The 239,358-nt window shown below is 58.1% G+C and overlaps 9 protein-coding genes, 1 long non-coding RNA gene and 1 other non-coding gene across 59 annotated transcripts; 4 read left to right on the top strand and 7 right to left on the bottom strand.

The window, feature by feature from the left end:
• Positions 1 to 7,803: 7,803 nt before the first annotated feature.
• Positions 7,804 to 10,324, top strand: CCDC188 (coiled-coil domain containing 188). Its single transcript, XM_057491383.1, has 9 exons — positions 7,804 to 8,259; positions 8,415 to 8,522; positions 8,675 to 8,779; positions 8,958 to 9,014; positions 9,104 to 9,163; positions 9,267 to 9,331; positions 9,412 to 9,473; positions 9,662 to 9,707; positions 9,788 to 10,324. Exons 1-9 carry the CDS (start codon positions 7,804 to 7,806, stop codon positions 9,972 to 9,974), a joined length of 1,146 nt encoding a protein of 381 aa, XP_057347366.1. The 3' UTR covers positions 9,975 to 10,324.
• A 141-nt stretch (positions 10,325 to 10,465) lies between these two features.
• On the bottom strand, positions 10,466 to 26,202 carry ZDHHC8 (zinc finger DHHC-type palmitoyltransferase 8). Of its 6 annotated transcripts, XM_057491377.1 has the most exons (13): positions 25,098 to 25,285; positions 23,512 to 23,697; positions 18,392 to 18,513; positions 18,085 to 18,242; positions 17,826 to 17,998; positions 17,549 to 17,651; positions 17,088 to 17,179; positions 16,783 to 16,924; positions 16,463 to 16,583; positions 16,281 to 16,390; positions 14,159 to 15,159; positions 13,826 to 13,990; positions 10,466 to 11,459 (listed from the first exon to the last, which is right to left on the bottom strand). In XM_057491377.1, exons 1-13 carry the CDS (start codon positions 25,199 to 25,201, stop codon positions 11,234 to 11,236), a joined length of 2,703 nt encoding a protein of 900 aa, XP_057347360.1. In that variant the 5' UTR covers positions 25,202 to 25,285; the 3' UTR covers positions 10,466 to 11,233. The 6 variants fall into 6 exon arrangements, with proteins under 6 accessions (XP_057347360.1, XP_057347362.1, XP_057347363.1 ...); XM_057491379.1 differs by lacking the exon at positions 23,512 to 23,697 and having other exon boundaries at positions 25,098 to 25,283; XM_057491376.1 differs by lacking the exons at positions 10,466 to 11,459; positions 23,512 to 23,697; positions 25,098 to 25,285 and adding exons at positions 11,987 to 13,113; positions 25,824 to 26,202.
• A 2,516-nt stretch (positions 26,203 to 28,718) lies between these two features.
• On the bottom strand, positions 28,719 to 35,430 carry RANBP1 (RAN binding protein 1). 3 transcript variants are annotated; one of them, XM_057492259.1, is made up of 6 exons: positions 35,202 to 35,430; positions 33,789 to 33,925; positions 32,285 to 32,442; positions 30,322 to 30,450; positions 29,516 to 29,581; positions 28,719 to 28,979 (listed from the first exon to the last, which is right to left on the bottom strand). In XM_057492259.1, the coding sequence occupies exons 1-6, from the start codon at positions 35,214 to 35,216 to the stop codon at positions 28,858 to 28,860; spliced, it is 627 nt and encodes a 208-aa protein (XP_057348242.1). In that variant the 5' UTR covers positions 35,217 to 35,430; the 3' UTR covers positions 28,719 to 28,857. The 3 variants fall into 3 exon arrangements, with proteins under 3 accessions (XP_057348242.1, XP_057348240.1, XP_057348239.1); XM_057492257.1 differs by having other exon boundaries at positions 28,719 to 28,982; XM_057492256.1 differs by lacking the exon at positions 35,202 to 35,430 and adding an exon at positions 34,684 to 35,195.
• On the bottom strand, positions 29,358 to 29,483 carry LOC130680888 (small nucleolar RNA SNORA77). Its single transcript, XR_008993915.1, has one exon. It is a non-coding gene; the product is annotated as a small nucleolar RNA SNORA77 (small nucleolar RNA).
• Positions 35,431 to 35,681: 251 nt separating the features above from the next.
• TRMT2A (tRNA methyltransferase 2 homolog A) lies at positions 35,682 to 42,090 on the top strand. Its single transcript, XM_057492255.1, has 12 exons — positions 35,682 to 35,919; positions 36,158 to 36,684; positions 36,932 to 37,040; positions 37,313 to 37,494; positions 37,645 to 37,759; positions 37,850 to 37,965; positions 38,043 to 38,154; positions 38,701 to 38,823; positions 38,993 to 39,068; positions 39,316 to 39,432; positions 39,579 to 39,675; positions 39,784 to 42,090. The coding sequence occupies exons 1-12, from the start codon at positions 35,896 to 35,898 to the stop codon at positions 40,013 to 40,015; spliced, it is 1,830 nt and encodes a 609-aa protein (XP_057348238.1). The 5' UTR covers positions 35,682 to 35,895; the 3' UTR covers positions 40,016 to 42,090.
• Positions 41,189 to 73,167, bottom strand: DGCR8 (DGCR8 microprocessor complex subunit). Of its 4 annotated transcripts, none has more exons than XM_057492252.1 (15): positions 72,955 to 73,166; positions 71,877 to 72,619; positions 67,399 to 68,399; positions 66,788 to 66,947; positions 64,302 to 64,444; positions 63,861 to 64,143; positions 61,919 to 62,116; positions 61,555 to 61,656; positions 60,744 to 60,842; positions 59,028 to 59,110; positions 46,513 to 46,613; positions 46,107 to 46,213; positions 44,869 to 44,996; positions 43,592 to 43,705; positions 41,189 to 42,642 (listed from the first exon to the last, which is right to left on the bottom strand). In XM_057492252.1, exons 3-15 carry the CDS (start codon positions 68,116 to 68,118, stop codon positions 42,559 to 42,561), a joined length of 2,322 nt encoding a protein of 773 aa, XP_057348235.1. In that variant the 5' UTR covers positions 68,119 to 68,399; positions 71,877 to 72,619; positions 72,955 to 73,166; the 3' UTR covers positions 41,189 to 42,558. The 4 variants fall into 4 exon arrangements, with proteins under 4 accessions (XP_057348235.1, XP_057348236.1, XP_057348234.1 ...); XM_057492253.1 differs by lacking the exon at positions 71,877 to 72,619 and having other exon boundaries at positions 67,399 to 68,072; positions 68,171 to 68,399; positions 72,955 to 73,165; XM_057492251.1 differs by lacking the exon at positions 71,877 to 72,619.
• A 5,934-nt stretch (positions 73,168 to 79,101) lies between these two features.
• On the bottom strand, positions 79,102 to 115,671 carry TANGO2 (transport and golgi organization 2 homolog). 7 transcript variants are annotated; one of them, XM_057491779.1, is made up of 9 exons: positions 115,542 to 115,662; positions 100,524 to 100,620; positions 93,693 to 93,781; positions 89,293 to 89,412; positions 88,719 to 88,833; positions 85,621 to 85,691; positions 82,775 to 82,928; positions 81,870 to 81,974; positions 79,102 to 79,947 (listed from the first exon to the last, which is right to left on the bottom strand). In XM_057491779.1, the coding sequence occupies exons 2-9, from the start codon at positions 100,577 to 100,579 to the stop codon at positions 79,827 to 79,829; spliced, it is 831 nt and encodes a 276-aa protein (XP_057347762.1). In that variant the 5' UTR covers positions 100,580 to 100,620; positions 115,542 to 115,662; the 3' UTR covers positions 79,102 to 79,826. The 7 variants fall into 7 exon arrangements, with proteins under 7 accessions (XP_057347762.1, XP_057347764.1, XP_057347761.1 ...); XM_057491781.1 differs by having other exon boundaries at positions 115,555 to 115,609; XM_057491778.1 differs by lacking the exon at positions 115,542 to 115,662 and adding an exon at positions 111,966 to 112,118.
• Positions 115,672 to 116,040: 369 nt separating this feature from the next.
• ARVCF (ARVCF delta catenin family member) lies at positions 116,041 to 161,283 on the top strand. 24 transcript variants are annotated; one of them, XM_057491749.1, is made up of 19 exons: positions 116,043 to 116,252; positions 138,372 to 138,584; positions 146,481 to 146,639; positions 146,820 to 147,337; positions 148,281 to 148,780; positions 149,348 to 149,531; positions 150,322 to 150,439; positions 150,754 to 150,925; positions 151,566 to 151,583; positions 152,548 to 152,619; positions 153,775 to 153,902; positions 154,200 to 154,350; positions 154,540 to 154,738; positions 154,826 to 154,937; positions 155,046 to 155,136; positions 155,354 to 155,516; positions 155,951 to 156,036; positions 156,577 to 156,696; positions 157,132 to 157,324. In XM_057491749.1, the coding sequence occupies exons 2-18, from the start codon at positions 138,390 to 138,392 to the stop codon at positions 156,669 to 156,671; spliced, it is 2,961 nt and encodes a 986-aa protein (XP_057347732.1). In that variant the 5' UTR covers positions 116,043 to 116,252; positions 138,372 to 138,389; the 3' UTR covers positions 156,672 to 156,696; positions 157,132 to 157,324. The 24 variants fall into 24 exon arrangements, 22 of the variants coding, with proteins under 22 accessions (XP_057347747.1, XP_057347732.1, XP_057347733.1 ...); XM_057491750.1 differs by having other exon boundaries at positions 157,159 to 157,306; XM_057491757.1 differs by lacking the exons at positions 156,577 to 156,696; positions 157,132 to 157,324 and adding exons at positions 120,527 to 120,583; positions 160,578 to 161,283 and having other exon boundaries at positions 116,105 to 116,252.
• On the bottom strand, positions 158,665 to 178,523 carry COMT (catechol-O-methyltransferase). 2 transcript variants are annotated; one of them, XM_057491785.1, is made up of 5 exons: positions 178,381 to 178,523; positions 164,049 to 164,328; positions 163,104 to 163,297; positions 162,627 to 162,758; positions 158,665 to 159,412 (listed from the first exon to the last, which is right to left on the bottom strand). In XM_057491785.1, the coding sequence occupies exons 2-5, from the start codon at positions 164,326 to 164,328 to the stop codon at positions 159,203 to 159,205; spliced, it is 816 nt and encodes a 271-aa protein (XP_057347768.1). In that variant the 5' UTR covers positions 178,381 to 178,523; the 3' UTR covers positions 158,665 to 159,202. The 2 variants fall into 2 exon arrangements, with proteins under 2 accessions (XP_057347768.1, XP_057347769.1); XM_057491786.1 differs by lacking the exon at positions 178,381 to 178,523 and having other exon boundaries at positions 162,627 to 162,731.
• TXNRD2 (thioredoxin reductase 2) lies at positions 178,447 to 223,733 on the top strand. Of its 9 annotated transcripts, XM_057491770.1 has the most exons (19): positions 178,447 to 178,579; positions 181,732 to 181,800; positions 187,793 to 187,849; positions 188,110 to 188,254; positions 188,771 to 188,845; positions 190,520 to 190,598; positions 191,102 to 191,164; positions 194,630 to 194,700; positions 202,526 to 202,545; positions 203,293 to 203,384; positions 205,344 to 205,518; positions 215,153 to 215,289; positions 217,925 to 218,020; positions 218,316 to 218,408; positions 219,978 to 220,049; positions 220,209 to 220,306; positions 221,986 to 222,191; positions 222,793 to 223,259; positions 223,466 to 223,733. In XM_057491770.1, exons 1-17 carry the CDS (start codon positions 178,498 to 178,500, stop codon positions 222,107 to 222,109), a joined length of 1,548 nt encoding a protein of 515 aa, XP_057347753.1. In that variant the 5' UTR covers positions 178,447 to 178,497; the 3' UTR covers positions 222,110 to 222,191; positions 222,793 to 223,259; positions 223,466 to 223,733. The 9 variants fall into 9 exon arrangements, with proteins under 9 accessions (XP_057347753.1, XP_057347752.1, XP_057347759.1 ...); XM_057491769.1 differs by lacking the exon at positions 222,793 to 223,259; XM_057491776.1 differs by lacking the exon at positions 220,209 to 220,306.
• On the bottom strand, positions 210,830 to 217,574 carry LOC130680680 (uncharacterized). The gene is made up of 4 exons (XR_008993718.1): positions 216,918 to 217,574; positions 212,837 to 213,105; positions 212,404 to 212,517; positions 210,830 to 212,270 (listed from the first exon to the last, which is right to left on the bottom strand). It is a non-coding gene; the product is annotated as an uncharacterized LOC130680680 (long non-coding RNA).
• Positions 223,734 to 239,358: the final 15,625 nt, after the last annotated feature.

A 239,358-nucleotide genomic window follows, 5' to 3' on the forward strand; every position in this document is an offset into this window, starting at 1 on the left:
CCGGCCCCTGCCACAGGACCATCCAGGCCGATCTCCCACCACCAGCCAGAAGGACCCCTGCAGTCCCCTCCCTGGGGTGACCCAGCCAGGCCGGCTTCACCTCCCCTCATGGCTTCCTCTCCTTTCCCTGGCCCCTGGGTGGGTGACGCCACCTGCCCCTGTGCCAGCACCAGGGGGTGCTGGGCTCAGAGGGCCTCATGGTGGCCCTATCCCTGACTCCGGGCTTTGTGGGCTGGCCCCATGCCCTAGCGTGTGTGTGTGGCTGTGGGTGACGGGTGGCAAGAAGCTGCCACTGTAATTAGGGGGAAACGTGATGCCTTCGCCAGGTGGCAAAATCCCATCTCAGAAACATGTCCGAGGCAAGTTCGATTTCACCCTCGGGGCCATAAAACCCTTTTCCAGTTGCCTGGTGCTGCCGGGTGCCAGCACCATTAGCCTTGGGATGGTATTTGGAGCCAAAATGGAAAATCAGGTCTCAACCCCGCAAGGAGCCCCTGCCCCACAGGTCTGGGGAGGCTGGCGATGCCTGCCCCCGGGGGATGGGCGGGAAGTGGGTGTCCTCCGGAGCCACGTGAGCACTTCCTCTCCCCCTCCTCCTGGAGCACGGAGCCCCAGACGGGCCCATCTTGGGGGCAAGACCGAGGCCGGGCCACTCAGCCCACACTGCCCTGGTGTCCCGAACCACTGCCCTGCCCGGCCCTCCCTGAGATTCTCATCATCCACACCCTTTCTTTAAAATCATTTCCTAGATTACGGAGGGTAACAATGAAAACATGTAATTGAATCTCCAAGCAATCACCATTTTTATAACTTGCTCCCAGTTCCTGCACTCAGTCTATGGCAAGCCCACTCACACACGGCAGAGGGGCCGTGGGGCCTTATTAGGAAGGATGGCTGGCGCTACCCCCTGAGAGGTGCCTGGTGGGCGGCAGTGCCTGGAGAGGCGCTCAGCCAGCCACGTAGTCAGGCAGGTGGGTGAGCAGCAGATCCTCTGCAGGTGGGGGGCCAGGTGGCGTCTTAGCCCAGGTACCCCAGAAAGCCAGGGCTGAGCTAGGAGCAAAGAGAGGGGGTGAGGTGGGCCCCACTGAGCTGGGCTGGTGAGAGGGAGGGGTTGCCCCCTGCCCCCACCTTGTTGGCCTCTTGACCAAAGCTGACCCTGGGCAGCCAACTGCCCACCAGGCTGGGCACCCAGGGTCCCGTGTATCTCAAGGTCAGGCACCTGAGAGGCTCTGGGGGAGCAGCAGGGAGTGGGGAGGGGCGACTAGTTGTTTGAATGGTAGGTTTATAAGCTAGTCGGTGGGTTTGGAGGTAGCGGTTAGCTCGTGGGGAGCTGACAGGCCTTCCGCTGTCTGGGTGGGTGGGTGGGTGGCCCTTTGGGCAGAGGGAAGATGAAGTGCCCAGACTGAGCACTGAGTGCACGGGCTGCTCTCGGCCCACCAACTTCAACAAAGGACCCAATAGTGAGATTCTTCCCACGAGAAAGCGAGAGGGGAGCTGGGGTGGGGCCGGGGTGGCGTCCGCTGCTCCTGGGGACAGAGGGGTGGGGCCCAGAGGCAGCTTCCCACTAGAATGTCCGGCCGACTCAGGCCAAGGGCGACGAGCTGTGGCCAATGGGCCTGGAATGTTGGCCCTGAAGGTCTGACCTTCTCCTGGAAGGGCAGGTGGCCTCAGGGCTGAGCCCTCGCCTGGAGCAGCTGAGGGGACTGGAGTGGGGCAGACCAGGGGGGACAATTGGCCTGCACCCCAGACTACGCCCCCACCTCCTCTCTGGCCCCTGCCTGGCCCCCAGGCAGCCCTGCAGCCCAGAGCTCATCTGCAGGCTCTGGTGGCATCAGCGGTCTTGAAACCCCACCACTGGGGGGCAGAGGGGAACCTCAGTGTACTTCCTGGCCGAGTGAGACGGGCCAGGGCTGGGGAAGCTCTGACGGCCCCTCCTGCCTTCCTAGCCATGTGGGAATTGCAGCTAGAGGGACATCATGCCTGGGGACATCGTGGCGGCCCCAGCCCCCAAAGCTGAGGGTCGAGAAGGCCTGTGCCCCCCACCTCCTCCAGCCTGTAGCCCTAGCCCCCAGGCCCTGCCCACTGACCACCAACCTCTCAGGCCCAGCCTCTTCCTGCCCGGGCCCAACCACGGAGGCCAGCTGACCAGCCTCACCACCACAGCCCTCAGCCGCACACCCTGGGGCCCCATCTCACCCGAACAGAGCCTTGGTCCCAAAGGCCTTGGTAAGGGCTGAGCCACTGGGGCCAAGAGGTGGGGGTCTTGGGGGTCCAGAAGCCCCACAGGGCCCTCTCCCCAGTGCACGTAAACACCTGGTGCGTCCGCCTTGATGCTTTCATGAGAAAAATGGAGTGGCGGGGGGTGGGGTGGCCAAGACAGTCCCGGGGCTCTTCTCTGAGCCCCACCACATGGCTGCTCTAACACAGTAGCCATGCCCAGCTGCCCGGCCAACCCTCGGCCCAAGGCCGAGACCCAGGGAAGCACCTCAGGACACAGAGCGCCAGTGTCCTCCACCCCATGCCACCCACTGCCTCTCTGGGGGCCAATGCAACGCCTGGATGTGGGGGCTCTCGAATGCCTCAAGCCTCCTCAGCCCCCTTTCCATTACCCTTCCACAGCCTGCGGTCTGCGTCTTGAAGCCCCTGCAGATGACCCCCGTCCTGCCCTCCAGGCTGCCCCCCTGGTCCTGGAGGGCTCTGAGCCCTCAGCCCCCGAGCGTTTCCCAGAGCCTTGCGTGGCGGTTTCCACACACTGACCAGGGGCCGCCCTGAGCCCGGGACCCTTGCTCCCTCCAGCTGCTGCTGCCCACTGACAAACGGCAGCCTGGAGGGCTCCATGGTGGGGCAGGCGACGGGCCCCTGAGGAGGGGAGGGGTGCAGCCCGGGGTAATTTATTTCGGTGTGAACAGTGGGGTGGAATTAGCAGAGAACATTCCAGACCCCGAGCCCAACCACCTGCCGCTGTGGACCCCACGCCCTGCAGGCCCAAGCAGGGAGGGAGTTTCTCCCCGACCGCGGCCCCGCCCTCCTTAGAAGCTCCAGGCTAGGTGGCCCCACCCCTGGCCCCTCCTCCACGCGGGCGCTCCCTGCCCTGGGCAAGGGGCTCCTCCCACCCCCAAAGCCTGAGCTAGAACTGCAGGGCTGTGTCGCCATCTGGTGGTAGACCCTGGGACCCACGCACGTCCTGGGCGGCCTGGAGGGGGTGGGGTGTCCGGACGGAGGGAGCGCCCTGGCCCAAGAGACCCAGGTGGGCCTGCGGCCACTCCAGTCTCCGCCACTCGCCTGACCTCAGGCTCCCACCCAACCCCTTTGGTCCCATTGCCTGGGCTCAGGGACAGACCTCACAGCCCAGCCCTGTCCACTCCCTGCAAAAGCTGTGTGGGGCAGAGGCTGGAGGGCAAGGTGGGCAGGCACCCTAGATTCTGTCCTTGTAAGGACCTGGTGAGATGACCCTGGCACTAGACAAAGGGGACTCTGGCCACGCTGGCTCTTCTGGTGCCACTGCCCAGCAAGCAGGGGCACGCGGGCATGGGCATGCTGAGAAGGCGGTGAGGCCAGCTGCACGGGGTCCTCTCGGGGAGGGGGATCTCGGGGCCCAGGCAGGGGTTGGCACATCCACTTCACCCACCCTGGAGTGCAGGGGCCCTGGCAGCCCCCCGCGTGGCCACGTCCCCAGCCTAGGGCCCTCAATGCTCCAGCTGATGGTAATTTATTGGGGCTGCACATCCCTGGGAGGATTTTCCTTGACATTCCCATTATATTTCTGATTCTTAAGTAAAAAATGTGAGCAGTGATGTCCAGAGAGTCACCCGGGAAGGGAAGATAAACGGCCTGCCATGGCCCAGACCCTGGAAGCCACAAACCACACCGGGGACATAGTCGGCACAGAAACATGCCCCCAAGCCTGGGTGCCCGACATGAGGCCACCCTGGGAGGACCTCAGGGTCCAGCATCCCAGCACCCCCCTCTGCCCTTCACCTGCACCCCTCTCCCAGGCTGCACACTGCTCTCTGCCCCCCAGGCCACCCCACCCCTCACACAACCACACCCAGTGGACCCATCTACCCTGCTGGCTGAGTGTAGGGACACCCGGAAGTGTGAGGCCCCCTCAGAGCCCCATGGGGCCCCAGCCTCAGGCCACCTTCTGTCTGTTACACACTCAGAGCAAAGGAGAACTCGACCCCAGGCCCTGGGAGGGGGCCAAGTGAGGGGGTGACCCCCAGCCGGGGCAGGGGGCTCTGAGGCCTGGAGGAGAGGGTCTGGGCCAAGAGCCCAGGTCAGGGGTGCAGAGCAGGGCTCCTCCTGAAGGGCTGCGGCCCAGGAACCCAGTTCCATTCGCTCTGCGGCTGTTTCCCAGCCTCTGCCCTGAACATGGGCATTGAATGTGAGGCCACAGGGAGCCCAGGCAGGAGGGCAGCAGACCTCCACACCCCTCTCCCTCCCTGGCCCAACGCCTGCTCTCAGGCCTCCAACTCCCTGAGGCCACTGGGCATCCTGGCAACTAGCACAGGAAGTGGCTGCCATGGCAACTGGCGTCCAGGGAGTCATGTGCTGCCTGGCAACGGGGCCACGGCCTAGTGCTCCCCACAACGCACTAGAGCCACACCTTCTGCCTGTGGCCAGGAATTCGGGCCAGTGTCCGGTCCTATGCAAACTCATACCCCACCCCCAAGTGGGCTTCCTGGAGCCCAGGCTCCTGGCGGACTGCCCCCACCAAACCCAGTCACTGATCTGCAGGGTACTTTGCATACATTAGCATATGTGTCCCCATTCCTGAAAACACCACCACAACTGTGGTCCCCAAGCACCATCCTTCCCTCCGAGAGCCTCTGGCCCCTTGTGGTGTGGTCAGGCTCAGCGCCACACTGCAGGGACCACAGGGAGGTGGGGGGTAGGTTTTGGGGAGTTAGTGTCTTCAGGGCTGCCCTCTGAGCCTCCAGCAAGAGGGGCACGGCCTGGGTAAAGATGTGGGTGCATCAGGGAGCATGGGGCTCCCAGGCTGGGGTAAGGAGGTGACCCCAGGGCCACAGGTAGGGGCAGGATATGGTGGGAAGGGTGAGGCTCTGGTGCCATCGGAGTGCCCCAGGCACCTCCTCGAACCCGCTCAGGGATCGCCGCTGTCTTTGGGACCCACGGCCCGGAGACGTGAGGATGCAGCTGGCAGCCCTTGTGTGTTACAGCTGCCATCGTTGCTGTTATTACACGAGGGGTCGGTACCTTCACGAGGACCTCTTCGCTCTCATCAAACATCTCTGGGCCTCTGCTGGCCCCTGGCAGGCCGGGAGGCACGGGGCGCAGGACTCAGCCCCCACACCCTGCCACTCCCCTACCGGCCTCCCGGGGCCTCCCTGCCTCAGGGTCCTCCAGGGAGCCCACCTTGGCCGCCGCCCCAGGTCAGCCCTAGAGGGATGCTCTGAGCTGGGCACGTCCTGAGAACCATGAGACTCCAGAAAGGGGCGACAGGGCAGAGGCCAGGGGGTGCCTCCCTCCAGAGGCCGAGCGGACCCCAAGCTGGCTTGGCAGCTGATGCCTGGGCTGGGCTCCGGATGCCCCCTTCCTGGTTCATTTCCAGCCAGAGCTGTAGTGACAGGCTGCCAGGTGCCACCCGGCCCTAGGAACCCAGATGGGCCTCCTCGGGCAGGGGCCCCACGTGTCCAGCCAGCCCAGCTTGTGGCCCGTCACCCCATGGCCTCTTGGTGAGCCATCCACCTGCATCCCCTGCGGTATATCCGCCTCATGTGGCAAAGAGGACGGGAGAAATAAATAACAGTCTGCAGACAAGGGACTGACCAACTCCTGGCGGAGGTCAGGGCTGACTTGGCAGGATGGCTGGGTGGGGATGAAGCGAGGGCCGGAAAACAGGCTGACCAGGGCATGGCCTGGCATGGCCACCCCCACCCAGCATCACAGAGAGGGGGCACAAGGGCAGGACGGCAGGGAACACGGGGGGCTCCCCCCGCTGTCCCTCCAGATGGCAGAGCGACAGCAGGACCGGTCTGCCCAGAGGCAGGAGGCCTTCCTTGCAGGGGCCTGAGGTTCGGATGTTGGGCAGCTCTGGAAGTTATCGGGGACAGAGCCTGTTGGCAGCTCCTCCCGACCTCCGACCTCCCTCAAATACAGGAGCGGAAAGGAAAGCACACCAGACCCCGAGGACAGTGCCTGCTAGGAGGTCCCAAGACCGAAAAGAAAAAAGAACGACAAAGAAAAAAGAGAAAATGCAGGACACAAAAGTCCCCTCCCTGCAAAGCCACTTTGCCCCTAAAACAGAACCGCGTGCTCTGAATAAAGAACAGGGGGCTCTCGAACGAGCAATACCTCAGAAATGTAAAACACGTGTGCCGACATTAACAAGACAGCGTGGCTCGTGGCCTGCTCAGGCCAGCTGCGGACCGCACGGCCCCCGGTGGACTCCCAAGGGGAAACGCCCGCCGGGCGCACTCTCCCCCCAGCCTGCCATCCGGCAAGTGAGAGTAAGAAGGTTCCGGGCCTGTGAGCTGTCTCCCTGCCTACTCCCACCTGACAACCACCCCAAAATGTAGTGACCAAGACACCCTTGACCTGGCCTGAGGCTTTGTGCCTCAGCTGGACCCGGCGGCTGTTTACTGCAGGTCTTGCTGGACTTATCACCCCCCCTCCAGGCTGCTGGTGGCCAGCCAGGATGACACAGGCCTCCCTAGAGCAAGTCCGCACCTCCCCGCACAGAAGCGGTCCCCAGAGCAGAAACAGAGGTCAAGGCCGCACACCAACATTGTTCAGGCCGCTGCTCACGAGGTGTCATTAAGAGCCCTCCGACCCGAGTGAATCCCGACGCTAGCCCAGCGTCCAGGGGAAGAAAGGGACCCTGTCTCTTGATGTGAATAAGGGGAAGTCCTGTTGCCGAGGGCCAGGGTGCGGGGACAGGGGGTGCTGTGGCTGCTTCTGCCACACAAGGACTCGCATTTCCTCTGATCTACCTTCCTGAGAATGTTCTTTGAGGATATGCTTCCACAGAAGGAGGGAGGGGACTGAGAAAAGGGAGGACATGGGGCAGAGACTCCAGGAGCAGGGGGGGTCTCAGGACAGCCCGCGAGAGGGAACACTGGAAAGAAGGGAGGAGAAACGAATCAGGGACCTCAGTCTGGCTCCACCATTGGATGTAGGCTCTGCAGTCGTTAGAAATCCCCTGGCTGGTAAAGAGCCTGCTGGGGTCCAGCCCATCCCTGCCTGTGGTGCAGCCCTGGGCAAGTAACTAAATGTCTTCACGCCTCAGTCTCCCCACCTATAAAAGGATAACAAGCGGCCCTACAGCACCATTAAATGTTCAATTAATAACTTAAAAAAAGCCCTCAGAGATATGTTAGGTAACAAAGGTGGGTTGTGGGAAGAGCTGTTCTGTGTGGAGAGGGCCTGATGCATGGTGCAGGGCGTGCCGCTGGCCCTGGGGGACTTGGATGACCTGGCTCGTGGGAGGTCAGGGGGACTGGAACGGGAGGCGGGGACGGACGCACAGACACCTTTGCTCCTCTGCTATCTAATTTTACTTCTACCGTGCGTCTGCATTATCCATTTTACATTAAAAATAGCTAAGGCAGGTCAGGTGGCAGGTGGGTGCAGAGGTGAGCACGTGAGGGTGTAGGGATGTGGTGGGTGGGGCCCTGCCAGCCCTACTCTGGCCGCCTCCTTAGCCCATTGTGACCTCCCTGGCTGGGCCCAGACCTTTGTGACAGGTACCCCGGGGTGGGCCTGGGGGGCCTTCAGTAAGAGGGGGGCAGGTTGGGCCAAGCTAGAGCCTGGACCTGGGTCAGGAAGGGGTCACAGGGAGGAATGGAGGGGCCAAAAGCCCTGGGCCCCTGTGGTCACTCCCACCCCCCAGCTTCAAGCAGCCGCGGAGGATGCCTGGATTCACCCTGCCTGGTGCCCCTCTGCTCCACTCACGCAGTGGAGTCTATCAGGCCCTTCCCAGCCCCAGGGGCAGCAGTCAGAGAGCTCAAGGTAGAGGGTGAGGGGCCCTGTAGCTTTACTGAAAATGAAGAGGGAGACACGCAGCAACAGAGACGGAGAGAGCCTGTGGGCGCAGGATGTGGGCAGGCAGCACCCAGGCCAGGGGCAGGCCCCAGCTCGGGGTCCGGGCCCAGACCCTGCCCCTGCCCCCGCCCACCCCAGGCGCAGGGGCCTGGGACCCCAGCCTCTCCCAGGACAGCCGTCCCCCAGTTCCAGAGGCTGCCCCTGGGGATCACAGAGCAGTCCTTTCTCCAGCTGGAGCAGGAGAACCGGAATCTGGTGAGTGAGGCGCCCAGCAAGGCTGCGGAGCCCGTCCGTGCTCTGGGCTGTGCCACGGGCTTTAGCCTGGCCCTGGCCCCAGCCTCTGATGCCTGATTCCTGCCTGAAAAGCAGCTGTGATGGGCAGTTCCAACTCTGTGCCCTCCATCCCCCAGAAAAGGCAGAACCAGGCCCTGCGGGAGCAGCTGGGGACGCTCCTGGGGCCCGGGCAGCAGTTCCTGCCCCTCTGCCGGGAGCACTCGAGCCGCCGCGCTCTGGCCGGGGTAAGCGTCCGGCAGAAGTCAGGCCCCAAAGGCCCAGGGCTGCTGTCGCACGGAACCAGAGACAGCAGCACCGCCCGCCCTTCCCGCTCCCCAGCAGCTGTGACCACAGACGTGGTCCTGGCCTGGGGGCTAACCCTGAGGCTCTTGTGCAGCACCCTGGGCAGACCAGCGCCCGGCCCCCAGAGGAGAGAGCTCCCTTGCAGGTGCTGCAGCACGGGTTGTGCCGCGGGGAGGAGTCTTTCGTGCAGCAGTCCCAGGTGGGCCCCGGGGCTGGGCAGCGTTGGGCATGGGGGCGTGCTCCTCCATGCAGCCGCCCAGGTGGGCCCCCGGATTGGGCTGGGGGAGGACAGGTCCCTCCTGCTGCCGGCCCCGTGGCTGGAGGATGGTGGGCGAGCACTACTGCCCTTCCTGAGCCCACTCCGTGCCACCCCACAGAATGAGCTGCAGCAGATCCGACTATCCTTTGAAAGGAAGAAGATGGCCATCACCAAGGTGCCCTTCTGGCCAGGGTGGGGGCGGGGGCGTGGGTGCCTCCGTGGGTCTTGCTCCTGAGGCATGACCCAGTGTCCCTCTCCCACCAGGTGTGGGACGGTGTGGCCGAGGTGCACATGGCCCTGAACAGCCAGGCTGCTGGGCTCCTGGTAGGTCCGTGAAGGGAGAGCCCAGGGGATGAGGGGGGTAGGCCAGGGAAGGGAGGAGGGTGGCCAGGGGCGGAGGACCCCTTTTATCTCCTCTACCCCCCAGAACCTCAAAAAGGACATCCGGGGAGCGCTGGACCAAGTGGAGGACATTCAGCTGGAGATCCTGGGGTAACGTGTGGGGTCAGGCACCTGGGGGTGGTGCCAGGCTGGGCAGGGGAGCACTTGGCCCTGATTTCTGCCTCCACCAGGGATCGCGCCCGGTGCCGCACCCAGGCCAGGAAGGAACAACAGATGGCATGCATGGGGGGGAGCCCCCTCGCCCAGCCTCGTCTCCAGGTAGCCCTACCTCCGAGGCCCCACTCGGGGAGGAGAGGTGGGCTTCCGTGTAGGAGGTTCCTGGGGCCAGAGCCCCCCAGGGGCAGGTGACCAGTCATCCCAGAGAGTGGCTGCAGGGCCCCTGCCCCCCACAGGCTCTGACCATCCCCTCTCCACAGAAAGCATGGCCGCAGCTGGGATGCTCCGAGGGTCTCACAGGCCAGCTCTGGTAGGTGGCTACATGAGAGTGGGCAGAGCCCAGACCCCCGGGACTGTCACCTGACCACCCCTGACCACCACTGCCCACAGGCTGCTGGCCCTGAGGCTGCTGCTGGGCACCCTGCTGGCCTGCACTGCTGCCTATGTGTACACGGTAGACCCTGCGTCCTTCGAGGGCCTGGTGCCCCCCCTGCTGAGTCGCGCCACAGTCTGGAAGCTCCGGGCTCTGCTGGGTCCGTTCCTGCGCCTCGAGGTGGATGACTTCCTACCCTTCTAGGCCCGAGGCCCAGCAGCCCCAGAGAGGAGGAGGCCAGGCAGCCAGCACTGCTCTGGGTGCCCAGCTGCCACGCCAGCCCCTGCTCACCACACTGCCACACACCGTCCCCACCGGGAGCTGCAGAGAAGGGGTGGGGGATGGGAGTTCTGTCCTGAGGGCTGGGCCTGAAGTTGGACATATAGTCGTGATACAACAGTGCGTGAGCTCATTTCCATGGAAACAGTGGGACAGGAGTCTTCAGGGCCAGCTGGTGGGCCTCAGGGGTCAGGTCCTCAGCCCTGAGTGGCTGACCCACTGACCTCACAGCCGTCACACAACCACCTGTCCCTGTGTGGCCAACCACCCCACCCTCCCCATGCCTGCCTGGCCACCACCCACCCCATACGCCCCACTCCTGCCCCCTTCCCAAGCCCAGGTCCCTGTCCAGTCCAGCCTCCTGGCACTGCCCCGAGGCTGGGAGGACAGGGGAACCATGTTGGTGGACAGAGCCATGGAGGTAAACACCAAAGATTTTATTTAGGGCATTCAGTTAGGGTGGGGGAATACCTTTTAGAACAGTAGACAATAACTGTGGCTTGTTCAATCCCAAGTGGTAGATAGAGAGCTGCTGCCTGGGAAAGAAAGGGGCTGGCTGGGCCCCCTGCGCCAGGGGTGTGCAGGCCCAGCTGGCTGGGGTCTGCAGGACTGTGGCGGTGGGGCCCTCTGAGCTCCCCTAGGTGCCACATTTGGGGGAGAAGTGAAGAGTGCCAGCAGGGCCAGGCAGAGCCATCCATGGGGCCGCCTCCCAACCCGGAAGGGCCTGGATGGCTCACCAGGCTGGTGGCTCCAGGAAGTTAAGGCATCTGTGTGCTGGGTGGGGGAGGTTGGGGGGAGTGCAGTGACCTGCAGGGACAACCTGAGTCCCCCACCCAGCCCAACCCACAGAGGCCTGGGCCCGGGCCCCCTGGGGAGGAAGAGGTGGCTAAAGTGCTTGGTCAGGCAGGGAGGTCGGGGTGATGGTGTGACACCCCAGGAAAGCAGTGCTGGGTCCAGCAGCTCTGAGGCCCCTGCCAGGGGTGTTGGGCTTCCAGCAGCAGGTGGGGACTTCCTGAGGTGGGTGGACACAGGGTCACGGGCTTGGTGGGCTAAGCATCAGTCAAGGTGTGGCTGGTGGACAGAGGCCCCCAGCCTGCACCCCAGGGTCTGTGGCAGCCTGGCCTCCTGGGCCATCCTCCTGGCTGGGCTGTACCGGGCCCTGGAGTCCTGGGCCCCGGAGCTGCCTACTGCGTGTCCCGCTCGGGCCCTGAGAGCCCGGTGAAAAGGCTGGAGGCGGCCGAGTGCAGGCGGCACACAGCCCCGCGGGACGGCATCCTGGTGGCTGGGCTCTGGGGGGCCTGCAGCGGTGGGCGGTCCTCAGGAAGGCCAAGGTGGCACAGGTGTAGGCCCGGGGGTGCCCAGGGCTGGCCACGCCACCCCCATCCACGGCTGCAGGTGCCGATCTGCCCCCTGCGGGCCGCAGCGTCCCGAGAGAGAAGCAGAAAGGCGGAGGTCAGCGTGCACTCAACTGCTCAGTGCGGGGGCTGCGGCCCTCCTCGCCTCCCACGCTGGGGCAGCTCTGCCCTGGGCCCCAGTCTCTGCCCCGCTGTCTCAACCCTGAAAAGCTGTGGATTCCCACTGCCTCCACCCCTGACACTTAGCTGAGATCCAGTAGGGTCCTGCAGGCACCCCCTTTCTACCTCCCCTAAGCCGTTGGGGTCCTAGGGGGACCCCTGGAGTTGCTGCAGCCCCAACCTTTCTCCAAATGCCCTGTTACTGCCAGGGATGGTCATGCTTGTCAGCCAAAGACCCATCAGCCAGCCCCCATCTCGAGGCCTCTGCCTCGGCGTACGTCAGCGGAAATGCCCACACACAACATCTGACTCCTTTCATTCCTCGGCCACCACCCCTCCCAGAACTTGACCCATTCTGGTGCTTCCCCCGGAGCCCCCAAGGGGCAACAACAGCCCTGGCCTTGCTCAAGGAAAGGATCAAAATGACTTTTTCTTTTTTTAATAAAATTATAGATATATAGATGTAGATATAAAAACATAAAACACACAATGCAAGCAGACACTGGCATGTGCTTACTCGGGTCCCTGGCCCACGCGCACCTGCAGCCCTCCCCAGTGCCGAGGCGCCCGCAGCCTGGGCTTCGTGTGCCGTGGGGTGGGAATCCGCAGCTTGGCCGGGAGGGGACCCCTGGCCTCATGGGTCCCCCCGCGGCAGCAGCAGCCGTGCCTGCTCCCGCCTGCTCCCAACGCCTCCCACAAGGGCATAAAGCAGAGGTTAAGGCTTCAATGAAAGCGAGTCTCCCAGCAGTGGGGCGGCGGGAACCCGAGCATTAACACATGGACACGGTGGCAGCTCAGTGCACAGACACGGGGACACACGGAGCTGGGACCCCACCCACAGCTGGCTGTCCATCCGTCCACCTGTCTGTCAGAACCCAGCAACCCCAGAGCTGGGTGCCTGTGGGTCGGGGCTGGACTCCCTGCAGAGGAGTCAGACTTGCCAAGCTACAAGCTTCGGGAGGGTCCCTGAAAGGCAACGGGTTCGGAGCAGCTGGGTGGGGGGGCCCTGCATCCTATGCCCAGGGCCTAGGTCTCTGTCCCGTCTCAGCCACAGTGACCCGTCTGAAGGGGAGGGGACTGGCCTGTGACAACCGTGGGCAGCACAGGAGCCATGTGCAGGCGCACCAGCCGTCGCCGCCCCACCCATGGGAGCAGGGGCTCTGACACAGAGCCTGCAGCCCCGCAGCCCTCAGCCCAGCTGCACCCCGGAGAGCAGACGGGTGGGTGGACGGGCGGGTGGAAGACAAGGGACGGGCCCGTGGAGGCGTGCTTCTCTCCTGCTGATATGTCCACACCAGGCCTGGGCCGCCGCCTCTCCCAGGCACAGAAGGCGGGAGTGGGGGCAGCCGGGGGTGTCCTGGTCCCTGTGGTGCCTCGGTGGATGGGTGGCAGCCAGTTCTCACACTGAGATCTCGTACGTGGTTCCGCCCACGCCGGACACCTTCTTAACCAGCGTGTGCCGGGCGGGGCTGGCGGAGGGCCCCAGGGGGCCCAGGCCTGGGGACTGCCCGTTAAGCTTACGTGGGGGGGTCTTCAGCTGAGGGCGGTCCCTGGAGCAAAACAAGGACACACAGGCACACACACGGTGAACACAGGCCTGGTGCAGACAGTGGCCAGCAGGGGCAACAGCAGACGGCACAGACGGCGCACACTAGACAAGCCCATCCTGCCTCTGAACTCTGAGGTCTCACCCAGAAAACGGGTGGGGTGCGGAGCCTGCGGGGAGGGCGTGCTGTCACAGGACAGACAGACAGACATCGGAATGGCCATCACCGCCCAGGAACCTGAGAGCTCCCACTAGCACAGCCCTTGGGAGCACATAGGCCACCTGCACACTGGCTGAGCCCCAGGCCCCGCCCTGTCCTGATGCCCCAAGCTCGGGCCCAGTGGTGACGGACAGTGTGGCCCCTTCCCTGATCCCTGCTGGGAAACAAGGGCCTGCCCACTTGCCCGCCTGCCCAACAGCATTTCCTACGTTGCTGTGCAAACACCCATGAGGCAGGGAGCCCCTCCCTCCTGCTGCTGCTGCCACCCACCCTGCCCGTTACACCCACAGCAGGGAGCTCACTGGCTGAGCCTGTGCTCAGGTGGCCAGGGTGACTCCCTGAAGATGCCCATGAGCCCAGGTGGGGCCTGGCACACAGCAGGTGCTCAGCTCCTGAACATGGACCTGACCCCGAGAGTAGCCAGCGGCAGGCACCCTCAGTTACACCCCTGGGGCCCAGGGCAGAGCCTGCCTGGCCGGGGCCTCTATTTCCCCACCTCTGAGCAGGGAAACGTGTGCTGCCTGGGCCTGTGCGCCCCAACCTGGACCAGGGCCCTGGCACCCAAGGTATGTTTGCTGCAGGGTTGTGTCCGCCAGACTCATTCTCCTGCACAGGGTCAGTGCCACCATCTCCAGAGGAAGAAGCCCTGGGTCTGCATAGGCTGGGGGAGAACGGGCGGGGCTGGGCTCAAGATGCAAATCCTCCCTCTCCGTCCCGGGAAGAGCCAGGGCCTCCTTGGAGCCGGGCCACCCCCGTAGGAGCCACAGGCCCCTGGGGTGGCTGGACACCTGCCCAGTGCTGGGAAGGCCCCTGCGCCCCTGGCACCCACCTCTGCACAGCCAGCGAGGGTGGCGACTCGGGGAGGTCTGTGTGGACGAAGGCGACGGCTTTGGGGCCCGGGTAGGAGGGCGAACAGGGAGTGCCAGGTGGGGAGGGCAGGCCCTGGTGGGCGGGCGACCTGTGCGAGCCACTGCTGGGCCGGGGCGCCGGGGCGTTGCTGTTGGAAAGGTCGGCCTGCAGGGACGAGGATGAGGTCCGCGGCGCCCGGCTCACGGCGCTGGACAGCGAGGACAGCGATGTCTGCAGGGCAGGGTTTCGCGCGCCGCCAAAGCCAGGCCCAGTCACCAGGTCGTCTCTGGAGCCACAGCGCAGCAGGGGGCCGCGGGGACCCTCGGCCAGCACGCTGGCCTGCTGCAGGCTATAGGAGCTCGGGGTGTCGTAGACACCGGAGTCGCCGAAGAGCGAGTCCGCCTGCGAGCGAAGCAGCCGCTCGCGCTCTTCCCGGTCCTTGCGCTCCTGGATGGACGCCATGATGGTCCTGGACAGGTTGTCGTAGCGCACAGGTGAGGGCTCCCGCGGCCGGGACCCCAGCACGGGGCTGAAGCTGCGGGGCGGGGGCCGTGGCGGGTCACCCACAGACCCTGGGTGCAGGTAGGGTGAGCGGTAGCTGGCCATGCCAGCCGGCGGGTGGGCTGGACATGCGTGGCCCCCGGGTGAGCCGGGGTTAAGCAGACTGTCATAGGACAGGCTGCCGTTGCGGTTGGGCAGTGCGTGGGGGGCAAAGATGCCATGGTGGGGCGTGGGGGGCCCACCCTCAGAGCGCAGGGGCTGCAGGGCCACGTGGTCCCTGCCCCGCCGGCCCGCCGCCTTGAGGCTCAGGGAGCGCAAGGCGCCCGAGAAGGTGTCGGCCATGCTGAGCTGGGGGGATGGCGGGTAGGCCGTGTGCAGGCCGCCGGGTGGGTAGTCGGACAGGTCCAGGTGGGGCTCCGAGGTGAAGTCCAGGCCGTGGACGCTGTCTTCCCCAAGTGTCAGGGAGTCAGGGCCTGGGACCTGTGGGGAGAAAGGGCACATGTCTAAGCTGCTGCCTCGCCATGCCCTGCCCAGCCACCCGGTGCTCTGTGCCCACATGGGGGCTACAAGCCTGGTGACATTAGAGGTGGTGACGGGGTAATCAACAAGCTGTCCCCAGAGGCTTTCTACCCCCTGACCCCCTCTTCCTTGCCCCACTTCTTCCTGGGGGGAGGCTGTGCGTGCTGGCCTTGCTCAGTCGTGCCCTGGAGGATGGGAGGGAGCTGGAGCTTTGGGAGCTAGACCTCAGGGAGACGGAGTCACCACCCAACCGCCCAGGGCCCTCTCCTGAGGGGTGGGCTGCCGCAGCCAGACAGAGCAGTGCCCCCGGAGCCCACCAGCCCGGTGAGGAGAGCTCGGGCTGGGGACAACAGGCTGTAGGACCTCAAGACCTGAGGGGGTATGCATGAAGACAGATGGGGTCTTGGGGCACTCGGTCAACCAGTCAGAATCCTCCGTGGGGTCCAGAACAGTCCCAGAAAGGAGGCAATGCCAGTGAGGGTGCCTGATGTGCCCTCCTTCCCAAGGACGCCTGGCAAATGCTCACCCTGGGGGCAGGGCCACCACACGCCACCCAGGGAGGCCCAGACCCAGCCTGGTGCCTGGCCCGACAGGCACTGGGAGGCAGGGTCAAGCAGGACACTGATGGAAGGGACGGGGCCTAACACTGGGTGCACCAGCCCAGCTGCAGGCCTGTCCCCCGCGTGGCTGTGAAGGTGGGTGGCTGACGGCTGCTCCACACTGAATATAGAACGTTATACAACTCGGGGAAAATAAAGGTGCTTTCTCAAACAACTCAGTTCCTTTTGAAAACTTCCCATGGGCCTTAGAGAGCGACTGATGGTGGAATTCCAGGCATCCTGCTCCCGGGGGCAGCTGCCTACGGGGCCAGGGGGCAGTGCTGGCTGGGAGGGGCAGCTGGGACGGCCTGTGCCTGTCCCTCCCCTCTCTGGGCTGGGACGCCAGCAGGGTGGGGTCCAAATGACACCCGCAGGGCTCTCTGTGGCCCAGGTAGCAGCCTCCAGGCAGTCCTCCCCAGGGTGGGTCCCCAGGGACAGGGCCTCTGGGCACAGGGCCCCCCGGGTAGGGCCTGGCCTCCTCACCTGCTCGCTGGGCCCACAGAAGGGCGCCTTAGGACCCATGGGGAAGGCAGGCCGGAATTTGTACATGGCGGGTGTTGGGGGGCTGGTCCTCTGCACCTTCAGGGCACTCTCTGGGGAGATGGACCATGGTCAGGCTGGGCTCAGTCCATGCCCCTCCCTCTGTTTGGCCACCCGCACCTCACCAGCACTGCCTGGGCGTGGGGTCTGCAGGTTGCTGCCAAACGTGCCCACCTCCACCTTGGAGGGCAGCGGGGGCCCCAGGTCCAGCGGCTTCTCGTCCAGGTGGTCCAGGCTGCCCTTGGACTGGGAAGGGGCACGGTCAGTGGCGGGCAGGGTGTGGGCCAGGAGCAGGGCTTGGGGACTCTTGGGCCGTGGGACTTTGACCTTTCCTCAAAATCTGCCCGACTCCACCCTTCCACTTCAAGGCCCCCCCAACATGTCTGCTTCCCGCCTCCAGGGCCTGCCTTCCACCCCACCCCCTAGCCCACCCCAGGGCACCCACCTTACTGCGGCCCAGGCCAGCCTTTAGCCCGTTGTCACTAAGCTTGACCTTCAAGGGTGCGGCTCGCCCCAGGAGCTCTGGCCGAAGGAAGGGCGGTTTCAGGCGAGCTGCAAGCGGCAGCTGGGGCGGCTCCACCACATACCTGCACCGGGGGCGGACGGCTCAGCAGCCAGGGGACCTGGCCTGAACTCTCGCCAGGGGCAGGGCAGCCCCACCTGCCAGCGCAGAAGTAGGCCAGGCCACAGGTCCATGGCTGCCCACCCCAAACCCTGCAGAGGACCCTCAATACCCCACCCAGGCCTTACCGGGGTGCCAGAGGGCTGCACAGCACGTGTTCGACGTTCCCATAGCAGCCGCGGGTGAAGGGGTTCACTCCCCCACGGAATTTCCCTGTCACCTGTGGACACGGGACCTCTCAGCCAGCCTGGCCATCCCAGGTCCAGACCAAGGTGGGCAGGGGACAAGCAGGGACAGCTGGGGTCCTTCGGAGTGTGTTAGGCAGGGTCAGCCCAGGGGAGCCCCCCACTCAGCTCAGCCCAGCCTCTCCCTGCAGGGCGCTGTGGAGCCTCCGGGCCCTTAGTCATGGTGGCTGCAGGGTCCACAGGCGGGAATGGGCAGGGGGACAGTCCCACGCCCCAAGCTCCCCCCGGGGCTTCTGGAGCCAGAGCTTCCCCCCACTGACCTACACAGCATGTCAGTGCTGGCCCTCTTGGCCCATTGGAGACCTCCCGGCCCCTCCACCCTGCGGCACCCCCAGGGTCGGCACCTGCTCGTTGGTGGTGCGCCCTCGCGTGACCAGCACCACGTGGAAGCCAGTAAGGCCGATGACAGGGATGAAGAAGAGGCCGGCCACACCCATGACAGCCATTCTGGCCCGTTAAGGCCAACGGCCATGGGTGAAGACACAGAGAGGTGCCTATGGACAAACTACACCGCCACTGCCCGCCCAGGCATGGCACCCCAGCCCCAGGGAGTCCTGGGCCGCGGTTTCCTGGGGCGACATGCCCCAGCCCACGCCGCCTCTGTGGTCGGGCCAAGGATACGTGACGGTGGTGTGGGTGGCTCCCAGCCCCTCGGCGTGGTTCAGCACATAGACCAGGCCGAAGGCGACGACGCCCACCATGTGCGCGCTGAGCGACAGCAGGAACAGGAAGAAGTAACGGTAGTTGCGCCGCCCGATGCAGTTGTTGACCCATGGACAGTGGTGGTCAAAGTCCTGGGCGAGGGCAGGGCATCAGGGCACGCGTGGGCCAGAGGCAGGGGCACGGGTGGGCGGGGGTGCGCGCGGCGCAGGGCAGTCACCTCGACGCAGCTGTCGCAGACACTGCAGTGGGAGCAGCGCGGAGGGCGGTAGAAGTGGCAGGTGGCGCACCACTTCATGCGGACCTGGATGCCCCGCACATCCACATTCTTGTACAGCGGCGCCCGGAAGTCATCCTCCTTGTCCTCGTCCTCATCCGCTGTGGGTCAAGGCCAGAGAGGGCGCAGGAAAGTGACCTCCCTGGGAGGACTTCCCTCCCCAGTGCCTGCCAGCCCAGCCCCTGGGACGCCCAGCCACAGCTCTCCTGCGTCAGCCACTCGGCAGGGATGCCTCAGCGCGGGGCCCTACCTCGGGGGAAGACGCCAGGGTCCATGAAGGTGGCCATGCTGAAGTTGGCCAGGACGAAGAGGAAGATGATGCCATTGTAGACAGGGACGGCCGGGGACACAGCTCGCGTCAGCCATGGGCACCTGCATCAGACAGCAGGACAGGGCTGGATCTGGGGCCGTGGCAGGCAGGGCCGGGGAGGGGTGTGGCGACAGAGGAGTTGGGTGTGGCCGCGGATGTGCAGGCTGGGCCTCGGCAGCCCCCATCTGCGCTCAGTGAGGCAGTCAGGGAGGCCCTGCCGTCGTGGGCCTGCTGCTCCTCTGCGCACAGCGCCTGGGCACCCCGGCAAGCTCCCAGATTGGAACTCAGCTCCCAGCTGAGGACACGGAGGCTCAGAGAGGCCCATAGGCCCAGGGTCACACCGTTCAGGAAGGAGAGGAGCCGTGGCCTTCCACCCAGCCCAGCGTCCACCCAGCCCAGCGCCCTCCCAGGCTTCCCTGCCTTGGGAGAGGTACAGGCAGGCCTGGGAGCCCAGGGCAGGAACAGGAGAGCAGCCACTCTGCCCATGTGCCCGACACAGGACAGTGACTCCCCAGGAAGCTTGGGCCAGCCCATCCTGGAACCCAGACCTGTCCCCAGCCTGGTGGAGCCCTTGCTCCAGGAAGATTCTGGGCTGCAGGGAGCCCCAGTGCCCGGCCAGTAAGCGCATGGCATCATGTCACCCTGCTTCTCCTGAGGGGCACGGTCCCAAGGTGTGGCCCACTGGGCCCGGCCCTGCCCCATACCCCCTTCTTTTTAGTTTGTCCCCTTCCTCTTCACAGAATGGCGTGGAGCACTTGGAGACACAGAGAAGCATGGCGTGTGCTACCCCTCCATCACCTCTCACCACCTCTCGACGGTTGTCTCCCTGCCTCCTCTTCCAGGAAGCCTTCCAAGACTCCTGGCACCTGGTGAGGGTCATGCACACCTCTCTGAGGGGCACTCTCTGCCAGCCTCTTGGGAGCTCACCGGAGAGCCTCTCTGGACCCTTGCCAGTCGTGGGCACATGGCCTGGGTCCCTGCAGTGGGTCTCTGAGGCATCCAGCTGGCTCCCACGGGGCCCCTCTGGCCTCTCTCCCATGGCCCCTGGTCATGCCAAGCAAGGGGAACCCAGGGATTTGCTCTCCTCCCCGTGCCTAGGCCCTCTGCCTAGTGGGGGGCCAGCGGGGAACCCCCACAGCAGCCCTGACATGACAGGGCACCGCAGCTGCCTGCAGGGTAGCAGTGCCCGCGGCCCTGGCACACGCTGGCACACCTACGCCTATGTGGCCAGGAGCCAGCCCCGCCACCCCAGCAACCACCTCCATGGCAGCAGAACTTCGCTATTTTTAGTGGAAAGCAAGAGGCTATTTAAAGATTCTGCTTCCCACGGCAGCATGCTCAGTGGCTTGGGAGCCACAGTTTACCCCCTCCTCTTCTCCAGGACCCACCATGGAGGCGGATACCCTGCTGAGGACACAGGTTCTCTCTGCAGCCCCAGGTGGCCTGGAGCACCCATCAGCGGACACCTTCCCCGCACCCTATCCTAGTGTGCTGCCCCTGGGATACAGTTCTCGATGTACGTTTGTGGCCGGAGATCCAACCCCACCCAGAAAGGCGACCTAGGCCCGAGACGTGGTCTGCCCAGCCAGGCGGTCTTTGGTGGGGCACAGGCCCCAACGCCAGTGGTGACAAGCCCTCCAGGCAGGTGGCAGCCACCCCTCAAGAGAGCCAGGCATGTCCTGGAACCAGGGAGAGGTGGGGCACTGTGGACCCCACTCAGGCTGGGCCAGCTAGCTTCCCACAGCGCCTTCTGTGTACAAGGAAAATGTGGGCTCCTTGTTAAAAATTAAGAATTTCAAGATGGTGACAAGAGGGCATTAAAGCAAGCGTGTGGCTCTGTGTGTAGGCCAGCGGTGACAGTCTTCTCCAGGAACTGAAGGGGCCAGAGTCCCAGGGTGCACTTGGGCTGGCTGGGGCAGGCAGCTGTGCAGCACGTGGGTGGCCGTGGGGGAAGGATGCACTAGGGGTAAGAGCTAGGGCCCTGTCTGCCACTGCTGACTTGGTTTGGCCAGTGGACACTGACAGCCCGCTGCCCACCTGCTCTGTGCGGCGGACCACATACTCCGGTCTTACAGCCTCGGTGAAGGTGCAACCTCCATCCTCCCCATTTTACAGACAAAAAAGGGCTTGTTGCCTGCCCAAGGATGCGAGGCAAGACCACAGCTGAGCTGGGGTCCAAACCATTATGCGGGCAGCCGGGGACTGAGCCCCACGGGCAGTCCCCACCCCACACAGATCAGAGCTCCCACCTCTTCAGGCAGCCTGTACTGCTTTGTCGTTCCTGAGTTCAGTGACCTCCCCTCAGACTGCACGGGCTGCACAGTGGCCCCGAGTGAGAGGCCAGGGACTAGGGAGACAGCCCCTGTGTGGCACTGGGGCCATGTTTGGAAATGTGTGCTATGATGGGGCCACACTTACACTGAGGTGCTGGGTGGCCTCTATCTAGTGGGCGCTCCCAGAGAGGGTAGGGTGGAACCTTAGCCAATGCAGGGCAGGCTTGGAGGGGGTACAGGTTCTCTGATTGGGACCTAAACCACTGCCCCCTTTGCCCACCATGTTCAGCTGCCCAAAGCTCCCCGGGCTTATTCAGGCCCAGGAATAGGCACTGCCATGCATTCCTGTCCCCCCTTGTCCCCCAGTGGCATTCACCCAGGCCATGCTGTAAGGGGGGCCCAGACCTGGGTCATGCATAACAGGACTGGCTCACTGGCCAGTGCCCCCAGGACCCAGAACTCAGACACCTCGGAATCGGCTAAGTGGGGAAAAAGAGGACAGAGCACATGCAGGCCCATGCAAACACATGTGCACCCATGTGAAGGTGCAAAACACATGCACACGTGTGCAGTGCAGATACAGATACACAACCATGCTCTAAGACATGGATGTGAATATGCACACTGCAAAGCATGCACACAACCACACATAAAAGGCATGTGTGCATGCACACAGGATGTGTAGACAAGGCACACGCATGCATGAACACTCATGTGTACAGACAGGCACACTTGTGCACACACAGAGGCATCCCTAAACCCTCACTCATACACAAACACAGCCACACGTGAACACACTTGGAGGCAGACACGCGGCTCCTCCCACCGGCCCTGGCCTTCACCTCCCTGGATTTCCCTTGCTCCTGGGGGCAGGGCCTGGCAGGCAGTGTCCTAGGCTCCAGGAGGGCCTCTGCCTCAGGGGTGACACCCCACATCTGCCCAGGGGACCGTGCACTCCAGGCTTGTCCTTTAAGGCAGGGATCAGCCACTCCCTGCAGGCTGCAGCCACGCTGCAAGGCCAGGACAGTGAGGGGGCTGCCCAGCTCTGAGGCTCTGAGCCCTCAGGGAAGACCTGGCCAACACTGCCCCCTCCAGGCCCCGACTCAGGGATCCAGGGACACAGGCCACTGCTGTGGGCCTCACCCCGGTCGAGGCCCTAAGCGCCTCCTAGGCCAGCAGGAGACGCCGCCCCCCAGGGGAGCTGGGGGATTCTGCAGGGAGAGCGAGCGCCACAGCTAAATGTGGGACGGAAACTTTTAACTCAGACCTTTTCATTTCCATCGGGTTCTTCATTAACACTGCCTGCATCTGGGAGTGACGCTCGTGCACAGGACAGCTGGGGCCAGAGGGTCGGTGGCCACTCTGACCTGGCCAGGCCAGGCTGGGCCTCTGGCCACGTGCACCCAACCATCTGAGGGAGATGCCGGGACCAGAGGGAAAGCGCCTGTGTGGCAATGGGGTTGCATCTGGAAATCTGCACTGTGACGGGGCCACACCAGCATTGAGGCTCGCGTGGCCTGCGGTGCCCCTGGCCCCCTGAACCTCATTTTTCTCATTTGTTCAGGTGTCTGCAAGACCACATGCAGCAAGCCCTGGTAGGGGACTCACATCAAGGTCCCCCACCCATGCAGCCCCCACACAGCCCCTGCCAGCAGCATTGCCCACCAGGGCTGGCCTGGGCCTGAGCGACACCAACCACTGTCCCAGGCTGGGCCTTGTGGCCTGGGAAGGGCTCAGGCCATTCTGGGGACCATGCATGACACCCCAGAAGTCAGCCCCCTGGCCCCAGACATCTGTATCTTGGCAAGCAGTCCCAGCTTTCTGGTGTTCACAGGGTCCCTGTCATTTTGCCAAGTGGCTCTGAGAGGAGGAAGGGACGGGGCAGAAGCCTGGCCTGGGGGCTCTCGGATCCCCCCAACACCTGACCCGGCCTGGCACTGAGCCAGTGTGTGAGGGGCTTCTGGGGCCCAGGGGGCACTGCTGCTCCAGGAACCCAGGAGTACTTCCTGGTGGAGGGCCGCCGGGAACTTGTCCTGGAGCATGTTCCCCATCCTCAGAGGAAGATGCCCCCACCTCTGGGCATCCTTCGCACACCCCAGCCTCTCCTGGCGACATGTCTGAATGTCCTGTTGGTCCCAGCCCCGTAGGTGAGCTGGTCCAAGGTGGGTGTTCTTGGTCCTCTAGGACCCCAGCTACCTGCCCCCGTGACGAAAGGAGCTGTTGCCTGCATGGACCTGCCCCAAAGGAGGCGACCTGTGAGTTTACTGGGTGCACAGAGGGGCCTGGGACCACTCTGCGTCCAGTGAAGTCCAAGGGGCAAAGGCAGAAAAGACAGAACCCTTTGGGGGCCCTGAGGCAGAGTGGGGAGCACGCCAAGAGCAGGCTGCTCCCTCCCGGGTGCATGTCTGAGTCTGCAGTGGGCTGGGCTCAGAAACAGGGTGACAAGACGCCAGTTCCAAGGGCACCTGCTTGCCCAGAGTAGAGATGCTGTGGATGGCATCACCCGGCCTGGCCTATCCCACCAAGCCCCTTCTCAGGCACCCAGCCATCCTGGCAGGTCAGGGTCCCCAACAGTCATTCAGCCGAGGGAACATGGCCTTGGGGTGCAGACAAGCCCTGTCCGGTGGGGAGTAGGCAAAACTCTCTCAGCTAGATGGTCGCACCTGGACCCCAGCCAGCACAGCACCCCTGCCCTCCCATCCTGCTGCAGGGACACACGGCAGAGGGGTCCTGCCAGGGCAGGATGCAGGGAACAGCCTGTGGTGCCCCAAGTGACCCCCAACTCACAGGGCTGGTGTCCCTGAACCCAGACCCCCAGCTGTGAGGAGAGCGGAGGGAGGGGTTGGCACTTGGCAGGGCGCGGCAGCCTCAGGGCCTGCAGCCTGAGGCTGGGTCAAGCTCAGGGACACGCGGCCTCCTTGGAAATCACTGGTTGGCCTCACTGTAAGTGCCTCCAGCAGGGCCCAGGTCAGCCTGGAGGTGAGCAGAAGGGAGGGCTGTTGGGGTGGGCTTGACTGCAATTTCTTTTGAAGTTTCCTTTCCTGCATTTCTCCATAGAGACCTCCATAGAGAACATGTATTACTTCTAAATCAGGAGGAAAAACCCTGAAACCCACTTTGAGAGTAAGAAACAGGGACTGGCAAGTGGAGGCCGGGCTGCTGGGAAGCGAGGCCACCTGTCCCAGCCCTGCGGCCAGGACAGAGCCCCAGCTGGGAGGGCAGGTGGGATGCGTCCGTGCTCACCCACCCCCCTCCTCCCACCCCACAGCATGAGTGACAAGCACTCGCCTGCTCACCAGAGCCAGAAAGAAGCCCATCCACACGGGTCTTCTTTAGACACTCTCTCAGCAGCCTGCGGAGCCCACCCGTCCCTGACCTCCAGGTAAGGGGCTTTCCTGCCTCCGCAGGCGCCCCATGCAGCTGCAGCCTTTGCTCCTCCTCAGGTGAAAGGAGGCCAGGCCGGCTCCTGTCTAGCCCTGCCCCAGGCCCATCACACTCAGGGTCCGGCCTGCCGTAGAACACAGGTCCTGCTGGCTGCGGCCACCCCCAGGCCTCCCCAGCAAGTCTTCTCTGGTTGTCTGGGCTGTGTCTCAGCCTGGGACTTGGGAAGGGGTGGTCACAGATCTGCATGGCTGGAGCCTGGAGCCCCCAACCCTTCCCTGGGCCCAAAGGATCCCTGGTTGGGGGGGTTCCCCCACAACCATGGAGGGAGTAGTGTCAGCATGCCACTCTGGTCTGTTAGCCTGTGTCTCGGCTCAGGCTGCACAGGCCCAGAGCCCCCTGCCTCTAGGGTCCCGAGGCTCACCATGGCTGGTGTCCCTGACTGTGGCCTGGCCAGGGGCTTCCAGCTGTGACCCTGGGCCTTCCTGAGAAGGCCGTCAAGGGAGGGTGGAAAGCACTGCCAGGCCAGCATCGCCAGCAGCTGTGGACAGGCGCGTGGCAGCTGGGCCAGGCCACACCTACGCGGGAACCACTTGGTCGTGGCCCGGGGCGGACAGCCGGGAGGGGACCCAAGAGCCAGCCTCAGCAGCCTGCAGGGAGGGCTGGGGGCTCAGGTCGGCCCACGTCCCCTGAGCAGCCCGGGAGGGTGGAGGGCTGAAGCCACACCCTGAACAGCCAGGGCACAGTCCCCTGTCCCGGCCCATCTCCTCACACACTTATGAAGTGACTGGGAGGCACGAGTGTCCCCACACGCAGGACTCCCCTGTCCCTGGTGCCCCAGGCTGGGCACGCTCACGGTGGTCAGCCTCGGCCCCGGGAGGGGCTCACCTCACCCAGAGCTGGTGCCAGCCCTGCCCAGCCCTCCGCCCCGGCCCCCGGGCCCCTGCTCCCGGGCCGGCGGTGGCCGCCCGTGCCGTGACGCGGTGACTCACGTGAACACGAAGAACAGGGTGCTGGAGCCCACCAGCAGCGCAGCGGCCGTGGCCACCGGGATGTACTTGGCGGGTTTGAGGCGCGTCCCGGGGCTGCGGGGCATCCTGGGCGCCGCGCCGCCGCATCCCTCCCTGGGGCCGGGCGGGCGGGGCCGGCCGGGGTCAGCCGGGACGGGCGGGGCGGGCTGGACGCGGCGCAGGACCCGCGGCGGCGGCGGCGGCGGCGGCGAAGGAAATCCCACCCCTCGGGCGGCGGCGGCGCGTGATGTCAGCGCGCCCCTTAAGGTGGATCGGCGGCGGCGGGGACGCTCCGGGCGGAGCTGGGACCCCACGCCGTCCCCGCAGGCCCAGGTCGGGATACCCCGAGCCTCGGCCCCGCCCAGGGAAGGGCCTGCGGCCCCCTGCGCGGAACTCAGGACCCTCGGCGGGCCGGGCCGCTTGTCCCTGGAGAGCCCCAGCCAGACGGGTGCCCACGGCTGCCGAAGCCCCGCAGCAGCCCCGCAGCCGTGGCCCGCCTGCCGGCCTCGCCCACCGGGCCCCAGCAACCAGCCCGCAGACCTGCCCCTAAACATCAGCGAGCACGTCCCTGGGGCACGGGCTGACGCCCCTGCTCTGTGCTGTTTGGGAATAGGAACAGACCCCGCATCTGGAGCCCACCTGGCATTCACAGGGTTGGGGAGTTAGTGACACTGCAGGGGAAGCCTTTGCAGTTTATCCCCTGCCCACCTCACGGCCCTGGGGCCCCTCGGAGGACAGGATGTTGGCCCCTCCGCGTCCCGGCCCAAGCTGCAGGCCTGGGAGTCTGTGTGAAACCCGGGGCAAGCAAGCGCCTCCGCTTCCCCAGGACCCGACCGGGGGGAGTCCCCTGGAGCCGCCCCTGCCCGGGATAGGGCTGTGGACAGGCCCACCTCCCGCAGGAAACCCCACCCACCGGGGCTGCCGCTTAAGGTGGACTGAGGGCGCGGCTGGCTGCGCGGTAGGCGGGGCCGGCTGGGCAGCGGGGAGGGGCCTCTGCCTGAGCAGGCGCAGAGCCCGGGGGAGGTTGGGGCCTGGGTCAAGCTGGACCAGCAAACCTTTGTCCCCTTCAACATGCCATCAGGGTCCTCTGCTCTGAAACCCTTCTCCAGGTGGGGCCTCTCACCATGCCTGGCCCTGGGTATCTGCTCCTCTATGGCTGGAACCCCACGGCCCAGTGGCCACTTCACACTGTTACAGGCCCTGGGCTCCCTGGCCAGGAGGCTCTCCTTGCCAGGACATGGTCCCTGTGAGGGCCACAGACCCAGCTCCGGGCTGAGAGCAGTTAGAAAGGAACTGAAATGGGAGCGTCAATGCAGCCACTGGACAGCGCAAATGGCAAAGGCTTTCTCCAACATCACCCCAAGTTGAAGCCCCTGCCCTGCAGGGAATCCACTCCAGGAAGCCCAACATCAGGCACCCTAGCACTGTCGGTGGAGGCAGGGGTCTGAGACAGTGGAGACACCAGGCACAAGTGAGCAGAAGGGACCTGGAGAGGACACCTTCCCTCTGCCCAAGCCACCTCGCCCTTGCCCTTCAGTGGCCTCGTAGCCTGGAGACCCAAGGTCTGAGTCCTTGCATACGAATGGACTCTGTGGGCTAGGGACACCACAGTCCAGCTAAACCACGCCTCACCCATGCTCCTGGCCTGCAGCCCTGCAGCGCCTGTCAGGAGAGGCTCCTCCCGGGTCTAAGCCCAGGTCTGTGCAGGTGGTGCCAGGATGGCCAAGGGTGGAGGACTGAGTGCCCGACACTGATTAAGGGAAGGGTGCTTGTGTGTCCTTAGCGAGGCCCCCGCAGACTGCCTGGGCAGGGTCCTGGGTGGGGTGAACAGCAAGGCCACTGCCCAGGTGTTCTCTCAGCAGGGAGCTAAGATCCCAGGAGGGGCAGCATGCCTGCCCCGCCTGCAGCCCGGTGGACTGCAGAGGCCACACATCGCCTTTCCTGCAGCACTCCCAACGTGTTAGCACCTCAGCTCAGGCTAGTTTACCCTGGTGCTGAACTGCAGGAGGCCCACATGGTAATGTTCTGGCTGGGGGCTGGGAGGAATCCCTGCCTATCCTAGTGGGACTGTCACTCTTCTGCAGCACAAGCCACTGGTCAGGGCATGGCTGTCCCCCAGCCACTCTGAGGGGCCTTCTCCACCGTCAGGGTTTCCCTCCAGGAGACACATCTTACCCAGGAGAAAAGAAGTTGGCTTGGGGTTTTTACATCAAGTGGGATTTATCATGTATTGCAGCTCAAAGCAAACAGTGTTAAGCAGCCATTCTGGGCTGAAAGGGGTGTTTTCTGATTTCTGACTGCCCTTCCCAGGAGAGGGATAAAGCCCTCGGAACAACCATTTCACATGTGTCAGTACATTAACCAGAGACCTACAGCTAAGTAAGCGACAGCTGTCTTTTAGATTCACAATTCCAACGTATCAGGATGGCCAAGGGTGCAAGCGCCACTGTTCCCTTAGGCAGAAAGGCCCTGCGGTCCCCATGACTTCAAGCGCTGCTGGGCCTGTGCCCCGAGGCCCAAGGCCGCCAGGAAGCCTTGGTTTGGCTTTTAAAACAAGAACAGCTTCCTTTGGAGGTACATCCTCGGAGAGACCAAGGACACAAGGTTGAAGCAGGACACGGCACCCGGCACCCGGGCAGGTCAGACAGGACAGGGCCCAGCCAGGAGGTGGGCTACTGCACAGCACCCCTGGTAGGTGTGAAAGGCAAACAGCCAAGGAAAATGTGCACATGGCCCTTGGGGCCCTGTCCTTACCTGCTTCTCTCCTGCTGGGGGGTGAGGGTGGGGCAGCTGTAGTCCTCAGAGCCCTGGAGGCTCCCCAGGACTGCCATCATCATGACAGTGACCACGTGCTTTAAAAAGCCTGCCAGCACATGGAAAACCCTCCTCTCCTACTCAGGGTGTCTACAGATGACCTGTTCTACGAGACAGTCCCCCAAACGGCATTAACACAGCTGCATTCTTGCAAAGTCCCTTTACTTAAAGTCAACACAGGTGTCCAAAACCCCACCCAGATGGAGAAGCCAGGAGAGAGCAGATGGGTCCATTTTCTCCAAGGATGGTAGTAGGGTAGCCGCCAGGGGTGGTGGGGCTGTGCCGCGCCTGCAAACTGCACCACCCACTATGCACTCTGGGACTGGCCTTTCTCTCCACGAGGCTGGGGGCTGACCAAAGACAGCCTTGACCAGAGCCTGGAGACCCACTGGGTGTGCCAGTGGCAGTAAGGTCCTCTGGTGGTCTTCTCTCCTCCAAACAGAAAAAAAAGAAAAGCCCACCTACCCCTCTTGCCCCACGGGAGCAGCACAGGTCGCCTTCAGGAGGCAGTGCACCCAGCACCAGCCCCGCCTAACACACCGCGGCCCCCAGCAGCCCAAAGCCCCCTGAGTGAGCGAGGCGGCACTCACCCAATGGGGCCGGCGCACACACGGTCCTGCCCTCCGCACAGGTTTCAAATGTGTTGTTTATTCACTATTTCTGATGACTATAAATAAGTGTTTCCACTATGGAAAAGAAAGTCAGCAACAGTGCATTCTCACGCCTGGGGAGCGGGCTCACTGAAGTCATCTTCAACAGGCAGAGACTCAGAAAAAAACAACCTGCATGTTGGAATTCAGTTCTTTATATAAAGTCCCTTGTAAAAACAAAACAGAATAAAAACAAACTAAAAAGACGGGGGCAGGGCAAAATTTAAAAAAAGAAAACGGGAGAGAATGGAAGGAAAAGAAAAGAAGGGTAAGATGACTTATTGCTTCTCTCCAGCTCTCTCCGTGGGCTTCTCGCCTTCGGACTCCTTGCTCTCCTCCTTCACCGAAAGAGCTTCTAGCTTTTCAGTCACTTTCTCGGTGTTCTTGTTTCTGCCTGATGCTGCTAAAACCCAGGGGATAGTAAAGTAAAAGAGAAGCCCGCCGTTCCCTGCCCCCTTGGCGGCTGGGTGCGCCCACCTCCAGGGACCCCGGGACAGGCTGCTTTTCCTCCTATGCCGGCCAGCCGGCCTCTGGGGTCACCCAAGCAAACACACACTTATGCCTGGGACCTTGATCGGGCTGCTCAGTTATGTCCAGTCTCTTGCTATGACAGCCATCACCGGGCCCCAGGTAGGCACGTGACCACAAGTACCACTCAAAGCCCCTCCTGCCTCTGGGGGGTTCTAATCGGACACCGCGACTCAACTGCCAGCCCGAGTGCCATGAGGCAACGCTGCTGAGCATGAGCTCGGGCCCTGGCTGCCAGCTCACCAGCCAGAGCAGTGTCCCCAGGTGGCTGCATTACCCTAGACACGGCAAGGTGGTCACAGCACCCTGGAATGATTCTGTGGCAGACGGAAAAAACGCCCGGCTGGGGCTGCAGCTGGGCGCAGAGTGAGTCTGCAAGGAAGCCCCCACCCATGGGGCACCCAGTACCTTTTTTTTCTCTCTCTTCAGTCTCTTTCCTGCATTCTTCAAACTTTGTTTTGAATTTCTGTGCATCTGCGGAAAGAAGAGTGGAAACTTCGTGAGAGCACCAGCAGGGAAGGAGCACCTCCTGGCCGACCTGAAGAGCCGTGTTTCACGAGGGCCCAACCCCGTGGCCATTTCTGACCTGGGCCACCTGACGCAGCCCTGGGTTCCCTTTTGCCTGAAATGTGCAAATGACTGTTTCCCAAGCCCCCTGTGAGGCTGCCGAGCCTCCTGGGCCACCCCCTCCATCTGACCCTCTACCACTTCGGCAGAGTGGCACATGGCACAGCGGCCTCTGGCCTCCAGTGGGGAGGCATTCTGGTCTCCACTCGCACTGGCGGAGCTGCTGGACAGGTGCTGCTCCCAGAGCAAAGGGAAGCTCACCTAACAAAAGACCTGGCACGGGCCCATCTCCTCCAGGGCCCGCAATGACTGGGGCCAGAAAGGCGCCCATGCAGGGCAGGTCAGCCTGGGCCTGTGGCTCTCGGCACAGCCCTGCTGGTACCTAGGGAGCTCTGAGGGGGCATGTCTGCCAGCCTCCTCTGAAGTTTAGAAGTCTGGGTGTGGCCTCAAGGACACAAGGCTCGGCTGCACTTGGACCCCTTCCCCAAGGGGCTGCCAGCCAACAGGGCAGGAACAGTTCCTAACACGTGCTTCCCAGTTACTATGGATTCTCCCTAAAAAGCGAGGGTATCTGTGATTAAACAACTGCATCAGGCACGGCGGCTGCAGTCAGGCTGGTCCCAGGGCCCACTTGCCCTCCTGCTTACTTTCTGCGTTTAGGAAACGGATGGCCAGCAGCTCCGGCTTGGGGCACTCATCGGCAAAGTCGGCGTGGGTGTTCCAGACCCAGGCACGGTCGCTGCCCGCGTTCGGCTTCAGCTCCATCATCGGCGTGACTGGAGGAGAGGAGCCCCATCAGGACGGCGCTGACCACCGTGACTGCGAGGCCAGCAACCTCCCCCCACCGCAGAAGGTCCTGGCTGCCAACCCAAGGTCCCACTTTGGGCAAAACCAAGCCTAGACAAAGTTCTGCAGGATATAGATTTTTATCCAAACCTCTTTGAAAACGCCTCACATTCACTTAAAACCAGGCCTGTCCTCAATCTGGCAACAGGGTGGCCTGCTCCCTGACCATGAGGACACTTCAAGAGCCTCCACTCCCAATCACGGAAGGGCTCCAGTGCCAACGTGGCTGCTCAGGCCCCAGGCAAACGAGGGGTACAGGCTGAGTGGGCCTGAGCCTTCCTGTGGCAAGCGCCTCATGTGGCTGCATCCATGCTCAGCCACACCATGAGGGACGTGGCCCACTGGAAGGTGGGGAGGCAGTGGAGAAGCAGAAGCAGGAAGTGGGGCAATCACCTAGGAGGGCATGTGGCCAACCACTCTCAGCCTTGCACTGCCCAGGGAGACCCAGGGGATGAGACCGCTAGAAGTGGACACTGAGGGCCTCATGACATGCGTGCACATCATGGAAAACAGAGCCAGGGCCTGGATGGAGTAAGTACACCCATCCCCATGGCCTCAAGCTCTATGAGGACCCAAGAGGAGACAAGGGAGGTGGGCACCCCAAAGGCGCATCCCTGATGCCGTGCCCCCAGTGACCCCCAGCAGAGGTCTCTGGGCACATGGGATGACCCATGCACAGCCCTGGCCACACCTCACCACATGCCCTGAGAGCAGTCACCCACCCTCACTCAGATGCCTGGCGAACCCACACATTGTGCAGGACACAGAGGCGCCACGACCTTCTCTGGCCACCACCCACCCGGCCCACTGAGGGCCTATGGTGTGCACCAGGCCCAGGACCCACTTGCAGCTCACAGCAACCACCCAGTGCCCTGGAGAGGGTCTGGAAGAAGTGCAGGGTGTCAGGAAGACCCCTCCAAGAACAATTAAAATCGGGCTAGAGGATAAGGATCAGGCGAAGCAGCTCCCGAGGAAGCCACTAAGGCTGGGCCATGGGGGCCCTTCCCCTCCCTCAGGGTCTCTGCAAACCCGCCCTGCTTCTACATCACCTACAAGGGCCATTCTGCCCCAGTGCCTGCCAGCGGCCACCCTCCACAGAACCCTCAAGGGTCCGGCCTGCAGGACAGACATTCTGCCCAGAAATACGGACTCAGCACTGGCAAGGGACTGGAGCCCAGGACACACCTGCGCCCACACAGCTCTGCAGACAGCCTAGCAGCCAAGGGGCTGACGTGGCAAGGATCCTCCTGTCCCCTCCTCACGACCTAGGCCTCCTGTGGCTTTTCCTGGATGCCCCCACAACCCAGGGCTGGCACATCATGCCAGTCCACAGCCCCCTGCTACCTACTCCCTGTGCAGCTGAGCAGGTGCCTGAGGGTGGGGTAGCCACTTCCTCCCCAAGGGATGCCCTGTGGGGACAGAAACCATAGGATGGGGGCTGCTGCCCAGGGAACCTCTTCCACAGCCTGGAGTGGACGCTCTCCAGTCCCGAGCCCACGCCGTGTCTACCCACGAGGTCTGTCTGCCAGACACCACCCCCTCAGGTGCTCTGAGCTTCTCTGTGGGTCTGCCTTAAGCTCAGAGGCACATCAGAAAACCTCATTTCCCATTTTAAGTTGGAGAAGCACCACAAGTGTGTGCGCCCTCTAACAGCATGCTCCCAGGGTCCCAGTGGAGCCCTCCAAGTGACCTGCCTGCGGCCCAACGCCATCCTGCTGTGGAGGGCTGGGACTCAGAGTGAAACACTCCCAAGAGGCCACCTACTGTAGTGATTGGCGCATATCTTCAAGGTCTTGTCCCTCCGCATGAGGAGGCGGATGGTCCCTTTCTCCTTATGCTTCAGGAGCTTGACATCGCCAGTGCCTCGTTCCTTCCACTCAGGGAGATCATTCTCTGAAGCAAATCGGAATAGCTTTGCCCGCCTTCAAGAAAAGCCATTGAGTGAGAGCACAGATGTGCACATAGAGGAACAAGACATACGTCTGCGTGGGGAGAACACCTGCTTTCTGCGCACTGAACAAGGTTCTGCCTCTGCCGGGTCAATAAGGCCCTTTATCTTTGCACTTCAAGAACTGTCAGTCAAAACATTACTGGGAGAGCAAGACGGCCCAGCAAATTCCCAGTTTTTACTTCACAAGAAAAGACTTCTATAGTCACAGCTTCTTCCAACAGAGAGGCCCTCAGCAAAGCAGCCCACCTGAGCATGCCGGGCATGCCAGCCATCACTGGGGCCTCCCAGGGTCCCGCAGGGCCAGCCTGGAGCCCACGGAGGCCGAGGCCCCTGCCCTCACAGGCCAGCCCTTCGGTCAGCCACAAGATGGCCCCTGTGCTGCCCTGGCCTCCAAACCAGAGTGGGCTCAGGCCACCAGGCCGTAGCCCAACTTCCCACCTTCCTGCTCAGAGCTCCTCAGGCTGAGCCCAGGCACAGCCCCCACTCCACAGGCACCGAGGCCCCAGCAGTGAGCCCAGGAGTCCTGCCCACAGGGCCCCCTTTCCAGCTAACCAGGCAAGCCATTTGCTTCCCTACATAACCCCAGCTTTGCGGGTCCTTCTCCTGCAGGACTGCTCTCTACCCCAACCTCACCTGTTAAGGGAAATGCTGTCCTCACAAGGACACCCTCAGAGCTTGACCTGGACACCAAGGGCCCAACCTGCTGGCTTCTCTTCCCTCGGAAAGGAACACCTGCCACCCACCATGTGGGCTGTGATGTCATTTCTGGGCAGAGCAAAGACTCAAGAGAACCAGTGTCTTCAGGGAGACACCCACCAGCCTCTGAGAAATCAAAGGGGCGTGTGGCCCTCCTTCCCCAGGCCTTCAGCAGTGGTGGGGAAGGGCTGGCCTCCACTTCCCTCCCCACAGCACAGCACTCAAACCTTAACCTGGCACCTTCGGTAGCACTTGAAGCGGGGAGTTTCATGAGCTTGGGCAAAGAAAACACTACAATCTAATTCTGCTAACTTTGTAGGGGTCCTTAGAGGTGGGGATGGCAAGGACGGGGGTCTGCAGAGATGCAGCCTTGTGGATACAGCAGCAGTGACAGGTCACTGATAAGTCCCTGCCCACTTCAAAGCACTGGCCATGGGGCCGCCAGGGCACCCACTACAAAGTTATCAAATGAGTGGATTCTAACAGCAGTCTTGGTTTCCAAACCCTTTCCTCGGCCTCGATCCCATCAAAGGTCAGGCCCAATCCTTCATTCCCATTAAAACCGTAACTTCAATCTTATATTAAAGATACCTGTTTCAGGAGCAACAGTAACTTACTTACATTTTAAAAAGCTCCTCTTCATCTTCTTCCAAAGTTTTGATTTCTTGCTCAGGAAGAGAAACTATAGGTTCAAACTGGGGATCATGGTTGGACTCATCTGCGTTCTCGGTGGAGGTGTCATGGTCCTCGTGGGTGTCCTGAGGGAGAAAGCGTGGAGAGGTGAGTCTGTGGGCCTCGAGCGTGGCCCTCACCCAGTACTCACCGGTGCCTGCTGCAGGCACCCCTACTGGTGACTGGCCTCACCTCAAAGCAAGAGATTAAGCGCACAGCCTTCCACACTAGGGAAAGTCCACAGACGCGCAGCACAGGGAGACACTGGACTTCACCTCTCTCCCCAAATGCACCTCTCTGGGCTCCTAACACTCAGCCACCTAGAGGCAGGGTGGCCTGGAAAAGATGCCCTCCTCTCCCTGCCTCAGTTTCTTCAGCTGCAGATGATACTGCCTGGTTAGAATTAAGGGACGCAATGACAGAAAAGGGCCTAAAGGAGTGTTACCCTTAAAGTAAAAAAACAACCTTTCAAGTTTTTATTGGTTGAGAAAAATCTGTGCTCTTGCTTACACTATCAGGGGAAAAAAGTTCCTATGGAACTGTTAGCATTTATACGAAACTCACAATTCCATCAACAAGTTTATCCTGGCTCACAAATTTAAGGAAACAAGTTCAAATAAGCCGTAGCAACGAGCCAGAAAATCCCGATCAAGTTTACAAAACTATAGGGCACAAAGCTTCCTATTTTAGTTTCAAGTCTTACAGAACACGTGGCTTGGTGATGTATAAACCCGTAAGAAAGCCAGAGACTTCACTTCCAGACTCACGCCGAAAAGGCCAATTTATGCCTTCACTACTTTTCTTGGTTGAACAACACACTGCGGCTGTGCCTCGGTCAGCTCACCCGAGCGGACACCCGCAGCCAGCAAAGCAGCCCCCACCCTGGGTCAGTGCGTCCAGGCCCCGTCCGCCCCGCTGGCACGCGATCTTCCGCCGCAGAGGCCTGTGGCGGTTCTAGACGTGAAGACAGAATGAATGAAGTGCTGCGTAGGCGACGGGATGCGCTGCCTTGGTAGGAAGCCCGCAAGTGGGCAGAGCCAGAGGAAACCGCCATCCCCACGCGCCTTAAGTGAGCCCGAGATCCAGGAGCTCGCGAGGCGGGGCCGCCCCACGTCCCGACGGGGCTGTCTGGCCCACCCGGGGCCGCCCCAAGGTCACGCGAGCAGCCCGCAGCCCCTGGGCCGAGCCCGCGCCCCTTGGCACCGAAGGCCTCGGGCCTCGCCACAGCCCCGATCTCGCGCCACGGAGGCTCCGCAGGCGCCGAGCCTGCAGGCCAGCGGGGCTTGGCAGCGCCGCGCGGGCCGCCCACGTGGCGGCCGGTAGCCGCCTCGGTCCCCGGTCCCCGCCCAGTCCCGACCGCACCTTGGCGGCCGCCATGGGGGCGCGGCGGCGGCGGCGGCTCGGCTGGCTCTGTCGTCGCTGGCTCCGCAACCTCTCGGCGACTAGTCGTGACTCCTCTCCGCGTCTGGCGCCGGCGCCTCTCGCTCGCCCGCTCTTCCCTCCGCCCCGCGACCCGAACCTCGACCCCTGACCCTGGCGGCGGGAAACGCGCCGCAATTCAAAACCAGTGCAGCTTTATTGGTTCAGACGGCGGACACTCTCATTGTCCGCCCGCCCCGCACTTCCCGCCAAAACGCGCGCGGCGCATGCCCGGCCTTCCGGCAACCCGGGCAGCGTGCGCTCCCGACGGCCCTCGCGTGTACTTCCGTCAGGCGGCCGCGCGCAACCCTCGAGCTCACGAAAGGGACTTGGTTAGGAGCAGGCGCGTGGCAATGACGTTACCGGAAGCCAGGATGATAGAATCGCACGGATTCCGCTGCCGGCGCTGGCGTACTGGGGAGCGGCGGGCGAGGCGAGCGGCCGGCGTACCCTGGTGCCGGACACCCGAGCCTGAGCACCGAGGGTTCGAGTCCCTCCCACTCCCGGGCGCAGCCGCGGGGCGCGCTCAACAGCGTTGCACCCGCTCTCTGAGCGCCTCCGGGCTGCCGGGCCCAGAACTAGGTGGCAGAGGCGGCGCCCTTAGGGCCCCCTGTCCGGGGAGCGGACGGGACGGACGATGAGTGACAAGCTCCACAACGAAGTAAAGTGAAGAGAAATGCTGGCGGGAGATGTGGGACGGGGTGGGAGGGGATGAAGGCGGCGGCGGGGTAGGAGGCGCCTGGAGGACCCGGGGACGGGGGTGAGAGGGAGAGGAGCCGAGGGCAGAGGCGTTGGGGATGACGAGGGATGAAGGGGATGGGGCTGCGGGTAGGGTGTGCTTCGTGAGGTCTGGGTGTCCTGGGGCGCCCCCGGACCAGCCCCTGCCCGTCCCCACACAGGGCCCCGGGCCCATGGAGGGCTGCGGCCAGGACCCAACCCTGCAGGAGGAGAAGGCGCACTCGGGGGCTGGGGCCGCCGCGGAGCTGGGGTCTCAGCCTGGGCCGTACAGTTACATCAGGGATGACCTGTTCACCTCGGAGATCTTCAAGTTGGAGCTGCAGAACGTGCCACGCCATGCCAGCTTCAGTGACGTCCGGCGCTTCCTGGGCCGCTTTGGCCTACAGCCCCACAAAACCAAACTCTTTGGGCAACCTCCTTGCGCCTTTGTGACCTTCCGCAGCGCCGCCGAGCGGGACAAGGCCTTGCGCGTTCTGCACGGCGCCCTCTGGAAGGGCCGCCCACTCAGCGTGCGCCTGGCCAGGCCCAAGGCTGATCCCATGGCCAGGAAGAGGCGACGCGACGATGAAGGCAGGCCACCTGCCACATGCGTTGCTGATGTAGTAACCCCCCTTTGGACCGTGCCCTATGCGGAGCAGCTTGAGCAGAAGCGGCTGGAGTGTGAGCAGGTGCTGCAGAAGCTCGCCAAGTGAGTGTGGGCATGGATCACCCCCTTGGTGCCAGAGTTCTGTGCAACTCCCCTTGCTCAGCCTGCCGTGTGTGCTGTAGACATGCCCAGGGTCTACACTGTGCTGGGGAGTTAGCCAGTAAGACCCTTGTATTACCAGTGGTGAGGAGGCCCCAACAGAGGGGCCCAGTGCCTGAGGATGAGAGTGGCTGGGGATGGGTGGGGAGGGCAGTGGGCTGAGTCCAACCTGGGCCTGTCTTCCCTACAGGGAAATCGGGAGCACCAACCGTGCCCTGCTGCCCTGGCTGCTCTCACAGAGGCATGAGCACAACAAGGCCTGCTGCCCGTTGGAAGGGGTCAAGCCGTCACCCCAGCAGGTCAGGCCCGGCCGGCATAGCCACGAACCCTCATCCTGTGCTCTCACAGGAGCTCCTCTCACCCACCCTCTCCCATCCCTCCTCTTGCTGTTTGCTCCTGGCACTTGTCGCCTGGCTGTGACTTGTCCGCCTCCTTCTCTGGACCGCCCAGCCCTGGGACCTCTGCCTCGCTTGCTGCCATCTCACAGGCTGCAGTGTTCCCTCCACACATGAGCTGGATGGCCAGGGTAAGGTCAGGCGTGTTTCTCTGCCTTCCTCCACCCTCCCTGCAGACGGAGTATCGCAACAAGTGTGAGTTCCTGGTTGGCGTTGGGGTGGACGGGGAGGACAACACAGTGGGCTTTCGGCTTGGCAAGTACAAGGGTGGGAGCTGTGCCGTGGCAGCCCCCTATGACACCGTGCACATCCCTTGGGCCACCAAGCAGGTGGTGAAGACCTTCCAAGACTTCATTCGGTGAGGACCGGTGGCTGGGTTGTGGGCTTGTATCCTGCCTCGGGGTTCCTGTGGCTGTGGCCCCGCAGGTGTGGCTGGAGGAGAGCAGGGAGGCTGCCAGCCCAGGTCTGGTTGGCAGACGTCGGAGACTAGGGCTTGTGGATCCCGTAGGTCCACCCAGTATTCAGCCTACGACCCAGAGACGTACTCGGGCCACTGGAAGCAGCTGACTGTGCGTACCAGCCGCCGCGGCCAGGCCATGGCTGTTGTCTACTTCCACCCCCAGGTCTCAGGCGGGAGGCCCTGCTGGGGGTGGGTGTCTGGGCCAGGTGGGCCTCGGCACAGCCTCACAAGGCCTTTTCACCGTCTTTTCCAGAAACTGAGCCCAGAGGAGCTGGTGGGACTAAAGGCTTCCCTGGCACAGCATTTCATGATGGGGCCCGGCAAGGCCAGTGGGGTCACCTGCCTCTACTTTGTGGAGGAGGGACAGCGGTGAGGAGCCCAGGTTGGGGTAGGTTGGGTCCCTGCAAGGGCTGGTGACCCTGACGGACCCGCTCCACTGCCCATAGGAAGACCCCCAGCCAAGAGGGCCTGCCTGTGGAGCACGTGGCCGGGCAGCAGTGCATCCACGAGGACCTGCTGGGGCTGGCCTTCCGAATATCCCCTCATGCCTTCTTCCAGGTAGCCCGCATTGCAGGGGCCTTGTGTGTAGGGCCTGCTGCAGGGTTGGGACCAGGGCAGAGACTGGGGCTTAGCTCGCCAAGGTCTGGGGAGGCCGTGCAGACCCAGGAGTCACAAGGTGGGAAGGCAGTCATCCCAGCCCTACTGGAGAACCTGTCTGTGTGTTTGGGTGCAGGGCTCTGGTGGGAGCTCTGGGGGGGTCTTTGACACCTGCTGTTGCTGTGGGGGGTCCCACAGGCACTCAGTAAAGAGGTTTCTGAGTTGGGGAGCAGTGGTGTTGGCCTCAAGTTGCTTCTGAAAGCTGGACACTGGGTGAGGTCGTGTGGGCGAGGGCAGTGTGAGGACCAGGACCATGCCGGGTGCTCAGGCAGTGGGGTGGGGTGGGGTGGGGCAGGGGTGGGAGGGAGCAGGAGACAGGGAGGGAGGGGGATGGGCTGAGGTCTCCAAGTGCCCCAGGAACGCAGGCATTGGGCTTGGGGACTGTGGGAGGGGCGGCTGGGCGGTGAGGCTGCTCTGACTTCTGGGTACTGCCTGCCCACACTCCAGGTGAACACCCTGGCAGCCGAGGTGCTCTACACAGTCATCCAGGACTGGGCCCAGCTGGATGTGGGGAGCACGGTGCTGGACGTGTGCTGCGGCACAGGCACCATCGGCCTAGCCCTGGCCCGGGTGAGACCTCCTGCCAGACAGGCTGCCCTTGCCCCACCCGCCTTCATTGTCACCTGTCTCACAACCCCGTGACCCCCAGGTCCTCCCCCCGCAGGCCCCTTGTGCTCCCCGGGAAGCCCCAGGGCAGGTGGGGTGGGAACTCGTTGGTCTGCCCTCTTCCTCACCTCAGAAGGTAAAGAGAGTGGTGGGGATCGAGCTGTGCCAGGAAGCGGTGGAGGACGCCCGGGCGAATGCCCGAGACAACGGTGAGGGCCGGCATGCCGCACCAGAGGGCGGGCCCTGAGTAGCAGCTGCCCTTGCCGTGTGCCCAGCACGGCACCTGGGAACCAGGGCAGGGGTGGGGTGCTAGAGCTGCTCCCGAGTGGGCCTGCCTGATGGGGCAGGGAAGATCCTGAGGCACCCTGGCCAGGGGCTTCAGATCATCAGGCAGCAGGGTGGGTGCCCAGGGGAGGGTGTCCTGGATCCCTAACAGGGCCGCTGTGCTGTCTCCAGGGTTGAGCAATGTTGAATTCCACTGTGGGAGAGCTGAAGGCCTGGTGCCCGCTGTGGTGAGCAGACTGGCCTCCCAGCAGCTGGTGGCCATCCTGGACCCGCCCCGTGCCGGGCTGCGTGAGTTGCCATTTGTGGGGAGCAGGGGAAGAGAAGGGCAGTGACCTCTGAGTGGCCTCAGGACTGACATCCATTCCCAGCAGGCCCTGCCCCCTCCTTGAGGTAGGGAGCCCTGGGGCCTCTGCTCGAAGTCTGTGCCTCCTCAGATTCCAGAGTGATCCTGGCCATCCGCAGAGCTGAGAACCTCAAGCGCCTCCTGTATGTTTCCTGCAACCCCCGGGCAGCCATGGGCAACTTTGTGGAGTGAGTGTGAGGTGGGGGCCTAGGGTGGACTGGGCCCCACACTGCCCACACCCCCGAGCCCTCTGGCTGACCCATGTGGCTGACATGTTGGAACCCTTTCTACCACAGCCTCTGCAGGGCCCCTTCTAACCGGGTGAGGGGTACTCCCTTCCGGCCGGTCAAGGCTGTGGCTGTGGACCTGTTCCCCCAGACACCACACTGCGAGATGCTCATCCTGTTTGAGAGAGTGGAGCCCCCTGATGGTGCAGGGGCTTTGGGGTCCCAGGACCCTCCAGCCCAGCCCCCACCAGCACCCCCAGAGGACACCCCACAAGAAACCGGGACGCCTCCCTCTTCCTAGGACCCTGGAGGAGGGGCACTAGCCCTTCCAGAATAGGCCCAGGTCCCCTCCCACCCACCCCCAATGCCTTCTGCTACTTCCAGCCAAGAGGCTCTCAGGTGGGGCCCCAGGGACCTGCGGCCTTGCCTTGCTCGAGAGGATGACGAGCCCGCCTCGAACCGCAGCTACGGGGCCCCGTGCCCTGCCTTGCCCTGGGCCACTCAGGCAGCAACTGGAGGAGGACATAAGACCTGGCTACCCAAACCCAGGACCGACACCCATTCTTTTTAGATCAGCTGGGCCAGAATAAACAGTTGGCAAACCACCAGTGTTTGTGACAAGAACTGAGCTTTGGCACCGGGATTCACTGCTCCCTGCTGTAGGTCAAGGGGGCAGCACCAGGAGGGCACCTCAGGCCCCACCCACACCAGGACACATCCAAGTCTGAGCCTCTGGATCCTGCTAGCACCCCACCAGCTCTAGGCATGGCCAGTACTCACTCTGGGGTCAGGGCAGCTCTCCCAGCTTCTACATGGCTGGTGGTCACAGCAGAGCTTCTGTGGGACTGAACATCTTTTATTACACCCTGAGCAGCAGAGATGCAGACCTCACAGCCAACTGTGTGCCTGGGGTGGAGAGACCCCCCCAACCCAGCCCTGGGCTTGGCCCGGCCCCAGCTTCCCCTGCATCTCAGCCTCGCCCCGTCCCCAGCCTGGCTCTAAACCCTGAAGGGAGGCACCGTCCTGGTGGCCACAGATGGAACCAGGGGCTGGGTCCAGACACACCCTGCCTGGTGAGGGGAGCTCCAGGAGGGGCTCTGGCTGCTGTGCCCACACCCACAGCTTCCCACAGACATGAAACACACACCGGGCACTCCCTTTTGGACCATTTCTCTTTATGTGTTCAGTTAAGGTTCATCGCCCTTCCAGCCCCTGCCCATCCCCAACCTGGGACACAAAGGACAAAGAACGCAGTGGCGGCACAGGCTCTCCCTGCTCTCTGCCCCTGTACATGGCTGTGTGCACAACACTCACCCACATGGGACAGAGGAAGGAGGACCATGAGGCCCACCCACCTCCAGTAACACATGTGCATGAAACTTTGGTTCACAGTGCGCACCTGGCTACTTTAAGGGCCAAGTCACGTCAAATGACTACTCACAGCTGCAGACAGGAAGCAAGACAGAAGCAAGTATCTAATTACAGCAATTTGATGTGCGAGTTTTATAAAGGTCAACAGAAGCCAACCTTGGTCACAGGTGGTGAGGAGGGGATACACTGTGGGCAGCCCACTAGACTGACCTGAAAGAGGCACCATCAGCACCACCCACGGGACATGACGGCACAGCCCAGTGCCATGCTCTTGTGTCCAGCTGTGCAGCACTGAACAGGCACTGGGGCAGGGAGCCAGCGGCCAACCACCATCCTACCCTTGGGAACCCAAGGCCCCAAGCACATGCTGTCCCCTGGGACCCCGGGCAGGACCATGTCTACCCTCCCTCCACCTGTCCCAGGGGCCACTTGGGGAGTACAGACCACTAGTCAGAGGAGTGAGCCAGTCATCAGGTCTGGCTGTGCAAGGTGGCTGCCCTTGAAATCCAGTGGGGCTGTTGTCAGGGGGCTGCCCATGTGCTCATGCCAGCTCCAGAGATGCGCCAGTTCGTGATCAAGAATGGATTGCACTGAAGGTCCTCAATTCCTCTTTTCAAATAAGTCCACATGCTAAAATGCATTAATTATTTATATCTGCTACATGATCCCAAATCTATCTTCTACTCTCACTGAAAAAGTTTCTCTCCAAATGCTAAAATACCATAAAAGCTTTAAAAATTGATGGGGGAACAGATGGACTTGACTGTGCAAAAATCCTGAATAAAAAGTTGCCAGAGGCCAGCAGAGGTGAGAGGCCTTGGTGTCCAAGGTGCACCTTTAGGGCATTAAGACTCTCAGAAAAACGGACACACCTCAGCCAGGGCCAGGGCACGCACAGGCGGGCCCTGGCGGAATTCATACACTGGCCAAGTTCACCTACAATCTCTGAAAGAAGTTCTGATGCTAAAATTGTGTCTATTTTAAATAAACAAGTCTGAAACACTCCTTCCTAACTGCTGGAACCTTTCCAGAGAATAGGGAAAACAGGAGGGAGGCCAGAGTGCCAGCGTGCACCTTCTGCCCAAGTTAGCAGTGGCCCACAGGAGCCCTGGGCACAGGGCACCAAGGACACCGTCTTGTGTCATCTGTCATCCAGCCGTCACTTCTCATCTGTGCACATTGTGTACTAAAATTCATGGAAACCTTCATAAAATCAGTCTGCAGCGAGGCTGCACAAGCAGAGGTCCACAGCCAACCCCAAGCGCTTGGCTTCCACCTGTGTGGCAGGGCTGAGGCTGTCCTTGCACACATCCATTTGGACCTGTGGGCAGCCCCCAAGAAGAGCTGTCCCCATGCACTGGAGCCCCAGCCCTCCGGCCCCAGCCCTCAGACAGGAGGCTGCAGGGGAGGAGCTCAGATCGGAGGCCCGAGGCTGCAGACAGTGGCGTCCTCATGCCCAGCCCCGCCACCCCCTCACACGTCCACGGTGCACAGAGGCTCGCCACCGGGCTGGGCAGACGCCATGATGGACATCTTGGGCTTCTTCCGTGTCTCCTCCTGGAAGAACAAAGGTCAGGGATTAGATGATGTGGGAATGTGCAACCTCAGGCAAGAAGCTTCCAAGTGGGACAGGAGGGCAGGGGTGAGTCCAGCAGACCACTGTCAAGCAGCCTGTGGAGTCTGAGGGCACCTGTGGCTCAAGAAGCCAGGCTGGGAGGGTGGGCAGGGCCTGATGAGTAGGCTGGTGGGAGGCAGGAGGCAGGGTGGGAGGGTCTTCCTGGACACCATCGCAGAGCACCACATGCCATTTCCCTGGCCATCAGGATGCATACCCAGAGGTGAGGTCACTGCCACCAGGGACGAGCCACTTGGGTGGTGCTCCCCACCGCAACGCGTCTCCTGGATCGGATTGGCTAGAGATGGCTGACGCCTCCCTCTCAGAGAGAGCTTTATACGGGCTCAGGCTAATACCTCAGCTGAAGAAGGTCCTTAGGTGGGTGGCTGCAGGAAGCTTCACCAGAACCGAGCCCTACCCTGGCTTCACTTTCTGTGAACCACACACCCCTCCTCACAGAACTGCCAACCGCCCGAGGAGGAAGGGGTCCAGGATGGCAGTCTGTCCTGCCAAGGACCCTGACCGAGGGGTCCCGGGCAGCGCGCCATCCCTGCCTTCCAACGGCCAGCATCAAGTGGGAACCCAGGGTCAGCACACAAGAGGCCGGGTCCTTCGAAACCGCAGGCCAAGGCTGCAAGCTCTCCACTCAAAACAGTGATCTGATGCAAGTGTCATGAATGCTGAAACTCAAGGAAAAGCAAGTTGAATCTAAGCTGAGAGTCTGCTGGGAAGCGGGCTTTCCAGGTGCCTGAATGCAGCCTCGGCATGAGGTTGCAGGGACGGGTTCCTGGGTGCTGTCTTTCCCCCCCGGCCGCCAGAGTGACCGTAGCTTGGGGCTACCCCCTCCCGCGGGGCAAGGGCAGAGGGCCCAGAGGCCCGGCCAGTGCGCACCCTCTCCGCGGCCAGCCTCCTCATCTCCTCCTGCAGCTTGCTCAGGATGTGCAGGTTCGGCTTGTTCTTCCTGGCGTACTGCTGCAGCTCCACCACACTCTTGTCGGAGGTCTCCTGGGGAGCAGAGCGCCTGCCCTCAGGGCCGCCGGAGCCTCGCAGGTGCACCGCGGCCAGGAGCCAGCACTACAAGTCGCCACACTAGCCGCCCCTTCCTTGGCCTGTGCCTGGCAGGGTGACACAGCAGCAGGCACGGCAGCTCGCCTGGATACACCCCTCATTCTTAGCAGGCAGAGCCACGGCCTCCTCCCTTCACAGGGCAAAGGCCCCCTGGCACCCAGTTGCCTCCACTGCAGCCCTGTTGTGGTCATCAGTGGGCCACTCACTGTGCCCAGAGTCCTCAGACTGGAGTGGCCAGGATGGCCTTGGCCAGCAGGGACGGCACAGGCATGGGCGTTCATCAGCCCCCGATGCTGAGCCCTCCCTGGGCTGTGACTTGCACAGCAGAACAAGCTGCCCAAGGCTCTTCCTGCCTTTGAGGCCATCTCTGAGGATGCCTCCTGTGCCTTGGGCTGCCAAACTCCACCTGTCCTGCAAAAGTGGGTACGGCTGTAGCTGGGCCTGGACTGGGGCCCTCGTTCTCCAGCTTAAGGAAGGGTCCCCTCAGGAACCAAAGTGGGCCTTCCCTCCGGCCATCTGAGCCAGAGACAATGCACAGAAGTAAAGCACACACATAAAGGCAGAAAGAAGCTTCACCTGCATTGTACTCAAATTTTCTCAATGACAGAATCTGAGATTCCTCTAAGCTCTTTGGGGGCCCAGTGTTACTTCCCTCACGCCAGCATGTCAGGCTCAGGGATGGCCTGAGGCTTCGTGGCATGGTCCTTGGGTCAGCATGTGCAGTCTCCAGCCTCCACACCAACTACCCTTCACTTACTGGGGTTTCGATAACCCAGACCATTTCTATGAACATCAGGGGAAAAGTAAAAAACAAAACACTCACTCCCACCACTTCCCTTCACCCCACAAAGCATGAAAACCTGAGGGTACTGGTTTAAATCTCAAGATGTTGGCAAAACAACAGAAACAAAACAGCCAACATAGACCGTTTAGTTTATGGGAGACTGCGTGTTCACAGCTGCGGAGGGGCCGTGAGTTCACTCTGCTCCCAAGCTTTTGCTTGCACTGGGGCTGGTGACTCTCACCATGCGTGTCTCCTGCCAGGCAGTGGCACTCCAGCCCCTCCCAACATGGACCAGCCTACGGAGTGGTCCGGTTACCTGTTTGACCATCTTGCTGCTTTCCCGGCCATACATGCGCAATAAGGACCCCCAGTTCTTGACATGAGGGTGCAACAGCTGAAGGATTTTCTGAGAGGCTAACTGCTTCCCGACTCTCTTATTCTTACCTGCGAACAGGGAGAGGAAGCCTTAAACACCCAGCCCAGAGCTGGTGCTATCGGTGGGGATGGCAAGCGCTCCCTGCACTGGCACCAGAACCTCACTGCCCCGAGGCCAGGTCCACCCTGACCCTGCTGTGCAGAAGACCCCCCAGAGGCTCTAGAAGGTCAGGATGGGCCTTAGGTCACAGCTTAAGAGGCCTCCCTCCCACCACAACCCCACATTCTAGTCACACAGACAAGCAGCAACGGCAGCAACGCTGTGGCTCAGACCTGGGGCTTTTGGGGGCACCCACAAGGGAGGGGGCTCCACCAGATGCCTAGGAGAGTTTCCAGGGGGTGTGCACGCATAGGATTAGTGGATCCCTGGTAGAAAGGCAGGGCAGGTGCAGAGTGGGTCTAGGGAGCAGCAATTTCTAGAACATAGCTCTAGCCCAGGGCCAAGGGCTGCCACACATCCCACAGGGTCTCCAGCTTGGACAACGGGTCTGTGGCCCCGTGCACCTGCCTAGGAAGACATCTCAGTGGGGACTGGTGTCTGTGGGCCACGGGGCACACCCAGGTCTGGATGTGGTTCTGCAATGTGCCAGGGTCAACATTACCTTCTTATTTACACAGCACTGGTTTTGTGTTTATAGTAGTTACACAAAGTTATCTTCTAAAATAAAGTCACATTTTTTTTAAGTGGCTACTTCAAATACCGAATTGAGTAAAGAGCGCAGGTGATGCACACAGACCAGAGGCAGCAGTGGGTGTGCCACGCAGCAGGCAGGCCTGCTGCCGTGTTGGGGATGCTCCTTCACTTACCACAGGCACTGAGGGCTGGATGGATGCAGCGGTGGCAGGAGGGGGGCACCCGGCCTAGCCCACGTGACCAGCCCGAGCCCCGAAGGCAGGAGAACCACCCCAGGATCCTCAGGCCGACTGGGCCCCAGCTCCCAACAGGAGAGGCTAGTGGACACACCACAGGCATCAGCCACATGCAGAGCCTGGGAGCTAGGCCAGTGCAGTAGCCAAGGACCACAGCACAAAAGCCTAAGGCTCCCAGAGGCCACAGAGCAGGACCGAACCCCCAGGCGTGTCAGAGTGAGAGGACGGCAGGAGGGAGGCAGTCCTTACACCAGCCGCGCACTGTGTGTTTGCCGCACGCCATGACATATTCGCTCTTCTGGTTTTTACCAGGAACCACTTCAAACTTGATGGCTGTGTCACCCATCCCATGGTTCCTTTAGGAGAGACACGGACAACAGGGGGCATCAGCTGAGGAGGACGAAAGGGCTGCTTCCAGAAAGCCCTCTGAAGACGCTGAGACATGGCAGCCTTTCCCCAAACTGCTGCTCAGCTGGAGGGGATTCTCCAAGGACCCCCCCCGCCCGATCCCATGGACCCTGAGTGCCAGGCATGAGGGACTGTGGTGCCCAGGGGGAATGCTCACATGCTCGGCCTCTAGCATCACCCCTGGAGCCAGGACCCCCTGAGGGAGGCCCCTGCCACCTAACTTAGCAGGGGAACAGCCCCAGCCTACCTTTTAAGGCACTCGTGGAGGATCTGATAGGGAGACAACAGTCCAGCCTTGCTGGTCAGCTCATAGACTCGTGAGTCCTCGATACTGATGTGGTTAAAATACTGAAAGACAGAGCGACTGCTCCTGAAAAGCCAGACCAAGTGTGCCCACCTCACGGAGTTGCCCCCGGGCTGTCTGCTTCCCCCCAGAAGCTTCTGGTCCTCTTCACCCCCTCAGAGAGCACGCCGCCCAGCCCCCGCCCAGCCCAGTGCCCTCTGAGACGTGGATGAAGAGCGCGCAGCACCAGTCTGCACAGCTGGCCAGCATGAGACTCTTCTGAACCTGAGTCTGGCAAATTAGTCAAAAATCTAAAGATAAACCTGAGGAGAAAAACTTGAAGATCGTAAGAGAGATTACAGAAGGGCGAAGGTAAGCTGGACAGCAACGCTCCGTGTGGCAGAGGCCAAGCTCCCTGAAGGCTGAAGCTCCTGCAGAGACCAACCCTGTGGGACTGGGAGGGCCTGGCCTGGCTCCCTTCCAGCAACAAGTCGCCCTGGCTCGGAGACCACCAAGTCCTGTGACTGGAGAGCTGAAAGGTTGATGGGCAACCACCCACTGAACCATTTTTGGGGAAGAGGGAAGCTCTGTGCAACAGAGGCAGGCACAACCCAGAGGGCAGCTCTGAACCCAAGCGGCCCTGGGCCTTTGCAGAGCTGCCCTGGACAACGAAGGACGCGGTCTGGCCTCCTCCCCAGGTGCGGCCGTATTAAGTCTCCTGAATCTTCCCTGACAGAGTACCATGGGGTGGCTCAAAACAGAAGCTTACTTCTCAACAATTCTGGAGCCAGAAGTCCGAAATGAAGGTGTCAGCAGGGCCCCATGCCCTGTGAAGCCGCGAGAGGCAGGCCCTTGCTCAGATCTCCTGGGCTCTGGCGGCCCCAGGCTGCCCTGGGCCCCGCAGCTCCACACCCACCTCCACTCCTCAGAAAGCCCACAGAACTGGCCTGGGCGGCAGGGCCCCCTCCTCTGCCCGCTTCAGCGAGAGCGAAGAACCTGCTCTATTTGGTCATTATCTTCTACCAGGTCCCATAGGACATGTCCACGCTCAAGCACCACCTCAGTGAGGGGCAGTTTCCCCCAAAACACCCGGCCCCAGGCCATCCCCGGTGGCTGGCTCGCACTCAGCCTGTGAGGACACAAGAGCAACTGGCAGCCACACAGAGGCTGTGGCCTGCAGGCAGGTGAAGAAGGACCTGCACTCACCACAGCTCCAGGATTCCCCCTGACAAAGCGGAGCCCCCCACCCCCCAGAAGAACTCATGCTTAGAAGCCCAAAGGCACCCGGCAGCCTCTGGGAAAGGCCAACGCCTAGTGGCCACGGCATGTCGCTAATGGTTAAGCCTGTCAGAGCATGTGAGGCCTGAAGCTCAAGAGCACAAAGGGCGGAAGTGACCCACTGACCACAGTACAGAAGCCTGGGGGATCACTGCCCAGCAGGCGCTGTGGTGCTGAGTGGGAGCATCAGACAGCCCAGCATCGGTGAATTCCAGAAGTTAGATAAAACGCAACAATTCTGTGAGAAATGCAAACTCCCCGAATCTCCCTTCTCAGGAAACTGTCCAAGGGAGCTCTAGGGCACACGGCTACCCCAGAGACGACTCCACACATGCACGGGAGAGATGATACTGACTCTCTTCACCTCCAGAGGACGGGCAACTGCTAGCAAGGCTCTGATGTGACCCCGAAGACACACAGGAAGGCCACAGGCCGATGCGCCTCATGAACACAGGGACGAGAATAGAGCATCAGCAAACTGAAAAACCACGGACATATGGAGGAGGGGACACTGGTGTCTAAGGAGGACTTGCCTGGGGAGGTGTTTTTTAAAAAATTCATCAACCTAATTCAGTATATTAACAAATTAAAGAAAAACGTCTCATGTCAATAGATACAGAAAGGACACTTGACAAAATCCAATGGCCTTTATGATAAAAAGTCAGCAGACCAGGAAAAGAAGCATCCTCCCTCAAGCCAATAAAAGGCCCCAACAAAACCTGACAACAAGCCCCACACTCAATGGGGACAGGTGGGTGCCTCCCCACAGCCAGAGAAGGGACAAGACGCGCTCATCCCACTGCCACTCAGCATAGTGCTGGTGTTCTAGCCAGAGAAGATAGAGAAATAAGAGGCATCTGGACTGGGAAGCAAGAAACCCAGCCTCCTCTAATAACAGCCAATCCAATCCTGCACACAGAAATTACAAAGAAATTGACAGAAAAGCCGCTACAACTAATAAATGAGTTTTTAGCAAAGCCACAAGACACAAGGTCACTATACAAACAAACTGTAGCTCTATATACTTAGCGATCAACAGTCAGAACTGGAACTGAAGCCCTACTCACAACAGCACTGGAACAAGAAATACCGAGGTCCAGTGACTAGTGAAGTGAGTGCAGGGCCCGTGTGCTCAACACAGCCAAACACCAGTGACAGTGAGGACCTCGGTAATGTAGAAGTGCTACATCTGCAAATTAAAAATTCAGTATTATTAGGGTGTCAGTTCTCTCCAAGTTCATCTACAGATTTCAATCACAATCCTAGTCGAATTTTTTATAGATGACTTAACTGCTTCTAAAACCTCCATGGAAAGGTAAAGGAGCTAGGGTAACAAAGTGCTTTTGAAAAAGGAGAACAAAGTTGGAGGTTTCACACTATCTGATTTCAAGGCATCAGGACGGTGTCCCGGCGAAAGGACAGATACACGGACGACAGACAAAAGAGACTGTCCAGACACAGGCCCTCACACACATGGCCACAGCCACCTGGCTCCTGACAAAGGTGAGAAGGTAATTCTAGTTAAACAAATGCCTCCTGTGCAGCCCAGCAAGCTCACCACAGGCACTGTCTACCGCACTGTCTACCACACTGCCACCACAGCCCCGTGGCAGCCTATTGCTCATCTCCCAAATTTGAAATGTGCCCAGTGCCCCTCAAGTGAGAAGGGGGAACACACCAAGCCAGCCTTCCAGTAGACACAGCCCGCCCACAGCCCAGGTGCCAATGCAGATGAATCCCACATGCACTGCTTGTGGACTTGGAACCTGGTTCTAAAGCTACCTACCCTGTGACCCCACTGATACAACATTCGGGACTTGGATAACCTACAGGGATAGTTAGGTGCCCACCAGGGGTTACAGGTGGGGGGACTTTTGACTATAAGGGGCAGTTCCAGAGAAATGGGGAGGGAAGAACGTTTGAAAATGTTCTGTGTCTTGACTGTGCTGTCAGTTACATGACAGATCTACGTACGCCTCAAAACTCACAGTACTACACCAAAAACCGAAACTTAACTCTATGTAATTAAAAAATAAGCTGGAAAAAAACCCCATCTCTAACACCTAAGTTTTAGAATGACCAGGAATCATCAAGCAACAGCTACCTAAAAGCACTAACTACCGAGAAGAAATCGCCCTGGTCCTGTGAGAGGGACCTGGTCACCTGTTTCTCTTTTTAATCAACACTGGACATGCTCCGCCCTGATTCTGCCTCCCGTCAGCTCTTGTGCTCTGGGTGTTCTGCACCCAGCCACCTGGCATGTGGACGTTGGGCCATCACGGCTCACAGACAGCATCCCACAGCAACGGCTTCTAGAGTGCCAGGCCCACTCAGCCCGCCCAGGCATCCCACTGTCCCCCGTTCCAAGCAGGGAGGGGACAGTGCCTCAGCCTGAGCTCTGGTGTACTGCCCCTCAGGCCCCACAGGGAAGGGCTGCCACTGCTGGCGGGGCCCGTGACTCACAGCCGTCACGCAGCCAGGCTCAGGCCGACTCTGCAGGAGTGGGACGGCCATTCCAGTCATCAGGGGTGTGCTGTGCTAAGACCCAGTCTGACAGACAAGATACTTTCCCTTCTGACAGATTTAAAATGGGAAAGACACAGAATGTGTGTGCGCACACTATCCAATTAAACGAGAGGCAGGAAAAGAACACTCCCAAAAGCATGCAAAGATGAACTTGGTCATTGTGTCTAGCTCCTGGCAGAGAGCTCTGAACTCTTAACATTCCCAGACAGGATCTTCTATTATTAAAAACAAGCCCCTCTAGGCCAAACCTGAATTCATGCTAAGGAGGTGGCTCAGCATGGGGTCCCTAGATAGCTTCAGAAGGAGCTGGTCACCAGAAAGACCTAATACCTCAGTAGGTACTTCTTCATCTGCTTGAAAACCAGTAAACCGTCCTTCCTAAGTAAGCCAGTACACATGGTTTTCCTGAGTTCTGGGAGCCATCTGGCAAAGTATTGAGCCTGAAGGAGGTCACTGGAACCCCTGAATCTGGAGTTGGCAAGGCAGGGTGTGGGTGGCCTGGACACTCCATTTGCGGCTGGTGTCTGAAGCAGACACAGTCTCGCAGGACTGAACCCTTTAGCCTGTGGGATCTGAGCCTACTCCATGCACAGTGTCAGAATCAAGCTGAGTGTGGACATCTAGGTGGTGTCAGAAAACTGAAGGACTGTCATGAAAAAGAACTTTTCATGTGCACAAAGGCACTTTTGCCTGGATTCCAAGCCCTCTGATGCCGCCCATGTGGCACTCCTCCCACATGCCCTTCTCCACCTGGAGAAACCTCTTCTTTCTCAGGCTCCTTTCTGATGTGATTTCTGAGAAAATCTGTCACTTTCCAGAACAGCCCCTGAGCACATAGTGAGAACCTGAACCCTACTACTGGCCAGCAGGCAGCATCTCCAACCACACACGTCATTGGCCATCTGTCTGTGTGCAAGAAGGGTGCACCACAGGTGCACAGCAGCACGGGCCTGCTGAGGCACAGCTTCCAGAAACCTGCAATCTCTGTCACTGAACACCTCACCAGAGGCCCTGATGTGAAAGCCTCCCGCACAGTGACCTTGTGAACAGCAATGAAGGAAAAAGAAAGGTGGAGGATGACAGACAACTGAGCATAAAGACCACTAGCTGGTCAGTGGCACCACCATGCACGCACGCGGAGAGGCGGATCCATACAGTTAACCACAGAAGGGTCCCCTCACCACCTGTGACGTAATGATAGGTGGATGGTGTGGCTTGGGGCAAGCTGCTGCCCTCTGGGGTGTATCCCACCACACAGCCACGCGTGACAAGGCCACATACAGCAGGGGGATGGCAAAGGGCAGCTGGGCCAGAGCTACAGGAAGCGCTGGCTGGACCTAAGTGGGTATCAGGCTAGCAGGGAGCACAGGCCATTCTGCAACACCCCCCGGCCCCCCACATCCTGCTTAGGCTGCGGAAGCCAAAGACGGTGCCCTGGTTCCCTGTGCTGGCCACAGCAGACCCAGGTGGCCTCTGCTAGGGGAATTGCGGTGGTGCCCAACACAGAGGAAAACAGAGCAAGAGCAAGCACGGACTTTCACACTGATTAAAAAATGGACCGAACTGTTTATTCATTCAACAACCAATGGAATAGGATGCTGGTATTTCTGAGGCCACACCACTTGATGGAGACTAGCCGGGACATCACGATAGAACCAGGCACCCCAACCCTGCTCTGCTAACTTTGGAGACTTTTCTATCACCTCAACATGTCAAAAAATTCTCATACCAATCCTGACTTACTTAAACTTTGCCACAATGATATGCACAGCCAAGCGGGATGTGGGTCCTTCAAGCTCAGACAGGTGATACTCCCTAACCCCAGGAGTCAGCGGCAGAGCCTGCTCAGATCAACTGCGGTGCCAAAGCAAAGCCATGCCCCGCTGTCACCTGCCCTGGCCCAGGCCTCTCCCAGGGCCAGACCATGTCACCCCTTCCTGTTTCTGCTGCCCTGCATAACTGGCTGGGCAGGGCTGCCAGTCAGGAAGGGGGGTCAGAGAAACCCATGCAACCAGGCACCATCGTTAAGAGTCTTGGTCGGCTGCAGGTGGTGGTCTGGGCAAGGGGTTCTTCCAAAGTGCCTTGGAAACTACCCTCAGCACCATCCTTCCACAACTGGCTCACTAAGGAAAAAGCTTGTCCTTTGGAGATTGTCTGCTCTGAGTGGAGGCTGCGATCTGTGTCAGTCCATGACAGAAAACATGAGAGACTTCAGTGTGATCCAACACTGTCATGGGCATTTTACCATATTTATAATAGTATCTGTCCAATAAACACCAGAAAAACTTTTAAAATGCACCCTGAATTACTTCTGGAGTGACAGAATAAAGGACTTCCAAAATTTGCTCCTCCACAGAAGTAAGGACACTGACTAAAACTGTCAATGAACTTTTTAGAATTCTGGAAATTAAGACAATAATCTGAGATTTATTCAAGAAAAATAGCTAATCTTGGTAGGAATAATAAGCTCTGTAGTGTTTTAACTTGGCTCATCCCACCCTCCTCTTCCCAGTTCCTGAGTCAGCAGACCTGGGAACCAGCTGCCTCACAGTCACTGAAGAAGGTGGCATGGATCCCCAGCACCCCAAACCCAGAGAACCATCATTATCTGGCTCAGCGGGCAGCTGTATAGAAGAGCCCCATTGTAGGACTTGTCTTTCTTTGATTCAACTCAGCTAACTCAGTGAAAATAGCCCAAATCCACAGGAAATAAGTCAAAAATAATCAGCAGCAACCGTTCCATATTGTGATTGCCTAAGGCTGGGAGATCAGCTGGCTAGTGAGACAGGTCAAAAAACACTAAAAGCTGGAGAATGAGATGCCTGCAGGGGACTCTGAAAAGCTCCAACATGTCTGGGCGCTAGACAGCCCAGGAAAAACCTAAGAAGGCCCTAACCCTTCACCCCTAGTTGATTCAGAAGCTTTGTGCAAGTTCGAAGGAAAAGCTAAGACAAAGTCATCAACTACTAGAGTCCCGAAGGTGACCCAACACCCACACAGAGCCTCCGGCCAAGGTGGGAGACTTACTGGTTCAGGTCAGGAAATCTGACCTAACTTTACAAAACTAGTCTAGGAAAGTCATATTAGCTGAGTTGAATTACATACCTCCCTCTAACCCCTCAATTCATATGTTGAAGTCCTAACCCCCAGCAGCTCAGAATGCCATTTTAAAGACAGGTCCTTACAGACGTAATCAAGTTAAAATGAAGTCACTAGGATGCGCCCCATCCCATATGACTGGTGTCCTTACAAAGAGGAAATCTGGAGGTAAACACACATACAAAAGAAAACTAAGTGAATATGAAGACAGTCATCTCCAAATGAAGGAAAAAGGCCTGGAAGAGAACCTTCCCTCACAGCCCCCTCTCAGAACCAATCCGGCGGACACCTTGATTTTATAGGATTAGTCTCCAGAACTTTGAGGCAATAAATCTGTTGTTTAAGTCACCCCATCCAGTCTGTGATACTCTGTTACCAGTCCTAACAAACTAACAGCCATCAAACAGACAGCAAAAAGGAACAGCCCAAACAAGTCTTGGGAAGGGGAGGCAATCTGACATCCACAGCTGCCAGTTACATTATTTTAAATGTCCCAGTTTCAACAAAAGAAATTACAAGACATGAAACAGAAATCTATAGACCATTCATGGGGAAAAAAGGCAGTCAACACAAACCATCTCTGAGGAATAATGAGTCACAACAAACACGTATGGGGTCGCCCAGATGGCACACACACATTTCCCAGGCGTCTCCGGTCGTCACCCCCAGCTCCTAAAGACACAGCAGAGTCTCAGAGGGGACACGGGAGCCTTGTCATGTTAACAAGAGACTTCTGGACGCCCCCCGGGGGCAGGGCTGGAGGCTGGGTCGGCCACTGGCCATTGATTTAGCCAATCATGACTGTGCAAAGAAGCCTCACGAACCCCTGGGAGGAGCTGATGGCTCCCTTGGATCCGCGGCTCAGTCGGGGAGAGCTTCTCCGCTGGGGGAACCGGAACCCCTTCACCTGCCGCGAGCCAGGCCCCAACCTCCGCCAGGACAGAGGCCCCTTTATCTGGGACCCCACCCCGTGTATCTCTTCATCTGGCTGTTAACATGTGTCCTTTATTAAACTGGTAAACTAAGTGTTTTCCTGAGCTCTGTGAGCCGCCCTAGCAAATTAATGGAACCTAAGTGGGTGGTCGTGGGAACCTCCAGTCTGCAGCCAACAGGAGAGAAGCATGGAACTGCCTGGGGCTTGGGACCTGCGTCTGGAGTGGGCGGTGGGGGGCAGTCCTGTAGGACGAGCCCATAACCCGGGGAATCTGGTGGTGTGTCCGGGCAGACGGCGTCAGAATTGGATTGAGTCCCTCAGACACCCTGCTGGCGTTGGAGACTTGCTTGGTGTTGTGTGTGGGAAGACCCCTCCCTCCCACAGATACACACTGGAATGGGGTCCAGGAACCTGAAAGGAGTTAATACTGTTATTGCTCTATAATCAATATGATATTGCTATATATGAAAAAACAACACTCACCAAATAGAGAATGTCAGTAAGTTAGATTGTGAGAAATTCACTAGCAGTAATCAGCAGCAGATTCAAGCAGTCAGAAGTATCAGCAAACTTGAAGATAAACCAAACAAAAATATCCAGTGTGAAGAACAACAAAAAATAGGAAAAAAGAGTAGACCCTCATAGACATGTGGGGCTATCATGAAATTACCAATTTATATATAATGGAGTCCCAGAAAGAGAGAAAGAAATAAAAGGGCAAGAAGAATATTTGGGTAAATTATGGCTAAAACTTCTCAAGGATAAAAAACATTAATCTACATATTAAAGAAACAACAAATTTCAAAAAGAAACCTACACCAGACATCTCTGCTGAAGGCACAGGATCCCAACAGCCTCGAGAAGCAACTATCAGTGGAGCACCCCTGTTAGGAGTGACGGCTGACGTGCATTCCTAAGAGGCCAGAAGGCACATTTTCCCACTATGAAGAACAAGACTATCAGTCAAGAATTCTTCGAAAATGGAGATTTTTCTGGAGGTATTTTCAGATAAACAAAAACTATGAGAATCCATTGCTAGTAGACCTGCCCTCTAAGGAACACAAGAGTCTTCAGGCTGAAATAAAGGGATGCTATAGGCCACCACTCAAATCCATGCGACAAACCAAGGACACTGTAGGCGTACCGCTGACTCCACCAGGAAATCAGAGACAATATAAATGTACTTCCTCATAACTCTTTTCTCTCCTGAGTTAAAAGACAACTACACAGAGCAATGATTATAAAAGAAGCAAGATAATTAAAATGGTACATTAGAAAGTAACACTTTACAAAGGCAGTGATGGAGGAAATAAGAAACAAAAAACACATAAAACAAATAGCAAAACAGCACACATAACTTCTACTTTACCAATTACATTAAATTCAAACTGAATAAGCCCTCTGAGCAAAATGCAAAGATTGACAGAATGGCTAAAAACCAAACTCAACTATATGCTGCCTGTAAGAGACAGAGTTTAGATTCAGAGACACAGATACATTACAAGGATAGAAAGACACATGATGCGAACAGTGATTAAGAGTAGGAGTGACTATATCAGATAAAATTGACTCTGGGACAAAAAATCGTTACTGGAAATTAAGGATATTTTATAATGACAAAAGGGCCCATTCCTCAAGGTGACATACTATTATACACATTAAAATAGAAACTACTTCTCTCAACACTTTTGACACCGCATGTGTGGGATTCCCACGCCCAGCAGTTCTGACGCTAACTGCCAGGAGTTGGAGCAGACCCCACAGGCTACGGGCTCTGCCCCACCACACTGCTGTGGCCACTTCACACACTGATCCCAAGTCTGGCTGTCACCGTGCTTCTCACCAAGCAGCTATACAGCAGAGGCTACTGCAACCCTTCCTTAGGTTGAATAATTTGCCAGAACAGCTTACAGAACTGAGAAAAAGTTAACTTCCCAGATCACTGGTTTACTACAAAAGGATGTAACTCAGGACCAGCCAGATACAACAGATGCATAGGGCACAATATAAGGGAGGGGGTGCAGGGCTTCTATGCCCTCTCAGAATGCTACCCCTAGCACACCTCAATGCATTCACCAACCCAGAAGCCCCTTCAGTTGGGGTTTTCATGGAGTCTTTACTACACAGGTATGACTGATCAGGTAACTGGCTGCCAGTGGTTAACTCAGTTTCCAGTAACCCCTCCCCTCCCTGGACACTGGGGGAGGGACAGAGGAAGGGAGAACTGAGAGCTTCAGCTTCTAACTCCAGGGGTCAGTTCCCCTGGCAACTGGCACACCCACTTAATTAACATGAACTCGGGCGAATGAAAGGGGTGTGTGAAGAATAACCAAAGATGTTCCATTCACCTCTATCAGCCTGGAATATTTCAAGAACGGGGGACAAAAAACAAGTATTGATTCATTGTATTATATTAGAATCTCTGCACCAGAAACCAAAGACAAACACAAAGATGTGTACTTCTGTGTCACAGACACGCCCTTAACAACAGCCCAATACACATGAAGCCAAAACTTAGAGAACTGAAGGGAGAAGCAAACCATTCAACAGCAGTAGTTGGAAACTTCAATACACACTCTTAATAATGGACAGGAGAAGCAGGCAGAAGACCCCAGGCTAACAAAACAACAAATGCCGCCCACCAACAAGGCCTAAAAGGGGTCTGGTTCACTTCACCCAGTAACAGCAGCACTTACATTCGTCAGGTGCACTCAGAACATTGTCCAGGACAGAACACGTTAGGTCATAGAACAAACCCCAATAAATTTAAAAGGATTGACTGAAATCACACAACCTATGTTTTTGAACAACAATGAAATTAAATTAAAAAATCAGTAACACGGAAATTTGGGAAATTCACAAATTAAGAAAAGTGAACACTTCTAAAATAAGCAATGACTTACAGAATTACAAGGGAAATTAGAAAATATTTCAAGATAAATGAAAACAGAAACACAACATACTAAAGCTTATGGGATACAGTTAAAGTAGTACACAGAAGAAAACTCAGAGCTGTAAATTACATACTTGAAACGAAGATCTCAAATACCAACCTTAACCTTAAGACACTAGAAAAGAACAAACTAAACCCAAGGCTAACAGAAGAAAGGAAATAATAAAGGCTAGAGCAGAAATAAATGGAATAGTAAAAAACCAACATGAAAAAATGAAGAAAACCATGAGTTGGATACCTGAAAAGATCAACAACATTGCCAAAACTTAAGTTGGACTGTCCAAGAGAAAAAAGAGAGATTCAAACTGCTAAAATCAGCAGTGAAAGCAGGTCATCGTCTTACTGAAATAAAAAGGATTATAAGTAAATACTATGAACTGTATGCCAATGAATTGAGACAACCTCGTCAAATGGAAAAATTCCTAGCAAGACACAAAGTCCCAAAACTGGCTCAAAAAGGAACAGAAAATCTGAACAGATGCATAACAGCAAAAAGACTGCATCAGACTTAAATAACCTCCTAAGATGGTTTCACTGGTGAATTCTATCAAATGTTTAAAAAATTAATACTAAACCTTTACAAACTATTTCATACAACAGAAGAGGAAAGAACACTTTTCAACTCATTCTATGAGGCCAGTATTACCCCAATACCTACAGTAGACAAAGGCATTACAAGAAAACAGACTAGTATGCCTCAAACAATTGCAACATCATTAAACAAACAGCAGCAAACCAATCCAGCCACAGAGAAAAATGATTATATGCCATGACCAAGTGGATTTATCTCAGGAATGCAAGGTTGGTTCAACACTCACAAGTCAATGTAATTAACCACCATATTAGTAAAGTAAAAGTCAAAAATCACATGCTCATCTCAACAGAAGAAAAAACATTTAACAAAATCTAACATCCTTTCCTGACAAAAACTCTCAGCAAATTAGGAGTAGAAGTAAATAGAAGGAAACTTCCTCAACCTGATAAAACCCCCAGCTAACACAACTATGGTAAAGGGGCCTGTCACAAAGGACCAATGTCATATGATTCCACTGACACAAAATGTCCAGAACTGGCAAATCCAGAGGCGGAAAGTAAAGCAGCGGTTCCCAGGGGCTATGGGGCAGAGGAACAGGAGAACTGGAAATGACTTCTTTTTGGAGTGATAAAATTAGGCCACTGTTATGGCTTTACAACTGTGAAATACAAAAATCCATTAAGCTGCAGAGCTTAAAAGGGTATAATTTATGGTGTATAAGATATGTATTAACAAAACTATTATAAAAAAGACTGTATTCCTCAGAGTCTGAGAAGCCCTTGCTACAGATAACTATAGACTCTTATTTACACAAAAAGGTTAACAAGTAGTTTTAAATGGTTGATAGAATGATCTAACTTTTGTATACCCTGTCTCCAAGTTTCACTCCCACCATGAATCTATGAGAGCTGACTTACTTCTGAATGCATTTACTGTGCACACCCGACTTCTTACCACCCTGACAGGACACAGGGGACAAACACCTGATAAAAATGACATTTGCTCCCTTGCGTAAGAGAAGCAAGTGTCCTCTTTTATGAAATATGAACAAACAAAATCACCTGGGTCTTGGATGACTAAGTCCTTGAGCACAGCCGACACTAAGGGACACTAAGGGGCGCGAATGGACTGCGGTCCAGACCAACAGGACTCACCTCGAGCTCCTCACTGTCTTTGGGCTTCTCCTCGGAGGTCTGTTTAACAAAGTCAGGGATGAGGATTTCCAGCGTAGCTCGGGCTATGAAAAGAAAACCCCCAAGGGTGAGGGCTGGACAGGCCCACTTCCCGGCTTGAGAGGAGCTGCAGACGGGCTCCTCCTCAGGGTCAGGGTCCCCGCGACTCAAGAGGAGCAGCAGCCCGTCAGCGGCAGGGGCAGCAGAGAACGGAGCATGGGCAGCGCCAGGCCACATGCAGCCTCAGGAGCCCCGTGCCCTCCTGCTGAGGTACTCTGACAGGCCAGGGACAGGAGGAGCTCAAACTGCAGGGGAATCGCCTGGTGCTGGGCAGCAAATGGCTCAGCAGGACCTGGCCTGAGCAGTAAGGACTGAGGGTGAGTGGGCTGCTGTGCGTGTGGCAGAGAACAGCAGCCAGATGGACAGACATTCGAGAGAGAGCAGCCGCAGGACAGAGCACAGGGCAGCTCAATGCTTCACACAAGGGCCCGAATGAACACAGCAGTGTCTCCCCGCTGGAGGAGGGAAAAGGGGTGTGTGCAGTCTGGTGCTATAGGGCTGTAAGTGCTGGCAAGATAACCAAATGTGGAAGTCTAGAGAAGAGCTGGGGTCTGGGTAGAGGAACGTGGGGAGGAGCAGAGCCAGGCCCAGCCACTAGATGTTTCCACCCCAACACCAGGCCCTTCTCTGCAGGTCATCTGCTTTATGACCTCTCTGGAACACCCAGCATGTTAAGCTGGAAAGTCTTTTGGCAAAATCTCTCTAAAATGGGCAGCAGGCCTTTCTGGAGAACAGGTGGAGTGTGTGAGCCCAGCACAGCCTCACACTGGGCAGGATGATAACGCATCACTGCAACTGTCCTGAGCTACACCAAGGGAAACTGAGTCACACAAGCAAAAACACTCAACCAACCCCGACACCCAGACAGACTGTGATGAAACTGACACACCGCACACTCTGGGAGGGACAGAGCAGACAACATGGCAATGGTAGACCTCAGAGAGACCTGTGGGCTAGGGCCTGGGGCACGCCCAGCCCCCACCCTGTAGCGTGGTCCACCCCCAGGGAGACGCCAGGTGCCCTGCGGCTGGGGCACAAGTCACCAGAGAAGAATGCAGTGACTCCGGGTGCTGGGCGTGAAAGTGAACAGCAAGAGCGCGGTCACAGCAGCCACGCATTTTAATCTGGAAACAGAGGCTTCCCTGGGGAGTCTGCCACACTGCATTCAATGAGTGGCGGTCCCAGATCTGGGGTCTTCCCAGCTCAGGAGACCGTCCTCGTGAACGTCAGAACCACAGCACGCGGGCCTGCCTGGGTCTCACCCACTAGCATGTGCCCACATTTTGCTCAGCGTGACACTGTGGGACATGGGGAACATGGACAAAAGAAGGGTGGGAGGAGGCATTTACCCTCAGACGGGCACAGGTGTGTGAAAGTGAACCACCAGTCTACAGCACACAGTGTCCTGAGTGGTGGGGACAAGGGCAAGAGTCCAGCCCGGCTTCCACTAGTGGAGAACAGACCTCTGCTTTTACTTCTCATGTTTTACTTCCTCTATTGGAATCTCTTCCAATGAGCACAGGATTTTAAAATCAAAGTAAGTGACTCATACAGCCACGATTTGCCCCACCCACAGCCCTCCCACCGAGGCCGCTGCCAAGAGCAGATGCGGGCCCTGGCGTGCAGCAGGCACGTTACCAGCTTTGTTCTTCGCCAGCTTTTTGCTGCTTGCAGTTCCAGATCCATAGGTCACACCATCAATGGTCACTGAGGCACCAAAAGGCTCACTTGGGTTCTCTTAAAATTAAAACGACTGGTTTAAAACACACTTGCCAAGACATTGAAAGTCTGCATGCACACAGTGTGCTTGCACCAACAGACAGGGGGTCGGGGCTGCTGCTGCAGGGCAGCGATCTGGGCCCCCGAAGTGAGGAGACGGGCCAAGGGCCAGTCAACAGGCAGGCAGAGAGCTTGCCAGGAAAGCTGTGAGGAACGGGGGACCGAGGGACCATGAGGGGGGCAAACAGGAGGCCAGAGGCAGAGCCACCCAGGATGGGGGCCAATGTGTGCGAGGAAATGGGGACGCGCAGGGCAGGGAGGCAAAGAAACAACGTGACTGATGACAGGCGACTCCTACGCTCTGGCTTCCAAGAGGAAGCATAGGGCTTCTCATGACGCTGTGATGCGGAAGGCCACAGAAGACGGCCGGTGGGAGGTGCAGGCCCGAGGCCCCTCTATCCACCTGGGGGCACCTGAAGACACACTTCCTCAGACCAAGGGACAGGCAGAAGGCAGGGAGAGGGGAACATGGACAAAAGAAGGGTGGGAGGAGGCATTCACCCTTGGACAGACACAGGTGTGTGAAAGTGAACCACCAGTCTATGACACACTTCTTGCCCCCCTTCTGGTTTCTACCCGAGTATAGTGGGCTAGTCAGCCCCCGCCTCCCCAGCCATGGCCACAGAGGTCTGTGATTCTTTTGGACTGACATGGGGAAGGCCAAACTTACCACATTCAAAGAAATTATAAACGGGGCGGACCTTGAGAACACGCTGCATGTACTCGTGCAGGATGCAGACCTCAGATTTCCCGTTGGGGTTAATGACAAACTCTGTGAGGAGAAGGGCCATCTCAGCAACTGCATGAGGACCTACTGCGAGTCAGCACACAGGAACTGGCCCTGCTCAAGTCACCGAGTCACTGAATTAGGGGCCCACCACCATGAGCGTGGCGGACCCCTGCATTCGCAGGGCAAATGTAAGCTCTGAATTATATGCACAACCCACATGCTAAGCATACATTCTGAGAACAGCAAATGGAAAACTACAGTGTCACCAGTCTGCCAATGTTGAAATACCCAAACCCCGATGCACCTTTCTTTGTGGGAGCATCTTGTACAGAAAGAGTGATGAGCTTCTGATTGGCTGGCAGGATGGGCCTCTCAGATTCGGCCTGTTTCCGTTTCATTTCCCGGTTGAACTGTCGCCGCTCAGCCCAAGTCCTGAATTTCTTCACAGTGACTTGCTCAAAGTCAAAACGCTTCTCCAAGTAGTTCCGAAATTCCTCCAGATCTGTACAGGGTTTACCAGAGAACCAAGTTACTAATTCCCAATGTAAGAGTTTCCTCTGGCCAGTGAGCAGCATGGTGACAGGCTGCCCACGGAACAGGCCGTGGACACCATCTCCCTTCCCCTGTTCCTCTTGAAGGGCAAGGAAAGACAAGACCCAGGTGCTTTCACTGCCGGCTCAAGTTATTCTGACAGATGATCCTTTATGGACAAACTTCTGGGATGTCCTTTTAGGTCACTTGGAGCAAGAACAATAATACAAAGAGAAAAATTGAAAAATGAAGCTTTAGGAAAAACAAAATCAAACCACCAGCATCCATTAGGGCCTTTGTCCCTGTATGAAAACAGGTATGTGACCGCCAACAGCCACTGAGGCATGTGTACCCACTGCCTGCCTCTCTGCCCACCCAGCACTCTCCCCTCCAGCCACCCAGCAGCCTCCACACTCAGCAGCATGCCAGGCAGCTCAGGCTTTGGCACTTGTCAGCCCTCTCCTGATGCTGTCCCAGGCTCTGCCCCACAGCTCACCTGGGTGCCCTGTCTCGGCTGCCAGTCCCATGCTGAGATCCCCAGGGGCTTCCTGCTTCTACTGATGTGCCCACTGCCCTCCCTCCCCAGGACATCCTAGAGGGTCACATAAGCCTCACTGGTTTCCTGCCTGCCACCCACCACTCAAGCACAAGCCCCAAGACAGAGTCTGCCCTGGCTCACGCCCAGCACTGAGCAGATTGGGCAGAAGACAGAGGAAGGACTTCTGTGTGGGAAGACTGAGACCTATGTAGTTAAAACAGAAGGCTGCAAATCAACATACCTGCACCTACTTAATCATAAACCAAAACTACGTACTTCTTTACGTGAGTGCAGAGAAGTGAGTCTGGAAACAAATACAAGTGGTCACCTTGCAAAAGAGTGAAGTTAGAAGTGGGAGACAGAATTTTTAGAAAAACAGGAACACATTCAGGTAATACATGTGCATAGAAGATGGCATAAAGAAAGCAAGCACTAAGTTAAAGTCTTAAAGAGAAAGCCCCTTCTGGCTGGTCCCTGAGATAAGCCCAACACACCAAAGCAGACAGAGGAAGGCCACATGGATGGGGAAGGTGCAAAGGCAGGCAGACATCGCTGAGCCTGTCAGAGGAGCTGGGCACCAGTGCAGAGTCCCGCCCTTGCCCCTGACGCCTGAAGCTCCAGCCACCCCCCTCCCTCCGCATCAGGGCTCCTGCATGCAAGAGCTCTGAGGCAGGCTGGACAGCAAAACACTCAGAAAACCTAGAAATACAAAGTCATTTTTGAAAGGCATTCAGCAGGTTTGCTACCCCTGAAGAGACAAGTAAGACTTGAATGGATAGAAACAAGCTAAGAACACTGGAGAGAGTGTAAAACACCCACACATGTCCAGAAAGCAGCTGTGGGACTTAAGATGGAAATACCCATGGGAGAGTGGCAGGGTTTCCCAGCGTTCAGTCTGTAGACTGAGGTTCACCCCAGCACATCACTGCAAATGAAAACACCACCACACGCCACCTCCATGGCAGCCCCAGCCCCGGGGGCCGTGCAGCCCCGAGCAGGTGCTCCTAAAATCAGGGAAACGTGACTCCAGCCATGTGAATGGACAGAGGTCCTCAGCACATCCCTTCCTCAGACACAACTACAACACCTTTAGCAGGAGAAAAGAGGTGTGGTGTTCAGCGGCAGCCCTGCAGACAGGTCCCTCCCAGCAGGGAAAAAGAATTCATTCTGAACTTACCAACTGATTCATCTTTGCACACCTCAACTTTGGCCTTCACCTGCCCCAGAGCCCCGGGGGCAGCCTCAGCTCCCAGCGGGTCCTTCTCATCTGGGGGCCCCGTGTTGGCACCCACGGAGTCAGGCTCTTCCAGGGGCAACTCCAGCTCCGCAGGTCGGCTCAGGGGCTTGACAGGGGACACCTCCCCACTGGGGGCAAGCTCACTGTTTTGCTCCCTCTCCTCATTGTCCTTCATTTTCTTGTAATGCAGACAGGGAATGCTACTCAGAGGAGGATCGTGTTTCTGTGAATAATGAAATTGCAACAGATTACAAGGATGTCCCCAAAGGTCTGATCATCTGATACCTTCCACCTGCCTCTGCTTGGCTACAGTGCAACTGAGATGTGCGTGTTCGGTCTGTAAATTTACAAGACTAATTGCATGATTGATGTGTCCCCTACCCGTATGCTTCCCGTTCCCAAGAAGTAAGGCCTGGACCAGGTGACCACCCGAGACTCTCTGTGGAGGTACACGGGGACTCCCGAATTATGGAAGGTCATGATCCACCCATCAGGCAACGGTTCTGTAGGTGGGCGGCCACGACCTGCACAGAAGACAAGAACATCTTGCAGTCACTTTAAAAACACTCCAATTGTAGGAATCATGACATGGCAGATAAAAGCAGTGAAGCCGACCGAGCTTTGAAAAGAACCTCTAAGTGCTGAGGGAGCAGGGGAGCACCCACTCTCCACCAAACAGCCTGTCCCTGCCACTCAGCACCTCCCGTGTGTGGCTCTGCACTCTATGCTTGCACTTGTTTGTTTGGGCCTAAGTCCCTCCTGGGCAGCAGGAAGCTGTCCGCCCTGCTCACTGCTGCACCCCCAGGCCGAGAGCAGCATGCGGTGCGTGGAGGAGCTGGAGACGGTGGCCTGCAGGCCCCGGGCCCAAGCCGCAGCTGCTGCCTCCACAGCAGTGAGCACTATGGACACTCAAGTCCTCACCTGCCTGCCTCGACCAGAGGCACCTGCAGAGCTGGTAAGCTCTGCCAGTCAGCGGCACGTCTGCCTACCACTGCTCCGTGACCGGCTGGCAAGTCTTCCTGGCAACCGAGCTGCATGCTCTCACCAGCAGACAGAACACTTCAAACGAGTACAGTTCTTACTCGGTTGTAAGGCACTCCTCCAACCCCTCCCTTGCTGTGCAAGGAGTCAAAGAAAAGAGCTCCAGACTTGTAGTTCACTTGACACGTGCAACTGATAGGCCTGGTTGCCAGAAAAAGCACAACACCGAGATTTAATTAACACTTCATTTTCTTAGAGGTTATGGAAGTTAAAAATATAGTAGAAAAAGAAAAAAGGGAAATCTAAAAAAATGTACATGACAAGCACCTTGCCAATGGGTTTCAGCCCCCGACAAGTTCGCTGTGGGTTCAGTGTGACCAAAGAAATGACAGTAGAACGTTTCTTTGGGGTGAAAGGGTTTATTCGGCGTGTTCTCCCGGGGGTACGACAAGCACTAGCCTCTCTGCCTCCGCCCAGAGTGCTGGGCCGCGCTCTCTGTATAGCGTAATGATAGCTTACTGCCTACGGGTGTGAAGCAGCAGCCCAGCCACAGGCCAGTTTTACCATCAGATGGTTTAAGTTCAGTGAGCATCCTGGCCATGGGAGCCCCAACTGCCCCACACTATCACGGCAAAGGGGCTGGCACCTCAGTGCCACATCCCCACTGCACGTGGCTGATCCTGCGCAGACGGTGTGTCAGGCAGCCCCAGGGCACCGCTGCAGGCTGAAGTGTGCCGCCCGCCTGGTAGGCCCCCAAGGGCTCGGCCCAGGACCAGCCCTGCACCAGCTCTGGGCTAGTCAGGAGAAGAAACAGATGAAATGCGAGCCAAGCACGGCATGGGAACAGGTGCATCTGGGCCACTCATTTTGACAGTGAGGAGTCACAACGTCATCCTGGCTGTCTGAAGAGCTCACACGCATCCGGGAACATGAGGCCCATGTGCAGTTCCCAGGAGGAAGGAAGCTCTGCTGGCAGAAGGCAGAGAAGAGGCTGCCGAGGGGTGGCACGGCCGGGCTTTCCCTGTGCACAGTAAGATGGCTGAGGCCACATAAAAGCAGTGAAGCACAGTGAGATGGCAGCAAACCCCCCAAAGTGCAGAGCCCGCCCCACACCCCTCTTTGGAAGCCAGGCCCCAGGTGTATCTCGTGAGCAGCTAATGAACCCAACACCTGCCCTGTTCCAAACACTAACCACACGGGCAGATGCACGGTGCCCAGCCCCGCCAACATGTTCACTCTGCAGCCCCAGGATGGTGCACACCACCTACCCCTCGATTTCCTCCCTCCAGGACTCACTACCTTCTGTGCTCAGACCTGGGACCCACCTGGGTGGCCTGAGTCCCCACACGTCTCCTTAGCCCCTCTTTGCTGCCCAGCCGCCCCACATCTCCACTGCACATGCATAGGCACCCCTATCAGGCCTGCACCACAGCAGCAGGAGCTGCTTGGGCACAACTCTGGGCACCTCCTGATGGCTCTCCCCACTGTCCCCAAACCCAAGTGCAAATCTCACCACTTGACCCCCTGGAACACCCCCTCCTACAGCAGAAGCTCTGGCCCTGCCACCACAGGAGCCGGGCTTCTAGACCAAACCTGTGTACCCGTCCCTTGCCAGGGGCTTCCCCAACGCTGCAGAGCCCACACCACAGTCATCCCCTTCCCCCTCCCCATCGCTCTGCAGCGCCCAGAGTACACACTACCACCTCTCTGCACCTGCGGCGTCACATGCCTGCTGCCTCCTTGTCCTGTCTGCTTCCCCTTCATCAGACGGGACTCTCCCACCCCCAAACAGGTGCCCACAGCCCAGACAGCTAGCTGGCACACCGAGGGCTCCCAGACCACACTTCTGCTGCCCACGTGCACCCACTCCTCTCTAGCCAGCTTACTTTTGAGCACTGTTTTAATCTTGGTCATCATTGGTTGCACGCTTGTCTCTCCATCAGATGGATGGTCGCTGTCACCTCCGTATTTCTCCTCCAGTCGCCTCTTTTTGGGTGCACAGAGGCCCTCTTCCAGCAGAGCATCAACATCATTGTCAAAATCATCCTGTAAAACATACTGTTCAGACACCATGGCCCCCAGCGCCCCCATTCCTGCACCTCAGGCAAGCGTAACAGCATTAGTGAGAATAGACACAGAAACGAGGTGCTGTCAGGGGGCCTAGGTGTGTCTTTATGGTGCATAATCAGCTGAAAAGCAAACGGGTGAAACCAACACGCGTGGTGCAGACGCACACCCCACCAGGAGGCGCTTCTCTGTAGTGCTTGCCACCTCGGGCTGGATAGAGGACACGACGCTGACCAGCGCACCCAACTTCTCTTAGGGAAGTCTAAAGACCTGGGCTCCTTAGAGCTCCCTCTTTTCCACAGGAACACTAGTCCACCTCACGTGGGCTGGGATTTTTTTCTCTGCAATATCAGTTTTGAAAAGATGCTGCAGTTTCCGAACACCATTCTGGGTTTTACTAAGAGCACTCCCAGGGGCCTCACCAACATACCTCATAGGAGAAGTTCAAGGCCTCTTCATCCACTCTGTCTCTCTGCGTGATGGCTTTGGCAGTGAACCCGCCTGCTCCTTCTTCATCTAGCTCCAAATTGTCAGTAAAATCTTCTAACTCATCGAGCACTGCATACTCCACTCTCTTTTCCTGATCCAGCTCATTCTCCTCATCCTTCTTATCAGCACTCTCACCCCCTACGCCCACCCCGTTACCAACACTCCCGCCAAAGGGACAAGCATGCATGCCCCCACCGACAGGGCTAAGGGCCAGACCGCACTCTGCCCGAGCGTCGCGCTCCACTCCTGTGTACAGCACCTTCCTGTCCTTACTCCTGCAGCTCTCAGTAAAGCTCACACTAATCTTTACATCCTTAAGCAACTTAAGGTCAGGGCAGAACTTCCGGACCACAGGTGCGTGCCGGGCGGTGCGTGGGCTGTGGCCACTACTGTTCGGGTCTATGAGGAGGCGGGCCTTAGAGAAGGATCCTTTGGAGAGAAGAGAAGCTCCGTAGAAGTTGAGCGGGTCCTCAGCAGGGGGTTCGGCCTGTCCATCACCACCAGAGCCAACGTCCATTACCTCTGCATCACTGGACGTTTGCAGGGGAGGTGGTGGAGACTGTTCACGGGGCAGCGCTTGGAGGGGGCAAGCTCGGGTCTCCATCACCGCTTCTCCTGCGGGCTCACGCGGGAGAGGAGAGGGACTCTCATACGTTTCCATAGTAAAAGTGGGTAAGACTATTTTAAAAGACCAGAGTTTTAAAAACCCTTACATAAATCTATACAGCTAACATGCACAAGTCCGCCGAGACCCGGGTGCCGTCCTGCCCGCGCTGCGCACGCTGGCGGCTTAGTCAAGCTGGCCACATTGCTCTTTTCATTAATGTAGACAGCTTTTAGAACCACTGCCTCAATTATTGGAAATCACAATGCACTCAGCTTAAATGACTGACGACTAAGCGAGTCTGTCTTCATGCCAAAACGGCACCTTTCTTCTTCCACCTGCAAAGAGATTTAAAAACATCGTCACAAAGGAGGGAAACCAGCTTCCCTGGTACCAAGAGTCAAGTGCTGTTAACAGTGCAGTAAAGAACTTAAACTAATAATACTGCCTAAGAGAACCTTTTAGGGTTCAAAACAAACTATTTATTTCTTCAGAACCTAAATTATAATTTAAGTCCAAAGTTAAATATTGTATTAATTATCTATAATTGTAATTCCCACTTCAGCATCACAAAACCAATACTATCTTAAGGCTCAGAAAAGCTTAAGAAAGGAACTACGCCTCAGCACAGCAGTCCCTGCACTCATCCGTCAGGTCAGCAAGCACGCGGTGCAAGGCTGCCCTCTCCAGCACACGCATAAGGCATGTGGCCTTCCGCTGGCCGTTGGATCCACACTGATCCACTCACCTGCTGGGGCTGGGTCAGTCACGGGGCGAGCATGAGACCCTCAGCTCAACTCTGCGGCACTAGGGCCTTGCAGGGACAGCCAGGTGCTCTGCTACCCCGGGACCCCAGGACTCTCCTGGGCCCACAAGGTGGCATGCGGACCAGGACAGTGAGGCAGCTGGGGTCGCCAGAGGTGGCTGGTTGTTCCCAGCAGAGGAGGGGGTGATGGCGTCGGGAAGTGAGCCTGGCTAGGGTTGGTTGGGGGAGTGGCAGGAGATAGCTGGAGCCAAGGGACAGGGGGACCTGAGTGCCACCCAGAGCCTAGCTCCATACTGGGGGCAATAATGATCCATGGAGGCAATCAAGTGACTCTCATGCCATAATTTAGTACCTACTGAAAGGAGACTGACAGCTCTGCCAGGCGCAGTACCTGTGCCCAAGGTGTTGGGAAGCCAGTCCTCAAGGCCAGAGGGCAAAGGTGTAAAAGAGGCCCCGGTGACAGGGCTGGCACCCTCGAGAACACTGAAGACACAGAACTGACTGCACTGCTGACCAGGGAGAGGTGGAAAGAAGAGATAAGAGGGAACGGAAGGCGAGTGAGGTTTCTCCCCTGGGGGGCACGTGGTCCGGCATTCAGGCAGGAGCTCATAGAGAATGGACAGAGCACCCAAGCAACCCTGTCCAACAGGTGCTGAGGCCACAGCTCTGTCCCAGAGACCCAAGACTGGCCCAGAGACCAAGGGCCAGGACACACCAGCAGGGTGGTAGTCACCCCCAAAATCAAGCAGAGAGGCAGCCCAGGGAGGGAACACAGAACAAGGGAAGGGCTGAGGATGCGAGTCTGGGAAGCTCTGCTCCAGAGGAAGGACGACAAAGGGGATGACACGAGGCAGGTCAGAGGGACAATCTGAAAACCCAGAGGCTGCAAGAGGGCCGGGCACCAGAGCAGAAGTGCATGCAGACACACATACACTCCAACACCAGGCAGAAACATACACATATGACATGCCATGCACACATGTGTAGATAGGCACATGCACGCCCACTCCCACAGGGGGCACACTGACAGGCTGCAGGGACAGAGGACAACATACCACACGTTTAAGAAGTTTATAGTGTAGGGATAGAGCATGGCGGTTGTACTTAGAAGAGGAAACAGCATACAAACCAGACACTTGGTAAGATTTAATTAATTCATTCAACAAATATTCACTAACCATCTACTCTAACGGAGGCACTACCATGAACAAGGGACAAGGTCCCTGCCACCTGGACACACTGGAAACATGACGACCATGGAGCTGTCACTCTGTTTCTCACATTCTAAGATGCCCTTACATTTCTAAATTCAGTGTGAATTTAACACAGTAACTCCTTCCAAAGGTGTGCCCACAAAGGTGCCACGGATGGAGGAAAGAGAGCACGTAGATGATGGACTCAGAGCTGCATAGTAAATACTAAGGGGGCTGCAGACAACAGGCAGGAGGAACCCCAAGTGGAGTAAGGTCGGTCTCCTGGCAACCAAGAAAGATCCTTTCAGAGGACAGACAAATCAGCAAGCCCAGGGCTTCAGAACCCAGGTAAGACCAGGACCCACCCCTCAGCCCCTGGCAGGCCTGAAGTCCCTAACGAGAGCCAATTGGTGATTCCGGGGCTTAAAAACAAAACTGAAGATGTGAGGAGGGGGTGCAGACAAATGGTGCTGCTGTACCGTGAGAAGGCTAAGCAGCCAGAGTAGAAGCACAAAGCGAAGATGGTGATGCTAACACACTGAGGGCAGCCTTCATGATGGCACCCAAGGAGGTGCACAGGGAGGGCTCCTAAAGGCCCCAGGGCGGCAGCTCAAGGCTGAGTGCCCCTCCGTGGGGCAGTTCTGGGCAGGGCCTTTCCTTTTCTCTGTAAGCTTTCCCCAATCACTCAACAAGTGTTTGCTCAACACTTTCCACAGGACACATGCAGCCCATTCCAGATGCTGACGACACAAGACAGGGTTCCTACCCCTCAGAGCTCACATTTTAGCAGGAGATGAACAAGTAAACACTAAGAAAAGCTAAGTGTTCAAGAGAAAACAAAGAAGGTGGGGGAGAGGAGACAGCTTCGGAGGCCTCACGGCCAGCAGCCAACTCAAGGCAGAGTGAGCTCGGTAAGCAGCAGGGTGGGAGGGAGGACATGCTAGGTGACACGGAGAATGTGCGGCGGCAGGTGAGAGAAGGCCGGGTCAGTGAGCGCAAGGGAGACCGGGGCTTTGGCTCTCATCTTGAGACAGGTGGGCTGCGGGACAGCAAGGTCCAAGCGAGGTGGGAGGGTGCAAGGCCAGCAGGGGCAGCCAACGCTCAGCCAGGCTGTGTGAGGCACGCCACGCGTTTCCCCCCACCCGCTCTCATGCAGTGCTGTGAGAGGAAGGTCAAGGACAGAGACGTGAAGCAACCCGCCCAAGGCCACACAGCTAGGAAGCACTGGGGCTGCTCTGCCCGCAGGCGTGCCAGGCTCTGGGGGCACCGCCGTGGCTCCAACACTACCTCGCAGTTTAAAATGTCCAGAAAAACTGTGGAGGGTGGATAGGGGGGAGGGGCAAAGGGGGAAACAAAGAGCAGAGTGGAGAGGCTGACCAGGTGGCTGGGACCAGCACATTGAGCGGGAGGTGGTAGGAAATGGCCCTAAAGCTGGCATGGAGGCCCAATAGGAATCCAGGTGACTCCAGACTCAAGCACAGGCAGTAGGAGGGGAGTTTGGGTGGGCAAAGACCTGCGTTTAGGTTTAGCTACGACTACTTGACATCAGACCAACACAAGGAAATGCAGAAGAGGCAGCAACTCAGGAGGGAAGCCAGGGATGGGAACAGAGAGGCTGGAAACAGCACTAATGTCCAGGAAGCTGGAGGATGCCACCAAGGAGGGAAGGGCAGCTACTGAGACCAAGACTGGGTGACCAGTCAGATTCCCGTTTCCTGCCCCCAGTGTCACAGTCAGACAATCAGACAACACCTAGAAGTGCCCCCCACAGCGCCTGGCCTTAAAGGGCTCAAAGCCCGGTTCTCCCGCCATCAGCCCCACTACTGCTTCAGCTGATGGAACGCACAGATGCAAACCTTGCTTGCCTAGTGGACCGTGAGCCAGCAGCAGACTCACAGCAGGCTTCCCTGGATCCCTGGCACCAGGGGTAAACCAATACGCTTGGACAGCGCCCTTCGTTGTAGTCCACTTGCTGCGATGGCATCGAGGCGCCGGCTGTGACGGTCCCGTGCTGTGACTGCTGCCTCTCGGTCAAGCCTCTCCCGCTGCAGCCTCCCGCCCAACCCAGGAGCAGTATGACCTCATCCACTCCTTTTGTCATACTCCGATGAGCCTCACACCCCGCGCGCACAGGCCGCACGGCTGACCGGCCATTCACTCCCTTTGGCGAGTGAAGGCCCGCGGGAGGGTTCGGGCTACTTTGCCTGTGGCCCCGGGACTGGAGACCAGGCTGCAGCCAGGAAACACAGCGTCCCCGCCTAGTGGCCGGTCTCTAGACTGGACTCTGCCGTGCATCAGGTAACAAGGTACATGCAAGCATGCAAAACGGCAAATGAAATTCCTACCATGAGCAACCCAAGTCCGCGGATGACACTTGACAGGTATCACTGTCAACAGGTTGCCACCTTCCGTTTATTTCTAACACGATCATTGTTACAACAAAACCACAGTCCGATTATCTACTGTGACCCTCAATCCAGGAGCATTAGGTGGATAAAAAGCCTTGGGCGACTTCTCAGATTTCACAAACTGGGTTACAGCCGGCAGCGTCCTGGGCCAGCACTACCCCCGTTCACACACTTCCCGCCTGAAAGAGACGCTGCGGCAAAGGGCGCACAGGGCCAGGGGCCTCTACACTCGGGCTGCTTACCCGGCGGAAAGCGACCGGCGTCGGGGCCCCCCGGGCCCCAACCCCACCCCCGGCACCCGCGCCCGCACGGCGGGACCCCCGCCCCGCCTTCTCCGAGGCCCGCGGCCATGATGCCTCACAAAGGCCGGGCCTCCGCGTGGCCGAACCCGCCCGCGCCCTCCGCCCCGCCCCGCCGTCCGGCCCCGGCCCTCGGCGCGGGAAGGAGGGAAGGGAAGGGCCGCCCTCGCGCAGGCCGCAGCGCCCGCCGCCCGGCCCGCGGGGCGCCCCTCGCGCCCCGCACCTACCTCGGCGCCCGCGGCCTGCCGGAGCTGCCCGCAGCCCAGCCACAGCAGGGAGGTCCTCACGGCCCGGCCGCCGCAGCCGCCGCCACCTAGAGAGGCCGCCCGGGCTCTCTCCGGTCGGCGAGACCCGCCTGCCGCGCGGGGAGAGCGGAGGGCGGGCCTTGGCGGCCCGCGGCCAATCCCTGCGCACGGCAGCTCCGCATTGGGGGAACCACGGAGCCGGCTGTGCAGGCTGCCAATCGGCGCCTCGCGGCGCTCGCGGCTACGGCGCGCGGCCCAATACAGCAGGCGCGTGGGCGGGACCAGGCGCGGAGGCCGCGGCCGCTCTAACGGTCGCTGCCGGGGCGGGGCTCGCCGCGCGGAGCGCCGGGAACGGGAACGCGGGGGACGCCGGGAGCGGAGGAGTGCGAGGAATGCTGGGAGCGGCCGCTCGCCGGGAGCGGAGGTCTGGCTGTTGCTGACGATCCCTTGCACACGCAGGCATTATGTATTTTCCATTTAAAAGTCTTAAACGGAATCATTAGGAAAGAAAGACAAGCATGCCCAACTGTCTGGCACTTTTATTTTTTTGGTGAAAGGCTTTATTTCAATAATCTGAAGATTGGTATATATCATTACATATACAAGACTTATCTGTTTAACTCTTAAAGAGTATATTTCTTGGCAACACCCCTTAGATTTGCTCTGCAAAACTTTTAGTGTCTTAAGTTTGCCATTATTTGTGATGGTTATTCTAGTTGTAGTTTAATTATGTCACTTTTTTATTAAGGTATCATTGATATACAATCTTACGAAGGTTTCACATGAGCAACATTGTGGTTTCAACAGTCACCCATATTATCAAGTCCCCCCACCCCATTTCAGTCACTGTCCATCAGTGTAGTAAGATGCCAGAGAGTCCCTACTTCTCTGTGCTGCACTGCCTTCCCCATGACACCCCTACAATCGTGTACTAATCATAATATCCCTCAATCCCCTTCTCCCTCCCTCCCCACCCCCTCCCCTTTGGTAACCGCTAGTCCCTTCTAGGGTTCTGTGAGTCTGTTTTGTTCCTTCAGTTTTGCTTCATTGTTATACTCCACAAATGAGGGAAATCATTTGGCACTTGTCTTTCTCCGCTTGGCTTATTTCACTGAGCATAATACCCTCTAGCTCCATCCATGTTGTTGCGAATGGTAGGATCCGTTTTTTTCTTATGGCTGAGTAATATTCCATTGTGTATATGTACCACCTCTTCTTTATCCATTCATCTACTGATGGACACTTAGGTTGCTTCCATATCTTGGCTGTTGTAAATAGTGCTGTGATAAACATAGGGGTGCGTATGTCTTTTTCAATCTGAGAACTTGTTTTCTTTGGGTAAATTCTGAGTGGAATTTCTGGGTCAAATAGTATTTCTATTTTTAGTTTTTTGAGGAACCTCCATACTGCTTTCCACAATGGTTGAACTAATTTACATTCCCACCAGCAGTGTAGGAGGGTTCCCCTTTCTCCACAACCTCACCAGCATTTGTTGTTCTTAGTCTTTTCGATGCTGGCCATTCTTACTGGTGTGAGGTGATACCTCATTGTGGTTTTAATTTGCATTTCCCTGATGATTAGCAATGTGGAGCATCTTTTTATATGCCTGTCGGCCATCTGAATTTCTTCTTTGGAGAAATGTCTATTTAGATCCTCCACCCATTTTTAAAATCAGGTTGCATTTTGGGTGTTGAGGCGTGTTGAGTTCTGTATATATTTTGGATGATAACCCCTTGTTGGATATGTTGTTTACAAATATATTCTCCCATTCTATAGATGCCTTTTTGTTCTACTGATAGTGTCCCTTGCTGTACAGAAGCTTCAGAAGCTTTTTAGTTTGATACAGTCCCATTTGTTCATTTTTGCTTTGTTTTCTTCTAAGAAAAAGAGATTTTTGCCAGTGTTTTCTTCTAAGAGTTTTATGACTTACATTCAGGTCTTTGATCCATTTCGCGTTTACTTCTGTGTATGGAGTTAGACAACAATCCAGTTTTATTCTTACATGTAACTGTCCAGTTTTGCCAACACCGGTTGTTGAAGAGGCTGTCATTCCCCCATTGTATGTCTATGGCTCCTTTATCATATATTAATTGCCATATGTGCTTGGGTTTATATCTGGGCTCTCTATTCTGTTCCATTGATCTATGGGTCTGTTCTCATGCCAGTAACAAATTGTTTTGATTACTGTGGCTTTGTAGTAGAGCCTGAAATTAGGGAGCATAATCCCCCCAGCTTTATTCTTCCTTCTTAGGATTGCTTTGGTTATTCGAGGTCTTTTGTGGTTCCATATGAATTTTAGAACTATTTGTTCTAGTTCATTGAAGAATGCTGTTAGTATTTTGATAGGGATTGCATTGAATCTGGAGATTGCTTTAGGCAGGATGGCCATTTTGACAATATTAATTCTTCCTATCCTTGAGCACAGGATGCATTTCCATTTATTGGTGTCTTCTGGCACTTTTCCTTTTGTTCATACCGTATCGGGAGCCTCCAGACAGGGGGCATAAGTAAATGGAGGAGGACAGCTCTTCCTTCCAGAGTTCCAGTCAATAAATGTAGAAGGAAGATGGATATGGAAAACCTCCCATTTGGAAGCCAGCACAATAGCTGTGTCAGACAAGCATCATGAATGGGAAAAACTGGGCAAAAGTGTGAGGAACAGGTGGAAGTTTTTTGTTTTACAGTTGCAAAATTTTTCCCCAATACACTAATTGCAAAAGGAAAATAGTAGTTCTGCAGTGGAAAAAGACCTGAGATACCTTAACCAAGTAATCCATGTCACCAGCTAATATATACACACCCTAAGTCAGAAAAGTGTACACTCTAGAGAAGTGCATTGCACTGCACATTCGTGAAGGAAAAGCGCACGAGGAAAGGGCCGTCCTGTGGGCCTCCTGAGAAGGGCAGCATCCCTTGTGGGTGTTATTTCCCAAGAGGCAAAGCCTGACTGTCACCACAGAGATCAGGCTGACCCGAGTGAGGGGCATTGCACCAAAAGGCTGGTAGATGCTCTTCAAAAGTGTCAAGATGTTCAAGTCAAGGACCGAGGAGCGGCCTGAAGGAAGCATGACTAAGTGCAGTGTGGGAGTGGGGCCCAGGGTTGGAATGTGGTTCAGGAAAATATTATTAGTGGGACAATTGGTAAAATTCAGGGATGGCCTGTAGATGAGTTACTAGTATTATATCAGTGTTAATCTCGGTCAGGATCATTTTACTGTAGCTGGGTAAGCTTGTTAACGTGTGGGAACTGGGTGAAGGGCACTGTAGATCTTTATTCTGTTTTTTCTCAAGTTTTAAGTCTGTGGAAATCACCTCGAAATGAAAAGGTTAAAAAAGGTAGGAGGGTGGGTTTACAGGCGATGATGCTAGAGGCTTACCAAGGCCTTTCGCTCATCACCCTTCCGTTCACATGGCTGCCCCAGTGGTCAGCACTGGGCACCTCACAGTGGGCACTGAGCCCCATGAAGGTCTGGCTCCTGGCCTTGGCCCAGCATAGTTGTGGGAACCCCACACACATTACCATCCCACTTTAGTGACCACTCCACGCTTTGTTGTCTGTTGAGTTGGGGGCCTTACCTGCCCCAGTGATTTGAGACCTCAGACCTACACACTACAGCTGGCTTCCCACATGGCCTGGACCTACTGGGTGACAAGCCCCCACCACAGGACCCCCCCAAGGTCCCCACCCAGATCCAGCCTCAGAGGCACAAACAAGGGCCTGATGAGTCCATCTGCTGGCAGGAGGCCAGGAACTTAGGCCTGCCTGGACAAGACCCAAAGGCAGGCTGCATTCCAAGGCTGGTTACATTTACTCATGGGCTCGCCTCCAAATCAGCCAGCCCCATGCCTCCAGCCTCCACAATGGCACATCTCATCACGGCTGCCCTGGAGCCAGAGAGCAGGTGCGGCTCCTCCGGGAAGGGGCATCCGACATGGGGAGGAATCCCCCAGCAGCCCAGGAGAAGAAGCCCTGTGCTGGGAACGCAGGGGTCAGATACATCTGGGGCCGAGCACAGAGGCCCAGGCCCTCCTGGGTGGCATATCAAAAGCACTTTCAGAAAGAACCCGTTTCCTAGGGTCCCTGTACCCTTGTAACAACAGCACAAGGGCCTCACTTCGAAGCACTGGCCTAAACAAATGGGGGCTGGGGAAGCACCAGCCCTGTCATCCCTGGTTCAAGTGTCCAGCTGACCTAGGCATTAGGATACAGCTATGGGCATGAGAGGACAGGCCCTGCCTTCCTGGAGGCCCCACTGTGACAGGGATGTGCACAGGCAGCAGTCCAAACACACAGCATGCCAGACAGAGCCAACTGCAACATGGAAAACTAGTACAGGGACCAAGGACAGACTGCAACTTTAGACGGGATGCCTCCTGAAGACTTTGGCCAAGACCTACACAGTGTGAGGGAGATACCTGGGTGAGGAGTCCTTCAGGCAGAAAGGATGGCGAGTGCGAAGCCCTGGAGCAGAAGCTTGCAGGAAGTGTGGCCATGGGCAGCCAAGGCGCTGGGACGAGTGAGGTGATGACGGGAAGCGGCCCAGGCGGCAGGGTGAGACAGAGCGGGAGGCCTGAGGCCCAGGGGGCAGGCGCCCCAAGGTCCACCTCGTCCTCATCCCGGTCCTTCCTGCCCTCGGGGTGCCGCCTTGCCGCCTGCCTGGGGACTGGGGGAGTGTGGCAGCACCGCCCCAAGCGTGTCTCCTCCTCTGTACGGTGACGGTCACGACTGTCAGTCTGCTAGGGCTGCGGTACCAAAGTACCACAAATGAACGGCTTGAAGACAGAAATTGACTGTTGCACAGTCTGGAGGCCAGAGGTCTGAGATGAAGGTGTGGGCAGTGCCATGCTCCCCCTGAAGGCGCCAGGGAAGGGTCTGTTCCAGGCCTGTCTCCCAGCCTCCGGTAGTGTCTTGGCACAGCGCAGCACAGCTCACCTTCACCGGGCATCCTCCCTACGTGCGTGTCTGCCTGTGCCCAGACTCTCCCTTCCACAAGGACACCAGTGACACTGGCTTAGGGCCCACCCCGGGATCTCATTGTATCTTGATTACCTCTGTAAAGACGCTGATAAGGTCACTTTCTCAGGTATTGGAGGCCAGGATGCCAACTTATCTTCTGGGGGGCACACAACTCAACCCGTAACAGCACTACATCTTGGGCTGCCACTTCCTCGGGGCCCAAGCCGTAGGGGAGCCTGGGACAGGCTGGGGGCAAGGGCTCAAGACAAGTCCTGGGCAAACTTTCCCCATGCAGGCTGCACCCCTGGGGCAGAGGCAAACACCAGGGGAGGCTCTGCGGATGGCTTTGTACTCAGCCCAGAAGCACCCCATGAGGGCAGATGAGCCCGGCCTGGTGTGGACCGGCAGCTGACGTGGGTATGCGCCTGACTGGGAGCCCAGCTCACTGTGGCCCAGCTGGACACATCTGACCCTTGCAGCCGGTCCCCCTCGGGCCTGGAGGTATGGGCTGCGCCGCTGCCGGCAGCCCCCTGCAAGCCCAGCCATGCCCAAGCAAGCCAAGGAATGCGTCAGGCCCCTGAGGGGTGGTCTGGGCAGGAAGGGGGAGAGATGAAGAGGCAGGATGGGCCCGGTGCAGGCCTGCACCCCATCCCAGTCTCCCATGCTCTGAGAAGGCCAAGGTGGGGGTCAGCTGCAGAAGTGGAGGGAAGCCTGGGTCCCCCCACTGCACACGTGGGCCCCCTTATGCTCAGCTCTGGCTGGGGTCAGGAACTCCCATCCCTTCCCACCATCGCCTGGCCTCTGGACTGTACCCGGATTACAGGTCTGACCACACCAGTTCCTCAGGGGACCCCCAGGGGCACCCCACTGCACCTTGGTACCTTGGCCCAGCTCAGGAGGCCCTGTAGTTGGCACCTACTGTGTCCCATGCACACAGGCTCCTTGTACCCCAGCCTCAGCCATAGGCCAGATGATCGGTGGATGCGCTGCTGGACCCTCAGGCTTCCATCACAGCGCTCAGGAGCCCGTGAGCAAATGGAGAATGTGGAAAGAGCCTTGTATGGGTATCTGTGCCTCAGGAGCTCCTGCAGGCCAGGGAGCAGCCCCACCACCCCTTGCATACCACTCCTTACATCCCCGCCACACAGTCTAAGGGCCTGGAATGCACTGACTCACCACAGCCTCAGAGTTTTATTATCAACATCTCATGTTCAAGTACAGAGTCCTGTGAAGTCTGACTCCCCACTGAGAAGGGAAATGGCAGGGTTGGCCATGCCCCCTCGCTGACATGGGCCTGCCTCAAGACAGGGGCTTGAGAACCTGCTGGGACATCCCAGCATACAGGTGCACACAGGACTCCCTTGCCCCGGGACTGCCCCATGCACACGGGGGCCCTGCATCCACTAGCTATGCTGCGTTTCTGTTATGAAAGTGGGTTTTTCCCAGGTCTCCCCTGTCCCTCATTCTAAATGTGGCCTGTCTCCTCTCCAAGAGCAGGTCTGGCTCTCAGGAATTGGACTATGCCCTGGAGAGGCCCCCTTTTAAACCAAAGTCTACTGCTATTGTTTTGATTGAAGCACAGACCCACTGGCCAGAAGCACATGCAGGTGATGGCACACCTCTGCCTGTCCAACACACTGTGTATATATGCCTGGGAGCGTGTGTGTTGTATGGGCATGCATATGTGTCCTGTGCGGTACACGTGGGCCTGTGTGCATGGGCAGGGGGTAAGGCCAGGTGCATCGCACACACACAGCATGCCTGGGCCTGCCCCAGACTGTCCCTCCCACTGCATAAGAGTGGACCCCGAGCTGGACACGGGGACATGGATAGATAACACACATTAAAGGCCCTAGTCCTGGGTGGGTGCTGGCTGAGTCGTGCCCAGGGCTGGGGGTTAGCTCTGCAGCCTGAACTCGTGGGTGCTGGTCTCCCAGTGGGAAGGGTCCCTGTCCAGCATGCTGCGCTCCGTGAAGGTCACCTGCCCGGCCGCATCCACAAGAATGACCGTGTTGGTCCTGAAAGAGAGCACATGGCCCATGATGAGCCCCCCTGCCCACCTATCAGGGTGCCAAATGGGGTCAGAACTAAGGCAGGAGAGGCAAGTCCAGCACACCTGGGCTTGTGCTGGGCGCTCAGCTTGGCCTGGGGCACGTCAGCGATGAGCAGCGGCTTCAGCCTTGGGAGGTGGAGGGGCCTCCTGGGGCCTGGGACCCCCTGGCTGGCCCCACAGACCCGTGCTTATTGAACCCCGTTGCCTCCACTTTGAAATGTCCACCTGCCCCGTCCGCCCACCTCTCTTACCAGGGTGGCCCCTGGGCTGACCATGCACCGCCCCACCCAGGGCTCCCAGGCAACAGCCTGGCACCAATGCCCAGGCCTGCCAGACACTGGGCCACACTCAGCTCTTCCAAGAGGTCGTGCGGCTGATAACTCAGGTCCTCGGCTTCTCCACCGGGAACTCTCTCCTGTCCTCCTCCTCCCCCTGCCCCCGCCACTGCCCGTCCCAAAGGCTCAGCCAGCCTTCCCCAGGTGAGTGACACCCCGGGCGGGGAGCAGGAGCAGCCCCATCGCAGGTGGATGCACACACACTGAAGACTGGGAGTCCCAGCGGGGGGACCCAGCAGCCACACCTCCGGCCGAGGAGCAGACTCGTCACTGGCCTCACGCAGAAGTGACGTGAGCACACCATTTAGTCACCAAAACAAATCTGTAGTAGATGAAGTTCCCGAGAGAAATGATGCCCCCACACCTGCCCAGAGAAAAGCCACCGTTCAGGCACACGACCTCTCGGCCCTGGGGGATGCCAGCTCACATGACACAGGTCCTGCCTCCGTCCCATCCCAGCCAGAGGGCTGGAAGCTGCCACTTCCTGGAGAGTGTGAGACCAGGGCCTGCTGCCCTCTCTGTCAGCAGGTCCCCCGGGCTTCACACATCCATCCCAGCCTAATGCCCCTTGCTTTGGCACAGCCCTGGCCAGTCACCTCACCGCCTCTCAGGAGAGCCACCTCCATGATCCACCGTCTGCAGGGACAGGAGGAGCCTCATTCCTCCAGTCTCATCCTACCTGGAACCGAAAACCAGGTGTACAAGAGACACCGCCCTGGTATCAGTAGGCCCTGTCCCTGCCGAGCACCCCATCCCTGCCTCTCTAGCAGCTGTGGGCCCCGAGGGCCAGGCCTGTCCTTCACAGTCGCTGCAGGGCCCCAGCCTCCACCAGGCGGGCACTTGTGGGGCCCAGGTAAGCTGAGCTCAGGCAGAGGTGGCTGTGCATGAGGCTGCACTCTGCCTCCAGGCCAGGCACTGCCGCAGCACTCCTGGCACATCCCGGCTGCTCTGGCAGCCCACCCTCCCTCTGGCCACCAGCCACCCCCCAGTGCAGCCGCCCCGGGAAAGAGCCATGTGGGCAGGCCAGGCCTCGCAGCCATGAAGAGCCTCTCTTCCTCACCCAGGAGGGAGGCGGGTGGAGAAGGAACTTGCTGGGAGGCCAACGGGGTCTCGCTCCGTGAGGTTCTCACCGCATGGCTGAGACCAGTGGCTGCCCTTTCACGGGGTGGTGACCTAATCGCAGCCCTGGCCACAGACAGCATGACAGGCCCGGGACACATGAGGGGAGGAGCAGGTGGTGGGACCTCTGGGCCCATAGGGATTTGCTGGCACGAGCTTGCTGTTGCCACCCCAGACCCCTTGTGGCTGCGCAGGGAACGGGGAGCGGGGGGCAGCTCAGGAACCCTGCTGGGAGGCACTGGAAGCCTCGGAGGTCTGCCTACCGGCCTGCAGCACTCCTGAGAGCTGACAGACACTTTGTGCATGACTGTCAACGGTGACGTCTCCTTGTCCCTCAGCACCCTGAGCTAGAGGGGCAGCTGCTTCTAGATAGAGCAGAGGAGGCCAGGTTCCCTGTGGGACAGGACCGGACGGGTCCAGCAGCCCACCATACCTGGTGCCGTAGTCAGGGCAGCGCACGCACACGGCCGCATACTTGCTCAGGATGGGCTGCACATATTCCCTGCCCTGGTCCTCGATGGCTGGGTCTGGCAGCTGCCTGGAAGGACAGAGGACAGGGGAGGGGGCACCACTGAGCGCAGACCCCTGGGCAGACCCAAGCAGGGCTTCCCTGAAGGGAGGCTGTGCTGAGAGGCTAAAGGTGCCCTGGCTCATGGCACGTGGAGGAGGAGGGGGACCAAGGGGCAGGGAGAGGCCCTGGGGGAGAGGAGCGTACAGGGCTCCTCCAGGGCGGCTGGGGCACCTGGCCAGGACAGTGTGAGATGAAGGCAGCTCGGCCAGTACCCTGATCCCGGCTGCTAGGGCCCAGATGTGCCAGGGGTGGTCCCTGGGGCTCATGCCCCGTGCAGAGTCATGGGTGCTTCTGGGAAGTCAGGTCAGGGGCTCCCCTCCGTCCAGTGGTTCTTGGGGTGGCATGTCTGAGCCACAGCTGCTAGGGGGGCAGCACACGGGGTGGACAGCCAGGCCCAGCCCAGGCCGTCTGGGCTGGTGGCTCGCTTCTGTGGTTGGCTAAGCACCTGGAGCCTCCAGAATCTCCTGTGGCCCTCTGTGTGCAGGCAGAGGGGCCCTCCAGCTACTCTGGCCCCACGTGGGCCACATTAAGCCTCTGAGAGCCCCGAGCTGCCCACACTGGCCCAGGACTCCCATCTTCAAAGGGCCCCAGTCAAAAATCTCAACGGCCTGAGGTGGGCAGGCAGGTGTCTGCCAGGCTCTCCTGAGGCTGAGGAGCCGGTCTCTGCCACCCACACAGGGCCTCCCAGGGCAGCAGAGCCTGCCTGCTTCTCTGCCCCACGAGCACTGGGGGCACTCCGCCTGCCGCAGCGGGACCTGCCTACTCACGCTTCGTCATTGTTGAGCACGTCCAGGAGCTGGGCTATGAGGGCCTCCTTGGGGACAGCCTGGCTCCTCTCTGCAGCCTCCAGGAAGAGCCGCTTCCCGAAGCACAGCTTCCTCCACGGCGTCTCCAGCAGGGCATTGCTCAGCCCGTAGGTCCCTGAGGGTCGGGGAGACAGCCCGGCCAGAGCGGAGGCTCCACTGAGCTCAGGGTACACTCCCACCCACACAGCCGCACCAGGCGAGGGGCCAGGGGAGCGGCCAGGGGCACCGAGGCCAGGCCTCCCGCACTCCAGCACCCCCTCTGTGTGCCCTCCTGAATCATCTGCGTGGTGAGGGGTGCAGAATTCAACACAACAGGACACCCACAGGAGACCTCAAGGCACAGATGCCAAGTGGCTTTGAGGGACAGGAGCATAAGGAACAACCTGAAATCCAATAGGGCAAAGGAAAGGGGGTACTTGGGAGGGAACCGCTCCCCCATCTCACTCCTGTCTATAAGCTGAAAGAAAGCTGCAAGGTGCGTCCCACCTGAGAACATCAAGGGTGGGAGAATCAGCAACCTGGGGCCAGGAGGGTGCTGCCAGGTACGTCAGTGGTCAGGGGGCCTGCCAACACGGACACGGCCCCACCTCCATGCGCTGGCCAGGACCCTGCTCGGGGGCCACAGGATCTCAGCGCAAGTGTTTCAGAACAAGCTCTCAGCGGGTTGACAGAAGGAGTTACAGAAAAGAACAGCATTTCTGATGTCAACATGTCCTTGAGATGGAGTGGCCCCTCGGAGCCTCCCCTTGAGAGACTACACCAGGCCACAGGGGCAGGTGAGTCCGGAGTCACACTCCGTGGAAGGCCAGGAGAACTGCCCTCTGCTGCTGCCAGCCTTTCGGGTGACGATCTCGGCCGCATCTGACGTGCCTCCAGCCACTTCCCAGGAAGACAGCTGTGGCTCCACCGGGCCCCCACAGCCATGCCACCAGCCTGGGGTGTCACTGCGATCTCACCCATCAGGAGCAACGGGAGGGCCACTCAGCAGTGCTGCTGGGTGCCTGCAAAGAATGGAGCAGGACCCCTACCTCCCACCATACACAAGAATCAACTCAAAATGTCCCGAAGACCTAAACCTAGAAGCTGAAACTACAAAACTCTTAGAAGAAAATGTACAGGGAAAGCTACACAACCTTAGATTAGACAGTGATTTCTCAGATGTTTCTTAGATACCAAAAACACAAGCAAAGAAAGAAAAAAATAAACTACACTTCATCAATATTTAAAATGTGCTTCAAGAGATAAGAACGAGAAAGGGAAAAGAAAAATCCACAGAAGGGAGGAAATTTTTGTAAGTTGTACATCTGATAAGGAACTAGTACCTAGAATATATAAAGAACTGTAACTTAATAATAGAAATACAAATAACCTAACTTTAACAGGCAAAGGATCTGCACAGACATTTCTCCCAAGATATACTATAGACCAATGAGCATATGAAAATATGTTCAATGTCATCAGCAAATCCAAACCCACCGTGAGATACCACTTCACACCCACTAGGTTGGCTGCAATAAAACAGACAGACAATAACTGTTGATGGGGGACCAGAGAAACTGGAACCTCACACACTGCTGGTGGGAATGTAAAATGGTGCAACTTCTTTGAAAATCAGTTTGATGGGTCCGCAAAAGGTTAAACAGTTGCCTTATGACCCAGAAACTCTGCTCCTAGGTATCTACACAACAGAAATGAAAACATGTCCACACAAACATTTGTAACTAATGTTCACAGCAGCATTACCCACAATAGCCAAAAGGTGGGAACGACCCATGTGTCCATCAACAGGTGGACATGGAGAAACGAACCGCAGGCTGTCTGTACACTGAGTGATACTCGGGCACAAAAAGGCACAAAGCCCTAATGGTGCTACAACATGGATGAACCTTGAAAACATTCTTGCTACGTGCAAGAAGCCAGACACAACAGCCACACATTACATGATTCCGTTTATATAAAATGTCCACAGAGACAGAAAGTATGTTAGTGGCTGCCAGGGGCCGAGGAAGAGAGGGGTGATGGTGAGGGACCGCTAAGAGGCACAGGGTTTTTCTGGGGGTGATAGAAATGTTCTGAAATTAGATAGTGGTGATGGTTACACAATTCTGTGGATATACTAAAGTTACTGAAGGGTAAACTGGAGGAGGAGGTGAGTTGTATCAATAAAGCAGTCATGAAAAAAGTGACACAGATCAGGCCAGGGATGAAACAGCAGGATGTAGTTGAAAATAATTTCTTCCAGCAACGATTTAGCAGAAAACAAGCATCCCCAGCCACAGCGTCTCAGGCACTGAAAACCAAGGGCACCACACGGGTGGCTTCCAGGTGTTTCCACAAAGGCCTCTAGGCTGGGGCATAGAGCTGGGGGGGGCGGGGCCGAGGGCTCCGTGTCCTTCTGTGCCTTTACATTTCCAGGTCTCTCCAGGCGGTCGTAGTTTGGCACTGGGAGAAGGTCCCTGCGCTGAAGACAGCCCCCAGTGGGCCAGGTGCAGGCTCAGGCGGTTACGGCCACAAAGGACACTGGCAGGCAGAATGCACTGTCCCGGGAGAGCAGTACATCACGGAGCCCACGTCCGGGAAGTGTCCCCAGAGCAGCAGCCCCGTCCTGGTGCCACCCCCCAGAGCGGCAGCAGGCCCCCTCCTGGTGCCACCCCCCATCCTGGTGCTGCCCCCCAGAGCAGCAGTCACCATCCTGGTGCTGCCCCGCCCCCCAGAGCAGCAGCCCCTGTCCTGGTGTCACCCCCCATCCTGGTGCCACCCCCAGAGCAGTAGCCCCTGTCCCAGTGCCGCCCCCAGAGCAGGCTCACCTGGTGCCAGGACAACAGGCTCGGGCTCCCCCCGGTTTCCATAGTAGCAAACAACATCTCCCTTCTCCATGCTGCGGACAGGAGGGGAGAAAGGGTCAGACAGGAGCCACAGGCATCCTGACCCCTCCAGCCATCTCCAGGGCCCCATCCCCATCCATGACCCTCTGTGGCCAGGCAGAGTTATCTGGCTCACTGCAGGGACCACTGGCCGGACGGCAGCATCTGAGACCCTCCTGCCCCGCTGTGCCCCGAGCTGCAGGCAGTGACACCTACAGGGGCTGAGCGTCAGCTCAGGAACACAGGTCCCCTCTCTCAGGCTGCGGCCTCCACTGCTTATCTCTGAGTGCTTCCAGATGGCATGGGATGCCCCGTGGTGACAGAGGCTTCCAAACACAGACCCAAAGACCACATTTTCCTACTTTCCTACACTGAGTGTGCATTTAAAATAGTTTAAAATGCTCCAAAGCTGAAAGTATTCCCATTCTTAAACACCAGAGTAAATCTGCCAAAGCTCGGAATGTCCTCTCTGCAAACCGGAGGGGCTCTTCACAACCTGTGGGGCCCCCCTGGCAGGACACTGCACACAGAGACCCGAGCTTTCAGGATGAACCGACACAGAAAAAGGGGCAGGCTGGGTACAGGAGTGTCTGTCGCCGCCCAGCCCAGGCGGCCTCACGTCCCACTCCCACTCACTGATTGCTCCCTGTAGCCCTCGGCTCCTTTCTTAAGATGTCTGGCTGATGACTTCAGATATTTTGTTTGCAGGCAAGAAGCTAGAATGCATGAGGACTGGGCACCACCCGCACCAACGCCGGTTGGGTGACAGGTCCCTGGCGCAGGCACCGGCTCCCATAGGGCTGAGGCCCCCTTCTCAGCCTTGGCCTCCCACCAGCCCCACCGCTGGAGCTGCGTGCTGGCCCAACACCCTGCACCCTCTGGCCTCAGCCCTGTGCACCAGCTGCTACCTGGCCCTTGGGACATTCCTCCTGGCCCACCTGGCCCTCGGGCTTAACCCCCTGGGCTCCCCTGCCTGCAGGCTCCGGTCCTGTGGCCCTGGGAACTGGCAGAGCTGTGAGTGAGGGGCTCGGGCCCCGACCTGCAGCAGCCATGGCCCCGTGTGCGAGTCCACTCAGAGCATGGGGCCCTTGTTGCCAGCCACTTGGTCCAGCTGGCAGGGGGGCTGGTCTCCCTGGCTGAGTCAGATGTACACAGAACTACGGATGAGCAGCACGGTCCCGGGGCCACGCTGGGGGAGCACAGTGCGCATGGGACTACCCCACCAGGCGCCACCCAAGGTACAAGCAGACCAAAGTGGGCAGGGGAGGGCAGCAGGTGCCAGAGCCAATCCCCTCCAGTGAAACATGGTAGCCTCCAGATCAGCATGTCTGTCCTTGAGGCAGGGGTGGGGCTGCACATGCCACATGCAGTGGACACTCAAAGGCCTGGGGATCCCAGGCCAGGGAAGAGCCCCATGGACCTGCCCTGGTGAAGGACAGACATCTGGCCCTGCGCTGGTGAACAGCCCTGGGCTGACAGTATCTACTGACTGCTGGGTTGGAGGAGGAGGGAAGGGGCACAGGGAGAGGACAGAGCCAGAAGGGAAGGGACTGGGAGAAATGCTCACTTCACTGCAAGGCAAGATACACAAAACCCCTGAAGGCCATGCCTCTGCAGTGTGGGAAGAGCACACCCACTGCCCCAGTGGGCTGAGGCGGGCTGCTCCCACCGATGCCTTAATCCACTGGCTGCTCTGCAAAGCCTGCTCTGAGAAATGCACACAGGCCTTGGGTGCAGGAGGTGGACACCAGCCAGAGCCTCTGCACACCGGCCACGCTTCCCGGCTGTGACATTGCTGCTCCTCCATCTGACAATCTGCTGTATATACTGAGACTGTTGGCAGCATCCACTCAGCTGTCTGCACGCCTGTAGCCAGGGCCTGGCAGGAGCCACAGAGATGAGGCACCCTGAGAAGCCAGGCCACAGCCCAAGGGTGGCCAGCCAGCACCTGGGATCTGCTCTTGAGATGGAAATGCAGACACTGCAGGCTGGCGTCCAGGGGCAACATCAAGAGCACGTGGCACCACCTCCCAGTGGCACCCACCTGGTGGGACACAGCTGCCACCTCCAGGGGCACCCAAGCCCGTGCAGCGGGACCCCAGCCCCCTTGCACTGGCAGTGGCATGGCCATGTGACCTCCCCATCTGAGCTCAGCCACGTCAGGTGCACACGGGGTGGCTGTGAGGATGTGCTGCAAGCTGCACGTGAAGGGCTCAGCAGGCATCCCCTGTGGCCATCCAGGTGCCCCCTGCTGCTCCTCTGTAAGCTGCACGTGGGCCTGGCACTTGGCCCAGGCCCTCTGCAGGGTCCCAGTAACCTGACTCCTGAATCTCTGGCCCAGGACAGGAGCCCTGAGGCTCTAGGCCTCACGCTCCCCCGGGGCCTCTCCTCCTGCCCTGCCCCCACCCATCTGCCCTGCTCTCTGTCTGTGCAGCCAGGCCTCCATGTCCTCTGGTGACAGGCCCCATGGGCAGCTTGGACAGCTGTGTTGCCCCCTGACAACTCCACCCAGGTCCTGGGAGCTTTCCACCAGGCCACTCACAGAGGCTTGGACCCCCGAGACAAGCCACCCTGTGCGCTCAGACACAGCCACCGCAGGTGCCGCCATGGGCACCAGGCTGCTCGCCCCTCAGACACTTGTGCTTGCACCTCCTTTCTCCAGCCTGGGCACCTCTGCCCACCAGAGAGCAGGGCAGGCGAGGTGTGGCTCAGAACCGCAGGGCTCCTCAGCCACAGACAGGGGAGAAGGCCTCAGAGGCAGGGGCCAGTGTGGGAGGAGGCGTGCCCTGTGCTCTGAGGGTGCTCACTGCAGACATGCTGCAGCTCCCACGGCAGGAGGCCCCCGGCTCTGCTCCCCAAGTGCCCGTGACATGGGTCTGGGAGAGGCTGGGCCCTGTGGACACTCACCAAGCCCCTGGGGGGCCGCCACAAAGCCACAGTACCCCAGCTGTGCAGTGGGACGGAAACGCTGCTTCCTGCCTAGCCTATGACCCGGCCCTGGGGCAGCAGCAGTGGGCTCTTGCCCTGCCCAGGAGACCCACCTCAGGTCGGCTGCTATGAGGTTGAAGCCGTTGTACAGGTGTCCTTCTGTGGAGACCTTCTTGAGGTAGGACAAGCTGTCCATGTCAGCAGTCAGAAAGTGGGCCACAAGCTCACCTGTGGGCAGGGAAGACACCTGTGGCCAAGGTGGCAGGGCCAAGCCCCTCTCCCAGGGGAGACTGACATGGGGCCCCCACAGGCTGCACGCTAGCAGGCCAGCCACGCCTCGTTGCCCCAACAGCTGAGGAGGTCTGTACCGAGAACTCTGTTGTTGTGCGTTTTACGATGGTTCCCCCCACTGCACCCCCACGGAGAAGCGCAAGGGAAACAGCCCTCCGTGCGGACCATGTGTGGGCAGATGGGGCACTGCTCTGCCAAGGACCGACGGGCAGAGGACCGTGGCCACAGTCAGGAGTGACACCTGGCCAAGGACCGGTGTGGAGAACACTTCCTGGGAGCATGCCCATGTGGCCGGTCCACACAGGCCGTCCAGGGGCTGTGGGGCTGTGGGAAACACCCTCCTCCCCATCCGCCCCGTCTCTGCCCCAGCTCTGCACAGTGGCTCTGTCCACGTACCTCGGCCCCTGGCTCCCTGGTCCAGCTGTGGCTGCAGGTAGTTGGTGAGCGCCGCCAGCTTCCCCCGGGTACTGATGCCCAGCCACGTGCCCCCCTCCTTGCCTTCCTCCATGTCAAGCCCTGTGGCGGATGACATCGTCACCACCGGGAGGGCCCAGCCGGGGACACCAGCCCTGGCCTGTTCCCGTGTCCTGAAGAGACACACACTCAGCCCAGCAGCCCTGGAGGCGGTGCAGGGGCTTGAACTCCCAAGGCCGCAGCAGCCGCTAGGGCCCCAGGGCCCTCCCCAACCAAGGTTTGCTACCTGATGCCTTTGGGAGCTCCTGAGGCTGTGTGGCAGGCATTTCCTGGCCCCTGGGTCAGCACGGGACCGGGAGCACAGTGCCGGCCCCATCACAGGAAAGCACACTGGCCTGGGTCCAGGGCAGGGGTACTGACTGCCCTCCCCCCCGCAAGACGCTGGGCCCTCAGGGTGGGCACATGCAGGAGCACCTGCCTCTGGTGCCACAGCACTGGCCCAGCCAGCATGAGGGGCCCACACTCCTTGGAACCCCTCACACGCTCTACAGGGCCCAAAAGCCACAGGAATGTGTCTTGCTGGACTAATCGGTCATTTTACTTGAAGATGAGGTTAAAAACAGCCAAGTCATTAAAATGTTACTTTTATAATAATAGTAAACTATAGTGTAAAAGAAATAAAAGCTGTAAGGTTCAGAAAAAAAGAAGTAAAACAACTTTTACTTGTAGACGACAGGATCATATGAGGAAAAAAAACGCAAAAGGAATAAACAAAACAAAAACCAAAAAGAAACTGAATTCTAATATGCCATTTACAGCAGCACTAAGTGATTTTTTTTAAAACTTAGGAAAACATTTAAGGAAAAACGTGTAATACGTGAAGACTGACAACCACAGACCTGCATGGAGAGACGCCCCGTTCCGTGGCTGCAGGACCATACAGCTATGTGGCCCCTGGCAACCAAGGGAGTTGGCACAGTCCCAGCCAAAATCCCAGCAGGCTTTGTACTGCGTAGAAATAAGTGAGCTAGTTCTGAAGTGTGCGCACAAAGGGTGCCGAAGCGGTCCTGAAAAGAACAACAGTGGGGAACTTATGCTACCTGATTTTGAGATGTGCTAAAAGTTGTAGTAATTGGGACAGTGCGGTGTTGGTATCCAGACAGACAGAGATCCATGGATGGTCCCATTTGTATGTGTTCAACCTGTTTTCAACCAAGTTGCCTAAGCAAAAATGCAAAAGGCAAAGGAGTATCTATTCAATCTGTGATGTCGGAGCCACTGGAGAGATGGGGTGGAGGGCGCGGGTGGGTGTGGATCCCTGCCTCACACCTGTGTAAAAATTAATGTGACATAAATCATAGCCCCAAATCAGAAGGCTTGTAGAAGCAAAGAGGGAAATATCTTTATGACCTCAGAGCAGGCAAAGACAGAACAACCATAAAAGAGAAGATAAACTGTACTCCATTGAAGTAAAATATTCTGCCCACCAAAATCTATCATTAAGAAAATTAGTAGGCAATACGTTTGTCCAAAGGACTCCTACCCAGGATGCATAAAGAGCTCCTACAAACCAACCACTAAAGAGTGAATGAAGCTTCTACCTTTGGCCAATCAGAAGGGACCTGACTTAACCAGCCCACCTGGATAACCAAAAATCTAGACAAAATACATGAAATAATGGTTTCATGAAACTGAACATCAGGAAACAGAGGACAGTGATTCCTAAAAGATGGGAAATAAACGAGGTGAGCCCCAGGACTGGAGAGTCCCCAGGACACGTCACAGGGGTCCGGGCAGGGCCCAGGCAGCCTGGCTGAGGACAGGGGTGCAGAGTCTGGGGAGACCGAGGTGGCCAGAGGCCCTGGGACAGGGGACCAGAGAGGAGAGAGCTGCCAGACAGCTCCAGACATCCAGTCAGTGCATGCGTGTGAGGAGACCAGCCGAGGCCAGAAGAGAACCGTACAGAAAGATGAGAGAAGACACTTACTTCTCCCACTGGGAACAGTGCCTATTCTCAGAAGCCAGCCTGGAAAACCTCAAGATTCAGAGGGCTGCTGGGAACAGTATACAGAAGGAAGATCAGCCTCGGACTGGGTACAGCTTCAGACCCACCTGCCTAACGAATGTTTAAAGACCTGGAAGTATAAACTGTTTCTGAGTAACTTAACTGTGTCCCAAAGAAGCTCAAGGATACTTACAGGTATACAAAAATATCCAGGCCTCAGTAAGATAAAATCCACACAAGTGCAGCATCCAATAAAAAATCGGCAAGCATCTGAGGAATCAGGAACACACCCCATGCCCACTAAGAGGAAGTCAATCAATCCATGTGGAACTGACACAGGGGTCAGAATTTATAGATAAGGACATTCCAACAGTTAAAAAACTGCATCCTATATGCTCAAAAAGTTAAGTAGAGACAAGGAAAATATAAAAATTGAATTTCTAGAGATAGAAACTACAATGTGTGAGATAAAAACATACAGGATGGGATTAAGTGCAGATCAGGCACTGTAGAATAAAAGACTGGTGAACTTGGAAGACATGGTAATAGAAGCTAAGATGAAACAAGAGGATTTCTAAAAATGAACTGAGATAAAGCATCTTACTAGGCTGATGGACAGTGACTGCAATGGGGTATGTGGGGGGGACTTGATAATGGGGGGAGTCTAGTAATCATAATGTTGCTCATGTAATTGTACATTAATGATACCAAAATAAAATTTTAAAAAAACTTAAAAAAAAAAAGAACTGAGAGTCACTGAAGTGTGGGACAACCTCAAGCAGGCTAACGTGGGTGCAAAAGGAGGCAGAGAAAGGGGAAGAGTTGAGAAGAGAGAGCAGAAGACAGAAAAAATATTTACAGAAATAGCACGTACTTTTTTCCAAATTTCTAACAAGTTCCCAAGCAATGCCAATGCTCCTGGCTCAAGGACCACATTTGGAGAGCCACTGGCCTACAATCTGGCACAGAATTTGATGATGCCAGATGGGGGAGGACATGGACCTTGGTGTTTCTCAGCCCCAAGCTGGGCACAGTGGCTACCAGGCCACCCTCCCAGCAGGCAGGAGTCTCAGATCAGCATGCAGGGGCTGCCTCTGAATCACAAGGGGTGAAGGATCCTGGGCGGCTGGAGCTCCCCAGCTGGGATTGGCACTGATTCAGGGGCAGGGGGTAGGCCTGAGCACCAGGGCAGGATAAAGTCCAGGTGGCCAGGATGGCTTGAAGGGCACAGGCCGACTAATGCTTCCTCTGAGCCTCCATGTCCTCATCTGTAAAACTCCTTGAGAGGCACCTCCTGTCTCCCCAAGGGCATCAGCCCTCAGCCCTCACCCCACCCCTCCTGACCAGCCTCGGCCCCACTTGTGCCCTGCATCTGTCATACACACTGCCTGCCCCATCCCCATGACTCCCTTCTGTTCCACGCTAGTCTGACATGGCCAATGGTCCTGGCCATGCCAAAGTCTCCCCTCGGCCCTCTTCCCACGGCCCCACAGGCCTGCCCCTCAACCTCTGGGAGAGCTTGGCCTGCTCAGCAGAGGACCCCACACACATACCCTGATGTGACTGTACTGCTGTGATCAGAACCTACACAGCAGGGATCTCCCCGTCAGCCCCTTCCCACGCCTCTGTCTGCACAGCCAGACATTTCCAAGGTCCCCCAGGCAGCTTCTGATAAGGCCAATATACAGCCCAGGGAATAGTCTGTTCCCGCTTGCAGTGGCCACCCTGGGGACTGTGCTCATGGCCTCAGAGCAGCTTTCCCCGCCACCTGCCAGACCTGCACGGGATGGCACCCTGCCTCAGTCTCCCACTCCTGTCCTGTTCCCACATGGCACTGGGCCTTCCGGCCTCAGCAGTGTTCTCTCACACTGGCCTACCTGGTGGGCAGGGAACCCAGCCGTCACTGACACCGCTGCCCCAAGGGGACCCGGCTGCCATCCCCACTCGTGCTGTCCCCACCCGAATGCATCCCAAGCGAGCCTCTGCTCCTCAAGCCCAGGCTCTCTCTCCTTGGGGCGAGGGGTGTTTGTGTGTGAACAGAAACGTGCAGACTAAGTGCATGTGCACACACACACACACACACACACACACACACAACTATGACGCTTCACAGGGATTGAGTGTGGACTTGCACCTTGAAAAAATCCAATCGCATGCCCACAGAAGAGGGGGGATCCAAATAAAACCGACCCACCCTTCTGGCTACTCCTTCCGGGTATGCAGGGCCCCTGAGGCTGGGTGGAAGGTGGCAGCAGTTCACCCCAGCGCTGGCCCTGCACCGACTCGGGCGCCTGCCCCACAAGCCCCATCTGCGTCACCGACAGGCACCTCCAGGGCACATGCTCCGCCGCCACAGCCGCCAGCGCGGGGGACTCACCGCTGAGCACCTCGTTGCTGCTGCCCCAGAAGTCGGCCCGCTTTGACGGTCTGTGGTAGAACTCGTCCCTGTTGGCCGCCAGGATGAGCCTGAGGAGAGAGCGTGGCTGAAGGGCGGCTGGAGACAGAAGAGACATGTTCTTCTCTCTCGTCAACAAAGAAAATCCACCTCAGTAGCAACACGGGTTAGTCCCAAAGAGGACAAGAGCCGCACGGGGCCAAGGAGCGAGGCGGCTCCAGTGGGTGGCCTTCCCGGGACCTGCTGAGGAAGCACGCCGCCAGGCAAAGCCCACGGCCAGCCGGCTGCTCAGGCTCAGGGCTGGGATGGGGTTTCGGCCCAGGCCCCACGCCCTGCAACCAGACCAGCGGCACCAGGCATGCCCCAGATGCCCGGGGCCGGGCCCAGGCAGCCTGCGAGCCTCCCGGAGGCAGGAGCAGCCCCTCCAAAGGGGCCTGGGTGCCCGGCACACAGCGGTGCTCAGGTCTCTGAAGGCTGCTGTCCTGCGTCTGCGGGGGCCCTAGGCGACGGTGAGGACTTCCCTGTGCTTCGCTACTGTTTTACATTATGAATCAAACAAATGATTCCCGCTGGCTCTGAAGCCACATTAGTCTAGTCTGTGGTCAGATCCCTAAAAGCCTTCAGAAATAGTTTTTGTGAGAACTCACTGATTGCATGAACAGTTGCTTGTGGTAAACCTGAACTAACAGACACGTCCACGAATCCATGAAACTGGAAGTGAAACCCACGCCAGCACTGCCTGCTGGGGGCACAGCATGACCCCAACCCTGCACGTACGTCGCCACATGGCCTGGGACATAGTGCGGCTGTCCAGCCCCTGGGTCTGCTCTGGAAGCCTCACCACCGCTGGGACACCTGGGTGGACTGTGGCTGCACTCTGCCCACCAGCTGGCTCCATGGCTGTGCCAGGCCATTCGGTGTGCACCGGCAAGAAGGCACCATCCTGGATACGAGCCCCAGCGTTCACACAGCACCCCTCTGCAGCCCCAGAGGCCAAGCTCTGACCCGGCTCCAGCCCCGGGCAAGGAAGACAGCCGGGAGAAGCCAGCCGGGCCCTGCTCCCTGCCTCACCAAGCCCACTCCGTCCTTTCAGGGACCCAGCCCAGGCCCGTCCTGGCTGGCACTGTTCCCACAGGCTGCCCAGTGAGATCGCCACACCTGGCCAGTGGTCACGGGGGCAGCACCCTGTGCCCACCATGCCCAGGAGACTCCGCAGTGTGGGAGGACTGCAGCAGGGGCCATCCCGGCCCGCGGATGGGGACTTCCACGCAGTCAGGATCAAGTCCTCCCACAGATGCCCGGGGCTCTTCCCCTGCTCACTTGGCACAGGCTGCAGGCTTCTGCTTCTGGCTCTTCCATGAGGCTCCAGAAAGGGAAAATTAGGAAAAGGGAAGAAAAGCTGACAGAGCAGAACCTTTTTCCTAAGATTTTCAACCGCCTAATTTTAAAACAAGAAGCAGTTACCTGTGTGTGTTAATAACTAGGAACACCAACTGCTGGGTTATTTTTGTCACCTGAGTCACTACTTAGCTGACTGGCTAGTGGCTTGCGAGGGATCTCATTAAACACCCAGTTCAGAGACGTGCGGCAGGTGAACGTTAAGTGGAGGCTCCACGTGACAGGGTCCCTCCTCTGCATCCGTGGGCCCCGCAGCACAGCCAAGGGGCACTGCCCACCATGGTCAGGGGCTCTCAGGACAGCCAGTCCCCCAGGGCTTTGTTTTGTTCTAATAACTGAAACCTCTAATTAATCATCATCAATGGGCACTCTTCACTGTGCTGCTGCAGGGGGCACAGGCACCGGCCGGGGCAGCTGGGTGGCAGGAGCAGGTGCACAGGATGGCGGGAATAAAAAACTAGACATTTTGAGGAAGATGGAAGTTACCTGACAGCCATGACGGTGTCACCTGACGGGGGGCACTGGTTCTCTCGGCAGCCTGACCACACACCCCAAACTGGAGGCTCAGAGCAGCCCCCACTTCTCACTGCACCATGGTGCAGAGTGCCGACTGGCTGTGCTGGGCACTCTGCTCAGGGCCTGCTGGCCAGTGGGTGTCGGCTGAGACTCAGCGCCCTCCTCACACTCCCAAGGGTGCTGCCAAGGTCACTTCCTTGACACTGTGTGACCGAGGGCTCCTGTCTTGTCTGCTGTTGGCCAGGCTGGTCAACTGCTGGGGGCCGCCCTCGGGTCCTGGCCACAGGATCCTTCCAAGCCGCACAGCTCACCCCTCCAGGGGAGGCCTGGTCCCTTCTGGGGACTCTCTTGACTCGGTCAGGACCACCTGGGAATCTCCCCTTTGGTTAATTCAAGATCAACTGAGTAGGGGCTTTCACAGATCAAAAAGCAAAATCTCTTCACATTTAGGCAAGCAGGCCCACCCCTCATACCTGCAGGGGAGCAGATCACACAGGTGTGTACAGCAGGGGCAGGGATCTGGGGGTGCATCTGCATCTACGGGGGTGCTGGGGCTCCCATGTTACTGTGTATCTCACAGAGTATGACTTTTTTTCAGAGAGCACATACTCCTTTGCAATCAGGGAAAGAACATCCAATGGAACCCCGTGGGGACACAACTGCCTCTTTGGAGCAGGCAAGGTCATCAGGACCTAGGCGCAGGGCTGCGGCTGGCACAGAGAGCTTCTAAGTCAGCGTCCCGCGGGCGGAAAGCAAACGTCTGACCCACTCTGCTCCCTGCTGGAGCCCTGCAGACACTTGTACAGGAGTTGAGAACACAAGCAAGCCCACGGACGCCCAGGGAGCACTCACTGGGCATCGGGGGCAGAGGCTGGGGCTGCCTGGTGGATCGCAGTCCCAGGCAGGGGCCATGACACTCGGCACTAGAGGCCACCCCAGAAGGGCACCTGCGGGGCCCACCTGCGGGCATGGCCAGAAGCAGCCTGGAAGGCAGATGCACCAGCACCCAGAGGACAGACGTCAAGGTCCAAGGGTGCCTGGGGTCATACCTGGGCAGTGTCTGCAGGCAGGCAGGTGTGGGATGTGACGGGGGTGGGGGGGAAGGCTGCCATGTCTGGAGGGATGGGCACCCAAGTGGGAAGACAATGGGGTGGTGACACGAATGGATCCGTGCTGGCCATGGCCAAGCCCAGTGCCAGATCTGGAGCTGCTCTACGGAGGCAGCTGGGCCGATGTCCGTTCTCTGGCTGTGCTGGAGGTGGCTCCCCACCTCCCTGCACCCACTGGGGGTCACTCAGCCCAGGCGAGCACTGCCGGACCTGGGTGGGACCCAATTACCGGATGCTCACTCTGCCATGGGCTCTGCATTGCCCTGAGGAGAACAGGTGACTGGACGCTCCAGCACAGCCCGGAGGCAGGCAAATACCCATCTGCCCGACCTTCCCCGGCAGCCCAGCAAAGCAGCAGCTATGGACCAGGCACGAGCATCGTGGGCCGGTCGGGGACACCATGGGGCAGGAACAGGCTCATCTTTCAGGAATTCACTCCTCAAAAGCCAGAAAGAACATTCTCGTGAGATCAGCATCTGGCAATGGCAGACCTATGCGTGACGCTGCCCATAGCATCAAGAGCGAGGGCCCTCCATCTTTTCTGTCAGGCAACTGATTTCACATGGCAGCGGCAGCAACGGCCACGGAGCCAGCGGTCAGTGTCCCCTCTGCAGTCATCTGGCCCTGGGGCCACGCTGACCTGACCCCCAACTACAAACAAGCTCATAGTGGATGTGTGGCATCTTGCTGCACTGATGGACAGTGACTGCATTGGGGTGTGGGTGGGGACTTGATAATATGGATAAATGTAGTAACCACCTTGTTTTTTCATGTGAAACCTTCATAAGAGTGTATATCAATACCTTAATAAAAATTTAAAAAAAAAAGGACAGGTGCTGGCTGTGCCCTGAGGGGCAGGAGCCACACGCCTGTGACGACACTGAGGGGACACAGGGCCCTCAACGGGTCCCAGCCACGTGGGCCAGCTTTAAGGGCAGCAGGGCCCAAGCTGGATGGTGGTCCTGGCACCCGGACTGGATGCAGGGAGAGGGCCTGGTCTGCACAGTGCTTGATGACAACATGCTTTCAAGACGCTGTGCCACCCAACAGGGAGCAGGGCTGATGGGGCTTGGGGAGCCTTAGGCACAGCCATGCAAAGACACTCGAGGGAAGCAGTCCAACACTTCCTCAAAAAGTCCAACACAGAAGGGCCACATAACCTGCAATTCTGCTCCTGGGTATGATGCACCCTAAAGAATTCAGCAGGGCTTGAAAGAATGCTTGTACACTAATACTCGGGTCAGTGTTAGTCACGCAGCCAAGTAGTAGAAAGTAGCCTGTGTCCATGGGTGGACGAGTGGGTAACAGGATGTGATCTCTGTACAATGGAGCATTACTCAGCCTTAAAAAGGAAGGACATTCTGACACATTCCACAGCATGGATAAACCTTGAGGACATTACCTTAAGGGAAAGAAGCCAAACATAACAGAGCATATGATTCCAGTCTATGAAGCACTCAGAGTCAAGGTCATAGAAACAGAAAATCGAATGGTGGTTACTGAGGGCCGGGGAAGGGAATGGGGAGATGGTGTTTAATGGGGATGGAGGGTCAGTTTGGGAGGACTACAAAGTTCTGGAGATCGATGGTGGGGATGGTTGCAAAGCACTGTGAATGTGCTTAAAGCCACTGAACTACACACTTACAAATGTTTTGGAATGACACAATTTTATGTTGTGTATATTTTACCACACTCAAATAGACACTCTCACGCTGACTACTGTCAGGTAGGGGAAGCCAAGGACAGAGCAGGGCCACCAGGGTAGAGGACAGAGGCTGGTGTGTCCTGGGCCAGGACAGAGAGGGGTAAGGTGGGGGGGAGCCCAGGTGGGATACTGGGGCTGGACCAGCTGCCCAGGCCAGCCAGGCGTCCCCCGCTCCCTGCGACAGCCCCGGCACCCGGCCTCCTCAGGCTCTGGGTCCCTCCAGGAAGCCCCTCCAGGACCTCCCCATCCTGTTCCGGCCTCACACAGGTGCAGAAGCATGTACACTGAGAGCGCACAGCCTGCCTGTTCTCAGAACTGGACCGTCCCTGAGCCAGAACAGGAGCAGCCACCAGATGCCCCCTCAGCCCCTCTGCAGAGCACAAAACACCCAGCATATTTGGTTACCCAGCCTCTCGCTTAAGGCTCTGGAAAATGCTGGAGTGGAGCACTGAGGCTGTCCTGCACCACAACCCACAGGCCTGGTTATGAGGACAGGTCCCGGTGGGGTGCTGGGCAAGAGCAAGAGAGACCCGTGTGACCCTCCTTTCTCCTTCCTGTTTTGTTCCACTTGCAAGAGACTGGAGGTGACTCAGGGAACAGCACGTCCAGTGGCACTGCGGCTGAACCTGGAAGTGACAAACGGAAGCTGGAGAGGGGCTTGGCGACTTTGTGCTCAATGGAGACTTTCTTCACTTGTCAGGTGGAAAGACTGGTCTTATCGAGGCACAGGAATTCAAATGAACGTGGAAGGGTACACATGAAAGCTCAGTGGATAAATGGCGGGGGACCACGCCAGTTACCCATTTATTGCCTCTCGGCCGAATCCGCCCCTCACTGACTCTGTGACAATGCAGCTGAACTGTGCAGCTGGCACCACGTTCCATCTTAGCAGAGGCACTGGAAACACACCAGAGGGGGAGACTTCTCTTCCCGAACGCAGGTGCTTCCTCAAGAGGCGCCCGTGACACATGTGGTTCCCCCACACATGCGGTGAGTGGCCAGAGACTGGCGCCTTCCCCCAGCAGCACCCCCGCCCTGAGACAGGTGGCGTGGCTCCCAGCGATTTCTCGGCCATCTAGTGTGCCATGCCATGCCTCTCCAGCGAGGTCTGGACCTCAGGCGGGCACACCAATCCCACTGCAGTCGGTCGTCCTGTAACTGACCCCACCCCTGCTGAGGTCACTGTGCCTGGATCCTGGCCCCTGGCTGCGTCCTGACTAGCAAAGCTCTCTCTGTTGTGGGCCACTCAGGGCCACTCCCAGACCCCCCGGCTTGATCCTGCTGCCAACTCCTCTGCACGAAGGGAACCCTGGACACTCCGTTTCCTGTTCCCTGGCCTGCAAGGAGTTGGTTCAGCCACGAGGTTAGGCAGCATGGTGTCTGTGCAATTTTGTGTAGTGACTCAAATCTGAGAAGCTTGCTGAAGTGGTTCACACCCCTTCTAGTACAGATTTTTAAATGATGGTAACTGCCCAAGCAATTGTGCCAGAGAGGGGTTCCATATCACTTTTGGTTGTAGGTCACAGCTCAGCCCCATTCTTGTTCAGCAAAGATAAGTGGGGCTGGACCCCCATTGGGGTGCCCCCGGGAATGGAGGGGTGCCATCCAGAGCCCCGGGTCATGCAAGGAGGGAGAGAACCAGACCAAGTCTCAGCCTCCTGGCCTCGGCCTCCCACCTCCTCTGGCCGGTTCCCCCACCCCCCACCAGCCCTATCCTTGTCCCCACAGACCCCCATGCTGCCACCACCACCCGGACTTTAACCAGCAACACAGACCACCCAGCCCAAGCTGGGCTCTTGCTCACTGCCACCCAATTCTGCTGCCCCATCAAGGCCCACAGGGCTGTGCCCCCGCCTGCACCCGCTTTCTCCTGTGTGCTGCCCACACAGCCACCTCAGCGGCTGAGTCCTTGCGCCTCTGTACATCAGCTCAGGGTCCCTGGCCCTGAGAGGCATGCCCTCCTGGCCCCACAGTGAGTGAGCACTGCCAGGGCAGGGCCAGGCCCATGCGACTTAACCCCAGTGCCCAGGACCACGGGGCACCGAGGCTGAGCAGAGGACAGCAGATGCAGAGCAAGGGGGTTACCTGTATGCATTTTTGGAAACGGGGCGAGGATCAAACTTGAAGAAGATGATGCACATGGGTCCCCCAGGGTGGCTTTGCTCGTACAGGGTCACACAGTCTGTGGGAAAAGGAGAAACATGAGTTGAGTACACGGCAGATGACAGAACCTCCTCCCTGAAACTGCAGGGCTGCCTGGCCTAGAACAGAACCCTCTCCATGATGCCTCTGGCCCTCGCTGGATGGGGCAGACCTGCATGCCAAATGCCATGACACTCACCAGCACAGCCACCTCCCTAAATACTCACACAGGCCAGAACTAGCCAGGCGACCCCAACGCCTGAGGTGCTGGCTGGCCCAGGACATGCTGCACGGGGGTGGCGAGTGGGCCAGGAACCGTGAACCCAGCATGGTGAGGGTCCGAGGGCCCTGCACACCCCATGTCAGCAGGGGGAGCAAAGCACCATGCTGCTGATGTGACACACGCCCAGGCACCCAAGGGCTGGTGAGGCGCAGACCCAGTTAGTTAGCAACCCCACACACAGGCCCTGCGCCCGGGAGCCTCTGAAGCCAGCAGGTCTTTTCCCACAACCCAGTTGAGAACCAACATGACATCCTGAGGCCACTGACCCTGGACAAGGTGACTGCAATGGTCTCTAGTCCTGCACATGTGCAAGAGCAGAGCCAGTCCCTGCGGCTGGGAAACAGGCAGCAAAGAGGCAGTGGAGAGACTGCATGCCCCCAGAAGAGCCTGATAGGCAAGGGGAGGTGCACGTATGTTCAACGTATGTGCACGAATGTGAGGCCACGAGGTCCATGCATGTGTGTAAAGCATGTATGTCTGCGTGTGTCTGTGTGCATGTGCGTGACTATGTGTGCATGTCCAGAGGAGGCCACTGAGCTCCAAGCACACTAGCCCAGGGTGTCCTGGGATTGGGGAGGGTTCATGCAGTGGCCTGGCCCCCAGGACGTTAAGCACGTGATCCCTGCTAGAAGAGGGCATGGGTTCCACCCAGGGGGCACATCTTTATAGCTGGACTAGAAGTGGGGTCCTCCCCTCAGACAGCTCTGGGGCAAGATGCTCAGACCCAGTCCGTCCTTGCGCCGGGCCTCAGCACAAGTCATGGCCACTCTGCACCCAGGCCTCAGAGTGGCCACACAGGCCAGGGGCCAGACTGCTGCACGTGGCCCCAGCACAGCTGTCCCCACAGGCATGAGGACCAAGGAGGGCTCCGGTTACCGCTGCCACAGGGCCGCACCATCCACAGTTCTGGGAGAGGCCCCCACCATGGGGACGGCAGGTGCACAGCGGTGGTGAGAGCCCCGCGCTGACGTCGCCGCGCTGACGTCGCCGCGCTGCCCCCAGTGCTTGGGCCTCTGAAATGGAACCTTCCTTTCCCAGGATGCACAGAACATCCCCATCACACTGACCTTGCCCTCGGAGCTTGGCCAGCACTGTGGGCAGGCAGGCAGGACACAGGGCACAGGCCACAGAGCAGGAAGGGCCGAAGCTGACAGCTCAGGGCCACAGGAGGCTTTCCCATGGGTGACGCCATGGCAACCCGCATCCCACTAGCTTCTGCTCCCTGGACTGGCCAGAGCAGGAAATGGAGGACAGGGAGAAGAACCCTCTCTACTGCCACACTGCTGGCTCCCACAGGCCCTGGAGGGACTCCCAGTACTCAGCCCCATGTTCCTCCAGGCACCCCAGGCATGCACTTCGGTGATGGCTGCAGGGGACCAAGCTTTGCTCTCAGGAAAGCCCCTGGCAGTGCATACTGAGTGCTGTCAGCAGAAGAGCCAGCATGGGAGGCAAGCTGCTGGCTGCCAGCCCTGCAGGACGCTGAGCCACAGGCAGTGCCCAATGCACAAGGGTGTGGGAAGAGGCCCCGGGTGACAGAAGGCTGGGTTCCCTTCAGTGGGCACCCATGCCATCATCCCAGGGGGCCTGACAATCCCATTACTGGTTGGCAAGCTGTTGGGACCAACCTCCTGGTAAAAACATCTCAAAATGCTTTTAAGAATATACAAACATCTTCAAAGCAGTTAGTGCAGGATTTTGCCAATTCTCACAGAATGTGGGCACCCAGAGCAGAAAGAAAGCGGAGTACACGGCTGTTCCTGCCCTAGGGTATCAGTTCGTCTCCTGGAACCAGGCTTTGGTGGCTGTGGGGGTGAAGAAGATAGAAGACAAGGCTTAGGGCCGCCTCAAGACAGGTATCTGGCAGGAAACCCTCCCCCAAGTGCAGCGGGGACCCCAAAGTGGGGGTGCATATACCCAGAGCCACCCCAGTGGCCACAGAGCCAGAGCACAACACTGGAGGAAGGCCCCGAGAAGCCCCATGGGCAGAGCCAGACACCGGGGGTCTAGGGACCCTCACGCCAAGGCCTGGCTTGCAGGGCTCCTGTACTGGTGGTGCCCCTGGCACCTTGCAACCCAGAGTTCTCATCTTCATCCCAGACTGCCAAGAAATCTTACAAACAATTTCAAGGACAAAGAGCCACATACGGTCAGAGGGAACCACGTGATAAACCAAACTGCCATGAGTGAGAACTGGCAGGAGGAGATCCCCACACATCTCATGAACCAGCCACACTCCGATGGCAGGAGAGAGGAGCCTGGGAGTATCTGCCCAGAAAAGGAAGTGGTGGCGGGTAAGCCAGGAGGCTCACAAAGTGCAGGGAAGACCTTTAAGAAGCAGATAGTAACCACTTACTAAAACTCAGCAGCGGATTTAGGACCGAATTACACAGCTGACAAGACGGCGCAGCGGATTTAGGACCGAATTACACAGCAGAACCATCCAGAATGCAGTGCAGGGTGACAGGAAGCACACCTGCCCGCGGTGCCCCACCTGCCAGTGCAGATGCTGGGGTTCCAAGCACACGCCACATGACCAAAGTCCAGCACAGAAGACACAGACACCCTCGTGCTGGGGAGCTGGTCTGTCCCAGAAACAAGAATGCTCCTTGGAGGCAAGCCGGCTCTGTCCATGGCAACCAGGCTGGCCGTGGCCAGCGGTAGAGGCCCTGGCAGCTCGCTTCTGCTGGAATTCCACCCATCCAGAACCCCAGCAGGACTGAGGGCTATTCTGAGAGCTGCCTCCCCAGGGACATGCCGCCAGCCATGTCAGCCTCAGCCTGCCACACCCCTCCCTGGGCTGCGTGCCCAGCCACAGGACAAGGCCCCTGGCTGGGGCAGCCCTGGCCAGTGATGCATGCAGGCCAGATGCAGTCTCCCAACTTGGCTGCAGGACCTCGCCATCATCCTAGCAGGCCTGGGTGGATGGCAGACTGGCCCTCCCGACAGCGGTCGTGGGGAAGGCTCTGTGATCGGGGGTAAAGGGAAGCCACTGATAGGTCTCCAGGCAGCCTGGCGCAGGAGGTGTGGGCACAGAGCCCAGGGCTGCGGCCTCAATGAAGACGCGGTCATTGGGAGAGAAGGACCAGAGGAAAGCCAGCCCCTGGGGAGGGGACCGTCAGGAACTGCCTTTCTCTCCAGCCCCTCACCCCCTGCTCATGCCAGGCCCGCTGCCCACCAGTAGCCCCTCTCCAGCCTCCTCACCCAGCACCCCAGCAGCCTCCTTCTCGGAGGCAGGACGTGCCACAGCAAACTCCTGGCAGGTGCTGAGGGTCCAGGCACTTCTCCAGCATGCCCCGCCCAGGCCCACCACGGGGCTCCTGAAGCCCAGGAGCCGGTGAAGTCTCCCTGCCGTCCCTGCTCATGAGGCCACCTCCCACTCCCAGGCCTCTGAGACATGCTCTGGACATAGCCCCGTTTGTGCTGGCCACTGCGGCACAGGTTGGGTGCAGGGCAGGGTGCAGGGCAGGTAGGCAGCTAGGACTGCCCTTGGTGCCAGTGTCCCATCCTTGCTGCTGAGCACCTGCCTGCCGGTCACTCGAGGCCCTGAGAAAACGCTCCTCTCTGCTCCCCCTGACTCTAACGGAAGAGCGGGGGAGCCAGCGGGGAGGGCTCATCCTCACCGGGTGGCATCTACACTCTCAGGAGGTGCCCACCCTGAAGGCCACCTGTGCTGGTAAAACCTGTAGGGGAGGGTGGCATCCTGAGCAGAAGCGCGTCTGGCTTTCTCGGTGACACCCCACCCCACCTGTCCCCAGCCCTCACTGGGGTCCTCCTCGAGGCAGCAGAGAAGTCAGGGCGATGCAGAATCCCAGGGCAGCCCTGAGGGCCAGAGCCAGCCCTGCTGGAGGCAGAGGCTGGCAGGTCCCAGGGTACCTGACCAGGGGCCTTGACCACAGGCCTCGGTAACTACAGTGTGGATGCCTTGAGGTGGGCAAAGCCTGGCTGCATGTGAGCATTGCAGGAAGCCGTGCCCTGCCCCTGCATCCTGCATCCAAGGTGCTGCCCACCCCAGTGGGCCAAGGAGGCCACCGTGGTGATATGTACACCTCACCAGGCCCTAGGGAGGCCGCTAGACATCACACCCCCACCCTCTCCAGGTATGAAGGGTTCACTTTTCCTTCCTTCCTGTCACCTGCCCTCATGACAACTGGGACGGCAACTGGATCAAAAAGAAACCGAGGAAGGCCCCCACCTGATGGGGCGGGCACCCCAGAACTCAGCTCCTGAGCGGGCGGCACACTGACCCAAAGGAGGCTGGGCCTGGGTGCCACAGAGCAGGTGGACAACTGAGCACTTCTCACGTGTCGTCCCATGTCCCTGAGAGCTCAGGCCGCATGCCTGGAGTCACAGGGGAGGTCGTGGAGGGGTGCCCGCAGGCTGCACTCGGGGTGAAGGAGCAGGCACATTTGGGGTGCTGGGGTCAAGTGAACCCCTCCAACCCTGCATCTGCTCCCAGGCAGCTCCCCAGAAGGCCAGGAAGCCCCTGGCACTGGGCCTGCTCACCCACAAGCCACTCCACCCAGCCACGTCACATAGACACTGGAAGCCAGCCTGTCTCCTGCAGTGGCCCTGCTGGCCTCACGGTTCTCCCAGCAGCCAACCCCCCCCAGTGTCATGGGGAGCCTCCAGGAAAGCTGGTGAGGGGGCAATGGCTCCCTCCCACCATGGTGAAAAGCCACGGTGCCCACGTGTGGCCCTGCTGGGGGTGCTTACAACTGCCACACACACAGGGGACTGGCCCACAAGGATGGAAGACCCCAGCCTGTGGCCAGGGCCGAGGGGAAGCCATGTAGACAACAGCCTGAGGAGCCACATGTGAGGCTGGAGCGCAGAGCCTGGGATGTGGCCGACTGCTGACAAGCGCCAAGCCCCAGGGCATCACAGAGGCATCCTGAACCCGGCCAGGGACAGAAGCCATTGCCACAGGGGCGCGGGTGGGGAGGTAATTCCAGGCTCAGGGCGAGGCCTGTGGGATACCTGCCCGGACTGCTCTGCAAGGAGAACCAGGGTGAGGCTTGAGCGCCACACCTCGGGAGCACCCTCACACAGGCCCCCTGGCTCTGCAGGACAACCACGCAACCTTTGTCACAACCAAGATTCCGCATAAACAGTTGATCCCTGTGGGCTTGGCAAAGCGACAACTCTTTTTAAAAACTTTCCAGGACTTTTCTGGACCTGAATAGGGCCCAGCATTAAGTCCTGCAGAGAGGAACGCAGCAGCTCTGGGCGTGTGGTCTCTCTGACAGCTTCCAGCATGGCCTGAGACCGCGACAAAGGCCCCGAGCATGGAGATGCGATCCAGCCCAGCCAGCACGCAAGGCTGCAGGTGCTTAGGTGAGGCTGGTGCACCCACACCTTCTATGTGCCCACTCGCCGTCATCCCCGGGCTCCTGCTGCGTGGCCAAGGTGACCTCCTCCAGTCTCAGTGGGCACCTCTCCAGGTCTGCCCACCTGGAGCCCAAACAGATCCTGGTAACCACTGGGCAGTGCAGGGCCTGCACATACCCGGAGTCCCTCAGCACACCTGAGCCCAGGCCGGAAGGACCTGGAGGTGTGAAGCACAAGGAAAAGGCCATCTTCAAACCAAAGCCAAAGGCCTCTCCTTTCTGAGAAGCCGGTGGATGTCTTCCCAGATCCTGGCTCAGCGCATCCTTTTTTCCGAGTCTAACCACCTGGTGATTCTGCACAAAAGGGAGATTGGGTCATGGATTCTGCTCCAGCTGTTCCCATGCACAGTTCCAGCCACAGCGTGGCAGCTTCCCAGGCACCCGGCACCTACCCGCCGACTCTGTGGAGAGCTCTCCCAGCACGCCTGCCTGCTCGCCCGTAGCCTCCGAAGGCACTCTCCAGCCACAGCCCCTTCCTCCTGCCCGGGCTCCCAGAGGAACCAAGAGCACCATTCCTCTCTCTCTCAGGAGCACCAGGCTCTTCAGGTAGGCAAGTCCCAAACCTCGCTCCGCGCAGCATGTAATACGAGCAGGATGAGAGAGAGCACGAAGCAGGCAGATGGGCCAGAGGCGAGTCGGCGCCATGTGCCAAGAGACACACCAATGGCAACAGTGGCTCAGGTGAGGGCTGTGTAAGGGTAAGGACTGGCGCCTGGGGGTGCTTGTGCACAGCCTGCGGGCCGTGGTGCGGACCTGCTTCCCTGGCTGAAGGCCGTGGGCCCCGGGAAAGGAGGCAGGAGGGGCTGAGGGCCACAGTGACTGGGCCTCGTTGGTGCCACCAGCCCAGACAGGGAAGGACCTGGCAGAGGGACAGCCATGCCAGACTTCAGCACTGCTGGGGTGGCTGCTGACTCCCATCCCCCTCTTCTGAGCTCCATACCCCACCTGGCTGCCAGCCTCCCCCTGCCCAAGGGCTAACAGGGATCACTCACTGACAGCACTGGTCACCCACCCCATGCTGACCAGCACCACCTCATCCAAGGACCGCATCCTCCTGTCTCCCGACCCCCCGGTTCTCTCTCGCCCGCTGCCTGCTTGTCCACCTGCTCTGTTCAGCCTCTCTGTGGCCCAGCCCAAGGCTCCCGTCTCCTGCTGACACAGCCAGGGGCTCCTGGGGGGCCGGCAGGGCCTGTGCTTGTGGTGCCCACTCCCCACATCCACCTACACACATCCGACAAAGCCCCTCTCTGGTCAGCTGTGTACTCCCAGACCATTCTCAGCAGAGCACAGGAGTGGGCACTGGGGTTGTCACACATGCAGGACCCCACTGCCCCGTTTCCCATTGACTGCCCACACAGGCCCATCCTCACCGAGGGGCAGTGTCCCAAGCCCACTGAGTGCCACCAGCCTCCCCAGGGGATGTGCACCTTCACCCCACCTCTTGGCTCTGGCTGGCGTCTCAGCCCCACCAGGTCTCCACCCTGTACAAAGCGCCATATCGAACCCAGCGCACACGCTCCGCAAACGGGCAGAGTACCTTCCGAAGGCAGAGGCTCAGGGGGCAGATCGGCTCGGCAGACGGGGATGCTCTTTGATGAGCAGACCTGGCCTGGCTCCCTCCAAACGTCCAGCGCAGGTACTGCTCACTGTGCCGGGGGGCATGTCCCCCACTACATGACCTGCCCCTGCTCGCCCACCCCAGGGTAGCAGGCAATGCTCCTGCCACATTTTCCTGGCATCTCCCAGTGGCTGCACATCTGTGGCCATCTGCACGCTGGTGTCCACATCACTGATAGGGTTCTGATTCCCGGTCCACAGTGTGGCTGACGTGGCAGGCAGGCACAGCCTGTCAGCTCCGCAGGCTGCGAGGTTTCTCCCAGCCCCTCTCTGCTCTGCTACCCTGCCTGTGGCGCTGCCCGTCAGAAACAGTCTGTGCTTGTATAGCAAAGTTTCCCATCTTTACGGGTAGCAGTTATTCTCCCTGTCCCAAAGGAAGGGCCCCCTTCCCTTGACCTCCTTGCATAGTTCTATTTTGGCTTAGTTCTCAGATATGCCCAATGCTCTGCCAGTGGGGTGTGGTGGGGGGGATAGTATATAGCCCGGTGCTCCCTAGCTGCTGGGGTCTCCTGCCATCCCCCCTCAGTCATACCTCGACATCCATCACAAGGCGCCTCAGGCCCTGCATGCGTCACCGGGCCTCTGAACTTTGGTGCATATGCCAGTGTCTGGAGGACAAGTCTCCCACTTGTCTCATCACAGAATCTTCTAAAACCCTGGGCTGCTGCGCCACACCCCACGCCCACCTGCCACGCCAGGTGCTGTGCGGGTGCCTGTGTCCATTAGGAACCCAGGCTAGGAAGCATGCAGCCCAGAACTGGAAGCCACCCCACGTCCATCCACAGTGGTGCCCACACACCAGAGCAGCGTGTGGCGCCGAACGGGGTGGAGGGAGCCCTGGCGGGCAGCCGCCCAGTGGAGCAGGAGGCCCCACCCTGAACAGAGCTCACTGGTCATGTGTATAGGGAGGCCAGAAGTAAGTGAGACCCATCCAGGGGACAAAGGTCAGGTCTGGGCCACCTGGTCTAGGGGACAATGGGGGACCTGAGATGTCTGGGTGCCCCATGGTTCCCACACCCCGCTGTGGATGCCGGTTCTATGGCTGGACTCACCGCACAGCTCACAGAGCCAGACCCCTAAAACAAGCACACTCTTACAGCAGGCACATTTTATACGGGGGGAAAATGGACAGCCCAGGTGCCAAAAGCTGCCCGTGAGAAGAAAGTGTATAGACACTGCCTCCTTCCCCCGCCGGCTTCGAGGTGTCCCTCCTGGTGGAGAGGGGCTGCCTGTGAGGGACAGGGCAGAACAGACTCTATCCCAGCTCAAAGGGCCTCCAAGCAGGGCCAGTGCAGCCGGACACCCAGGGCACCAGATGAGGAGGCCTGCGCCCCCTGGGAGCACTGTCTTCATCAACAGGACGAAGGGGGGGGCGTGCCGAGGCCGGGTGCAGCAAGGAACGGTAGAGACGCACGCAGAGAGCCAGAGGCATTCCTGCCGAGAGGACACAGAGCTGGAGCCGAGGGCCTGGCTCCTCAGGAAAGTGAGGCTTCCAGCTCGCGAGGAAGCGGGCTCCCACCCGGCTGCGGCAGGCTCTGCGCGGAGCCAACCCGGGCCCCTGAGCCTGCGGTCCCGTTTCATTCCACCAAGCTCTTGACACACGTGGGAACACCTTTTAAGGCCAGCCAGCCTGTCCAGCTGGTCCTGAGGGGCCAGGCAGGGGACAGGGTCCCTCGGACTCCCACCCCCTGCCACTGAGCAGAGGCGGCCCCAGAGCAGGGCTGGAAGGCGCCAGCTGCTCTTCCTGCTCCTTGTGTGACACCCTCCCAGTGGCTGCCAGCAGAGGAGGTAAACACACATGGGAACACAGTGTGGCTGTTCCCGGGCCTTGGCTGGGAGCGCCCTAACGTCCGTGCAGATTCTGAGCAGCCAGCCCGCTGCCACGCGCTGCCCTCCCCCCATCTGAGCTTTGCCATTTTGGCTGTTAAGTGGCATTTCACCATGAGAAATTTTCTTCAGCAATATTCTCTCCTAGTATCTTTGAGATGTTTCAGGACCACCAACTCTGTCTCACACCAACTGTCACCGTCCCTTCACAGTTCAAAGGAGCAGCCCAAACAAGGGGCCCAGTGAGCAGTGCGGAAAGCTTGGGGCGTGGGGCGACCCCCGCACCTCGGCCCCTCCTGACAGGAACACTCAGCTTCCACAGAAAGCCCACGCCCGCCCAGCCCCACAGCTCCTTCTAATGAGGGAAGGGGTGTTCCCAGCAGCCCTTCAGAGGGGGGAAGCAGGCACTTGGAGTCAGCATGGTCCTGAAGACTGGGACAGATACACCCTGAGTGTCAGCAGCCACCAGGACATGGGGGCTGGCGTTTTTTACTTTTAAGTGTGCACATATGATTTTTGCAATCTAAAAGAGAAAGTTGAAAAATGGCAGAAAAAGCTGCAGTGATGACGTGAGAGCAATTCGGCAGCCCCGGGCGGCCTAGTTTTCATGAAGCCCATCACCAGATCCTGTGGTCCCAACCAACACACGCCAGACTCCAGTGCTGCCCTCATGTGCCGACAGACACCCCCCCCCCCCAAAGGACAGACCCTGTGAGCACACATCCGGGGTGCAAACAACAAGAGTGGCACTGCTATGGGGAGCCTCCTGGCCTCCCTGACCTGGGCCATTTCTTCCCAGGTGTGCTCTGGAGGCCCCTCAATCTCTCCCCAGTCCTCAGGAGCAACGGGCACACATCTTCCAGGGGCAAGCACCAGGGTGCTTTCAGAGAGCTCACCCTCTGGTGAAGAGGCCAGGTACAGGAGCATGTCCCCTCGACACAGCACACTGTCACACTCATGGTAAAACAGGAACAAAGACAGCCCATCAGTTAAGACACAGAGGAAGGAGGCAGTAATCACAGCTTAGGGGCTGGTTGGAAGGCATGGCTGTTGTCCCCACATGCTGGAACAGGCAGTGGCCAGGTCTGAGGGGCCTGCTGTCTGTGGACACAGCAGTGACCCAGAGCCGCAGGACTAGGGCAAATGGTCAGGGTCCTGAGGGGATGGGAGCACCAGGGCAACCCACCTACCTCATCCCACAGGAGCACTGAAATGTGGGGGGAGCATAAGCTCTGCTGTGTCCACCTGCGCCCACCCCACCTGACAGGTCACCCGATGCACGGAGGCTCCTGGGAGGGGCCCACGGAGAGCAGGGGCACTGGGAGCCAGCCCCAGCTCTGAGCGACCTTGGGAACACCATTTGCAGCTCAGCCTGTGAAAGGTGTCTCACCAATGGACAGTTGCCCCAAAAGGCTGCTTAAAGGATTAACAAGCAAGTTCCAAAGCACTACCAGCTGTATGCACCCCCATACAGATGTCATCACGGCACATCTGCCTGATGGAAGAGGGCTCTGAGCCCTCAAGGCAACAGTGGTCAGCAGGTCTGGAGCAGGATGCCAGGTCAAGCCAGAGCAGGGCACGTGACATCCCTGCCAGAGGAAGGGGCTCAGGGACTGGTCCAAGGGCAAAGGGCTCAGTCTAAAACTGTGACCGAGAGAGAGGCCAGGAAGCACAGGAGGTGCTGGGGTCCAGGAAGGAGTCTGACGCCCAGCACTGGGCCAGGCCTTGACCTGGGAGCAGCCCGGCCCAGCTCCCACCCCTGATACCCTGGACGGGTGGTCTGACTACCTGAGCCACTCCAGTAAGGCTGCGTCCAAGCGTCCAAGCGCAGGGATAAACCTGGCACTTGGTACCAATTCAGACAAACGTCAGCTGTCCCCCCACTACCTCGCAGCAAAGACGCAGAGGGAGCACCGTGACTCAGGGCTGCAGAGCGGTCCGACCGTAGCCCAACCACCCTGCACCTGTCACACAGCTCCCAGCCCCGCCGGTCTCTGCACAACGACAGGGGCCCAGCCTGCCAGTGGCCCCAGCACCCTGCCCCAGTGGGGATCGCTGGGAACACCCTCCAGTAACGCGCGGGGCGCTTCGGCGGCAGGGGTCGATTTGGCCTCCCCGGACCCGGCCTCTAGATTTCCATTCCACGCCGCGGAAAGGGGAAACTGAGGCAGGGCGGGCACCTCCCCGCCCTACCGAGCCCGCGCCCCCGAGCCCGGGCCAGCCCTGCTGAGCGCGGAGTCCGCCAGCCCCAGACTCCGGCCGCGCACTCACCGCCTCCGCCGCTGCCGACTTCCGGGTGCCGCGCCCGCGCACCGCCTCCACCGCCCAAGCCACGCCCCTCCCGCTATCTGCGCGCTCGTCACTGGGCTGCGCGGCCGAGGGCGGGGCACCGCGCCGCTACACGGAGCACCATTGGCTGATCTGGCAGTCGCTCGGGAGCGGCAGCCCTCCCGGTGTCCCGCCCCCAGGGCTGCGCCAAGTTTTTGGGGGCTGCACCGGCTCTGGGCGCCTAGTGAACCCCACGGCCTTTGGGGCCTCCTCGGGGCCCTCGCCCAGAGGACGTCCACGGGAGGTGGCAACTGCTTGCAGCCGCCCGGAGCTCATGCCTACGCGGACCCGTTGGGGCCGCGGCCTGAGCTCCAGGAGCCCAAAGGTCATCTGCCCACCCGCGGCCCTAACTGGAAGCGCCACAGGGATGCTCACTTCCGGACCTGCCCCTCAGCCTGGGTGCTGGTCCCACCCCACCTCCGTCCCCCTTAATCCCGGCCTCTGGATCCGGTCAGCTCTCCCTTTCCTTTATGCCCTCAGCCTGGGCCACTCTGCCTCTCTGGCTCTGGCCCCCTCTTCACTGCAACCCTGACCCCTTGACATTCCTGCCAGGCTCTGGACAGACCCTAGACCAAGCAGTTCCGCCCATCCCCACCCAGCCGCCGCAGCCCTGCAGCCCCTTGGAGCCTTCTCCAAGTCCAGGTCCCAAGTATGCAGGGCTGTGCTGGCCGAGCAGGTGAGCAAGAGGGTGGGAAGGGGCACTGACTAGGGTTCTCCCAAGAGGATAGAGGCATTCTCAGCCCCCTGTACCCCTCTGGTCTGCGCCTGGGGCCTGAGTACAAGGAAGGTGGAGAATCAGAGGCCCAGGCCTGCTCCAAAGTGGGCACTCAGCAAACTGTGACAAGAATGACAGTTGCATTAAGGATAATGACAATGCGCTAAGCACTCTAAACTCAGAGTCCAGGTGCCCAGCTTTCATTCACCCCATTTTACAGATGCAAACACTGAGGTCCAGTGCAGATGCATCACTTGCTTGAAGTCAAAAAAGGTGGCAAGTGGCAGTGGCTGGATTAGCTCCACAGCCCTGCCTTGAAGACCTGAGCACCCGGACCCAGATTCAGAGCACTGATGCCCTGTGGAAAACGCAGGGGAAGGGCCTGGCTGGTAACCAGCAAAGGCAAGAGTTGAATCCAAACCTGCCTGACACGCCACAAAGCCCATTCCACTCCACTCTTCTGCCGTCTCATCTATGTTCCTCCTGGAACCCAACCAAAGCCCTTTACTAGCACAGAAACCGAGGACTCCAGATGTCCAAGGATTCGTGGCCAGCAGGCAGCAAACCCAGCCTGACACATGGTCCTTCCTTCTGCCACCCAGCAGCAGAATCCTGCTTGGCTGGTGCCAGTGATTCCCTCTGGGCAGCCGAACCATACAGTCCACCCAAAAGGTAGTAGTGTTGGATAAGCAAGACCTGGGGCTTAGGGGTGAGTGACCATGCCCCGGGGTATGGAGCAGCAACTACAGAGTGCTCCACCCCAAACCACCGGACCATATGCCTCAAAGGAGTGGGACAGAGATTGGCAGGGCCCTTGGGAGTGGCACTTGACCATTGCCAGCAAAGGGGAATGCAGTCATGTGTGGACTGGACAAAGGGTCAGATCCTGCTCTGTCACAGAGAGCATATGGCCCTGTCAGCCCACTCCCATCTATATACTCTCCATCTACTTGGAACCATATCAGATACTCTAACATTCACTGTCACCACTAACTCCAGTCTGGACATTTGGTGCTAGGGAGCTGGTAAGACTACATGAGATGGGTTGGGGTGGGACCTGAGGCCTGGGATCTCAGAGCTGCAAAGGACTGACTGCCCTCCCACCTCTAATTACACACATCCATAGATGGGGGGCTCACCACCTTATCTGGCCACCCTTTTGGTCTCTGAACATCTGCAGCTGTTGAGTTCTTCCTGGCCTCCAGCTGAAACCTTTTTCTCCCTGTAGCTTTACTCACATGCCCCAGAGATGTCCTTACAAAGCTGGCCAGCAGCCAAGAAGAGAGGCAGAGACTGGGTTACTGGGTTCTGTGGCAGCAGGCAAGGGGTGGAGCCTCTTTCCCCTGCTCTCTGTTTCTGACCCCCACCGGCAGCCTAGGTCATGGTGGGCCCACTGCCAGACAGTGGCCCTGAGCCCTCCTGGAACTGGCGCTGCCCACCCTAATCCTATGTGGCTAGTGATCCAGCCTGGGGGGGCAAGACAAGTCTTGCCAGGAGTGGGAGTGGGAAGGAGAGGGGAGGGAGGCAGCCCTCATGTGGACTGATTTGGGTGTGCAACTCTCCCCTGTGCTCTCTCACCAGAAGTCTGTCCAGCCCCTATTGCCACCAGCAGCAGCAAGTGGGGGGAAGGGATGGTGCCAGACCACAAGCTCACTGTGAGAAAAGGGGATCCAGGAGGATCAGAGGCCGGTGTCCTTGCAGAGATCCATGGGGACAGTCGGGCGAATGAAATCCACTCCTCATGGAGGGAAGAGAAACCCCCAGCCAACCCAGTAGCTGAACCAGAATGTCACCAGTGGTGCTGCTGTACAGGATGAGAGCTACCTTGCTGATGGGCACAGTGTTCCAAAGGGACACTTCATTCTGCCCACCCAGAGCTGTGAGCAACATCACTGTGCCAGGGTGCCAAATGGCCTCACCTCAAGTGCCAACTCCAATTGATTGGTGGTAGCTGTCTGGCTGTGAAGTGCTGCCAGGCTGAATTTGCCACATATGCCAGGCACCATAGGAGGGCCCAGTGGTGGTTCCAGGGGTGAGTTCTAGTCTCAGTTTAATTCATTTTCTTTGTTCTGACCCAGCAACTATTGGGTGGCCCCCTGATGTGGGTGAATAATACATGCATGTCTGGTCTCCATATTAGCACCCTTGGGGGTGCGCGGGTTCCTTGGGAAGTATGGTGAGCTGAGGACCTGGTCATCTCCAGGTGCGACCAGGGCGGAGAAGGATTAGAACAAAGCATGAGCCAGAGTCACTGGCCAAAGAGCCATCATCTCAGGAACCCCTGAAACAAGCCCCAGTGGGCAGCAACCCCACTGATGTCTCCCATACCAGCTGGCCAATGGTTATGATCCCATTTGTGGCCACATATGTGCCCTGTATCACTGCAGGGACCAGAAAAATGGTCCTGGTAGAAAAATGCAACCTGTGCTAAACTCAACTTTGCTGGTGTGGCTGAACCTCACAGTGTTCCTCAAGGAGCTCAAGTAGCGAGGAGAAAATGGGACACCAGGTGGGGGCGGATGATAAACCCCTTGTGCCCAGGCTCAAAGCTGCAGTGATGAGAGGGAAGTGAGGGGGAGAGTCCCGCGGGACTGTGCAGGGTAGACAGAGCCTGAGGTTCTGTAGATTCAGACCTGGCGGGCGAGGAAAACCCCTGGTTCACCGAGGGGACCCTTCCTGGACTCGGGAACACTGCAGCCTCCCACCCACCGCTGCCTCTGCTGTGGGGACCTGGGGCAATTGAGTGTGGGAGAGCCCTGGGGCCCCTGAGTCAGACGGACTGGGTTCGAGCCCCGGTGACCTACAACAAGGGAGGACCTTTTAAAGCCTTGGTTTCCCATCTGTGAAGTGGGATGGCAGCAGAACTCTCCCTCGCCGGCTGTGTGAAGGATGTAGTTAGATGTCGACAGGAAGGCGCGGCGCACGGCGACCGGCAAGGATACCTGCGAACTGGGGATGGTGATGGAGGCAACGCAGCCAGAGTCCGGGGAAGGGGCGCCAGGCCTGCCAGCTCCTGCTCGGGGCCAGACAGTCCGGGAACGTCCCCAAAGGCGGCCGGGCGGGGACAGCTCCGCGGGAGGGAGCGGTCCGGGCCGCCGCCGCAGCCAGCAGTCACGGCAGGTGCCGGGGCCTCAGCCACTCCGCGAGGGGGCGGGCCAGCTGGGACGGACATCCCGGAGGCCCAGTGGCAGCTGGCGTTTCCCTGCTTTCGTCCAATCGACGACGGTTGCCGGGCTGCGCCGCGTCTCCCGACCAATGGGAAAATTCGCGGTCGGATGGGGCGGGGCGGAGAGTCGGGTAGCCGGCCTGGCCCGCTTTGCGCAGGGGCCGCGCGAGGGGTGGGAAGGGTTGACCCGGGGACTGCGCGCTGGGCCCGGGAGGGGTCCGCCTCCGCACCGGCCCAAGTTGAATTTCCGCGGACCTCCATCCGCGCCGCGCCCTGCGCGCCAAGGGACCGGAGGACGCCCGCCTGGGGGCGGGGGCCACGCTGCGGGGCCGCCCACGCCGCGCGCCAGGTAGGCTCGGGCCCGGGGGCGGGGCCCGGGGAGGTGGCAGGGGGCTGGGGCCGCGACTGGGACACGGCCAGGGAGCCGGGATCTGGGCGGGCTCCTGTGCGGGGAGTCGAGGTCGGACCCGTGTTTGGGCCGGGGGTCTGCGTCGAGTGGCTCCCCTCCCGCACCTCGCCCGCGCTGCGGTGCGTAAGACATGGACCAGCGGGGGCGGCTCCCTTTGTACCCGGCCTCGGGGCCTGCCGGATCCGGCCAGGGCGCCCCGCGCCGCGCGCCGCAGCGGAGACGCGGCCCAATTCCGCAGCCTGTCCTCCCCGCGAGACGCCGGGCGCCCGGCAGCCGGGGTCGCGCAGTCACAGAAACTTTCCAAGGGCCGGAGGGGTGGCGGAGCCGGGGAACTTTCCTGGGGCGGTGCGCCGCTGGAAAGCGCGGGGACACGGCCTGGCCGAGGGATATCACCGCGCTGCTCCACCCCCGCCGCCTGGAGGACGAGGTAGGGACGCTCCCCGGAGTCCCTGCCCCCTGCCCGGACCTGGTCCCCCTAAACCCGCCACCCATTTACCCCTCGGTGGGACACCGGGCCCCACGGACGGAGGTGCGACCTCCTCACCAGGGGCGGTGACTTACCCCGGTTTTCTGAGGTGTTGCCCTGGGATTCCCCAGCTTTCCCATTTTAATCGTTAAATAATTAAATATTGGGTACTTACAACATGTCACTATCTCTAACCTATGCGTAATATACCAGTGACAGCGGAGCTCCTGGACTCTGGCAAATCTTTTAGACCCAGGCACACGTAGAAACAAGAAATAAAGAACCGTGCCGTTAGCATTTCATCCTTTAAGCTAGGCTGTTAATATAATCTCAGGTGGTTACCCCTTGCTCACTCCCCTTTCCCTTGTCACTCTGCAGGGCACATACTTGGTCAGGATTTATAGAACCAGGGGGTTGGGACATGTTTCTGTTGGGGGCAGCCTCGCCAGCAGTGGACACACACACCAGGGACGCACTAGGAGCCCCCACCCCGCCACGGCCACCATTCTGTGATCCAATCTGCCAGAGGTCTGCTCATTCCCAGCAGGTCCTGCCTGTCTTGTACTCACTGGATCTCTGGGCCTGGGACAGTGCTGGACACGGGGGACAGTCAGAGCCCTCTGCCCAGCACGCTGGACATGGCCAGTAATTCCTGAGGAGGTGGTCTAGGCCTGCGGTCCAGCCAGTGTGTGGGCTGTGAACCTGGGATGCATGCTTCCCCGAGCCTTGCCCTGGCCCATCCACAGTACCATGCCTATTCCTTGCAGTCTGTGGTCTACTAGCATCCAGCACTGTGCTGGGCAGAGTGCCCACTCTGCTTGGGACTCTGGTCCTGGTTGGGGGTGGAGGGCCCAGGAGCACAGCCAAGCCCACCCTGCCCTGCCCTCCCACTGCTTTTCTGCACAAGCACCTGCTGACCAGATACTCCTAGATGAACCCAGCCTCAGTCCTAAGTTAGAGCACCACCCCCTACATCTGGCAGTGTGGTGCCCCCTCTAGAGGTGGCCCCTCAGTCTCTCCCCAGTCCCAGGGATCCCTCTGCATCTTCAAGGGCAGGGCTGCACCTCTACCCCTGCTTGTGCTGTGCAAGGATTTGGGGTGAGTTCACTGTACCCTCTTCACCCCAAGAGACAGCCTGGGGGTATGAGCAGAGGGGATGCTGTGTGTCTGAGGGAAGCCAGGAATTATACCCAGTGGGGTGGGCAAGGACACAAGGCACACCAGATCCCGGCAGTCCCTAGCCTTTGCCCTGGGGCCTGGCCTGGCCTCAACAGAGGGAGGGAGGCGATCAGGGCGGAGGATGGGGGTCCCCAGGTCAAGCACTGTGGGATGCCAGGTGGGGGGGAGGCCATGAGGGGCTCTGGGAACTTCCCTGATGGTGGCTCAAGTGGGGAGAAAGCATCTGTTCTTTCGCCACCATCTTCCATCAGGACTGAGATGAGGGCTTAGGCTACTCTGTAGGAGCCCCAGAATTAAGGAATAACCAGGGGAGGCCACAGGGTCAGGAACCCCTTCACAGGCCTTCCTGATAGGGAGGGCTGCCCATCTCAGCCTATTTCACTGGCCAGGAAGATGAGGCCAGAGCTGATGGACACCCACATCACCCAAATGTCACCCACTTGCACCTTCCGGCACCTGGTGTCAGGCGCAGGCCCTGCCCACTGGCCCAGTGGGCCAGAGCAAAGCAGAGACAAGCTGAGTGTGGCCAGCAGAGGGCACCCGGGACCACGCTGGTGGGCAAGACCTGCCCCACCCCTTCCCGAGGCCCCCGGTGGGGAGGCTAGAGCTCTGCTTTCTGCAGGCTGCCCATCCAGGGTGCAGAGCTGGAGAGGAGCAAGGATCGCTGGGACAAGGAGGCCCCTTGGTAGCCCCTGGAGCCCCTCACCACCCTTGGTGCAGGTGGAGGGAGACCTGGGGGCTGGGTGGCGGGCTGATGGAGCACGGGCTCCCCCAAGGAGAATGCAGGATGGGCCCTGAGAGGGACCTCCCTGGCTTCCATAGGGGCCCTCCTTGTTTGGGGCTGGAATCTGATAAGGGGTGTGGTGGCTCCTCGTTTGGGGCCCTTGGTCAGGTGGGTGGCCCTGAGGGGTGTTGAGAAAGGGCTCCCCAAGACAGGTACCTGCTGCCCTCTTGTCAGAAAACCCACCACCGATTCCACCTTCATATCTCATATCTGTCTGTCCACGCCCCAGGGCTCCTGTCAGGCTCTGCCCTGCCCCCACCTGCACAGTGCCCTGTGACAAGGGGGCCCTGGGGACGGAGACCCATGCTTTCCCCTGCCACCACAACCCTGTGTCCTCCAGAGCCCCCTGCTCCCAGCCACCCTTCTCCTGCGGGAAATCCTCCCTGGAAGCCCTTCCCTGACATGGGGGTCCACTACTGGTGTTCCTCTGCATTTGTGGTGGTGTTGGCCTGGCTAGGGCCCCACGAGGAGGGAACACATTTCTGTGGCCACACATCTCCAGGTGGGTGGGAGCAAGAAGACCTGAGTTAAAATCCTGGCCCCAGCTTCCCCATCTGTAAAATGGGGTGTTGGGCCAACGCAGGGCACTTAGTGAAGCCAGAATTTTGGGAGGCCAGTGCCAGGGAAAGGCCTGTAGTCACTAGGACTGATAAAGGCACGTGGTTCTCTGTGGGATAAACTTTGTATTTGGGGCCCAAAACAGAGGCATCCCAGAAATGTCATGTTCGGAGCAAAGCTGATTGCTGAGCCTCAGACCACAGGGCAGGAACAGGGCTCCTCTGCTGTGGGCGAGCGGGGGGCGGGCAGGGGCCCCCAGCCAGACTGCCCTGCCAGGCACGCATGCGAGCGTGTGCAGAAACACCCATGCACGCCCAGCTCCACTCCCCCCGCCTCTGGCCCCCAGCATCCTGACACCCCTCCCTGACCCGAAGCCTCTCCCCATGGTGAAGAGGCTACTGTGCCGCAGGGAGACCCACCCTTGGGAACCCCCCAAGCACACCATTCCACAAAGAAAGATGAGGCAGAGCCTCCCAACAATCTGAAAAACAACACAGAGCGGGGGAGAGAGCCCCCGTCACCCGTGCCCTCCAGAGATGGCCTCCCACCTGCCACCCAGACTGGCCTGTCCGTGCTGTCCTGCTGTTCATTTTTACAGCACATACACTCTGGCAACGTCACCAGGCTTACACACAGCGCGAGGAAATGTGTTCCATGGGTTGTCAGCTGAGGCAGGAAGCTCACGGGGTCTCTGGCTCCTGTGTGTGAGGCACAGCGCTGGGCCCTGGGTCTGCAAGTCGGGCTGCCTGCCTAGCAGGGACCTGGGTTTTGGGCTGGGCTCAGAGAGCCTCAGGAGAGACCAGTGGCCTGTCCCACAGGGCAGGCTTGGGGTCCAGGTCTGGGGAGCAGGGCCAGGTGGGCATAGTGCCCCCTGCATGGGCTGGTGGGCCTCTGGTGCCGAGTTCTCCCTCCTGTGTCATTCACACCCAGCCTTCTGGGAGGGGAAGGGGTTATCATCATCAGTCCACAACTCTGGACAGTCACGCTTCCGAAGGATTGTTGGCACTGTTAGAAGTGCTCCCAAGGGAGCATGCCAGCCGACACAGACATCACGGTCCCAGTTGAGGAGGGACGAGAGCGCGTGCATGGGTCCATGGGTGCCCGGTGTGCGTGCCGCAGGACACCCTCGGGGTCAGTGGTGACTGTTCAGCCAGGGTTCTGGCCTCGTCCAGAAGGGACGTATCCCAGCAAGTTGGCCTCATGCGGTGCCTTCTGGTTTTCCTGCAGGAAACCAAGCCAGTAGGATGGATGCTGGGACATGGTGATGGTCTCTTCTCAAGATAGGTAGGTGACCTGGGCCCGGCCTGGGGGCGTCCCCTCCTCGGAACAGCAGAGTGTCCTGGTGGGCCAGGTGAGTGTGGTTGACAAAGGGATTGACTGTGGACCCGAGTGGTTTGTGCTTCCATGAGGCTCACCCCAGATGGGCACAGCCCCAGGGCTAGACGGGGCTGGACATGGGGGCCTTCCTCCACCCCTGCTTGGATTCACCAATGGCCCGAGTGGGGACAGCTGCTACTGGGTTGATGTCTGGTGTGAGGGACAAGGCTGCATTGGGGCCAGCCACCCAGGATGTTTGCTGGGTCAGATCCTCACCTACCTGACCTGGATGCCCGCCACAGCAGTGTCTAGTGTCAGGATGGCTCTCCCAGCTTGGCCCCTAGCACAGGTGGCCCCTGCTGCCCAGGGGCAAGTGCGGCCAGAGTGGAGCCCCCAGCTGGAGCTGGCATGTGCTGGCCCGCGGCCTTGGGCGTCACACAGATTTGTGGGTCTGTTTGTTAATCCCTGGCTCCAGCAGGACTGAGGGGTGGTGCTGGGAGGTGTGGCTGGGTCAGGAGGTGGAGTGGTCCCCGTGTCCCACCAGGGCCCTGCAGGTGGCGGGACTGTGTTCCCTGCTGGCGCCCTGGTCCGCCAGCATCTGCTGGGATGAGCGCAGTCACAGGGCGGCGGTGGCTTTAAGAGTGCCCCTGGCCTCTCCTGTCCCTCCAGGACGGGGGCCCAGTCCTCATCCTGGCTGTCTGCCCCCACCCGACTGGGTGCTGTCTGTGGGAGGCTCGGCAAACCCAGGTCTGGATTCTCAGTGTCACTGAGTATCCAGCGTGGGGGGCCTGGCCCAGCCAGTGACATGCTCAGGTGGTGGCAAGCAGACAGTGGCCGCAGACCCCGGAGGCCCCAGGCCTCCAGACACCTGAGTGTCCTGTGCTGAGGGCTGTGGGACGGGGTGGGGAGGGGTCTGGCTGCTTCTTGCCTGTTCCACAGGACGGTGGGTGTGGGGAGCTGCCCATCAAGCTGGCGGGAGTTGGGGATCCCCTGTTGCCTGGTGGTGTGGCCAGACCAAGATCCCACTAAGTGCCTCCTGGAGGGCTGTTGGGCTGCACAGAGGGCTTCTGGACTGGGAGGAGAGGCTCAGACTGTACCTGGGCTGTAGGGGTGCCCGGGATTTACCCCTCGCCTCTGAGCTCCTGGCAGGCCCCCATGCCTCAGCCTGGCAGGCCCCGAGGTGCCGCTCTGGTAACGGTCTACAGGAGGCTGCCGGCCCTCATGCCCGGCCCTCCCTCCCTGCCTCCCGTCTCTCTCGGGCCCTCTCCCTGCCTCTCCCTGCCTCCTGTCTCTGGCCTGCCCTTCTCGAGTGTAGTGAATGATTATTCTTATCTGTCGTGATGATTGGCCATTCCTGTCTGCCGTGGGCTCTGGATAGATGGTGGTGGCATTTGTGCCATCTCTGCTCTGGGCTGAGATCATGTCACAGGCTGGGAAGCAGAAGCAGGGCCCTGGCTTGGGGCTCCCTGCTCTGCTGGACCCTGGGGTGGTCCTGCCCACATCAAGAAGGGGCTGGGGAGGAGGGGGCCTCAGGACTAAGTTGGGACAGGGGCTGATGACAAGCATCTGTGTACCCCTCATACTCACCTTTGGCCATTCCACACCCACTTGCTGAGTTCCATGCTGGACACTTGGTGGGGACCACACCCAGCCCAGCTCTGCCCTGGGGAAGCTCCCAGCCTGGCCAGGAGACAGCAGCACACAGGCAAGTGGCCAGCGTTGAATGGCAAGGCAGTGATGCCTAGCAGGACCCCCAGAGGAGGGGGGCCAGAAGGCAGTCAGGGGTGACACTGACGCCGGGCCCGGGGCACGTGGGTACCCTTCGTGGCTGCGCCCGCGCTGATGTCACCTCTCAGAAGCCGTGCTGGCCCGGCTTTGCCATCCATCGCCTGTGTGCGGCTGCCATGAGCCTGCTGCGCCTCTGCCACCCCGGCCTCGTGCCAGCAGTCCTTGGGGTTTGCTGTGGTTTGCAGTCATTGGTCTGAGTCTTTAATATGAAGGTATGAATTCTTTCCTCATCGGTCTGCCTGCTACAAGGTTTTTCTTGGCTTTTTAATTTTTATTTATGGCAATTTTTCATGTTCAGAAATGTTTCATCTTTTGCAGCAAAATCAGTTGGATTTTTTCCCCTTGTAGTTGTTCCATTGTTCTCTGTGTCAGCCTCCCTAGCACACAGGCAGATAAACTGTCCTCTGCCTCATCCTGTAGGTGTTTCTAGTTTAGTGTTTAATGCCCACAATTTCGTCCACCTAGAATTTATATTGTCGTAAACATGAGGTGGGAATTTAGCTTTGTTTTTCAATTGTACCTGAACCATTTCTTGACTAAAATTTTCGGTCACCACAAGTTGGAAATGTTATGAAATGTGTGTTCAGGTTTGTGGTGCCCGTGGCAGCATCTGGCCCTTGGCCAGCACCCCCGTCCCGTTGCAAAGGTCAGGGGGCTGTTGGAAGCGCCCCGGGGCCTCGTCCCTGGGGCCTCTGTGGGACTCACCCCAGGCCTGGGCTCCTTGGAGCCAGTCGACTGTCCTTGTGTGGCTCTCTATGTGTGTCCTGCTCTGGGCTCCTCGCGTCTCAGGGTGTCTCTGAGCCTCGTGTTTACTGAGAACAGGTCCTCACCGTGGTGAGCCTCCTAAGAAGCAAGGGCCTAGCTAGCATGGCCCAGCCACCCTCTTGCCTGTGGCTGCTCTCAGCCAGGTGTCTTGTGGCCTGTGATTAGAGTTGTGGGCTATCCTGGGTGGGCAGGTGCCCAGGAAGAACATTCTGTGCAGCAGGCCTTGGGTTCGGATCCTAGCTGTGCATCTTCCACAGGATGTGTGAAGATCCTCTGCAGTGGCCATGACATGAGTGCCAGGCCAGCTTCTGGCTGTGCTGTCCCTGCCTGAGTGGTTCATGGCTGGCAGTGCCCCTGCAGCAGGGCCAGCCTGGTGAGACCTGCGTCACCCAGGCCAGCAGACAAGATGGTACCACGTGGCCACGCTCAGCCCACTGGTGCTCCTGGGCAGTCTCTGCAAGCCTGTGAGGGTTATTTTGGTGCATCGTGTCCTGTGTTAACCCCGGCCCTCACCCCCAGCCTCTCAGCTCTCCCCTCCAGAGCACCCCCTGATCCTCAGCTGCCTCTGGTGGCCTCCCCCGGCGCTCCTCACTGTCACCCAGCCAGTAAGGCTTTTCCCTGGATTTGCTCTTGCTGTCTGTTGCCCTGCCTGGACCGTCCCCTGGGGAGCTGCCCATGGAGGCCCCTGGACCCTGAGGCTGCATGAGGGACCTCTCCTCCCCTAGGCCCTGGGTGTCCCCTGTCCCAGCATGACTGTCAGCTGGGCGCTGAGAGTGGTCAGTGCAGCCTGGGAGGTGGGTCCCGTGAGATGCCCCCCGCAGCTGCAGTGTGTGGGGTCAGGCCGCGGCCGCTGTTGCTCACGGGGAGGGCTGCCCGCAGTTGGGGTGTGGGAAGCATCCCACCCCTAAGGCGCATCTTGCCAGGTTGACTTGGCGGTTGATGAGTTTGGTATTTCGAATATGCTTTCAGTTTAACTTTTTCTTTTCAAAATATTTTCACTCTCCCTGAAATCCTAATTAGCCCATTCACTCGGCTGAATGTACTTGCTGCGCTCTGCGTTTTGCAAGATAATGAGACTGCGGAGATGCTGCCTTCCCAGTGATCCCGGCCTGGGGGCCTCCACTCTGTGCCCTGGGGGGGGCTTGCTGGCACCTCCGTCGCCTGTCCACCCTTGGGATCTGGGCCACAGAGCCTGGGGGGGGGGGGCGGCGGCGTGGGGGACATGAGGCCCGGGATGCTGAGGAGTCTGGGAAGGCGTAGATGGAGTGGGGCTCAGCCCCAGCAAGGTCGCCCTGCACCTCCCCGCACCCCAGGCCTGGGGTCAGGGTCTCAGCCTGGTGACGCCCTGGAAGGGCCTCCTGGATCTAACCCGGCCGGGCGTCCCTGGGTGTGTCTCAGGGGCTGAGAATGAGGGACAGGCCCCAAGACCGACACAGACCCCGAATGACTGTGGCCCCAGAGTCCACATTCTACCTTTGAAAAAAAAATTATAAAGCAATATGGGCTTGTTTATAGAAAATATGGAAAATACAGATGAGAGGAAAGGGGAAATCCCATCTCTCCGCTCCTGGGGCGCTGGGGAGGTGTGAGCGTGTGAGCCCGCCCGGCTTGTGACCCCTCCCCTCCACGGCCCCCTGGCCGATCCCTGTGGTCAGGGTGCTTGGCCAACACAGGAGGTCGGGCGCCACACACACTGCCCTCTGCCTGCCCTGCCCCTCCTCCAGTATCTGCACCTCCTGGGACGTACCAGGCCTGGCCGACTCGGTCCTGCTCTGTCCCACTTGGTCCCCCTCTGTCCTGCTCTGTCCCCGGGGCCACCTGCTGCCTCAGCTGAGAGCCTGGGAAATACATCCCATTATGGACACAGCCTTCTGAGGACTGGAGTTGGGGAGGGGGCTTTTCTGACACACCAGGAGAGGGCAGGCCATGGGCCCTGGGATTCCTGACCCCCATCAGTGGGCACAGACCACCAGCTCCACCTGCTGCCCCCTACCCAGGGCTGCTTCCAGCCCGCCGGGGGAGCGGGTGAACTGCCCAGGGCCCCAGAGGAGGCAGGACGGAGGCCAGGACCCCGCCTGGGCCCACCTCCACCAGCTGGAGCTTCCCTGCCTGCCCGCCTGTCACAGCTGCAGGCCCGGCCGCCCCTCCTTCCCCTGCTGATGCCCTTCCCCTGCAGCCCTGACCCTCCTTCCCACTAAGTACCCACTTCTCTGGTGCCTCTCCCTTCCCACTCCTCCCTCCGAGGTGCCCCTGCCTCCCTTGAGCCCCTCCCTCCTTGTCTCCTACATCTCCGGCCTCTCAGTGTTTGGGTGGGGCTCACGGGGAAACTGAGGCTCCACAAGCATAGCTGGGCCCTGCTCCCAAACCTGCCCAGGCAAGCATGTCCCTCCAGTCTTCTTAGTGACAGTTCTCTGGCATCTGTCCACCTGCAGGGAACTATTATTTGTGACGAGACTAATTCAGTGAGTATTTGTTCTTGAAGAAATAATTCCAGGCGTTTATTTGCCAAACCTTTGAAACAGGTAGTGGCTAATTTTTAATTAAGCCTTTATGCTTGCAGATTTACGATTTTACAGAGCCAGGACATGCAGATGTACAGTGTTGCTGGGGATGGGTGTGGGCAGGGGCCAGGGTGTGGTGCAGGCAAGGCGGCCATCTGTGACCTGTGACCCAGGCAGCAACCTTGTGCCCTGGGGGAGCCTGGGCCCAGCACATGGGCTGACACACCCTCTTGCTCCTGGTGACTCTGTCCCCTCCTCTGACCCCACCGGTCCTGCTCTGATGGCTCAGAGCACCCCCTTCCCAACCGATGGGCAGGAGGTGTGAACCTGAGGCCTGACCCCAAACCTGAGGACAGTAGCCTTGGTCAGGGAAGGAGGCTGGGTGGGAGTGGAGGATGTCCGCTGCCCCCTGCCCCCAGCTGGTAGGGGGCTGCCTCAGCCAAGGCAGGGGAAGCTCCTAAGCTGGGCCTGGTTCTCTTGCCCACGCCTTCAGAAATAAGTGGCCTCTCCCCACAGTGAGGTCCTCCATCACCTTTGGGACAACATACCTGGCCCTGGACACCCCCGGGCTCATGCCCTGTCATGCCCACCCCCAGGCTCAGCAGGCTCTGTCTGGGCGAGGGTCTCTGTGGACCCACCCCCTGCATCATTCCAGGTAACAGAGATGCCCTCAGCCAGGCAGCATCCTCTGAGCCTTTGGGAGGCCCAAGGCAGTCCTTCTGACATTTCTCCAGTTTGCAGAAATCAGCCTCGTGTAGCACACATGCTCCGATTCCTTGGGGCAGCACGGGAGTTGTAGTGACGTCAGTCAGGGCACTGTTCTCCTGCTGTACATTCTTGCTTCCTTCGTGCAGTGGACATGAATGAGCACCTGCCGTGTGCCAGGTGCCGTGCTGGCTGCTGCTCGGCTCTGGCCCGCAGTCAGTCCATCAGAGGCTGAGGTGGTGTCCTTTGCCACCACCCTTCTCATCTCACTTTCAGGTCCGTATGCGGCAGCAGGCTAAAGTTTAGATTTGTTGTGTCTCCCTTGCCTGTGCACAGGTTTAAGAGCTGAAGGAGGCATGGCTGTGAACTTCACAGTGTGATCCTAGGCTCAAAAGTTAATTTTCTGCACCTTCCTTCAGTCCTGTCTTCTCTGAATTATATTTATTAGAAACTTCTGTTGCTCGTATGTGAAGGGTAGTCAGTGAGAGATCATTGTTTATTTCAATGGAATTTTGGTTTGGAGGCTTAGATACCTATATATTCACTTATTTGAAGGTTGTCCTCAGTTACTCATGTTCATTCTTTATTGTTTGATAAAGAGAGTAGTTAAGGCTATGAATTTACCTGTAAGTACAGCTTTGGTTATAGCCACATTTTTTTCTCCCAGCTTCACTGAGGTATAACCCACATATAATGCTGTGTAAATTTAAGGAGTACAGTGTGATTATTTGGTATGCATGTTTATTGTAAAGTGTTTAGCACAATAACGTTAGTTAACGCAACCGTCTTACATAATTACCATTTTGTTGTTGCTGTGATGGTGAGAACATCAAAGCTCTACTCTCATAATAGCTTTCAAGTATACAATACAATATTGCTAATTAAGCCACCATACTGTACACTAGATTTCTGGAACTTACTCTTATAACTGAAAGTTGTACCCTTTGACTTGCATCTCCCCATTTCTCTCATCCCTCAACCCCTGGCAATCACCATTCTACAATCCATACGTTTTTATGTATGATGCTTGAGTATATTTTTTCAGTGTTTCTTAATAGTCAAATCTGTTTACTTAATTTTTTTCTTTGATCTATGTATTTAAAAGGAAGCATCCTTGATTTATTCCTGGTCCTAGGAGAAAAAACAAAGCCTTTCACCATTGGGTCTGACATTAGCTGTTGTGTATGTATAGTATGATACACAGTGTATATGGTATGATACAGATTTTCATATATGGTCTTTATTATGTGATGGATGTTCCCTTCTCTCCCAAGTTTGTTTGTGTTTTTATCATGAAAGAGTATTGAATTTCATCAAACTCAAACTTTTTATAAACTTTTTATGCATTAATGGAAATGATCTTTCTTCCCCCAACATTCTGATAATATGGTGCATCTTGTTGGTTGATTTTCATATGTTGAGCCACTCTTGCATTCACGAATAAATCCCACTTGGTCGTGGTGTATAATCTTTTAATATACTGATTAATTCAATTTGCTAGTGTTTTAAGATTTTTGCATCAGTATTTATAAGGGATATTAGTCCATAGTTACCTTTTATGGCTTTAGTATCAGGGTGATGCTGGCCTCATATAATGAGTAAGGAAGCATTCCTTTGTCTTCAGTTTTTGGGAACAGCTTGAAGAAGAGTGATATTGATATTTCTTTGAATGTTTGGTAGAATTCACCAGTGAATCTCTCTGGTTCTGGAATTTCCTTGTTGGGAGGGTTTTCATTATGGATTCACTTTTCTTACTAGTTCTAGGGCTGTTCCAATTTTCTCTTTCTTCATTGATCAGTTTTGGTAGGTTTTAGGAATTTGTCCATTTCATCTGGGTTATCCAGTTTGTTAGTATAGTTGTTCATAGTAGTCGCTCATAATCTTTTTGTTTTAGCATAGCATACAGGAAAAGGTGTACTAGCCTCAAGAGAGTGGGTTTTTTAAAAACATTTTTCAAGTGTTATTTTTAAGCAACTGAATTTGTAAAACTAGATGAAAATACTCCTGTGTCTTTCTTCATTTTTTTTCAGCTTCATTGAGTAAATTGGCAAATGAATTGTGAGATATTTAAAGCATACATGGTGGTGATTTGGTATACATGTATGCTGTGATTTGATACACATGTGCACTGTGAAGGATTCCCTCCATCTAGTTGGTTAGCGTGCCCATCACCCCACATACTTTGGTGGGCGGTTTTTGTTTCTGTTTTTGGTGTTTGGGTGTTCGGCTTGGCTGGGCTTGTTTTGTGTTGCATGGATTCACACCTAATCTCTTTCAGTCATCAGTCCACAGATCCACAGATTTCCTGAGACAGTAAAAATACTCCCCACGGGCAGCTGGCAAAGGATAGCTATGGACAGATGACACTGTTCTAAGGCCTGCAGAGTATTGGCCCTGCTGGAGAAAGGAGCTCCACCTCTCGGCAGCCCTGATCCCAAGGGATGTTGCCTGGAGCCTCCATCTGCAGCGAGGTCCCCAGTTTAAATATCTGAAGCATAGACAGGAGATCCCTTGGGAGAGCCTCACGGTCTCTGGAGTTTTCTCTTCTTTTTTGTTCTTGAAGCAAAATTGCTTCTCTGGACAGTCCAGGACTCCCAGTGAGCTGTATTCGCTGCCTCCCGGGGAAAGATCTACTGTGTGAATGGCAGGATCATGACTGAAAATCCAGCAACCTCACCATGTTTCCTTAAGGAATTTTAGAGCTAGATTAATGTTTGTAAAGATCTTGAGTTAAGGAGGCAAACAGCTTTGTTTAACAAAGTTGCTGGTTATTCCTCACCGTGAAAGAGTGTCTGCAACACAGACACGGGGAGTGGGTGGCCGGCACAGGGAGTGGGCGGCCAGCACGGGAGTGGGCAGCAGATGCTGCAGGTGGCATTGTGGATGGACGAGGTCTGGCTTCTCCAGGGTGTGGATGGCCTGGCAGAGAATGTGAACCCAGACCCAGACCTCACTCTTGCTTGGGGGTGTTTGCCCAGCTGGCAGGTCAGGCCGTGCTGCAGAGTGGATGCAGCGTGTTTAGGAGACAGGGAGGAACATCCTCCCAATGAGGGTGAATTGTGAAATGCCAGAAATAGACACATCCACAATTTTCTCAGCTTGTTTTCTGGGCAGAAAGTTCACATTCTGGCCCAGACACTGATAGCCCTGCTAGAGGCCTTCTTCTCTGTCAGGGCAGCTTCTGACCATTTCTCGGGCCCTGTGTCCGCTCTCCCCACCCCCCGCTCTTCCTCCCTCAGACCAAACCTGTTTTGTGGAAATTTGCCCCTGAGATGCATTTCTTACATCTCCTGTCTGCCCTCTTTTATCAGCTCTGCCATTTCCTGCTGTGTGGCAAGGGCTGCCTGGACTTTCCTTTCTGCCACCTTGCCAGTTTGCTGCCATAGCCTATCTGCTGTTTACTGCCTCTGCTGTGTTTTTCTTTAAATCTCTGCAGGATCCTCATCATTTATGATCACTCCTTTCCATATGGCCTGTTCCCAGTTCATCAGTTCAATGCTGTCTTTGACCTTTCGAGGGCACGTATCAGCTGTGCCCTAATAAGCGTACCAAACATTCGGCCCCAGACGGCTCTCCCAGGCTCGCTGAGGGTGACGGTCTCTGTCCGAGGCCCTGGAGTCTGGGGCGGGTCTGCGCGTGCTGGATGCCTCTATCCAGGGTCCGTGGCCTGGCCCCCCCCACACACCTGTCTCAGATCTCCTCGTGGACCAGAGGCCCAGGCCCCTTGCAGACCTGGCGTTAGGGATGGGCCTAGCCTCAGAGGTCATGATGGGGGCCTTGCCAGGTGTTCAGGACAGTAATGGGGTCTCCCTGAGACACGGACCCCCTCACTAGGAGCCATGATGGCCGAGGAGCCCAGTTCTACCTCCCCCTGCCTGCCCCCTGACAAGGCCCCGTGAGGACTTTCAGTCCACCCACCACCCATTTTCTGTGAGGCCCCACAGGGCAGTTGTGGTGAGCTCTGCAGCAGCCACGGGTGTGGGTGTGCCCGTGGGAGTATCTGTGGACCCATGTGGGCATGCACGCATGCATGCATGATTGTGTGGGTGGCTGCATCGTGTGCCTTTAGGTGGGTTTTAGGCGGTCCCTGAACTGTCAGTATGCTCTCCACAGTGTCCCCCTTCCTTTGGCAGGGTGGGCACAGACAAATCTGGCTCCCAGCAAGCTCTCATGGTTTGTGTGGGTGGGTGGGGGGCCACACAAGGACGCTGCAGGGCCTCAAGTCTGCACTGGATGGGGGTGGGTAGAGCCCCTACCCTGTGCCACTGGCTCATCTACATATAAAAGGTGGGACTTTGCAGTTGGCCAGAGGTTGGTGGTGTCTGGACCTGTTGCCATGGACACTCCTGAGCTTCAGGAGCAGCAGGGCTGGCATCCAGCTCAGCCTCCAGGAGGGAAGGGGTGTCCCTGGGGGCCCCGGCGGGGAGCCGTGGCCCTGTGATGTCACGGGGTTAGGGTTAGGCTCTCCCTGCTTGGGTTCCCAGTTGTCCCTGATGGGGGAAGGAGTGACCGATTTCCCTGCACATCTCACTCTTCCCAGGGAATCTTCTGGAGGCCAAGGACAGTCCTTCTGAGCTCCAGGCCCATCCGCCTGATGGTGGGACTCTGGGTTGGGCTTTATTGGGAGCCCCCTTTGCCCCCACCCCGTCCATCCCCAGCTCCCAGTGCTGTGGCGGGGGCTGAGTGAGTGTTGCTGACGATGGCCCGTGCAGGCGCATCCTGGTGCCTGCTAGTGTCAGCAGCCAGGAGGAATGCCGACAGGGAAAGCCGCTGGAAACGTGAGGTGGGGCCTTTGTGGGGTGCAGGGGTCACTTGCTGACCTAAAGGGGCCCTGCTGTGTTAGGATCCGCCCCCTGGTGGCCTCCCTGGAACCTGCACAGATCTGCCCTGGGGCCAGCTCAGCCTCGAGCTTCTACCCTGGGGGCTGTGATCTCCCCACCCCAGGGGCTTAGTTAGCAAAGCTGCAGTGGGTCATATGGAGGTCATTCAGGGAGGGCCACCGGGCAGGGTGCCCAGCGTGTGGGGGAACGCCAAGTGCCTGGTCAGCAGCAGTTAACAGTGGCGAGGCCCTCCAGGCTGGGACAGGGAGGGACTCTGAGGCTGGGGGCCTGCTCAGATGAGCCTCCCTGACTCAGGACTGGGGCACCCACGGGGCAGCCTCACTGGGGTGGGGTGAAGTGGGCTCTGCCCTGGACCCACCCTGCCCTCAGGTCCCTTCTCCCTGGCCTTGGAGTGAGTGGGGCCACAGCAGAGTTCCCTCTTGCCCAAGCCAGTCTTGTGGCTGCAGCAAGGCTGCCCCAGGCCACCTAGCAGGCCCCCTGTGTTCTCCCAGGACTGAGGAGCCAAGGCAGAGCCCCTACAGCAGGGGAAGCAGGGCCAGCAAAGTGCGGGACGGCAAGCTGGGGTGGGCTGGACCCTGGGCAGCACCCTCCGCAGGCCTGGTGCCAGGCCTGCTGCCCAGGCTCAGCAAGGTGAGCCCGGCCCGCAGGGAATTCCTGGCCCTGGTCCCCGGCCGGCCGGTGTTTCCCCAGGCTAACGCCTTTTCCCCTTGTCCCAGCAGAGTGGCTTCCTTGTCAAGACAATGGGAAGGCGGGGGAGATCCGCAGCCCCCAGCAGTGGGCCACTCCTCCAGCCTTGGGGCTCATCCCAGGGACCCCCCCACGGGCAGCTGGGGCAGGCGGCACTGCGCGGGGAGGAAACCCCAGGCCCTGACCACCAGGCTGCCCAGCACTGGCTTCCGTGGCTCTGCAACTGAGATTGGGGGGCTGGGCTGAAGAGCCCTGCCTCCTCCCAGAGGCTTATTGGCCACAGGCTCCCAGGGACTGCACCCCCACTGCCCCTCAAAGGGGCTTTGTGCCACCACAAAGAGGCTCTGTCCCCCCTGGAGAAGACTGGGTGTTGCCATGGTGACAGAGGGGGCTGGGAAGAGAGGGGTCCACCGTCTTGGCAGGAAGAGGGCGTTCCAGGCCGAGGGCACTGGTGTGCCTGCTGCACCCACTCAGGGCAGCCCTTGGCCTGCCTGAGCCTGTGAGGCTGTCAGCATCTGAGGACCCCACAGCCCCTTAGTAGGGGCTGGGCTCCCGGGCCTTGGTGCTGGTTGTGTCTGTCCGGGTTGGGTTCCAGCCTGGCGGTGGGCCCCAGACCCCTCTTCAGGGGAGCCTCAGTCGGTCCCTGTGCCCGCTGCAGAGTGCGGTGGGGTGGGGCTCTGAGCCCAGGCCCTGCCCTCATCGCTGTTGCCCACACTGCTGTGCAGTCCTGAGATGGAGCTGGGGGTGCGGGAGCAGGAGCCTGCGTGGTCAGGGGTGGGAGCCCAGTAGGGGTGCCTTGCAGGCTGGGTGCCCGCTGGGGGAGGCAGTGGGCCGACTGACCTTGTCCAGTGGGACACCTTAGGGCCTAACTCCTCTACCCCTAAGGGCGTTGGGGGGCTTCCAGCGTAGGCTAAGGGGGCCCCGTGACCGCCGTCCCCCAGCCGCGCCCCCTGTGCTGGCTGCTGCAGGGACGCAGAGGGCCTGGGTCCTCACTGTCCATACTCCCGCGCAGAGCCTGCAGGGCGTTGTCCTCAGCCAGAAGCTGGGTCTGGTGCAGGAGGAGCAGCCAGGGGCCTGGCCTGGCCCCATCCCACCAGTCCTTACAGAGGGCTGGGCCCTAGAGCCGAGGGGACTCGGGGGTGCCGCAGTCGGCATAGGGAGCTAGTGCCTGTGACCCGCCCCAGCGGGAGTCTCGGTGAGGCCCTTCAGGCCCCTTGGGTGGTGTCTTCCTGTGGCTCAGGCCCCTGCTGAGGAGGGGTGGCAGCTGGGGTGCTCATCTGCCCTCGCCTCCCCCTCCTGCCAGGATGAGGCTTGTCTCTGCCATGTCTGGCCTCTAGTCACCCGGCCACTCCCCAGCCCTGGCCCAGCCCCAGGCTCTCAGCTCCCCAAACCTTAGACCACCTGAGGCCCCAGAGGTTTCACTGCCTTGACCTGACCCCCGCCCTCCCACATCAGCATCAGGACCCAAAGCCCCCGGGTTCCTGGACCCCCTGCTCAGCAGCCCCTGCTGTGGGGCTGACCAGTGCTGCTTGGCCTGGCCTACCCTGGCCCAGGGTGCCCTATTAGCACAGGGCAAGACCCCTTGGGAAGAGCATCCCAGACCGTTGTCCTTGCAGTGTGTGCTGCTGGTTGTCTGTGTGGGCAGCCTGGGGGCAGGAGGAGGTCACTGAGGGTCCATCGCAGTCCACCCCAACCCTCACCGCGGTGTCCGGTCTGGTGTAGTGGGGCACTTCCTCTGCTGGGGAAATCTAATTTCCAGGCTGAATCCAATCACGGCTCTCCCAGCTCCCAGAAATCCCGCAGCTACTCTTGGCCTGCTGGCAGGCGGGTGGGCAGGCAGGCGGCATGGCCCAGGCCCCTGGGAGCTGAATTCCCTGGCTGGCCTCCCTGCTCTCCTGTCCACTGCTGGGGCTGGCAGCCTCCACTCTGCTGGGAGGAGGAGCTTGTGCCCCCAGAGCATGGGCTCCTGCAGAGCCCTGGAGCCGGGGGCGGCCCAGGGGCTGGCGCCCGGGCTGGGAGTCCTCCCCCGGCACCACCGACACTCGAGAGCCTTGCCTTCTAGTCTTATTTCAGGGCATGTAGGTGCGCATGATGGTTCCCACGCACTGCTTAGCATCTTATCTCTGGCCACGTCCCTTGTTGGTGACCTTTACCCACTGAGCTGCGTTTTGTTTTTCCCTTACTGATTTCGGAGAGCACCTGGAGCTGAAGGGTGTCCCTGCCCTGTGGGTGTTACCAGGACCAGACCCCAGTGTGTCCGTCACCTTCTGGGTGTCTTTACACCTCTTCCTCCAACTTCCTGTTACAGAGAACCACAGATGCAGGGAAGTGGGGACCCTGGTGTGGCTCATGCCCACGCGCCCCTCACCAGCTCTTGCTGAAGTGAAGTCACCTCTAGAAGTAAAGCCATCATTCATTTTTCATCTGAAATGCTCACTGCGTATGTTGCTCTAAATGGTGTCTCTTTGGAAAAAAAACAACCATAACCACAATTCATGGAGGTTTGTTTTTGGGTAAACAGAAATCTTTCGTTCTCACAAAACTGAGCCCTTCCTTCGTGCCTGGCAGTTTCTTCTGTGGCGTTCAGGCTGAGAGCAGCCTCTTCCCTCCCAGGCCCTGCAGGCTCTCGCCTCACTTCAAGAGAGCCCATGGCCCTGGCTGGACGGACAGACGGACACGGGCTCCACCCTGTGGGAACCCATGCCCCAGGCCTCCTGTTCCGGCCCTGTCTGCAGCTGTGGCTCAGTGCCCATCCCTGTGGGCTCGGCTGGAAGCTACCCCTGTGGTTGTGGGCACCATCTGATTGTAATAGGGGTGACATTAAAAGTGGATCCCTGTGAGGCCTGCCAGGGGTGTAGGGAGCAAGTCTCCATGCGGGCAGTGCCAAGGGCAGAGGACGTGATGCCCTCCCAGGCAGAGGGGGCTTCTGCCCCTGGGCCTGGTTTCTGCTCCTGCTGGTACCTTTCCTCCCTGCCTAGATGGGCAGGGATGGTGGGGGGCAGAAGGAGTCTTGACTGTGATCAGCCCCTCTCTCCCCTCTTTGGGGCAGCAGGCAGTCTGCCAACAGATGGCCGGCAAGGGGTCAGGACTGGAGCCCAGGCCTCTTGCCTGCCTCCCCTGCCGGCCTGACCCTTAGGAAATGCCTCTAATTCCTCAACCCAGATTGGACTCAGGCACCATAATTTGATTTTCTGGAGCGGGGTTTGGCTGGACTCCTGAACAGGAATGTCTGGGTCAGCAGGAAGACAGCAGATGTGGGCTGAGGTTTGGGGGAAGGGCCAGCTCCTCCCCTAGTTGCTCTGATGGTGACCTTTGCTTTCCTGGCGGGGTGAGTGTTGGCCACAATTGTGCCCCGAGGGCTCAGGGCCAGGGCTCTCTCCACCGGTAGTACCTCAGAGCCCTGTGCTTGCCCATCCACCCACCCAGCTGTCCGTTCAGATGTGCCCCCAGCTACCTGACCGTCTCACACCACCGAGTCACCCTCCTGGCCGCACGTCATTCGCTCGTTCATCCAGCCTCCTGTCCTTCCGTGCCCCATCCGCCGCGTGTCCATCCCTCTGGGGTCGCCCCTGGGGTACCCAGACCTGGACAGACTTTCCCCAGATCGACCACCCCGACTCCCGACCCAGAACAGCTGAGGCTGTCTTTGGATGGCCTGTTTGCTCCTGCCTCTCTGCTAAATCAACTCCATGCGGCAGGTGGGCGGGCACACATGGCAAGAAGGGGTCTCCACCAAGGACTGGCAAAGCTGGTGGCTGGGTCTGGGTGGGGTCGTGAGGGGTCTGCCTGGCAGGCAGCATGTGGCCCACCTCCCAGGTGAACAGAGGCTGTGATGGCCCTGGCAGAGGACAGCCAGGGTCAGCTGAGGCCCCACCGCGTGCCTTCCTTGCCCCCCCAGGGCCCTGGGGCCACGGCCGGAGCCAGGCTGGTGCCCACCCCACTGAGGATCTGACGTCCAGCTGGAGAACGTCCTTGAGGTCTCATGGTCGGTCTTAAAAATTAATGCACAACTTGCCTTCCATGTCATCACGTATTTATTGTTTTAATATAAAAACAGTGTTTTGAATTACCATCAGAAAAACTGCCCTCTGGAGTGCTGGTGTGGCACACCTGCGCCTGCAGGTGCCCCGTGTGCTGGCAGTGTCACTGGATCCAGGAAGGCCGCCACGGAGGGGAGTGGGCCTGCATCTTCCCTGTTTCCTACATGCCCCTGGCCAGCACCCTGCCTCCCACACACCTGGGGGCTGCCTGCGGACACCCATGTGACCAGGCTGCCCCCACCCTCAGGCCAATGGAGGCATGTGCTCTCGGACCAAGGCAGAGGGCATGGGCCCCAGATGCAGGGTCTCTGCTCTTCTGTGGGTGGCTGTGGGATACTCTACCCCGAAGCTGGTGGGCATCTGGGGCTGCCTCCTGGGAGACACACAGTCATTCAGCTCCAGCTGAGAGAACTGGGTGACGGGAAGGCCAGTGTGGGGTTTTGGGCACTTTCTCACTGAGGCCACATTATTCCGGGGCCCCAGCCACAGCTGGGGAGAACTCCTTGGACCCCAGATTTGGGGTGTGCAGAGGGCCCAGGGCAGGGAAGCCGGGGGCTGAGGCTGCCCACTGGCCCGCTATCCTTAGAGTCAGCAGCCCAGACCTGTTCTGTCAGGTGGGGGAGGGGAAGCCTGAGTCAGTCAGTTACCCCACATCTGGGAACCAGATGGGGAGGAAGCCACCTTCTGGCCACGGGGCTGGCAGCTGCCCAGGCATCTGATCAGTGCCTCCTAGGACACCCCTTCCCCCAGGGGCGGCATGCGACCTGGGGCCCCAAGGCTCAGCTGAGAAGGGCCCAAGCTGTGGCCAAGGGGCTCCGATGACCTGATTCTGCCCTGGCCCTGCTCTGTGCTGCCCTCAGGGAGGCAGAGCCCATCCCTGCACAAGGCCTGGCATCACCCCTAGTGGCTGCTGGCACTGAGTGTGTCTGGGACCTGCACACAGGGCTGTGTGCCCATGGTCGTGGGCATGTCACGCTGTTTATCCCTCCTTCCCTGCTGGCCAGAGGACCCAGTCTATGCCTCACCCACCCACCCACCCTGGTGACGGCTACCACCTCTCCCGGCAGGAGCTGGGCTCGTTCTACAAGCCGAGCTGACTTACTGTGCCTCTACGAGGTCACGCTGGCAGTTGTATTTATGTGACGGGTGCTGGGAGATGGAGCACAGCCTGCGGGTACTGTGCTGGCTGCTGGCTTTGCTGGGCTGTGGCTTCCCTGGCTGTCACAGCAGGCCGGGCCCTGTGGTGTTCTTTCCCCTTGAGGTGCACCCATGTCCCCCAGTGTGGCCCTGGTCCAGCCTGGTGTGGCTGTACCCAGCACTGACCCTTCCTCTCTGGGGCTCTCCCCTGGGTCAGTGAGCTTTGGGGGTGCCACCCATTGAGCTGTGTCTTCAAGCTCAAGCCCCTCACAGGTGCAGGGGTGAGGGGGCCGGCCGAGTTGGCCTTAGCAGGCTGGCATGGGTCGGCCAGGAGGAGGTCCTGAACAGCACTGGGCACCGCACCACACACGGAGTGCCCAGCATTGCAGCTTCCTGGCCTGTGCCCGCCACTGTGGTGCACCTGGGCCTGAGTGCCACAGACTTGGCTTGTTATTGCCCATGAAAAACAAACTTGCTGGGTGGCCAAGGAGCAAGTGAAGAAAAGCATGGCCTTGTTATTGCAGCTGCCAAGCCCCCACCGTCCCCATACACTCCCCTGGGACTACGGGAGCCCTGGGCCAGGGCTGAGGCAGGACTGACGCTCTGCACGCTGGGCCTTGGACCCCCGGACCCTGCCCTCAATCTCCCTCTGGATCAGGCATCAGGCACACGGGCCACTTGCGGGCATGGAACGTCAAACCAGGCTGTACTGGGTTTTCACTCTGCCCAAGTGGGTAGTCAGCACCCTAATTCCTAGACACCATGGCTGCAAGTGGAGGCTCGACTACTGGTCTTGAGGCCGGCATCATCCCCACGCCTGCCTCAGTGTCCCAGGCACTTGGGAGCAGTGGGGAGGCTTCTCGCTCCCTGCCTGCTGGTGCACCAGCTTGCTCCCTGCCTTCTCTGTGCTGGCCCCACGAGACGGGGGTGAGCTGGCCTATTCTGTGGACAGAAGAGGGCCCAAAGGGTCTGAGAGCTGGGTCCACAGGGACTGGCGTGACGAGGACTCCGTGCCCTTCCCTTCCCTTCCCGTCAGGCTCTGGGACGCCTGGGCAGCCTGGGCCAGAGCCCCACACCCTGCAGGGAGGGAGCTGGCTGCTTCCGGCTGGCCTTGGATTAATGGCTTTTAATTTAGAATTTAATCAATGCAGCTTCTCTCCAGAGAGCTGGATGTTCCAGTCTGGGCGTGAGTCGGATGATCTGTGAGTGGGGTGGGCAGGGGGCCCGTGGCGGCCTCCCCAGGCCTCCATGCCAGCCCCACCCTGACCTTGCTCTGCTTTGCCTGCAGCAGCCGGTGGGCATCCTGGTCATGGAGGACTGCAACGTGCACTCCGCTGCCAGCATCCTGGCCTCAGTGAAGGAGCAGGAGGCACGCTTCGAGCGACTGACACGGGCACTGGAGCAGGAGCGGCGCCATGTGGCCTTGCAACTGGAGCGCGCCCAGCAGCCTGGTGTGGGCAGTGGGCAGCCCCTGCCGATGGCCTGGCAACAGCTGGTCCTGCAGGTAACGGCCAATAACTCAGGAAGAGTGAAAATGTCCCTGAGTGGGGGGGGACATTTTCACTCTTCCTGGGGAAGTGGGGAAACAAGAGCCCTGGTGGACCACAAGCCAGCATACAGTGGCTTATTGCCAAACCTCCTGGGGCCTCTGGGGAGGGGGCCCAAGGGGGTCAGAAGTCCCGCTCGAGTGTGTAGGGCACCATGTGTTGAGTGGGCAGGAAACAGCCGGACCCTCAGAATAGCAGCCTTCACTCAGGTGAGCCTGTTCTGGGAAGCTGTGCGACACTACGGGTGCTGCTAGCCACGGGGTCCTTCATCACATACATCAGTGGGTGAGCCCCAGGGGAGGGCTTGAGCAAGGCCCTGGGCTCTGCCTGCAGCTCAGAGGGTGACTTGGGGGCCTCAGTTTCCATGGGCCGTTGCCCTCAGCCTGGGCTTGAGCCTCTGTGCAGCCCCAGGAGGTGTGGAGGCCTGTCGGCCCTGTGGCCAGGCCGTGAGAACTCTAAAGTTGGGGTGCTACTCAGGAGTCAGACCACCTGGCTTCCTCCTACCACGTACCATGCCCAGCGCCTCACCTGCAGGTGGGCAGCCAGAGGCCACTTCTGGAGTGGTGGGGGCAGAAAAAGAAATGTGGGAGACCTGGAGTTCGGTGGGGTCATGTCGGTCCCTGTTACTGACTGAGGCCCCAGGCAAGGTGCAGGTGGGTGGAGCTGCCCCAGGAGCTGGGAGGAGGGAAGGGCCTTGGGTTGGGGTCCGCCCTGCATGCCCCTCACTGTTGCCGCTGTCTTTCCAAACCCCTGGCTGCTGAGGTGGGCCAGTCCACAGAGGCCGTGACTGAGGCAGGGTAGGTATGGGTGCAGTGGCCACCCCTACCTCCTGGATCTCAGGCACTCCAGAGGGTGAGGCCTGCACTGACAAACTTGGCGGGGGGGAGTGGAACAGCCCAGCGGGCCACATGGGGACAGTGGCAGCCAGTGACCCCCAGGGCCATCCCTCAGATGCCAGGCACTCTATCTATCCTTCCCAGGCCGGAAGGGCTCTAGCCTCTACCCCGGAGGGCATGGCTGAGGATCAATGTCCCCACCAAGGGTCAGTGCCCTCGTGGGAAGATGTTCCCGTAGCCTGGAGCTGCCCTGGCCTCCTGAGAGCTGGGGACTGAAGACCTCAGGCCAGCACACTTCCCTACCCACCGCCCCTCCCACCCAAAGCCCTCCCCGCCTGCCCTTGGTTTTCTGTTCTCAGGGCAGTGGCTGGACTGGCAGGGCTGTTGGGCACTTGGGGAGGTAGGGCTACATCCTGCTGGTCAGGCCTGGCAGCATTGATGCCAAACCTGATACCCACGTTCATCTCTGCAGGAGCTGCCTAGTGACCTACCTGCTGAGCCCCCGGGCTGCCCGGAGCTGCCGACACTCAGTGTTTTAGCTGGGGTCTGGTGTGCAAATCTTGGGGACCAGTGGCAAGGCAGGGAGCTAGGCCAAGGCGGTTGAGGGGCTGGGTTCCTGCTGCTGTGGGCCCCAGGCTGTCCCACGGTCCTGGCTGCCTGCCCTTCGTCCTCCGGAAGGAAGGGTCCTTCCTCCAAGACACCTGGCTGGAGCAAGACTGGCCCTCACCCAGTGTGCTGGGGCACTAGCAGCTGGTAAAATTTGGGAGAAGACAGATATAGCCCAAATGTAAGCATTCAGGCCAAGTTCCCTGAGGGCAGTGGTCCAGGCCTCTTGCCCCAGGTGGCTCCACTAGGGCAGCCGTGGATGGAAGACACAAGGGGCCAATGGTCAGGGCAACTCACCCCTATGCAGGTGGGGAAGCCGAGGCTCAACAGTCATGCAGTGGACGCCCAGAGTGGTTGAGCTTGCTGGCTGCATGGCCAATGTACGTGGCATGTTGTGGAGGAAGAGCAGCCCCAGGGGTGACTTGATTTTCTGGCCAGGCTCGGGCCCTGCTCCTGACTGACCCGCTGAACCTCCCTGGGCCAGCCTCACCTCTGTTCATCTCAGAGCCTGGTCTGCTTGCTCGTGATGGGAGAGCCACTAGCTTCCCACTGTGGGTGATGACCCAGGACAGCCCCAGCCCTTCCCCAGAATCCGTTTCCCTCCAAGAGACAGGCTCTCCAGGGTGGCTGCCCCTATATGTCAGGCTGCTGGGGGTGGGGTGCACCTGGCTGAAGGAGCCCTGATTAACGGGCTGCTCTGACCCCCCCCCCGCCCAGGGTGGAGAGACCCTGGGCCTCTGTGTCTTGATGGGAAGAACCCAAGGCAAAGCGGGTCAGTACAGGACTGCTTGCCGCGTCCTGCTGGGCTCTGCAGGGACACTTACTACACTTACTGAGGTGGGGGCGTGTTAGGGGTGGGCAAGGTCCTGGGGCTGATCTGGGAGGCCAGCAGCACCCACATGGAGGGCTGGCAGAGGCTGTGGGAGCCGAGGGAGGGGGGTATCTGTCTCTTCGGCCCCATCTCACAGCAAGGGGAAATCCCGAGTCGCAGCGGGGATGGGCATCTTGTGCCAGTGAGCGTGGCCTTGCGCTCTGCCCACAGCCACCCTAGCAGCTGTTCTGCCGGAACTGCCCCGCTGCTCTGCAGGGGAAGGGGCGTGTGAGCTCTGCCCCTGGAGGCTAACCGACGCCTGGGAAGAAGTGCTTGGCCAGGGTCACTCGGCGGGAAAATGTGACCCCTGCAGGGAGGCGCGGGGGGAGGGACGCGGAGCCCAGGCCCGCTGCGGGGACTGAGGGCGACCCCCGCCCCGCCCTGGCTGCAGGCCCCCGCCCTCTCGGCCGCCGCCCCGCCCCGCCTGGGCGCGGCCCCGCCCGATTGGCTGCTCGCCGTGACCGCCGCCAGATCCGCCCCCGCGGGGAGCGGGTCTGCGGAGCCCCGGCGCCTCCGGAGCCGAACCCGGTCCGTCCGCCGCCTTCCCGCCGGCCCGCGCCCCCGCCCCACCGCGAGCCCGGCCCGATGCCAGCCGAACTCAGACAGGTTGGAGGGAACTTGGTCCCGGGCGAGAGGGCCGCTTCCCAGGGGCCCGGCGGCGGAGGGCGGGGCACTGGCCTTCCCGGGAGGACCCGCTTTTGTTTCACGGAGCCGCCGGCCGGAGGCAGCTATTGTCCGCGCTCCGGGCGGGCGCGTTCGACCCCGGGGCCGGGCAGGGCGGAGGAGTGAGCGGGCCGCCCATGGGGTGTGCAAGGCGCGGGGCCGGGACCCGTCTGGGCGCACCCCCGCCCCCGGCCAGCAACCAGGACAGGTGCCTGGGGCGTGGGTGGTGGGCGAAGGCCCTTCCGAGCAGCCCAGCTGGTGCAGGAGGGAGGCCGAGTCTGCAGAGGGCAGCCCGGCTGGGCCTCCTATTCCCTGGGCATTCGCCGGGCCCCGTCTCCCCTATCCCAGCGCGGGCTCCGCCTCTGGGGACCTGCGAAGGAGCTTCCGGAGCTTTAATGGAAGCCCCGTCTGCCTGGCAGTGCACGTGAGGGGAGGGGTGGGGGACAGCCCTGTTCCCGTGCAGAGGTGGGAGAGGGTCTCCTGGGAACACCCGGCGCAGCCAGCCTCCCAGTACTGGGTTGGGGGGTGCACAGCTCGCACTCTTGCTCGGGTTGGGGGGGCGGGGTGCAGTGACAGGCAGGGAGACTGAGGTCGACTGGAGGAGCAGCGGCCCCCGGCTCCTTGTGGTGGGAAGTAGGTCTCTCCACACCTGCCTGCTGGGCATCCCTGGTGTGACCCCTAGGGTCTGGCCGCTGCCTGCCTCAGAGATGGAGGGGCCAGTCAGGGAAGCCCGGAGGTCTGGGGCCCTGATGTGCCTGATGGACGCGGGCAGGGCTTGGGGAAGGTGGGCTGGGTGACAGCCAGCCCTCTTAGCTCCCATAAGCCTGCTCTCCTCGTCTTCGTCTTCTGGGCTCCCACGACCTCTCAGCCCCTCAGCGTGGGGCTGCACGCTAGCAGGTGGGCTTCTGCTCCAGAGGGCTGAGCTCCCTGTCATCCACCAGGGTTGGCAGAGGCTGTGGCAGCCAGGGGAGGGGGACGTCCGTCTCTTGACGGGGGAGTCCGTCCGTGCTGGCCATTCTGGGTGGGGACAGCTCTCATCCCTCCACTCTGCGTTTGTTTCATTCATCCAGCGGCAGCCATCTGTACCCTGGGGGCTTGGACCGGGGCTTGTGGGAGCCAGGCGTGGGATCCCATGTGCTCATTTATCAGGCACCAGGGGTGAGGCTGGTTCACACCTCTGGGCCCTGGTTCGGTCCTTCTGTCCCTGCTACAGTTTGGCCTGTTTCTTCTGTCCCTTCCCTCTGCCATTCCCACATGCATCCCAGAGGCTGTTGTGGGCCTTTGCCCAGGTGCCAGGCCCTCTGTGTGTTGGTTCACACATGACTTCTCTATTCCCCACATTCCTTAAATCTATCTACCACAAAGGTGGGACTGGCAGTGTCCTGCTTTTTCTGTGGCCTGGACTCCCTGGGTACTCCCCGTTTCCAGATGATGAAGCTGAGGCCCTGGGGTGTGACAGTCCCAGGGCTCTCTCACTGGGCTCAGCTCTGTGCCCCTGGGGATCCTCTTATTGAAGGGTAGTTGACGCACAATATTACATTACATTAGTTTCAAGTGTACAACACAGTGGTAAAACATTTATATACATAATTCTAGCCTGGGGATCCTCTTAAGAGCAACGACAGGTGGTTGGGCCCACCTTCTGAGGTACTGGCCACTCCAGCCCCAGGCCCAGAGTCCTGGGCCAGGGCCATCCCACAAGTTCAAGGGAGCTCACGGGAAACCCCAGGCCTGACAGCAGCTCCTCTCAGCCAGGCCCAGGGCCTTGGACCAGGTGGACCATGGGTGGGAGTGCCATAGGATGAGATTGGGTCCTGGGGGTAGATAATGGGAGGTTGGACAGTGGCCCCAGCGAGTAGCAAGGATAAGGTCAGGGCTGGGAAGGGTGACGGGAGATAGTTGACAGGACTTGGCAGGATTTGGGGTATAGGAAGGGCTGGGGGTGGTGTGCCAGGCTAATGCACATGTCTGGGGTGCAGGGGGAGGTGGGGTCAGGGGTCCCTGCGGGTGAGCCAGCCTGGGTGGGTAGATGTGGACATGGGGTCCTAGAATAGGGTTTTGAGGCCAGATGAGGATCCAGGCACCCTGGGTCAGCAACCTGTTTTGAAGGCCTGCTGGTTGTCAGGCCACAATTCCACATCCCCACCCCAGAGATGTTACAGAGGCCAGAGCCCCAAATTGACCTTGGCCCTCTCCCTATCTGAGGCTCATTTTCTTCCATCCAGCTCTGAGACGCACATAGGGGACACCTGAGTGGGTGGTTGAGGGAATGGACACCTGGGTGGAAGACTGGAGGTGGCGATGGGTGTGTGCACACATGCGAGACCTGTGGGCACAGTGGGCAGTGTGCACTGGTGACATTAGGAGGCGTGTAAACTGATGTGCTTAGGCCTGTGGGCCAGGCTACGTGCTCACACACATGCACGTGTCCCTGCCGGGGGACCAGATACCTGCACATGTATGTGTCCAGGATCCCTGTCTGCCTGTGTGTGCCCAGGCATGTGTAACAGGGGCCAGGCCTTCTCATGATCACCAGCTGACTCATGCTTCTGCCTGCCTGCCTGCCCGGGTGAAGTCATCACCCATTTTTAGCTCCTTGAGGTCATTTGCCAGCAAGGGCCCTTGGGGCCTGGGGATCTGGCTGCCAGGCTGCCCATGCTGGGTGTAGGTGGGCGATGCTGTGGGACTACCAGGTCTTGGGAATCCTGGCGCTCCTGGACCCCCATTTTCTCACTCCCCAACTGCTTTGTGTCAGACCCAAACCACAGGCAGGAGTGAGAATAAGTGGGCCTCAGGATGCATCCCCTTCTACACCCCCACCCCCAGTGCCTACCCAGGGAGTAGGGGCTCTCCTCTGAGTGTGTTAATGTATGCAAATGTGTGGAAGCCTACTGAGGGCTGAATCCCTCTGGCAGTGCCCTGGACAGCGTCCTGGCCCCCTTATGTCAGTCTTGCTCCTGGACCCTCCCCAACACTTGCCACCACCAGGGCGTGGCCCCAGGCCCCTCTGTCTGGCCCCCCAGGGTCCTGCCGAGAGCTTAGTGTCTGCCAAATACAGACGGGGCAGCCGAGGTCCCAGCAGTGACAGGGTGTCCCTGAACCTTGTGTGCTGGAATCGTCTTGGCTCCCCATCGCCTTCAGAGAAGAGCCAGAGCCACCCCAATGGCTGGGTCCCTAACAGGCATTCCACCTGCATCCCGAGACTGAGAGGGTGCCAGCCAAGGCTACAACCCGAGTGGCTGAAAAGCATCATAAATCCTTTGTGTGGATGCCTGAAAGTCCCCAGTTAGCAGTTTGTGAAGTTCTGGGTGAATCCCGTTCCCTCTGTCGCCTGTTTCCCTTTTATAAACTCATATATTGTCCACCCAGGCTCCGCTTCTGTGATCTCTTCTGGTGTCACTAGAGCCCGAGAGGTGCACCTGCCCTAACATGTTGGTGCAGGTGTCTTCCTGGAGCCCAGACCTCAACACTCATGCAGAAAGTGGGGGTGAAGCATTCCTTCAGGGCAGGACTCCAACCTGTGGAGACTCCACACCATTAAGACTTCTTGAAGGAGGCAGGCCCTGAGGGTGGCTCTTGACCCCTGGCCTAGCACACCTCCCAGGCTCAGGGACTGAGTAGAATAGGACTCTGATGCCAGGCAGATGCGTCTGTGAGCTGTTGGCCTTTCTGGCCTTCAGCTCAGAGTTCATGCAGGCCTTGGGTGCCTGAGGCCCAGGTGGGAGACCTGTTCCACAGAGCATGGGGCCTGGTGTCCTGCTGCTGACCCATCCCTGGCCACCCAGGAGTGTGCTGCTCCCCTCACCCGCCCACCACAGCTTGGGTTTCCGCCTCTACCCATCCTGGCAAGATGCTGATCCTGGATACGGCACAGGGCAGAGGACCCATGTGGGCAGAGGCCCAAGGGTAGACATAACTCTCTGGTCCCTGTGCCACTCGGCACAGTAGGGGTCTGGTCCAGCTCTGCTGTGAGCCAGCTTGTCCTCTGTGAGCCTCAGTTTTCTTTGGCAAGTCTGGCCTGGCCAGGTGGCGTGTAGGCCTTAGAAGGGCCTCTCTCTGGAGCCATCTTGCCTGGAATTCCACCATGGTTACCTGCAGCGTTGATGGCCAGGCGGGCAGCAGGTTAGAATGAGGCAGGTGGTCACGAGCTGAGGGTAAGGGCTGGGGGGACGGGTGGGGGTATGGGAAGAGGCTGTCAGGGTCAGGGTTCCTGTCAGATCAAGTGGGACCCTGAGCCTGAATCTACTGTCTCTGGGCTCTGATCCGACACCCCGGGTCTCAGTGGAGGGGCCCTAGGCCAAGCAAGGTAGAGTCAGGCTGGGCCCACTCAACACCCCAGGAGTGTCCAGGCCGGAAGAGTGAGGGTCATTTGGTGCTTGAGTGCACAGGGCATTCTGGGAACTGGGTATTTCTGTCCTGCAAGGGTGTCTAGCTGGCCTTGGGGACAGTGGGAGCTTGGGTGTGGCCACGGAATTGGTGAGCATTGCCAAAACTGCCACCCCAAGGCATCTGCACTCAAGGTTTCTGGGCTGGGGCAGAAGGAGGCTCAGGACACCAGGAGGGCCACCCAGGGGTAGCGAGTGATGTCAGGAGAGCAGGTCCCATCTGGCCTCCTTGGGCCCTAAGGAGCCTGCCATAGCCAGGCCTTGGAACTAAGGGCTGCCCAAGGCTGCACTGCTGGGGGCCAGCGTCGGGGCAGCTCCTGGGGCTTCCGAGGTGAGGTCAGCCCCTTGGTATTCAGGCGGGAGCATGCTGCTGCCCTCACCAGCTGGAGCTGAAATGGGCCCTGGGTTGCTGGGCTCTGGGCAGGGGAGGAGGCACTCTGCCGAGCACTGCACCCCAAGCGAGGTGAGCAGTGGGCCTGTCCCCCCAACCAGGAGCAGAGCCCAGGAAGCCAGGCCTCGCTGGCCACAATGCCAGAGGCCCCCGAGGTACTGGAGGAGACAGTGACGGTGGAGGAGGACCCTGGCACGCCCACCTCCCATGTGTCCATCGTCACGTCAGAAGATGGCACCACCCGGCGCACTGAGACCAAGGTACGGCCAGGCCCAGGAGGTGCGTGACTGGTCCGTGCAACCACAGCCGTTACCATGTCTGCAGTGTGGGCACAAGTCCCAGCCTCCCGGGCCACCCGTTGTTCAGACAGAAGACTGCGGCCAGGGCTGTGACCAAGCCTCAGGCTGCTCAGCCCACCAACCACCCGCTTAACCCACCAGGTCACCAAGACTGTGAAGACAGTGACCACCCGAACAGTGCGCCAGGTGCCCGTAGGCCCAGACGGCCTACCCCTGTTGGATGGCGGCCCACCGCTAGGCCCCTTCACTGACTGCCCCCTGGACCGGCACTTCTTGCTGCGAGGGGGCGGCCCGGCAGCCACACTCCCCCGAGCCTACCTCAGCAGTGGGGGCAGCTTTCCCGATGGCACTGAGCCCCGTGACGTCCCCAGCTACGGCAGCCTGTCCCGCGGGTTGGGCACACGGCCCCCACGTGGTGGCCCAGGCTCCGGCGACGGCTGCTTCACGCTGCCTGGCTGGCGAGAAGCCTTCCCCTCTGTCCCTGAGCCTGTGACGCTAGCTGGCCGCTCCCAGCCTGAGCGCTTCCAGGCAGAGCCGTATGGCTTGGAGGATGACACCCGCAGCCTGGCCGCTGATGACGACGGTGGCCCGGAGCTGGAACCTGAATACGGCACTGCCAAGCGGAGGAGGCCTGACTGTGGGCGGGGCCTTCGTGCCAGGTGAGCAGCCGCATCCTGCCGCGGCCAGGAAGCCTTCCTTCCACTCCCCCACCGCAGGGTACCCCACAGGGAGTCTGGCCTCTGGGGCTAAGTTAGCCACACACACGTTAGTTTAACTTGGAGTCAGCTTGTCTCCAGGATGGCAGCAAGGGCTCTGAGATGTGGAAGTTGCACTGGGCACCCTCCCTGCGGGTTAGAGGCATGAGAACCTGGTGGCAGTGCCACCCGTCTGCTGCCCTGTTTCACCTGGGTGGCCATGAAGATGAGCTCAAGAGGCTCAGGGCGTTTCCCCAAGCTGGGACCCCAGCCTTGCTCAGTAGCCAGAACCTTGGCCCCCAGCCCTTTCTGCCGCAGCCTGTGGGCCTGCCCCCTGCTAGCCTCAGTTTCTCTGTCTCCCAAGCTGGGTTATGCTGTGTGACACTGGGTGAGACACCTGGCCCCTCCTGGCCCCAGTCTCTCCCCTAGGATGTGGGTTTGATGGGGACAACCCACAGGGGCCTCTTGCACCCTGGGGGACTGGTGGCCTAAACGCCCCTCAGATGGTCCCCAGGACAACTGCTCAGAGTCTCCTGCCCTGCTGACCCTGGCACCAGCCAGAGATGGGCCTTGTGGGAAGGGGGGTCCCCCAGTGGACAGTGTTCTACAGAAATGTGTTCAGTCCAGTCTGGGACCAGGGAACTCCGCCTGGTGGTGAGTGAGTAAGTTCCCCACCTGGGAGGGTGCGCACCCTAATGACTACTGGTTGGCACTGGGCTTTGTCACCAGCTCTGAGGCAGTTCTTGCTGGGTTGGGTGTGACTCTCAGCACCTACACAGTGCTGGGGCGGAGTACCAGTGTTCTAGGCCTGGCCCCACCCTCCCTGGGTGCACGGTTCTGTGGGGACAGTGTGACAGGGCAGGGCTGGCAGCTACCGAGGTGCTCATGCACCCTGTCCCCTGCACAGGGCCTATGAGGATGCAGCAGACGATGGCGGGGAGCTGATGGAGGAGCGGCCCCCCTTCCCGGCTACGGCAGCCCCTCTGGCCCAGCCGGAACGGGGCAGCCTGGGCAGCCTGGACCGGGTGGTACGGCGCTCACCCTCAGTGGACAGCACCCGCAAGGAGCCGCGCTGGCGGGACCCCGAGCTGCCGGAGGTTCTGGCCATGCTGCGGCACCCTGTGGACCCCGTGAAGGCCAACGCGGCTGCCTACCTGCAGCATCTCTGCTTCGAGAACGAGGGCATCAAGCGTCGCGTGCGGCAGCTGCGGGGGCTGCCTCTGCTCGTGGCTCTGCTGGACCACCCAAGGGCAGAGGTGCGGCGCCGGGCCTGCGGGGCCCTGCGGAACCTGTCCTATGGCCGAGACGCTGACAACAAGGCTGCCATCCGGGACTGCGGCGGGGTGCCCGCCCTGGTGCGCCTGCTGCGTGCCGCCCGGGACAGCGAGGTCCGAGAGCTTGTCACAGGTGAGTGGCACCTGCAGCCCCAGGCAGGAGAGCAGAGTGTGGCCGGGAAGTGCGCGTGTGGTCAGGAGTCCGGCGGGCATGCTGTGACGGGTCTCTGGTCCGTCTGCCTCCAGCCTGTGGGGCTGGCACTGGGCTCCTCAGGCAGGCCCTGACCCCATATGCCCCCAAGTCCCCACGACAACTGCAGGTTCAGTCTTCCTGGTCCCACCCCAACAGGGCAGTAGTGAGGATGGTGCCCATGGGACTCAGAGGGCCCCTGGAGTGGTAGTCCCCCCAACTCATGTGGCCGGGAAGGAGTGGGAAGGCAAACGCACTTGCCATGTCCAGCCCCAGGCTCCCTGCCAGCTCCCCACCAGGCCCTCTGGGGCTCCCTAAAGCTGGGAGCTACAACGTCTCACCTGGGCCAGGGCAGGGGGGCAGGACCTCTCACAGCTCCTGTCACTTCCCACCTTCTGGTCTGAGCTGGGACATGACAGAGGGTGGGGGCAGGTCCTGCGTGGGGCCACATGGGGAAGTAGGGAGGGCAGTGCCCATGGTGAGCACTGGCTGGTCGATGACACCCTGTAGGCACCCTCTGGAACCTGTCATCCTACGAGCCCCTGAAGGTGGTCATCATTGACCATGGCCTGCAGACGCTGACCCACGAGGTCATTGTGCCCCACTCGGGCTGGGAGCGCGAGCCCAATGAGGACTCTAAGCCACGGGATGCCGAGTGGACAACAGTCTTCAAGAATACGTCTGGCTGCTTGAGGTGTGGGCGGGGCTGGGCGGGGGCATGCCCCACGCGGGGGCCTGGGGCTGCTGCTGGTCCCGAAGCAGGAGGCGGGCACCCCGGCCTACATGCATACTTGGGGAGAGCCGTGTCCTTGTGCCCGGACATGGAAGTCCTGCCTGAGTCTTAGGAACTGGCGAGCCCTGTCACAGTTCCTGCTGAGTCCCGAGAGTGGGGTCTGGTGGGGCTGTGGTCACCTGCAAGGGTGGCCTTAGGACCAGGTCTGCCACCCTCTTGGGCAGCACCCCATGGCCCCAGCCTTGCCCAGCTCTGAATTGCTCTCCTATCATCGTGACAGCCAGGAGCTGAGGAGCTAGGACCCTCGCCTCCAGCTGCCCTCCTCCCCTCCTCCTGGGAGGCCCTAGGGACCCCACTGGCTGTCCTGGGTCCCCATGGCCTGCCTGTTGGTCAGGATGTGCTCCTGTGGTTCTACTGCTGCTTCCTTCAGAGGAGGCTCCGAACTGCTTATGTGCAGATTAGGTCTCTAGACTCACTTCTGTTCATTTATAGATTAGCTGGGAGTCAGGGACAGCCTGCCAGCCCCTGCTGCCACCCTGTGCATGCCAGGGAAGATGCCCTCCTGGCGTCTCAGTGGTCAGGCACCGCTGCTCCATGTTCACTGTGCTCCAGGCTGGTGTCGTCTGCCGTGGCCCTAACAGAATGGCATCAGAGCCTGTTTGCAGATGGAAACAAGACCTTAAGGCCGGGGAGGGGCCAGGGGAGTTCCTGTGGGGGCCAGGGGTCACAGGGCTTGCTCTTGGCTACCCAGGAACGTGAGCTCTGATGGTGCAGAGGCCCGGCGGAGGCTCCGGGAGTGTGAAGGGCTGGTGGATGCACTGCTGCACGCCCTGCAGTCAGCTGTGGGCAGGAAGGACACGGATAACAAGGTGGGCGGGGCGGCGGGGCCAGCAGGTCCCAGACAGGGTCATCTGGTAAGCTTCCTACAGTCAGGGAGACGAGCAGGAGCGGGGCCTGGTGGGGCACGGGGGAACAAGCACGCGGGCCGGGGCAGCACTCTGGGCATGTGAAGTGGGCGTCGTGTCCCACCCTTCTTGCCCACGTGGGCCCCTAGCTTAGGCCTCCCTGTGAATGTCCCCAGTCTTCCGTGCACGATGGCTGCGGCCAGTTTTCATTAATCCCAGGGGGGTGGGCATGCCTTGCACCCACCTGGCCCTGCCCCACAGCTCTGCTCTCCCCCCAGTCGGTGGAGAACTGCGTGTGCATCATGCGGAACCTGTCCTACCATGTGCACAAGGAGGTGCCTGGGGCCGACAGGTACCAGGACGCCGAGCCTGGGCCCCCTGGCAGTGCTCTTGGCTCCCAGCGCCGGAGGCGGGATGACGCCGGCTGTTTCGGTGGCAAGAAGGCCAAAGGTGTGTGGGTGTACTGGGGTACCACTCTCAGACACCCTCTGAGCTCTCCCGTATCCACGCAGCCAAGGAGGCCAGAGGCCCCCCGATCCGCTCAGGAAGAAAGCAGGGAGGCAAGGAGGGTGCTTTGCCGGGGATGCCCAGCACACGGGTCGCCTTCCCTCATCTGCACTGTGGGCCTACAGGGCCAGGCGGGAGGAAGCCTGCGTGCCTCTCTGCTAGTGCCCGACCCGGTCTCTCAGCTCCAGGAAGGGTTCTGTGGGCCCAGGTGTGGAAGGTGCCAGAGGTGATGTCACCTGCCAATGACCCTAGAGGCCCTGAGGGTAGCACCCCACCCCTCCTCCATACCGTCCCCACTGGCTTTTTCCTGGTCCAGGTCCCAGGCACCTGTGTCCCCTGACACTTGCCGTGTGGAGTCTGCCCCCTGCCCGCCCCACTCGTGTGGGCCTGTTTGGACCCCAGGTTTTCCCTTCCCTGCCCCACTTGTGGATGCTCAGCTCTCAAAAGTAATTGGGGTGAGATTCCAAGGTCCACCTGCTCAACCCAGGGTATGCAGTGGAAAGCTGAGGCCCCCTGGGGGGGCTGGAGGGTGCTGCCCGCTCAGGCTCATCTCCTCTCTCCCGTGCTTCCTCCGGCTGCCTAGAGGAGTGGTTCCATCAAGGTGAGTCCGTTTGTCCTGACACCCGGGCCTGGCAGCCGGGTGCAGTGGGCACATTGCTAGTCATCTCCACGACAGCTGCAGGGTGTTCCAGCCTCAGGGCCCTGCCCCACTCCCAGTCCCTGCTCTGAGCAGCCATCTCCATGGCAACTGTGGACATGACAAAGGCAGGATTGTCTGCCCTGGACTGGTTGGGAGGCCAAGGGGTTGTCCATCTGTCATCTCAGACTCAGCTGCCCAGGCAGGGCTGGGCCGGAGGTGGGGCGAGCCCAGGGTGGGCAGGGCCCAGGTGTGCCTGTTCCTGGGGCACCAGGGAGCAGAGTGTGCCCTTCCGATGGGATGAGGCGATGGGTAGCTCAGACCGACCACACAAAGGTCCTGTGACGCTGGGCAGGCAGGGGGCCCCATATCATCTGAACTCATCTCTGCTGCCTTCCAAAGAAGAAGCCCCCCCTGAGACGGGGGACTGGCTGAGAGGTAGTGGGCTCACCCAGGGAGGTGTGCAGGCTGAGGCTGACAGGTGTTACGTGGAGCTGCTATCCTGGCTCGGCCTGCAGGTGGGTCTCTCCTGGCTAGCAGAGCCTGGACCAGCTCCTGCCTCCCTGTGCAACCAGGCCTGTCCTGGCTCTGCCAGCCCTCGCCTTCCCTTCCCACACCTATCTCCACCTAGTCTGGGCTACTGGCACTTGGCAGCTGCAAAGAGGCCTTTGGAGAAACCTCCTTAGCTCCCAGCACCTGATGGGGGATGCGTCCTGGGTACTGGGGGCATGGCCGAGAGGTCCCAGGCCCATTGCCACCACTGCCCTCTGGGCTGGCCTGCCTGCCAAAATGCAGAACAGAGTTCCACTTCCTGGGTTTCTAGGTGTCCAGTCCTGGATGTGGGGGTGTATTTTGGGTTCCCAGCCTTCTTGACATGCATCTGCCACCTGCAGGGCCCGCCTCACCTCCCATTGCTCTTCTGTTTCAGGGAAGAAGGACAGTGAGATGGACCGGAACTTTGACACGCTAGACCTGCCCAAACGTGCCGAGGCTGCCAAAGGTGAGCGGGCAGGGGTGGAGTCCAGGCTTAGGCCCAGGCCCATCCAGGTAGTGAGGCTTTGTGTCACCAAGCATGCCTGAAGGGCCTTGGGGATCCATTGGGGAAACTGAGGTCTCCAGGTGTGGGGCTCTCTGGAGGAGAGCTCAGTCCCTGGGCACCCGCTGAGGGGTCGGAAAGAGGGTTAGTGCAGTCGGTTACTTAGGCAACACGGGAGGACAGAGGCACAGAGAGGCCACACATCTGCCAGGATGCAGCATGGGAGAGACCAGCAGGCTTTGGAGTATGGCCTCAGTGAGGGGCAGGGGCCAGCTGCGCCTCCAGGGTCGGCCGAAGAGCCGAGGGTCACTTGAGAGGGTTTGGGACCGGGGAGGGGGCAGCCAGATCCGGTGCAAAGGCAGACTGGGTCCCACTGGCCCAAGCGGGGCCCCGGGTCCACCCTTGTCTGCTGGCGTCCTGCTGCGCGCTGGCACTCTTCTGTGCCCTGGGAATCGGTCTGAGTGGCAGTGGGAGGGCCTAGCCGCGGCGGGTCTGCGGGGCGCCTCAGAGGCAGGACAGCCCTATGTGGACACCTGCGGGGGAGCACCGTAAGGAGAGCATGCCGGGAGCATCTGGGCAACAGGAATCCAGTGAGGCTGGCAGGGAGCGTGGGTCGCGGGTTGGGGGATGAAACGCGGGGCAGGGGATGGGGAGGGAGCTTTTGTCTGGGCACAGGCAGATGCCGAAGGCTTGGCCCCTCATCTCTGGAGCCCACTGCGTAATTCTGCTGTCTAGCCAGGGCCTCAGCTTGAGGGGCCCAGAGCGGTTGAATGGGCTCCAGGCAGGGAGGGTGGACTGTTGCCAGGGCGCTTGAATCCTGTTGCTAGGGGCTCGGCCCTGTTTGTACAGCCCCACCTCCTGTGCCGCAGCCCTCCCTACTCCAGGCCTCCTGGCATCCCGCTTGCTTGCCAGGCAGACCCAGTCCCATTGCTTTGGCACAGGGTCAATGGACGAACAGTCCAAACCCATGGCTTCGGCACTGAGCCTCTGTTCCTCTGTGACATGGGAACGCTTTCCCTCCTGGGTGACCGGAAGGAGTGAAGACCTTGATGTTAAACAGCCAGGGAGGGGGAGGATGGGGTAGGGACGGGTGACTGGGCTGCGGTGCCCTGTGCCCAGGCTTTGAGCTGCTGTACCAGCCGGAGGTGGTCCGTCTGTACCTTTCCCTCCTGACCGAGAGCCGGAACTTCAACACCCTGGAGGCGGCTGCCGGGGCCTTACAGAACCTCAGCGCTGGCACCTGGGTGGTGAGTCAAATGGCAGGGGGGGAGGGTACAGAGGAGGGGTCGCAGGCGTTCCCTCGGTGCCTGCCCTGCCTTTGCCCAGGCAGGGGGGACACAGCACCTCCCCGAGGTCCAAGAGGTCAGAGCTCAGTGCGCCCTGGCGGTGGGCTTTGGGAGGCTTCTCGGAGGTGCGGCTGAGCTGCCAGTGGAGGGCTTTGGGAGGAAGACGTCCAGCCGGAAGGAGCGGCCTGGGCTTGGGTGGGAATGTCCGGCGAGTGCAGCCCGCCCGCGCTGAGCACGCGGCCTGCCTGGCTGCTGCAGTGGGCCACGTACATCCGCGCCACGGTGCGCAAGGAGCGGGGGCTGCCGGTGCTGGTGGAGTTGCTGCGGTCCGAGACCGACAAGGTGGTGCGCGCCGTCGCCATCGCCCTGCGCAACCTCTCGCTGGACCGTCGCAATAAGGACCTCATCGGTGAGGACGCCGGCGGGGCCGAGCTGGGCCGCGGAACGGGGCGGGCTCGGGGGGCTTCAGGGTCCCGGCCCCCGCCGCCGTCACTCCGCCCCCGCGGCAGTAACGTGGGTGTTCCTGAACTTGTCCGGAGGCCTAGCCCGAGTACCGGGACCGTAGAGGCGTGTCCCAACGCCCCACCCTGCCCCTCAGGGAGCTATGCCATGGCGGAGCTGGTGCGGAATGTGCGCAGTGCACAGGCACCGGCGCGACCCGAGATCCGCCTGGAGGAGGACACGGTGGTGGCCGTGCTCAACACCATCCACGAGATCGTGTCCGACAGCCTGGACAACGCGCGCTCGCTTCTGCAGGCTCGCGGCGTTCCTGCGCTCGTGGCGCTCAGCGCCTCCAGGTGGGTGGGGGCGGGGCCCCGGCGGGGTGGGGCCAGGGGCGGGGCGGGACGCTGACCCCGCCCCGCCCCGCCCCGGCCTGGCTGCAGCCAATCGGTGCGCGAGGCGAAGGCCGCGTCCCACGTGCTGCAGACCGTGTGGAGTTACAGGGAGCTGCGCGGGGCCCTGCAAAAGGAAGGCTGGACCAAGGCGCGCTTCCAGGTACGGCCTGTGCAGCCTCCTCCTGGCCTTCCCTCGTCCACGTGGCCAGGCTGGGCCCTCCGCTGGAGCGGCCCTGACTCCCCCGTCTGTTTCTAACCCCAATGCCAGTCGGCTGCTACTATTGCCAAGGGGCCCAAGGGAGCACCGAGTCCCAGAGGCTTTGACGACAGCACCTTGCCACTGGTGGACAAAAGCCTTGGTGAGTACAGGGCAGAGGGCGTGGGGACCCGACCTTGAGGTTCTAAGGCGGCTCTTCCGCACTGGGAGCCACAGGATGGGAGAGGGATGGAGGAGGCAGGCCTTCTTCCAGGAGGAGCCCCAGGGTGGGGGCCCTTTTCCGGGCTCGCAGCCTCCCAGACTCTCTCCGCCCCTGGTGTCCACACTGGCATCGAACTAGGGGTGGTCGTGCCTAGCAGAACAGTGCAAAGGCGTAACAAAGGATATCCGGGGTCGCGGAGGCCAGCCCTACCCTGGCTTGTCTGCCCCTCTGCTGCTCGAAGCCAGCCACCCGCTCATGCCTTGCAGATGGGGAGAACCCAGGCAGCCAGGATGTGATCCCCATGGAGGCACTTGGCGCAGGTGAGTGTGGGCAGGGCCGGGGAGGGAGGTGGGGCATGGGATTTTGCTGTTTGCTGCTGTGAGGGCCTTCAAGAAGGTGCTGCTTGGCAAAAAGAGACCTGGTTTAGGGATACGCAGGGATGAGGGCGAGGCAGCCAGGGAGGGTCAGTGCCCAGCCTGGTCCTGGTCCGCCAGTGAAGAGAAACTGGAGGTTCTGCGCTGCCATGCAGAGCAAATGAGAGTTACAGGCCTGTGCCACAGTGAGGTGGGGTTGGTGAGAACTGGTGGGGGGAGGGCAGGGGGTGCAGGAGACCTGGCCCAGGCCTCCAGGATGGTGCTTGTGGGGCAGGGAGGTTCTCTCCAGATGCGCCGTGTCCCAGAAGACCCCTGCATTTGGGCTGAGACCTGCTCGTGTGGTGCCTGGCCCTGAGCTCCCTGCATGCCCCACTCCACAGACGGATACTCCACGGTGGGCCGGAGGGAGCGGAGGACGCAAGGCAGCGACCCTGCAGGGGAGGCCTCGGAGAAGGAACCACTGAAAGTGAGTGGTTGTGGGCAGGTGTTCAGGGAGGTGGCACATGTGGGGACCGTCTAAAAAGGGGCCCAGGCCAGAGTAGATTTTGGCTGGGCCTGTGGTCCTCCTGGGGTGGGGCTCACCTCCCAGGGCAGCTGGGTTTGGAGACCAAGCCCAGGGAGCAGCCCCTCTGCCTTGCAACCCTCACGTCAGGGTCAGTCTGTGGGTGCACATGGTTCAAAGCTCACACTTCAAAGCTGGGAAGGAGAGGACATAGGACAGAGGGTGCTGCCCGCACAATGCACAGAGCCAGGGGTGTCAGTGTATCAGCACCCTTCTCTGCATGTGGGTGGCTGTGGGCCCGCCTCCAGGGCAGCACCTGCCACCTGCTCTGCGCCAGTCCCCTGGCTTTGTGCACTGGCATCTGTGTGTCCACGTGTCACTTTGCATCTGTGTGAGCCACACTAGCCCGGCTCTCCTTGCCCTCAGTTCTCCCCACCTGTCAGCTCTGACTAACTTGCTCTGTTCTGCCTCTAACTCCCCCTGCCCACCACCCACCTGCTGCAGCCCGCCCCCTGCAGGAAGGCTCCTCCTCCCGGGCCCAGCAGGCCTGCAGTCAGGCTGGTGGACGCCGTGGGGGACACCAGGCCTCAGCCCGTTGACTCCTGGGTCTAGCTTGCATGCCTGGTACGTTCTCTTGTCTGGTTCTTCCCCCGATCACTTCCCACCCACTCGGCGGGGGCTTCTTGCTAATCTCCGTTGGCTGCATGCTCTGCACTGCCCAGACGCTCCCCGGCAGATCCTGGCCTCGTGCTCTGCTGCCTGAATGCCCATCCTAGGGAAGGACAGGCCAGGGTCTGAGAGGCAGGGTCCTCTCTGCACCTGCAGCTCCAGCTCAGGCATTTGCCATCAGGGCCCAGGGATGGGACCAGAGTGGGGATCATCCCCCAGCACCTTCTGGTGCCCTAAAGCACAGGGCCCCCCAAGGACCAGCAAGTCGGGATCGGCCCTGGTGCCCAGGCCCTGGAGTCAGCCTGTACTGCCCACAGCAGCCACCTTTGTCCACACCTCCATCTGCCTGGCCTGCCCTGCTCAGCCCTCCCCTCTCCTCTCCCTCCTCAGGGCCCAGGCCCAGCCATTTGTTCTTAGGGATCTGATGGTGGGAAGGAGGAACTAGGGCTGGCCTGCGCAGACCTGCCATGGAGCTTGGGGGTCCCCTGGCGGCGGGGGCTGGCAGCGCCTCTCGCCAGGAACCTGGACCGGATGTTCTGGACGTGCCTCCCTTCCCGGCCCCTGGCTGCCTCCCTCCCAATCCCCTAGGCTGAAGTTCAGTTCACTGTTGACTGACATGGTGCTGTGTGTGCGTGAGAATGCCAGTGGAGCTGCCAGGGCAGGGCCCAGGGAGGCGGCAGAGAGGGCACCTGGCTTTGCTGGGGACCAGCGGAACAGGCATGTGCCCCTGTGCGTGCAGTGCCCCAGGCTTGTGGGGCGGGTGGGTCCTGGGGGCTCGTGGCTGGGCAGGGATGGGGTGCAAGGAAGGTATTGGACTCTAGAGGGTGGAAAGGATGCCTTGGGTGCCGAGGCCCACCCTGCACGGCAGGTGGACCAGGGCTGGGGGGCCGCTGCAAGGGGGGCCGGCCCACACAGGTGCTCTGGAGGCAGCGAGAGGGGCTCAGGCTGTGCTCGCCCCGTCCTGCCCTTGGGTGCATGAGTGGGCACCTTCCCTGAGCGACTGTGGCCCGGGGCCTCGGCGACCCTGAGGAACGCCTCCGAGACTTTCAGCAGCAGTGGGGCACTGCTGTCAGTGCCTGCTGTTTGTGACTTAAAAACAAGAAAAACACTGACAAAAAGCATTAAAAACAAAACCAAAATAAGACTGTATTGGTAAACACCGAAATTTTTGTAAGAAAATTTAAAAATTAAAAAAAGCAACAAAGGAGCTTCTTACCTTCCATGACTCAGATCTTGTACCACGCACTGCCGGCTCCTCTGCTGGCCAGGTGGAGAGCGGGTGGAGGTGGCCTCCGGGTGTGTGCTGCTGTGCACAGCAGGAGCTCACTCCAGGCCCCACGGGTGTTTCCCCAGGCTCACTGTGGTCCCCTTACACACACAGCAGTGGGCTTGCCCTTGGGTGGTTAGCTGGGCCCTGAGTCCCAAGGTGAGGTCCTGGCCAGAGGGCCGACCCTTCAGGGGCCTTGAGCCAGCTGTGAGTTCAGGTGGGTGCAGACCAGCTCTGCCTCGTCACTCACCAGCCGGGCAGCCTGCAGAGGTGCCCTAGCTGGTCTGACTCTACTCTTTCCCATGAAGAGGCTACTGGGGTTGGGGAAGGTGCTTCCACACGGGCCCCAAGGGACCGGGTGCCAGACACCATGCCCAGCACCGCTGCAGGGCCCTGGACCCACCGGTGCTTGCTGGTCAGATGGGCACAAAGGCTGGCACACAGCCAGCCCCCGGGCAGGGGCTCACCCCAGCCCACCGCATCCCCATAGGACTGTGAGGGGTGCCCTCGGCCTGGTGATGGGAGCAGCAGTGTGGGCCAGCCCGCAGCACTGGCATCCAGGCAGTGGGGGGCGCCGCGTGTGGTGCCTGCGCCGAGGGCCCCGAAGGGAGGAAGGCAGGACGCAGCAGTCAGAAAGAAGGACTAAGTTGATCTGCTGAATCTAAATAGACCTTTAATTTTTATTTTAGTATCTTTTAAAGGTGATACTCATATATAAGGTTAACAGCTGATTTTAGTAAAGCAGCATTTCATTCTTTAAAAAGGGTGGAAGAACTCAGGAATCAGGAGTGTGGCATGAGCTGGTAACAGTGCCACGTTCGGCGCTGCCGCCACCTGGTGACACCAGACCTTGAGGACAGACTGTGTGCACCATCCGACAACTTGCAGGTGTTCCCAGCTACTCACATTTCCAGCGTCTACTAACATGTCGATGTCCAAGAACCTGCCCACCTAAGAAAGCCTATTGGGATCTGTTGGGGTCAATGACTGGCATGGGTACCATCTGCCCTGACTTATGGACATGTATGTTCCAGGCTCACTGCAGTGATTTTGCACAGTGAGCCGGTCCCACCTGAGCTGCTGTGCAGAGGAGCAGTGTCGGCAGGCGTTGGCCCCACAGGCCTCCAGTGGGCTGCGTTAAGGAGAGGCCCAGAGCTGCCAAAGTGGGGTTAGCAGGAGCACACCCCATTCCCCCTAGCTGCTCACGCTGGGCGAGGGCCTGCCTGGGCCCACATAGACAGCCTTCTCCAGGCCGTCCACCACCTGTGAGTACTCCAAGGACGAGGTGAAGCTCGTGCACTCGAAGTGGCTGCTCGCTCGCACGTGTGCCAGGAATTCCGGGGCTCCTGGGAAGATGACGTTGTCAGCCAGCAACACTGTCCCCTTGCGTAACAGGCCACATTCCTGCAGGGGACAGATGGAGGGGGGAAGGTTCAAGGGTGCCCAGTGAGCCAGCCAAACTGGGGAGCCAGAGCGCCTGGCCAGACGGCAGCTCTGAGCACATCCTAACCTGGGGTCAGCCCCTCTGCAGTTCCTGGGGTCCCGAGGTGTCTCCCCACCACCCTCTGTCTCCACCCTAGCAGCACCCACTGCAAGGAAGGGCTGTGTTGATCAACAGTCCCGCCTCCAGAACAGCAGCTCTGAGGCTATTTGCTCTTCACTACTGCGCCCCAGCCCCCAGAAGACGTGTGGCAGGCACACAGTTCAGCCTCATGAAAGGTTTGCTGGGCCGGTGAATGGAAGAGAGGATAGGGCCGGATTCAGACCACAGGGCCTCCTTAAGGCCAGTGGGTCCTGGGGTCAGGGAACACATGACTCCTGCAGGTGAGAGGTGCCTGGTGCCTGGTGTGGGTTGCCGGGGCTGTCACTGGAGGTACTGTGGGAGCCACACCTGGCCAGGGTGACCCTGCAGGGACGGGGGAGGTAGGGCAGATCTCTCCACCCAGAAGACCGCTCTGGACATTTGAAATGCCCCATGTCCACCAGCACCTGGGCCCTGGGCTCTGCAGGGAGAAGCAGCTGGACCCAGCTGCAGGCAGTGACCTGCCAGGTCCAAAGTCCCTCCAAGCTGGCGGAGCAGCTGCTTAGATCGCACAAAACAAAAGAAGGAATCTGGCGGAGGGGGGACGTTTGCTTGTGCGGGACAGGCAGCAGAACAGGGGGACCCAGGGGTGTCATCTTGTAGACTTTGACTTTGGAAGCACAGAGCTTTGTTTTCATGTTGTTAGAAAACAAAAGTTGAAGAAATAAGCAATACCAAACATCACAAGCAAAATCAAGCAAGTGGCTCCGGGTGTGTCTCAAACTGCCAGCAGGACCACGCACGGGGTATCTGCAAGTGACTTAAAAGTTCAGGGACTTAAGTCCGCATCCCTCCTGGGGTGTGCCCTCCGCGTGCAGGGCTCTCGGCTCTCCCAGGGGTGGCTGCAGTCACTTCCAGCCTGTGGGTCGTCAGGGAAGCCAAGGGCCTCTGGCCCAGTGAGCACAGCTGTCAGGTAGGGACAGCCCATGAGCCAGAATTTGGGCAGAAAGTACCACTATGAATCATGGAGCATTTTGTCTTAGAAAGAACAGGGACTTCCAGCAATCTCGGCTAAAATGACCCAGAACAGAGAAGCCCAGGAGGCCACTATGGCTCAGGCCCTTTCTGGGCAGAAAACGCATGTGGTGAGCCCGGAGCAGGGGCTCCAGACCTCCAAATCAGGCTTCAGGGCTTGGGAATGGACTCCAAGAGGCACCGCTGGCCACAGATAGGACACTGGAATGACAGACGTCAGACACTAAAAACTGACAAGTTAACTGTGAAAGGAGGAAATGCACTTCGTGTGCCTTGGGAGGGTGCTGGTGCCAGGCCTGCCCATGGAGGAGGCTGGGCCCTATCGGCCTCTCCTGACACTGCGGGCCTCAGATGGGGCACAGACTCCCTGGGGAATTCCTGCCGGCAGCATGCTGCCTGGGGGAGGAAGCAGCACTCAGAAGACCAGGCAGCCTGTGCCTGAGGCGGTTTAAAGCCACATCCACGGCTGCTTGCCTCCCCCTCCATGAAGTAGGGCTTCGGACCGGTCCCTGGGTTGGGCTGGGCTTACTGACCACTCCCGACAAAGCGGAGGCACAGACAACAGTAGGTGGCGCCAGGTCCCTGCTCCCCTGTGGCCCTGGGGAAAGCAGCTGCGGTGCTCAGGACACTCAGGGGCCCTGTGGGAGAGGCCGCGTGACGAGGGCGTGAGGCCTCCTCGGAGCAGCCTTCATGCTTTGAATTACCGTGTGCTCCTGCCAGCCCCCGGGCCCTGACGGAGGTGCAGTGGGGCCACTGCACAACCCAACTGGCCCTTGACCCCAGCACAGCCAGGGGCCCACAAACACACATTTAAAAAGAACAGCCATTCCCAATTCGTGATTTCTTTTGAGATAATTACCAGCTTTGAACAAGCAGCACAGAGAAAACTACTAGTTTCCTAGTTGCTAAATGGCAATATTTACTGCTTTTCTGTACATTCAGGCCCCTGCAATCACCACACACCAAAGCTGCTGGGATCCTCCCCCTCCCCGCGCAGGCGCAGTGGGTTGGCCACCCGGTCACCCCCAGTCCCTGTTCACAGGTCCACGCCCTGCCCTGCAGCTGCTGTGCCCGTGGCCTGCATGTCCCCTTGCTCTCCCTGCACTGCCGGCCCTCCTTGGCCAGTGCAGGTCCCTGTGTCCACCACTGGTCCCCAGAACCCCTCCCTCTCCACCTCTCCTGCCTCCCTGAGCTTGCTGGGTCGGTGCACCGCCCTCCCTGCAGCCACCTTCTCCACCCGCCATGCAGCCGCCAACAGGGACATTTCCCCAAGACAGCCCTCCGTGCCCCCATCCCCGAGCGACGTCCGAGGCCCTCTGTACTTGGCTCTAGGCCACTGCCCGCAGAACGTTCCACCCCCTCACACTCACCAGGCCAGTGGGAACCCCCGCCCACCATGCCCATGCTGACGGCCCTCCTGGCCCTGGCGCCTGGCCTCCACCCTCATACCAGAACCATTTGGGGTAAGGTCCTGCCCAGCCATGGCTGTGGTGGCCGTGGCCTCTGTGCTCAGGGTCCCTCTGCATTGGGGAGTGTCCAGCCCAGGGGGAGGCTGACAGGTGAGCATGGGACAGTCCATGCGGGCTGCTGGGCAGGGAGGCCATGGTGGGGCAGTGTGTCTTGAGCCCTCTGTGGAGGGTCCCTCTCAGTGTCCCCTCCTGCCAGGGAGGGACAAGTTAATGATCATGGATATTAAACTTCACATCAGCTCATCGAGGGCCCACCCTGTGCCCCAAGCCCCACCCACCTGGGGTTGAGGCGGGCTCAGACCATCTGAGGGTGCAGTGGAATGTGTGATGAGCTCATCCCGCCCTCCCCAGCACAGGGCCTGGCGCACCCCTGGCTGGCTCCCTCTGCCCAGAGCTGTTCCTTACGCCTTCGCCTGCCCTGGGGGGCCGCCTCTGGCCCTCCATGCTCTGTCCGGACAGCTCCAGACACCGGTGCCCCCCAGGGCTGCCCTTAGTCTCAGCCAGGGCCTCTGTCCCTCCACAGAGGCTGAGGCCTGCCGGCTGCGGCAGCCTCGCGCCACCAGCACTGAGGCCCACCCGGTGGGCAGCTCACCTCCAGGAGAAGCGTGTCCGGCAGATAGCAGTCCTTCCAGTGGTCAAGGAAGACCATGTCTAGCGTGTCTATGTCGTACTTCTTCTTTAGCTGGGGGATGACGTCCTGGGATGCCCCAACAATGACGGTTACCTGGCACAATGAGCACCTCTCAGCCCCCACGCCCACGGGGGACAGACGGGCTACCCTACCTGGACACCCATGTGAGTGTCCACCCAAGTTTTCTTGGGGTTCTGGGGAGATGAGTCACCGCTCTGCTCCCTCCGCCTGGGAGTTCCCTGCTTTGTGGACCCGGGGCAGCAAGGCCTCTCTCACAGAGCTGCTGGGGATCCTCTGAAACAGCCTGGTAGGTGCCACGGGGCCCGGCCACAGCAGAAAAAATGTGGCCTTGAACCTCGAAGGGGCAGCCTGGGCCCTCCCACCCACACCTGGCCCCTGGGGCCTTGGTGCCCATGTGTCCCCGGGGCCGTGACGTACCCTCTCTTGCAGGCCTGCGAAGTGCAGCATCTGCTGGGTGATGGCAGCATAGTCGGGGTTGAGCTCGACGGTAAGCAGGTGGGCGCCAGGGGGCAGCAGGCGGGCCATACGCACGGCTGAATAGCCACAGTAGGCCCCCAGCTCCAGCACCACGGAGGGGCACTGCTCTTGCACCACTGTGTCCATAATCTGGCCTGGGGGGCAGAGGGAGGGGCAGGCCCAGGGCTCCCAGTGCCTGGCCCCCAGCCTGTCCTGGGCCAGGTGCCCCTGCACACTCGAGCTCCCAAGGACCCTCAAGCCTCTGTGCCTTTGCACGTGCTCGCCTCCCCCTCTTCTCCATGGTCCCTGGCTGACCCCAACTCATCCTGACCCAGAGCTGCCCCGAGGGACCCTGCCCACCCCACACATGGGCTGTACTCAGGCCCCGGCCCTGCCTTCCTCGAGCTGGACACCGTCAGAGGCTCCAAGGGGACTGGACAGCAGCTGTCACTTCTGTCCCCAGGGCCCGACTCCAGGCAGTGCAGCACAGCTCCCATCTGTGCCCCAGGCTGCAGTCCAGAGTTCAGGGGGCAGCTCCAGGGGGAGGGCCTGGTAGGAGCTGGGCAGAGTTCAAGGAGCCTCGTGCCCAGCTTGCACGGGCAGCCACCCGGCATGGAGCTGTGCCGTCACCTCCGACACGTGTTGGCTGACTTGCTCTGTGGCTGGTGGTGGAACCTGAACAGCAGCCTCTTGGGTGGTTTATCAAACACCCCTCCCTCCCAATGGGGACAGTGATGTGGGTGTCAGGGTCTCCACATGACACACATGACATCTACCGCTGGCAGGGGACGGAGAGGCTGGCCATCAGCTCAGGGCTCCAGAGGACCACCCCCCACCAGAACTGCAGTCTAACGGGCGCCCTCCACCCCATGGTCTGCGCCACCACCTGCTGGCTGGACTACCCACCTTTCTTGTCGCCCACGTTCATGGCCCATTCCTTCTGGTAGCAGTAGGCGTCGATGGCCGCCAGCACGCTCTGTGGGTCCCCTGCCACCGCGTGCTGCAGAACGTGGTGGAGGATGCGCTGCTCCTTGCTGCTGCCCGTGAGCAGGTTGTAGATGGGCTGCCACACAAACTCACTCCAGGTGATGACGAGCCAGCCATGGCGTCGCAGGCTGAGCAGCAGAGCCAACAGTCCCAGGCCCAGCAAGGAGGTGCCCAGCAGCAGCAGCGGGGCCCCCAGCATCTGCAGGAGGAGGGCGGGCCAGGGGGGGCTTCAGTCAGCTGGGGGGCTCAGGGGTCTGCGGCATGGCCTCCCCCTCCCCCTCCTGGGGGTGCTGCCACCGCCCTCATACTGATGTGGCCCAAGGTTCAAGAGTTCAGCCACGTGCCGGTTCCGTAGCTCAAGTCAGCACCCGTGGGGTCCAGCTGCCGCCCCCAAACAGCTTCCTGTCCCCAAGGCTGCAACCTCAGATGGACAGAGCACATGTGTCTGCTAGTCCTGCCCGCAGACACGCTGTCACAGCTCCCCTTCCTGGGCACTCTTTCAGACCGCCTGGGCCAGCCGCTGCCTGACTGCGGCGGACACGAGGAGGTCCTGTCCTGTGTGCAGCTCCCTTGGGCGCCCACCCTCACACGGTCCAGAAGACTTGTGTGGTCCTTTCAGTGAGTTTTCAGCTAAGGCCAGAGGCAGTCCCCAGGCCAGGCACACAGGGTACAGACCCCCTCACCACTCCCCTCCAGGACAGCCACGTGTGATGCGTTTGTCCCCTGACAAGGAAGGCCAGCCCTGCTGCCTGCACCATAGCGTGAGACACGCGCCAGCTGCAAGTGTGGCCTGCCCTCCCCCACAAGCCACCCTTCAGGCAGGTAGCTCAGGACTCAGTCGGATGAAGCTGGGCCCAGGACCCCCGGACACACGAGTAAGGCCGGGCCACTCAGCCCTGTGTCTCCAGCCAGCACACCAGGGTTCACAGAGCTCAGGGCGGACACCCAGATTTCAGGCCAGAGACCTTAAAATGAGAAAGGACTGCAGAAAGAGGCACGTGGGAAGCCCCCACTGGCCTGTGGTCACTCACACGCTCCTCCCATAAAAGGGCTCAGCAAGGTGGTCTCGTGGGGAAAGGTACGTCCTCAAGGGCAGCTCAGGGCTCCAAACCCCAAACCCCTGGACCATGAGGAGGCTTGGTGGGCAGAGCAGAGGATGAATGGGAAGCTGAGGCTCTACCCGGGGGCAGTAGACACCCAGCTTTCTAGGTGGCCTATTCACACAAGGCAGAGTGGACTATGTGCTCAGCAGGTCAAAGTCTGAACACATCAGGGTCCAAATCCGGGGCCCATGGCTGCGCTCCTCCCGCTATGCCCAGTGCCATCCTGGCCTTCAGAGCAGCTTTCCCAGCCAGCATCTCCCTCTGTGCTGGAGGAGGGGTGTGCACGCTCCTGAGCTCAGCAGAACAGCAGATAGAATGTGCCGGAGTCCTTTTGCCTTTAGATAATCATCAACAGAAACTGTGATCTGAAGATGCCCAGGGTCCGGGATCTGGCCCTTCCTGGGGGCCAGCCTGGTCAGGGTTGGGGCAGTGCTTTGCTCTCCTTCTTTGGAGGAGACAGTGGGAGGCCCCAGAGGCATTGAGATGTCACCTGGAGTCCCCCAACCCGGGACACCAACCCAGTCTCCCTGCTCCTCCTCAGCACTGCCCTGCAGGTCACGGCAGCTGGGCATCTGCACTTTATGAAAAGCAGCAGAAATAAATGAACCCCTTTGCTGAAGCTGTGTTTCCCCAGGAAAGAGGTGACAAACTGGGAGACAGCACCCAAGACCAGGGGCGAGTCACCGGCTGCACAGATGCACGTGCCGACCCAAGACGGGGGCAGCTCCACAGCTTTCGGGGGCCTCATGCCCCAGAGAGGTGTGAGCCCGGGAGACCTGGGGTGGGTGCTGGCACCAGCACGGAGTGCCCCTGCCCAGGCCGGGCCCCGGGCCCCACCATGCCTGGTGGAGCGTGAACGCGGAACACGGCGACCTCGCCCGGCTCCTGGGCCATTCCAGCAAAGGGCCCCGAGGGGGAGGGCATGCCAGGACCTGGGGGGCAGGTGAAGCGGAAGCAGGGGGCAGCTGGGTGGCCGCGACCCCCCACCGGGCTCCGTCCTGCAGGGTTAGGGCTTCCCAACCGCACACCTGGGTGGCTTCGCTGATCATTACTATCGTTACTAGTTTGGGTGGTGAGACAGTGAGCCACTGTGGCTTATTAACTGGATATTTTTTAAAAAATCAAATCGATGTTAGAAATAAATACCAAAGATAAGGAATATTGCACTTCAATAGCAAATTACCAGGGGAACCCTGGAGTTTAAACTATAAATTTCAATCCCCATAATACTTGAATTGTGTGAAGATGTAGCTTTGAAATCGCTAATCTCGGACACCGTCTGTCTGTGACTTTTTTTTTTTTTTTGGTATCATTAATCTACAATTACATGAAGAACATTATGTTTACTAGGCTCCCCCCTTCAACAAGTCCCCCCACATACCCCTTCACAGTCACTGTCCATCTGCGTAGTAAGATGCTGTAAAATCATTACTTGTTTTCTCTGTGTTGCGCAGCCCTCCCCGTGCCCCCCACGCACTATACATGCTAATCCTAATGCCCTCTCTTTTTTCCCCGCCCTTATCCCTCCCTTCCCACCCATCCTCCCCAGTCCCTTTCCCTTTGGTACCTGTTAGTCCATTCTTGGGTTCTGTGATTCTGCTGCTGTTTTGTTCCTTCAGTTTTTCTTTGTTCTTATACTCCACATATGAGTGAAATCATTTGGTACTTGTCTTTCTCCACCTGGCTTATTTCACTGAGCATAATACCCTCTAGCTCCATCCATGTTGTTGCAAATGGTAGGATTTGTTTTCTTCTTATGGCTGAATAATATTCCATTGTGTATATGTACCACATGTTCTTTATCCATTCATCTACTGATGGACATTTAGGTTGCTTCCGTATCTTGGCTATTGTAAATAGTGCAGCGATAAACATAGGGGTGCATCTGTCTTTTTCAAACTGGAGTGCTGCATTCTTAGGGTAAATTCCTAGGAGAGGAATTCCTGGGTCAAATGGTATTTCTATTTTGAGCATTTTGAGGAACCTCCATACTGCTTTCCACAATGGTTGAACTAATTTACCTTCCCACCAGCAGTGTAGGAGGGTTCCCCTTTCTCCACAACCTTGCCAACATTTGTTGTTGATTGTCTTTTCAATGATGGCGATCCTTACTGGTGTGAGGTGATATCTCATTGTGGTTTTAATTTGCATTTCTCTGATGACAAGCGATGTGGAGCATCTTTTCATGTGTCTGTTGGCCATCTGAATTTCTTCTTTAGAGAACTGTCTATTCAGCTCCTCTGCCCATTTTTTAATTGGATTATTTGCTTTTTGTTTGTTGAGGTGTGTGAGCTCTTTATATATTTTGAATGTCAGCCCTTTATCAGGTCTGTCATTTATGAATATGTTCTCCCATACTGTAGGGTACCTTTTTGTTCTGTTGATGGTGTCCTTTGCTGTACAGAAGCTTTTCAGCTTGATTTAGTCCTACTTGTTCATTTTTGCTTTTGTTTCCCTTGCCCGGGGAGATATGTTCATGAAGAAGCTGGTCATGTTTATGTCCATGAGATTTTTGCCTATGTTTTTTCCTAAGAATTTTATGGTTTCATGACTTACATTCAGGTCTTTGATCCATTTCAAATTTACTTTCGTGTATGGGGTTAGACAGTGATCCAGTTTCATTCTCCTACATGTAGCTGTCCAATTTTGCCTGTACCATCTGTTGAAGAGACTGTCATTTCCCCATTGTATGTCCATGGCTCCTTTATCAAATATTAATTGACCATATATGTTTGGGTTAATGTCTGGAGTCTCTGTTCTGTTCCACTGGTCTGTGGCTCTGTTCTTGTGCCAGTACCAAATTGTCTTGATTACTGTGGCTTTGTAGTAGAGCTTGAAGTTGGGGAGCGAGATCCCCCCCACTTTATTCTTCCTTCTCAGGATTGCTTTGGCTATTCGGGGTCTTTGGTGGTTCCATGTCCATGACTTTTGATAGCACTGTGTCCCTCAGGGCTGATGGAGGGCGCATCCAGGGGGAAGCCACACCACCACAGATGAAAGGCAGCCCAAAGTCACCCTATTTTCCCATTGGGAGGGGATGGCATGCTCTGACAGGCTGGGTGGCTCCACGCATGGCAGATGTGGCAACCCCCTGCACACAGTGATGCTTCCCACTCGTGCCCGACACTCACCAGCCACTGGTCCCCTCCCAGGGCCCTCGTGGGCCAGGGGCACAAGGCTCGGGGAGATGCTCACAGCTTCCCTCCTTCCCACATAGTGCCTGGGGAAAGGGGCCCACCGCACCTGGTCCTCCAGTGACCTGGGGTCAGGGAGAGTCCTGGGATTCTCCTGGGAGTGTCAGGGACTGAGTCCCAGAGAGAGGGACTGGCCAATCCTGGCTACCAGGCAAGTGCTGGCCACTGCCACGCTGCCTCCTGCCGGCCTCTTCCTCGGCTCACACACAGCCCACCCCCGGGGTCTCCCTGACCACAGGCCCCCACTGCTCCCAGATGGAGCTGCTCTGCACTGCCCAGCTGTGCTGGAGGACTTACCCACCCGGCCATGGGTGGAGGGGAGCAGTGTAAGGGGGGACCGCAGCCCCCTCGCCATCACCCCAGCCATCCATCCAGATCTGCCCAGCTTTATAGAACAAAAGAATAAACAAATGAGCCATTGCTGGGCTGAGCCCTGAGGGGGGTAAAGAGAGTCCCAGTTACCTTAGAGAGGCAAATGGAAAGAGCAATGCTGGGCTTGGCTTCAAACCACCCTGGAAAGGGAGGGGAGACAGGAGGACAAGGGATGCTCTGCCACTGGCCAGGAGGTGCCAGTGTGGGAGCTGAGGGCGCTCTCAGATCCTCTCTGCTTTTGCATATGTTTAAAACATGCCGTAATGGGAACTCCTCAAGTGGCTTGCCAAGCACACTTTTCAAACACAGTTTCCCGACCACATGGATTTGGCTGAGAAGGCTGGGCCTTTACAAGACCTCCACAGGCGACGTATTTAGTATCATGACAGCACAAAAGGAACTGAGGAAGACCCAAATAAATGACAAGACATCCCATGTTCATGGTCTAGGACACTTGATAATTGTTGATATGTCAATACTACCCAGAGTATTTACAGACACAATGCAACCCTTGCCAAATTCCAATGGCATTTTGTTCAGAAATAGAAAAACCCATCCTAAAATTCACGTGGAATCTCTAGGGACCTACAACAGCCAAAACCATCTTGACAAAAAGTAAAATTAGAGGACTTACACTTCCTACTTTTGAAAGGTACTACAAGCTACAGTAATTAAAATGGCACGGGACAGACATATAGACCAATGCAACAGAACTGAGAGGCCAGAAATAAACCCTTATATCTATGTCTACGATCAAATGTTTTTTATTTTTAATAAGAGTGCCAGGACAACCCAATGAGAAAGAACAGTCTCTTTAACAAATAGTTCTGGGACAACTAAATTTCCACATACAAAAGAATGAAGCTGGACTCTTACCATAACATACGACATACAAAAACTAATGCAAAATGGATTAAAGATGACTTTAAGAGCTAAAACTATAAAACTTTTAGAAGAAAGCATAAGAATAAATCTTCATGACTTTGAAGTTGGCAATGGATTCTTAGACACTAAGAGCACAGGCAATAAAAGAAAAATAGATAAATTGAATTTTATTAAAAAAAACATTTGTGCATCAAAGGGCACTATCAAGAGAGCCAAGGACAATCCACAGACTGGGAGAAAATATTTGCAAATCATGTATCTTATAAGGTTTAATAACCTAAATATATAAAGAACTCCTACAATGCAACAAGAAGACAACCAACCAGTTAGAAAATGAGCAAAGGACATGAAACATGAACAGATGTTTCTCCAAAGAAGATAAACAAAGGACCAACAAGAATATAAAAACATGTTCAACATCATTAGCCCTTATGGAAACGCAAAGCAAAATTACAAGATACCACTTTAAACCCATTAAGATGACTATTAAAAAAAAAAGGAAGGAAGAGTTAATGAGTTGATGAGGCTGTGGAAAAATTGGCAACTTGTGCACTGTTGGTGGGAACATAAAATGGTGCAACTGCTGGGGAAATAGTTTGGCAGTTCCTTAAAAAGTTAACATAGAGTTACCACATGACCCAACAATTCCACTCCTACGTGTACACCCAAAAGAAGTGAAATCAGGAACTGGAACCAATGCTTGCACACCCATGTTCACAGCAGCACCATTCATAATAGCTAAAGTGCCCATCAGAGTGTACAGCGTACTACAAAATCTTACTGGTTATTAACGTGGATGAAGTACAGACACATGCTACTGTTAGAAAGACAGACAGACAGACAGACATGAGCAGCCAGGGACAGGGAAGATAAGGCTAAATCAAGGAACTGCCCAAGCCACACCTCATCGTCTCATCAAAAATAAAATTTACATTGTGGTTTTGCCACCCTCCCCCCAGCCCCCCCAACATGGGCTTTTCTGTGTGCATTTTGGGTAAAGACATGAGTGCCAAGAGGAATGGCTGTGTGACTGTCCAACAGATGGTCTCACCCTGTCAATCAAAGAGGTGCCTCAGCTGGGACCTGACAAAGAGACCCTCCTCTGAAAGACAGGGCCTTGGTCTAACTTGTCTCCGGCTCCCTTCCCTTAGAGGGCATTCAAATAAACCTGCCTTTGTCTACCTTGACCTTGGCCAGCTCCTCCCTGAGAGTGAGGTATTCAAATAAAACCTTCACTCGGCTTCACCATTGTGTCTCTGCATTTCAATTCTGTTTCCTGGTTGGGGGGAAGTGAGGAGAACAAATGTGACCTGAAACACTACCACATGGATGAACCTCGAAAATACCAAGCTAAGTGAGACAAGCCAGACACAGAAGGATAAATATTGTAGGGGTCCACTTACAGGAAGTATCTACACCCGGCCAATCTGTAAAGACAGGGAGTAGAAGAGAGGTTGCCAGGGGCTGGGGCAGGGGGAAATGGGGAGACTACTGACTGGCAGAGTGTCTGTCTGGGACGGTGAACAAGTTCTGGAAGTAGTGTCAATGGCTACACAGCAACGGGAGTTCACTCAATGCCACTGAGTCGTACACTTAGAAATGGTTAAAATGGTAAACCACTGTCTGTTTTGCTACAGTAAAAAGAAAACTAGTAGAAAATAAGCAACCCTATTTCTGGCCCTCCCTGTTCCAAGAAAGAACAAGGGACATGCCATTCCCCATAAGGAAGCAGGATCCGGAAAACCTCTGCTGCTCCCATCTCCCTGGGGACCAGGACCTCAGGACAGTGCCTGCCTGCCGCCTGCTCGAGGAGGTGCACACTCCTGTCCATTCTGCAGCGCAGGGAAAGGGGCCCTTTCTTTCACGGCACAATCTGTGTGCCACATGCGCTTCCTTCCAAGGGCCCCCTGGTACGTGCATCCAGAATCCATTTCCTCACAGACCCAGAAACCTTCCTTATTATAAGGCATTTCTTAAGTATTCTCCCTGCAACCCCAAAACCATGACCTCCATCAATTCTGATCACCATTTATCCTCAAGAACCAGAGGGGGCAATCAAGATGCTTGGTAGACGGACCACGACCCCTGACTGCCATTGGGTCAAGGTGGGGGCCAGGCAGATGGGCCACTGACACCTAGAGCCACTGGCCCCCAGAGCCTTCAGTTCTGTGATCCTTCATGACCAAAGCGCTTTGCCGAAGCCACTATGACGCATAATTAAACCTCACTAAGGCAGGACCCCCAGCATCCGCACTGGGAGGCCCCTCTCCTGGTGGGTCTGCCCGGCCCCTAAAGCTCCAGCCCTTTAGGTGTGCTTTTGATCTGCAGTTTTATTGCTTTGTCAGCTGGTCAGTATTCTATTTCACATTTAACACATCTGAGATGACACTCATCTTTCTTTAAAGGAAACAAACACTTTTCATAAATATATTGCAAGTAAGCATCAGTGGAGGAGTTACTGAGCCTCTTAAAAATTCTTGAAAAAGATGAACCAACCGTATGACTTGGTTCCCCAGCTCTTTGAGAAAAACCCATATAGATGACAGGAAATGCCTCTGGCCTCTTTGCAAAGCCCTGAATCTGCTGTCGTGCCCGCGTGGCCATGTCCGAAGAGCAGGGACACCTTGGTCTCTGCCCCAAGACCCACCGGCTGGAGCTGAGCACCTCCTTGAAGAAGAGCTCGAGGGCTCAGCACCCCCCTGCCCCATCACATCAGGGCACCCGCTTAAGGGACCGCTACCACAGGGCCAGACCCCTTCATGTTGATAGGCTTCCTGCTGGGAGCAGGGTGGGCCCCTGGCGGGGTGGCCAGGATCCTCTGAAGACAAAAGGATGGGGGCTGTGGGGAGGGATGGGGGCAGGAAAGGCCTGCTGGGGTAGCGTCAGGGGAGAGGTGGTTGGCCTCCTGCCCTGCAGGCCAGAGCCCCACCAGCGGTCTGGCCGCAGCCCTCCCCGTCATGGGGCCTCGCCATCTCCCTCCTCACAGGCCGGACAGTGGTGCCCAGGGGCCTGTCTGCTCATTTGGGCAACTGGCGGTGATTCCGACTCCCGACCCAGCACCCGGACACCCACTGAGGCAGTAGCTGGGGCTGGATGAGAGGCCAGGCTTCTGGAAGGTGCCCCCTGCGCTAGAATCCTTTCTGGCTCTGGGCAAGGCCCCTCTGATCCCGCCCCTCCCTTCCTGCCCACCTGCTGACCCCACAGCCACCACAGGGCTGACTCTATCCACTCTCCTTCTGGTTGGCATGACTTACTAAGGATAATTCGTAACTTCACTGGCTTCTTTGGGAACCTGGAAACCTCCCCCAAATGGCTCCTCCGAGACCTCTCCCCTCCACCTCTCCCCTCCTGCTTCCCCCTCTACTGCCCCTCATCCACGCTCCAGCTTCCTTGCACCCTCTGATATGTCCCCCTGTGAGCCCCATCCACTCTGCCAGACCTTTCTCTTCCCCTCCAGCCCCTCAGCTCTCACAGTCTCTGGCACGTGGGGCCCCTGCCCCTTAGGGGGCTCTCAAAGGATCAGGGCCCCCAAAAGCAACCCCCTGAGACTGAAAAAGAAAAAAAAAGCAAATTGGAAACAGACAGTTGGCCCGTGGCCCCGTGAGACTGTACCTATCAGTGCAAACAAGTCCTAACGGCCTCCTCTACCAATACTGGTGGAGAGCTTTCACCCTGATACCGAATATGTAACCAGCTGCTCCATCTGCCAAAAACACACTTTGGATAAAAATATAAAAAGGCGCAAAGACAAGGGCCAACTCTTATACCAACTAGTGAGTTTTACATAATTGCATTTATGCCTGATACGTGGCTAAAAGTTTTAAATGAAAACCGTAATGTCTCTATTTGTGTATTTGTCCATTTATATAGGTATGTATATATTCCCCTACCTCCAGATGGTATTACCAAATTGACTTATAACATTCCTTAAAGGAGTTCTATCCTAATTGGCTCACAGAGAAACAAGTGCTTATATAAATAAATTAAAATTTCCTAAAACTCCTAGAGAAATAAGAACCAACTCAACTGTTTTTCAAGTTCACAAGAATTGGGTAAATCTTTGGCAAATAAGACTAGCTTAATATTGTTGATTTAATAAAACAGGTGTTATCTTCAGAGTTGTCAAAACTAAACATAAAGCAAACACACGTTTTTGTTCTATTTTGGTTTTTTAGCCAATTAAGTTAACATTATATCTATTAGATGTTTAAGAGAGCACAAATGATAAATCTGATTTTAATCAAAATTCTGACGTACTCAACTGTTTTATAATGTCTACCTAAAAAGGTTCCAAAATTCTTCTGATAACTTGCAACCTTAAAGTTATTACCAAGTTAAGTTAAATAATATTGAATATCTAAATAATTTCTAAATAAGAAAAGTACTGAAACATCTTTACTAAGCATAGTTTAAGTTTATATGCTTTTGGCTAGTTATTTTTATATGGTACAGAGAGGGTAAAGAATATTGCTGCAGAATATTATATATGACAGACAATTCACGATTATCTATTTGCAAGTTTTCTCTGTAAAATAAAGGTTGTTAATGGTTAAAGATTATAATCAATATATGAAAATAAAGCTGTAACTAGAAACAGAGTGAAGGGTAACAAGTTTGCACAAAGTATGAGAGGAAAATAGGATGTGTTTACACAAACTGTGCAAAGAAGGTAGGATGTGTTTTTGTTGAAGGAAGGAGAGGAATTTTGTCCTAAAGTTAAATTTTTAGAAAGGAAAGTATAGGAGAAAACCTGAATGCATAAAGAAACTCGTAGAAGGTTTGTGGAAAAGGAATTTCATGTTATGAGGTCAAAGCTGGCTAAGAGTAAATGGATTTATACATAATGTTTTAAAAATGAGCTTTAGTATCAATAACGTACTGATGTAAAACTAGAGTTCAGTTTTCTCTCTACCATAACAACAGAATTTCTTGGATTACAGCTCTGCATTTAATAACAGACTCTAAAAGGTTTTTCTCCACCTTTTGAGTAATTTTTACCAGTCTTTACCTTTGAAGAAACAAAGATTCTATATCACAACAGAATAGTTCCCTATGCTGCATATTGTCATCATCATGTCTTTGATTACTTAAGAGAACCTAGTCTCATCACCAGGGAGCCAAGGCTTTTTTTGCAATCATATCACCACCTGTATTTACTTTTGAATTCTTTCACTGTCACTTTGGCTAAATAACTAAATATCGTTTCACAGTGACCTGGGATCCCATTTAGTCAAATGTCCAAACCGTTAGAGATTTTTGGCAAGTTTGCTTTCCCCAAATCAAATCCTAAATGAAGCCTTCCTGACCTTGAGCTGACTTTGGGATTTCCCAGAGGGCCCCTGGAAGACCTCAAAATTATGGTTCACCTTTTGTAAGTTATACTTCTATGAGTAAATAATATTAACATAAGGATGTTAGAAATTTATACAAAGTTCCTACAGACTTGCCAGTGCCCTCAGCGTCCATGAGATGAGATGTCCCTGTGTAATGTTATAGGTCATCATTTCAATTACTGAAAACGTTGTCTATCACAAAAACAACGAAACTTCCCTGTCAGTTGGGTTATTTTTATAATGAACTCGCATCAGATTTTTAACCATGGCCATTTAAGGTCTTTCTTTAGTCATCCACAGGGTTTTTGCTTCACTCTGATTCTCCTAGGAAAGCATTTGCAATCAGGCCAGAGTATTTCACTTGAACAAAAAAGGGGCTATCTCTGAGACCTGTGGAAAGGACTCTGTACTCTGGGGTACGGGCTTCGGCCAGCACTGCTTCGGTCACTTGCACACCATCCTGCTGAAGTGAGTAAGGCTTTCCAGAACTCATGGGCTTGGGAAAACTGCTAATTTGAGACCAAGCAGAACAGGAATTAACCACACAAGACAAAACTGAAGCATCTGTCTTTTCCTGCCTGCCTGATCCCTTTCCAAATCAGAGACTGTTATTGAATATTCTTATTCTCTTGGCAATAGAGTTATTTGCTTAGGTTCACTGAGAATCTGTCCTCCTTGTGATAGGTCATAATTTGTGAAATGCTGCTTATATTACCAAGGAATGTCATATTTCAAAATGATGCAGGGAGTCAGAGAAAACAAAACAGTTTAAGGAATTGCAGTCGACTTTATGGACTCGTGCTTACAAACACCCCCTTGAAAACATTGGCATGATACGTGGCTTACAGAGCTCCCAGCCTTAGAGGTGAGTAAGGAAGGTCACTTGCAGGCAGGCCCAGGAACCCTAGGGTATTTTGGGGACCTTGAAAAGAGAGTAATTTACCCAAATCTACAGATGAAGTCTGATAGCAAGTTCTCTGTTTGGCTTCCTTTTAAAAGGCCAATCTGAGATTCCCTATAAAAAGTTCCACAAAGCAAACTTTAAAAAGGCCTATGTGGTCAATTTCCATTCTTGCTGCACTTACGTAAATCAGGCCAAATTTAGTAACATCAAAATTCTTTCATAAAGATTATCTCACCTTGATGATTTTTTTTATCAAAAAGGGATGTGACTGTAGAGAAATTTTATCTCAACAGAGAAAAATACACCCTTGTGGATTATCAAATTCTAATCTATTCACTGTCTTTGAGGTTTTATTATCTACCTGTGAACTGGACAGGAACCGGCCGCCTGACACATTTTGTTGGCCTCTCCAAATCCTTGGTTTTAAGAGTTTCCTTCAATATCTGCTACAACTCTCTAAACGAATGTTTCCAATTTCCCTCCCTCCTGACTTGGCATCACTGACGGGGAAAACCTCGCTGCCCAGACCCTGGGACCTACGTTGTCTGGTAGCTGCTCCTTTTCTCCAGGACCTGAAAAAGCCCCCTACACTGAAGCCGGACCACCTGATATAAAATTCAAAGAGCTCAGCACCACAACAAGCCACGCAGGGCCCGGCGGGTGGGGCGCTGCGGCTGTGTGAGCCACTCTGGAGACCCACAGGAATGCTCACATCTTCCGCACTCCGCCCTGGGAACTAACCTCGGCTGTGACACTGATGTGTGCCATCGCCACACTTGAGAGACCAGCAGCTGGGAAATCCACCAGGTGGCCCTTGCCGTTCTCCCTCCACTATCGAAGTCTAACCTCTTCCCAACTGTCCGCCCTTGGGACTCAAGAGCAGGTTTACAGTCACTCCAACCATTAATCTTTGCTTTTCTTTCTGTCTCCATAGAGATGCCCCCCATTAACTGCCTGATCGCTGGCACCACGCAGCAAATATCCTCTACTGCCAAGTCCCAACAGATGGTTCAAGCTGGCCCTTAATGAACAAGAGCTGATCAAGTGGAAAATGGACTTAGATTTTTCAGGGGAGAGAAGAATGTCTCTTCTTTCCTTCAACGAGACAGGGACCTGACAGAGACTCTCCGTGGCCAAACTCGAGCCAGGATCCTCTGAGCCGCCTTGCCGAGGCCTCAGCACGGGCCTCATAAAGCCATGAGCAAACACTGACCTAGCGTCTAACAGCCCAAGGCTGCACCTGTGCAATGCTAGGAGGACCCTGGCATCCTTGCGGTGCCTGCCTGGGAAAGCTGGAGGCTGTCCAAGGAGTGTGTCTCGGCAGCACCTGAGGATGGGGCGCAGCTCCCAGCACCTGTGGGAGCGGGGGAGCCTGACTTCCCCGACCCCGCGGGGGGGGCGGTGGCTGGGGGGGGAGCATCACCTGAACCTCTTCCCACCTTTTGTACTTTCTCGCTTCCCAGATTCTCTCAAGTTGCAGCCCTGACCCCTCCTCCTCCCCCATTTAAGAAGCCCTGGGCCTTAAGCAAATCTAAGAAAATTGGAATGGAACTCAGCACTTTCCCCTAGTGCCCAAAATTGATGAGCGACACCTGACCTTATGGCTTCAACGAGTGCCTAGCTGTGTCACCTCTTTCCTTGCTGGGCCCAGACGCCCCCTGGCAGCACCTCCAGGGGCTGGGAAGCAGCAGGCACTCCGCAAAGCTCAGGTGCAGGCACAGGGCACCAAGGTCCCTTGGCAGATGGAAAGACTGAAAAGCTGGGGGCGGGTCAGGGCTCGGGCGCCTTCCCCGGCTCCCCATGTCACGTGGGTGTGAGGCCACAGGGTCCGGCCTCCGGTAACCCCCTTCCTGGGGGGCAGCCACTCCCCTGAAAAGAGGGGGGGTAGTACCCCACGGCCTCCAGAGGGAACCCACTAGGGAGATCCCTGAGCCCCACGACCCGGGCCTCCACAGTTATCAGGCTCCCAAGGGTCTGACTCCAGCTCAGAGACCGAGTGCGACCCTCCTACGGTGGGTCAGGGCCTGGCTCTGCAGACCCGGCCGCAGCCCGCCCCGCGACACGGGCCCCCCGCCCACGGGGTCCGCGTCTCCACCTCGGTCTGTAACTCTACCCCCCGTGGGATCTTCCCCTCCACACAGCTCCCCACTTCCTCAGCCCGGTCTGGTGCCCACCTCCTGTCCGGAGACCCCCACCCAAGGTCGGATCCTCACAGCCCGGTCTCAAGTCCCCACCCCGCCCCCCGAGCTCCCCGCCCCCGCGCGGACCCCCAGGCGCCCCAGCCCCTGAGAGTCTCCAGCACAGGTCTGCAGGGTCCCCACGCACCCCCGGGGCCGGCGGCCCGTCCCCCTTCCCGGTCCGAGCGCCCCTGCCCGGCGGGCCCCATCTCGGTCCCCGCGCACCCGAGGCGGCCCCGCTCCTGGCCGCCGCCCCCCGGCCCGCCCGCGCCCGCGCACTCACCTCGGCCCCGCGGGGCGCCCCGGGCCCGCGCAGGCAGCGCCGCGGGCAGCCCCGGTGCGCAGAGGCCCCGGTGCGCAGAGGCCCCGCGCGGCGCGGGCGGCGGCGGCGGCGGCGGCGATGGCGGCGGCGCTGCGGAGCCCCGGCGCGCGCTTCCGCTGGCGGGCGCGGGCGCTGTGGGGCGGGGCGCGCGGCGCTGCAGGTAGGCGGCCCGGAGGGCGGCGGCGCGGGCACGGTCGGCGCGGGACGGGGTCCGTCGGCCGCCGGCCGGCCACCCTCCGCCCCGCTTCCGCGTGGGGAGGCGGCCGGGGCCGGGGGGCGCTGCCGGAGGCCTGCCGCGGAGTGACCCGCGCCCGCTGACCCCCAAGCCAGTGTCAAATACAGTCCTGACGGCGGAGATGCCCCAGCTCAGCAGGGGCTGGCCCTGCGCACCCCACTGGCCAGGCCCGGCCGCCGCCTCCGCGAGGCCCTAGCGGCCACACACACGGTGCTCGGGGCCTCTGCCTTCCGCACACGGCGGGCACGGTGCCCGCCGCGCTGTGCCAGTGCCCCGAGGAAGGAGGACGTCGTCCGAACCAGGACGGTCATCATAAGCTCCGGGGGTGCCACCAGGGTGCACAGTGTACAGCCGCAGCATTGGGGAGCCCAGGGTTCCGGTGGCCCTGCAGAGTACCGGGAGGTGGGGGCTTGGGGACGCTCCAGGGTGGCTTTGCGGACCCCTGGGACCTGACCAGGGCACCCATCTTTCAAAGCCGCTTTGTGCGTGTGTCGGGTGAGACATACATGAGGATTAAGAGCACAGGGCAGTGGAGCCCTCACCCCAACGGGTGCTAGCAACAGATCCCTGAACAGGAGCACCGCTGGGGTCACAAACCCTGGGCCCTTCAGCTGCCCTCAAGGTGGCCTTGGGACAGGCCTTTCATTTCCTGATGGGCAGCCAGGAGGATTCTGGTCCCACGCCCTCTGGCAGCAAGGGGGAGGCAGCCCCCAGGGCTAGAGTTTGGCTGTGGCCTTGACTGCTGTTATGGCCTGGAGACAGTGCCTGCCCCCAGCAAGGGAACCCAGGGCCGATTCTGAGCCTCCCCTCTGTCTCGGCAGCTTCCCCTCAGCGGGAAGGTGCCTGCCCCTTCCCCGGTGAGGAGTGGCCGGTGCAGCCCCTGAACAGGAGCCAGACTGACTGTGCTCTGCTGTCCCCTGTTCCCCTAATGACTGCTGCCAGGAGAGAGCGCACAGGGGGCCTCGCCTGCCCTCCCGGAGCACCAAGCCCTTCACTCAGCCTTGCCATACTCGCCCTGCTCTGCTCTTTGTTGGCCCTGGACCAGGCAGGCCTGGGGTTCAGAGGAGCAAAAGTTAAGGGACAGAGGGCTCAGAACACAGAGGAGTGAGACCTTTCGGGGACTGAATCCTGAAGGCAGGGAGGGTGTGCCTGGCAGAAGTGGAGAAGGCAGGGCTGTGAGGCGCCCAGGTTACAGGAGTGCACACTGTGCCCCAGGTAACCCCCTCTCCAGGTCTTTCCTCCCCAACAGGCTACCCAAAACCTCCCAGGGTTTAAAGGTAGATGTGCTGCCGTCACAGAAGGCCTACAGTTGGCCCCTTCCAGCGTTTGTCACACCAAGAGGGCTCCTGGGCGTGCACGGTGGGTGGGGAGAGCCAGTGGTCAAAGATAAACTCAGTGCACTGGGCCGCACTCCCCGTGCCTGCCTCTGCCTGATAGCACAGGGACACGCACGGGACTGGGAGCAGGGGTGCCAGCGGGTCCCAGCTCTGGACAGGAAGGACCAGCCCCTGCAATGGAAGGTAGGGGCATTCTCCTGGGCAGTGACCTGGCCTCCTCCCTAAACCTGGCTGCAGGCGAGGAGAGAGAGTGGCTCCGCAGATACTCTTCAAAGCCCAGCGGCAGTCCCTCTCCAGCCGGCAGTTGGTTCTAGTTCTCTGGGCTCTATCCAAGCCATCAGGACAGCTGACAACAGTTTAGGCCTCTCAGAGTCCCGAGCTGAATTTAGAATTGGGTCCACTTTGGTCTGACTGCCTGAACCAAGTTATAGTTCCATCACATCAGGTCCCCTGCATGCCTATACGTGCATCTCAGCTGCCCTTAAAAGTCACCTGCTCATCAGAAATTGGGGTGGGCCCAGCTGAGCATCTCCCTGGGACAGGCTGGCTGCAGGCCACCAGCCGAGCACCTGGATGCACCTCCTGTGGCAGTTCCCCTGGCTTCCTCAGCTGCAGGCATGGGCTTCATCCAGGCCCCAGCTCCTGTGTCCCTGCAGGAGTGCAGGCCCCGGGCCCAGTCTTTGGGCGTCTACAGAGCCGGAGCCCTGGGGCCACAGGACTTGGGAAGTATTCTCCAAGCCTTGCTGCCAGGAAGGTTAGGTGGCCGCAGAGATGGACAGCCTTCTCATTGACAGGCCCCGGGCTCCGCTGCTGGTGTTGGGGGGGACATGCAGGCCTTGGGTGGCAGACCCCACTTTGATCAAGGGCGCCTGTGCTTTGCCCTGGCAGCAGTCGGCACCCTCTCCCCATCCTCTGCCCAGACTGATAATTTTCTGTTACTTTACCGTTCCTCAGCAGGGAGAGGGCCAATGCCTGGTGCCGGGTGTCCTCAACCTGGGCCCTGGGGTAGAGCTCTCGTAGTCTGGCCACACCGAAGGACACCGGGGCTCCTCACTGGCCCCTCTGCCCCACTCCCTGCCTCACGGCCCCCCTTTGGGCTGTCTCTTGCTTGCCTTCTATGCCAGCAGTTTGCAGGCAGGAGATAGATAATGCCCTCTGCACGGCCAGTGAGCCTCTGTGCCCGCGTGGAGCGAGGACGCACCCTGCCCCTGGAGGACACTGCAGTGAGCCCCAAGGCATTTCAGGGTCCCTCCATGTGGGGTCCTTGGGGAGGCCTGGCTGGGCTGCCTGATGTAGGCGCTGCTCTTTATTCCTCTTCACCTACAACAAAAGGTGACCATTGTAATGGAAAGACAGAAGGACTCAAGAAAAATGTTTGAATCCTGGCTCAGAACGCTGGGTGAAGTTTGAGTCCAAAGCAGTCTCCCAGTTAGATGGCCTTCTTCCTGACCTGGGTGTGTGGAGGGGGCGGTTTGCCAAGGCGGTCGCACACCCCCAGCCAGCCTCATGCGGCATTGCTTAGTTTCTGGGACGTGACACGTACCTAGTCATTGTCACCTGCCAGATTTCTGATGCACTGTCACCCCAGACGCTCACAAGCTGGGGTCTCTCATCAGGTAAAGTAGATCCTGTCCCACATTTTAACAGACAGAGCTGCTCTCTCTTTGGGCATCAGGGGGCGCCTTTGGGCATGCATGTACCAGGCTTGTCCTTGCCCTCCTCACCTCTCACTCTACCCAGCAGGCCAGCAGGACTATGATCTTCTGGTGATTGGCGGGGGATCCGGTGGCCTGGCCTGTGCCAAGGAAGGTAGGTGCCCTGTGTTTTGTGTCCCCACCGGCATAGCAGCTACTGCCCCCTGGAGAGGGCAGTATGGTTCTCAAGGCTAGGTGGGGGTGCACCCCGAGCAGCCATGAGCAGGCTGCACTGTCTCCATAGATGGCCTGCCAGCCTGCAACGCCCTGTCACCCCGCCATAGTCACTCCAGCAGTCTGGTCACTGTGTCTGGCTGCCCATGGGACTCCAGTGTGCAGCTTCTGGGGCCTGCCCCGCTGGACATGCCTCCCAGCACACACACCCTTGCTTACTCTCTCCCTCCTGCAGCTCTGACCCCTGGCCTCCTCCCTGTTTTCCCACAGGTTTTGCTGGGCCCCGGCCCTGGTAGCCCCGGGAGCTGTGTGGCTCACTCGCTTTCCTTTGGTCTTTGCTGTCCGGATGGCCCTACTTAGAATCGCAACCCCCTGCATAGCCGGTTGTGTCACCAGCTCCGCTGTCCTTGTTCTGAGTCTGGCTCTTCTGCTGCCTGTCTCCCTTCCTTGGCCCAGCACTCAGCGCTGCTCAGGAAAAACGTGTTGAGCAAACAGGCTGGACCCAAAGGCATCCAGACGCCAGGCTGTCATTTGCCGCCGATCTGGGTCATGGGCATGTGGCCAGGGTTGCAAGGAGGGCTCTGCCCTCCGCTCTTGGTGCAGGGAGTTCTGCCTGCCCATCTAAATGACAAAGAGGCAGATGTGGGCCAGGGGAGTGGAGGACAGGAGAGGAACAGGGCCCAGATTGAGAGGGAGTTGAGCAGGTCCCCTTGCCTGGAAACCATGGCTCCCTGACACGAGCTGAATTTTAGAATCACAGAGGGTGTGAAGGGAATTCTCTGCCCACTGCTCCTGCCCCAGGGAGCAGGGGAGCGTGCTGGCCTGCGGTGGGGGGCAGGAGCCTGGGGAGCCTCCTGGCTCATTTGGGGGCCTACAGAGGGGCGTGAGGTGCTCACTCCTCTGGACACAGGCCACCCCAGGAAGCAGACTGCATGGACAGCCACTTGTCCCAGTGACACCCCTTATAGCAGAAGGAAGTGGCCTCCTGTCCATTCCAGCATCACACGTCCAGAAACACATCTCCCTTAACCCATGGCAGTTCCCAGTCTCTGCCTGGAGGCTGGCTGTCCTCCCTGTGGGTGGTGGTGCATTCCTGTACCTTTACCGAGGTATTTCAGGTGGACCACTTGTTCAGGTTTGACACATATGAGCCTGTGAAACCATCACCCAGTCCGGCAGGACGGAACCGCCAGGGTGCTGGCAAAGCTACCGGCTGGGCGACTTCAACAGCAGGGATGTATTTCCCCCCCATTCTGGGGCAGTGTTGTTTCTCCTGAGGCCCCTGTCCTCGGCTCGTAGAGGGCTGTGCTCTCCCTGTGACCTCGCGTGGTTGTCTGCCTGTGTGTGTCCTAATCTCCGCTTCCCATAGGACACCAGTCACACTGGATCAGGGCCTAACTTCATCACTTCTGTAAAGACCCTGCCTCCAGCTATGGTCACATTTGGAGGTTTTGCATGTTAGAGTCTCAGCATGTGAATTTGAGGGGAGGCCCAATCAAGCTCAAAGGTGCCCCTAAAGTGTCCGCAGACCTTAGACTCTCCTCCTGCCCCCTCCCTGCTGAGTACTCAGGCAGCCAATGACCCACTTTCTTCTACTAACAGAGCAGTTGGCATTTTCTACAATCGTTTGTAAATTGAATGTATTTGTATTGGAATATTGAAAGCTGTATGTGTTGTATTGAAATTGAAGCTATATGTATTCCTTCTGGCTTCTTGGATGTGACAGAATAGCTCAAGACTCATGTTGCTCTGCATGCCCAGAGGTCCCCCTGTTATTACTGATCAGTGTCCCATCGTACGCATGCCCCGCACTGTGTCCTGTGGATGGGTGTGTGGGCTGTTTGCAGGTCTGGCTCTTCTGAACAGCGCTGCTGGGAGCATTTGCCCACATGTGTGAAGTGCTCTTGGTGAAATGCTTGACAGTGGAGGAGCTAGAGCATGTTATAGCTGTTGTTTGGGCATTTTTTCATTTCTGGCAGCAATAATTTGTAGTTTTCAATGTACAGGTCTTTCACATCTATTAGATTTGCCCCAAGAGTTTTTATATTTTTATAGCAGCTTTATTAAGTCACACACCATACAATTCAGTCATTTAAAGTGCTTAAATCCCTCATTTTTAGTATATTTACAGAGGTGTACAAACACGGCCACAGCCATCTGAGAACATTCTCATCCCCTCCAAAAATACTCCATCCCCGTTAGCAGTAACCCCCCACTCCCCACCTCTGGCATCCACGTGTCCACTGCCCGTGTGTGGGCTTGCCTCTTCCTGTCTCTGTGGGCACTTCATATAGATACGTGGTCCTTTGTCACCATGTCTTTCACTTAACATGATGCTCTCTGCCGTCTTTCATGGTGTAGCCTGTGCCAGGGCTTCATTCCTTTTTATGGCTGAAAATTATCCATTGTATGGACAGACCACATTTTGTTTATCCACCTGTCCATTGATGGACATTTGGGTTCTTCCTGCTTTGGGGCTGTTAGGGATAATGCTGCTGTGAACAGCTGTGTACAGGTTTTTCTGTGGACATGCTTTCATTTCTCTCAAGTAGATACGTGGGAGTGGCACCTTGGGGTCACAGGTAACTCGGTGTGTAGCCTTTGGAGGAACTGCCAAACTGTTTTCCAAAGTGGCTGCACCAACCGACATTCCTACTAGCAGTGTGTGAGGGTTTGAGTGTCTCCACATGCTCCCCGACACCTGTTACCTTTTCTGTTCTAGCCATCCGAAGGGGGCGCCAAGTGGTGTCTCATTGTGGTTGTTTGCGTTTCCCTAATGATTAATGACACAAGCAGCTTTTCCTGTGTTTACTGGCCATTTGGGTGTCTATGGAGAAACGTCTATTGAGAACCTTTGCTAATTTTTCAATTGGGTTATCTTTGTATTATTGCATTGATTTGCATATATATTCTAGATACTAGACCCTTATCAGATACATCATTTACAAATACTGTCTCCCTTCCTGGCTTACTTCTTGCTGTCTTGATGGTGTCCTTCGCAGCACAGATATTTTTAATTTTGATAAAGTCTGGGCCATCTGTTGTTTCTTTCTGTCGCTTATGCTTTTGACGTTGTCTCTCAGAAACAGTTGCCTGAAAGGTCACAGAGATTGATGCCTACCTATGTTTTCTCCTAAGAGTTTTACAGTTTCAGCTCTTATACATGGGTGTTTGGTCCATTTTGAGTTAATCCACAAATATGGTTGAGGTGGCTGGATTGTGGACATCTTTAACTCATCACAGTCTGCCCTCAAGGGACATTCTCTCACTTCAGGTGTCATGCAAAAACCTTATAAGACCACTTCTCCCCACCAGGCCTTTATTCTGTGTTGTCATGCATTTTACTTTTACATGTGGTAAACCCCACAGCACATTGTTATTATTTTTATTTGAATGGTTACCTTCTGAAGAGATTCAAATAATAAGAAAAAAAATGTTACAGATGTGCGTAGTTTGTGTCCCGGCGCTCTTCGTTCCTCGGCCGAGCTCCGCGGCTCCCCCGGCGCCCTCTTCCCTCCGCCCTCAGGATGGCCGTGATCATTTCTTGCAGTGTGGCTCTTGGGTAATGGTAATGACTTCTTTCAGCCTTGGTATGTCTGCAGACGTCTTTATTCTGTCTTTGTTTTTTTAAAGGCATTTTCTCTGGGTGTAGAATTCAAGGCAGACAGTTTTGTTCTCTTAGTAAACTCTGTCTTCTCACTCGCACTGTTTCTGAGGACAAATCGCCTGCCGTCTTTATCTTTGATCCTCTGTCCTGTGTCTGTTTTCTCCAGTCGCTTTTAGGATTTTCTCTTTTCACTGGTTTTGGCTGACTGATGGTGTGCCTCAGCGGAGTGTAAACCCCGAGTTCTCTGAGCTTCCTGGGTTTGGGGATTTATAGTTTTCATTAAGTTGCAAGCATTTTCAACCATCATTTCTTCACATAATTTCCCTGTCCTCCCCTCCCCCCTTCACTCTGGAGCCTTGAATCACCCACGTGTCGGGCTGCCCAGTGTCGCCTCGCAGCTCCTTGGTGTTCTTTTCATTCTGGATGACTTCTATTCCTGCATTCACAGTCACTAGTGAAAGATTGTGCAGTGTCTGATCTATGATTAATCACTCAGTATATGCTTCATCTCTTTATTGTAGTTTTTATCTCTACAAATTTGACTTGGGCCCTTTTTGTGTATCTGCCGTGTTGCTCCTTAACTTTTTGAACAAATAGAATAAAGTCATAAAACCGGTTTTACTTTCTTTTATACTAATTCTGACATCTGTGTCAGTTCTTGGCCAGTGTCCATCCACTGATTATTTTTCTCTTTGTGGCTTGTATTTATTTTCCTGCTTCTTTGCATACCTGGTAATTGATTGAATGCCAGACACTTAGTACCTTAGCTTGGTGGGATGTGGATATTTCTATAGTCCTTGAAACATTTTTTATCGTGTTTGGGGGGCAGGTAAGAGGTAGTTTGATCCTTCTGGGTCTTCTCCTTAAGATTTGTCAGGCAGGTCTGGCCCTAGTCTAGGTTTAATTATTCTCAACTACGGGGGCCTGACTGTCCTTAATATTTAGCCAATGCCCAGGAATTTCGTGTTTTCTCCACGCCATCTCTGGGGAACAGACATTCCCAGCCCTGTGTGGGTGGTGTCCTCTCATCTTTCTGGACGGTTCTCTTTGGCCTCGGCTGGTCTCCTCACACGCATGCACTGACCGGATGTCTGGAGCTGTCTGGCAGCTCTCTCCTCTCTGGTCCTCTGTCCCAGGGCCTCTGGCCACCTCGGTCTCCCCAGACTCTCTGCCTCTGTCCTCAGCCAGGCTGCCCCGGGCCCTGCCCAGACCCCTGTGCCATGTCCTGGGGACTCTCCAGTCCTGGGGCTCACCTTGCTTGTTTCCTATCTTTTAGGAATTGTCCTCTGTTTCCTGATGCTCAGTTTCATGAAACTATAATTTCACATAGTTTGTCTGGATTTGGGGTAGTTTTGGGTGGGAGGGTAATTTGTCCCTGTTGTTCCGTCACGGTCAGACGTGGGAGTTAGACACTGGCACGTCTGAAGTGTCCCTTGGCCAGAGCTCTCAAATGGAGCACTGGGATCCCATCATTAGCTGATGGAGCAAAATAGGTTTTTTATATGAAGGCCTCTAACTCTTTGTTCTGACCTTGGTTTCTGACCGCCATGAATGAAGTATGTTCTGTAGTATATCAAACACTCACAGGTTCATGACGTTTGAGTCGGGCAAACCTTGGAGGCGGTCAAGTCCGAGGCCTAGGGCTGGCTGCTGCAGGGCCTGGGCAAGCCCCGGGGAGCCCCATGATCAGCCCTGGCTAGTTGGCGGCAGGGTTAGCCTCAGAGCCTGGGACCTGGGACCCCAGGGGCCCTGCTGAGAGCAGCTGGGAGGCCTGGAGGCCTCAGCAGGACACATGGTTTGGGGTCCAAGTCTCACCTCCTCGCTGGGGACTGGCCCTGTCCTTTGACTCTGAGCTTCCGATTCCTCCCCCGAGAGTAAGGCAGTGCCCACCCAGGGCCTTCTGAGGAGGGTGACCTCGGGTGGAGGCCTTGCATGGGGTCTGGCGAGTAGGTCCTCCGGGAGGGCCTGGAAGGAGAGCCCACGGGGGCCTCTGAGTCTGGGGCTTCCCCCAGGGAGCGGCTTCCTCCAGGATGCCTCCCCGGGCCTTCGTGCTGGGTGTCTGGGCTGCAAACCATGGGTAGGAGGCGAGGTAGGCTGGGCCTGGGGCTGCCGCCCCGCTGATCCCGCTGTGGCTGGGGGAGATGGTGCCGGGCCTGCAGCCCTAGGGGGGACCCGAGGGTCCCACCCGTGGGCAGCACAGCTGGGTGGCAGCCCCTCACCAGGACCCTTCCCCACTCTCTGGTTCTCATGGGCCCTGGGGTCCCAAACCTGGTCCCGAAGCAGCCTCTGAGTTGTGCCCACCCGCCTGCTCCTCTTGTCGTTGTAGCTGCTCAGCTGGGAAAGAAGGTGGCCATCGTAGACTACGTGGAACCTTCCCCCCAAGGTAGGCAGCCCCCAATGGAACCCCGTGTCCCGGGGAGGGGCTGCAGTACACACACAGAAGGCAGAACCATTCAGCCCCGCTGTCCCTTGTCTTGGGATGTATCCGGTGTCTCATGTCCGCTGCAAATTCGTGGGCAGGGTTCACTTGGGCTGCCTCTGAGTTGCAAGTGACAAGTGAGAGGAATTCTGAACAGCAGAACAGGAAAGCCTCTGGACTCCCCTGAATATACATGTAAATGTGCTCTCTCCCCAACGCGCCAGGGACCAGGTGGGGCCTCGGCGGCACCTGCGTGAACGTCGGCTGCATCCCCAAGAAGCTGATGCACCAGGCAGCGCTGCTGGGGGCCATGATCCGAGATGCCCCCCACTACGGCTGGGAGTTGGCCCAGCAGACTCCACACAACTGGTGAGGACGCCAGCCGCACTGGGCGCCCTTCTGCTCACGGGGAGCTTTCTCGCCCAATGGCCGTCCCAGAGCACGCTGTCAGACAGGTTCTCGCTGGGGGCCGCTCTGCCCTCCCCCTAGACAATTGGCAGAGTCTGGAGACGTTTTGGTCATCACTGCACCTGCTGGGTGGGGCCCTGGAACGCTGCTGCCTGTCCTGCGGCTCGCAGGCTCCCTCACAAAGGGCAGCCCGGCCCCTGAGACCAGTAGCGCGGGGTGGCAGCCGCTCCTCGCACAGCCTGGACACAGGGCCACTGCTGCCCCCTGATGGCTGAGGCCGCAGCCCCTGAGTCTGTGAGAGCCCCAGAGCTGGGGCAGAGGCAGAGCTGCGTGGTGGGTGCTATGCTCCGCCACCCTGAGAAGCACCTTTGTTTCTTGGTGTCTGTTAACTCCCTGTCTGCATCTCACAGTGTGCTGAGGGCTCTACTGCTAACACTGCTCGTGTTTTTTCTACCATTGTGTTTGGTGTGTTAACAGGAGGAAGATGGCAGAGGCCGTTCAAAACCATGTGAAGTCCCTGAACTGGGGGCACCGGGTGCAGCTGCAGGACAGGTTCTCCTGACCTTCCCTGGGTTGTTTCAGGCCTTGATGGGCACTTACTCTTCAGAGGCTCAGACAAGGGGTCCATGCTCATGGGGTGGGGCGTGCTGACGAGGAGCAGATAGGCGAGTGCCTGGGGAGCAGAAGGCTGCCCTGGGGCCTGGAGCAGGGCTCATGCTGGCACAGCAGCCAGAGCCCGGGGCTGCACCAGGGAGGATGCAAGTTCGGGCCGGGGTGCTGGGGCGTGGGGAGGGCCAGCCCCGTGGCCAGTCCCTTCCTCTCAGTGGGAGCCTTTCTCCTGCTGGGGCTGGAAGAAGTCCAGTGAGCCCCACGAAGCAGTGCAAAGAGGAGGCTCAGGCCTGGCTCTGGGAAGCTCACACCTCGCCACTCACCTCCCTGCTCCCGCTCTGTGGACCCCACACCTCACCACAAGCGTCCATCTCCTGGGCCTGGATGCAGGGGCCTGGCGTTGTCCGCTGGAGCCAGTGTCCAACGTGATCTTTAACTGCCAGACCCTGTCAGCTCCTTGGGGTCCCCCAACCTAGATGCCGACCCTTCTCTCACCTCGACATCTGCCCTGAGGAGTGGCGGCCAGGAGGAGAGCTGCTCCAAGCTGCACCTGACTAGGCTAAGCCTCGTTCCTGGCCCTGTGGCTCTGCCCTGTGCCTGTGCAGCATGTGGGGGGCACAGCGCCCCTTAGAGGCCTGGCGGCTCTCACCTTGGCCCCAAGGGGTCCTCCTGCGGCTGTGCAGCCGGCAGCTGCGTTGTGCCACTAAACCCAAGGAAGCTGAGCCAGGGAAACTGGCCCACCTGCCCAGCCTGGCTCCCCCAGTGGTCCCCAGGGAGCTGAGCCACACGGTGTCGTTTCTCCTTCACCTGGTGCTGTGTGTCCCCTGGTGCTCTTTGCTGGAGGCATGGGACTCTCTGCCCTCCACTGGCCCCAGGCAACTTCTGGGTAGGCACCACACAGGCAGACCCCCGGCAGGCTCCAGAGACCCACAGAAGGGAGTGGTGCTATGTCGTGTGCATGTTCCTCTGTGGCGACAGGGTGGTGTGGTGTGGGTGATGAGACTTGCTTCCTGCAGTTCAGGCGGCTCATGGAGAGACAGGGCTTGGCCATGGGGAGGAGGTGATGTCAGGGAGGCAGTGAAGTCGTGCAAAGCCACCAAGACCCCACCACTGCAGCATGGCCTTCGTACTTAGAGGGTGTGGGTCACTTCTGCATACCATGCACCCAGCACCATTATGTCCTCGTTATACCTGTTCTTCTAGTCTTTTCCCTGAAGGCAGGTGGTACCCATCTGGTGGGCACCCCCCTTGCCAGTCGGAATGTGGCTGTTTGGGTAGCAGGTGTAACTGGGGGCATGTGGGGGCCTCTGCTTCCTGGTGGAATGTGCCCAGCTGACAGGGACTGGCTCAGCCACCTGTCGTCACACACGAGGACTGACGGGGGCTCTCGGGACTGTGCTGAGCTGGCTTCTGTCCCAGAGGTCACTGTGTCCCAGGGAGACCCTGGGGAGACAGCAAGCCCCCCCACCCAGCATGGTTCCCCAGTCTCCTCTTGCCCCATGTAAGCCGTGGGCTGTGGGCCCCAGCTTGCCTTCGAGCATCTGCTCCCTATTTAATCCCATAGGTAATGCTTACTTTGTAGAGGGACTGTGTGAAAATCTTATTTCTACTTTGCAGAAAAGTCAAGTACTTTAACATCAAGGCCAGCTTTGTCAACAAGCACACAGTTCGTGGTGTCACAAAAGATGGGAAGGAGGTGAGTGGCCCCTGCCCATGGTCCTGGCCCTTCTGAGGGCCTCGGAGGCTTCGCTGCTCAGGGCTGCTCTCAGTAAAGAGTGCTGCTGGAATTGACAAGGCCAACTCCGCGAGGCTGTCGCGTCCTTTATGAAGGACGCAGTGACCCGGTGGGACTCGCGCGGCGCCAGGCTGCCTGCTGCTCAGGGCCACAGGCGCGTGATCCCCCCTCGCAGTGTCTTGTGGGGATCGGAGGAGAGGAGACACCCGCAGGGCGTTCTGTGTGCCGCGAGTGCCTGGTGTCAGTGTCCCCTCCTCTTCTCGTGTCCCCTCCTGTCCGGCAGATCCCTGATGGGCTCCCAGCCCCCAGGGGATCTCTGACCTGCTGCCTGGAGGTCCGACTGCAGGCGGGGGTTGTAATTAGAAATGTGGGCCTCTGCCAGGAGTGCCTGTGGGCATCCCAGCCCTTCCTGTGGGTGACTAGGATGTACCTGTTTGACCACGGCTTTCTCGCTTTATTTTCAGACTCTGCTTTCGGCCGAGCACATTGTCATTGCTACTGGAGGGCGGCCGAGGTACCCCATGCACGTGAGTGTCCCCAAAACACAGACTTCCCCATGCCCCAGGCTCATTCCAGGCTGTCAGGCTCACTGGTACGGGTTCATGCTCATGCCTCCCATGCCAGCAGCCCATCTTACTCTTTCTTTTCTTTAAACAAAGGTTTTTTCAGTATTCACTGCTGTCCCTTTCTATTTTCTAATTCTGTCGACCCCATCCTGCTGAAGAAGGTCCCCAGGACCCCACACTGCGGAACCCTAAGGCAGTGTCACCCCCTCAGCTGGCTGGGGACCCCACCGCACCCAGTATCTGACTCAGCGTCTCCTTCTCCAGCTCCTTTGCTGGGTCCTCCTTTTCTCCTTGGCTTCCAAGTGTGACAGCATCGAGGGTCACAGGGGCGACTCTGTGTTTGACCTTCTGAGGAGTCCCGGATCTTTGTAGTTGACATGAAACGTTCAACACATAAAATGCACTCTTCTCAAGGGTGCCGTTCAGGGAGTTTGGGCTTCAGAGAGTCATCAGCCCCAGTGCAGCCATCAGCCCACCCCCCCACAATCCCACCCTGCTCTCATCACCCCGGACCGAGCCTCGTGCCTGAAGCATCTCTCCCAGCTCTGGTCTCAGCCCCTGGCCCCCAGTCGCCTGTCTTCTGTCCCTGTGGGTCGCCTGGTCTGGACATTTCATGTAAAAGGAGTCAGACAGTAGGTGACCTAGTCGCTGCTACCTGCATGTGGCATAATGTCTTCCAGTTCATCATGTTGTGCTCTGGGTCCGATCTCCATCCTTTTTTATGGGCAAACAGCATTCCCTTGGCCAACAGACCCACTCGGTTTACCCGCCTGTCTGCTGATGGACATCTGAGCTCTTCCCACTTCCAGCTGCTGTAATAAGGCTGCTGGGAATGTGCGAGTAGTTTTCCTGAGGAGTAACGCTTTGGCTTCTCTGAGCCCTGTGCCTGGGAGCCGAGCTGCTGGTCCCAGGGGCGCCTCTGTGTTTGACCTTCTGCGGAGTCCCAGGCTGTTGGCACCCCTTTACCTTCCCACCAGTCGTGGACGAAGGTCAGCCGTTCTGGTCTTTTCATGTCTCGTCATTTTCTGGACATCAGAATCTCTCTCCACTGTGGGATTTTTATTGCTGTTTGGTTGTTAGGTTATTTTTCTGAACTGCTTCTGTGAAGTCTTTATTCTTTGTCATGTGAGGCCCCTGATGTCTGCTCAGTGGCCTGGTGGCCAGGTGATGCAAGGGCAGAGTCTTCCTTCAACACCTGGAGCTGGGACATCTCCCGTTCCTGGCCAAGGGGCTCTGCAGGCATCTGGGAGGCACCTTCAGTGCTCAGCTGGGCAAGGGAATCTACCCCAGCCCTCCCTTCCTGCTCAAGGGCAGCTGGAGGCGAGTGGCCGGGGCATCGCAGGCCTCAGCCGGGTGCCTGTGCCTGGCCTTCCAGGTCCCCAGGAATATGCTGGGGCTTCTCAGAGCCCCGATGGGCATCTCATTCCTCAGCTTTTCCTCCTAAGCTTCTGGCTAGTGTGTTGTCTGCTTCAGCTGTTGTCCATCCCTCTGGGCAGCCGTGATGCACAGTCATTGGGCAAGTTGTCCCCAGGGAGAGGCTTTGGGCACCAGGCAAGTTCGAGCAAAGTGGAAGGCAGCCAGGCACCGAGCGGGGTCTCCAGGGCCTCCAGCCAGCCCGGCAGCGGCCGCCCTCTGGGAAGGAGCTACGGCCCGGGCCTGGCCCTTCCGTCTGGTATAGCCGTCCTGTCAAGGCAACCACTGAGCTGGGGGATGGGCTAGACTAAGCCAAACTCTACAAAACTCACCATTATCATTTTTACCAAGTGTCAGCCATTTCTTGACTAAATATTCTGTGTTCCCACAAGTCCTTGGTTAATTTCCAGAATTCTGAAGAAGTTGAATCTGACTGTTTTTTCCAGTTTTTTTTTTTTTGCAAGTTTTGTGGCAGGGTGAACTTTGGGAGGTGCTCCCTCCACCATTTTCTCTGACATCCCCTCCTGGCCAGTCTTCCCCACAGGGGCTCCTCGACACTCACTCCCACCAGGAATGTGGAGCCGAGGAAGGACCCGGAGTCAGGGCAGGAGAGGGGGAATGAGAAGCAGGAGGGGGAAGCAGAGGAAGGGCCCCCGATCTCTCAGGGCCCTGTGCCTCCTGAAGGGCTGTCGCCACGTGCATGAGGCCCCCGGGCCCTAGGAGCCTGGAGGTCCTGCCTGCCTCCTGCTTCACCCAGGAGCGAGGGTGCACAGAGAGCAGGGCGGTGGTGCTCTTTCTTCTCGGAAGCCTGAACTCCGAACCTCCACTGTTCTGTGCTTTCTCTGGAGTTGGGGAGCAGAGGGAACGCAGAGGAAAACGTACCTCCAGCCCTCAGGGGGCCACCGGCCTCCCCCCCAGACCTCCAGGGCAGCCTCTAGAGGGGACCAGAAGCTTGTGCCGGGGGTGGACTGCGGGCAGGTTGCGCGGCTCTGTAGGATAGCAGGGTGCAGTCGTTCACGATGGCTACAGCAGACAGGAGCAGAGTGGGTGACCACTGATGACCCCTCACCCAGCGTCCAGGCCCTCACGGGTGGATTCTGCGTAAAACCCCTGCAAGCCACGGTGGTCATCCCAGGCAGACCAACGCCGTGGCCCATGCCAGAGCAGCCTGCAGTGGGGACTGGCCCGGCCCACCATGCTGCACTTTGGCTGGGCGGCCGCAACACCTCCACTCACGGTGGGGGCGGGGGAAGCAGGGGCTGTCTGGTCCTGGGGGAGACCGCCCCGCAAGCACTGTGCTCTCCCACCTCCCGCCCCACCTGCCACGCCTCCCTGGGCGCCTGCCAGGACTTGCTAGTGTTTTAGTCCCTTTGATTTTCTGACCTTTTAGTTTTCCTGGAGCAAACCTGAGAACGCCTGACTTTATTTTTCTTGCCAATTGGAGCCATAAACTGTTTGCAGTCTGTTTCCTCTCCACCAGCACCTCTCTCCCCTGGACCCCTGGGAGGGCGCCTGTCCCTGTGCCCCCCACCTGCTTGGCGGCTCCTCCTCGGTCCTGCTGGGGGCGGGGTGATTCGCACCCATGTGTCTCTTGAGGATGCCCGGTGGTGCCCAGCCTTCAGCCGGGTGCCCCTGGAGCTGCCAGCCCCTCCACGCCAGGCCTCACTCTGCTGTCCACGTTCCCCTCCCTCATCCTGGGTCTGGATCTAGGGGAGGGCCCTGGGGAGCAGGGGGGGGAAGAGCCACTGGCTGTGCCCAGGCTCCTGGGCACCTCGCCAGCCACAGAGTGTTCAGGGCCATGCTGGGCAGGTGGTGCGCCCAGTTAGAGGCAGCCAGCTCGCCTGTCCTGAGAGGCCACAGCCTGAAGAAATCTGGGGCAGGGAGCACACCCACAGGTGGGCTGGGGGCTCTGGCAGAGCCGTGTCCACGCACAGAAAGGGGCGTCCCCTTTAAAGAAGTCTCTGGATGGGTCAGATGATCCTCTTCTCATATTGATCCCCTTTTTCCTGGTAGGTTGAAGGTGCTTTGGAATATGGAATTACAAGTGACGACATCTTCTGGCTGAAGGAATCCCCTGGAAAAACGTAAGACCTGCCTTGTGCCCCCATAGGGTCCTCCTTGTGTTCATGGCTATGAATGTTGGCCTCTTAGCGCCGTCTGTTGGCCCCCCTCCCTTGCACATCCTTTCCGGTCAGCATTACGGAAGGTGAGCACACACAGTGCCTGTACCCGTGGCTGACATGCTGCACCCATGACTGTCCAGGAAGCAATGGCACAGGTGTCTAAGGGAATCAGCTGTTACCCAGGGCAGTGGTTTTCAAACTGTTCCCGGAGCCCCAGGGCTCCACAGGCCCCGGGGAGGGGAAAGGGGAAAGCCCTCAGCCCCTCCCCCAGGCACTCAAAGGCCCCTTGTCATCTGGTTTGTGCCGTGGGCCTCCCTGAAATTCACCAAAGGCTGCAGAGACCTCCGAAACCATAGCTCAGGGGTGGGGGCGAGAGCCCCAGCGTGAGTGGTTTCACACTCGCCGAGTGGGCGAGAAAGCTGAGTGCGTTCCTGCACCCACAGAATGGGCAGTTAGAGGGGTGCAGGCCAGACAGCTGCTGGCTGCAGGGGCCTCATCTTGTAGGGCCCAGTAGGGCCAGCAGAGGGCGACAAAAGCTTGCTCATTGGCGGCGCCTGCCTGGCTTGGGACCGGCCTGTGAGAAAACTGCCCCGTGGTGGACAGGCGTGTGTGTGCAAGCATGTGTGCGTGGGAGCATGTTTGCGAGCTTGTGTGTCTGTGCATATGTGCACACGTCATGTGCTCTGCTTGTCATCATTGTTTCTGACTTCATGAGGCACCTTTGTTCAGGGCTTGGGGCTTCCCTTGATTGGATGGGATGTAGTTTATCTTTCTACCATTCAGGAGCATCTCAGTATTTTCCCTTTTTTGTCATTATGAAATGCTGCAATGAAAACCTCTGGTGTGTATCTTACGTACCGTCATAATGCTTCTTACATGTCATAGACACTTGTTGGGCTGTTTCATACAAGCAGAAGCCCAGGAGCAGGGGTAGGTGTCTTGCACCCCTACATACATTTTGCTGGCAGTCGCACCTGCCTGGTGAGCTGCACCCCATTGCAGGCACTTCCGCCTGCTCACCCCTCCCTCCAGCTTGGGCATCAGCCTTCTCACAGGGTATCAAACGGAAAGGCGCCTCTGCTGGGTGCACAGGTGGGCACTGCAGGTCGCTTTTGCTGAGGCACGGCGGTGCCTTCCAGCTGCCGTGACTGAGCTCATGCACGTTTAGGTGACATTCTGTCCACTGCCTTCCACTGGGTCCCATGTCTTCTTACCTGGCAGTGTTTTTTCACGCAAGTCTTAGATTTCTATGTTGCCATGTTTATCACTCTTTCCCTTTGTGCTGAAATTTTGGGGTCACTGTTCTTTTATCTTTGTCCAATAGGTTAAACAAACTGGGTCCTACTTAAACCTGCCATCTTTCCATGTATTTATTGGCCATCTAAAGTCGAGTGTGTCTGTGAGTGTGTGAGTGTGAGCACACACGCGCGCCTGTGACTCATCAGCTTGGTCCTTTTGCATCTGTTTTTTCTTATCGTTTTCTTATCTTCCAGTTGGCTTGCGTATTAGGCTGTGATCCCATGTCGTTGATGTTGGAGATTTTCTCAGCTTGTCATGTCATTTAACTTGTGCAATGTACAAACGGTTTTTTTCTTTTTTTTAGTGTAACTTAGATCTCGCTTTACACTTAATGGCTTTTAGATTTATTGCATGTTCAGGAAGGCCTGCCCCGCCCCCAGGACTGTTTCTGGAAAGAACCTCAGTGTTTTCCTTTAGGGCTCCGGCAGCGCGGGTTGTCCTTTGCATCCATAGTGTTTGCGAGTCACCTGTGGGGGGTGTGCAGCAGACCCGCTGCCAGGGTGCCCACATTGCAGCGCCCCAGCCCCTCGTGCCTGGCTGCAGGTGCTGTCCCCCTGCTGGCGGCCCCATCCTGCTCTTGACCGACTCACCTGTGCTGTGCTCACCTCTTCGCCGCCATCCTCCCACATGGATTTCCCCAGGCCAAACAGAGGCGCCCTTTGCCTGCGTCTCCTCAGAGGTCTGCTGGGCCGTGCGTTGCAGCGGTGCGGGGCTTCTGTCCTGACACAGGTGCCCGTGTGCCCTGGTTGTCCAGGCCTATCGCCCAAGACTGGCATTTTCTCAGTCCTCCTGTTGGATTAGTTCCTGGGTGTTTATTCTTTTCTTTTTTTTCTGTTGTCCTGTTTGGTCTTAAAAGCAGCACCTCCAGAAGGGTCGGCTCCTGCTGTTTCCTCCTCCACCCACTGCTCCTCAGAGGCTGGGGGTGCAGAGAGGCGGGACCAGGCCGTCACCCAGGGCGGTGCTGGCTGGCAGCAGTGGGTGTCGGAGGCGCTCCGCGAGGTGGCCCAAGGCACGGGCCCCTCTGTGTCCATGCGCTGGGGCAGCCGCCTGCTTGGCTGGGAGGACACAGCCCCAGATATTTTGGTCAGGAAAGAAACTGTAGTGTTTATTTTCTTCAGAAAAAAACATTTAGAAGATTTTTTTTTAAAAAGCTCTTTCGTTTAGAAGGAATCTAGGTATGTTATTGTTTGAGAAAAAACGTGTTTGCAATGTATCAGTCACCCGTTTCATTCTGAGCATGATTTATGTGAGGAAATGGTTTTTTTAAAAATTAAGCTGCAGATATATCCCTGTACGATGCTTCTGTGAAAATGCGGCTTTTGTCCGGTGCTGTTAATGCAAGTTGTAACAGTGTGATATGGGAGTCAGTGTTTACATGTTACATTCCTCTGCCGCAGTCAAAATAAGCCCGGAGGGTCTACAGTAGCATTTCTGTATTTTATCAGCTTGGGCTGGGGCTGAGGGGGAGGCCTCTGCTCACACTTGGAGGGGCTGTTTCTGCCAGATTTATTTGCCTTATAAATATTACCCATGTTTATTTTAACTTGCCTTTAAAATGGAGCTGAAATTAATATGGACCTGAGGGCTGCACTCCTGGCCCTGGAGCGCCTTCCTCAGCCGGGCAGAGGCGTCTGGCCTTGGCCCATCCGGTGGCCAGGGGTGCCCCGGGTGCCTGGTGCCCGCCTGCAGCCGTGCCGTCTGCCCTGGCCGGCTTTCCTAGGCTGCCGCAGGCTTCAGGTGGGCATGCCGTGGACCCTGGGGGCGTCCCGCACCATGCCTGGGGCTCCATTCCCCGCCCCCCCGCCACAGTGATGGGCTGGGCAGTAGCCGGTGTGCCTGAGCAGGACAGCGACTGGTGGCTTCTTGTCTGGCTAGTGGAGCCCACAGTGGGGCCTGGGGCCTTCCAGCTGCCCGTGGCCATTCCAGGCCACCTTTGCTCCCAGAAGTCACAGGGCCACAGAGGCACCCAGCCTCCCAGACTCGTGAGGAGCCTGTCTCCCTTGCTGGCATCCACCTCTGGGAGCTCAGGGCTGGACAGGCAGCACACAGGGGTGACGAGGCCTTCGTGCAGCCTGTGGGAGAATCGCACAGCACCCCTCACCCAGAGACGGAGCACGTGCAGAGCCTCCAGCGAACGCAGCCTGAGTGCCCAAGTCCGTGAGCAGAGCCCCCTGAGGCCGGGGAGGGGAGGGGTGACACCGTGGCTGCACAGACCCGGGGACACACCCTCAGTGTGGGCTGAGGCCTGGCCGGCACGTCCAAGGCCCAAGGCGGGGCCCTGTAGCCGGGCATCCCCTAGCCTTGGCCACGTCAACACCAGCCACGTGTCCGGCTTCTTTGCCCTTTCCATTAGTCTTGTTTCTTCACTTTTCTGTGGAAATTCAGGACAGGTTGAGGAAACGAGTTGGATTCTGGGGGAAGGACAGGATCCCCTGGGCAGGTAGCTGGAGCCGCTGTGGAAGGAAGGGCCAGGGGGATAATGGCCACTTCAGGAAATTGTCCAACACCAGTGGAAAACATGGGGTGCACAGTCCCGCACAGGAAGGCCTAGAAACAGCATGCAGCCTGGCCAGGCCCAGCCCAGTGGCCGCTGGAAGGTGTATGTGGGAGGGGAGAGCGGCAGGCGCACCCCATGCAGCTCCCTTTGGGAGACGGGTACCGGGGCATCGGGACCTAAGTGTGCCCACAGCCCGGTGGTCCTGGCTCGCTTGCCACCAGGACCGCGCCTCTGCTGTGAGGCTTTCTGGCTCCGGACACCCTGGCTGGGAACCAGGCCAGGATTGATCGTCAGGTCCCCGCCTCCTGCAGCAGTTCAGGTGCTTCGATCGTGGGGAGTCGAGGGCCCCTGCTCCAGACCCCGTCAGTCCCTTGGCCTGGCCAGCCAGTGCTGCTGCCAAGGGTCAGCTCTCTGCGGAGCTGGGCTCTGAGCTGCCAGCTTCCTTGTGACTCAATGTCATCTCCTTTCTCTGATGGCAAAGAGGACTTGAATGAGACCAGAGCCGCCCAGAGGCAGCTGTTGCCTCATGTTGGCCCTGTAGGCCACCGAATTGCCATTTCCAGATAGTTCCCAGGACTGCGTTGTTCTCAGATGCCCACTTGGATAGCCTAGGCCCACTTGAAGGTCTGCAGAGTGAGGGGCTCCCTCGCACAGCTGCCCGGCCCACTGGCCAGCCCAGACTGCCCACTCTTCCCCCCACCCCCCATCCTTAGATCCAGGGCTCTGTGAAGCAGGAGTTTTTGTGATGCAGGCTGAGTTGGCATTGCCCATCAGAGCCATCCCTGGAGAGAGCTTTTGTTTGACCCTTAGTACTAAGTCTGGAAGCTGAGCAGGTACCGTGATCCCTTTTCTCTCTCCCTAAGCCCAGGAGGGAAGCACACGCATTTTATTTGCAAGAACCACAGCGGTTCAGTTAGGAAAATTCACTGCTGCTAATTTTCTCATTTTCTGCTTAACCTCCATGTTCATTTGGGGTGACATCTTGTGTCCCACAAAAGGGAGACCAGCCATCTGCCTGGGCCTTGGCTGCCAGCCCATAATGCCCTGCTGACTTGCTCCCCAGGCTTCTGTATTTCACTGAGATGTGCAGAGCCCAGGGGCTGAGGGAGACCCTCCTCTGGGTAGCATTAGGTAACCTGGCCAGATCCTCAGGTGCATCCATTATAGGACCAGAATGTAGAGGCTCTGGCAGGGCGGAGGGGGGCCCAGGCACAGGCCCTGAAGGGTGGGATGGGGCTGGCAGGTCCCAGGCAAGCCCAGAGCCAGCTCCCACTGGGGAGGAGATCTTGGCACCCCTGCCCCCATGCTGCCTCCCTGGGGCACCCGAGCTCAGTGGCCGATTTGGCATTTATTGCGCTGGTGGGACTGCCAGGGGGCCAGGTTCCTGCCGCAAGGCTCTCACTTGGTGTAGGAGTGCCCCTTGGGGGACGAGCAAGGCCTTCAAACTTGAGAGGCAGGTAGACAGCTCTTTAAGCCTGGGCTTCGTGGGTCTGAATTAAGGCTTTTGTTTCTGCTTCCTCCCCGCGTTCAGATTTTGAACAAGAAAGCCTGCCCTGTGATCAGCCTAATCCCACAGCAGTTTATAACTTCGCATAAGATGTTTGCACACCAAAGGGCAGAGAGGGAGCCGCCCAGAACACACGTGAAGTGGACCAGGGAGCAGGTGCTGGCTTCCCACGTGGGCGAATGTCCTTGTCTCTGTGTCCCCTAAGGCAGTGTTCCCGGCCCTCGGCGGCTCCCTCGGACCCTCCCAGGGCCAACACCCCACTCCCCTGGCTGCAGCTGGCACTGCACCTTGGCAGCCAGCCTCAGCCTCCGTGTTCCCAGGCCCCCATCCAGGCCGAGGTCTCTTCCGTGGCCAGCAGAAGCTGATCTGCACTTTCAGACCCATCAAAAACACAAAACGCGTCCCCGCCCTCTGGTGTCCTCCACGCCTCGCCATCTGGAGGCTGCAGGTCTGTCTTGGGTTTTGTCCCAGCATTTTCTTACTTTAGCCCCTTTGAAGGGAGTTGTCTGGTTGAGTTCTCAGGCCCTGGATTCTTCAAAAAATAATAATTACTTGACAAATTGTGGGCAGGGGTGGAGAGAAGACCAATGAAGCAAGAAGAAGAATGATCCTAAGACAAATGCCATGCCTGCTAGTTTATGAGATTTCAGCCAAGGACACTTGGTTAGGAGTGTCCTGGCTGGCGCCTCTCCTCCCCAGTGTGTCCTCTCCTGGTGGCCTGAAGGGTGGGGGCACCCGTGGCTTTGAGGTAGAAGTGGGAGGCCCAGGGTGCCTGGAAGGGCCTCCAAGGGAGGAGCTGGGGATTCAGCCCCCGCCTGCCCTGCCCCATGCCCAGCATTGTACAGGAGGTTGGGGAGGTACCCACGGGTTGCAGAAATAAGGAACTCAGAAGGCCGCAGTGCTGCATCTCAGCCACGTGGTGCAAGGGCCTCCGGCTGCCCTGTGGGCCAAGGACTGCAGCCAGCCCTCCCCTGCTTGGGGTGCAACCTATGCAGGCAGGAGGGCTTCAAGATGAGCAGGGGCAGCAGCCCCTGTGGCTGGTGGCTGGCCCCCCCCGGGATGCCAGCACAATACACCGGCCAGGAGGTGGTCAGTCCTCCTCATGGCCACCACCGGATGCAGGTGGCAGGGAGCCCCATGTGTCCTGTGCTGATGCTCTTAATGCAACTCCATTCTTGCATTTAGGGCAGGATAGTCAAAGCAATGGCATTCTGTTTGTATTTTAAGTAACTCATGAGTTCACGTCTTAAAAGCTTCTACCTTTCATCATACATATCAAGTACAAAATAAGTAAAGTTTTATAATTTTGTCAATGTACCTGTACATAGATACATGTCATACCTGGACTTGTATGTGGCTACACATACACACCCATGTGTGTATTTCCTCGGTGTTGTCAGCCTTGTTTGGGGCCCTGGAATGCATCTCCATGCTCCTGGGCTGCTGGGTTGCCTGGTGTCCCCTTTAACTTCTTCACATGCTGAGTGCTGTCCATTCACCCTGGATGCCACGCCAGCATGGTCTGTCCCCAGCCCCAGAGAGGAAGCCACACTCCAGTGGCTTCCCACAGGGCACCTGTGAAGTATCCCACAGGCTAACACTGCCTTCTGAAACGGAATTATATCATTAGTACCTGCTGGGATCAGGCCAGTCCAGCCTTACATCACCTCCTCTTGTTCGAAGGCTGAAGGGGTGACCTGACAGGCCCGCCCACATGTCCCCACCCAGGCTGGGGTTTTTCCCTGTGTGTTGGGTCCTGTGCACATACATGAGTGTACATGCATGAGAATCGTGCACGAGTGCGTGTGTGCCTGTGCACATGTGTGCACACAGGGTGTGGAGCTGGAGAAAGGGAAAGGATCCATACTGCGAGAGCAAGCATTCTAAAGGCCTCTGCTGGGCCCCCAGTCCTGGGTCCCCATGCCCCCCCCAGGCGCCCTCACCCTTGCTCCAGGGAGCTGGCCGTCCTGGCCCGGGGCTGTGTGTGCAGGGCTGGCCAGGCAGGTGTGGGTCCAAGAATGCCCTGCCCTTCGTTTCCGCCCCGGCTGCAGGAGGCCCGGAGGAGCCCCACACAGAGCTCTCCCCGGGACAGAGGCGGGCCCTCCGCCTCTCCTAGCTGGGCTTTTCTCAGCGTGTCCGAGGAGTCCACGTCGGCCCCTCTCCCGGCCTCTTGTGGGACCTGCGCTGGTTAGTCACAGGCCACGCATGTCCTTCACCGCCAGGCAATTTCCTGATTCAGTGACACTGTTTGGCATGCTGTACTTCACAGCTGGGGCCTTTGGGAAGCAGGTTCTGAACCTTGGGACAGCCTGTTTGAACAGTCGCCCTCGGCTGGCTCATGAGTAGTGGTGGGTCAGCTGGCCAAATAGCACGACGGCTGACGGGCCCTGTGCCCCCAGCAGAGCCCCACCTGGGACACGTTCACACTTCCTGCTGGCCACGTGTGGGCCTCCCTTCTGACCCTCTGTCCCTTCCTCCCACAGGTTGGTGGTCGGGGCCAGCTGTATCCTTTGCTAGTGCGCAGGTACCACGGGGCTGTGCTCCCAGTGCTGAGAGCAGGCTCAGCCCTCGAGCCCCTGCCCCATGGTGCTCCCTCTGCCCACGAGTGCGCTGTGCCTCCTGGTCAGGAGCTTGGAGGGGCAGGGCAGCTGGCTGCACTTGGGAAACACTTTGAGGCTGACCTTTGAGGCTGGGGCTTCCTGGAGTTTCTCCCTGAGCCACCCACTGTGACCGCCGAGCCACCAGGGCAGCTGGACGCAGCCGTGAGGCTGGCACGCCCCCTCGAGAGCGGCCCCACTCCAGGCCTGTCCTTCAGAGGGAACAGTGGCCGGGGAGGGTCCAGGGAAGAGCCAGAGGAGAAGCCGGGGTCCCGAGAGGGGACATGCGAGGGCAGACAAGAGCGCCAGGGCTACGGGCCAAGAGCATGGGTCTGAAGCGGCTGCCTCATGTCTTTCACAGGGGATTTCCCCTTCTGTCACTGCTCAGACTCCTTGGGGAGCAACCCAGGCCCTGAAGTCCAGGATTAAACTCCGGGGAGCCCGGACAAGTGCCCCACAATGCTGCAGCTGAGGGAGTCCCCCACCTCACCTTGGATATGCATCTGGGATAGGCGTGGGAGGGTCTCTGTGGTTGGTCTTGGGGGCCTCCTCTGGATGGGCAGGGGGTGTGCCACTGGCACAGGCACTGGGGGTCTCACCCTTTGGCTCCTGGCACCATGGCCCATCAGCGTTCCTTAGCCCACCTCTGGCAGACGTGGCCCTGGAGTGTGCCGGCTTCCTCACGGGGCTCGGACTGGACACCACCGTCATGATGCGCAGCATCCCCCTCCGGGGCTTTGACCAGGTATCCCTGCATTTGCCCCAGGGGGTGCACGTTCTCTCCACCTAGGCAGGCGCAGGTGCAGGCCAGGAGGGAGGGCTCCATCCTTGCAAACTGGGCAGGAATTGAATGAGGAGGTTTTTTGTGAAATACAAACACCTGCCTGAGTGCGGAAGCAAGGATTGGCCCATAGAGTGTGTGGTGGGTTCCCACCAGACCAAGGGGGAGCCAGTGATCATACTGGGCCAGCCTCATGGACCCGAGGCTTGGTCACCTCTTCTGTTCATCCCATTAATCAGTGGCAGGCATGTCGGCAGAAGTGCTGCTGTCTTTGTTGCTGAGCCCCTCTGGGGTCTGAGGTGGGTGCCACCTCACCAAGGGGGCACCAGGGAGCAGGTGGTAGATCGGCAGGGCCTCGTGTGACCACTGAGGAGACAGCAGCCTCTGGCCACAGTGCCAGCGACCTGCCGCAGACTGAAAAGACAGGGTGAGCCGGGACAAGCACTGGGCTCCCCCGGAGTGCTGTTCACTCCAAGAGCACAGCCTCGGAGTCTCCTCTAGTCCCACAGCCACCGTGCAGGGGCAGCGCCGGCTCGCAGCAGCTCCTGACCAGGCGGCTGGCCCCAGAGGGCCGCCTCGGGGTCTCTGGCAGGTGGGTCTTCCTGATCCACCTGCCAGATGCAGACCCACACAGACAGCGGACGTGCCCACACGGACAGTGGGACATGCACGTGCACACGGATGGCAGATATGTCTACAGGACTAGCACATGGAGTATTTTTATGACCAAAAGCTCTTTGGCAAATAGTCCTGTTAACATCTGGGGTTGTCACTGTTGAGATGGAGACCCTCTGTGCCCCCACGAAGGAGATGGACCACCGTCCAGCTGCATGGCCCCACAGTCCACCCTTGGCTCCCAGGTCACGTGAGCAGCTCTGTCCTTTGCTGGTGGGACACGTTATCTTGCTGTCTGGCCATTGCACTCTGTCACTTGACTCAGCACCTGAGTGCTGACCGCCTGCCACGGGGACACAGCATCCAGGGAAGGCCTCTGAGCCTCGAGCTTTGGGGAGGGTGTGCTGGCAGCGACAGGGGCTCCAAGGAGACCACGAAGTGACATACTGAAGAGGCTCTTGAGGCAGAGGGGCCTGCGGGGAGGAGGGCCACCGGGGACCAGTGGGTGGGGGCACAGTTCCCAGCAAGAGGCCGTGCAGGGGGGCGGGAGGAGGCTGGGTCTGGGCCTGCTGAGGGGCTGCAACATGAGAGAGGTGGGCTGAAGGGCCAGGTTGGGGGGACGAGTGCCTGGCAGGCATTGGTCGGGGGTGATGAGGCATGGGTCTGCTGCCTGGGTAGACTTTGGGTGTCGTTAGCACCCACAGATGGTGGGGCCACCTGGGCAAGAGGGGAGGTGGGCGTAGGTGCAGGTGTGCGTGGGCGGGGCACACCGTTGAGGCCCAATGACCCGGGCCTTGCCTCGGGGACACAGTGTGTGGCTCTGCCGGCAGGCCTGGGGACCACGGGCCGGCAGTGCAGCCCCAGCAGCCCCAGAAGTTCCGCTGGGACTGCGGCAGCCCTCGATGGGAGGAGAGAAGGCAGGCCCAGTGGGGAGCCAAGCGCCATCTGGTTCAGCCGGCAGAGCCCCCGGGTGGGGAGTACTCCTTTGTCATCGCTTTGGCTGGGGCTGAGTTCATCAGCGTCTAGAGAGGAGCCCATCCTGACTGAAGGACCCGGGAGCCTCAGGCCTGGAGCCGGGAGGATGCGGGCAGGGGTGCCTGGCAGGTTCCCAGCTCGGCTCTTAGCCCCACAGAGAACAAAGGCCCTGGAGATGGGGCACCGAAGCTCCCCTTGGGACAGACTCCCCTTGCCATCCCCACACCCACTGGGCTTTTCGGGCAGGCAGGGGCGCGGGGCCTCTTTCCTGCCCTTGGCGGTGATGTTCTCACTGCCGCCTGGCCCTCACACGTGGTCCTTGTGCTTTTGCAGCAGATGTCATCTTTGGTCACAGAGCACATGGCAGCTCATGGCACCCGGTTCCTGAGGGGCTGCACCCCCTTGAGAGTGGGGAGGCTCCCGGACGGCCAGCTGCAGGTCACCTGGGAGGACCTCACTGCCGGCAAGGAGAACACAGGCACCTTCGACACTGTGCTGTGGGCCGTAGGTAAGGGCACGCTGCTTTGCACGTGTGACCCGCACACCTCCACTCACAGACCGGCAGTGCCACCCCCCTTTCCCCTGCCTCCAGGAGCCCCCCTCATCCCGCTGGCTCTCAGGTGGGCCGGCTGCTGCACAGCATGCCTCTGGGCTGTTGTAGAGACCCGTGGTATTTCTTCCAGTGCGTCCCGGCGGGTTGCTTTGAGCTCTGCGGGTCATCACGCACTAGGAGTGGGCCTCGTACAGGCCTTCCTAGAAGTCGCACTTCTCAGATTCCTCAAGACAGAGCCCAGTGATACGTCAGAGTCCTCAGGCTTCACCCATCCAGGCCCGGAGTTGCGATTGTGGCAGGGGAGACCTGTGCCCAGTGCCTGGGGTGGTCTGACGGAGGGGAAATGGGCTGTGAGGAAAGGTACCCTGGCCAGGAGCCATACCCTGCCATGAGCCCGCTTGCAGCTGGGGCGGGGCAGCGCTGGGGGCTCTGCAGAGGGCCAGCAGGTTGTTGTCAGGCTGTGTGGAGCCCCAGCGCCCACACCTGCTCCGACACCCCACCTCTCTGATGCTGTGGCTCCGAGGGCCGGACTCGCCCTCCTAACCGCCCTGTCAGTGTGCCCTAAAAGCAGGGTGACCAAGGTCTTGGTTTCTCCTGGTGTGTCCCGTTCTCCCGATGGGAGGCTCCCTGTACTGAGCCTGGTCAGTGGCCGCCCCTTTGTGAGCCTGGGCTCAGAATCCACGTGGCTCTCAGAATCATCACCTGACTCAGTGTCAGCCGACTGCATGCCTACCCAGTGCTCAGAGGACTGTCCCGTCAGCATTTGTCAGGACCCTGGTCGCAGGGTTTCAGCGTCCCCTGGGGGGTCTTCCTGGAGGCGCAGGGCTGTCCTTCTGAAAGCCTGTTTGTTTTTGCTGAGTTGCCTGCTCGGAGCGGTGGGAGATCAGATGATGAAGTACACTCCAGAGGAGGAGGAGGTCTGTACTTGCGGTCCGTAGACACGAGCTGATTGAGGAATAAGATCTCAAATGCCCTGCAGTGAACTTAGTGCCTCCTGACCAAAATTCGGTGGATTCCAAATGAAATGCTCTTACTCAAATTGTAAAAGTGCATTTTAGGTAGGTTTGTTTTGACAAACATTATGAAAGATTATATGACTGTTCAGATGCAGAAGAAACTGACGTTTATCTTAGGCTCTATTCTAGACAGGGTGGTGGCAGTTTCTCCCCTCCCTTCCACACCCCGTCCCTCCTCTTTTGTCCCCTGACGTCTCTGCAGGGCCCAAGAGCACACACGTCCCTTCTCTTGCGTTTGGACTAGGGGAAGCCCCTGACTGAGCTGCACTGACGGCAGGGGCCGTGCCCTTGGGGAGCTTCAGGGTCCCCTCAGCTTCTAAGTGGGGCCCTGGTTGGCGACAAGCAAGCCCCTTGGTGTCAATGCCCACCCTCCCCCACCAGGAGTCCGTTTTAGGTTTTGTATTTTCAAAAAGAGCATCCCCTAGACAGTCTGCCCTGCGTGATTGATGCTGGGGGCGGAAGCTTTTCACAGCCCTTGGCCTTTGACCTCGCTTCCCAGCGTCGTTCCTGGCCCTCCTCCTGGGGCTGCGCGGGCCTGTGCTCATTTTGCTGTTGAGTCCTGGGCCGGGTTTTGTAAACAGTCAAGAGCCACTTCCCCAATTTAACAACTGGGAGTGTTTTCTGCCAGTTTAGCCCAATAAGGCTTTAACAAGCATCATTTCTCCATGCCATAAAGGGCTACCCAGTCTGGGAGGTTAGAGTTAAAAGCTCTGGGGACTGTGCGGCTGGTATGGCAGGCAGCTCCCGGCCACAGTCCCGCCATGGGCTGTGTGCCTACAAGCTGAGCTTTGACGTGTGTCGGACACGCCCTGTGGACACATGCTGAGGCCGCAGGAAGCACCCGTGAGGCTGAGTGCCTGGCCGCCATAGCCGCCCATGTGCCCACGCCTTGACCTCGGCCAAGGACAGCGGGCACAGGGATGGCAGCGGCGAGGTCGGCCTTGCAGTCTGGAAGCCAAGGACTCGGCCTCTTCCTCAGCCCTGCCTTGATCTCCACGCGGTGGATTAAACACATTAGCAGTTCAAGCAGTTAATTGCTGCGCAGGAGGCCCGCTCATTGTTTGTCTGCAATCGCCCGCCCACACCAGGTGTCTCAGATAATAGGCTGGGAGCTCCCAGCGCAGAGGATTTCCTGTCTGCAGATGTGCTGATCGCCCCGCTGAGTGAAGACAGTCAGCCTGCGCCCCGCGGGCTCCAGCTCACCCGTGCAGTTAACCAGTTGTGGCCTGAATCCCCAGCTGCCCTGGGGGTGCAGAGTAGGGTGGGCATCTGAGGGGCACCTCCCAGTGCAAAGGCTTCAGACCTGGAGCTCAGCTTAGTTGAACTTAGGTTTTGTTTTAAAAGATGGACGGAGGGCCTCTGGGTCTTGGGAAAACCAGAAGCTGAAGTGTCGCTTGCCTCAGCGTCTCCGGCCTCTCAGAGGGTTCTCTGTCTGTTTCTCCCGGGCAGGAGGGGGCTCTGGGGCATCTGTCCCTGGGCCTCTGAGTCCTGCCTGTGCTTAGAGGGGCCCCAGCAGCCCCTGCTCCTGTCTTCCAGGGTGCTGGGAGGGCTGGCCTGGCCTGGCCTTGGGAGCCCCTTCGGTCCGGCAGGCAAGTCACGGAAAATCAGCCATTTCCTCTCCTTCGGGCCTTGTCTTAGCACAAGAGCTGGTGTCGTCCACGTGTGTGCAAAACCCATGGTTAGATTATTTCTGAGCCTCTAAAACGGTGTAAAGGGAGCCGGTGAGCCCTGGAACCCTGAAGGCCTGGCTAACTACACAGTGTCTGTGCATGGACCCCGGCCAGGGCCAAGGTACCCAGGTAGGGGGGCGTCCGGCCCGGGTAGGCTGCAGTCTGGGGCCTGCCCCCCCGCCTCAGGGACCAATCGCTCTGTCGAGGTGGTGCCCATCCTTGCTCAGGAGGCAACACAGAACTAACCCCTGAGGCTGGGCATTCATGGGTGGGAACACTTTAGTCCCTGTGAGAAGGACAAGGCAGTCAGGCCCAGCATGTCCTGCGGACTGTGAGAGGGCCGGCCCTCGCTGGCTGGAGTTTGGAAGCTGGAGAGGAACTGGCCGGTGAACGTGGAAGCAACCCGGTCGGGAGGGGCCCTGGGCCAAGGCCTCTAGGCCTGTCCTTCAGAACTGCATTTTTCAGTGGCTGCAGGGACCTGTGTGGCTGCATTCTTCCCAGTGGGGACTCTTCAGGGCCAGATTGTGATGGGTGTCCATGTAGACAGCTCACCCGGTACCAGCCCTTCTTTGCTTACGAGGTGGAGCAGCTGGCCTTAGGGGAGCGCTGGTCCGCCCTGAGCCCCTCCTAGTCTGAGGCCTTTTTATTTTAGTGTTAATGTTGTAAAGGCTGCAGTTACTGACTTCAGGAGAGACCCAGATCTGCCTGTGTGTGTAGTTTGTCTTTTCGGAGGCGAGGAAGACAGGGATTTAAGGAGCTCTTCCTGTAGGCACCTCCCACGGCGCCAAGGAGGCCACGGGTGGGGCCACAGCCTTCCCTGCCCCGTGGCCCCCACACAGCACTGCCCTCCTGAAGCAGCGCCATTGGCTTGGTGACCGCCGTTGCCCGCAGCCCTGCTCACAGCATCTGTGTGCACAGACTGGCCGACTGCCCCGGGCTTGGGGTGCCCCACGCAGCCAGGGGCCGAGGGCTATGCCAGGCCAGCGAGCCAGCCCCCCCTGTGTCCAGGGTGCTGCAACTCCTACTGCCACCAGACTGCAGGCTCATGGGCATCAACCAGGGTCTTCTTACCAAGTCCAGTTCCATATTTATGTTTAGAATTTGGTGGAACCACTTTCTAAAAAGAAAAAAACACCTTAGTGGCAATGCATCTTAGAGATGAATGGGCACCATTCAGGCATAGTCATGTGCACCATCTAAGTTCTGTCAGTGCCGCTGGAGCAGATAACCAGCAGGAAAGCTATGTTGATGATTGTTGAAAGATTACCACCTGCCAAGGGGCATGTTCCCTCCTGGGGGCTCCTGTGTGCAGCTGGGTCTGAACTGGAGGCCCCACCAAGCTCGAGGACGGACTGCTGGGGTTTTAGGAGCCAACAAGAGCTTATATCCTGTGCCGTCACGTGATTGCACACAGGCTTGAATAGGAAAGGCCCATGGGCGCCCTGGGCTAAGCTCTCCCAGTTGTCCAAGAAGGTTCACACATAGAAACGGTCATTGGGACTACATGGAGGGCAGAGTGGGTGCTGGCGGTCACAGAGAGCAGTCAGCCTTAGGTCACGCTGGGGTACAGGGGCTCACTCATTCATTGAACAAACACTGGACTTGCCTGGGACCTGAGGCCAGCAGGACAGGTGCTCTCTGCCCAAGGGGGCTCAAAGCCACGGATAGGGGCTTGGGGCTTATTTGGGGGTGGAGGGCATCCAAGAGAATTAAAGAGGCTCTCCGCTGTTACCACTTCCTCTCGAGTCTCAGAGTTGACAAGAGGCACAATAAACTTCTGAAAAGGCGGGGCTCCAGGGACCTGACTGGGGATGCCAAGGGTGTGAGTCTGCCTCCGCCTGACCCAAGGCTCAGGGCAGGCCTGGCCTGGCTGGCTCTGGAGGTCTACATACCTCTCAGGGGGGTCACCTGGTGAGGGTCCTCCACTAGCCTGCAAAGGACGCTGGTGCTGGGCCCTCACCCGCCGCCCGTGCAGCCTCCAGGCCCCGGGCCTCCTGGCACTAGGCTTCCGCCTACCTCCTTCACACCCTCTCTGTGTCCGTCCGATCCCAGCCCCTCATTCTCCCTGTCATACTCCTGCTGGCACTTAAATCTTACCTCATTACATGGATCGCCCTTCATTCATCGGAACGTGTGCTCCAAGCAGGCGTGAAATTGGAGGGAAGGCCCGTTTTCCCGTACAGGAGGGAAGGGGCATGTGAAATGGCATGTGTCCCAGCGTCTGCATTCCTTTGCCCAGCAGAGCAGGTAGTGGTGACCTCCAGCCGCCGTTGCAGGGGGGGCTTTCAGCCTTCAGCCTTCTGGGGCCTGCTCCAGCTGGCCGGGTGACATGGTGGCCGGGATTCCAGTGGATCCCAGTGGATCAGAGGAGGGTGGGCCTGCTCCAGCTGGCTGGGTGACGTGGTGGCCGGGATTCCAGTGGATCCCAGTGGATCAGAGGAGGGTGGGCCTGCTCTAGCTGGCTGGGTGACATGGTGGCTGGGATTCCAGTGTATCAGAGGGGGGCGGGCCTGCTCCAGCTGACTGGGTGATGTGGTGGCTGGGATTCCAGTGGATCAGAGGGGGGCGGGCCTGCTCCAGCTGGCTGGGTGATGTGGTGGCCGGGATTCCAGTGGATCCCAGTGGATCAGAGGGGGGTGGACCTGCTCCAGCTGTGCAGAAAGCTCTTGGACTGAATGCTGTCAGCCACCACTGCAGGGCCCAGGGGTGTCCAGGATGGGGGGCACTGAGAGAGGGGGGGCTTCTGGCCGGCAGACAGGGCTGGGCCTGCTGAGGGCTGCGCTCCGTGGCGTTGGTGCTGTGGGCCCATCCACATGTCTACGTAAATGTTGGCTAGTGAGGAAGTAACATGCTTGCACCTAGAGGTTTACTGCCCTCGTTTGTGGTGAATATATTAGCATCATACATGTATGACACGAGAAGCTCTTACAGGGCAGGAAAGTTGCAAAGATGTGTAAATGAATGAAAAAAGACAGGAATTGGCAATTCACAAGAGGAAATAGACAAATAAACCTGTAGACAAAAAATACTTAATTTTATTGGTGATCAAAGTGAAAATTTAAACAGTGGCAACAGAGATGGCTGAGCCACTTCTTCCCCCAAGAAGGAGCAGAGCCTGAGAGGAGCCACCCACGGGGGTGTGGCCCCCGCCCCACACTGTGACCCACCTGCCTGCCTGGCCCTCCTTCGAGGATCGGCCCCAGGGAACTAACAGGCCCCTGGACAAACTGCCATCTCCATCCCACCAGGTGTCCAGGGAGCATAGATGCAGGAGCCACGGGAAGTCCCGCCCTGGGGGAAGCGTCGTACCAGCACTTGGCAGACGCCAGGCTGGGTGCTGAGGAGCCCGAGGTGCCGGGCCGTGGGGTGGGCGGCCTGCGGCGCTGCGGCTGGGAAAGCCTGTGTGTGACACGGGGGGACACGGTGGGGGCTCTCCTCTTCCCACCAGTCACCTGAGGAACGCTGCCTTTATCTTTGCATAAAGTGAGAGGAGAGTGGGCAGGGCCGCGGCTGGGCAGCGCACGTGGGCTTCTGACTGTTGAAGTCCAGCCTGGGCCTGAGCTGCCCTGCTTGCGTGGCCAGCCCCTGGGTCCCCTCTGTGGCCCCTGTTTCCCATCTTCCTCTGGGGCCCCAGGCCTGAGCTGAGCGGGCCCCAGACATGAACTCTGAGCACGAGGGTCCAGAACCTCAAGGTGCACGGGGTGTGTCCCCCTCCTCCGTGACCGCCGCCTGCTTGGTTTGGTCGGTGAGATGCGTGGTGGGGGCTTGGGACCCACACCCTGGCTATGGCCTGTGGGACCGGCAGGGCCTACCACAGTTCTGGGCTGTGGCCCCCGGTATGGGGCACCTGGGTGGAGCTGGGCCCCCTGCGCACCCAAGCCTCACCTCTCACAGGTGCCCCAGCAGTTCCCAGGCCTGAGTCCGCGCGCCCACGGCTGCCCTTCTTGGGCTGCCTCTGATGGTCTGGTGTGTGCTCCCTCTCCCTCCGCTGTTGGCTCCGGAAGCACCGGTGGAACGTGCACTGCGTGCCAGGCACGCTCTGTGCTGTGCTGTGTGCCTCCCCCCGCCCCAGCCGGTCCACCCGGCCACCCACTCCTCCCTCCGTCAGTGGCTGACTCACACACTCCCATGGACTTCTGGGCTCATGTACATACCGTGTCCTAGAAGTCCCTGGCTTCGGAATGGACTGGAGGCCGCATGTGTTATCGTCTCCTCTTGCTACTTTCAAGTTTATCTTTATTCTCTCTGGGACCTTGGCTGTGGTTTGGCTGCATGTACAGGATGTAGTTACATGGTTACACGAGGCGCACAAGAACGCACTCCTGGCCTGCGGTGGTCGTCACAGTCGGGCAGGAGTGCACAGGAGAGCCGTGCGGCACGGCTGATGTCAGAGCAGAGGGGTCCACAGGCCTCCCGCTTTGCCCTCAGACACTTCAGCCCAGCCCGGAGCGACTGCCAGGAGGCGGTGGGCCTGGCGAGCCGTGATCAGAACCAGGGGCTCAAGCCCTGAGACCCCTGCCTGCAGGGACCTGCGGCCTATGCAGCCGGCCCCCCCCAGTCTGCCCACTGTGCCAGCTCCCTCCTCACCGAGGCTTGGCTCCTTCCAGTCCCCTCACAGGTGCACGGGCGCTCCTGGTACCTGCTGGGTGCAGACGTCCAGTTCCTCACCCAGCAGTCAGGCCTGGGTCCAGGGCAGGACGGCGGCCAGGCTGGCAGGTCTCTGCATTCTCACAGGTCTGCACGTGTATGGCCGTAGTTCCGACCCTGGTACCATCAGAAGGCGGAGCCCTCTGGGGCGTCGTGTTGCCTGTGTCTGTCTGGCAGGCGGTGAGTGCCGTCCTGCCCAGCACTGATTTCTGTGGCCAGTGAGAGGGAAGAGGCGGAGCCAGCTCCCCGTGAGCTTGAGAACGTGGCTTAGCTGAGGCCCCGTGTTCTGACTTCCCACTCTGGGAGAGCAGCTGGGGACTTAAGGCTTCCCTCTCGCAGGGCTCAGCCCTCCAGATGCCCAGCTGGGCACCACCCCCTGCCCGACCTCTTGTGGAGTCTGAGCCACGTCCAGCTGTGGGAACTGAGCCTTCGACACCACTCATCTTTGCCATCGGGGGTCCACCCCGAGCCTCTTGGAGCCCCGAGGGGGCTGGGCAGGCACAGTTGCCTACAGACTGGGAGTGGGCTGTCCTCCGGGTACTGCACGGAGGGGCAGGCTGACCCAGAGCAGGCTGGAGAAGGCACAAACTCGTGCCCTGCTCATGTCTCAGGGCGGGCCCACAATCCTCTCCTTGGGCAGCAGGCGCAGGCAGTGGTGAGGCCACATCTGAAGTAGGAGAGAAAGGGCCTTTGCTGGTGGCTCGGCTTTGGCAAGGCCAAGGGCAAGCATACAGAGGCTGGAAGGGGGCGGCTGTGCCCACATCCCCAGGGCAGCCACCCCCTGCCCTCCTGGCCTCTGTACCCGAAGCAGGATCAGCTGAGCTGGTGCCACTCAGGTGCTGCCCTGGCCCGGTTCCTTGCTCAGTCCTGAGACTCAAAGCTGGGGCTGTCTGCTGGACAGGTGCCACGGGCATGCAGGAGCCGAGGACCTGAGGGGCACGGAGCTGCCAGGGCCTGGCCTCAGGCGCCCCTCGCTCAGTGCCTGCTCTGGGTCCACCTGCCCCTCTGTGCAGCACCCGGAGGACAGCCCCCTCCCGGTCTGCGGGGACACTGGGCCACAGCTGCTCCGGGCAAATGCAGTCTGGTGGCGGGACAGAGGCAGGGGGCGTGTCCTGGAACCTGCGCAGTGTGGCGGTGGAGGACCCTGGGCTCACCAAGAGAGCGGGTGGGAGGGCGCCCCCACCCAAGAAGGGCCCACGTGGACACTCACAAGGCCATCAACTCACCTGGGGTCCGGCAGGTGGACTCTACAGAGACCAAGACCCCCCCGCAGGGAAATAACCTGCCCAGGATGGGAGCGGGGGCTTCTGGGAGAGGCCTGGGCTGTACGCAGTCTGATTCGTCCCCTCAGGGCCGGGCGCCTGTAGAGGCCGTGTGGCCCTGTCCCCTGTGCCTAGCAGCTCTTTGCTCACACTGTGTGGCGTCCACAAGGTGCTGAGGCCTGGGGCGGGCTGGCCCCTCAGAGCCTGGCCCTTACAGTGAGGCAGGGCTTGGGGACCACGGCTGGGGACTGGGGTGTGCCTCACTTTTGAGGCATTGCTGCTTCTGAATCTTTTCTGTGTCCAGAGCCAGATTTCTGGTACTGAAGAAAATTATGAATTTCTAAATTCAAATTTGACAGTACAGGGTTTTAACTATTTTCTTTGAATGTACAGAAGATCTGTTTGAGGCTTTATTTATTGTTAGGATATAGTCCTCTGAGGATGTATGGTTAAAACGCAGCTTCTTACAGTCTCTTGAACGAATTATCTCTCTGTGTGCTCTGCACCAACGTCGTGTCACAGTTAGGCCTATCATTTCAGGTTGTTTATATAGGTCATGGGAAACTTTTCTATTTTTGATTTAATTTTTGTTGTTTGAATATGTAAATTACATGTATGATATAAAAAAGTTCTATCGCAGGGTGTGTTTAGGGAATCTCGTTCCCACCTCTGTCCCCGTCACCCTGTCTCCCCCCTTTCTGTAGCTCGCAGTTTCAACTCACCTAGTTGCATCGTTTTGTTGACTCTTTGTGCAAATACAGATTGTGTGTGTGTGTGTGTGTGTGTGTGTGTGTGTGTGTGTCTGTGTCTGTGTGTCTGTGTGTCTGTCTGTGTGTGTGTGTCTGTCTGGGACCCACAGAGCCCGGGACACCCTCACACCGTTGGTGTCTGATGCTCCACTGATTCCAAGTGGACAGTCTGAGAGGTGGTTTAGATCGAGGCCTCCGTCAGCGCTGCTGAAGGAGACCTTCCGGTCCTCCTCTCTTCCCTTCAGGCCGGGCTCCAGAGACCGGAAGTCTGGCTCTGGATAAGGCAGGAGTGAGTACTGACCCCCACAGCCAGAAGGTCCTGGTGAACGCCCAGGAAGCCACCTCCATCCCTCACATCTTCGCCATCGGAGACGTAGCAGAGGTACGGCCTGCAGCCCCTGCCTGAGTCCCCGGCCCGCCCTCCCATCCTGCTGGGCCTCCAGGACACTCCGGCTCACAGAGGCTCAGGGGGGACAAGCCCCAGGCGCTGGGGGACTCGGCATGGGCCTCTGCTCTCTGGAGCGCACTTTCTGTGGAGGGAGGGGGAGAGGCTTACAGATGGCTGAAGGCACTGTTAGCAGAGGCCTGTGCTCAGCACGTGTGTGCGTCAGCTTTGAGGCACCAACGCCTGTTCGTGCATCTCAGCGTGGGCCTTGATCTCCCCGAGGTGGGCAGCCGGCGCAGAACCTTAGCAATGCTGCGGCTGGTCACTGCCTTGGGGTTACCCTGGCTCACGGCACCAGGCCTGACCTCACCCCAGTGTCCCCTCTGATCTGTGGGTGGGTCACTCTTCCCCCTGACGAGGCCATCAGATGGAGTCCAGGCATGAGTGCTGGGGCCCGACATGATGCGGGCTCAGCCCCACTCACCAGGCCTGGGTGGCATCCAGCCAGTGTCCCTCCCTCCCTGCAGCAGGTCAGTTATGGGGCCACCATGTCCCCAAAGCGTCAGGAGCAGTTGGCCTGTCCTGCCCATGTGCAGGACACCCTGAGGAAGGTGCCTCAGGGGGGTTCCTGGCATGGGGGCCTGAGAGGTGGGCTGGGCCCCAGGCCCCGGCAGACCCGGTGGCCGGACCTGCCGGCTTTGCTGAGCTGTGTGCTGTTTTCCTGGGGCTGCCATCACGGATCGCCATAAACTGGGTGCTTAGAACAGCAAAAATGTATCCCCCCACATTTGGAGACCAGAAGTCTGAAGGCCCTTGGGCTGGCGCTGCCGTGCCTGGTCTCTGTCAGTCTTCAGGTGGCCGCTGCCTCCTACATCTGTGTGTCCCCGTCTGTCCCCTAGCAGGACCCTCTCATTGGGTTTGGGGCCCACCTTAATCCAGTATGACCTCATCACAGTCCTTACATTAATTATATTTGTGAAGACCCTTGTTTCCAAATAAGGTTTCATTCTGAGGTCTAGGCAGGCAAGAGGCGGGGATGCGGCTAAACCTGCCGTGATGTGTTAGTTTACATCGATTCGTCACCTATTGACTGAGCGCCCACTTTTCTGGGTTCTGGGGCCATTGTGGGAAGAGATGAAAGTCCTGGCCCTCACAGACGCGACTTTCTGGTAGGTTACAGACGACAAAGAAGTAAACTGTTTCAGATTTCAGGAGCTGCTTTGTGCCGTCAGGAGAGACCTCAAGAGGGTGGAGAGGGCCCCCAGTTGGAGCAGAGGGCAGAGGGCAGAGTGAGCTCAGGGAAGACACTGTGCCCCCTGGGCGGTGCGGACGCTGCCCTGCCCACGTGCCTGGGAACTTGCTCGGGGAAGTGCCCGGGGATGGCAGGTGCGGGCCATGTCCGAGCCGAGGAGGTCCCTGGCTGTGCATCCTGGAGCCGCGAGCGCAGGTGCTGGCCGGCTCCCGTGCTGCGGGCTGTCCCTCCCTCAGCCGCACCTGCCAGCTTCTGCCAGGGCTCCTCGTGGGTGGGGGGCTTCAGGGGAGCTTGACACACATGCAGAGAAGACGGACGGGGCAGGGTACCATGCGAGGCTGGGCCTTCCTTTGTTCCTGAAGGGGACACCCACCCACTGTGGCCGGTGCTCAGATGTGAGTCAGGCAGCTGCCACTTGAGCGCCTCAGACCCCTGTAAGTGCGGGTCCTGAAATGGCGCACAGGGCACAGGCCACGGGACTGTGGGGATGGCTCTGCTGGGGCGCGTGCCCAGAGGCGTGTCCGACCGCCTAGGCGGCTGGTGGTGTGGTGTGGGCGGGGGGCTGTTCCGTGACCCGCCATGCAAAGTAACACAGAGGTGTCCTACTGTAGCATTAAAGCCGCCCACAGAAGAGCCAACGCCAGTGGCCGGCGGGAGGCAGGGAAGGGTCCTCGGGTGGGGGGTGGCCGCTGTTGGGCGAGACATTGTGTGCTGTGCACACGGCCGTTTCCGCAGTCAGGCAGGCCCGCTGGAATGCACAGGCTGCTTTCGCAAGTTTATCTCTGCGGATCTCTATTCATTTCTGGAATGTTGAACAACATCTGCCTTTCCTGCCGCTGCAGAGGTGATTGGCAGCTGGTCCCAGGCTGCCACGTGCAGGAACACCGGGGCTGTGCCAGCACCTGCTCTGAGAGGACGCACCCTGGGACAGAACGGCACTGTGCTGGGCCTTGTGACGGGCTGTGCGGGGCGGGGTGGTGGGGGGACGCCGCACGTCAGGCACAGGCTGCTTCCAGGGCCTGTTTTACCCGAGTCCCAGCCAGTGCGAACGTTGGAAGGTGGCAGGATCTCTCCTGGGTTTTGTCGTGGGGTAGCTCTCCAAGGTCACCGACCTAGGGAGGGGGTTCAGAGAGAAGCAAGTCAGCGTGGACGGTGTGGCCAGTGTAGTAGCTCCCCTTGTCTTCCAAGAAGGGAGTCATAGCCATGGTGTCTCCCCAGAGCAGGGCGGAGGGAAGCAAATGGTAGGACGAGCAACGTGCCAAGGGCCCCGCGTGCTGCCCTGCCTCGCGCAGGCTCAGAGGTGAACCGCATTATGGGGTTTCTGCGCAGGCTCCTTCAGACATTGTACCGAAGTGACCCCATGCTCCTTCCTCCTGCCAGGGGCGGCCCGAGCTGACACCCACGGCTGTAATGGCGGGAAAGCTCTTAGCCCAGCGGCTCTGCCGCCAGTCTTCAGACCTGATGGATTATGACAATGTGAGTGCCCGCCGCTCCTCAGAAAGCTGAGTTCAGCCTGGAGAAGGCTGCAGCTCTGTCGGGGCGTTGGGGGTATGTGCACGCTTGTGCCTGCATGTGTGAGCGTGTGCATGCATGCACATGTATGAGGTGTAGTCTGTGGGCACAGCCCAGGAGTAAGTCTGCCCGCTGTCTTGGGGCCTGCCAGCCAGCACGTCTGGGGGCCTGGTCTGCGAATTCTGCTTTGTGTCCTGGAGTGGGGATCTTCAATTCTGGGTTCCCGGGGGGCTTGCCTGACCCGGGACCTGCTTTTCAGGTCCCCACGACAGTCTTCACCCCACTGGAGTACGGCTGCGTGGGGCTGTCAGAGGAGGCGGCTGTGGCTCGCCATGGGCAAGAGCACGTGGAGGTAGGTCGGGGCTCCAAGGAGAAGGGGCTGCTGGGACGTGGCCCCCGGGCGGCCTCGCCCTCATGGCAGCCCCTCCCTGACAGAGGCCCAGCGGGCAAGCAGCACTGTTGGCACCTCTGCTTCCCAGGGCCTGCAGCCTGGCAGGGCAGGGTGTGGGGGCCCAGAGCAGTGGCTGTGATGTGCTGGGAAGGGAGCATGGAGTGGGAGGGTTGGAGGGCAGCCCCCCCCCCCCCCCCCCCCCGCAGGAAGGAAGCCCTGGAGGTGTGGCCCCAGGAAAAGGCTTCTTCTGCCCTCCACGCCCCTCTACCCCCGCCCCCGCCCTCGCCCCCGGCAGTTCTGGCAGGCATGACCCCTGCCCCTGCCCCAGCCTGAGGCCAGTCCCGCGCCTCCTCTCCTCTAATGAGATTCATGCAGTTCCCTCAGGTCCCCTGAATCCCAGATGTGGGCACCCACCCCCGAGGAAGGGAGGCGTCCTCAGACAGCTGCTGCTGGGGTCTGATCCTGCAGGCTGGCCGTGACCCTCGGGGGCCACAGAGCATCCCCAGGTGGCCCTGCAGCTTGCTGCGAGGCTTTGGGACCTGCCAGGCTGTAAATGCTGGAAGCCTTCAGTGTGGCTTCATCTCAGTGCCACCCAGCTTGCAGGCAGACCCAGAGAAACCAGACCCCAGGTGGCTACCACTGCAGGGCCTGGTGCCCTTTGGGGGTGAGTCACTGGGTCCCAGGGACTACCCCTTGCCCCAGTGCCCTGGTCCCCTCCATCAACAGGCCAAGCTTGACAGGCCGGCCTTCTCCCTGGCACTTTATTTGCTGTTTTTGTTTGATTCATCGCAAGTACACGGGGACATATGTTCGTGGCATTCTGTAATGTTGTTTTATGTTTCTCAATGTTGAATGGCCAAATACCGTTTGTTTGTTTTCTTTTCCATTCTGTCTTAGTTAGAACAATATTGGCTGAAGCTCCATTAATTAATAATGGCTGTGCCGCACACGTGAGGGCCCTGCTCATTTTTCACCCGGCCGCAGCCCTGAGCATGCCGCCGAGCTTTGCTCGGGTGCTGAAAGCCTTTGTCCAGCAGCTCCAGTGTGGGCCCCAGGCCTGCCCTCTCGTCCTTGCTCAAGTGCCGGGGTGCCCAGGGAGGGGGGCCGGGGACGACCAGGCCGCCACCGCTATCCCGCTTCTGCCCCTAGGCGAGCGGGCAGGCGGGACACCCACCACGGGCTGAGTCACCCTGTGTGCTCCGCAGGTCCACGGGGGTTGCGCCCGGGCTCCTCCTTGAGCCCAGGACTGTGACGAGCTGCAGAGGCAGCAGTCTGAGGCCTGCTGTGCTGCTGCTGTGCTTCATGGGGTCTCAGGGCCTGGGAGGGGTACGGTCTGTCCTGCAGAGAGCGTGGTGGCTCTGGCCACAGGCTGCTGTGTATGGGAGAGGGCTGCTCTCCACAGCCAGCCGAGCCATATCCTCACCCCAGGCCACAGCCTGCAGTCGGAATCAGTTGTTTTCAGCCCCTGCATGGCCCTCACAGGGCTTGGCTGCAGCCACCGACTGCAGGAACTGGTATCTTGTTGCCCAGGTTTATCACGCATATTATAAACCCCTGGAGTTCACAGTGGCTGAACGGGACGCATCACAGTGTTACATAAAGGTGAGTTTCCTCCTGGACCAGGACGGGGGCGTGCCAGGAGGTGAGAGGGAAGGGAGGAGCTGGCCCCTGGGGGTGGTGAGCCCCACGTGGCCATGGATGCCCCAGGGCAGCCCCCAGGCCCGCCTCCGGCCAGGCCGGCAGCTGACAGTGTGGTTTCAGATGGTGTGTCTGCGGGAGCCCCCACAGCTGGTGCTGGGCCTGCACTTTCTCGGCCCCAATGCAGGCGAAGTCACTCAAGGATTTGCTCTGGGGATCAAGTAAGTCCGGAGGAATGTCAGCCATTCCGGGTGCTCAGGCTGGGGTCCCTCTGAACGGCTGGGAGCCCTGCAGCCACGCTGCCCTGGTGGGGTGCACGTTTCCGGCAGGGCCTCTCCTTGGGCATGGCAGTTCCAGGCAAGGGGTAGTTTCTCCTCCAGCCATGCACTGTCAGGGCAGCCACATAGTCTGCGTGTGGCTGGGCTGGCTGGGGGATGAGGGGGGAGGCTCGTGTCCCCAGCCAGCCCTGGGCGTCACTGTTTGGGTCTTTTCTACTCAGAATGAGCAGGGTTGAGGCCCTTGGTCATGTGGCCAAGTGCCCAGGTGATCATGGGCGAGGTCTCAGCATCAGGTACCCTGGGCAGCGGGCATGCCTCTCTGGAGCTGACGATCGGGCACAGGCTGTGTGTTGTGGGGCTCCAGGGCCCTGATGGGGCTCTGGGGGGGAGTGGGTGGTCCGGGGCAGTTAAGGGTGGGCACTGGGTGCAGGGCCATCAGAAGCAGGAGGGATGGAGTGAAGCAGCTGAGGGGACAGGGTGGTGCATGGCCACCAGGAGCCCCACGTGTGCCTGGCTGAGTGGGTGCGGCTGAGGGCCGGCCTTCGGGGCAGGCAGAGGTGGGGCGTTCAAGGACAGGGCAGGGGCTCGAGGAGCAGAGCCACCACCTGGAAGGCTGGTGGGGGGCTGTGAAGGCCAAGGGCGTGGTCTGGACACCCAGGGGCCTCACAGACAGCACCCTAGCCTCTCTCACAGACACCGGGAATAATTATAGGACTAATCTAATAAAAAGAGAACATGAACAGGCAGTTCGCAGGAAAATTAAACAGTAGAGAGTTGCTGTGCCTCATTTTGGAATTTTAAAATGTAATTGAAACACCAAGAAGCCATTTTGGTCAGTGAGGGTTAAAAGGCTTGATCCTGTCTGGTAGGTAGGTTTGTAGCATCTGCCCAGTGAAGACGCAGAAGGTTTGAGCAGGTCAGTGGGTTGATGACACCCATGTCTCAGACACGGGAGGAGGGTGTGTGAACAGACCTGCCCACGGGGACCATCTGTTCGCATCTGAAATACACACGGGCATTGTTGGTGTTGGGCATTTACCACCGGTTTTACCACCGGATAGTCCTGCAGCAGCACACAGACAACAGGCATGTCCTGCAGGCCATTCACACGCACTCTGCCTCCCACAGGGAGAGCGGCCTGAGGGGGTGGTCGCTGCTGAGGGTCCAGGGGGCGCGTGTGTGAGAAGTGCCTGGGTGCAGGCTACGGTGGCAGGTGCAGGCGGCAGTACCTAGAGGTGGGCTTGGCTCACTGAGGCAGGCGAGTTGCGCCCTGCCTTGGCGGAGAGGGGGAGTGGGCTGCGGAAGGACCAGCTGGAGCCGCCACCCAAGGTGGGCTGTGCCTGGGGGAGCCAGGGGCAGCAGGGGGCAGGCTGGAGCAAACGAGGGAGGGGGCCGGTGGGAGGCGGGCCGAGGGGCTCCTAAGGCACCACTTAGCCCCTGCGGCCCCAGGTGTTTGCTTGGAGGGAGGTGAGGCAGGTGTTGGCTGGAGAAAAGAGGCCAGGGGCCCAGGCTGGGGGATGGTGACTTCCGAGGCCCCCCCCGGGCCACCTCCCCAAGGAGGGGTGATGAGAACGTGCCTCCCTGTGCCCACTTGCCACCTGGCTCCCCTGTCCTGCCTGCAGGTGTGGGGCCTCCTACCAGCAGGTGATGCGCACAGTGGGCATCCATCCCACCTGCGCCGAGGAGGTGGCTAAGCTGCGCATCTCCAAGCGCTCAGGCCTGGACCCCACCGTGACAGGCTGCTGAGGGTAAGCCGCCATCCCTGCCAGGCCTGGGCACACGGCACGCCTGCCACCCCACACCGGCTTCTCCGGAGGCTCAGACCCAGGTACGCCTGTGGGGTAAGCTCCGTGTTTAAGGATGGAGCACGGGGGGGAGGGTGGGGCCGTGGTGAAGCGCTGTTCCTGCTGCGCCGCCTCTGCCCGGCCACGAAGGCCAACGGCCCGAGGAAACGGAGCTGGGTACGCCTGTGGGGTAAGCTCCGTGTTTAAGGATGGAGCACGGGGGGGAGGGTGGGGCCGTGGTGAAGCGCTGTTCCTGCTGCGCCGCCTCTGCCCGGCCACGAAGGCCAACGGCCCGAGGAAACGGAGCTGGGTACGCCTGTGGGGTAAGCTCCGTGTTTAAGGATGGAGCACGGGGGGGAGGGTGGGGCCGTGGTGAAGCGCTGTTCCTGCTGCGCCGCCTCTGCCCGGCCACGAAGGCCAACGGCCCGAGGAAACGGAGCTGGGAAGGGAGGCCACAGGGCCCCACCTTGCAGAGGGCGTCCCAGACCCTGGCCCGCGTGCCGCCGCTCCCCACACACAGGAAGGGTTTTGAGGCTGGGCTCACACCGCAGAGGCTCTCTGGGGACACAGCAGCTGTGGGGGGCTCAGTGGCCCTTGCGCCCGCCCTTGCTCCTCGCGGCAGCACGTTTCCGTCTCGCCCGGAAGGTGGAGACGCTGCCGGGTGCACAGCTGCCGCTGCACATCTGGTCCTGCTGGAGCTTTGCAAGCAGGCTGAGCAGGCAGCAGCCGGAAGCTGCAGGGAGTGTGGTTCATCCTGACCCTCTTCTGAGGAGGAAGAGATTAGCAAGTCCCTCCCTGACCCCTGCCCGAGGCGTGCATGCAGCTTTTCACCTGGCAGTTTGAGAGCCCCTCTCAGCTTCAGCAGCCCAGCCTGGAGTATCCCCAGGGCTATCAGCCCTTCCAGGGCTTGGGGTCCCATGGGCCGAGGTGGGCTGCCGGCCAAGCAGAGAGTGCCCTGAAAGATGCCTGCAGGCAGGTGCAAGGACCGGGTGTCCAGGGGCTCCCTGCACCTGCTCTGCTGCAGCCCCCAACAGGGCTGCTTAGATATGACGAACAAAGGGCATCCTGAGGAAACGCTTATCAGGACAGCAACGCCCACCAGAGCTGTTTTGGTAAAAGCCTGCTGTAAATTTTTGTCATTTCAAGATATTTTTCATTGTTCATCATTCCCCGTGACACATTGACCCACTGGGGAAGGGAGGTCTTCGGGGCTTGTTTCTCGTCTGCCAGAGAGGGTCCCTGTGTGTGGGCGCGGGAGACGTGCAGGCAGATCTGGGGACGGTGTGGCCTCCCTGTGCTGAGCCTGTATCCTCGGCAGGACACTGGACGCCTAGGCCCTGCCTGGGGAGCCCCGAGGCAGTCACTGGGAGGCGGCATGTGGACCGATGGCCCGGATACCCTGCAGGGATGGCCTGAGGGGTGGTCAGCCCCCGTACCTGCACCTCGCACCCACTCCTGCCTGACAGGCCCCACCAGGCCCCTGATGCCAGACAATGACGACCTGCGCAGAAACCCACCCGTGGGCTGCCCATGTCTGAGCCCGACTGGCATTTCTTGAGTGCAAATAAAGAGGGGATTTTCCTGAAGCGTGCCCTGCCTGTGTGGGGAGGGCGCCTGGTCACCAACCTGTCAGCCATACCCCTTGGGCCCCCCATTGTCCCCCACTGTCAGTTGGGAGCAGCTTCTAAGCTGTGCTGAGGCAGGAGCAGCGGCTGCGGTGCCCCACCACGCAGCAGCCATGCCCCGGAAGACTCTGACCCTTCCCCCAGGCGCAAGGAGCCAGCCTCCCTTGCCCTCCCCGCCCTTCTCACCTGCCCTCTGCCCAGGTGTGCACCTCGCAGCAAAAAGGGCGGCTGCGCTCCCAGCAGGCGCCCAGGAGGGGTGAGAAGCCAGCAGCTTTATTCCGGAGCAACCTGCCAGTGGTGTAGCCCAGTGACAGCAGTTGTCAGGGGTCTTGGAGGCTTTCTGTCCCCTGAATGTCAGGCACCTTGTTATGTTTCCACTGTGGCGCTCCAAGTCCTCTTGTTGCTGTGCTCAGGCTAATCCCGTACATTGAGGCCTGACGGCTGAGGGAGCGCCTGTCAGTCACTGCAGAGAGACAGCGTGACAGTGACGGGCAGGGCCCTCATTGTGCTGGAGCTTTAGTGGCAGTTAATCTCATGTCTTTCTTAAGAAAACATCACTTAGTCTGCCCGCCTGGGAGCCCTGGATGGGACCCTGCTTGTCAGCGAACAAAGGAATGTCTTTGCGCCTTAATGGGCCTGCGGGAGCCTCAGACGCTTGCTTGGTGTGCAGCGTGTGTAGGAGCTCTCAGACGCCCAATTAAGACGCCAAGTGCTGGGCTGGGCCGGGCCCTCTCGACAAGTACAGCGCGAGATCAGCTGTGTCCCATTTAACGCACGGCTGGCGGTGCGCCCTGGCCACTGGTCCTGCGGGGAGGGCTCCCCTCTACCCCAGGGGCAAGGCACTCCCCTACCTCGGAGGCAGAGGCCCCGTCTGCGCTGTCGGCTAACACGGCTGAGCTGCCGAGGGGGCAGGAGGGGCCCCGGAGCAGGCGCAGCCCTGTTGCTTTCTGTGATGGCAGGAGTGGTGCTGCCTTGGGAGCCCTCTGGGCTCAGGGCCCTTGGCCTTACTGCCCAGCCCGCCAGGGGGCAGCCATGTGTCCCTGTCTCCTCAGGCCCCAGGTGGTGCCCTCTGCCCCAGAGAGACTTGCTCCTGCACACTAGCTGTGGCTGTAACGTCCACTCCCGATGCTGTCTGGCCGGCTGCCCCGGCCTGGGCCTCCACCTCGGACAGAACCAACAGCCATGGTGCCAGCACCACCAGCCTGCCATCTAGGGCAGCTCTTGGGGGTGCCCCCTGTGTGTTCCTGAAGCCCCACGGCTCCCCTCCTGGGGCCTCCGGCCCACTGGCTCCCCCTGCTTGAGGGCTCACACCCTCCCGCTAAACGGCAGGCTGGGCAGGGGCCTGGTTCGGTTCCCCAGCAGTGGACACTCCGGGTGAAAGCCTGCCCCTGAAGGCCCAGCCCTGGTGACTGCCATCTCCTGGGCCACCAGGGCCACGTGCTGTGTCCGCACAAGCTTGCCTGGCCGTGGGGCCCAGCACCTGGGTGTCCCACGCACCTCCACTGCTCTGGTGGGGCCTGGGGACGACAGCTGCTTGCTCACCCAGGACCCCTGCTTGGCACTCGGCCAGCTGTGTGCCTGGGTCTCGAGCCTGCATCAGGAGCATGAGGGCAGACGGGGTGCCGGCCCACGTGTCCCCTCGGGACTGCCTGGTTGCAGGCTCGCTGTGTGGCCCGAGGCCCCTCTCCCGGGGAGCGCGAGGAGGCGCCCGGGCACCGAGGCCAGGTGCTCTCCACCCAGCCCCAGGGCCGCCTTCCCGCCGCCTTCACATGTTTTTATGGTACAATGAAAATATGATTTTAATTCCTCAGATTGTTGCGTGTAACCTACAATTACCCCACGGTGTCTCGCGCGCTTCTGCTCGTGGCTTCAGGTTGCGCAATGACGTTGGGGGGCTCCTCCCCGGGAGCCAGCCCACCCCTGCCCTGCCTCGCCCTCTGCCATGAAATGGAGCGGGTCACCCTCTGGCGCCAAGAGGTGCTGTCCCCTAAGGGCCTGCTGCGCCCTGAGAGTTGGTGACAAGCAGTTACCGAGGGCTGGGCGAGGACTGAAGGAGCTCAGGGAGGGGCGGGCTGCCCAAGCAGGGCCCTGGGACTGACGGTGGGCGGCACAGAGGGGCATCAGCTCGCGGGAGGCGGGGTGCTCAGCCCACACATGCCCCCACCATGCTTTCACTTGGCTGGGGACGCTTGGCTGAGGAAGTGGCCACCGTGCCCAGCCAGGGGCCCTTGAGGGCACAGTTGCCCCATGAGAAACAGCTTGGCATCGGGCAGTACCTGCAGTTCAGGGCCTCCGTGCCTGTGGTCTCAGGTTTGGGCTTGCCCCTGAGGTCCCCGAGGTGGCTCGACCCACACCTCCTCAGCCCCACACCACCCCCCTCCTGGCCAGGCAGCCGCTCAGAGGTGTGGCCTCCCTGGGGCCTGGCCTGCTGCCCAGCGTGAAGCGGGCCTCGGGCGGGCCAGAGACCCTCAGCCACAGCCCATTGCTGGACGCAGAGCCACCCAGAGCTGATGCACTGCGGGAGGGACGCCCGAGCCCGCAAGGCAGTTTGGGCTGTGCGCTTGCTGGGCTGTGTCCCCTCCCAGGACCCAGGGCCGCCAGGCATGTCACTGGTCCCTCTGGGCTTTGCTGAGGCTCCGGAGGCCCAGCCCATCCCGGTGGGGCCGTCCCCGGCTGCCCACCCTATACCTGCATCGTTCAGTGGGGGCAAACACGTCCCAAGAGGCTTCTCGGTGCTGGGCTGGTGGCCAGGGCCCGGGCCAGGCCGAAGGAGCTGCTGCTGCCTCTCAAAGCCTGAGGCTCAGAGCCAGCCCCGCCTCCCAGACCCAGGCTGCCCGTCATCCCCATGTCCCTTGGGGAGCCACGTCCCCTCCCCTCCCCACCCAGGGTCCCTGGTGCCCATCATCTGGGCCAGGCCTCTGAGTGCCCTGGCCTCCCCCGACCCAGCTCCTTCCAGCTCTGTGCCCACTGGTCCTGCTCAGCCCACTCTTGTATCGTCAGTGCACACGAGGGACACTGTGGGAGGTCCCCCTTGTATCAGGCCACAGAGCCCACCTCCCCGCCCAGCAGACATTGTGCACCATTTCCTGTCTGAGGGCCAATCACGAGCGAGTGCCGCAGACCCCCTGCAGCCTGCAGACAGCACCCGCCTGGGGCTGGCACCACGCTCGGGTAGTGAGTGACAGTGGTGGGGCCGCCCACCTCCGAGTCGCCAGGCTCCACCAGGAGGCAGACGTTTGCTCTGGTTCCTGCTCTGGGTCTTTCGGGCAACCCTGGAAGGGAGGAGGCAAGACTCGGGGCCTGTTCTACCGATGCTGCGGCTTGATCCGAAGGAGTTGGCTGCGGGACAGCCTGGCCATAGCACAGCCTGGCCATGGCCTCCAGACCTGAGGCTGACATCTGGGGGGACAGCATAGCTGGTTCACTTTCCTGCAGAGCCGCTCCCGGCAGGCCTGACCTGCTACCCATCCCCTGCGCCCACTCCTCCCCCGTCAACCAGTGGTGCTGCACAACCCGGCTCCCAGCAAGCTCTTGTGTTTCTGGCCCTGCTCCCCTCGGGCGCCAGGAGCCCTGCACGTCCTGGTCTCTGGCTGGGGCCGCAAAGAGGCCATTGCATCAGCCTGCAGGCCCAGCAAGCACCTTGGAGTTTGGCCTGCCTAATCCCAGCCCCGACGTGGGTAGGTACCTGGGTTTCCCTAACCCCTAAGCGCAGGCAGCTGGCCCGGCACCGTCCTAGTGGGTGCCGAGCAGACCTCCTCCTGCGCCTGTTGTGTTCAGAACCTAGCCCCACTGCCTTTGGGCAGAGAGTTGGGCACTGTGGGTAAAAATCCAGCCCTGACAAATCCAGGGGAGTTCAAGAAACAGCCAAGCCCTCTGCTGCGCGGTTGGCCCCACTCCGGCCTCTCCCAGACAGGGGACTCACAGCCAGCGGCCACGGCAGGCACGGCTGCAGAGGCGGGCCCAGCTCAAGCCGGCCAAGTCCAGGCCCCCTGGGCTCCACAGCACAGCGATGCGGCCTTGCAGTTCCACGAAATTAAGTTGTTTTTTTTTTCCCTAATAAAACCAGGGTATCTTGGGCTTGTAACTGATTATCAAATAACACCACATGCTTGGAAATAAAGTGGGGCCATAAACAAGAGGCAGTGTGACCCTGTTACATAGCACCCGGGGTCAGGAGCCAGCTGGGCCCAGCTCCCTGCCCTGACCACTGGCCGCTGACCCGGGCACGCGTGTGTGAGCACCCCAGCACGGGGCACCCCACGGGCTCCCTTCATGGAATTATATTAGCAGGGCACACAGGCCACATGTACTGGGAATGCCTACTGCAGCCTGGCGGTCTTTAGCATCTTTAAATTTTCATTCCCATAAATTTCCCCAAAGCAGATGTTATTAGCTCCTGAGCTTCCAGGGTCAAGATACAGGACAGAATGTGAGGAGATCGAAGCAGCGTTCGGATGTGTTTTTAGGACCTCCTGCTTGAAGAGTGAGACCGATGCTTGGACCCTCCAGTCCTCAAGGGCGTGATGGTGTAGCTGGGGCACAGGCACGCTGTCCCCTCCCCACGGGGCCTCAGCACCAGGTGCCTGCCTGCAGGAGAGGGTGGATAGGAGGCGAGACCTGCACAGCTTCGGTGGCTCATTGTTTTGCCCTCGGTGGCTGGAATTGGGCTGGGTGATTATAGTAATGAAGTCCTAACAATCAGCCAATGGTTGGGTTTCCATAGCTTGGGGAATATTTGATTTTCAAAGTCTTTGGCAGGGGAGACAGTATAAATGGAGTGCGTTGTTCACATCAGCCTGTTCTTTGCAACTCAGCGTCCCATCCTGCACCTTACTTCTCTCAAAGGTGTTGTACCTGTTAGCTTCCTGGTGCCCGGGCATGTCAGGGCGGGCGGGAGGCTGCACCAGGGGCCAAACAGTGTGAATGAGGGTGGCCTTCAGCAGCTCAGATAAGCCCGAACCCCTGCCCCGCTCTCTGAGGGCCGCCGTGAGGACCAGATGTCTGCCACGGTGGAGGCACTGTGAGTGGGGCTGGGCCACGTACTCCCCCTACAGCACACACCTGACCCGCATGCCTTTGCCCAGAGCTGTGCTCCAGCCTTCTGCCCCAGCCAGCTCCCCCTCCTTGGCTAAGATTCAGCGCAGGATCCCCCTCTGGGCAGCCTTGCCTGACACCTGGCAAGGGGCCTGCTCGTGGCCCCACAGAGTGGTGTTTCTCTCTTGCCCTAAGGGAGCCTCTTCTTCAAGTCCTTGTCCCCAGTCATGGTGCCTGGCTCCCAGTAGGTGCTGAAAAGCATGGCTGCCATACAAACATTGATGTGAAGTCTTTGTTTTCTGTTCCGATATGTCCGTGGTGCCCTGCTCTGAAGATCTGGGGACCTGTGCTCCGCACAACACTACGTGGAGAAAGGTTGTGGCTCAGGACCTAAGCCAGCTTCTTTCAGCCTACCTCCACCCAGTGCTGCCATAGCGAGCCGCACAAAGTGAGCAGGAGGTCGGATCTTCTGCAAGCAGTTGTCAGGCACCATGTGCCCGAACCACAGAGGCAGGCAGAGCTGGACTGGTGCTTATGAAACAGACGTGAGGAGGAGCTGGTCTGGGTGGTGACCGAGCAGCTTGTGTAGGGGCTGCGTTTTCCGCAATTAGTAAAGATCAACTCTAGACAAAAATAGAAAAGGTAACATTTGAAGGCACTGAAATTCAACTAAAAGTGACAGGGAGCTGGAGGGAACCGGCCACCAAAAGAGGAGCGCCCTGAGAGCCCTGTGTCTGCGGCTGGTCCCTGGGGGCCATGTCGGGTGCAGCACGGGCAACGGAGATGCCAACGGAAACAGTACTCCTGTTGGCTTGAGGTGGTAGAGAGCAGGGTTTGGGTCAGCCAGGGCATCTGGAAATGACAGAGAAGATCCCTGAAAATGCACATATAAACTCCCTCAAATCCTCGGCTGACTTGTGAGCCGCACGTGTATGAGCAAGACTCACATTATCCAGGGGAAGGAAACAGCTGAGCAGACTTCAGTTACCACCTGCCGCAGGGGGACAGAGCTTGGATCTCAAGTGTTGCCACGTCACAGGCTGTGCAAACGCCGTGGGCTCAGCATTGAAACCAGGGGGTCCACACCATAGGAGGAAAACCTATGTTCCCAAACTAAAGGGTTAGCATTGAGACAAAAGGTAAAAAAATGACAACAGAGCCATCCTAGCAAATATAAAACTAAGCCTCCCAAAGTTCAAAATGGAAGGTCTCCTAAAAGTCAGCACATTTAAGAAGAAAACGGAGTCCAGCCTCTGCAAAGTGCCATCACAATGTCCAGAATGCAGTAAAAAATTACTGCACATGTAAGGAATATGGAAATGATACCTGGACAAGAAAGTAAAGCAGTTAATAGAAGCCAACCAAAAGATGATTCAGATGTTTGAATTAAACTTTAAAATAGCCATAAACATGTTTATGTGCTCAAAGGAAAAAAATGATCATAATGAATGAACAGAGGGAATTTTGACAGAGAAATAGAAACTGTAAAGAACCAAATGGAAATTCTAAAGCTGAAAAGTACAAGAACTGAAAATGTGGACTTTGATCTTAACATATGGGAGCAGGAGGAAGGATCAATGAACCCGAAGACAGATTTCAAAAGAACAGAGTAACAATAGAGGTAACAGGGGCCTGAGGGGCCATCTTAGAGTCCAACACAGCCACACCTCGGAAGGAGAAAAAAGGGAATGAGGCAGGAAAAAAATATTTGAAGAAATAATGACCTAATATTTCATGAATCTTGGATCAATTTACAGATTCAAGAACCTCAGCAAATCATAAGTATAAGCATCAAGAAAACACACTCAGGCACATCACAGTCAAACTCTTGAAAACTAAAGACAAAGAGAAAGTCTTGGAAGCAGCCAGAGAACTAAGGACATGTCACACGTGTCTGACTGCATATTAGGAAAAATATATCAGAAGCAGCAGAACAAAATGTATGTGCAGAGTAAACCACCCCAGAAATCTGTGTGCGGTAAAAAAATTATTCCAAAATGAGGGAGAAATGAGGCCTTTAAAGGACAGCTGAGAGAATCCCACACCAGCCAACTCACGCTACAAGAACTGTCTTCAGGCTGAAGGGAAATGACACCAGTTTCCATAGAAACTTAGATTGACAGAAAGCAATGACGAGTACCAGAAATGGTGAATATTTAGGTAAATTTAAAATGCTGTTTCTTTCCTTCTCTTTTTTTCAAAAGACACTGATGACTTACGCAAGAATTGTAACAATGTACAATTGGGCTTAGGTGAATGAGAAGCAAATGAGACCAGCAAAGAGATGGTTCCAAAGGGAAGCCTGCAGTTAGAAGGTTCTTACACCCAAAGTGGAAGGAACAGTATCACCTCTAAGTAGATCGTGGTGAACTAACAATGCGTGCTGTAAACCCCTGGAGCAACCACTAAATAAAATACAAAGAGGTCTGACTAAAAAGCAATAGAGGAATTAAAGTGAAATACAAAAAGAATTTTGGTAGCCTAAATGAAGGGACAAAAGAGGAAGGAAGGGAAGGAAAGAAAAAAAGATAAAAGGAACAAATAGAACCAAATAGCAAAATGTTAGGCCTGAACCTAATCATAGCAATAATTACATAAATAGATGGACTAGATTCTCCCAATTAAAAGGCAGAGATGAGCCTACTTGATTTAAAAAAGCAAAACCGACTATGTGTTTTCTACAAGACATGCCTTTACATATAAAGATGCATCTGCTGAAAGTAAACAGACGGGAAAAGATAAACAATCTGAAAGATAAGCATTAGAAAGCTGACGTGGTTATATTAATAACAAAAAAACAGACTGCAAGAGAAGGAGTTTTATCAAAGATAGGGAGGACATTTCACAGTGATAAAAGGCTCAAATCATCCAGGAAGTATAACGGTCATACGTGTGTATGCACCTAATAACAGAATTGCAAAACTGGAATGAGAGATGGGCAAATCCATAATCATGATTAGAGATTTTAACACCTGTTTCTCAGCAATTGCTACAACTGGAATATTTAAGATGAATTGAACGTTATTGACCTCTTAAACATAATTGCCATTGATAGAACACTGTACCCAACAGCAGAATAGACAGTCCTTGGTTGTTGGGGGTATTTTCCAACAGAAAGCCATTTTATTTTTTCCTGTGCTCTAATTAGTAGCCTTTCCATTAGAGCTTTATTAAAAATTTTAATAACATTTTTGAGGTTTAATTTATATATGATAAATTGCACCCACTTTAATGGTATAATTTTTATATATATTCGATATGTTTTTACACATGTATATATGCTAAGGAATCCACCCCAACAATCAAGATATAGAAACTTCCACACCCCTCCTCCCAAAATTTCCTACTGTCCCTTTGCAGTCCTTCTGTCCCTCTACTTCCTGCTCCAGGTGACCACTGATCAGCTTTCTGTCACTATTGGTTAGTTTGCATTTTCTAGCATTTTATATTAATGGATTCATACAGTATTGCTCTTCCATGTCTGATTTCTTTCACTTGGTTGTATATCAGTAGCTGATTCCTTTTTTTGATGAGTGTGTCCCGCCGTATAGATGTAGCACATTTTGTTTACCTGTTCACCTATCAGTGGGCATTTGGATTGTTTTGTCTCTTATCATGAAACTGCAATGAATGTTAATGTATAATTGTTTGTGTGGACATATGTGTTCATTTCTCTTGGATACATAACTAGGCATGCAATAACTAGGTCATATGGTAGGCATATATGTAACATTAATTATAAGAATGGCAAAGAGTTTTTCCAAAGTTGATTATGCCAGATTCCTACCATCATTCCCACCCTCATAAAACATTTGTTTTATTCTTCACATTCTTTTAAAGTACAACTGGAACTTTCACCTAGATGACCATACCTTGGGACATTATGACAATAAAAATAACAAAAAAGAGATCTTGAAAATCCCTTAAATATTTAGAAATTAGACAACTTCTAAATAATTCAGGGATCAAATAACTCATAAAGAATATTGGAAAATATTTTGACCTGAATGATAATGAAAACACAACACATCCTTGCTTCTGGTATGTAGCTGAAGAAGTGATTAGAGGGAAGTGTGGCTCTTTAAAATGCTATGTTTGAAAGAAAAAAGATTTCTAATCCATGACTCAAGCAACCTCCTAAAGAAACCAGAAGAAAAAAAGCAAATTCAGACCACCACAGCAAATAGAAGGATGGAAATAATAAATATCAAAGTGCAAATCAATAAAGTAGAAAACAAATGATAGAGAAAAGCATTAAAATAAATGTTGATTATTTGGAGAAAATGACCAATATCAGGGATGAAAGAAGAAACATTGTGACAGAAACTATGGGCATTAAAAAGATAAGTCAATATTATAAACAAATTTAATTCAGTAAATTTGACAATTTAGAAATGGATATGTCCCTTAAACAGGAAGAAGTAGAAAATATAAATAGCTTGGTATATATTAAAGGAATTAAATCCTTCATCAAATGAAAACTCCAAGCCCCAACGGTTTCAATTATAAATTTTATCAAACATTTAAGAAAAAAGAATGCCAATTTCACACCAATTATCTTAGAAAATAGAGGAAGAACACTTCCCAAATCATGTTATGAGGCCAGCATTATCTGATATCAAAACCAGATAAAGGCATTACAGGAAAAGATGTTTACAAAGCAATATCCCTCAAGAACATAGATGCAAAGGTCCATCAACAAAACACGAAAATTCATTATGGCCAAGTGGGATTTACCCTAGGAATATGAAGTGGCTTTACATTCAACAATCAGTGTAATTTATCATATTAATAAAATGAAAAAGAAAAGTACTGCAATCATAGCAGTAGATGGAATAAAGGCATCTGACCAAACTCAACACTCACTTATGAAAAGTATCTGCAAACTTGGACTAGAAGGAAATGCCATCAGCCTGATATGATAAAAGGGCATCTATGAAAAACATCTACAGCTAACACCAGACTTAATGGTGAGAGACTGCTCTCCTTCTGAGGTTAGAAATGGGTCAAGGATGCCTATCCTAGCATTTCTATTCAGCTTTATGACTGAAAGTCCTGGTCACAGCAATAAGACAAAAAAAAATCATATATGTACACACATGTGTGTGCATATATACATTAGATATAGATATACAAATGTCATATATATAAAAGTATAATTGTCTTTATAGATGACATGGTCACGTACATAGAAAATCCTCAGGAATCTATAAAACAACTACTAGAATTAATAAGTGAATTTAGCTCAACACTCACTTATGAAAAATTCTATTTTCATATACTTGCAAAGAAAAACTGGAAAACAAAAAAATTTTAAAGTACTATTTACAATAGCATCAAAACCCATAAAATGCTTAGTGATAAATATAACAAAATATATGCAGACCTGTGCACTGAAAACTATGACAATTCCTGAAAGAAATTAATGAAGATCTAAATAAATGAACAGAAATAATCTGTTCATGAACTGGAAAAGTTGATAATGTTAAGATGTTCCCTGTCCTCAAGTTTATTTAAAGATCCAACACAATCCCAATAAGACCTCATTAGAAATTGAAAAGCTGATTTTTTTTAGAAGTTGGCAAGCTGATTGTAAACCTTATGGAAGTGTATAAAAAACTAAAAGAGCCAAAATAACTGGAAAGGAAAACACCACTCTTGAGGGCTCACTATCTGACGTCAGGTCTCACTATAAAGCTACAATAAAAAAAATACACAGTTTTTGGCATAAGGACAAACATCAGTGGAATATACTTGAGGGCCCAGAAGCAGACCCACACATATGTAATAACTGGATTTTAAGAAGTGTGCTAAGGTAATGCTGTAGGAAAAAGATAGTTTTTTTTTTTAAACAAATGGGGCTAGAATAATGGGATATCCATAATGGATAAAAATGAACTTTCACCCATAACTTATACACAAAAGTTATTTCAAAATATACCACAGACCTGCATGTAAAAGCTAACTGAAATGATAGCACTCCCAAAGGTAAACATAGGAGAAATATCCTCATGACATTGGGGAAGGAAAGTTTTGTAGGGTGCAAACAGCGCTAGCCATCAAAATGTAAAACTTCTGCTCATCAAAGGACCGTTCAGAAAATGAACAGGCAAGCAGCAGACTGAGAATGTATTTGCAATACATATATCTGACAAATACTTTTTAATTCAGAATATTTTGAAAAAAACTCTTATAAATAAGAGATGACTAGCCACCATGTAAATGCACAGACATCATTAGTTCTCAGGGAAATGGAAATTGAAACCACAATGAGATACCATCCCATGCCTGCCAGAATTATTAAAATTAAAAAGGTTGACAATACCAAGCGTTGGTGAGGATGTGGAGCAACTGGAATTATACATCGCTAGAGGAAGTGTGAAAGTTCCAGCTGCTTTGGAAGACTCTTGGCAGATTCTTATAAGGTTAAAAAATACACCTACTCCATGACCCAGCAAGTCCACTCCTAGATATTAACCCAAAAGAAATGAAACTTTATGTGCACACAAGAAAACCTGTTCAAGAATGGTCATGGCAACTCTGCTCAGAATGGCTCCAGACTAGAAACCATCTGAATTCCCATCAACAGGAGAATGGTAAACAAACTGTACAGTCATGTAGTGGGGGGCCACACAGCAAGGAAAACAAACGAGACATGCAACCAGAACACAGATGACTCCTACGAGTACAAGGTCAGACACGAAGGGCTCGTGCTAAGGACGTCCATGTGCAATCAGAACAATGCCTATGAGGGAAGGGAGCATTTTCTGGGTAATGCAATGTTCTATCGCTTAATTTTGTGTGGTGGTGGTTTACCCTGCAAACTCATGGACTTATGCTATTAAAATCTGTGCTTTCATTGAAGTAAATTTTACCTTAATTAAACACAAAACAAGACAACGGAAGGAAACCCACAAAGGCAGCACTGGTTTCTAAAAGCTCGTCTTAGTTCAGGCTGCTATAATAGAATACCACAAACTGGGTGGTTCATAATCAACAACTTATTTGCACAGTTCTGGAGGCTGGGAGTCCAAGGTCAAGGTACCAGCAGATTTGGTGTGGGGTGAGGGCCCACTTCCTGGTTGATAGATGGCCAGCTTCTCCCTGGGTCGTCACGTGGTGGAAGGAGCTCTCTGAGACCTCTTTTTATAAGGGCGTGGATCCTATTCATGAGGAATTCCTGCACCCTCACGACCTAATCACTTCCCTAAGGTCCCCGCTCCTCATACTGTCTCACTGAGGTTAGGATTTCAGCATATGAATTCTGGGGGAACACAAATACTCAGTCCATAAAAAGCCTGAACACAAGGAACCTGGGGACACTCTGCCCCTGGCTGAGTTGGAAGAGTCTGAGCCACCCATTCTAAGCAAGCAGGGCACAGTCCCACCATCAGGACAGGAAGGAGACCCCTGTCTGTAAAAGGACCCTAGGGCCTCTGACAGGGCACCAAAGGACTCAGCTCCGTGTCTGTAGGGAGCCTTCCAGGGGGGTGAGAAGGGGGCTGCTTGGACAGAGGGGCCTGCCCCTCTGGATTCTGGGCTCAGACACCCACCATTCAGCTCCAGCAAGGGGCCCTGATGAAGGTCCAGGCACAGGGAGTGCAGGCAGTTTGAGAGGCTGACAGTCCTTGGGCAGCTGGCGTCACCTCTCTTGGGCTGCGTGTCCCTGCTCCCCTCCTGGTTCAGGGGGCAGGGGGTGGGCAACGGTGCTGACACCAACTCCAAAGAATTCAGAAACAAAGTCCTTGCTCCATTGTCCCCTGCTGGCCACTGCCTCTGGGAGCAGTCAGGCTCCTGATATGCAGCTACAGGCTGGGTAGGGACTCTCAGGTTTACCATTCTTCAGGCAAGTCTTTGCCTTCACAAAACCTAGCGTTTCCATCTGTGAAACGGGCTGACTCATCCAATGAGAAAACTTGAGGCCCATGTTGGGTACTTGGTGGGCTCTCAACAAAGTCAGCTCACCCCACTCTGTGGATGAAAAGGCAGCACCGGGTCCTGTTGAGAGTCCAGCCCACAGGGAAGTTAACGTTATTTTTTAAAAAGATATCAAATTAATGCAATACCCCATATCAATAGAAAGAAAGGGAAAAAAACCCACATGATCATCTCGATTGATTCAGAAAAAGCATGTGACAAAATTCAACACTTTTTCATGATAATATACTCAATAAGCTAAGAATAGAAAAACACTTCCTCAATGTGATAAAGGCCATTTATGAAAAACCCACAGTTAATGTCATAATGATGAAAAACTGAAAACTTTTCCTCCAAGATCAGGAACAAGGCAAGGATGCCTACTCTTGACACTTCTACTCAGTTTAGTGCTAGAAGTCCTAGCCAGAGCAACAAGGTGAGAAAAAGTAATAAAGGCATTTAAATTGAAAAGGGAGAAGTAAAATTATCTGTGTTCACAGACAACATGATCTTCTACAAAGAAAATCCTAAAGATTCCACAAAAAATACTGCGAGAGCTAATAATGCATTCAGCAAAGTTGCAGGATGCAAAATCAACACACAAAAATCAGCTGCATCTCTATGCAGTCAGTCACAATGAACAAAAAGAAAGAAAATTTAGTTGCAATAACATCAAAGAAAAGAAAATATATAGGAATACATTTAACCAAAGGGGCAAAAGCCTTGTATATTAAAAACTACAAGCAATCATTCAAAGAAATTAAAGACCTGAATAAAGGGAAAGACATCCCATACTTACGGATTGAAAGACTTAATATTGTTATAATAGGCATACTCCACGAAGTGATATACAGACTAAATGTAATCTCTATCATGCTTTTGCAAAAATAGAAAATCCCAACCATGCTTTTGCAAAAATAAAAAAACTCATCTTAAAATTCACATAGGATCCAAAGGCTCCTCAATAACCAAAACAATCTTGAAAAAAAAAGCTGGAGGACTCACACCTCCTAACTGCAAAACTTACTACAGAGCTACAGTAATCAAGACTGTCTGGCATAAGGACAAACATAGAAACCAGTGTATTAAATAGAGATCCTAGAAATAAACCCTTGCATGTACTGTTAATTGATTTTTGAAACGGTGCCAAGACCATTCAATGGGGAAAGGATAGTCTTTTTAATAAGTGGTACTGGGAAAAAAACACACGCAAAAGAATGAAACTGTATCCTTACACAAAGCTATACAAAAATATCTTAAAATGGATCAAAGCCCCAAATGTAAAACCTAACGCTATAAAACTCTTAGAAAAAAAAACAGGAAAATCTCCACAATATTAGTTTGGCAATGATTTTTTTTTTGATATGACAGTGAAACAACATTAGAAAAAATGACTAATTTGACTTTATCAAAATTAAAGTTTTGTGCATCAGAGGAGACCATCAATAGAGTAAAAAGACAACTCACAGAATGGGAGAAAATATCTGCAAATCATGTATGTGATAATGTCCAAACTATACAAAGGACTCCTACAACTCAGCAACAACAAAACAATCCAATTTAAAAAAATGGACAAAGGACTGGAATAGTCATTTTTCCAAAGAAGATATACAAACAACCAATAAGCACAGGAAGAGGATGAGTATCACTAGTTACTAGAGAAATGCAAATCAAAACCACGAGATACCACTTCACCTGCATTAGGATGGCTATTATCTAAAAAGCAGAAAAGAAATGTTTGTGAAGATGTGGAGAAAGTGGAAACTGCATTGCTGCTGGGAATGTAAAATGATGCAACCACTGTGAAAAAGTTTGGCAGTTCCTCAAAAAATTAAACATAGGATCACCATATGATTCAGCAATTCCACTCCTAAGTATATACCTAAAAGAATTGAAAGCAGGGGATCGAACAGATACTTGTACACCCATGTTCATAGTACATTAGTCACAATAACCAAAAGATGGAAGTGACCTGATGCCTTCAGCAGACGAATGGATAAACACTGTGATATATGCATGTAATGGATTATTATTCAGCCTTAAAAAGGAACACAAATTCTGATAGATGTTACTACAAAACATTGTTCTAAGTTAAATGACAATGTAAGCTTACACTCACACCTACAATAGACATATTCTGTAGGCAAAGTAGACTAGAGGTTACCAGGGGCTGGGGACAGGGATGGTGGTGAGTCACTGTTGAGGGGTACAGAGGTTTTGTTTATGGTGATGAGAAAGTTCTGGAGCCGGATGGTGGTGATGGCTGCACAACATGAATGTACTTAGTGCCACTGAATTGTATGCCTAAAAATGGTTAAGAGAATTCTCTGTTCTGTGTATGTTACCACAAGTAAAAATACATATACATAGAAGATGGCCTGAATGAAAACAAGCAATCTGGACAAAAAAAGTCACTTCCTGGTGGTGTGGCCCAGTTGGATTAGTCTTTTGCACAAGTCTGCTGCCTGCAGTCTGTTGACAGCCCTGAGTTGACCTGATCTAAGCAGAATTGTGAGGAACTCCCCTCTCCTCTGAGGCAGGAAGTTTGAATTATCAGGTCAATTAGGAAAGATACAACCGAAAAATACAAGTTTCATTCATACTTCAAGGAGGTGTTTCCTGGCTGAGTGCCACT

This window comes from Manis pentadactyla, chromosome 14 (assembly GCF_030020395.1).
Source record: "Manis pentadactyla isolate mManPen7 chromosome 14, mManPen7.hap1, whole genome shotgun sequence".
Classification (NCBI taxonomy): domain Eukaryota; kingdom Metazoa; phylum Chordata; class Mammalia; order Pholidota; family Manidae; genus Manis; species Manis pentadactyla.

Excerpts from the sequence above, each read along its gene's own strand:
- TRMT2A (XM_057492255.1), top strand. The coding sequence starts at position 35,896 with ATGAGTGACAAGCTCCACAACGAA. Across the intron at positions 36,685-36,931 it reads GTGCTGCAGAAGCTCGCCAA|GGAAATCGGGAGCACCAACC; the intron begins GTGAGTGTGGGC and ends TCTTCCCTACAG. Across the intron at positions 38,824-38,992 it reads TCGGCCTAGCCCTGGCCCGG|AAGGTAAAGAGAGTGGTGGG; the intron begins GTGAGACCTCCT and ends TCCTCACCTCAG.
- RANBP1 (XM_057492256.1), bottom strand. The coding sequence starts at position 34,893 with ATGGCGGTTTCCTCTGGCTCTGCCCACTTGCGGGCTTCCTACCAAGGC. Across the intron at positions 33,926-34,683 it reads GGCTGCGGGTGTCCGCTCGG|GACACCCACGAGGACCATGA; the intron begins GTGAGCTGACCG and ends TTTCTCCCTCAG. Across the intron at positions 29,582-30,321 it reads CCGTTTCCTAAACGCAGAAA|ATGCACAGAAATTCAAAACA; the intron begins GTAAGCAGGAGG and ends TTCTTTCCGCAG.
- DGCR8 (XM_057492251.1), bottom strand. The coding sequence starts at position 68,118 with ATGGAAACGTATGAGAGTCCCTCTCCTCTCCCGCGTGAGCCCGCAGGA. Across the intron at positions 62,117-63,860 it reads GTGCAAAGATGAATCAGTTG|ATCTGGAGGAATTTCGGAAC; the intron begins GTAAGTTCAGAA and ends AACCCTGTACAG. Across the intron at positions 44,997-46,106 it reads ACACACAGTGCGCGGCTGGT|GTAAGAATAAGAGAGTCGGG; the intron begins GTAAGGACTGCC and ends CCCTGTTCGCAG.
- CCDC188 (XM_057491383.1), top strand. The coding sequence starts at position 7,804 with ATGGAGGGGCCAAAAGCCCTGGGCCCCTGTGGTCACTCCCACCCCCCA. Across the intron at positions 9,015-9,103 it reads AGAAGATGGCCATCACCAAG|GTGTGGGACGGTGTGGCCGA; the intron begins GTGCCCTTCTGG and ends CTCTCCCACCAG. Across the intron at positions 9,332-9,411 it reads ATTCAGCTGGAGATCCTGGG|GGATCGCGCCCGGTGCCGCA; the intron begins GTAACGTGTGGG and ends TGCCTCCACCAG.
- ZDHHC8 (XM_057491377.1), bottom strand. The coding sequence starts at position 25,201 with ATGCCCCGCAGCCCCGGGACGCGCCTCAAACCCGCCAAGTACATCCCG. Across the intron at positions 15,160-16,280 it reads TCTGTGGGCCCAGCGAGCAG|GTCCCAGGCCCTGACTCCCT; the intron begins GTGAGGAGGCCA and ends TTCTCCCCACAG. Across the intron at positions 11,460-13,825 it reads ACACGTTTCCCTGCTCAGAG|GGGGCAGATCGGCACCTGCA; the intron begins GTGGGGAAATAG and ends TGCGGCCCGCAG.
- TANGO2 (XM_057491779.1), bottom strand. The coding sequence starts at position 100,579 with ATGTGCATCATCTTCTTCAAGTTTGATCCTCGCCCCGTTTCCAAAAAT. Across the intron at positions 88,834-89,292 it reads CCAGGGAGCCAGGGGCCGAG|GTGAGCTTGTGGCCCACTTT; the intron begins GTACGTGGACAG and ends CCCTGCCCACAG. Across the intron at positions 82,929-85,620 it reads GCCTGTTGTCCTGGCACCAG|GGACCTACGGGCTGAGCAAT; the intron begins GTGAGCCTGCTC and ends CCCGACCCTCAG.
- TXNRD2 (XM_057491770.1), top strand. The coding sequence starts at position 178,498 with ATGGCGGCGGCGCTGCGGAGCCCCGGCGCGCGCTTCCGCTGGCGGGCG. Across the intron at positions 188,255-188,770 it reads CAGCAGACTCCACACAACTG|GAGGAAGATGGCAGAGGCCG; the intron begins GTGAGGACGCCA and ends GTGTGTTAACAG. Across the intron at positions 202,546-203,292 it reads GTTGGTGGTCGGGGCCAGCT|ACGTGGCCCTGGAGTGTGCC; the intron begins GTATCCTTTGCT and ends CACCTCTGGCAG.
- COMT (XM_057491785.1), bottom strand. The coding sequence starts at position 164,328 with ATGCTGGGGGCCCCGCTGCTGCTGCTGGGCACCTCCTTGCTGGGCCTG. Across the intron at positions 163,298-164,048 it reads GAACGTGGGCGACAAGAAAG|GCCAGATTATGGACACAGTG; the intron begins GTGGGTAGTCCA and ends TCTGCCCCCCAG. Across the intron at positions 162,759-163,103 it reads TCGCAGGCCTGCAAGAGAGG|GTAACCGTCATTGTTGGGGC; the intron begins GTACGTCACGGC and ends TCATTGTGCCAG.
- ARVCF (XM_057491747.1), top strand. The coding sequence starts at position 138,390 with ATGGAGGACTGCAACGTGCACTCCGCTGCCAGCATCCTGGCCTCAGTG. Across the intron at positions 154,739-154,825 it reads GTGGCGCTCAGCGCCTCCAG|CCAATCGGTGCGCGAGGCGA; the intron begins GTGGGTGGGGGC and ends GCCTGGCTGCAG. Across the intron at positions 154,938-155,045 it reads GGACCAAGGCGCGCTTCCAG|TCGGCTGCTACTATTGCCAA; the intron begins GTACGGCCTGTG and ends CCCCAATGCCAG.